We start from the raw sequence: 287,297 nt of genomic DNA, 5'->3' as shown, positions 1-287,297 counted from the left end.
GCTGTATGGACTGAGCCAGCCAGGTGCCCCCCGCTTTCTTGTTTAACTGGGTGGCTTGTTGGTTGTTCGGTTGATTGCAGAGACGGATTGTGAGAAGCTCACTGCACGTATTTGCTCTAATCATTGCAACCGCCAGAGGGGTCAAAGGGGCCTGGGTTCTACTACCAGCTGCATTCCTAGCTCGTGTCGCTCCCTGGGTGGCTTAGGTCCCCAAGGGCAGAGTCTGAGGCAAGATCCTGAGGACAAGTCCCTTATTGGAGAGGTGATCCCAAGAAGCACAAGTGAGGGAGTGGGGATAATGGGACAGTGGAGCAGGAAAGGTCAGTAAAGGGCGTGCCAATGGCTGGTCACCCAGGGGTACCTGCGGTTCACTCAACCTGCGGTGCTCCGAGGGGCAGGGTGGACACACCCCAGTGTCATCCATCTGAGGGATACGGAGCGACCCATCCTGCTTCGCTGGAAGTTTGACTCCCTGGCATCGTCCCAGCTGCCCTGCACACAGGCTGAGCAAGCTCTCATGGGAGAGAAGTAGACAATGATGACAGAGGTCAAGGGTCTTTGTCAGTAAAACGAGGAAGTTGAACTAGAGCGTGTCTGTGGCTCCCTCTATCCTCAGTAACCTCTGCGTGGCCGTTTTCTGACACAGATGTGCCCACTGGGCAAGCAGGGCACTCTGCTGTCTGGCGGGGGCCGGGGGTGGGGGTGACTTATGCCCCCATGGGCTGTGAGGTCACAGGAACAGAGCCAGCGTGTGCCATGGTCTCATGTTATGGCCTCAGACAGCTGCATGGGGTGAGCACATTTGTGAGGGTGTCCATCCAGGAGGGCAGCAAAAGAACCCAATAACACTGGAAGAGATTTGGGTTGCCATGTTCCTACAGAGTCAGGGGGACAATTAAAGTAGTCTGGGGGGACCTAGGTGGCTCGGTCCGTCAAGCATCTGACTCAGGTCACGATCTCGCGGTTTGTGAGTTCGAGCCCCGCGTCGGGCTCTGTGCTGACAGCTCAGAGCCTGGAACCTGCTTCAGATTCTGTGTCTCCCTCTCTCTCTGCCCCTCCCCTGCTCACGCTCTGTCTCTCTGTCTCCCAATAATAAATAAACGTTAAAAAAAATTTTTTTAATTAAAAAAAATAAAAATAAAAATAAATAAAGTAGTCTAGTTCTTGAAAGGTCCAGAAAGCAGGCATTGAAGGAACAGGCTGCCATTTCGATGTAGAAACTTGGGTTCTCGTGATCTTTCTTTTTTGCTTGGATTCTGTCTGTGAAGTGAAGAAAATACACTGCGCAGGCAGCAATAAATGGCCCACACTGCACACACTGTGTGATCACAAAGTACTTTAATTTCCATTATCTCATTTAAACTACCCAATAATCTTTAAGGCAGGTAGGGCTTATCTTTTCCCATTTTACTTTTTATTTTATTTTTTTAACGTTTCACGAAATCTTCAATGAAATTGGGGGAGGGGCACAAACAGAAGGGAGGGGTGATGAGGACAGGCTTGGGGGCAAGGGGCACAGGGCTGGGCAGGGCAGGGGGCTCGCCTTTTTCCTGTAGCCACCTTCCCTCAATCATCCCACTGATGGGGTGATACGTTTTCCCATTTTGAAGGTCAGGAAACTGAGTCTCAAAAGCAAAATGAATATTAATAGTAAGTCACACTTGTATAGCACTTTATCCTGAAGACACCATGCTGTCTTGTCTTCGCTGCTTGTTCTGGCAACAGAGCCTGTCCTTGGCCACAGGGGTGGACATGTGGCTGATCACAGTGGTTCCCCGCAACCCCCCCCACCCCCCCACCCCCCACTGGACCCAGTGATCGGTCCAGGAACAGGTCAGTAAGGAGGTGGTTTTTTTGTTTTGTTTTTTGGTCTGGTTCCTGCTGGAGTTGATGGGGTAAGATTCCGTGCTGTCAGATCTTGGATTGGGAAGAAGGATATTCTGGATCCTGCCATGGAGAATGAAAAAGGAAAAGGAAGCCAAGCAGAGGGGAGAGACCAAGAGATCCCTGGTATTGAGGAGGCCCCACTTCCAGTCCCTGAGACCCCATAGTGGTCTTTGTCTCTGTCCCTTCTGCGGCTTCTGTTTGTCGTTCATCCTTCAGACCGATGAACCAGCCTGCGTGCTCCCGATGAGTCCCCTGTGGATTGAGCTAGCGTTAGTCAGTCCCCCTGGTAAAGCAGCTGCTCATTCTACAACCATCCAATTCACGGGGAAGGTGTCAGTGATGAATCCCCTGCCGTCACTCAAAGCGTTTAGATGATTGACTTTCAAAGATAAAATTTCCAGGTAGATTTTTTTTAACCTTAATTTGAGCTGCTTCTAAATTTAAATTTGATGTTGAGAATTCATTCTCAGCATAAAACAGACCTATGCTCTACACCCATTTTCATAGCAGCACTATTCAAAACGGCCAAGAAATGGAAACAACCTGCTATAGATTAAATGTATGTGTCCTCCCCAAATTCATAGGTTGAAGTCCCAACCCCAGAATGGCTGTATTTGGAGTAATTAAGGTTTAATTCAGTCATAAGGGTGGGGCCCTGATTGGATAGGATTCGTGTCCTTATAAGAAGAGCTAGCAAAGTGAGTAAGAGCCTTTCTCTCTCTCTCTCTCTCTCTCTCTCTCTCTCTCTCTCTCTGTCTCCCTCTGCAAGCACACACCCAAAAAGGCCATGTGAAGATATATATAGCAAAGAGGCAGCCATGTACAAGCCAGGGAGAGAGACTTCACCTGAAATACAATCAGCCAAAACCTTGATCTTGTGAGAAAATTAATTTCTGTTGTTTAAGCCGCACAACCTGCGGTATTTCGTTACGGCAGCCTTAGCAGACTAACGCACAAACCAAGTGTCCGCCAGCAGATGAATGGATAAACAACCTGTGGTATATCCATTCAGTGGATATCATCAAGCATTAAAAGGGAAGGAAATCCTGACACAGGCTACGGCATGGCTGAACCTTGAGGACATCGTGCTCAGTGAAATAAGCTGGTCATAAAATGACAAATGCCATGTGATTCCACTTACAGGGGAGTAGAATCTAGAAGAATCTATTTCATAGAGATCAAAAGTAGAATGGGGGGCACCTGGGTGGCTCAGTCGGTTAAGCGGCCGACTTCGGCTCAGGTCACGATCTCGCGGTCCGTGAGTTCGAGCCCCGCGTCGGGCTCTGTGCCGATAGCTCAGAGCCTGGAGCCTGTTTCAGATTCTGTGTCTCCCTCTCTCTGACCCTCCCCCGTTCATGCTCTGTCTCTCTCTGTCTCAAAAATGAATAAATGTTAAAAAAAAAAAAAAAATTAAAAAAAAAAAAAAAAAAAAGTAGAATGGTGGTTGGGAGGGCCCAGGCAGGGGGATGTGGGGAGAGAGGAAAGGAGAGTTGTTGTTTTATGGGGACAGAGTTTCAGTTTTGGAAGATGGAATTGTTATGGAGACTGGTGGTTCAACAATGTGAGTGTATGCCATCCTGCTGAACTAGTTATGCTTACGAATGGTAAAGACGATAAAATTTATGTTCTGTGTATTATACCATAATTCAAAAATAATTTTTTAAAACCCAACACACTCTTACTTCAGAAAATGTGGAAAGTCTAAAACAGTTCAAGGAAACAGGCAAATGTCCAGTTTCCCACTGGGGTGGGTGGGGGCCATTGCTTAGCCCCTTTCTCCCCATTGGGGAGAAGATCCTGAGGTGTAAGTACTCCTTTTAATCACTTTTTCTTAAATATTTTATTGATTTTTGAGACAGAGACAGAGAGAGAGACAGAGAAAGGGAGAGAATGAGCAGGGAAGGGGCAGAGAGATAGAGAGACAGAGGATCGAAGGCGGGCTCTGAGCTGATGGCAGAGGGCTTGATGGTGGGCTCGGACTCATGAACCATGACATGATAACCTGAGTCACAATCAGACGCTACTGAGCCACCCAGGTGCCCCACCTTTTAATCATTTATTTTTTAAGTTTATTTATTTATTTTGAGACAGAGAGAGAGAGAGAGAATTCCAATCGAGCTCTGTACCCTCAGTGCAGAGCCTGATGCAGGGCTCAAACTCACAAACTGTGAGATCGTCACCTGAGCCAAAGTCAGTCGCTTAACTGACTGAGCCCCCCACAGGCCCCCCCCTTTTAATCACTTTTTAAAAAATGTTTATTATTTATTTTTTGAGAGAGAGACAGACAGAGCACAAGCGAGGGAGGGGTAGAGGGAGAGAGAGAGGGAGACACAGAATCAGAGGCAGGCTCCAGGCTCTGAGCTGTCAGCACAGAGCCCGACATGGGGCTCGAACCCACCAACAGCGAGATCATGACCTGAGATGAAGTCAGACGCTTAACCGGTTGAGCCATCCAGGTGCCCCTTAATCACTTTCAATGAACCTTTTTATTTGTGGCTTCACCCCCAGCCCCTGTCTTCAGAGATGCCCAGAACCTCCGATCCCTGTACCTCTTTGGGGCTGCAGTCTGAACTCCTTCTTCTTGGCTTTGGTGCCCATCCTTACTCCCCACTCCGTGGTCTTCTCCGAGAACTAAGTCCACTTAGCTAAGTGCCACTTATCTATCTGACTTCCAGCTTCCCAAGTGATGTCCTTGTCACTCATCTGCTCATTCCTCTCCCACTACGGAGTCCTGCTTTTTCATTCCTCTGCAATGTTAGCAGGGTACTGGAGGGAACAAAGCTAAACATTTACGTTTACTTTGCTGTGCATCCACAAAAGCCTTTGCACACCTCTATATTTAATGTAATTTCATCTTTTGTGATGTGCTTGTTCATGTTCTTTCCCTACTTACCAGCAAGGTTATCTTTCTTTACTAATATTTAAGAGTTCTTTACGCAGAAAGAAATAGGATCATTTTAAATATATGATGCTCTCGTGTCAAGGATAATTTTTTTAAAGGCATGTTCTGGATTATATGGTGGACCAGCTTATAAATAAATGAGGCCTGGCAAGAATTTTTAGTGCCTGCATTTGCATTTGTGAAGTTGGTGAACTGGAGTTCATATGTTATCATGGCACGCCGTACGAAGGATTTGAATGAATGAAGGATTTGCAACAGCTTGAACAAAGTGATTGAAAAATCGAATCAGCTATACAGCAGATGATCATATAAGCGTGTTGGGTATTAAGATCCTGCTTTCTGGCAATCAGTACCATATTCATGTTTAAGAGCGGTCGTGGGGCGCCTGGGTGGCTTGGTCGGTTGAGCATCCGACTTCGGCTCAGGTCATGATCTCACGGCCCGTGGGTTCGAGCCCCGCGTCGGGCTCTGTGCTGACCGCTCAGAGCCCGGAGCGTGTTTCGGATTCCGTGTCTCCCTCTCTCTCTGCCCCATCCCCACTCATGCTCTGTGTCTCTCTGTCTCAAAAATAAATAAACGTTAAAAAAAATTAAAAAAAAAAAAAAAAAGAGCGGTCGTATTGAATGCCCTGTATTTGTAAGTACCAACCAATGCAGTTTGCTCACAGTGAAGAATGCTGTTGTTCCCAATTTCAGCAATAACTGAGCAAGATAAGATTTCATGTCGGTTTAAGTAATGCAACACTGCTATAATTTTATCCTCCAATGAAGAAAACAGCTTTGCACAATTATTATTTGAAGATTGCTTATTGGTAAAATTTTAATTAAGTGTAAGTTCTACTTTTCCAGGACTTGCAAAAAAAAAAAAAAAGCTTCATTATTTTTATAGTTTTGTACACGGCATTCATAGAAACAACTTTTGTGGACTTCAGTGTTTTTAAAGCCAAATATAAAAACAGAGGAAATATGGAAACAGTCTTGAGATGGGGCGCCTGGGTGGCCCAGTTGGTTAAGCATGTGACTTCAGCTGAGGTCATGATCTTGGGGTATGTGAGTTCGAGCCCCGCGTCAGGCCCTGTGCTGACAGCTCAGAGCCTGGAGCCTGCCTCGGATTCTGTGTCTCCCTCTCTCCCTCTCTGCCCCTCCCCTGCTTTCTCTCTCTCTCTCTCTCTCTCTCAAAAATAAATAAAACATTTATTTTAATTTTTTTTTAATTTTTAAAAAGAAACAGTCCTAAGAAACCATATCTCCACCATGAAATTTAACATCAGAGACTCTGCCAAACTGACGACGTCTGTCACATTATGTTACAGTTGTTCATTTCAATTTTATTGGTTTTGTAGTTTGGAGTATCTCACTTGTAAATTTTGTGTGTTAGAATTCTCCGGAGAAACAGAGCCAACAAGATATGTTTGTGTGTGTGAGTGCGTGTGTGCAAGCGTGTGTATGCGTGCACTCGGGATGGGGGGAAGGGAGAGAGATTTTATGGGATCAGCTCACGGGATTATGGGAGCTGGCAGGTCTGAGGTCTGCAGGTTATACTGACAGGCCCGAGACCCAGAGAAGAGTTTCACCTAAATTCCAAGGGCCATCGGGAGGCAGAATTCCCTCTTCCCTAGGGAAATGTGGGTCTGCTTACTCAGTATGGATTCTGCTTTTTTTCTCTTAACATTTAGGATAAGGCTCTAGATCTTTCTTTTTTTTTTTTTTTAATTTTTTTTTCAACGTTTTTTTAAAATTTATTTTTGGGACAGAGAGAGACAGAGCATGAACAGGGGAGGGGCAGAGAGAGAGGGAGACACAGAATCGGAAACAGGCTCCAGGCTCCAAGCCATCAGCCCAGAGCCTGACGCGGGGCTCGAACTCACGGACCGCGAGATCGTGACCTGGCTGAAGTCGGACGCTTAACCGACTGCGCCACCCAGGTGCCCCTGGCTCTAGATCTTTCTTGTTACAAGATTTTGTTTTTCTTTCTCTTTTTTTTTTTTTAATTTTTTTTAATGTTTATTTATTTTTGACAGAGAGAGACAGAGTGTGAGCGGGGGAAGGGCAGAGAGAGAGAGGGAGACACAGAATCCAAAGCAGGCTCCAGGCTCTGAGCTGTCAGCACAGAGCCCGAGGTGGGGCTCAAACTCACAGACCACGAGGTCATAACCTGAGCTGAAGTCGGACGCTCAACCGACTGAGCCACCCAGGTGCCCCAAGATTTTGTTTTTCTCCTAGGTTTGGTTTTTGTGATGTTTTCCCTAGGGGACCTTCTCTTTTTCTCTCAAGGCTTCCAACTATGGGATGAACCTCCCCCCCACACACACACACATTATGGAAGATCATCTGCTTTACTCAGTTTACTGATCTAAGTATTAATCTCATCTAAAAACACTTTCACAGGAGCATCTGTGTGGCTCATTCGGTTAAGTGTCTGACTCGTGATCATGATCTTACCGCTGTGAGATCGAGCCCTGCGTTGGGCTCTGGGCTGACAGCACGCAGCCTGCTTGGGATTCCCTCCCTCTCTCTCTGCCTCTCCCCAGGTCACGCTTTCTCTCTCTCTCTCTCAAAATAAATAAAATAGAATAAAAATAAAATAAAAGTACTTTCACAGAGACATTTAGACTTCAAGTCTTGTCTTAAATACACATTTTTGACGTATTACAGTAAAAACAGGTTAACATAGCACAGGGGAGAGGCGTCTGTACGTTTTCTCTTTTTTCCTTTAAAAACATCTGAACTATCCTCAGGTGAAAGGACAGAACCGAAAGGCCTGTTTAAATACTTTTTCCCAAAAAAACCATAAAGCAGTCTTCCATGAAAGCTTCCTTCTGTTCTGGCTCGTGGGACAGTGAGGGGCTTGCTGGCATAGGGTTTCAGAAATGTGGGTCTCCTCCCACCTCTCGAAAATCAATAAACACAGAAATGTGGGTCTGCTTACTCAGTACGTATTCTGCTTTTTTCTCTTAACATTTAGGATAAGGCTCTAGATCTTTCTTGTTACAGGATTTTGTTTTTCTAATGGGTTTGCTTTTTGTGATGTTTTCGGTGAAACATAACAAAGTTACTTACAGAAGATCTCTGAAAACAGCAGCTACCAAATAACCTGAAAAACCAGCGTGGCGAACAAGCCTTGAGGAAGATTGAGGACAATGTCGTGTATATACAGTACGTGTGTATTCAGCAAAAGGTTTCACACGAAAAGACCCTTTCCTCATCTGCTCTCAATCCCTGAATAACCAGTACACCTCTTGAATGTCACCTCATGCAGAAAGGAGAACTGAACTAACGGTTTCATTAACATGGAAAAATCGTACGAATAAAAATATCCAACTTCAGGAGCACAGAGGTGGTTTATTAAGCAAACCTGAACCTACTGCCTTAAAGTCTTAGGTCTGCTATAATTTATATTTCCTGTCAAGAACGCTCATACTTCAGCTATAAATAGAACATGGCAGCGGAGAGAGTGGTGTTTTAATTAGGTCATTCGTGACTCTGCGTGACTTATTTTCTTGGAGTCTTTGCCATTTTTTACTTCAGATTTAATTTCTTTGTGATGATAATGCAACATGACAGAATCACACCAGGCTTCCAGAGAGTCCCCTCGCTGCTCTCCCTGTCTCCATTTCGCTCTGTCTTTGTCAGTCTCTCTTTGTCTCTCTGTCTCTCTCCTCCCTACTCCCACTTTCGCTCGCTCTCTCCCTCTGTCTCTCTCTTCATCTCTCTCAGTGTCTCTGTCTCTGTCTCTCTCTCACGTCACCTGTGCACTTGCTCTGTCAAAACCTCTCACAAAGGGGAGGCGATGGGAGTTTCCATCATATGTTTACATCACAGATTGAGGCTCACCTCTGGTCACTCTGCCATCTGGGACGAAATGTCCCAACTGGTGCTTGGCTATGTCTGGCTCTCCCATGGCCACGTACCTTCTCTCCTGAACTTCGTGACTGACAATAATGGAGTATGTGAGTATGACTAAAGAATTGAGACAGAAGTAAGGGTCATTATTAAAAGGAATTGAGTGCTTTTAATGGACTGATTGATAGCTTTCCCGTCTTCCTTATTAAACCGAAATCTGTAACAGCTCCTACTAGCTTCTGAAGGAAAGATGAAAATGAAAAGACCCTTTCTAATCAATATTCTTCTACTTCATATAATTTTTGAGATGCTGAGAAGAGTCCTATGTCCTCTCCCTGTCACAGGCCTGTGGTAAAACTTTAGTAGGGGATAAATGTCTTCATTACCAGTGGCAGCACCATTGGTGACCCTGGAGGCTTTGGCATCCCCATAATTCTGTCAACACTCCGAAAGACAAACCCGAAGTCCTTCCTAATACCCACACATCTCGGCTAGAACTTACAGGAAAGGGCAGCTTCCCCCGTGTGTCCTCTCCATGAGCCCTCCCTTCTAGTCCTTTCCAACCAGACCACCTTCTGCATTTGTCCCAGGGTCATTTGGCTCCTATTGTGGCTGTGTGGGCGGGCCACCACAGCTGCATTATCAAGCCCAGACCTGCTTCCTGGTCTGGGATCATGGCCTGGAAAGGACCAGATGTTGTCTTCATAACTCGTTTAGCAGGAGAACCTGACCTGGACTGAACCCTCCTGGTGGAAAAACTGACACTGTCTGATGTAAGACTATTTTAGCCCATATTTATCTACTCTAGGACAGTTGGCCCCATTACTTTCCAGGTTGGGAGGGTCCCTTGAGGGTCCCTGCCCCCATGCTTCTGAATCTTTATATCTCCAGCATGGGTACTGGACTGGCATATAAGTGTCCTATAAATATTTACTGAGTTTAATTGAAACTTTATGTCTGAGCACTTAAGAAATAAAGCAAGTGATATCATGGTAAATTGTCCTTCAGAATAAGAAATCATGGGGCACCCGGGTGGCTCAGTCCATTAAGTGACCAACTCGTGGTTTTGGCTCAGGTTATGATCTCATGATTCTTGGGATAAGGTCCAAGTCAGACTCTGTGCTGACAGTGTGGAGCCTAGTTTGGATTCTCTCTCTCCTTCTCTTTCTGCCACTCGCTCTCTCTTTGTCTCTCTCTCTCTGTCTCTCAAAATAAATAAATAAAGTTTAAAAAAAGAATAAAAAATCGTGGACTGTTAGTTCATTCTTTCATTCCATCAATCTTTCGTTTAACTAACAAGCATTTTTTGGAGACTATGTTTTAGGCTTTTGACCATGTATCAGGAGTGTAAGATGAGTTATACATGGGCAGTGCCTCTCCTTGTTAAGTTCATAGCCAAGTAGAGAAGACAGATAAGCACACCAGGATTTTAATAAGATATGATAAGCATACTGATAAAGGTGTATACATCTATCCCTGCACAGAAGTCAGGCATCTATCCCTGTGTGACAAGATGAGATTTGCATTTTAGAAAGATCACGCTAAACACTGAAGACATTACTGTTTGAAAATAGGGAATGGGCAAGCCTAATTACTGCAATATAGAGTAGTACGGGATTGTAGGGTCTCCTCCATGGGGTCCTTGCTTCAAGCTATTGGTAGTAACTAAAAGGGACTGCCTTTAGAAAAGAAAATCAGAGATAAAAATGGTCGGAGTTTTATTTTTTTTAATTTTTAAATGTTTTTTATTGTTTTGCATTTTTATAAATGTTTATTCATTTTTGAAAGACAGAGTGTGAGTGGAGGACGGGTAGAGAGAGAGGGAGACAGAATCCAAAGCAGGCTCCAGGCTCTGAGCCATCAGCACTCAGCCCGATGTGAGGCTGAAACCCATAAACCGTGAGATCACGACCTGAGCCCAAGTTGGTTGCTTAACCACCTGAGCCACCCAGGTGCCCCCTGAGTTTTAAGTACAATCAAAGATGTCATTGTAGGACTACATATAGCTCTTGCCTACTGTCACCAAAATGGTGCCACTTTCCTCTTCCTGGGGAATCTGCCCAAGATAAAAGGTAACAGTGTCACTTCCTTGCATCTTAAGAGTCCTTGGGTCCCTGAGGAGGGCCTTTCTGAAACATCAAGGGAAGGGGAAAGTCTACCCTTCGTCTCCATCAAGTGCTAAGTTCGAATCTGGGACTACAGAGCTGATGCTCATGAAAGGAAGATACGTGCACGTTCCAGGGTCAGTGCTGGGCGTGTCTGCAGCGCATGCGAAGGTCCAGCCCTCCCTTTGCTCCCGGAAAATGAAGGTGGGAATCAGGATATGTTGTGCTGACCCCAGCGGCTACCTTTCAGCTCCAGATAAGTTTCCCTTCCGTGCACTTCTATAGCATGTCTCACCATTCTGGCTCGACGATTAGGAACAAAGTAGCATCCAGACAGGCTGAAGGACTGTGGGGAAACAGGAGGTGTTGGAGTACTTCCTGAAGAAGAAATGATGTTTGCATTTTTCAAATCCACATTTCCCCTCCTGGCCATAGCCCAGAGACTCGACAAGGGCTGTAATAATGACAAATGTGCTTCCCTTAATGTACCCGCTAACTACAAGTCAGGTCATTTTCACATCAATGTCATAAATCTTGATGCTTCTGTAGCCACTTACATGACTAGCAGGAAATACAGCTTTTTCCCAGGGATAAACTTGCTCAGATACATGTGAGAAGTCCTAGGCATGCTCAGGGGACTCTGCTGCTGCCTGCTGGGGGTAGGGGAAGCTTGGACCTGCCCCAATATTCATCAGAGCCACCACTCCATTTGGGCCTCCAGTGTCTGCTGATCTCAGCTTCATGAGCACCAGGGCTGCCACTCTAGGGGCTCAGGGGTTGGAGGTCACTCTGGTCAATGTAGCAGGACATCTGCCATTGCCAGAGGTATTGCTGCATGGACCCAGATGGTCTCGGGGCAAACCCCTATCAGCTGGCCAATGCAACAACTATCCAATGGGACGAGAGGTGGCTTTCTCTCTGTGTCATACTCTGTACTGGGTTCCTTATCCTTAAGAAAAGTGGTCTTACCCCCACAGTATTATAATTCCTCAGATTCTCTCTAGAGCCATTCCCAAGGTGAGCCCACAGCCCTGGGATGGGTAACTTGGATAGGTTCTGGTATTGTGCTCAGAACCAAGCCTTTCCTGATACTCTAGCTAGTTGAGAGCCTTCTGTTTGATCTCCCAACCCAACCCACCTAGTATCTTGTTCTTTGCAACTTTATTACTACAACGCTCCATCGACTCTTGGACTTAACTTTTTATTTTTTTTTTGTCACTCTTCTCTTATGCTGAGTCACCTTGTAAGAGCTCCATTGCCTGAGAATTTGAAGAGCTCCGTTGTAAAGAGCTCTGCTCTTTGGCCTCAGTCCATACCTTGCCTAGGCTATCGAATATGTTTTAATGGTCTGACAACTCAATGAGAGACTTCTGCTTTTGGAAAGATAGAGTACACATACCCTTCACTATTCGTCCCACTAAGTACAGCTAAAACCCTGGACATTATACATAAAACAAATATAAATGACTCCAAAAGGTGGAAAAGAGGCAGATAAACCAGGGACTTTGGGACCAAAGTGTCATGAGCTAAACTGTGTTCCTCTCTAAAAGGCATATGAACAATAGCCTAACTATGGAAAGACCCCAAGTTTTTAGCAACTGATGAATGGATAAAGAAGATGTGGTCTATATACACCGTGGAATATTACTCAGCCATCAAAAAGAATGAAATCTTGCCATTTGCAATGACGTGGCTGGAGCTAGAATGTATTACGTTACGTGAAATAAGTCAATCAGAGAAAGATAAATGCCATATGATTTCACTCATATGTGGAACTTAAGAAACAAAACAGATGAACATATGGGAAGAGTGGGGGGAAAGAAGAGAGGGAAACAAACCCTTAATGCTAGAGAACAAACTGTAGGTTGATGGAGGTAGGTGGGTGGGAGATGGGCTAGATGGGTCATGGGTACTAAGAAGGGCACTTGCTGTGATGAACACTGGGTATGGTATACAAGTCATGAATCACTGGATTTTATTCCTGAAACCAATAGTGCACTGTATGTTAACGAAAATTTAAACATTAAGAACAGGAAACATAATAAAATATAAAAAATAAAATAAAATGAATATATTGAAGTCCTAACTCCCACTTCCTCCAAATGTGACTGTATTTGGAGACAGGATCGTTAAGAGGTAATTAAGGTCAAATGAGGTCATTAGGGAGGACTGTAATCCAATACGATTGGTGTCGTTAGAAGAAGAGGAAAGTTGGACACATAAAAAGATACCAGAGGCGCATGAGCACAGCGTGTGAGGACACAGGGAGAAGACAATCATCTACAAGCCTTAGAAAAAACAAATCCTGCCGACATCTTGATCTTGGACTTCTAGCTTCCGGAACTGTGAGAAAATAAATTTCTCTTGTGTATGCCACCCAGTCTGTGGTACTTCTTATGTCAACCTTAACAAACTAATACACTAAAGAATTACACACTGGTAAGTTCATATATTGCAGACTTTGGTGTTTCCAGGTTGTTGCTTCTTAAGCTCAAAGGGCACAGATAAAAAAAAAAAAAAAAAAAAAAAAAAAAAAAAAAGCCTGCTCTCTCTAGGTAAAAGACAAAGAAAGGGGCAGCTTAGCAAGACAGAATTTTTGGATAATAACAGCTCTAATCCAGTCAAACTCCTCAGAAAAAACTATGGCCATGGCCATACTCTACCCATGGCCGAAGTCCAAGGGCAGGGGGACTAGACTTCCATCCTCATTGGACTGTAATGAGGCACCCCAATCCCCACCCTGGGGAGTTGTGTGAAAGAGGGCTGAGTAGGGAGCAGAAACTTTCATCCCTGGAGGGCCTCAGTGAGCCTCCCCATCCCTTAGTGCCACTGGAGGCCACATGGGGAACTGTAACAAGATAGTCCTAACCTTTTTACCCAGAGAAGTAACTGTGGAGGCCTACTGGGAACTGGAACTCCCACCACCCCCCAACAGAAGCCCTCAGGTTTCAACAGAAGCTAACTCAGGAAACCTGGATTACTACTCCTGCCTGGAATTCTCCCCTTTCCCTTCTGGAGTGGTGTCAGAAGCTAAATTGCAAGATTTAAATAAGGTTTGGAGTCTCCTAATATATTATGAGAATGTCCAATTTTTAATAGGAAATCACTCAGCATACCAAGTCCCCAGAGTATCTCAAACTGAATGAAAAAAAGATCATTAATAAATGATAGCACCAAGAGACAGAGATAATAGAATTATCTGGCAGGAGATTTTTTTTAAAGCAGTCATAAAATGCTTCATAAAAATGCTTCAACAAGCAATTACAAACAAGCTTGAAACAAATGAAAAAAATATCAAGTCTTAGCAAAGAACACAAGATACAAAGAAAAACCAAATGGAAAATTTTAAAGTCAAAAAGGCAATAACTGAAATAAAAAGCCTCAATGGATGGGCTCACCAGGAGAATGGAGGGGCCATAGAGGAAAGAATTAGTAAATTGTAAGATAGAACAAGAGAAATAATCCAATCTAAAAAGTTGCAAAACAAAACAAAACAAAACAAACAAAGCAGAACCTAAGGGATCTGTGGGTATATAACAAAAGATCTAACTTATGTGTCATCAGAATCTCAGAGGGAAAGAAAAAAGCCAGGAACGAAAAAATTCTAGAAAACATAATGGCTGAAAAGATCCCAAGTTTTGTAAAAGACGTAAACCTGCAGATTCAAGGAGCTGAACTAACGCCAAATAGAAAAATCCAAAGTAATCCACACCAAGACACATAATAGTTTTTGTCCAGAAACTAAAGACAAAGAAAAATCTGGAAAGCAGCATGAGACAAATGACCTTTAGGAGAAAACCAACTCAAATGCAGAGGATTTCTCATCAGAAACCATGGAGGGAAGGAGGTAGTACAACATTTTTAAGTGCTACAACAAAAGAACTGTCAACCTAGAATCCTATATGCATGGAAAATATATTTCAAGCATGAAGAAGAAATCAGACATTTTTAGACGAAGGAGAACAAAGAGAACTTGTCACGAGTAGATCTACCCTAAAGGAATTTCTCTGAACAGAAAGGAAATGATAAAGGAAGGAATCTTAGGACATCAGGAAGGAAGACAACTTGGCAAACAAAAATATGGGTAAATACAATATACTTTCCTTCTTCCCTTGAGTTTTATGGTTTTTTAAACTTAATTTAAAATATATAGATATGTATCTAAAATACAAATATAATAAATTTGAAGATTAATAAATATAATAAGTTTATGAATATACAAAATATATTTTTAGATATAGATCTATATATAGATATATTTAAATATAAATATAGATCATATATTTAAATATATATTAGAGAGAATATATATACATTTTAGAGAGAAAGATTGAGAGAGCGGTGCGAGCAGGGTAAGTTTTCTATATTTTCTATATTTCCTCAACTTATTAAAGAGCACCTATAAAAATCCTACACCTAACATTATACCTAATGGTGAAAGACAGAAGGTTTTACAATAATCTCAGGAGCAAAGCGAGGTTATCTGCCGGGCAGGAAAGTGTGTAAAAGGTAGGTGGTTTGGGAAGGAAGAAATAAAATTATCCCTGTTTACAGATGACATAACTGCCTACATAAAAAAAAAAAAATGAAAACAAAAACTTGTCGAATCTCCAAAACTTTCCCACGATTAATAACTGAATTCAAGGTCACAGAATGGAAGATAAACAAACAAAAATGTAACGTATTTCTATATACTTACAACGAACATGTGGACACCAGGATTAAAAATGTAATACGATTTACAATCACTCAGAATAAAATGAAATACTTAGGTTATAAATCTAACAAAATAGGGATAACACTTGGATGCTGAAAGCCACCCAAACACTGGTAAAAGACAGAAGTGGCAAGACATATCCTGTTTGTAGATTGGAAGACACAACATGGTAAAAAACATCAATTCTCCCCAAATTAATATACAGGTTTAATGCAATTTTCTAACAAAATCTTAGCAAGCTTTGTTTTAATGTGGACAAGATTATTCTATTTTGGTTTTTTGTTGTTGCTGTTTTAAAATTTTTTTTTAATGTTTATTTATTTTTGAGAGAGACAGAGCATGAGCTGGGGAGGGGTGGACAAGATTATTCTAAACTATAAAGCTTAGAGGCTAAGGAACTAGAGGCAAAGGAACTAGAATGAGTAAGATCATTTTGAAAAAGGTGAATAAAATGGGAGGAATCAGTCAACCCATTTTTAAGCCTTGTTATTCATCTACAGTAATCACAGCCCTGTGGTGTTAGCAAAGGGATAGGCATGTAAATCAATAAGAAAGACGGAAAACCCACAAGCAGACCCATACAATATACCCAACTGATATTTTTAAATTCTCTTTTAAATGTTTATTTCTGAGACAGAGAGAGACAGACCATGAGTGGAGGAGGGGCAGAGAGAGAAGAAGACACAGAATCTGAAACGGGCTCCAGGCTCTGAGCTGTCAGCACAGAGCCGGATGCAGGGCTCAAACCCATGAACCGTGAGATCATGACCTGAGCTGAAGTTGGACGCTTAACAGACTGAGCCACCCGCCCCATATACTCACCTGATTTTTTATAGAAATGCAAAAACAATTCAATGAAGTGAAGATCACCTTTCCACCTGGACATTCATAGGCAAAAACAAAACAAAACAGAAAAACCTCAACATAAGTTTCACATCTTATACAAAAGTTAACTCAAAATGGATCACAGACTTAAATGTAAAATGTAAATCTTATAAAACTTTCAGCAAAAAAAAAAAAAAGGAGAAAACCTTCAGGATACAGGGCTAGGCAAAAAGTTCTTTAGACTTGACACCAAAGCATGCTCCACAAAATTAAAAATTAATAAAATGAACTTCATCAAAATAAAAAAACCTTGCTCTGCAAAAGACCGTGCTAAGAGGAAAAGATAACGTGCAAACCAGGAGAAATATTTGCAAACCACATATCTGAAAAAGGAATAAAGAATCTCAAAATTCAACAATAAAATCCCAACAGTTAGGAAATGAGCAAAAGACACAAAGAGACATTTCACCAAAGAGGAAATACAGATGGCAAACAAGCATATGAAAATGTGTTCAGCGTTATTAGCTACTAGGGAAGTGCAAATTAAAACCACAATGAGCTATCACAACATACCTGTCAGAATGGCTAAAATAAAAATAGTAAAACTCACAAGACCCTTTTGTCTTATGCTATCATAAGACAAAAGAGAGAGAGAGAGAGATCGTAAATTACTGATGGTAATGTAAAATGATGTAAGCACTTTGGAAAACATTTTGGCAGTTTCTTTAAAAATCAAACATACCTTTACCATACAATCCGGCAATTTTACTCCTGGGTCTTTATCCTACAAATATGAAAACTTAGGCTGATGCAAAAACCTGTATATGAATGTTTATAGCAATGTCATTCATTGTCAATGTCATCCCAAACTGGAAACAAGCCAGATATTCTTCAATAGGTATATCGTTAAACAAACTGGCATATCCATACTTATTAACGTATTATTAACATATGATTAACATCCGCACATATTATTTTTTTGTAATTTTTTTAATGTTTATTCATTTCTGAAGAACAGAGAGAGAACACAAGCAGGGGTGGGGCAGAGAGAGAGGAGGACACAGAATCCAAAGCAGGCTCCAGGCTCTGAGCTGTCAGCACAGAGCCCGATGCGGGGCTCGAACTCACGAACCACAAGATCATGACCTGAGCCCATGTCGGATGCTTAACCGACTGAGCCACCCAGGCACCCCCATCCGCACATATTGTAATATAATACTACTCAACAACAAAAAGGAATAAACAATTGATAAAGACAACGACCTAGATGAATCTCCAGAGAAGTTTGCTGAGTAACAAAAGCCAATGCAAAAAGGTATATACTGTGCAATTTATGTAACTTTTTTTTTTTTTTAAGCCTACAGCACCTGGTATTTCTGGGCAGTCCCCATCCAAATACTAACCAGGCCTGATCCTGCGAAGCTTGTGAGATCAGATGAGATCAAGATTGGAGCATTCAGTGTGGTATGGCCAGAGACTATGACATTCTTGAAATCATAGAAATGGGGAACAGATTAGTGGCTGCCTGGGGTTAAGGAGGGGGATGTAGTGGAGGGAAGTGGGTGTGTCTATCAAAGGGAAACAGGAGGGACCTCTGTGGTGATGGAAATGTTCTGTATCTTGACTGTTTCAATGTCAGTGCCTTGGTTACGTATTGTGTTACAGTTTTGCAAGATGTTATCACTGGAGACGCTGAGTAAAATGTTCACAGGATCTCTCTGCACTATCTCTTACAACTTTACGCGCATCTACAATTATTTTAAAGTGGAAAGTTTGAAAAACGTACAACTAGATTGCTTCTAGTTGTAGGTGGTAAAGTTAGTTCAGTGTTTCTGTCAGTTCCTCTGAGAAACCAACCGAAAGGAGCGAAAGGAGCAAGAAACAGACATGCCAACATCATCCTTGACAAAACTGGGCAACATTAGAAAGCCCAAATCAAAAAATAGCAGGAAGGGCTGTCTAATAATGAAGGCCAACTAGGATTGCAAAAAAAAAAAAAAAAAAAAAAAAAAAAAAAAAAATGCAGAGCATGCCCAAAATTCATCGTGGTGATCACTTTGTAATGTATATAAATGGTGATTCACCGTGTTGTATGCCTGGAACCAATATGATAGTGTATGTCTACTATACTTGAGTAAAAAAACATACGCAGACTTTTAAGAAGTGCAACAATGGGGAGCCAACAGTTTCAATCAGTTTGATTCCAAAGCAAAGCAGAGGAAATGGAGGCTGAACAAGGGATCGTATCGACAAACCACATTTTTAGAGAGCTTTCTGTCAGTGTGACAGAATGAAGGAGAAAGATAGCATCGTGAACAGACCTCAGCCTCCCCTCTCAGTTGTCGAGGAAAAAGTAAATCACTGAAGAAATCACTCACATACTCAATCCTGTAGGATAAGAAAAATTACTCTGGCTCCTCTCCCAGATGAATCTCTTTTAAGGAACTGGTCCGGGAAGGTCTTGTGTCATTCAAAGATAGGTATTCAAAAAGAAAACTTACACAATTGATATCAAGATACCAGAATGTAAAAAAAGGGAAAGAAAAGTTAAAAGCAAATAGCAAACAAAACAAAACACCTCTTTGGGATTTCCCATAATGCCTACAGCATAAAGTTTTCCATCAAGCTTCTCCCACAAAGTTTTATAAAAACTGTCAAGGGGCACCTGGGTGGCTCAGTCAGTTAGGAGACTGATTCTTGGTTTCGACTCAGGTCATGATCTCATGGTTTTGTGGGTTCGATCCCCACATTGGGCTCCATGCCGACAATGTGGAGCCTGCTTGGGATTCTGTGTCTCCTTCTCTCTGTCCCTCCCCCAATTGTGCTGTCTCTGTTTCTCTCAAAATAAATAAATAAACTTAAAAAAAAAACTGTCAAAATTTTTTCTTTTTAAAAAAAATTTTTTTTAATGTTTATTTATTTTTGAGAGAGAAAGAGAGACACAGCATGAGCAGGGAAGGGGCAGAGAGAGAGGGAGTCACAGAATCTGAAGGAGGCTCCAGGCTCTGCGCTGTCATCACAGAGCCCGACGTGGGGCTTGAACTCAAGAACCGTGAGATCATGACCTGAGCAAAAGTCAGTCCCTTAACCGAATGAGCCACCTAGGTGCCCCTCTTTTTTTTTTTTTTTTAACATTTATTCATTTTTTGAGAGACAAAGGGAGACAGATTATGAGCAGGGGAGAGGCAGAGACAGAGGGAGACTCAGAATCTGAAGCAGACTCCAGGCTCTGAGTTATCAGCACAGAACCCGAGGAGGGGCTCAAACTCACGAACCCTGAGATCATGACCTGAACTGAAGTTGGACACTTAACCGACTGAGCCACACAGGCGACCTGCCGCCCCACCCAAATTTTTTTTCTTAACCTTCTGAAGATATTGGAAAGTGACTAAAGCAGGTAGTAACTGCAGGGGAATTTACTATTGAAAGAGGACTGTAAGAGTAAGAATTGCACGTTTGTGGCTTATTTTGAATTTCTGCCCCAATTGAAAATCCTACTGCTAAAAATCACAGCCTTCATGGCTAAAGGTGGTAGAAGATGGAGTTCAATGTTGGCAGAAGAGAAGACTATTTAGGGGTGATATCTTGAAGTCAGGAAACTTCCAGAAGGAATAAACCCCAAAATATGAATGTGAACATTGCTCACATCCCTGGATAACTGCTAAACTATATGCATGGGGGAGATTCTGCTGGGCAGGTGGGGACAGTCCTAGTAAAATATGGGAGGTAGAAACAACTGAGGAATCTGCATTCGAAAAAGAACTGCACTGGATAAGATTTGTATTTGCTGTATATTTTGACTGTATATTTTCCAACTTGAATTTGGCTTAGACGGGAGAATGCTGAAGTTTTACTGGCCTAAGGAGTTAAAAGATAGAGCTAAGGATTTCAGAACACCTGGAAATATAGGAGGAAATGCTGGAAGCAGAAGAACCACAGACAGTGTAGGTGCCCATATAGGAGTATAAATTCTACCCAAATCTTTGGCTGACAACTAAGATAGGCATATGTAACAGAGGCTCTGAGGGGCTCAAAGAAATAAGAGGCAAATGAGAGAGAGGAATGTGTTTTCAAAAGCCAGAATTGCCCCAGATGCATTATGTGTATTTGCTGCTTTTTGGACTATATGTGTTTCCAACTCATGCACAGCCCAATACGGTATAAAGGTGGAAGCCATAAAGCCTGTGGTTTCACAGGACAGAGCTGGGGCTGGCAGATTAGCTGGAAGCAAGGAAACCTCAGAGAGAACAAGATCCAGAATCTGAGAATAAACTCTTTCCGAACTTGGCCGACTTCATACTACAAAGGTGAACACTCTCAGAGGCAAGACTGTGAAAGCAGCAGCTGGAAGCTGAAAAATCCTGAGCAGAGATATCAGCTGCTGCACTATATAAGGGAGACAAAGCTTATACTTAGAATTAAGGCAAGTTGACTCCTTAATAGAACAAAATCCAACAATCATTAGAAGAATGTAACAGAATGCAGAGTCTCCACAACACATCACCAATAACATTCAGTTTTCAACCAAAAACTAACAGACACACAAAGAAACAGGAAAGGATGGCTTATATTCAGGGTAAAAGACCGTTTATGGACCCTTTCTGAAACTGGACCTGGGTGTTAAATTCAGCAGACAATGGTTTTTTTTAATTAAAAAAAAATATTTTAAATGTTTATTTATTTTTGAGAGAGGGAGAGAGACAGAGCACGAATGGGGGGAGGGACAGAGAGAGAGGGAGACACAGAATCTGAAGCAGGCTCCAGGCTCTGAGCCATCAGCACAGAGCCTGACACAGCGCTCGAACCCATAAACCACGAGATCATGACCTGAGCGGAAGGAAGACAAATAAACACTATCCAACCCAAAGAGAAGAAAGAAAAGCAAGTGAAGAAAAAGCCAGAACCTCAGAGGCCTATAAAACAATATCAAACATCCAACATAATGTTTGCTTGGGATCCCAAAAAGAGGAGAGCAAGAGAGAGTTGAGAGAAAGAGAGAGAGAGAATATGAAGATAAAAATTACTAAGTCCCCACATCTGGTAAAATATGAATAATATCTGGTTAAGTATCTGATAAAACTCTACAAACCCCAAGTTGGATAAATACAAGGAAAACGACATTCTGGTACAGACTTCCGCACTACAAAAAACCAATGATAAAGAGAAAATCTTGAAATCAGCAAGAGAAAATAAGACATTATATAGAGGGTAATTGACTTTCAGTGTCAGCTTAGACATATGAAGAGCTTAGAAGTTATCTCTTCCAACTTTACAACAATGAAAAGCTAAACAAAGTAAAAATTAATGATTTCAGTTGGATACATCAGAGCACTGAGATTGTAGAGCAAACTGCCACCCCAAAATCTGGAGAGACAGGGGAATCCAGAGAGTCACAAGGAAATCTGTTTATCCTGAGCTGAAGCCAGTGAAGCCATAAACTGGTAGAGACACTTAAATAAGAATTTTGACAAATTGCTAGAGGCTGAATGTAGAGTTGCATGAGAGTGAGAAACTCTTGAAGGATACAGTCTTTTTTTTTAAGAAATGCTTTTTTTTTTTAACGTTTATTTATTTTTGAGACAGAGACAGAGCATGAACGGGGAGGGTCAGAGAGAGGGAGACACAGAATCTGAAGCAGGCTCCAGGCTCTGAGCTGTCAGCACAGAGCCCGACGTGGGGCTTGAACTCACGGACCGCGAGATCACGACCTGAGCCGAAGTTGGACACTTAACCAACTGAGTCACCCAGGCGCCCCATGAAGGATACAGTCTTGGGGGGCAGGGAGACTCTACCTTCTCATGGTTTTTATCTCCAGAAAACTCATCAGGCTTTCATGGTGGAAAGCCAAGAAATATCCCCTCATGGCTCTGGCAGAGGCAGGGAAGGAACAAACATTGTGAAATATAGCAGAATTACAAACAAACACACACAGTCTGAAAGACAAAATAAGCATCACCATCAGACCCATATGACAAAGATTATGAAGTTGTCAGAGAAATTAAAATACCTATGATTACTGAGTTGATGATGTTTGAGAAAAATTAGACATCATGCAAAAAAACAGATGGTAATATAAGCAGAGAGAGGGAAACTCTAAGAAAAAAACAAAAACAAAAGGAAAACTAGAAATTGGGAACACTGTAATAGAAATGCAGAATGCCTTTCTTGTGTTCTTCAGTAGACTGCACACATCCAAGCAAAGAATCAGTGAGTCTGAAGATGGGTCAATAGAAAATTTCCCAAACTGAAATACAAAGAGAAAAAATAATGACAAAAAAACAAACCCCAGAATATTCAAGAACTGTAAGACAATTTCAAAAGCTGTAACATACATGTAATTAGACTACCAGAAGAAAAGAGAACAGAGTAAGAAAAATATTTTAAATAATGGCCAAAGTCTTTCCAAAATTAATGGCAGACACCAAAACAGAGATCCAGGAATCTCAGAAAACACTAAGCAAGAATAAATGCCAATACCTAAAGAGCCTATCTATGCATATCATGTTCAAAACCCAAAATAAGAAAGACAACAAGAAAATTTTGAAAGAAGCTAGAGAAATAAAACAACTTGCCTATACAACAAGAGAAGGAATTATAGTGAACTTCTTGTCAGAAACCATGCCATAAAGGGACTCCTGGGTGGCTCAGGTGGCATCCCACTCTTGGGCTTAGGTCATGATTTCACGGTTCATGAGATCAAGCCCTGTGTCAGGCTCTGCACTGAGCTTGGAACCTGCTTGGGTTTCTCTCTCTCCCTCCCTCTGTTCCTCTCTCTCTCTCTCAAAATAAATAAATAAACTAAAAAAAAAGAGAGAGATGCTTAAAAAAAATACTATCAAGAAGAGAGTTGAATATAATATTTAAGGTATTAAAAGAAAAAAATCACCAACATGGAAGTCTATATCCAAAAAAACTATCCTTCAAAAGTGAAAGAGAGATATAGGTTTTCTGAGACAAACTAAAACTGAGGGAAGTCACCAGAAGACCTATTTTGTAAGAAATTATTGACAAAAGAAGTTCTTGAGGGATAAGATAAATGGTATAATTCAGAAACACAAATCTACATAAATAAAGGAAGAGGGTAGGAGAAGGAATAAATGAAGGTAAGATAAAATCTTTTATTTTTATTTTTCATAACCGATCTAAAAGATAACTGTTACTGTTAAATAACAGTAACAATGTTTTGGGTAATTATAGCACACAGATTAGTGAAATGAATGTCACATGGGCCAGAGAGAAGGATTGGAAATACTCTATTATAAAGTTCTTACATTACATGCAAAGCAGTATAAATCAGTTTTAACTGATTTAGATCAATTAAAAATGTATATTGCAAACTCTAGGGCAACAACTAAAATATTTTTTAAAAAGAAGTATTATTGATATGCTAAGAGAAGAGATATAATGGAATCAAACAAAATACTCAGTTAAAATCAGAGAAGTCAGAGAGTGCCTGACCCAGTGTCAGTGTCACTGACACGGTGTCAGTGCCTGACTCAGTGTCTCAGTTGGTTAAGCACCCAACTCTTGTTTTCAGCTCAGTTTATGATCTCGTGGTTCATGGGTTTGAACCCTGCATCAGGCTCTGTGCTGGAGCCTACTTGGGATTCTCTCTCTCCCTCCCTCTGTCTCTCTGCCCCTTCCCCTTCCATGCCCTCTCAAAATAAATAAATAAATAAACTTTAAAAAATTAAAATTAGAGAAATAAGAATAAGAGGGATGAGAAAAGAAACAAAGAACAAGTGCAATAATAGAAAACAGTCACAAATATGGTAGATATTAATCCAGCTATGTGGATGATCTAAATACACTAATTAAGAGAGATTGTCAGAGTGGGTAAAAAAAACCAAGACACAACTATATGTGTTCTATAAAAAAAATTAATATAAAGATTCAGGTAGTTTAAAGTAAAGGGATGGAGAAAGATATACCATGCTAACACTAACAAAAAGCTTGAGTAGCATATTAACTTCATGAAAAGCAGACCTCAGAACAAGGAAAATTATCGAGGATAGAGACAAGTGTTGCGTAATGATAAAGAGGTCAATTCTCCAAGCAGACATAACAGTCCTAAATGTGTATGAATCTAATAATAGAGCATCAAAATGTGTGTGTGTATGTGAAACAACCACACAAAGGACTGGATAAATAGAACACTATGGTTTCAAAATTCCTGTATTGTACTTGAAATAATTCAATGTTAAATATACTGTTATGTGATCAGTATATGGATAATATCTAGAGAAACACCTAGATAATAATGCAAAGTGACATAGTTAAATAGCCAATAGGGAGATTAAATTTTGGACTAAGAAATATCTGATTAAAACAAAAGAAGACACAAAAGGAGAAACCAAGGAACAAAAATATGCTGAGACAAATAGAAACAAGGAGCAAAATGGCAGTTCAAATCCAACTTTATCAATAATTATATTAAATATAAATGGACTAAGCACTCCAACCAAAAAGTAGAGATTGGATTAAAAAATAGAAAACAACAAAACAAGACTCAACTGTATGCTATGGGTCTTGTAAAACTTTAAAACATGAAGACATGAAAAGAATGAAGGTAAAATGATGGAAAAAGACATTCCATACAAATTCTAATAAAAAGAAATCTGAAATGGCTATATTAATAGCACACAAAAATGATTTCCAGATCAGAGGTACTATTATCAACAAAGAGAGACATTTCTATGTAGCCCATAGAAAGTAGAGAGTGTGTCAGTTAGATGATTTCTTAGCAGACGATCAAAAGAAACAATGTAAAGGTGACACATCATATACATAAAAATACAAAGGTTAAAAGAATAAGAAAAATATAATCAAATAAAATTGGCTGGTAAAGTGGAAGGAAGAAATGTGCACATATATTACTTTCATGTTTCTCACAACTGGGAGACAGAATATACTGTCTAGTGACCAAGTGGATTAAAAATATTCTATAAAGTTATAATTATAAAGGAAATCACTAGAAAAAAATTTTAATTTTCAAATTGTCAGATAAAACTTCTCCCTAAAACAAAGACAGATCATGTAGTAGAAGATACTTTAAAGATAATGATGACAGAAAACACAGCATGAAATTGAGATGCCAAGATTAGATCTAACATTACCTGTAATATCAATAAATGTAAATGGGTTAAACTCACCTATTAAAAAAGACAAGTATATTGTATCACAAGGCAAAATTTAATATTTTCTGGATCAAAAAGATATACCCAAAACAAAGTGACTCAGAATTTACTTGAAGGTGACTTTTAAAATAAGAGATTGATGAAAGAATATCAGGTAAATTAAAAGAAAGGAATTATAGGGACATCTGGGTGGCTCAGTCAGTTGAGCGCCAAACTTCTGCTCAGGTTGTGATCTCGCAGGTTGTGAGTTTGAGCCCCACATTGGGCTCACTGCTGTCAGCCTGTCAGCGCAGAGCCTGCTTTGGATCCTCTGTCCCCCTCTCTCTGCCCCTCCCTCACTTGCGGTCTCCCAAAAATAAATAAATATTTTTAAAAATAAGGGAATTATCTCAAATATCATGCAAGTTCGAATTTAGAGCAAAAAGAACAAAAGAATAAAAGAAGGCTCCTTTTTAATGATAGGTGCTCCAATCCACAGTAAAAATGTAATAATTCAAAATATCTATATGACAAATAATTTTCTCAATATTCATTAAGGAAGAACTACAGGAATTACAAAAATTAATAGAAACACATTAGAAGTAGGAACCTTTCCCTCATCCCTCCTGACTCAAACAGATCAAGTGAATTAAAAATATGTAAATAAGTCCACCCTGGAAAGAGACAATTCATTTTCTTTTTCAAATACCCACAGAGCATTCATATAAATTGACTACCAGGAAAATCTCAATAAATTCCAAAAAACTGAACTAGTACAATCTCTAGTCACAATACAAAGTAAACTAGAAATTAACTGTAAAACTAGATAACAAAAATAAGCAAAACAAAGTATCCTTCCTCTTGGAAATTTTAAAACTTTTTTCAAACAATTCTTATGTAAAAAAGAAAATTAAAACAGAAATTGAAAAAATAATCATAGTAAAAATATATTATTGTAGAACCAAAATTTATAGACTGAAATATTTATCTTAATCTTAAAAAATAAAAGCTAATGAATACAGTATCTGTTTCAATAAGCTAGAAAAAGAACAATAAAATAAAGCCAAAGAAAGAAGAAATGAATAAAGAGTAGAATTTTTTTAACTTTCTGTAATTTATTTATTTTTTATAATTTATATCCAAGTTAGTTAGCACATGGTGCAACAACGATTTCAGGAGTAGATTCCTTAATGCCCCTTACCCATTTATCCCATCCCCACTCCCACAACCCCTCCAGCAACCTTCTATTTATTCTCTATATTTAAGAGTCTCTTATGTTTTTATATTATTTTTGCTTCCCTTCCCTTATGTTTATCTGTTTTGTACCTTAACATCTTTATATGGGTGAGGTCATATGATATTTGTCTTTCTCTGACTAATTTCGTTTGGCATAATACCTTCTAGTTCCACCCATGTAATTGCAAATGGCAATAATTCATTCTTTTTGATTGCCAACTAATACTCCATTGTGTGTGTATATATATATACACATCTTCTTTATCCATTCATCCATCAGTGGACATTTGGGCTCTTTCCATACTTTGACTACTGTTGATAGTGCTGCTATAAACATTGGGTGCATGTGCCCCTTTGAAACAGCATACCTGTATCCCTTGGATAAATACCTAATAGTGCAATTGCTGGACCATAGGGTAGTTCTATCTTTAGTTTTTTGAGGAACCTCCATACTGTTTTCCATAGTGGCTGTACCAGTTTGCATTCCCACCAGCAGTGCAAAAGAGATCCTCTTTCTCTGCATCCTTGCCAATATCTGTTGTTGCCTGAGTTGCTAATGTTAGCCATTCTGACAGGTGTGAGGTGGTATCTCAATGTGGTTTTGATTTGTATTTCCCGGATGATGAGTGATGTTGAGCATTTTTTCATATGTCGGTTGCCATCTGGATGTCTTCTTTGGAGAAATGCCTATTCATGTCTTTTGCCTATTTCTTCACTGGATTATTTGTTCTTCCGGTGTTGAGTTTGATAAGTTCTTTATTGATTTTGGATACTAACCCTTTATCTGATATGTCGTTTGCAAATATCTTCTCCCATTCTGTCGGTTGCCTTTTAGTTTTGCTGGTTGAAGAGTAGAAATTTTTAAATGGTAAAACAGATAAAAAGCAGGTTCTTTTTTTAAAAAAATCAATAAAATTGGGGCTCCTGGGTGACTCAGTCGGTTAAGTGTCCAACTTCAGCTCAGGTCATGATCTGGCGGTTTGTGGGTTCGAGCCCCGTGTCAGGCTCTGTGCTTGCAGCTCAGAGCCTGGAGCCTGCTTTGGATTCTGTGTCTCCCTCTCTCTGCCCTTCCACTTCTCATGCTCTGTCTCTCTCAAAAATAAATAAACATCAAAAAATTAAAAAGAAATAAAATAAAAAATAAATAAAATAAACTATTAGCTAACCTAATCATAAGAGACAAAAGCACGAATTCACAAAATAAAAAAATGCAAAGGGGGAAATAATCACAGTTACAGAGGAAATGAAAAGAATCATGAGAGACTACTTTTCTTAAGTATATGCATATAAATCTGAATTCCTAAATGAAGGGAAATTCCAGGAAAATGTAATTTTATGAAACTGATTTGAGGAGAGACAGGAAATCTATTTTTTAATTTTATTTATTAATTTTTTAACATTTATTCATTTTTTGAGAGGCAGGGAGCGACAGAGCACAAGCAGGGAGGAGCAGAGAGAGAGAGGGAGACACAGAATCTGAAGTAGCTCCAGGCTTAATGCTGTCAGCACAGAGCCGGATGCAGGGCTCAAACCCACAAACCACGAGATCGTGACCCAAGCCAAAGTTGGACACTCAACCCACTGAGCCACCCAGGTGCCCCCAGGAAATCTGAGCAGAACGTTTACCATAGAAGAAACATAAATTTGTGCAAGGGCTATTTATTAACTCTCATGGACACTCCCCCATTAAAAAAAAAAAAACTGAACTGAATAAATATTAAAGATCTTATTGACTTTATTCAATGATCCATGTATCAGGCAGCATCCCCTGTAGCAGATAGAAAGGGGCTCCAAGATGCTGTATAAAATGAAAGACTGTTACAGGCAAAAGGGAGCAGGAACATGGGAATTCTAATTATAAAAATCACATTGGGTATGGCAAGGTGACTTTCCTCTAGGGGATGGCATAGGTCTATCAGGCAGATAACCTAATGAGTGGGGATCAGATGATTCCTGATTGACTGGTTTTAGATTCCATTTCTGGGAGAGCTGAAATCATAATTAAGCAAAGTCTTGGTTAGTGACATGGGACTTTGCACAAATGACTCCATTTTGAGCCCGTTGTCTTGTTTTTAACACTCCTAGCCACCCCCACCCCCCACCCCACCCCCACCCCCGGCCCCTGCAAAGAACCGGGCTCAAAGCTTTCATAGAATTTCCACCAAACCTTTATGGAACAGATGCTCCAGTGCAATTTCAAACTGTTCCAATGCAGAGAAAGAGAAGGATATCTTTAAGTTCTTTGTATAAAGCTAGCAAACCAAATCCTGACGACAATAGCACAAAAAGGAAAGCACAGACCAAATTTACTTATAAACACTAATGCAAAAATCCTAAATAAAATATTCACAAACAGAATCCAGCAGATACTAAAAGAGCGTTCTTTCTTTCTTTTTTTTTTTTTAACTTTACTTATTTATTTTGTGAGAGAGAAAGGTGAAGAGAAAGAGAATCCCAAGCAGACTCTGCACCTTCCGCACAGAGCCTGACACAGGCCTCAAACTCTCAAACCATGAGATCGTGACCTGAGCCAAAACCAAGAGCCGGACATTTAACTGACTGAGCCACCCAGGCGCCTCAAAAAAGCACTCTTTAAGCCAAGTGGAGTTTAGTTTGGGAATGCAGGCATAGTTGAATAAAGATATTCAGTATTAAAGCAATTCCCCCTTAAAAGAAAAAATATTATCATTATCTTCATAGATAATCCATTTGATAAACATCCACTCTTGAAGATTCTGAATAGATAAATCATTAGAAGGTAATATGTTAGCATGATAAAAAAAAAATGTATTTATCTCACCCAAACTACCATAATGCTTATGGAAAAAACCCTAAAACAGTCCCCTTAAAGTCAGGAACAAGACAAAAATGTCCATTACGCTCACCATTATTTGACAATGCTTTGAGATACTAGCCAAGGCCAGGCTACTAGCAGAAAAAATAAGAGGTATAAAAATTAAGAAAGGAAAAGGTAAAATCATCATTATTTGCAAGTGATATTGTTGTATATCTAGCATACCTCAAAATAATCAAAAAAACTAGTTCAGTTAGAGAAATCAGTAAAGTAGATAGAAAACTGCAAAATAAATCAATTCCCTTCAAATGTACAAACAATACGCAGTTTTAAGATATACTGGGGAAAAAGGACCTCATTTACAATAGCAACAAGAGATGAATGAACTAAAAATAAGCTTAAGAGGAAATGTACAAGAATTAGAGAAAACTTAAAAATACTATTGAGAAAAAAAATACTATTGAGGTTCCCCCCAAAAAGGAGACTTGAACTATGGAGAGATATATTATCTTCTATAGAAGGGAGTTAACCTTATAAAGGTATCAATTATCTCTAAGTTAACTTACATGTTTATTGTGATCCCAATAAAAATGCCAGCATGAATTAAAAAAATTTTTTATTTATTAAAAAAAAATTTTAATGTTTATTTATGAGAGAAAGAAAGAGACAGAGATCGAGCAGGGGAGGAGCAGAGAGAGAGACAGGAAGAGAGAGAGAATCCCAGGCAGGCTCCACGCTGTCAGGGCAGAGCCCAAAATGTATTCCAGTCTGTTAAACTCAGTTCAATTCACTTCTTCAATCAGTTGAAGCCAAATCAAGAGCCAAAATCAAGAGTCAGATGCTTAACCGACTGACCAACCAAGTGCCCCTGCCGGCATGAATTTTTTTTTTAACTAGGTAAACTAAGTCTAATCATAGGGTAACGTAAAAAAGGTATGGAAAGCCAGGAAAAGTCTGAGAAAGAAAAGTGAAGTTGTCCCAGCGATATTAAATGTACTTAGAAGCTCTGTATGTAGAACAGTGTGGTTTGGGGATACAAATAAACCCATCCTGATGTCCCTGCAAACGTGCTTCTCCCCCATTCTCCCATTTCAGTAAAGCACCTCTCTCCACCCAGTTCACCACTTCAGAAATACAGAAGTCTTCTGGGGGCCTGGGTGGCTCCGTCCGTTGAGCCTCTGACTTCGGCTCAGGTCATGATCTTGCAGTTGGTGAGGTCAAGCCCTGTGCTGACAGCTGGGAGCCTGGAGCCTGCTTCAGATTCTGTGTCTCCCTCTCTCTGCCCCTCCCCCAGCTCATGCCTCTCTCTCTCTCTCTCTTCTCTCAAAAGTAAATAAACATTTTTAAAAATTAAAGATAGAAAGAAAGAGGTCTTCTTTGACACTTCCTTGTTCTTTACCCCTCGGGGTACATTTCATACTATATGATGCAAATTCTACGTGCAAAATACCTCTAAAAATCGGCCATAACTCTCCAAGTTACTGAGCCAACCAATCCAGGTCAGAATCTTCTGGTACCTGGATCTCTGCAGAAATCTTCCTTCCCCACTTATGACTTACCCGCCCCCCGCCCCGCCCCGACATTCTCCACATGGCCAGGGATGTTTCAAAAGACAGATCTGCTCACGTCACTGTCCCGCTTCAAATCCCGCAGTGGCACTTAAGATAAAATCCAGGGGCTCCTGGGTGGCTCTGTGGGTTGAGTGTTGGACTCTTGATTTCAGCTGGGGTCATGATCCCAGGGTCATGGGATCCAACCCTGCATAGGGCTCCGTGCTGAGCATGGAGCCTGCTTAAGAATCTCTCTCTCTCCCCCTTCCCCCTCACTACACCCCTTCCCCTGCACCCCCCCTAAAAAAGATAGAATCTAAAATAGCTGTGGTAACTGTAGAGCCTCCAGTGGGCAGACTCATCACCCGCCCTCCCCTTGCTCCCAGAGCTCTGGCCACTCTCTTTTAGTTCCCTCAACTTGGCAGCCCTTTCCCCCTCCAGGCCTTTCTATAATAAGCAGTTTCCTTTGTCTTCCTTTGCCTGGAATATTCCTCATATGGCTAACTCTTAACTTTCTTCCTTTTTTTTTTTTTTTTTTTTTTTTAGGAAACAAACTTTTAATTTGGAGCTAATTCTAGATTCACACGCAGTTGTAACAGTGTGGAGAGCTCCCCTGGGCCCTTTACCCAGTTTCATCAATGGTAATAACCTGCGGATCTACAGCACAGTATCACAATCTGCAAATGGACATGACTGCAATTCATCAGCAGCAAGGTCTCACCAATTTACATGCCCTCAAGTGTGTGTGTGTGTGTGTGTGTGTGTGTGTGTGTGTGTGTGTCTGTGTTTAGTCCTATACAATTTTTCACGTGTACAGACTCACATAAGCACCACCACAGTTTAGACACAGAACAAGCACCCGTCAGAAGGATCCCTCAGCCAAAGATGACCTCGCTGATCACACCCCAGATAGTGACAGTCTGTCACCCCTTCCCTCCAGGCTGCGGTCACATAAGCCTCCTCATGCCCAGTGGCCATTTTGGAAAGAAGTCCTTGAAGATGAGGAAATCTGAAAAAATAGATTCTCCAGAGGGAACTGATTGAAGAACTGAATTGAACTGAGTTTAACAGACTGGAATACATTTTTAAATGCTCTCCAGAACCCAGCAGGTGGCTTTGGAAACAATTAGGTCAGTTTGGGAAAATGAGGGGCCTTTTTCATCTGTCCACACGGGGGTACAGTGTGAGTAAACCTGCAACTCTTTCCCAAAATATTTGTTGCTAGGATTATTTGTTTAAAATCTACCACTCATTTTAGACTGTAAACTCCAAGGAAACAAGGAAAGAAACTGTTTAGTTATTGTTTTTGTATTGCAATATCTGCACTACTGAGCGTGAGGCAGGCGCCCCAACATTTCGTACCATAAACACTGATGAATGCAGGGTGTCTCAGTTGGCTGAGCCGCTGACTCTGGCTCAGGTAATGATCTCCCCTTTCTGAGTTCGAGCCTTACATCAGGCTCTCTGCTGTCAGCGCAGAACCCACTTCAGATTCTCTGTCCCCTTCTCTCTCAGCCCCTCCTCTGCTCACGCTCTCTCAAAATTAAAGAAAACATTTTTAAAAATGAATGCATGCCTACAGATTTAGCTCTGTATTAATGATTCGCCCATACCGTGACGCAAATCTGTCCCTTAAAATGTATTAAATATATTCTAGATACTTGAAACACCCTGTAAGATAAAAGAGCTTTGTTTTGATTTGTTTTCAAGAAAAAGCTGGTCAAGGCCAGGACGCGTTATTGTGTTACAAGTAAAATATAAGTGGCCCCCAGAGTGGATGCCTCTTGTCACTAACGCGTTGGCAGGGGATGGAGGTGGTGATATCAATTTTTTTTTCCCTCCAGAGGGAAAAAAGGCTATCCTTCCCAGCTTCAGTGGTAATGGAAGAATAAACAATACATATTATTATGAAATTGGCATACAATGAAGACGTGCCTATTTAAAAAAAAAAAAAAAAAGCTGGCTACTCAAATAATGTATAACATTTAACAACATCCTTTCCAAGGCTGGCTGGTAAATCCTGGGCCTGATAAACACCTGTCCCGTGGGAGGGGCAGCTCAGAGTTTGAAAAGAGACGCCTGACAAAAGGGTAAATGTCCGTAAGAAATCAGAAATGAGAGCTGCTTTCCTTCTTCAGGAACTCAAAATGGAAGAAAACAAGAAACCTCTTCAAATAGCCTGCCTCCTCTTTACAAAACAAACAAACAAACAAACAAATCACAAACCACTCTGAGGCCATGAGAACAAAGAGATAGAAAGGTGCCTTAACCTTAGTTACAGTTTTATCAGTTTGTGCCATGACACGGACGTTATTTACTACAAGTGTTGAAGTTCTAATCCAAGTTGTTTCTGGTCCAAGCCTCTTGCTTCTTTTCCCACAAGTGTGCATCTGTATGCTGTATTATGCAGTTGACGACACTTCTGTTTGTGAGAATAAATCTTCATTTACAAAATTTTTTGTGGGGGGCACGTGGGTGGCTCAGTCGGTTAAGCATCCGACTGCGGCTCAGGTCAAGAGCTCATGGTTCATGGTTTCGAGCACCATGGCAGGCTCTGTGCCGACAACTCAGAGCCTGGAGACTGCTTAGGATCCTCTCTCCCTCTCTCTCTCTCTGGCCCTCCCTCCAACTCTCTCTGTCTCTCAGAATAAGTAAATAAACTTTTAAAAAATTTAAAACAATTTTTTTAATTTTATTTTTTAAAATTTACATCCAAATTAGTTACCATATAGTGCAACAGTGGTTTCAGGAGTAGATTCCTTAGTGCCCCTTACCCATTTAGCCCATCCCCCCTCCCACAACCCCTCCAGTAACCCTCAGTTTGTTCTCCATTTTTATGAATCTCTTCTGTTTTGTCCCCCTGTCTGTTTTTATATTATTTTTGTTTCCCTTCCCTTATGTTCATCGGTTTTGTCTCTTAAAGTCCTCATATGAGTGAAGTCATATGATTTTTGTCTTTCTCTGACTAATTTCACTTAGCATAATACCCTCCAGTTCTATCCATGCGGTTGCAAATGGCAAGATTCCATTCTGTTTGATTGCCGAGTAATACTCCATTGTATATATATACCACATCTTCTTTATCCATTCATCCATCGATGGACATTTGGGCTCTTTCCATACTTTGGTTATTGTTGACAGTGCTGCTATAAACATGGGGGTGCATGTGTCCCTTCGAAACAGCACACCTGTATCCTGTGGATAAATACCTAGTAGTGCAATTGCTGGGTCTAGGGTAGTTCTATTTTTAGTTTTTTGAGGATCCTCCATACTCTTTTCCAGAGTGGCTGCACCAGCTTGCACTCACACCAACAATGCAAAAGAGATCCTCTTTCTCCACATCCTCGCCAACATCTGTTGTTGCCTGAGTTGTTAATGTTAGCCATTCTGACAGGTGTGAGGTGATATCGCATTGTGATTTTGATTTATATTTCCCTGATGATGAGTCATGTTGAGCATTTTTTCATGTGTCGGTTGGCCATCTGGATGTCTTCCTTGGAGAAGTGTCTATTCATGTCTTTTGCCCATTTCTTCACTGGATTATTTGTTTTTTGGGTGTTGAGTTTGATAAGTTCTTTATTGATTTTGGATACTAACCCTTTATCTGATATGTCATTTGCATATATCTTCTCCCATTCTGTCGGTTGCCTTTTAGTTTTGCTGATTGTTTCCTTCGCTGTGCAGAAGCTTTTTATTTTGATGAGGTCCCAGTAGTTCATTTTTCCTTTTGTTTCCCTTGCCTCCAAGACGTGTTGAGTAAGAAGTTGCTGTAGCCAAGATCAAAGACGTTTTTGCCTGCTTTCTCCTTGAGGATTTTGATGGCTTCTTGTCTTACATTGAGGTCTTTTATCCATTTTGAGTTTATTTTTGTGTATGGTGTAAGAAAGTGGTCCAGGTTCATTCTTCTGCATGTCCCTGTCCAGTTTTCCCAGCACCACTTGCTGAAGAGACTGTCTTTATTCCATTGGATATTCTTTCCTGCTTTGTCAAAGATTAGTTGGCCATACGTTTGTGGGTTCATTTCTGGGTTCTCTATTCTGTTTCATTGATCTGAGTGTCTGTTCCTGTGCCAGTACCATACTGTCTTGATGATTACAGCTTTGTAGTATAGCTTGAAGTCTGGGATTGTGATGCCTCCTGCTTTGGTTTTCTTTTTCAAGATCGCTTTGGCTATTCGGGGTCTTTTCAGGTTCCAAACAAATTTTAGGATTATTTGTTCTAGCTCTGTGAAGAATGCTGGTGTTACTTTGATAGGGATTGCATTGAATATGTAGATTGCTTTGGGTAGTATCAACATTTTAACAATATTTGTTCTTCCTATCCAGAAGCACAGAATCTTTTTCCATTTTTTTTTTTTGTGTCTTCTTCAATTTCTTTCATAAGATTTCTATAGTTTTCAGTGTATAGATTTTTTTCCCTCTTTGGTTAGACTTATTCCTAGGTATTTTATGTTTTTTGTGCAACTGTAAATGGGATCGATTCCTTGATATCTCTTTCTGTTGCTTCATTTTTGGTGTATAGGAATGCAAACGATTTCTGTGCATTGATTTTATATCCTGAAACTTTGCTGAATTCATGAATCAATTCTAGCAGTTTTTGGTGGAATCTTTTGGGTTTTCCATATAGAGTATCATGTCGTCTGCGAAGAGTGAAAGTTTGACCTCCTCCTGGCAGATTTGGATGCCTTTTATTTCTTTGTGTTATTGGATTGCAGAGGCTAAGACTTCCAATACTATGTTGACTAACAGTGGCGAGAGTGGACATCCCTGTCTTGTTCCTGACCTTAGGGGGAAAGCTCTCAGTTTTTCCACATTCAGGATGATATTAGCATTGGGTCATTCATAGATGGCTTTTATGATCTTGAGGTATGATCCTTCTATCCCTACTTTCTTGAGGGTTTTTATCAAGAAAGAATGCTGTATTTTGTCAAATGCTTTCTCTGTATCTATTGAGAGGATCATACGGTTCTTGTCCTTTCTTTTATTAATGAGATGAATCACATTAATTGTTTTGCGGATATTGAACTAGCCCTGCATCCCAGGTATAAATCCCGCTTGGTCGTGGTGAATAATTTGTTTAATGTATTATTGGATCCAGTTGGCTAATATCTTGTTGAGGATTTTTGCATCCATGTTCATCAGGGAAATTGGTCTATAGTTCTCCTTTTTAGTGTGGTCTCTGTCTAGTTTTGGAATCAAGGTAATGCTGGCTTCATAGAAAGAGTTTGGAAGTTTTCCTTCCATTTCCATCCTTTGGAACAGTTTCAAGAGAATAGGTGTTAACTCTTCCTTAAATGTTTGGTAGAATTCCCTTGGAAAGCCATCTGGCCATGGACTCTTATTTTTTGGCAGGTTTTTTATTACTAATTTGATTTCCTTACTGGTTATGGGTCTGTTCAAATTTTCCATTTCTTCCTGTTTCAGTTTTGGTAGTGTACATATTTCTAGGAATTTGTCCATTTCTTCCAGATTACCCATTTTATCAGCTTATAATTGCTCATAATATTTTCTTATTATTGTTTTTATTTCTGTTGTGTTGGTTGTGATCTCTCCTATTTCATTCTTGATTTTATTTATTTGGGTCCTTTCCTTTTTCTTTTTGATCAAACTGGCTAGTGGTTTATCAATTTTGTTAACTCTTTCTGAGAACCAGCTTCTGGTTTCATTGATCTGTTCTACTGGGGTTTTTTTTGTTTTGATAGCATTAATTTCTGCTCAAATCTTTGTTATTTCCTGTCTTCTGCTGGTTTGGGGTTTTATTTGCTGTTCTGTTTCCAGCTCCTTAAGGCGTAAGGTTAGGTTGTGTATCTGAGATCTTTCTTCCTTCTTTAGGAAGGCCTGGATTGCTATATACTTTCCTCTTATGACCCCCTTTGCTGCGTCCCAGAGGTTTGGGGTTGTGGTGTTATCATTTTCATTGACTTCCATATACTTTTTAATTTCCTCTTTAACTGCTTGGTTAGCCCATTCATTCTTTAGTCGGATGTTCTTTAGTCTCCAAGTATTTGTTACCTTTCCAAATTTTTTCTGGTGGTTGATTTCGAGTTTCAGAACGTTGTGGTCTGAAAATATGCATGGTATGATCTCGATCTTTTTGTACTTGCTGAGGGCTGATTTGGTCCCAGTATATGGTCTATTCTGGAGAATGTTCCATGTGCACTGGAGAAGAATGTATATTCTGCTGCTTTAGGATGAAATGTTCTGAATATATCTGTTAAGTCCGTCTGGTCCAGTGTGTCATTCAAAGCCATTTTTTCCTTGTTGATTTTTTTATTAGATGATCTGTCCATTGCTGTGAGTGGGGTGTTGAAGTCTCCTACTATTATGGTATTACTATTGATAAGTTTCTTTATGTTTGTGATTAATTGATCTATATATTTGGGTGTTTCCACATTTGGCACATAAATGTTTACAATTGTTAGGTCTTCTTGGTGGATAGACCCCTTGATTATGATATAATGTCCTTCTGCATCTCTTGATACAGTCTTTATTTTAAAGTCTAGATTGTCTGATATAAGAATGGCTACATCGGCTTTCTTTTGTTGACCATTAGCATGATAGATGGTTCTCCATCCCCTTACTTTCTATCTGAAGGTGTCTTTAGGTCTAAAGTGGGTCTTTTGTAAACAGCATATAGATGGATCTTGTTTTCTTATCCATTCTCTTACCCTATGTCTTTTGATTGGAGCATTGAGTCCAGTGGCATTTAGAGTGAGTACTGAAAGATACGAATTTATTGTCATTATGATGTTTGTAGAGTTGGAGTTTCTGGTGGTGTTCTGTGGTCCTTTTTGTCTTTGTTGCTTTTGGTCTTTATTTATTAGTTTTGTGGTTTTTTTTTTTTTAATCTTTTCTCCCCTCAGAGAGTCCCCCTTAAAATTTCTTGCAGGGCTGGTTTAGTGGTCACAAACTCCTTTAATTTTTGTTTGGGAAACTTTTTATCTCTCCTTCTATTTTGAATGACAACCTTGCTGGATAAAGAATTCTTAGCTGCATGTTTTTCTGATTCAGCACACTGAATATATCCCGCCACTCCCTTCTGGCCTGCCAAGTTTCTGTGGATAGGTCTGCTGAAAACCTCATCTGTCTTCCCTTGTAGGTTAGGGACTTTTTTTCCCTTGCTGCTTTCATGATTCTCTCCTTGCCTGAGTATTTTGTGAATTTGACTATGATATGCTTTGTTGATGGTTGGTTTTTGTTTAATCTAATGGGGGTCCTCTGTGCTTCCTGGATTTTGATGTCTATGTCTTTCCCCAGGTTAGGAAAGTTTTCTGCTATGATTTGCTCACATAATCCTTCTACCCCTATTTCTCTCTCTTCCTCTTCTGGGACCCCTATGATTCTGATGTTGCTCCTTTTTAATGAGTCACTCATTTCTCCAATTCTTAAATCATGCTCTTTTGCCTTAATCTCCCTCTTTTTCTGCTTTGTTATTCTCTAAATTTGTCCTCCGTATTGCTGATTCTCTGTTCTGCCTCATCCATCCTTGCTGCCACTGCATCCGTCCGTGATTGCAGCTCAGTTATAGCATTTTTTATTTCATTCTGGCTATTTTTTTACTTCTTTTATCTCTGCAGAAAGGGATTCTAATCTATTTTTGACTCCAGCTAGTATTCTTATTATCATGATTCTAAATTCTGGTTCAGACACCTTGCTTGTATCTGTGTTGGTTAAATCCCTGGCTGTCATTTCTTCATGCTCTTTCTTTTGGGGTGAATTCATTAGTTTTTTTTTCATTTTGAAGGGAGAAAAGGAATTAATGAGGTAGAAAAATTGAAATTAAAAAAATTAAAATTAAAAAAATATTAAAATTAAAAAATTACACACACACACACACACACACACACACACACAGACAAATTGAATAGATGATGCTAAGCCCTAGGTGTGTTTTGGTCTGGGTGTTGAAAGTGGTGTGACAGATTAGAGAAAAAAAAAATGGGGGGAGAAAAAAAAAGGAAATCGTTTGAGAATTTGAAAAAATGAATCACTGAAGTAGACTAAAATGAGATGATGGGGGTAAAATAGAATTTGACAAAATATACAAAAAATTAAAGAATATAGTAGAATAAAATTAAAGAAAACTATTTTTAATAAAAATTAAAAATAAATATGAATTTTTCTTTTTCTGTATTTAAGAAAAAAGAAAAGAAAAGAAAAAGATAAAAAAGATTTAAAAAGAAAGAAAAGAAATCCTTTGAAAATTTGAAAAAGAGAATACACTGTAATAGACTAAAATAAAATGATGGAAGTAAAATAGAATTTGAAAAAATTTACATAAAAGCAAAAAATATAGTAATAAAAATTAAATAAAATATTTTAAACGAAATTGAAAGTAAAAATGAAGTTTTTCTCTTTCTGCATTCAAGAAAAAGAAAAGAAATGAAAAATAGAAAAAAGAAAAAGAAAGAAAAAAAGGAAATTGTTTGAAAATTTGGAAAGGTGCATACACCGAAGTAGAATAAAATAAAATGATGGAAGTAAAATAGAATTTGAAAAAATTTACACAAAAGTAAAAAATATAGTAATAAAAATTAAAGAAAAATATTTTTAATAAAAATGGAAAATAAAAATGAATTTTTTCTTTCTGTATTCAAGAAAAAGAAAAGAACTGTAAAAGAGAAAAAGAAAAAAAAAGAAAGAAAGAAAATTGAATAGATGAACCTGCTAACAGATTGAAGTAGGACTGAAATTGCTTCGTTTTCCCCTAGAAGTCAGTGTATGTAGCCCTTTGTAGTCCATAAACTAAGCCGGCGGTGAGACTTGTGTTCTTGAAGAGGGAAGTTGGCCCAGTTGGGCGGGGTTGAGTGTAATGGCTCCCTCTCCACCAGATGGCGCTGCTAGCCTACTGGGGTGGATTGTTGCTGCGCTCATAGGTGTGTATGCGCATTCGCGGGAATGGTAAAAATGGCGCCACCCATTTTTGGCGTCCACTCCCCTCTTTCTCAATCTCCGTGACCAGGCCCCAGGCAGTACCTCTCTCCCGAGTTTTGTGTCAGATGCGGCTGTTTTCCCCAGCCCCTTACTTCCGAAGGACTGCGGCTTTGACCCGTTCCGCCCCTCTGCGGGAGGGTCTCACCGAGCAATGGCCGAATGAGCAATGGCCGAGTGTCGGCTGCACCCAGGATCGCTTGCGGGACCCTGCTGCTGCCGGTGCCCCGAGACTGCAGCCAGGTGCCACCCGCCCCAGAAAAAGTTCGCGAGACGGTATAGCTGCAGCGTTCCAGGGATTATGGAAAATCACAACACACATCTGGCACCAGGCTTCAGCCTTAAGGACCTTGTTCCAGCACCAGCGAATGTGGCCGTTTTCTGGGGTCTGCTGGGACCAGGTGGCTTCAACGGTCTCCACCAAATATCCTTCCAGCAGTGGAACCGCTTTTTCCCCGTGTGGCCTGAGAACCTCCCGGACCCCACTCTGCTCCTGGGGATTCGCCCTTCCCACCAGAGCACCACCAGGTAGGGAGCTGCGGAGTTGCAGCCTTTGTGCTCCCCTTGTTTCCAGTCTTAATGGAATTTAAACCCTCTCCTTTCTCCTTTCTCCCTTTTTAGTTTAATCCCTGCGGCTGTTCTCCAATTTTCCACTTTGTCTCCAGCTCCTTTTGGGGAGGGGTGCTTTTCCTATATTCTCCCCCTTTCCCCAGTCTCCATCCTCTCTCTGCCTGAAAAAGCAGTTCCCTACCTCTCATGGCTTCTCGCTCCCTAAATTCACCTCTCTGCACTGCGTACCTGCTGAATTCCGTGGTTCAGGTTGTGCACATTGTTGTGTTAATCCTCCAATCAGTTTTCTAGATGTGTAGGATGGTTTAATGTTGGTCTGGCTGTATTTCATGGATGCGAGACACACAAGAAACTTCCATGCTGTTCCGCCATCTTGGCTCCTCTCCAAAAAAATTCTTTTAAGATTTGACAGTAGGTGATTACCTCACTAAACATAAATTATTTCAGTAGTTGTACTTTGCCCAGGAATAGACTGTAGGTGGCCCTTAAGTAAATAATTAATATTTACCCAGGGCTGGGTCAATTCGTAATCAGAAAGAGTAATCCCAGATCTTCTCAAGTCCTAGTCAAGGCTCTTTGGGTTGAAAACCATGCAGACTCTCTCAAAATTACACAAAATGAACAGAAATGAGTGAAATGACCCAGGAATATTCACGGAACCAAGTGCAAGTGAACTTCACTTGGGACTGGAACCCAGGCTTGGGAAGCCACAGAAAGTTCCTCTCTGGTGCTTTTTTGGAAGTTTTTGGTGCCTCCTCTCTGCTTTCCTCTGGGCATCTACTCGACTATTCTCTCCACAGACTCAGTTTCTTTACTTCTAGAAGAAAATGACTCATTGGGTCCTCTAAAAGTTCTCCACCAACCACTAGGAAGGCCCTTGTCCCGGTGGCACATTCCCAGGAAAGTAAACTCTGCTGGCCCAGCCTATCAGTGGACTGACTCCCCTCTGGCCATATCATCAGTTAACGTTTTGTCACGGTAATGGAAGCCTTCCCTGTATGCCAGGATGCAGGGTTTTATGTCATGGAATAGGAGGACCACACAGCCGTTGGAAAGAATGGAAGATGGACCATCAGGCAAAAAAGTGTGTCATCTTAGCCTGCACAGCCAAGCAGTGGTTTTCAAGAACTCACCCCAAAATCATTAAGAATCTCAAGATCTTTGGGGTTACCCTCCCATTTATCTCTATCCACAACAGGGAGATTCTCAAGAAGTTTGCCAAGGAGATGCTTCCACGATCAAGAACCTTCTGGAAGCTCCCACTCCATGTTAGCCTGCAGCACAGATGAATGGTTCACAGAAGTGGCTGCAAACTCTCTCAGCTGCCTGTATCCCCAAAACGGTGTTGGCAGGAACTTGCCCAGACACTGCTGTGAACCCTGTGTCTGCCTACAGATGCTTCCAGACAATAATTATTTCTTCTCTTCTGTCTGCTAAGTCTCATGAGCGCCTCTTACTAGAAAACTCTGACCAGAACCCTATGTGGAGGGGGATTCTGGGAAATGCTGTTCTAAGCTTCTCCTGTGTGATATGGAGGAGGTGGGGGAAGGGGGTGGTGGTGAGCTGAGCGTGGGGGCGTGCACATGTGAGTGTGTGTGCATGTGTACATGCCTGTATGTGCGCATATCCAGTGAGAAAACATACAGGTCTTGGGAACTGGGGCATGGTCTAGCCATCACTTAATACCAGAAAAAGCAGATTTCCCAGACTTTCCTTTCTTGCCCTTTCCTACATAATCTGACAACAGTTCGTCTCAGCTTGCTTAAGAAAGCTCACCACAACACATCCAAAGAACTCGTCTGTAGCTAACATTTGATGTTCTCATCTCTGCATTCCCTCCTCCTTTGCTTGCCCTAGGCCCTCGCTTTAATGTGCGCAGCCATATTCTCCGTGAGAATGACTTAGCCGCACAGGCATGGGAGTCAGGACTATCTAGTCAACCCACTGCTCCAGCCTGGGGGCCCAGCGTTTGGCAGAATCGGGAGGGCAGCCGGGCCCAGCCAGTCAAGTTGGGAGAGGATTACAAAATTATCCGTTATTACAAAATGTGAGGCCAGGATTCACAAGAGATGTAGAGAGCACAGAGACTTGATCATCTCTTTTATATCCCCAGATTCAGCAACCAACATCTGAGGTCAGTTCTTCTAGCATTTTCATTACACATGCCAATAAATCTCTCATTTTATTTAAGTCTATTTGAGTTAAATGTCTCTGTCAAACATCTTAACTAGTAAATAAACATAACTAAATCTGGTCTAGACTTTCCCTCTGCTCGCATGTTCTTTGTGCCCTTTCCCTGCCCCACCTCTACCTGTTGAAATCCCAATTACCCTTTCCCACCAGGCCAAATGCCACCTTCCTCCAAATGGAGCCTACCCTGTTCCCCTGGACTTCCCTTCCCCTCTACGGTGGGAGGGCCATATTTACTCCACGCTCTCTGTCCTGAGTAAGTTGTTCACACACATTCTCCCCACAGTGTGAATACTGTAACACTACAGTGTTAAGCGTTAAGTTCTAGGGAGCCAGTGTCTTATTCATCTTTGTATTTATCCCTGAACTGAGGGCTTGCATGGTAAATACTAACTAAACAGTTATTGAATTTAAAAAATGCCCGAAACCAACAACCACCGAAACAACCAGCCCCAAAATGGACTTGAGTAGACGTTTCTCCAAAGAAGATGCACGAGGGATCAGTAAACACAGGGAAAAATGCCCAACACTATTAGACATTAATTAGGGAAATGCAAACAAAACCATGAGATACCATCTCACACCCATTATCGACAAAGCAAACAAACAAAAAAGCAAAACAGAAAATCGTGAGCGTTGGTGAGGATGTGGAGGAAATTTGAACCCTTGTAAATTGCTGGTGGTAATGTAAAAATAGGGCAGCCTCTGTGGAAAAGAGTATGGCAGTTGCTTAAAATTTAAACATAGAGTTATCATACGATCCAGCAATTCCACTCCTAGATATATGCCCCAAAGAATTAAAAGCAGGAACTGAAACAAATATTTGTACACTCGTGTTCATAGGGGCATTAGTTACAACATAGCCAAAAGGTGGAAACAGCCCATGTGTCCACTGACAGATACATAGATAAATGAAACATGGCGTAGCCTTACAATGGAATATTATTCAGCTGTAAGAAGGAAAGAAATTCCGACACGGGCTACAACCATGGAAGAAATTTGAAGACATTATGCTAAGTGGTATAAGCCAGTCATAAAAAGACAAATGCTGAGCGATTCCACTTATGAAGTGTCTACAGTAGTGTTTAGCATGGAGACAATGTAGTATGGTTGCTTCAAGAGTCTGGGAGGAAGGGGGAAGAGGGTGTTGTGCTGAAGACGGACAGAGTTTCAGTCTGGGATGATGAAAAAGATCTGTGCCCAGCTAGTGGTGAAGGTTACGACTGTGGAACGGAATATGGATGTATTTAATGCCGCTGAATTCCACACTTACAAATGGTTAAAATGGTTAATTTCATGTCATGTGTAGCATACCACGATAATGATTGCCTGCAAGGTTGGGTTTTTTTTCACTTTTCTTTTAATGTTTGTTTATTTTTAGAGAGAGAAAGTGTGAGTGGGGGAGGGGCACAGAGAGAGGGAGACATAGAATCCGAAGCAATTGCCTGAAATTTTGGACCAGTTGTTACACTTAGGGAGCCTTTCGTAGTGCCGACATCTCATCCCATTCCCAACAACCAAATACAGGGCAGATATAATTTTCCCCTTCTTGAGATGAGGATGCTGAGGTTCTGAAGACTTACGTTGTGTCCAGAGTTATTACATTTTGGATTAGGTCTCCGGACTCTTGAATTCCAGGCTTTTTTCTGCTACTTCTTTCAGCATTAATTACCTTCTGCTTAGTGCAAAGGGAGTTCCTAAGCCAGAGCCTCACACACATCATTTGCCAGAAGGGCTACTGTGGGTCTGCATGGGCCTCCTAATGTCATGAGGACATTATGTTCACCTCCCTGGAGCAGTGGCTTTGCTACGTGTTCCTGGGGTTGCCAGTGTCATGGACTGAATGTCTGTGCCCCCCCCCCCCCGCCGCCAAATTCGTATGTTGAAGCTTTAACCCCCAGTGTGGTTGTATTTGGAATTGGAACCTCTAAGGAAGTTGTCAAGGTTAAATGAGGTCAGAAGGGCAGGGCCCTGATCCAATGGAATTTGTATCCTTCTAAGAAGATAACACCAGAGGCCTTGTTCCCCCACCCTCCCCACTTGAGCACAAAGAAGAGGTCATGTGATCACACAGTGAGATAGCATCTACCTCCAAACCTAGAGAGGAGGCCTCAGATGAACCAACCTTGATCTTGGACTTCCCAGACTCTAGAACAGTGAGAAATTAATTCTGTTGATTAAGTCTCTCAGTCTGTGTGGGATTTTGTTATAGCTGCCCAGGCTGACTAATACACCAAATCAAGAAAGCAATGTGATCAAATGTGTGTAGCACGTTTGTGTACAGCAATGTGTGTGTAGTATTCCTAGAAAACATACCCAAGAAAACCTCGTAGGAAAATGATTTCTAGTGGCCTCCCTCTTGGTAGCCTCCCCCTCAGAGAAAGTGGCTGTACGTGCTGGTTGAGACATCAGTCTCAGGTATTCCAACATCACCGGCCTCTCCAGGAGAAAGGCAGACAATCAAATCCCTGGACCTTGATCTAGGCAGCTCTGCCTCCCATGGTGTGTTCACCTCAGTTCCCTCTGAGGATTTTTAGAATCCCAGCCCATCTTTGGCTGAGAAGCCCGGGACTAAGCAGCTGTCAGCTTGGCTCTCATTCCGGTGGCAGATTTTCTAGTCCAATGGGTACCACTCAACACCCATGCAGTATGAGCGGAGTCTGAGCAGTTTGGCTGTCATCTGCACATTCTGGTGCTCCTTGAATGTGGGGTACTCCCTTGAGACACAGACTGGACCTCATGGGAAGACTACCGATAAAAATAACAAAGAAAACAGTTTTCTTAAATCATGTCATGGAGAGCTCCAGATGAGGGCTATGTTCACTGTTAAAAGAAAGGAATGAGGGGCGCCTGGGTGGCTCCAACAGTTGAGTGTCCAACTCTTGATTTCAGCTCAGGTCATGATCCCAAGGTCGTGGGATCAAGCCCCACATCAGGCTCTACGCTGAGCATGGAACCTGCTTAGATTCTCTCTCTCTCTCTCTCTCTCTCTCTCTTTCTGTCTCTGTCTCTTCCTCTGCCCCTCCCCTGCTCACATACACTCTATCTCTCTCTTTCTAAACTAAACTAAAAAAACCTAAACACATACATATATATGTGTGTGTATACACACACACACACACACACACACACACACACACACACACACACACAATTTAAAAAAAAAAAAAAGGAAGGAAAGAAATTTAGCACATACTGAACACATATCATGTGCCAGGGAATGAGGAAAGACTTTCCCACAGAATTCAAAACAACCCTGCAAATTACAGGTTACTATCCCAATTCTTTAATTGTGGTAAAATAACACGTAACCATCTTAATCACTTTTCAGCCTATAACTCTGTGGCATTTAGTACATTAACACTGTTGTGCAACCATCCAGCTAGAACTCTTCTCATCCTCCCAAACTGAAACTCTGCATCCATTAAACACTAACTTCCATTGCCCACTTCCCCCAGACCCTGGCGACAGCTATTCTATTTTTTGCCTCTGTGAATTTGACTTCTCAGGATACCTGAATCACACAGTATTTGTCTTTTAGTGACTGGCTTATTTCGCTTAGCATGAAGTCCTTGAGGTCCATCCATGTGGTAGCCTGTGTCAGAATTCCCTAGTCTTAAAGGCTGAATAATATTGCATTGTGTGTATATATCACGTTTTGTTTATACATTCATCCATGGATGGACTCCAGAGGGTTTAACTTTCTGTTTAATTTTTTGATGTACCACTGCACTGTTTTCCATTGTGGCTATAATATAGTATTTTATATTCCCACCAACAGTACACAAAGGTTCCAATTTCTTCACATCCTTGCCAAAACTTGTTATTTCCTTATTACCTTTTTTAAAATGGGAGTATGGTGCTATCTCATTATGGTTTTGATTTGCATTTCCCTAATGTCTAATATTGAGCATCTTTGCATGTGTTTATTGGCCGCTTGTATATTTTCTTTGGAGAAATGTCTGAGACCTTCGCCTGTTCTTGAATAAAATTGTTTTTTGTTGTTGAGTTTTAAGAATTCTTTACACATTCTGGCTCAGTCGGTTGAGGTCTGACTTCGGCTCAGGTCATGATCTCATGGTTTGTGAGTTTGAACCCCGTGTCGGGCTCTGTGCTGATGGCTTGGAGCCTGGAGCCTGCTTCAGATTCTATGTCTCCTCCTCTCTCTGTCCCTCCACCACTCACTTTCTGACTCTCTCAAAAATAAATTAGCATTTAAAAAAAGAATTCTTTATACATTCTGGATATTAATCTCTTATCAGATATATGATATCTGATCATCTCCCATTCCACTGGCTGCCTTTTCACTCCATTAATTTTGTCATTTGATGATGTTTTTAATTTTGGTATAGTTCAACTTATCTATTTTTTTAATTTTGTTTCTTGTGCTTTTAATGTCAGATCAAAAAAAATCATTGTCAAATCCAATATCATGAAGCTTTTCTTCAGTTTTTTCTAAGAGTTTTACAGTTTTAGCCATTAAGTTTAAGTCTTTGATCCATTTTGAGTTAATTCTTGTATATGGTATAAGGTAAGGGTCCAACTTCATTCTTTTTGCCTGTAGATACCCAGTTTTCCCAGTATCATTTAATGAAAAGATTGCTTTTTCTGCATTGAATGGTCTTGACACCCTTGTTGAAAATCCTTTGACCATATTTGCAGGAGTTTCTTTCTGAATGCTTCAGTCTATTGCCTCGCTCATATGTCTGACTTTCTGCCATTACCACACTGTTTTGATTACTATAGCTTTGTAGTGAGTCTTGAAATCAGGAAATGTGACTCTTCCAGCTTTGTTCTCTTTCAAGATTATTTGATCTATTTATGGTCCCTTAAGATTCCATATTGATTTTAAGGTGAATTTTTCTATTTCTTCAAAAACTGCCATTAAGCTTTCACTAGGGATGGCATTGAATCTTTGTTCAATGGCTTTGACTAGTAGACATCTTAACAATAGTATTAAGTCTTCCAATCTATGGATATGGGATGTCTTTTCACTTATTCGTGTCTTCTTTAATTTCTTTCAGCTCCATTCTGTAGTTTTCAGTGCACAAGTCTTTCGCCTCTTTGGTTAAGTTAATTCCTAAGTATTTTATTCCTTTTGTTACAATTGTATGTAGAATTGTTCTTTTAAACTCCTTTTTGGATTATTCATTGTTAGTGCATAGAAATGCAATTGATTTTTGTGTGTTGATTTTGTATCCTGCAACTTTTCTGTATTCATTTATTAGTTTAACAGTTTTGTATGTGTCCATGAGTGTGCGTAATCTTTATGGCTTTCTACATATAAGATCATGGCATCCACAAACAGAGATCATTTGACTTCTTCTTTTCCAGTTTGTATGCTTTTTATTTATTTTTCTTGCCTAATTGCTCTGGCTAGGACTCCCAGTCCTGTTAAATAGAAGTGGTATAAGTGTACATCTTTGTCTTGTTCTTTATCTTGGAGGAAAAGCTTTCAGTCCTTCACTATTGAGTATGATGTTGTCTGTGGGTTTTTCATATATGACTTTTATTATACTGAGGTAAGGTAGTTTGCTTCTATTCCTTGTGTATTGACTGCTTTTATCATAAAAGCGTGTTAGATTTTGTCAATTGCTTTTTTTGGCATCCATTGAGACAATGATATGCTTTTTTTCCTCGTTTATTCTGTGAACGTTGTGTTTGACATTGATGGATTTTTATATGTTGGATGATCCCTGCATTCCAAGACTAAATCCCATTTGGTAATGGCGTCTAATTCTTTCCGTGTATTGTTGAATTTCATTTGTTACTGCTTTGTTGAGAAATGATCCCAATTTTTACAGATGAAGAAATTAAACCCCAAAGATGTGAGATAATTTAAGCCTGTCTGATTCCAGAATCCATGCCATTTTCACTATGCGAGGCTGCCTCTTAATACTCCACAGTGGGGTAGGGAAAGGAAATTGTGGACTAGCAAATACCAGCTCTGTGACTTTATAAGAAGAAGAAAAATTCAATCATTTCTGAGCCTTAGTTTGTGCATCTATAAAATAGGGATGATGATCCCTATTTTCAAGCACTGTTTGCAATGTTTAGATAAGATAAGGACTGTAACACCCTAAAACATCCTGAGCTTTTAGTTAATGGAAGCATGTATGGCCCTCAGCCACCGAGGTGGACTCTTCCCATCTCAAAATGCAGCTTGTTCCCCAACTTGAGACAGAGGCTTCGTGTGTGGTTTTTTGGCCAAATTACTGATCTCTTCTCTTTACTATAAATATTCCAGAAGGCTTAAAACCTCCAACAAGTTGTCCTGTGACTTTATGTTCTGGCCAACAAGGAGGTTTCCTTTCCCCCAATGACTCATCTACTCCTTTTGGCAGCCTCCCCCCCACCCCCCAATACCTTTGGCCATTGACATTTCAAATATCCTTTTCTTTTGGCTCTTCTTCAGCAGCCTCAACTCATGTCTTAAATTCTTTCCCTTCCTTTTCTTCTTTTTTCGCAAGCTTGGTGAACAGAGCATTGGTAGCGAAGATACCTAGCATTTTTAGGAGCGCTTCCCCCACATTCGTCACAATAATTTCGTGCAGATCATTTCTGAGCCCAGCATGCAGACAGGGTGCCTGGGGCTCATAGTGGTGATGAGATTTTTCCAAAACATGCTAATGGGGAAAAGGAACAAGAGATGGCAAATCCAGAAATTTGACTTCTGACTTTCGGGGCTACACACTCTTCCACTCAACGAGAATTTGTTCATTTCCTTGGAAATTAGAAGCACAACGGGTGAATCCTGAGAACGCCTTCACAGTGCAGCTTGAGAGGGATCTGCGTGAGGGCCACAGGGGTACACAGAGGAAGGAGCTGTGCGCTGGCCACAGGGAGGAAGTTACAACTTGAACTACAAGGGTTGCAGTGAGAAACGCTATTAAACTGCACTTTATATGCAGGAACATATAGACAACTGAGCTCCAAGAGCCGATGTTTACGTAGTGTTTTCCACCCAAAGGGCCCAAAGCCCTCACTAAAGCTATAAATACCAGAATCCCTTCATCTTTGAAATACAGCCAGTTCCAGGCCCTGCTTAAATAGCCCGAAGCCGGTACATACAATGCATGTGTGTATGGTGAAAGAGGCCTTTATGAGTTTGCCGCTGCTGGAGGCCACAGAGAAGGGTGAGCAGAATGTTTTGGAATGTCTAGCAAATGACAGAGGTGGATTCTGGGGCCAAACTGCTTGGTGGGTACTGTGGGGCTGAGTTCTAATCTCTGGGGCTGCAGGCTGCCTGGCTGACCCGGACTCTATACTTGTCTCTACGGTACCCCTTGCCTGGTTCCTGCTCCAGAGACAACATGGGAGGGTGCCGTTCTCTGGCCCCATGGGAGGTGTGGGCATTCACAGCCCTAGCACTTGGCCCTGGCACCCTCCCAAGCCTGAGAGAGGCCCTCCTTCCTCCCAGACTGTGCCCCCACCCCATCCTTTGATTCAAGAACGTAGGCTACTCACATGCCCTGAACAAGCCCCCAGGTCCACAATTTCATCTAGCTCACTTCCCTTTCCTAATTCACGCATTCATTCCTTAACAAACATTGCTTAGGACTTGCTAAGAGCCGCACCATGTGCCAGGCTCTGTGAATAGAGCTGAATTAGACCGGCATGATCTGTCCTCCAAACCATAGCATCTGGTCAGGGAGCAAACCACAGAAAAGTAAATAAACAGAAAGCAAAATAATTGCAGATTGTGAAACATTCTTTAAAAGGAAAAAAAAAAAAAAAAAGAACCCACACGGGATAAATAGCAGTTGGGAGGAGGGTCTGTGCTCCTTATATGGATAGTTGGAGAAGGCTCTCCAGGAGCCAGGCGGTGTAGGGGAGCCTCCAGTGCTGGGGTGGGAGATAAGAAAAGGCTTCCTTGCAGTGCTCTGGGACAGCAAGAAGGAGGCCGGTAAGCAAAGGGTGGGGGGACAGGAGACGAAGTCTGACGGTGCTGGCTGTGTCCTCCTAATACGTGTGGCCCTAAAGGGAAGTTGAAATATATTGGAAGAGCGGGGGAAGCCATAGAAGGATTTTAAGCAGTGATAAGAGTGATGCAGTGTGTGAGTGTGTGAACATGTGCGTGTTTTAATCGCTGCAGCTATCGAATAAAAGAATGGATTACGCAGGTGAGAACGAAGCGAGAAAGAGGAGTTAGGAAAGTCTGGGATAGTCAGGGGAACAACAATAGTAGCCTGGACCAGAGGAGTGAGGATGGAATTAGGGGAGAGGGGGCAGCTGATGAGGGACTAACTTCACAAGTAGAGCCAATAGGACTTGGTGGTGAATTGGAACCCAGGGTGAGTGCCGGGTTTTTTGCTTGAGCACCTGGGTGGTTGATGGTATGACTTTCTAAAATAGAAAAGCCTGGGGACAGGCAAAGCAGTGACTGATGTGGGAAACAAAAGCAGAAGGAAATGGCAGAAAAAAATTAAATTTCCGTATAACCTACAGCCCTTTGACAAATACTTTTTTTTTTTATTGAATATAATTTACTGTCAAATTGGTTTTGGAAAAAAGACAGTCTGTTTAACAAATGGTGCTGGGAGAACTGGACAGCAACACACAGAGGAATGAAACTAGACCACTTTCTTACACCGTACACAAAAATAAACTCGAAACGGATGAAGGACCTGAATGTGAGACAGGAAACCATTGACAAATACTTGAGGCCGGCAGAGTGTAGCATTTCTCCAGGAACTCCCTACGGTTTTGATGCTAATGCTTTGCTAGAGGGAAGAACAACCTTAGCTTGACCACAACTGGGCCTCCAGTAACCTGGGAGTCTTCTCTAGCATATGAAAGTCCCTTTGGAAACTTCCCCTTGACTTTACCTCCCCCAACTCCATAGTAATATAACCAGTCTCTCTTCATTGTCCCAGGGCAGCCCTTCCGGTTCACGGGTCCCATTCCTGTGACACCTTTTGGCACCAAAGACATCACCAAGAATTCTTTCTTGGCCGTCAGCTCCGAACCCCCCATCACCCCAAAACCCCATCAGTAACTAGGGACAGGGCAGCTTTGAGGGGTTGGTGGGAGGAGGAGATCCAAGTCATTGGTGGCTCTCTTGGATGGTGCCTTTCCATACCCCCACCCCCACCCCATCCTTCCCTGCCCCCCAGCACACCTGGGCTGATTTGCTCCACCTGGAATGTGCTTCCCCCGCCTGTCCACCCCTGGCAGCCTCTTCTCTCCTTCACCACCCAATGCCCCTTCCAGGGTGAATGGGGGACCTGCTGGTACTTAGATATGTTGGTGTCATCTTCATTTGCTTCTTGTAGTTGTAGTTGACAGACTAAACCAATTTGAGATCTGGCAAGGCAAGATAGAGGAGGAGGGAGAGAAACCAGGGCCAGGGGCGCTGATCCTGTATAGAAAAGACCTCCTAAATTACATCCACCAGCAGAGTACCAAAAGTCCCAACAGGTATGGAAACGTTCCCGCTGTGGAACTGAGGGATATAAACCAGCAATGGAGCGAGGTCAAGGTGCAGCAAGTGTCCTGATGGTTCTGAGTGATGGTCTTACTGAAAGGAGAACACTAGTGAGCAGCCACAAGGACAGGGGACGGTGTCCCACCCCCAGGGAAGAGGAAAGAGGGCAGGCGAGGGCTGGGTAGGGAATAAGGTGCAGACATACAGATGAGCCAACCCAGCCGGGGGCAGGTATATCATCTCCTGTGTCTCCAAAGGGCGCCACACCCCCAGGCCACATGACTGTCAGAACTCTCCATCAGGTGTACCCAAGCTCTCATTTACTGAGTGCCCACCACTTTCTGGGGTTGTGGCAGACAGCAACAGTGAGGTCCTGCTCACAACCACCTTAGGAGTGCCCTACCAGCAGTCCCGAAATACAGATGTGGACATAGACACAGAGAATTTTCATAGTTTGCCTAAGTGCTCAGAACTGGTAAGTAGTGGAGTCAGGAAGGGTTTTCCAGTGCATCTCATTCCAGAATTCCATCCATTCACCCTTTCCATCATGGCACCTCACCTTGGCTAGCTTACCTCAGGATGGACAGGGCTCATTGTGTAGGCTAATGCATTAGTAGTGACACCTGTAGGGGCCTTAGGAACAGTTGGGCCAGGCAGCAGCAGCAGCAGGAAGCTGACCATTAAACCTGCTTCCCATTCTGGAGTCCCTGGAGTCCTTCATAGTCCCTGTCAGGTTCCTTCCTCTCTGGCCTATGTGTCAATGGCTCTTGGTCCTCCAACAGCTAAATTCCAGATATTTCTGTAGTTTTATAGCTTAGAAAAGATGCGCCAAACACTTCTGAAGGATTGAAGGACAGACCCCACTCCAGAACCCTTCTTTACGAGGCATGATTCTGTTCTGCCCAGCTCCTTGGTATTGTTTCTTGCTTCTGCAGGAGCCTTGTCTTAACATCCAGACCAGCGTTTCTCAACCTTTTCCCCTGAAAGCGCACTTCAAAAATGAGGACATGGGTGTAGATTGTGGGGGTAGGCAGGGGAAGCTTCTCTGGCCTCCCCTGACCCCTGATACCCTCAGCCCATTGAAGACACTCCATTGAGAAACTCTGCCACCCCTCCCCCAAGACACCTGGATGGGGGCTACTTACAGCTTTGTCTCTATCACCCCTTTGTTCATGTTCCTTCTTTTTCTTGTTAGAAACAGAATCCCTGAATGACCCAGCTTTGTTTTCTGACATTTCTGCTCTCAAGTCCATGCATTGGAAGTTGTGCCTGCCTTCCCTTCCCCTCTATCTCCACTCCTATCATTTCCTTTGAATCGGAGGCCCTTTGATGCTTTATTTATGTAAAATGTCTAGCATGTGTCTGGCACATGGTAGACACTCAAAATATGTTCTCTCAGTCCCCCTCTATCCTATCCTAACATATGTACCAGGAAAATAACTAGATCATATGGCAACGATATATACCAGATTTTCTGGGGCAGTCCCAAATTTAAATAATTTTATCCTTTTCAAAAAGGCAACATGTTAAATGTATAATTACATGAAATTTAATTTTTGAAGAAAGATTTATTTAAGTATGGTGCGGGCAGAATTCTACGATGGCCTCCAGGAATTCTTGCCCTGCATAATCCCCAGGAATGATATAATATGGATTTTACTCTCATACTCAGGATATGTTATATGACACAGTTGATCTTAAAATGGTGAAATTATCCATGTCGGCCGGACCTTTTTATATGAGCCCTTGAAAGCAGAGCTGGTCACAGAGTAGGAAGTCAGAGATTCAACATTGCTGGCTTGAACATGTGGAGGGTCGTGTGGCCAGGAGTATGGGTGGTCTCTAGGGACCAAGAGCTGACCCAGCTGACAGCCAGCAAGGAAATAGGGACCTCATGCTTATAGTTACAAGGAATGAAATTCTGTCACTAAGAAGAATAGGCTTGGAAGTGGATTCTTCTGCAGAGTGTCCAGACGAGAACTCAGCCTGGCTGATCTCATGTTTTCAGCCTTGGGATGCCCTGAACCGAGAACTCAGCCACAGATTACCAGACTTCTGACTTGCAGAACTGTGAGCCCAATGGGTGTTCTAAGCTGCTAGGATTATGGTGATTTGCTACTGCAGTGGAAAACCAACACGGATATAACTTATATAAAATAAATTCATCACTTTGAAGTGGTCAGCTCCATGAGTTTTTCTAAAAGTTTATTTATTTTGAGAGAGAGAGAGGGAGAAAGAAAGAGAGAGAGAGAGTGTGTGTGTGTGTGTGGGGGGGGGGGTGATTCGGGGACGGGCAGGGAGAAAGAGAGAGAGAGAATCCCAAGCAGGTTCCACACTGTAAATGCAGAGCCCCATGCTGGGCTCTATCTCATAAACCATGAGATCATGACCTGAGCAGAAATCCAGAGCTGGTTACCTAGCCAACCAAACCACCCAGGTGCCCCTCAGTGAGTTGTGTTTTTTTTTAAGTGTATTTATTTTGAGAGAGAGAGAGAGAGCATTCATGCATGTGCATGAGGAGGGGAGGGTCAGAGAGACGGAGAGAGAGAATCTTAAGCAGGCTCCTCGTTGTCAGCACAGAGCCCCACATGGGGGTCGATCTCATGAACTATGAGATCATGACCTGAGTCAAAATCAAGAATCAGAAGCTTGACAGACTGAGCCACCCAGATACCCCAGGTTTTGACCAATTTATTCAGTCTTAAAACCACCATCATAATCAACATACAGAACATTTCCATCCCTCCAGAATTTCCCTACTCATTTAATTCTCTCCTTCCATCCCCAGTCCCTGAACTACCTGTTTCCTATCATGTTTTTGCCTTTCTAGAAGGTCAGGTGAATGAAACACAGAATATAACCCTTTGTGTCTGATTTATTTCACTGAACACAATGCTTTTGGGATTCCTCTGCTGTTGCATGCATCTGGGGCTCCTTCTTTATTGTTGAGTAATATTCCATCAGATGTGTGCATCATAATTTATTCACCTGATGGTGCCGGTTTGGATTGTTTTCAGTTGTTGGCAATATTCTTATTTCTTTCAGTAAATATGTAAGTGTGGATTGTATGATATATTTGTATGTAACTTAGGAGAAACTGCCACACTGTTTTCCAAAGTGGAATATTTTCACCAGAAATATATGAGGGTTTCAGTTGTCCCACACGCTCATTGACACTTCGTATTGTCAGACTTAAATTTTAGCCACTCATGTGAGTATGCAGTAGTAAGTCATGAGATTTTCATCTGGATTTCCCTAATGGCTAATGTTGTTGATCATCTTTTCCTGCGCTTACTTGCCATCTGCGTCTCTCCCCTGGTGAAGAGTCTATGTGCATTGTTCGTCCATTTTTTATTGGAATGTTCTAGATACAAGTCCTCTATCATCAGCCAGATATTTTGCAAACATTTTCTTCCAGTCTGTGACTTGTCTTTTCATTTTCTTGACAGTTTCATTTGAAGAACAGGAATTTTTAGTTTTGATAAAGCCCAACTTATGAATTTTTCTAATGGTTTGTGCTTTTTCTATGCCTAACTAAAGATCACAAAGCTTTTCTTCTAATAGTTTATTATAGTAGCTCTTATATTTTCTATGATCAATTTAAAATCAATTTATTATATATGATTCAAGGTAATTATAAGGGTTTGTTTTCTGCATATGAATATCCGATTGTTCCAGAACCACTTATAAAAGAGTATCCTTTCTCCATTGAATTGCCTTTGTATCTTTGAAAAAAAATCAGTTGACCACACATATGTGAGTCTATTCTGTTCCATTTATCTATATATCTATTTTTAATCCATACGCATTCTCTCACTGTACTTTTATAGTAAGCTTTTAAGTTATGTAGTGTGAATCTCTCAGCTTTGTTCTTTTTTTCAAAATCCTTTCGGCTGTTTGAGATCTTTTGCATTTCTGCATACATTTTAGAATCAGCTTGTCAACTTTTATGAAAAAAACCTTCAGGGGTTTTTTACTGAGATTGCGTTGAAACTATAAACTAATCTGGGAAGAAATTATATCTTAATAATATTGAGTTTTCTAATCTATGAACCTAGTATATCCCTCTCTTTATTTAGATCTTCTTTAATTTCTGTCAACAGTGTGTTATAGTTTTCAGTGTACAGGTCTTGCACATATTTTGCTAAAATTTTTCCTAAATATTTAATTTTTTAATGCTCATATAGTGGTTATTTCAGCTTTTTAATATCCAATCATTCATTGTTAACATATAGAAATATAATTTTTTTTTATCTTGACCTTTGCAACATGGCTAAACCCACTTAGTTCTAGTAGCTTTTCAGTGATGCCTTGGAATTTTCTGTCAATGATCATGTCATAAGCAAATAAAAAAATTTTAACTATGGGGCACCTGCGTGGCTCAGTTGATTGAGCACCCAACTCTTGGTTTCAGCTCAGGTCATGATCCCAGGGCTGTGGGATTGAGTCCTGTTAAGCGTGGAGCCTGATTGAGATTCTCTCTCTCTCTCTCTCTCTCTCTCTCTCTCTCTCTCGCTCTCTCTCTCTCCCCCTCCCTCTCTCTCTCCCCCCCCCTCCCTCTCTCTCTCCCCCTCTGCCTTTTCCCCTCTACCCCCCACCTCCCCCCAAAAAAGTTTAACTTTTCCCTTCCTAATCTGTAGGCCTTTGATTTCATCTTCCTGGCTTATTGCATTGACTGAGACCACAAGTAAAATATTGAATAGAAGTGGCAAAAAGTATTCCTGGCCTTGTTCTTGAGGTTAAGGGGAAAGCATTCAGTTTTTCACCATTAAGTATGTTGTTAATTCTAGATTTTCCATAGATGTTCTCTGTCAGGTTAAGGAAGTTCCTACCATTCTTAATTTGCCTAGAATTTTTTATTGTGTGTAAACCTTACCTTTCTTTCTGTTTTCATGCTATTTCTTCATTTATTGAGAGGATCATAGGTTTTTTTTCTTTTTTGGTATTATTGATGGGTGATTTATATTAATTAATTTTCTAATGCTGAAACAGACTTGCATTCGGGGAAAAGCCCTTCTTGGTCATGAAGCACTTTTTATACATATTCCTTTTATATATGGAAGGATTTGAGTTGTTAAAATTTTGTTAAGGATTTTTGCTACCATGTTCATGAAGGATATTGGTCTGTAGCTTTCTCTTCTTAAAAGATCTTTGCCTGTTTTTGGCATCAGGGTAATGCTGGTCTTACAGTATGAGTCGGAAAGTGTTGCCTTCTCTCATATTTTCTGAAAAAGCTTATATAAAATTGCTATTATTTATTCATTTTTTAAAAGTATATTAAGAGAGAAAGAGAGTACAAGCAGGGGAGGGGCAGAGGGAGTGGGGAGAGAATCTTAAGAGAGCTCCACGGTCAGCTTGGAGCCTGACATAGGGCTCAAACTCAGGATTGTTAGATCACGACCTGAGCTGAAATCAAGAGTCAGACGCTTAACCAAATAAGCTACCCAGCTTCCCCTTATTTCTTAATTTTTTGGTAAAATGCCTTACTTTTTTGGTAGAATTCACCAGTGAAGCCATATGGACCTGGTTCTTTGTGAGAAGGTTTTCAACTATAAAGTCATTTTACTTATTTGATACAGGACCAATCATTATCTAGCTCTTCTTGAGTAGTTTGTGTCTTTTAAGAAGTTATCCATTTCATTTAAGTTATAAAATTTATTGGCATAAAATTGTTCATGATAACCCCTTTTTCTCTTTCATGACAAGGGATTTATAGTGATGGTGCCTCTCTCATTCCTGATACTGGTAATTTATTTCTTCTCTCTTTTGCAGATTAGTCTTTCCAAGAGCTTATCAATTTTACTGATCTTAAAGAACCAATGTTTGGTTTTTAATTTCCTCTATTATTTTCCAGTATCCTATTTCACTGATTTCTGCTCTGATCATCATTGTTTCCTATCTTCTGCTTACTTTTGTTATAATTTGCTCTACCATTTCTAGTTTCTGAAGGTGTAAGTTTAGGTTGTTGATTAAGATGTTTCTTCTTTTCTGATACAGCCATTTGGTGCTGTAAGTTTTTCTCTAGTCATTGCTTTCTCTCTAAGCTGCACCCTATACCTTTGATATGTTGTATTTTTATTTCCATTCTGTTCAAAATATGAATTTCCCTTTTGATTTTTCTCTGATTCATGGGACTAGAAGTGTGTTATTTAGTTTCCAAGTGTTTAAAAATTTTCCAAAGATTGGGGCACCTGACTGGCTCAGTGGGTAGAGTATTCAACTCTTGATCTCACATTTAAAATTGCTCTCTCCTCTACATGGCCTGGAAATTCTATGAAGATAGCAATCATATCTGTCTTCTTTGTTAAGGGTCCCTGATACATAATAGGGACACAATTGCCTTCAAATGGATGATGATGTGAATCAGAAAGTGTGGGTTAAATTTCAGCCCCACCACTTAATGGGCAAGCACACCTGAGCAGTAATGTATTCCATCCTTTACATTTTCTTCTAAAAAGTAGAGTCATTATAATCCTATTTTACAGGGACTTTGTGATGATTAAATTGGGGAATATACACATCAGGTATGATTCTCATGCCAAACACTTAGGAAAACAAGAAATGTAACTTTTTTATTGTCTTTGTAAGTGAATTCAGTTTCTATTTCAGCCACCAGTCTGCTGGATGATGGAAATATAATAACAATAACAATAATAATCTGCCAATTAAGTGTTTTCTTAGTCATGTCCAGGCAAACACTCCCCACTTCTGTCCTCCCTGGGGTTAACGTGAGTTCTGGAGGGCTTTCCACGGTGAGAGCATGTGCCGTTGAAGAGACACTAAGCATCTAGTCTCATGTAACCATCATCTTCACGCACATCGGCATCAGCTGGCATATCCAGTTTCCATCTGGCTTCTAGTTATACGGTAGATTAACTAGTAGATTCTAGTAGATTCTAAATCTAGTAGATTTAATCTACTAGAATTTAAATCTAGAATCTAGTAGATTCTAAAAGGTTGCTTTAGGCTTGCCAGATTTCTGGGGATAGATCTGAACCATTATAAGACACACAAAAAAAACATTCTGGTGCTTCTGGAACACTTGTGGGGAGTGCAGGGACCCAGCTGGGCTGCCTTGGCCTGTCTGGACACAATGTGTAGCTATTTCAGCTCTCCTGCCTTTTCACCCATCTGGGCCCTCCATGAAGCTTGAGGCTTCTCAGGCTACTCCCAGAAATTAAAACTGATTCCCTCTGCTTTCAGATCCCCTGATCTACATGAAGTGTTTGCTCTCCCCATCCCTTCCTGCTGGGTCAGTATGAGATCAGGGGTCAGCAACACCCACCTAGTGACATGCCAACAGTCAACTCTCCAGCTCTCTTTCTGATTCTGTATCATTTTCTCTGAAGGACACTTTTGTTTGTTTGGTAATTGTTTCTTCCTGAAGCAGGAGAAACTGATTCTAACTGATCTTGCGGTCTTTTAAAAACTGTTATTTATGACACAAATTATGTGTGCTGAGTTATTTCAAGCTCAGAACTTTTTCTATACTCCAAATTTGAAAATTACTTTCTTTTTTCTTAAAATATTGTCTTTGCCATGAGTTCAAAACCTTATTTGGAAGTCACAAGCCAAGACTTGACTCTTTTTCTCTCTCTGGTTCTACTGTGAACACCATCCCTTTGAGATGGGTATGGAGTTTCGATGAAAGGATCTTGATATAAAGAGAAATCCTTGAAAATAAATTATTAAAAAATATTGAGACTATTTGACTAATACATCAAAATATCGTCCAGTTACATGCACATAAAAGACGTGCAAGTATGAGTTGGTCACAATTTTTTAATTTAACATTGTTTCACTAAAAGCTTTCAAATCAATGCTGTTAAACTTTAATCAATGCATAGTGTAAACGCTTAAAAGTCTTTGCTTCCTTCGTTTTTAAAAAAAAATCACTGTTCTCTATTTTTAGCAAGTTCATTACTTGCTGTTTTCTTTGCTCTGACTGTGATATCTGTCTTAGATATTAAGCTCCTCTGGAGCAGAGATTGTTTTTCCTAAATACTATACCCATTTCCTGATAGATTGGTTCTGAAAGCTCATCTATCTTTCTCACTCACACAAGACATGTGGCTCACTTTCCCTACTATCCTCCAATGCGGTCCTATATTTGAGCCCAAATAGTCTACTTTCAGTTCATTTATTACCAATATCTATTGAGAATATAACACAACATATGTTGGGGGTGGGAGGCAGAAAAGTAAAAAAGTATTTATACCTAATATTTGTTGAAGACTGCACTCTGTCCACTTTTCTTAATGTTTTATACATGTTACTTCACTAAGCTGTCCCAGCCCAAGGTATATACTGTTATTATCTCCACTTACAGCTGAAAAGTCCAATTCTGAGAGATTAAGCATCTTGCCAAAATTTTTCCAGCTAGATCCAGAATTCCAACCCATGTAGTCTAGCTCTAAAGTGCACACTTCTAATCTGTATACTGCCTCAGAACCCAGAAGGTTTGTCATATTTCTCTTAAAACCTGAAGAATCCTTAGGTAGAAATAAGTCAAATATGACTGATGTTAAGAAACTACAGTGCTGGGGTGCCTGGGTGGCTCAGTTGGTTTAGCATCCGACTTTGACTTGGGTCATAACCTCACAGTTTGTGGGTTCAAGTCTCACATCTGGCTCTGGCTGGCAGCTTGAAGCCCGGAGCCTGCTTCAGATTCTATGCATCCCTCTCTCTCTCTGCATCTCCCGAGGTCACACTCTGTCTCTGTCTCTCTCTCTCTCTCTCTCTCTCTCTCTCTCAAAAAGAAGCAAACAGTTTTAAAAATTTAAAAAAAAAAACAAAACTACAGTCTACCTAAGTTTGTAGTGACTTCCCTGTCATAAAGTAATGCTTTTGGATAGTGAATTTGATAGTGATGTGGTTTTGAGTGGTCTTCAGCACTTTGCCATAAAGAAGATGCCCTGTCTGGTGCCCTATGTGTTTTCTCTCCTTGGTGATATATCTTTACGGGGGAGATGGGTGAAAAGCTATCAGAGTTTGAAAGCACTTCTACACGATATTCCACTTCTTCTCTGATCTCTTATTTCCACCGATTAGCCAACAGGTTTATAAGCTTTGGGGGTTGGCCCTTTGTTTTAATATAGGAGACTGTTGGACTTAGAGGCACTACCATCCCATTCTAACATCCCATTGATTTCTCATCTAAGAGAATATTGAGTGGAGAAGATAAGGACATCATGGAGCCATGACTTCTGCTGTGGTCAGTGAGAAGCATGGAGCCCAACAAAGGGAAGTCAATGGCCCATTTGAGTTGGAGATTAGGGTAGGAGCAAAGGGTGAGGTGAAGTTTAAGAGACTGAAAAAGGACAAGCTATGGGTAGAAAACAGCACCTAAGAAGGAAAAGAGCAAAAACGAAGAAAAGTTAAGTCTATTATTCAATAAAAACAGGTTGAGAGCAGAAAAATATCAACATCCAGACACAGTTGACTAAAGTATTCAACTAATCAAGGGCGTTACCTTAATCATTTGAATAAGCAGATGGTCAACCCAATCTTGTCTTTCTGAACTCCTTTCTGAACCCCTGTCTTTTCTGAAAGGAAAAGAAGGATATAAAAATATCATAAAAGCAGAGGGATATTTCATGAAACCTAAAGGTAGGAGTGTAGCTCAGTGTCAGAACATGCAAGGTTGTAGGACCCTCAGAAGGCCCTCTTTCTTCTCTGTCTCTGCATTTCTCCTTAATTCTTTACTGTTGCTTCTTTTGCTTTTTCTAAGATCACAACAGCTCATTAACTTTGGTGTTAGAAGCCCATCCCATCCAGATTCTTTCTCTGGATTCCAATTCTACATTCTAGGAAGAGAAGATTCGAATTGACTCAGTCTGATCAGATGACCACCAATGGACTAAACAATTGTGCCTAGGTTTGGGATCCAGTTATATTAGCATGGCTGGTGAGAAACTACCATGTAGGCCAGAGCCCATCCTTCAATTTCACCATCTCCCGGGCCAGTCTGTTTTGCTGTAAGGATCAGATTAGATAACATACAGGAAAGGGTGCCATGAAAATGTAAAGTACTATTACAATTTTCGTGGCTGAAATTTGTAACCATAGAGCAATATTTGAAGCCAAATTGCTTTTATGGTAACAGGTATTAGTTTCCATGCACTATAAAGATACTCTGGGTATATAAAGAGCCCTGTAAATTGGAGTCAATTTGTTTCATCTGATATTTTATTCTAGACCTTCTGCTCGCAAAGGATGCAGTGAGAGAGGAACAGGCTTTCCAAGACCGTGTTTCCTGATCTGCAGAGAAGAGTCTCACCCTTAGAGGAAGAGTGAGGCAGTCATTATTTGGTACTCAGAAAGTTAAAATAGAAGGTCGTTAGGCATCGATCAAGGATGTCTGAAGGAGAAAGTGGCTGGGTTTTAAGATTCCTCTATAGAATCTGTCTTCTGGAAAAGAAACCAATTTTGTACCCTGGAGAGGATGTTTTATGTTGCTAGTGGTAATTGTTCCTCATCAACTTTGCCACAAAAGGCTTTGGTGCACTGTGCATGGGGGGGGGGGGGGGGGGGGGGCGTGGCAGCTTTTTTCTAGTTAAATGCAAACTACTTTAGACCATATGGTTCCTGGGCTGTAGATTTTGATTAAATTTCCTGAATCCTCCTATACCGTAAAAAATAAGCCAACGAAAACGTAAAAGAAAAATATCATAAGCTTTCATTTAAAAATTTCAGAGATTCTTATGCCTGAGAATATGACATCTATTTTTAGTTGGTAAAGCCTTAAATACCATTCCAATTCATACTTGTAATTTGAAGGACAAGGCAGATTGATTGTTTTACTTGTAACTTGCTGTGTTCATTGGAGTGAATTATTTAAATTATTTGTACTTTTTTGGGAGGAGAGGCAACATTATCCTGCCTCTTGAGTGTTTCTGGGACACTTTAGCATAAAAAGTATCTGAAGCACAAATAAAAACTCATGGCAGAGTGTTTTTCTCTGCCTTGATGACAGTGCATTGTGGAGTTTAAATTACTAATGTGCTGTTCCAATGTGTCCAAATGCTTCCCTTTTAAAAGAAACAGGGCCATAGAAAACGGAGTGCTTAGTATGACAGTAGAGGGATTTATGTTCATAACCAGGAATTAAATATGGGGCCATCTTTCTGAGATTCATAAGCAGTTTAAAATAGAGATGGAGATGACCAAAGGAAAGAGAAGCAAGTAGAAATAATTAAACACTGAAGACCAAAGTAAGTAAAGGATGTTAAGAGAACATTCACACTGCCAAAAAACAACAAGAATACATTTTAAAAGTCTTCTTAGTTTTATTCAGTGATTCATGAATTGGGCAGCACCCATCTAGCAGATAGAAAGGAGCTCTTTGGAGCTATACAAAAATGAAAGCCTTTTATAGGCAGAAAAGAGCAGGAACAAGGAAGTCATACTAGACAAAAAAATGGGTTGGTTATTACCTGAAAGTGACTTTCCTCAGGGATGACAAGGGTCTTACTAGGCAGACTACCTAACAAGTGTTGATCAGGCAATTCCAGATTCACTGGTTTCAGATTCCATTTCTAGGAAAGCTGAAACTGTAATTAAATCTCAGTTTGTTGATGTGGGGCTTAGCGTAAGTGACTCTATTTTGAGCCTGTTGTCTTTAACAGCACATGTACTCTCTCTCTCTCTCTCTCTCTCTCTCTCTCTCATGCTAAAGAACAAAAAGAAAATAACCTTTTTGAACCTGAGACTTAAAAGGAGAACATTTCCATGTGGATTTGTTGATACCTTCTACAGAAAAAAATGGTTTCCCCCAGAACTATGCTTTTCAGGGAAGATTATAGGGATGGATAATATTTTTTTTATATAATTTGCTATCAAGTGAGCTAACCTACAGCATATACAGTGTGCTGTTGGTTCCAGGAGTACATTCCCATGATTCATCGCTTACATACAACCCCCAGTGCTCATCCCAGCAAGTGCCCTCCTCAATGCCCATCACCCATTTTCTCTTCTCCCCCACCCCCCAATCAATCCTCAGTTTGTTCTCTGTATTTAAGAGTCTCTTATGGTTTGCTTCCCTCTCCATTTGAAACTATTTTTTCCTCTTCCCTTCCCCCATGGTCTTCTGTTAAGTTCCTCAATTCCACGTATGAGTGAAAACATATGACATCTGTCTTTCTCTGACTGACTTATTTCACTCAGCATAATATAGGGATGGATAATCTTGAACACACAGCCAGTTGGTTGGTCCTCAAAGGTGGATACTTAGTAGGATCCAGGCAATGGTAGAAAAAACACAACATAGGGAACAAGACAGACATGATCCCATCCTTGAGGAGCTTCTTGTCTAGAGGAGACAGATACATAAACAAAATGGCAGATGATGATAGTGCTACAGAGGAATAATATAGGGTGCTTCCAGGAACATATGAGAGGCACACCTAACCTGGAGGGTAGGGGTAGCCTAGACAGGCAGAGAGAATTGCATATCTAATGCATGTTCAACAGTGCTGAGTGAGAACAGATAACTTGGCTTGTCTGCATGTTCCTAAGCTCCCCTCTACGAACCACCAGTTACTCAAAACTCAGAGGGAAGTTGACAGCTGTGGCTTAAAGGAAGATGCTTGAACTTGAAGTCAGACCAGTTCTAGGTCCATCATCACAAGTTGCAGGACCTTGAGTTTCCTCACTTCAGTTTCCTTGCTTGTAATTGGAAATAATAAAATATTTCCATAATTCTAAGTGATTATAAGATGCACATTAATTTAATAAGAAATTGTCAAGGTAAGGGTAATGAGAGAGAGAAATATCTGTCAATTGTAGGATACTTCCTGATTTTAGCAGCATCAAAATGTAAAAATATGTACATCATAGGGGCACCTGAGGGGCTCAGTCAGTTAAGCATCCAACTTTGGCTCAGGTTATGATCTCATGGTTCATGACTTCGAGCCTACATTGGGCTCTCTGCTGTCAGTACAGAGCCTGCTTCAGATCCTCTGTCTCCCTCTCTCTCTGCCTCTCCCACCCGCTCTCAAAAATAAATCAACATTGAAAAAAAATGTTTTTAAGTTGACACTAAAAAAAAGATATGTATATCATAAAGTTTAGGAAATGTGGTGACCTGTACTTCCCAAGGCTGTTTGTGAAGATTAAATGAGATTATATGTGAGAATATACTTTCACATTGTGCTATGGACTGAGTGTGTATCCCCTCAAAATTCATATATTGAAATCCTAACCCCCAATGTGATGGTATCAGAAGGCAGGACCTTTGGGAGGTAGTTTTGGTGGTGAGGGTGGAGCCCTCATGAGTGGGATTAGTACCCCTATAAGAAAAGATGTGAGGGCTGCCTGGGTGGCTTAGTTGGTTAAGCATCTGACTTCGGCTCTGGTCATGATATCACAATCTGTGAGTTTGAGCCCATGTCAGGCGCTGTGCCAATAGCTCGGAGCCTGGAGCCTGCTTCGGATTCTGTGTCTCCCTCTCTCTCTCGGCCCCTCCCCCACTCGCACTCTGTCTCTCTCAAAAATAAAAACATAAAAAAAAGAAGTGATAGCTTGCTCTCCCCACTTACATGTAAGGACGCAAAGAGAGAAGGTTGCAGTCTGCACATGAGCATGGGAGCTATCACCAGATACCAAATCTGCCCGTGTCTTGATCTTGGACCTCCCAGCCCTACTTGCCTCACCCTCTACATGGTCCGAACTTTTTTTTTAAGTTTATTAATTTATTTTGAGAGAGACAGAGATAGCACAAATAGCTAAGAGACAGAGAGAGAGAGGGAGAGAGACAGAATCCGAAGCAGGCTCCAAGCTGCCAGCTATGGAGCCCGATGTGGGGCTTGAACTCATGAACCATGAGATCATGACTTGAGCTGAAAACAAGAGTAGGTTGCCCAACCAATAGAGCCACCCAGGTGCCCCAGTGGCCCAGCCTTTGATAATATACTAGTGACTTGAAAAACTGGATAGGGCATTCAATCCTGGGATCAAATTTCTTCATGAGTCATTTTTATGAAATGGGATATATTATTAATAATAACTAATATACAGAGCCTTTTAGAACCAAAAGGAAATTTAAAGTTCAATGAATCCTATCCTTAAATTTTATAATCGAAGTAGACCGAGGATCAGAGATACTAAAGACTTTTCTACACACCTATGCACATGGCACAGTTGGGGCTGAAAGAGGCCTTTTGATAGATAATTGTTGACAATTATTAGTAATTATGGTTCTATAGAGTGAAGTATTGGAACTGGTTGTATCACATGAGCTCATCTGAAGCAGCTAGAGAATACCAATCTCCCAAGTGAGCAATGCCTTAGCAACACACAGTAGAAGGCTAAGCTGATTTAGGTCATGGAATTGAGTCGGTGGGGCCTATGGTATACACTCACAGGCGTACATTCCTGATGTATTACATGAGCTTCCTTCCCAAGAGAAACAAATTCATGCTCAACCTGAGTGACAGAGTTATTGAAATGGTGGGTCCTCTGTAGGGTAAGATTTGCATGCCCCTCCAGCAGCCATCCTCACACCGCCCCCAACCAGTTTACCTGGGTCTGAAAATAACAAAGTAGATTAGGTCTCAGGGTTATGACTGCTTGGTGGGGGAGGAGGGGCTGCTCACAAAAGAACCATAAGAGGTTATTACTTTCTTTGTAGTCACCAGGAAGCAGGGCTGGGCTGGGCTGGGCTGGACTGAGCAATGACAATGCTAAAATCACCAGAAATGCATCTTCAAGTGCATTCAGTCACAGATCTACCTATGCTCATGCCAACCATCCACGACCTGATACTGTAGCAACTTCCTTGAAGGCTTATCAAAGCGTTGCAGGCAGGATCCAGCTCATTGTGGCTTTATCTACAGAAGGCAGATGAGGACAGACTTGTCACCATCTCCTGCCTGGGGAGACTGATACCTGGTTAAATAATCGTTCTAAGCTCCCTGTCGCTGAAGGGAAGTCAAGTCAGGTCTCTTACTGCTGGGGTGCTCTATCTGGCACTAGGTTGGACTGCTCTTCAACCTTAAGACAAACCGGAAGCAGGCTGCTCAATAGTGGACAAAACAGAACTGAAAAGTCCTAGGATTTCAAAGCAGAAGGAGGCTATGCAATTTGCGTTTAGGATTACTTCATTTAGCTCGAATACATAATTTGACCCATCTGACAGAGGTGGGATCCGAGACTAGGAAAGCTTAAGCAAGCTGCTCAAGATAGGACGACTGATCAGTTAGTTAAAGGGCCAACAATCCCAAAGTTCCAGGCGGGGCCACAAGGAGTACTGCAGAGAGTGTATCGCCACCCCGCTGCCCCAGCGGTGTACCCGCGAGTAATCCCTGTCCCTAAGGCACCAAGCCGCAGGGCTGCAGCCTTTTCCTGCTGTGACCCGTCAGCCAGCTCAGCCCCCTCACCCGGTGACCCGCAGGCGCTGAGCCTCCACGCTTTGCTCTGTGGCGCCTGTCTTGTCTTTGTTTGGAGTCCGGGAAAATCTGAGACCGGGGGAGGCGTGACTTCACTATTCATATCGCTTTTAAACAAACGATTTCCCAATGTGTGTCTGTTTCAAGGCTGCTGACACTTCCGTAGGCAGAGCCTGTCGCGCGGCGAGCCCTACCTTCTGCCTATCCCCACCCACCAAGCCCTCGGCCTCCCCCCACCGCGCTTCCCTCGGCAGCTGAGAGAGAACAGCGGAGCAGTCGAAACAGCCAGGGCCGCGGGTGGGAGGCTGTTCGCGTAGCTCGTGGCTGGCGTGGAGATCTCCCCATTCATAAAACTACCATCCCTGCTCGCTGAATTCCCGCCGGCCCCGCACCGCCCCACGCGCAGCAGGGTAGGGCTGGGCCCCGGGTGCTCGGTTCCGAGGGCCACGGGGCCTAACGCGGCTCGTTTTCGCGCTTCGCCATGAAGTCCCAATTTACAAATCCCATCTCGTGTCCTCGCTCAGTCTGTATGGACGACTGACATCGACCGCGGATGAGCGCTCTCGGTTGAAAGCAAGAGAGAAAATGGCTTGGGGTTCAATGCATAAATAACACCTCACTCACCCTTTGACTTCAGGCTATCCGACATTTTGTGACTTGCATTTTTTGCTCTATCCTAGATTTAGGAAGCGCCTGTCAAACTATGCTACCTATTCATTTGTAAACAACTGGCTTTTTAGGTCCCTTTCTACCCTTTTACGGCGGTGGGTGGGAGCGCGGTAGTGGGCAAGAGAGATGATGGCAGGGGCGGGGCGGGGCAGGGCGTTGTACTAATTTAAGATGCAATCTCCATCCAAATAATAGATTGTTATTAACAATGATCCTCTCCGCGAAACCCTTAAAATTGCCCCCTGACTCCCCTAGCAGCAAAAGGCGAGCCCTTATTCGCTGAGCTGACGCCTCCTCGGCTCCCCCCGCCCCCCACTACTCCTGCTCTGGAAATTACAACTCCTCAGCGCGCCGCGCAGGGAGGAGGAAGCGGCGGCGGCGGCGGCAGGAAGGCGGGGAGGGGATTCCCGAGCCAGCCGGGCGCTCGCCCTCCGCCCGCCGGCTGCAGCGTCGCGCGGCCAAGGTCAGAGGCTCCGCCGCCGCCGCAGCAGCAGCAAACCAGATCAGCGGGTCAATCCTTGCCGCGGAGGGGAAAAACCCCAGGGCGCATTTGGTTCGCACCAGCAGCCACCAGGGAGGGAGGCGAGAGAAGGTCTCCGAGCCTGCTGGGCCCCACCGAGACAGTCGCTGGCGCAGCGACCCGGCACGGCAGGTGGCCGCCTCTCAGTCTGCGCTCCAGGAGCTGGGGCGGCACTTTGAGCTCTGGGCGCTGTCCGTCGCCTCGTGGTGCTGAACCCAGCCCCACGGCCAAGGGGCCTGCTCACCCGCCTTCTCGCCTACTGATCGCTCCGATTGGGGCAGGACAGGGGCAAAAGGGAGCCCCTGGGCAGCTGCCCACTGGAGCCGAGGGGTTGAAACAGGACAGCTAGGAAACGGCAGCCTGGCCGCTGCTCCTGATGTGCATAGGAGACGCGCGCTGCTGCCGGCGGCGGCGCTAGTGCTGATTCATCACCTAGAGCTCCTCACCGGCCATCGCGAGGGCAGCGGACTGACTCTGGACTCTGGCCGCAGGTTGAAGCCGCTGGCGCAGGAGCCCCGCGGGCAGGAGGTGAGGACCCCTTCCCTTCTCTTGCCCCCAGTCGTCCTAGGGCGGTGGCGCCAGGACACAGAGAGGGGCGTGCCCCCAGGCTGTGAAGTGGTCATGCCTGTGTAATGCCCTCGCCTGCAGTCTCTCCGGTGCTCACCACGCTTGGTCCCCTCCTCCGCCTGTCTCTGGAGCTTGGGCCGTTCCATCTCCCACCCTGAGCACCTCGGTCTGTTCGCGCCGCGATGGAGGAGGAGCTGAAGTGCCCCGTGTGCGGCTCCCTGTTTCGGGAGCCCATCATCTTGCCCTGTTCCCACAACGTCTGCCTTCCTTGCGCTCGTACCATCGCCGTGCAGACCCCGGACGGTGAGCCGCACCTGCCCCAGCCGCTCCTGCACTCCCGGGGCTCCGGGCTACCCGCCGGCGCCGCCGCGGCACCCCCTCTGGACCACGACGCGGCGGCTGGCCCGGCCTGCAGCGGCGGAGGCGGGAGCGCAGCTGGCGGCCTGGGCGGCGGTGCGGGCGGTGGCGGGGACCACGCCGACAAGCTGAGCTTGTACAGTGAGACAGACAGCGGTTATGGTTCCTACACGCCGAGCCTCAAGTCCCCCAACGGGGTTCGCGTGCTGCCCATGGTGCCCGCGCCGCCAGGCTCCTCGGCCGCCGCGGCCCGGGGTGCCGCCTGCTCTTCGCTGTCCTCGTCCTCTTCAAGCTCCATCACGTGCCCGCAGTGCCACCGCAGCGCTTCCCTGGACCACCGAGGCCTGCGCGGCTTCCAGCGCAACCGGCTGCTCGAGGCCATCGTGCAGCGGTACCAGCAGGGCCGCGGGGCCGCGCAGGGGGCGTCCGCAGCCTCTGCAGTGGCCATCTGCCAGTTGTGCGACCGCACCCCGCCGGAGCCGGCTGCCACGCTATGCGAGCAGTGCGACGTCCTCTACTGCGCTGCTTGCCAGCTCAAATGCCATCCATCCCGGGGACCCTTCGCTAAGCATCGCCTGGTGCAGCCGCCGCCGCCACCCGCGCCGGCGGAGGCAGCCTCAGCATCCCCGGGCGCGGCCCAGGGCGCCCCCAGCGGAGGTGGCGGCTGCAAGAGTCCGGGGGGCGCGGGGGCTGGAGCGGCGGGGGGCAGCGCCGCCCGCAAGTTCCCTACGTGCCCCGAACACGAAATGGAGAACTACAGCATGTACTGCGTGAGCTGCAGAACCCCGGTGTGCTATCTGTGCCTGGAGGAGGGCCGTCATGGCAAGCACGAGGTGAAGCCGCTGGGAGCCATGTGGAAACAGCACAAGGTGAGTGCAGGGTGCGCTAGCGTGGGATCACGGGTGCAAAGAGGGTGGGAGGAGAAAGGCTCCTGGTCTCTTCCCTGGAGAGTTGGCAGAGGCAGGGATTACTTTGTTCACTCCCTCATTCCCTCATCAGTCATTTGACAAACACTTAAATGAATCCAAGTACTCTGAATTGGGTGTCGGAATGGGAAAGGCAGGGAAAGAGGACTTACTCGGTGCCCTTCCCCTGAGACTGTATGATTCTACACAAAGGGCACCCATAATGCAGAAACAGGGTTTTTTTCATTCCCAAAGTTGACTAATAAATTACCCTGACGGCCCCTTCGGTTTTATGGCATCCAGGGCCCTCTTCCTCCATGGAAAAAGATTTTTTAAGTACAGATGTTCCCACCTGCTTGCAGGAAATTGCAAGGCAGGGAGGATTCTTTCCGAGCCCTCAGTGAAGGGACACACTATTTCCTACAGGGCAGAACTCCCCTCTGCTACCAGAACAGAAATTTGCCTACTGTTTCAAGGAGTCTCTAGCACTTTCTACCCCCAGAATGTATCTCAGCCAAGAGGGAAGATATAATTGCTCATGGGCTTTGAGAATTTGGCGGTGAGCCCTCTTAAGAAAGGAGCATCATTTTCCCCCAGAGACTTTCTCTTCCTGGGACTCTGTCACTCATGCTGGTGGGAGTGTGGTGGCCCTGCAGAGCAAGCCACCCTTCCCTCTGCAAGCTGCTGCAAACCTTCTTCCCCTGCGACTGGCCTGGGGGTGCCACCTCCCAAGTGAAAATGGAACAGCCTCTAAGTGCCAGTTCACGGTTGCCAATGTGTCTTCCTATCTGACACTGGGCAAGAGAATCCTCAAAATCAGGTCATGCCCTTGTTCAGGCCCCCAGGCAAGAGTGGGTCCAACTCTTCTAATGAACATTGACCTTAATTTCCTATCCAAAGGCCAAGCCAAGCAGCTGGACTCAGGGGCACCGAAGGTCAGTGATTCTGGTCTGGCAGAGTTAGAGTCCCTGTTGGATGACCCCAACTACACCTGCACATTTGGACACTTATCATTCAATATCCTCTTTCCAGTAAATTCTCACTCCACAAAGAGGCAGGAGGTCTTAAGGTCCCAACAGAATTATGTATTCTGCTTGAGGAGGAAAGACACAGGAAATTAATCAATTTTCCATGGTTACCTTGTATCATCCAACTGGAAATGGACAGAAAATGTAGCATAGGTGAGAGAAGGGACTAACCGATTCCTATTATAGATTTATTATAGTCACAATAAGTAACTATTAACTATATAATTTCATCTGCTACAATGAGTGTGCTATTATTGTAATTTAACATTTTCAAATCAGAAAATTAGAAAAGGAATGGGGAAAACTTTAGAAATCCCCCTTGGAGATGGAAATTTGCAGAAGAGACATCATGTCACAAATAAAACTTTTGCAAAGAGGTTGTGATCAGTTACCAAGACAAGAAGTATAGGTTCACATTCAGATGTCACAAGTTGTTAAATTTTCACAGTCTTGAAGGCTAGAAATAATTCTAGGTATTGCCACCCAAATCTTTAGACTTAGTGAAGAGTGGAAACCAACATGAATTGAGATTTTTTTTTAATCTTTTAAAAAAATTTTTTAAATTTATTTATTTTAAAAATCTTTTTTAAAAATTTATTTATTTTGACAGGGAGAAAGAGGCTGTGAGTGGGGGAGGGGCAGAGAGAGAGAGAGATGGAGAGAGAGAGAGAATCCCAAGCAGGCTCTGCACTATCCGTGTAGAGCCTGACATGGGCTCAAACCCACAGACCGTGAGATCATGACCTGAATTGAAATCAAGAGTCGGATGCTTAACCGATCGAGCCACCCAGGCTCCCCCAGATGAATGTGCAGTCTTAAAAGACATTAAGACTCTTGCCAGGAAAAGTGAGTTAGATAATGAGCTATGGTTTCCAGAGCCTCTTGGTTCTTGCAGAAAAAATCATTAGTCATCCTTTCCTTGATGTCCACAGCACTTTTATAACATTTCTAACCTCAACCAACAATGCACAGTTATGAGAAAATACGGAAAGCACACGTGAAATTTGCTCAACAGACTGGGAAAGTTATCTATGGAAAACACAACTATGCAGAATCTGGTGTGTCAGTGCTGTATGTAATGCCACAGCTTCAGGGAAATCACAGCTTCACAAATCCAGAAGGAATGATGGGAGATACTTTTGTGAAACCCCATTTCCAAGAATGAATAGAAGTTCTCCTGTTCTCTTTCAGCAGGTACTGGTTTTCTAAAGAAAGGAAAATTATTGAGTGCTTATGATGAGCAGCTCACTGAAGGGCATGGAATCAAAGGAAAAGATAAATGAGGAAGCACAGGTGGAACGTTTGGTCTTGCTTTGTGGTCAGGCATGTAGACCTCCACTGTGAGAGTAGCTTTTTTTTAAAGTTTATTTATTTATTTGGCGGCGGCGGGGGCGGGTGGTGCAGAGAGAGAGGGAGAGAGAGAGAGACTCTCAGCAGGCTCCACACTGTCAACACAGAGCCCATCGCAGGGCTGGATCCCACATCCGTCCTCAAGATCACGAACTGAGCTGATATCAAGAGTTGGGCGCTCAACCGACTGAGCCCCCCAGGTGCCCTGGTAGCTACCTTTGAAAGAGAAACTGGAACACTCAATTTCACAGTCCCACTGGGGCAGTTTAAGTTCTTCAGTAAAACTTAAAGTCTCTGTTGTTGTTATCATCCAAAAATCCCAGCCGCCATGACAAAGGCTTGCTGCCCTACCAGAACTAGACTTGGGACGGAAACATTTCCCTAACACTCCTGTGACTGCAGAAGCCTTCATTTAAGCCCTGCTCTAATTCCTCCCAAGCATGACCAGAGCTTGCCATCTAATTAGTGACTCTTTAGCAAAGAGAAATGTAAGTGACACTGAAATCTATTTTAAAACGAGATTGATTATCACCTTTTGAAAACAGTGTAAAAACTTCAGGTGTTGGCTCAACACATTTTTATGTATTGAAGTATACTTGACATACAATATTCTATTAGCTTCACATGTACAAGTTAGTGATTGGACATTTATATACATTGCGAAAACTGACCACCATAATAGGTCTAATCTCCACCTGTCCCCGTAGAAACTTAATACAATGTTATTGACTGTATTCCCCATGCTGTACATTGCATCCCCATGACTTGGTTTTTGTATAACTGAAAGTTTGTGTGTCTTGATCTTCTTCACCCATTCACACCACCCCCCTTTTGAACCCCTTTCCCTCTGGCCACCACCACTCTGTTCTCTGTATCTATCAGTGTGGGTGTTGTTTTGTCTATTTGTTTGTCTTTTTTTTTTTTTTTTAGATTCCACTTATAAGTGAAATCATGTGGTATTTCTCTTTCTCTGACTTATTTCACTTAGCACGATAACCTCAAGGTCCATCCACGTTGTCACAGGTGGCAAGATATTGTTCTTTTTTATGGCTCAGTAATGAGAGAGAGAGAGAGAGAGAGAGAGAGAGAGCGCCTCTTCTTTATCCATTCATCTATTGATGAATGTTTAGGTTGTTTCCATATCTTGGCTATTGTAGCACTTTTTAGATGATTCTTCCAGAAAAGTGTTCATCCTTTGAAAGACACGTTGATGTAAAGAAACAATGTGTGGGGAAAGATAGGACAAAGGAAGGGAAGCTTTCTAGGAGAGCTTTTGTCTTTCTGCGTATTGAATATGGAATTCTAATTTTCCTGAAGCCAGGATTGTTGAAAGCTGTGTCTCTTCCCTAGACAGACACGTCATGGATTATCAACAAGTCCATCTGTAACTCCTACTGGGTGCCAATGGTCAATGCTAAATTATTATCGGTAGAAGTTGATTCCTGAACTGAGGTATAAAATGCTAGATGAACCCTTCTTTAGAAGTCTTTGAAGATCCCAGGAAAATGAGAGAGTATTAAAACAAAATCTCGTTGAGACCCCAGGATTACTGTTCCTAATGAGTCAGCACTTCACAAGAGCAAATGAAGGGATGACGAGGCCTAGAAATCTCAGGGAAAACAAGACTTCAGGTTACTTTCATGTCTTGAAGTTCTGCCAGAGGGCACTTGACTTCTCAGCACCCTGTTCCTACCTGATTTTATTTTTATAAAAAAAAGGCTTTTAGCCTTTAAAGCCCGAGTGTAAAGGCTTCCTCCATTAAAAGAAATAACACATAAATAACAAAGGCAGAACATGTCATTGTAGCTGAACTATGATCATTAGTACACTTATTTGAATATCAGCAGAATTTTATAACACAAGTGACCAATGCTCATTGTTAAGACTTAGAATTACAAATCTAGAATTGTAAGAAAAGAAATAGCCCTAAATCCCAATTTGGAGAGAAAAAAAAATTTCTAATGTTTTAGGTTTTCCTTGTAGAATTCTATCATACATTTATTTTGTGTCCTTGTTTCATTAATCATACAATATAAATATCTTTTCTGTCAATTAATGTACATCGTTTTTGATACAGCACGCCATTGCTGCATAAAGATTTAGTATTTTACTTGAGCCACACCTTAGTGCTGGACTTTAGGTTGTTTTCAGTCTATGCCTATACTCTTAATTATTTAAATCTATGCCTATACTCTTAATTATTTCCTTACGTTACATTTCTAAACGTGGAGTTACTATGTGAAAACATACCTGGCTTTAAGATATTTGATTAATGTGGGGCGCCTGGGTGGCTCAGTCCGTTGAGTGTCCGACTTCAGCTCAGGTCATGATTGCACAGCTTGTGAGTTCAAGCCCCACATCAGGCTCTGTGCTGACAGCTCAGAACCTGAAGCCTGCTTCGCATTCCGTCTCCCTCTCTCTCTGCCCCTCCCCCACTCATGCTCTGTCTCTCTCAAAAATAAACACTAAAAATTTTTTTTTAAAGAAATCCTATATATAAAAAAAAGATATTTGATTAATGTTACCAAATTACCTTTCATAAAGGTTATACTTATTTTATCCCAAGAGAAAAAATTATGTAAATAATAAAAAAGTCATGTAGAGAGGGACCATGGTGGGGCAGGAAAAAGGTGGATTATTTTGTGTCTAGTAATTACTACTTGCTATTTTCATCACATTATTGATAGAATTATTTTTAAAAAGAAGATTACAAATACAGTAAAATCTTGGATTGCGAGTAACTTGTTCTGCGAGTGTTCTGCAAGATGAGCAAACATTTTTAATAAATTTTAACTTGATAAGAGAGCAACATCTTGCAATACGAGTTGTACGTGATGCTGAATGTCACATGATCACAACTGAGCCAATGGCTCTTGAAATTCACATTGATATATGAGTGCTTTGGATTACAAGCAGATTTCTGGAACAAATTATGCTTGCAAACCAAGGTTTTACCATATGTAGAATTTTAAAAATTTTTTTAAGGTTTATTCATTTTTCAGAGACAGAGAGACAGAGCGTGAGCGGGGGAGGGGCAGAGAGAGAGGGAGACACAGAATCCGAAACAGGCTCCAGGCTCTGAGCTGTCAGCACAGAGCCCGACGTGGGGCCGAACTCACAGACGGCGAGATCATGACCTGAGCTGAAGTCGGACACTCAACTGACTGAGCCACCCAGGCGCCCCATATGTAGAATTTTAGATCCCTAACTACTAGTTGGGGATCTGCCTTCTCTCAAAACTTGGTTTGATCTGCATGGCTGTTGTCCAAATAGCCCTCTTGATCTTGAAGGCCTATGAAAAGACCAGGCCTTGAGGGCCCACCTACGGCACTTTAGGGTGGGGTTGGGTGGGGAGAAAGAGTTCAGTAGAGAGAAGTGCTTAGCAAAATCCTTTGGGGAGGTCTGAGTTCTATTACTCTATAGCTGATTGCTGCACAAGAGCTGAGCTGCCTGTTCTAAGCCAACTGCTACTGAGTGAAAATGCATCAGTGTCATCAGAGCATGTGGCATGGAAACATGTGCAATCTGAGGGAAAGTCTGGATTAAAAAAAAAAAAAAAGGAGCATGCGCAAGCAGGGGAAGGGCAGAGAGAGAGGGGAGACACAGAATCTGAAGCAAGCTCCAGGTTCCCAGCTGTCAGCACAGAGCCCCTCCCGGGGCTCAAACTCACGAACCATGAGCCAAAGTCAGACACTTAACCAACTGAGGCACCCAGGCACCCCAGAAAGTCTGGATTTTCGAGAAGCTGAATCTTTCACCAACTCTAAAGTTCTGAGAAATGTACTGTAGGCTGGCTTCTGTTCCATATGCCCCAGGCCGGCTAAGAACCAATGGCTAATCTGTTTAGATTTCTGGAAACATGAGTTCCCTCTGATAACTAGAGACCACCACGTCCTCTCAAACCACCCTCCATGTTCACATCACCACTGTCTTCAAAGACACCTGGGCTATAGTCCTGCTCTTTTCTTGGATTTAATCCCAAGCAGGTTGGTGATTTCAGAACAATTACTTGAAAGAACCCTTATGTTAACAACCTTTGAAATACATGCTTTCCTCATCACTCCACACATTTGGAAAACAGAAGTGGGTTTCAGAGAAGACGGCAAAAATCCATAAGCTTGAACTGCTTTCCTTGAAGGCTGTTTATAGAGATAGGAGTATTTAAAATTTAGGAAGACCTCAAAGAATGTGAAAGGACATTGCTAGTGATAAATAGATTTCATACTGTGTGCTATGGTAGTCATTCCATGGCTGAGGTGTTGTCTTTTTAGCCTGCACTGGGAGGTATGGATGGATATTTATGGTGGGTGGATATTCATGGTGATGGGACTTTAGCTGTGGATGTCAACAACGTGGAATATTCCAGAGGGGAGCTTATCTCTTCCTCTCTGAGGCAGACTAGGGAGAGGGTTGACAAACTGTAGCCCACCATCTGTTTTTGTGAATAAACTTTTACTGGAACTGAGCCACGCTTGTTGGTTTACATATTGCCCATGGCTGCATTTGGCTACAGTTGCTGTTGGGGAGAGTTGAGTGGCTCTAACAGAGACCTGTGGCTTGCAGAGCCGAAACTATTTACCATCTGGTCCTTTGTGGAAAAAAGCGTGCTGACCTCTGGACAAGGACCTGTGACCAGTGTGGTCTGCTGAGCAGCAAGCAGCAATGGCAATACCCAGGAGCTTGTTGGAAATGCCACAGTCTTAATGACTCCAGATTTGAATGTTAACAACATCCCGTGTTGATTTGTGTGTACTTCAAAGTTTGAAAAACCCTGATGGGAATGCTTTCTGGGCTTCAGGGCACTGGGCCCATCATTCTAACTGTGCAAGTCATTTGAGAAGTGGGGTGCCCCCTCAAGCCTGAAGCTGATACTCAGTAAGCGGACTCTAGGGAGTCTAAGCAGATTGAACCAGAGAGCCTTAATTACTCTGGCACCAAACAGAATCTTTAGGTTCAGCAAATTCTGGGTGCTGGGAGACATTTCAGTGTTCGAAGAACACCTGGCCCGGAGGGGCAGGAATCTCTGAGGGGTGGAGGCGTGTGCAAAGCTGAGCCTTCCTGGGCTCAAGTGTAGGTATCACAGGAGAAGAGAACGCTGGACAAATGCTCTTTGCTGCTTCCCTGGGATTGAACAGAAATGGATTTACTGTTTGTATCTCTGGATTTCCTTTGGGTTGGTGACTTAGTTGTTCTGTAAAGAAGCAAAGAGAGTCTTTATCCACTCTTTAGCAAGGTTTGAAGGGCCTGCCCAGGGAATGGTGGAGTTTGGAAGTATCAAAACCATGGAACCTAAGGGGCAAGGGAAAATCCAGGCAGAGATGGGGGGGTGGGGGTATGAATTCACCCTTCCCTGCTTGCAATTTCCTCTTGCAAAGCAAGAGCTGTGCAGGATTTTAAGTTTTTCATTCCTAGAATAGACTGTTTCTGGCAGACGTGGTGAATTCCAGCCTCCTCATTTTGCAGATGAGGAATTTGAGGCCCAGGGGCTTGCTATTGTTGCACAGCAAGTTGTGAAATGATTTCGTAAAAAGATGATCCTTTCAATCTCTTCATTGTACCTTTTGATTAACTACAAAAATGTAACAGAATGCTGTGTATGTATCTGAACAAAAACATGTGTATGGCATCACTGAGAGAGTAATTGTGAATGGAAGAAATATTCTAAAAAGTAGGGACAGAGATTGGGCATGGCCTCTCTTCCATTCAACTGCAATGGGGCAGCATTAAATAAAATGGAAATAAAAGGATGTGGAGGAGACAAAGCATCCTGTTTAGAATAAATAGGATGAAAGAATTTGAGGGCTGGAGGGAATGTAACAGATCACATAGCACCGCCTCTTTATTTTCCAGGTGGCTATAGAGGGGTTAAGTGGTTTGGAGGAGAGAGTAGGGAATGGTCCAGAAGGGACAGGAAAAATGAGGTGGGGCTAGTGAGCTCAAGAGTGTAGAAGAGGTCTAAGTGACAGAGATAACAGAATGGAATACTGGCACCTGCCAGAAGACTGGGCCTTGGTCACATGTCATTTGAAAAATCTGGTTGGACAGGACATTGTTTTTGTTTGTTTGTTTGTTTTAAGATATATATTATTTTTTTTATTTTTTAGAGAGTGAGTGCAAGTGGGGGAGGGTCAGAGGGAGAGAAAGAGAGAGAGAGAGTGAGTGAGAGAGAGAAAGAGAGAATTTTAAGCAGGCTTCATGCTCAGTGCAGAGCCCAACTTGGGGCTTGATCCCACAACGCTGGGATCATGACCTGAGCTGAAATCAAGAGTCCGATGTTCAACCAACTGAGCCACCCAGGCACCCCAGACAATACATAGTTGTTGTTTTTTTTATGTTTGTTGTTTATTTATTTATTTATTTATTTGGAGAGAGAGAGAGAGAGAGAGAGAGAGAGAGAGAGAGAATGAGAGAGGCAGAGAATCCCAAGAAGGCTCTGTGCTGACAGCACAGAGCCCAACAGGGGGCTCCATCCCATGAACAGTAAAATCATGACCTGACCTGAAACCAAGAGTCAGATGCTTAACCTACCGAGCCACCCAGGCACCCACAGACAGTACATAGTTTTTAAAAATGAGGTCAAGGCTGTGTTAAGAAATGTAAGCAAATGTTGTCCAGTCTCTTAATTCTTATTAATTGTTGGATTCTGGGTGGTAGTAATAAAGGCTGGAAACCAATAAAATATGAATAATCAGAAATGAGAAGCCTCTTAAAATGAAAACTGTGGCTTATCATCATTCAATGAATTATGTGTTGCCATATGGTTGACTTTGCCTATCAGCTGAGTGGTATACCCACATAACTAAAAGTGATCTCTAGTACTTAACTATGGATAACTAAAAGCTGGTGGGTGCCTCTTGACCATTAAGTCCTTTTTCTGAGCTTATGTCTCTAATAAGTATTTATTCTTCAATTCAACTAATTAATTCTTCAATCAACAAGTAGATTGTGAATGTCTAAATCATACCAGGCACCATTCTAAACACCAAGGCTACAGAAGGGTGTGCTCTCTTCTCACAAAGAGCATAAATGTAGTCCCAAGAGAAGGAAGATCAACAAGTGTACAAATAAATAAATTTCTTTCTTTTTTTTTAATTTTTTTTCAACGCTTTTATTTATTTTTGAGACAGAGAGAGACAGAACATGAACAGGGGAAGGTCAGAGAGAGAGAGGGAGACACAGAATCTGAAACAGGCTCCGGGCTCTGAGCTGTCAGCACAGAGCCTGACGCGGGGCTTGAACTCACGAACCGCAAGATCATGACCTGAGCCGAAGTCGGACACTTAACCGACTGAGCCACGCAGGTGCCCCAATAAATTTCTAATATTAGATTATTTCTTAGTGGATATCAGAAACTATCTGATATCCACTAAGATGGAAGTAAAATAATGTGATAAAAAAAAAAAACTTGGTGGACTTCTTTGGGGGGAAGATGGAAAAAGCAAGACTTGAAAACCGGATGAGATGTGGCCAGCCCTGCCCAGTTCTGAAAGTAGCATATTTCATAGGGAAAACAAGAACCAAGAACCAGAGGTGGAAGGTGCCCAGTGTGTTCATAGGACAGAAATGGGCCCCTGTGTTTGGAGTATAAGAAAGATGAATAAGTGGCAGAAGCAGAAAGATAGGCAGGGTCTGGAGGACACAGGACCTGGCAGGCCACAGGAAACAGGTTGGATTTTATGGTAAATGAATGCAGTGGGAGACTGCCAGAGACCTTCAAGCTTGGAAGTGATGTTTTTTTTAAATATCATTTTTGACTGCTGTTTGCAAAATGCATAGTAGGGGGACAAGAATAGAGGCAGGAAGACAAATTGGAGGTGATTACAGTAGTTTGGGCTACTTTAATTGGGAGAGAGGCAGCAGTGATGGAGAGAAGTTTATATATTCGTGTCCCACTTGGAATTCTCTGAGCTTCTTGGAGTTGTGGTCTGATGTCTTTTATTATTTTGGGAAAATTCTCTTATATTGTCTCTTTAGATAATTCTTTTGCTCTGCTCTCTCTCTCTTGTCCTTTTTTTTAAAAATTTTTTTTTACCATTTATTCATTTTTGAGAGACAAAGAAACAGAGTACAAGCAGGGGAGGGGCAGAGAGAGAAGGAGAACACAGAATCCAAAGCAGGTTCCAAGCTCCGAGCTGTCAGCACAGAGCCTGATGTGGTGCTTGAACTCATGAGCTGTGAGATCATGACCTGAGCCAAAGTCGAATGCCCATCTGACTGAGCCACCCAGGAGCCCCTCTCTTGTCCTTTAGGAGTTCCAATAACATATATGTTAGATTGTTTGATATCATCCCACAGTTCTTGGATGCTCTGTTCTTTTTTCTTTAATCGTTTTTCTTGTCTCTTTGTGTTATGGTTTCAATAATTTCTATTGACTATTCTTCAAACTCGCTGATTCTTTCCTAGACCGTGTCCTGTCAACTGATAAGCTTATTTCCAGATTTCCTCTGCATTTTCTTAGTTTCTTGTCCCTTCTCCAGCAGTAGGAAGCTTCAAATAGTCTGGACCCATGACTGTTTTCTGCATAAGCCCCAGAAACATAGGGTTTTTCTCTTTCCCTTTCTCCAGCCATAAGAGGTCTTCACCTTATTCAGAGAAATGAGGTAGAAGGACAGGAGTTGCTGTCTGTCCTCAGTGGCTTAGGGTTTTGTTCTGGATGGGAGAAGGATGCCAGTGGAGCTTTGTACTTCCCTGTAGTGATTGTCACATGCCTCCTTCAACGCAACTTTTGGGGTGCAGAAGTTTCCCTTTTTTTAATCTAATGATCACTTTAGATTATGTAACTAATCAGGTTCCCTTTTCTCTTCAGCTGTTAAAATGTCTAGAGCCAAATATTTGATACATACGTAATAGATTTAATTATGTTACGGATTCCAAGCTTTATTTCTGGCTCCATTTATGTCCTCACCCTTCTTTTTCTCTCGTTTAAGTGATGCACTATTGAATTCTATAGCCCCTTGCAAACTGCCTTAAACCTTTTGAAATAGATTAATAAAGAAGCAAACAGTGGCCTACTTGAATCAAACCAAAAAGAATAAGAAACCTCATTAAGATAGTACCCTACTTCTGAGCAGTGCTCAGTCACTGCTAAAGAAATGCTGCTTGAAAACATTCAGTTCAGGGAACAGGGATCTTCCCAGTCACTGGGACATGTGGCTGGTCCCTTTCAGTCCTATGTAATAAAGAGACTCCAAAACGACTGCCTGCTCTAGACAATAGATCATTCACCCTATTTCACATTCTTCATGGGAACAACACCATATACCATTGGCTTGTTTGGAGGGTGTGATTACTACCTCTCAAATTGGCTTCCTTTCCAAGTATTTGCAGCTTATCACTGATGAATGTGTGTCCTCCTTACAGTCCAATCTAGCAGGGGCCACACCTGTAGCTTTTAGGGAATACGAAGATGCACAAAGGGGCAAGCCAGGGCACATTAAAGTCAAGAAGATCCTGCTGGGAGTAGTAGTGTCAGGAACTGTGAGACGTTTGAAATTTTAGCCTATGTACAAGCTCTTGAATCCAGTTACTACAATTTCATGCATGAAGGCAGAAGACATGAGACTCGAGGCAGAGATGAAGAACAATTTATCACTCCCAGCAGTAGCAGTAGTCAGAGTATCAATCAGTATATCTGTGCCAATTCCCTGAGCCTCCATTCACCCTGGGTTGTATGCAGAGGGCCAGATCCACCTGCACGCATAGTAGGTTGCATCACAAGACAGGAAGCGTGAACTTAGAGAGCCCAAATCTTTTATAAAGGGCAGTTATCATGGGGCACTTTGCTCCAGAGAGAAACAGCTGTCTAGTTTCCAAGATTGTTGTCTCTACAAACATTCTTGGAAAGACTGTCCAGAAAAAAAAGAGTAATCAGTACTTCATGGTCAGACTTGCAGAAATGTGTGAGACCCACAGAAAAGTGTATTCCAACAGGATTAAAAAAAAATTTAAATATTTCCTCGAGTGATTTCCACTTCATATGCTTCATGGGAAGTTACACAGGCCCCTCTGGTGCCCAAAGCTTCTTTTCAGTTTAGGTACACAGGTCTCAGGGCCACCTGGGTAAAGCAGGAAGGATTCATGCTGTTATCTGTCACGTTTCTTGCTCCTTTAGGGTTTGCCAGGTATCATGATGGTGGTGGTGATGGAATCTGTGTAATGGAGCCCAAATAATGTTATGAGTTAACATTGCACAGTTAAGGTAGCTTTCGTTCCTGAGTCTATTCATGTTTCCTCTAGCATATGAATGACAACAAACATCATTTCATGGCTCTGTATTATCTAATCAAAACATTCCATTGGATAAGCATTTGTTGGGCACCTACTGTAATTCACAGGCTGTGCTGGGGACTGGGGATACGCATAAAACAGGCCACAGGAGAGCTCAGCGCCAACTAGAGAAGAAGGATCATTTGATAATGTTGTTCTATGCACAACCTTATGTGCATAGAATTAATATTAAACAGTAGAACAGATGGGATGCCTGGGTGGCTCAGTGGGTTGAGCATCCAGCTCTTGATTTCAGCTCAGGTCATGCATGACCCCACGGTTGGTGAGATCTAGCCCCACATCGGGCTCTGCACTGACAGTGAGGAGCCTCCTTGGGATTCTCGGTCTCCCTCTCTCCGCCCCTCCCTCACCTGTGCTCTCTTGTGCTCTAAGTAAATAAATAAATTTTTTTTAAGTGGAACAAGTGCCATATTTTAAATGTGAATAAGCCAGTGAGGGAACAGAGAGGAAAAGGCAGTTAATTCTGCCTAGAGTTTCAAATGGGGAGGGGGAAAAGAGTAGTAAGGGGGAGACTGAAGACAAGATCTTTGAGCTAATGTTATGAATGATGAGTGTGAGTTTTATCAGTCAAGAAAGAAAGAAGGAACTTAGACGTACAGCAATGTGTGAGGTGTTAAGAAGAATGTTTTATGGTAGAGTAAGCCAGGGCTTAACATATATCCATTTGAAGCAAAGGGACATTGAGAAATATGATGGCATTCCTGATTTAAAAAAAACAAACAAACAAGGGATCCTCAGTTACCCATTTTTTTAGCACCTGAGACTTACTGAAAACATACTGGATCTGGAGTGGTAAAAGAATAATGAGGGTAATTGGATTCCAGCAGCTGCATTTAAGGGGACATCTAGCTTGAGAGGCTAAGAAAGGTTAAACATTAGCTTTATTTCAATTTCAATGGAGAACAGGAATAGCTTGGGTATAATCCTTTAGAAGATTCTTGTAATTTTTCATCATTTCCCCAGGTGTTATATTTACCCTGTTTGCCAGTAAAACCTGGTAACAAAAATCTGTGAACATTTCAACTTGCTTTGCTCGGTTAATGGGTTAGGGGAGGGAAGAGAGGAAACACAAGGAGAAGAAGAAGGAGAAAGAGAAGAAGGAGGAGAAGGAAGAGAAGAAGAAGGAGAAGAAGAAGGAGAAGAAGAAGGAGGAGAAGGAGAAAGAGAAGAAGAACAAGAAGAAGAAAGAAGAAGAAAAGAAGGAGGAAGAGAAGAAGAAGGAGAAGGAAAAGAAGAAGGAAGAGGAGGAGGAAAAGAAGAAGTGAGAGAGCTGGATGAGAAAAGAGATTCACAGGAGAAAGGAGGCGATAAAAGGGACTGGACCCAAGGGCTGATTAATAGGGTGATTTTGGATTGGTCATTAGATAGACAGGAGGGCTCATCTCTCCACTGAGGCACAAAAGATGAAGAACAACTCCAGAGCACGAGTAACTTGTGCTGAAAGAGCATGGAACCAACCTAAGAATGAACGGGCTCAGAGTAGGGAGTCATACCAGCAGAGACATTAGGGAGGGCTGTGAGAAAAGGCGGAGGTGCAGTTGAGTTTCAGAGAACTGGAAGAATTTGGAGGGGTGAAAAGGAAGGAGGTGTCCCAACAAAAAGGCAAATGGTATTTTCCGTAATTTGACCATGGAAAGAAAACTCTCAATTCTCATCAAACGTGATTCTCACAAAAACAGTTCTATTAATGGTTACCAGTGATGACAGTTGGCCTGATCCTAACGAAGCAGTTTGGGTTACTGGGCCATAAAAAGGTCCCCCTGCCTTTGCTCAGTAAATGTTTTTTTGTGCATTGGCAAAGTCAGGATTCTGGTCCCGTGGGGTCTGTGGGCCCGACATCCTATCCCAGGCTTGTTTGGTACCACCCACACATGATCTGAATTGCTGTCTGCTCTCTGGCCGGTCTTCATGGTCATGGCTGTGCCCAATTTTACTTTTCTGCCAATAGGGTCCTCTCAGAGTCTTTATTACTCCGAGAAGTAATTTATTACAGAGACGAGTCTTTATTATAACAAGTAATACTCATTGTAATACTCCAGACAGCTTTAAAAATAAAATCCCATCTCGATTAGACTTTCCTTATTTATACGTATCGATGGGGTCTTGCAGCTAACAGAGACTTACCAGGTGTCTGTCCTTATTTAACCAACTTTATACATCACATGCATAAATAACACTGTACTTTGAACATCTTGACAGCAAGAACTGTCTTATTTATCTTTGTATTCACAGTACCCAGCAGAGCGCTGGCACCCAGTAGGCTATGAGAAACATTTATTTAATAAAGGAATAGTGACAATACCAAAATGTGTTTTAAGAGCAATGCCACAAATGACTATTCCAGTGGAATCCTTATGAATCCGTGGTGAATCACGAAACAGAGTGATTCATGAAGGAGGGGCATTCCAGCCAATGGTATGGAAAATGAGGGGAGGAGGGATTTTGCATTTTTCTGGTCCCCCTATTGAAAAGAGCCATCCACACTTGCTGGCATGGCACTCCCTTCTCTCGTTATATATGGAAGTGGTATCGGAAACAGTGAGCTGATCTCATGGCATGACAGAAGCTAGCTGGAAATGTTGGTGGATTTTTCCTAGATGTTAGCATTGCTACATCGCTTTTGTCATTAAGTTTTAAAATTTTAATTCCAGTGTAATTAATATACAGTGTAATATTAGCTCCATCACTTGCCAGGGAATGACCTTGTACTAAATGAGATAATGCACTTTAAGAAACTAAGGCAGTGCACACGCCCTGGTAGGTGTTCAATAAAGGAAAGCCACTATTATCATCATTGTCGCGGTATTATTGTCAGGGTCAAGTGTGGTGTGAAACGGCAGTGGGTCCATCTTCCAGAGTCGGTCCTCTGGCGGGACCACTTCACACCATCGCATAAAATGGATATCTAGAGAGATCTATCCCAGGATCGTCGGAACCGACCTTCTGGTCCTTCGCTGGCTGAAGTCATGGGAAGGATTTGAATTGAAATCAAAAGATCTAGGATCACTTCAGAGCTGTGTCTTTGGGTTAGTGTTTAATGGCTCTCCTGCCTCAGTTTCCCTCCACTTGAAAGGCTGGTGTGGGATGAAATGAGATGAAGTAAGTAAAGGTCCCTATCATACCTTTGAGGCACTCATTCCTTGCGGTCCTTGACTTCTTTCCTGAAGGTACGAGGAACTTGTCCTGCCTTCCCTTTAACTCATTACTTGTATTTATGATGTGGAGACTGAGGACGTGCGATATGATCCATGCGGTGAATACATATGAAAGAATACGTGGTTAGATAGATAGGTAAAAGGAGTATACATCATGGCCCCTTGTTAGGGCCGCTGAAACAAATTGTCACAAAGGGTGACTTAAAACCACCACAATTTATTCTCTCCCAGTACTGGAGGTCAGAAGTCAGAGATCAAGGTGCCAGCAGGGCCACGCCCCCTCTGAAAGCTCTAGGGAAGGAACGCAGCCCAGGCCTCTTTCCTACTTCGGTGTGTTTCCTCGGCTTGTGGCCATGAACTCCCAGTTTCACGTGCCATTTTCCGTGTGTGTGTGTGTGTGTGTGTGTCTCAGGATCCAAACTCCCCTCCCTCGCTTTTTAAGTTTATTTACTTATTTTGAAGTGGGGGGGGGGGCGCTGCAGAGAGAGAGAAGGAGAGAGAGAATCCCAAACAGGCTCCACACTGTCAGCAAAGAGCCCTATATGGTGCTCGAACTCATGAACCCTTAAGATCATGACCTGAGCCAAAATCACAAGTTGGACGCTTAACCGACTGAGCCACCCAGACCTCCCCAAACTTCCCCTTTTTATAAAGACATCAGTCGCATCCGATAAGGGGTCACCCTACTCCACTGTTACTTCATTTTTTTTTTTTTTTTTTTTTACTTAACTAATTACATCTGCAATGACCCTCAGCCCAAATTAGTCACATTCTGAGATACTGGAGATTAGGACTTCAATATAGGAAGTTTTGTGGGACGCAGTTCAACCCATGGCACACAATAACATTCATAAATCAACCTGGACGGAGAAACGAAACAAAAAAAGAGCTGGCAATCGAGAGGCAGAAGTTACAAATCCAAGCAGGTCAAACCAACTGTTTCCTAAAACCCTGTGACAATATTCAGCCACACTGACTGGCTTTGCTCCTGACGTTGCAGAGACCAGGCTCACTAAGGGCCGTGGGGGTTTAGACTCCAGTTGTGGGTCAGGGGTAATGAAGGTCCTGCGGTAAGGGAGGGACCAAGGGTGTTAGGTGGCAGTGCTGAACATCTACAGGTGTCTGAAGACTCTGGGCAAAGAGTAGGAGAAGGGATGGAAGGGAAGGTGGCTTCATGGGAGCCTTTTCAGCCTTACCATTTTCCCATGAGTCCTCACGATAATCACCAGAAGTAACTATATTGAAAGTATTAACCATCCAGGATTACAGCAAAGAAATATCATCGCTTAACACTGTATGTTAGCTACTCTGGAATTACAATACAGAAATAAAAGCAGCAACAATACATATGTATTATTGCTGCATCAAGACATTGTTCTCACATTTAAATCCTGCATTAGAAGGTATTTGGGGGAAACATGGGGCTGTTAGTTTTCGTTCTAAAATTGCTTAGTGGTGGAGATTTCAAATGAGATCTTAGTCACGTTATTTTTTTGAAACAAATAGCTTTATTGTTTTTTCTGATTGAAAAAGAAGAATAACACTCATTGTTTAAAACATTCAGAAAATACAAAGATGCAAAGAAAAATGTGAAAAATCACCTGTACCTTTACAACTTACAATGTGTGTGACACACACACACACACGTATATAGTTACCTTAATAGTGGCTGGATAGATAGATACAGTATACACACACACACACACACACACACACACACACACACACGGTATATACCATGTATACACACACACTACTTATTTATATATATAATTTTTTAAAATATTTTTTAATGTTTATTTATTTTTGAGACAGAGACAGAGCACGAGTGGGGGAGGGGCAGAGAGCGAGAGATGGAGACACAGAATCTGAAACAGGCTCCGGGCTCTGAGCTGTCAGCACAGAGCCCATGCGGGGCTCGAACCCACGAACCGTGAGATCATGACCTGAGCCAAAGTCGGACGCTTAACCAACTGAGCCACCCAGGCACCCCTATATATATAATTTTTTAATGAGATTTTTTATATGTGTTTTTTGGTGTAATGTTCTTCTTTCTACTGAACATTCTATCACAGAGATTGTTCTATGTCAAAATAGAAATATATTTGGCATCTTAATGGATGCTGAGTATTCAGTTACTTGGATAAAGCACCATTTATCTAATCATTATTCCTGAAAATTTAGATTGTGTATAAATTTGTACCACAAATTTTACAAATGTAGTGGTCATTCATATATATCTTTGCATGTTATTTTTTAGCCTGTTATTTCCTTTAAAATAAAGTCCTATACAAATACTAAAACACATTAGGGATGTATTTCTTATTTCTCCCTGAATATATAAAGCCACGATCTTGTCTTTAAGAAGCAATTGTCAGCACTTGTATTTAAGAAGCAATTCCTCCCACTGTCTCTGTCTTCCTTTCCTGTCCCCCTCACTCGAATACTTGCCTTGCCCTAAGCTGTTCTGACTCCTGTCAGATCCATTGCATTGAAGTCAACAGCATGGAAAGTAGAGGATGGAGGAAGAAGGCAATCGTAGAAGGAGGGGTGGATGACCCAAGGGGAGGAAGAAAAAAAAAAGGCACAGGGTGTGATATGTTTTTCAATTTTAATTGTCACAAGTCAGAAGTAGGTGCTGTAATCCACAACATATAGATTCTATAGAAGAGCAAAGACTTGCCCAAGAGCCCATGGCTAGTAAAGGGACTGACCCCAGGCATCATGTTGCTATATTAAAAAGAAATTTTTTAATGTTATTTATTTTTGAGGGGGGTGGCGGTGCAGAGAGAGAGGGAGACACAGAATCTGAAGCAGGCTCCAGGCTCTGAGCTGTCAGCACAGAGCCTGATGCGGGGCTGGAACTCATGAACCACAAGATCATGACCTGAGTTGAAGTCAGACACTAACAGACTGAGCCACCCAGGTGCCCCATCTATATATATATATTTTTTTTTTTAAGAACATCCCTTTTGTTTAAGTTTATTTATTTTGAGAGAGAGAGAAAGAGAGAGGGAGAAAGAGAGAGAATTAGCAGGGGAGGGGCAGAGTGGATCCAAAGCAGTCTCCATGGGGCCAGTGGAGAGCCTGATGTGCGACTCGAACTCCCAAACTGGGAGATCATGAGCAGAGCCAAAGTCAGGATGCTTAACCAACCAAGTCATCCAGGTGTCCCATGTTACTACATTTTATTATTTCTTCAAAGCACCTTCTGCCCTCCTTGTGGGATGGTTGTACTTCCTGCCCCATCCGTACAAGGAATGAGAGCAAGGAGTAAATGTTTGCTGTTGGAAGTGTCTGAGTTGTGTGTGGGAGTGTTTGTTACGATGGCTTAACTAGCTTCACACTGTCTGATACAACCACACTCTTTCCACTTCACTATCTTGCCTCTCCCTTCTGACCCTTGCTCTGTTTCTTGGTCAAAATGTTTCTATCTTTTTGCGGTGCCTGGTTGCTCAGTCAGTTGAGCATCCGACTCTGGATTTTGGCTCAGGTCATGATCCCAGGGTCATGGGATTGAGCCCCGCATCGGGCTCCTAACTGAGCGTGGATTCTCTCTCTGTCTCACCCTCTGCCCCTCCCCCACTGTCACACACACACTCGCTCTCTCTCTCTTTCTAAAATAAAGAAAAAAATTCTATCTTTTCATTTGATTTCATAATAATAAGGAACCACTTTTTAAATCTAGCACTGTCCTCTACCAGAACCATGTTTAGATTTGTTTTCAGACCTGATTTTTTTTTAATTTGGGCTTCTTCTCATGAACCCCTGAACTATGAAGGGATAGATATTCCCTGTCACACATACGACTCCTGGAAGAGGGCATCCTGTCCAGAGGTGACTTTTTTATCACTTTGGTTTTCCTTGAACTTCTTTTCTCTGTCCTGAACCTTTTTCTGGATGGTTTCATTTTGCTTAAAATCCATGTATTCTACTATGGTAGAAACATAAATCTAATACTTCCTGAGCAAGTTTAAAAGTGACAGTTTGAGGGGCTCAGTCAGTTAAGCGTCCACCTCTTGGTTTCAGCTCAGGTCATGATATCACGGTTTGTGAGTTTAATCCCAACATCGGGCTCTGTGCTTGTCAGCACAGAGCCTGCTGGGGATTCTCTCTCTCTCCTTTCTCTCTCTCTCTCTGTCCCTCCCCCACTCATGCTCTCTCTCTCAAAATAAATAAATAAATAAACTTAAGAAAAAAAGAATTCAAAGCTAAAATAGAGCTCTAATCCTTGCTTCCAATCCGTGGTTCACGTTACGAAATTCCGTGTCTTGTTGTCTAATAAAAAACGTGATTCATTTTTTCAGCAGATACTTTGTACCCTGGTAGTTCATACAGAGGTAGAGCAAACAGAATTTCCATCCTCTAGGACCACTCAGCTTAGCCGAAGAGAAAATGAACGCATGACAACAGTATAATATAATAAGGTGTAGGGTGACACGGGGGCCCAGAAAAGGGGCATCTCCATAGACTCCGGGAGAGTGAAGGAGGGAGGGGACAGGACAACCTGGAGGAAGGACACTTGAGCCGATTTTCGAATGACAACTGTGTGCGTCGGCAAAGCGGAGGACACATCAGGCAGGTGAACAGCAAGGCAAGGGTGCAAAGGTATAGCGCAGCCCAACAGGTTGTGCTAAGGTGGTTTGTGTCTGGAAGGCGGCCGCAGCCGCTGCCCTTGCCTGTTAACCGCGACAGGAACTGACAAGCCCGAGTCCCAGGGGGGACAGGCAATTTCCAATTATTCTGAGTCTGGTTCCTGCACATGGGCACCCTTGAGGGTCACTTGGCTCTAATGGACCCCCTTCTCGGAATAAGAAGCAACCGCGTGCCCATGGGTATATTTGATGATTAGAAGCTACTTCCTGGTGATATCAGCCAGGAGGCCTGCCTCTTCTTATTTTTGACCTCAGCATGAAGTCCCAGCCAGGAAGTTTGGTTGGGGGCTCTGATATATCAATATTGGCAGCTTCAAGATCCCAGCGGACAGGCCAGACTGCCCCCCAACCCTTGCATGCCTGGGGGCAAGAGCTCATGGAGAACTCCTGAGCTGTAAGCATTTGGAGAGTTGGGAGTCTGAAGCTGAGTCGTGGGTAGGAAGGAAAAGAGGTCTCCCCGCCTCCCCATCTCCATAAGGATCAGATTCATCGAATCATGAATCATAACACAGCTATCTGTGTTTGTTTGGCCTCCTTGCCACTAAATTAGAGTTCTGTGTTGCAAACAAAAGAATTCAATTCTGGGCAACTCGAATCGAAGAGGATTTATTGGAAATATCATCCTTTTTTGCTGAGCGCTCGCAGAGTCGGGGGGAGCTTTGAGGGCCGGGATTGAAGGCATAGCAGTGGTGAGCACATGCACAGCATTGCATGGGAGACGCGCTCTGTTCTCAGCTCCTCGCACGTCTGAACACACTTCATCACGCTAGAAGGTACCTACCGCCATTATCCCCTTTCTGTGGTTGAGAAAAATGGGGGCAGGGAGAGATGAAATGATTCACCTGAGGACACAGGAGTATGTGACCCGGGATTCGAACCCAGCATTCCAGTTCCAAAGGCTTTTCCAAATGCTGAGAAGCAAGCCCGACAGGAATGGTCTAATTGCAGGAATCTGGTCAGGGAGCAATGGAAAAAAAGCTTATTTTCCCAGGTCTGTTTGTCCCTTTGCTGAGTTTTGAATTCTAAGGAGCTGGTATACTAAGGGCCTAGATCAGGGCATGCGTTTGCCCCTTGTAGGGGTGAAGGCGATGATATCAGGGCTGATTCCAGTCCCACCAGACTGTCCCCCATGGGGGAAAAGGCAGTTTCTCAAAGCAGCATAAAGTACTATTATGAAGAACTGGATGGCCAACAGCAGGGAAACTATGGTCCTGGGCGCCTCGGTGCCTCAGTTGGTTAAGCATCTGACTTGATCTCCACTCAGGTCATGATCTCACAGTTCGTGGGCTCGAGCCTCGCATCCAGCTCTGCCCTGACAGTGTGAAGCCTGCTTGGGGTTCTCTCTCTCTCCCTCTCTCTCTCTGCCCCCTCCCACTCAAAATAAATAAATAAAGTTTAAAAAGAAAAGAAAAGAAAAGTATGGCCCTGCAATTGCCTGGAGAAGCCCTCTCTGGGGTTTCATTATGCTCAGAACCACCAGTGGAATGTCCCTGAACCCAGGGCTTTCCGTGAACGCTCTCACTAATACCCTGCCACAGCCCTATGGGGGCATGTATCATTACCCCATTTCACAGTTAAGGACACAAAGGCTCAGAGAGGGGAAGAAACTTGGTCACATAAAATTAGGGTCTGCATTCAGACCCGGAGTCCAAAGTCCATTTCTAGGAGTCACTGGGTGAACGCGGGGCAGGGCATCTGAACTCGTGGCTGGCAGGTGGTAGAGGGTCAGCTTATTGTGCTCTCAGGCCCTGAGTTAGTGTGAAGCTGAACTGGGATCTTGGAAGCACTTCAGTCACCGTCTCCCATCTACCAAAGCCTGAGTGGTTGACTTAGGGAAAATATCCATCTGCAGGAAATTCTGAGTCAAGCCAGCCAACATGTAGCTACACGGCATCCATTCCTGGCCACACTCCACCGTTGTCTGGATTGGCATCGCCTTTATCTGAAACCTCTCTGTAAGAAAGGAGCCTCCCCTCCCCCCAGACCTCCCTCCATTCCACCCATCTGCTTTGGAGGGATCTAAGGAAAGCAAAGGAAGGGAGTCAGAAAAGTGTCTGGCTCTATGTTTCTCATCTTAAATGGGGAAGAATCTAAAATTGCCCAAAGGAGTGGAGCTCAGGCACCCCCACCAGGGTAGGACCGCTGGAAGGGGCCATGAAGCTGGGATGAGCCAGGCGGGGCAGGCCAGGAGGTGAGGCTACCTCAGGAATGGGGCATCAGAGTCCCTAGAAATAGGACAAAGTACAGTCCACAGCTGCTCCCCTGGACCTCACCCAAGGGAACTAAGATTTATCCCTGCTTTTCTGTTGCCCCCAGAGTCCCTGGCACAAGATTCAGTCAATTCACTATTCACTAGCGAGCAATTCACAGACACTACTGAGTGCCTGTTCTGTGCAGGCACAGAACTTCTCACTCTGAAAGTCCCAAGCCAGTGAGTGACACCGGCAGGTAGGCAAGGAACTAGATCTCAAGACACACAGTGATAAGGACTATCACTGGGGAAAGCAAAAGGCCAAGGTAGAACAGTGGAGAAGGGGTCCCACAAGCTCATGGACTCTTGGAAGGCTTCATGGAAGAGGAGAACTGTGAGTGAGACTTGGGCAAGCAGAGTCCATTATTAGTGGGAGTGACAGCTGGGATAAGGGCTCACAGCTGTGGGGGAGACGCCAGGGTTGTGGATCTTCTGGAACGTAGGTGCCTGGGTTTCAAGTTAGCCCAGGGAGGGAGAAGGTTCTAATCCTTCCAGCCATATAATGTGGCTTCCTCATCTATGGGAGGCCAACAAATGGTTGTTGACTGAGTAAACCAATGAATGGATGAAAGTCTTGACGGCCTGGTGGAGAAGTTCTGACTTTGTTCTGCATGAGCTGCAGAAGAGAAAACCTTGAACCCCAAGGGTCAGAGGGAGAGATGTTGTGGCAGAGACAGGATTTTTTATAGAAGGAGAAATCCATTTCAAGGTAGGACAGAACAGATCAGGATCAACCCCTGGCTTTATGGTTTAAGCAGGACTTCTGTGAATGTCCTGCTTAGACCCTTTTGCATTTTGCCAAGGCTGCCATAACAGAGTAGCACAAACTGGGGCACCTGGGTGGCTCAGTCAGTTGAGTATCCGACTTTGGCTCAGGACATGATCTCATGGTGTGTGAGTTTGAGCCCCACATGGGGCTCTCCCCTGTCAGCACAGAGCCTGCTTCAGATCCTCTGTCTCCCTCTCTCCCTCTGCCCCTCCCCTGCTTGAGCTCTCTCTCACTCTCTCTCACTCTCTCTCACTCTCTCTCTCAAAAAGTAAATAAACAGGGCACCTGGGTGGCTTAGTCGGTTAAGCGTCTGACTTCAGCTCATGTCATGATCTCACAGTTTGTGGGTTCGAGCCCCGCGTCGGGCTCTGTGCTGACAGCTCAGAACCTGGAGCCTGCTTCGGCTTCTGTGTCTCCCTCTCTCTCTGCCCCTCCCCTGCTCACACTCTGTCTTTCTCCATCTCTCAAAAATAAATAAATGTAAAAAAAAATTTTTTTAAGTAAATAACAACAACAACAAAAAAAAAAAACACCAAAGTACCACAAACTGAGTGACTTGGAATGCCATAAATTTATTCTCTCGCAATTCTGGAGGCCAGAAGTCTGAAATGAAGGCAACACAAGGCCACTTGGTTCAAAGGCTCTAGGGGAAGATTGGTTCCAGGCCTCTCTCCCAACTTCTGGTAGTTCCTTGGCCTGTGGCTGCATAACCCAAGTCTTCACATGGTGTCTTCCCTCCATGAGTGTCTATCTCTGTGCCTGTATATAAGGACCCCAGTCGTATTGGGTTAGGGCCCACCCTAACGACGGCATTTGATCTTGAACCCCTCTGTAAAGACCCTATCTCCAGATAAGCTCACATTCTGAGGTACTAGGGTTAGGACTCCAACATATCTCTTTGGGAAGACACAATTAAACCCATAACACATCCCCTTGAAGCTGATCAAGGGTGAGGGCTTGAACTGAGAAGTATCTTGACTGCGGGAAAATGGCAGTCAGCCTCTCCCTGCTGCCTTCCAGATGGAAGCTGGGATAATGGAAAGGTATTGCTCTGGCCATCTGGATTGCTTCTATCCCCTGCCAGAGGCCTGCCCGTCTTACTAACATAGTCCCATGGCATCTACGTCTGCCTGATCAGCAAGGTCATGTGTCTTACCAGGCACATGAATCTCGAACAGAAGATAAATCTACGAACGGAAAGCTCAGAGGCCTCCCAGGGGAATGTCGAAGCTGGAAGGTCACCACTGTGTTAGTCGTTGGGGTCCCAGTTGCTGGGTCCTCCGGCTCTTACACAGCAGAAGAGAACATTTCAGAAGATGCAAGGAAAAGACGTCAGTGGGCTTGGACTCCCCAAGTGGGGAGTAGGATTCTACCCTGGGAGACTGAGGAGGCCACCTGCTTGGGCGGGGGTGGGTATGTCTTAACACTGCTCATGCGTCTCCAGCCACAAATTTTAAAAACCAACACATTACTACTAGCAGAGGATGAAAAGGTGGGAGAAATACCCTGGGGCCCATGCAACCCCATTTCACCACCTCCTCCTCTGTGTGAGCGTGCCAGATGCTCTGTGAATATCCAGCTCCTTTTTCAATGTATCCCTTCTCTAGTGTCTCCCGAGGGGGTGTCACGCTGCAGAGGAGGTGTAGGAAAGGCAGGTCCAGAGGAAGCCAAGTGCCCCAGAAGCACAGGAAGGAGGGACAGCAAACTGTCTCTGAGCCGGGCTGTGTGCAGAGGGCTCCTGGTGGTACTTCCCTGTGGAGACTTGCTGGATGTGGGCACTTGATTAGGCTGAGGGACAGGACATCTAGTTTTAGTGACAGCAGAGAGAGCCATTGGGAATGCCCTTTACAGATGAAAAGCAAGTCCTCTTTTCTGTTTGCTCTTCTAGAGTTTAGCTGCCCATGTGCCCCTCCCCCACCTCTCTAGTCTGCCTCTCACACCCTCCTAGTGCGATGATAGTGTGATATTGTGATTTAAAAATAAAATATATATGTGGTCTTCATCCCAGTTCCTGGCACAGAGCTCCTAAAACCCTAGAAATTTCCTAAGTGATGAGAGCAATAAAGGTTTCTTTTACATTAATGAGGTGGCTTTTGGGAAGCCCCTAGGTAACCTACAGTTGGCCATGGGACCAGAGGGTTAAGCTGTTCAGCCCCTCCCCACTCTGGTACCCTCTCCTCCACCCCCAACCCAACTTCCAGGGAGGGGAGATGGGCTAGAGGTTGAATCAATTGCCAGTGTCCAATGACTTAATCCATCATGCCTCTGTAATGAAGCCTCCATCAAAATCCAAAAGGATAGGGTTCAGAGAGCTTCCTGGCTGGTGAATTCATGGACATTTGGGGAGAGTGATGGCTCAGAGAGGACATGGTCACTCTGCACTCTTTCCCCAGGCCTTACCCTATGCATCTCTTCAATCTGACTGATCGTGAGTTATATCCCATTTTAATAAACTAATAATCTAGTCAGTAAAGTGTTTCTCTGAGTTCTGTGAGCTGCTCTAGCAAATTAATCAAACCTCGAGGAGGAGGTCATGGGAACCTCCCATCTATAGCCAGTCTGTCAGAAGCCCCACGTCAGGCTCTGTGTTCACAACTCCGGGACTGGAGCCTGGTTCAGATTCTGTGTCTCCCTCTCTTTCTGCCCCACCCCCACTCGCTCGCTCTCTCGCTCTCTCTCTCTCTCAAAAATAAACATTAAAAAAAAAAAAAGTGTTCATGGAAAAGATAAATTCAGCTGCCAGGTGTAGCAGGCTAAATAATGGCCCCAAGAACATCCCCTTCCCAATCCTCAGACCTGTGAATATGTTACCTGATATGGCAAAAAGTACTTTGTAAGGAGTTTGAGATAAGAAGACGGTCCTAGATTACTCAACTGGGTCCAATGTCATCGTAAGCGTCCCTGTAAGAGGAGGCAGGAGGCCAGAGTTGGTAGTTGAAGACGTGAGGACAACAGCAAGAGGCTGGATGATGAAGGAAGAGCCAGATGGGGGTAGTGCTTCTAGACAGTGGTAGAGACAGAGAAACAGATTCTCCTTTAGCCTCCAGAAGGAATGAGCCATGGTTTTACCTTGATTTTAGCCCCATAAGTCTCACTTTGGACTTCTGGCCTCCAGAACCGTAAGAGAATAAAACCAGTGTTGGCGTGGGTCACTAAGTTTATTGTAACGTGTCATAGCAGCAACAGGCAACTAATACAGCCTAAGAACTCACAACCAGGGGAACTGAATGAGTCTGAGAAGTCAAGACAAGGCAGATCCTCTCAGAACATTCTCTTATTTTGTATCAATGCTGTGTGGGGGCAGTAAGGGAGGGTGGGGTCTTCGTAGATAACAATTCTTCAGTGTTGACAGGGCCATGGCAGTAGCCTCCATCTAGAGGTTCTGGGGTTGGCAGGCTCATAGAGCAGAGCATTGGATTAGCATCTAGAGCCCCATTCAAACACCATGTCTCTTCCTTACTGGCTTAGTGGCCAGAAACACAGGGAGCCAGTGGGGACAGAGCTGTGATCCTCTAAACTGTTTTGCTTCAGGGGACTCCCCACAAACCTGGCCCACATCCACTGGAAAGAAGCTGTCTGGGTAACCCCTGGTTGCTTAGTTCTTCCGGCAAAGATATTTTGTGCTACTGGGGGCGTCCCCTTAGCCTGTGACCCACAGTAAACCCAGAAGAAGTCTGCCATTCAGCATTGCTCCCCTCAGAGCAAATACTGGTCTGATCTGTCTCAAAGCAGACTTCTACCTAAGGGCCCTGTCCATGTTCCCCCTTAGCATCAGTCCTTCACACCCTGTGGATCAAAGTCTCTATGACTTGGCCCCTTGGGGGTGGGGGCTGAGTCCTGGGAGCCGACTGGGAAGGAAGGGTCTTATGGGTTAGAGGATTCTGGGAGGCCTGGCTGCCACTGCCTCATTGTGGGGAGGGTATTCTCATTCCCATCTCAGCACCCTGCGTGGGTCTATCCACTCCTCCCTCCTGGGAACTCCATGTACCCACCTGTCCCTGTGAGCTGTCTCCAAGGACTGGAGTGCTAGGCTTTCCAGTCTCCAGCTCTGTCACTGCATCTGCTTCAATAGTAACGGCAATCAAATCCCACCACTGGCTTTCCGAGCCTCACTTTAGGCTGACAACTAGGACAGTTTTATTCATTTAGTTACTGGGCTCTTAAAGCGTGTGGCTAGCAGGTTGGAGAAGACTGGAAAACAAAGCTGTTGTCTGCCAGCTAGAAAGGAGGGTGCTGCTATGAGACAGGGCTTTTCCAGCTGTTGGCAGTTTGCTCAGGTCTTCAAGCAGGAGCCAGGAGTGGAAGGACATCAGAAGTCCCACCTAGTACTGCTACATTTGGGTGGATCTGTGGTGGCAATTAACTAGAAAGAGTTAACACCCAGAAGTCATGAAAATCATCTCAGTCACTAGGGTAGGGTCAGATTGCCAATGCCCAGTACCATATGGGGCTCTGTGCCCTGGAAATGGTGGGTTCAGAGTGGCCACATGGCCATTTTAATTATGCCCAGCAGGTGGGAGAATTGAGTCTTGAATAGCTCAAGGGAGCTAGTCAGACAAAATCCAGAACAAAATCAATTCACTGACACAGATATTTATGCAGCACATTCTAGGTGTAAGGCATCGTGCTGCCCACACAACATGCACAGGGCAAGCTTGCCAGGCACCAGGGGCTGGGACTGGCCAACAGGACAGGAAAGTTAATGCACTTCTCCTGGGCCACCTGTCTCAAAGACAGTGAGATATGTCCTAGAAGCCAGCCCTGTTTGAGGAATTCAAAGGGAGCACTCCATTTGCTGAAGGTCACAAAACTTCAGGAGGAGGTAGCATTTGGGAAGGGTCTTTATGGATGGATGGACAGATGGATGGATGGAAGGAGGGATGGATGGATGGAAAGATGGATGGGATGTTAACAGGCAACAGCAGGCAAAGCAGAAGTGAGAGAGCTTGTGAGGCAGAGGGAACTGCAGGAGCCCAAGCAAGGAGGAGGGGAGCCCAGGGGTTGCTGAGTCCAGTCTGACCGAAGGGTGGAAACCACGTGGGGAGCCCTGGGAGGTAACGCCAGAGAGGGTGACAATGTCCAGAGCCTTGGACATTGAGCTAAGGACTGGACCGTGATTCAGTGGGGAGTGGAGGCCATTGGTGAGAGGGGAAATGACATGGTCAGAGCTGTTTGAGAGACAACAGTCGCAAGGTAATTTGGATATGCAGGATTCAGTTTCCTGGCATGACCTTTAAGTGGTGATCTTCATCATGTAACCACACATTTCCCCCATCAGGGCATATGGGCAGCGTTGAACTCAAAGCCCTACCTCACTCCCCAGTTGATGGGGGCTAACAGTTCTACTGGGAGCCTTGCCTTTTCTCATTTGGCAGTGGGGCCTCTAGTGCTAAAAGGAAGGATTCAGCAGCTCATGGGAGAAATGTTCTCCAAACATTAGTAGCTGGTGTTAAATGAACACAAATAGACACTGTAATAACATGGGTCTCATTCCTCCACCCCCTTCAAGCCTATGGACAATATTTTCCTTGAGAGGGGCGCCTAGGGGTTCTAGACCTTTTACATTCAAACAGGAATGGCTTTTAGCAAGCTGTATGACCTTGGGCAACTTCATGAAAGAAACATTTCATGAGTGTTTACTGTGTGTAAGGCATACCACCCGTATAATTTGTGCCATCTACCATCAAGGTAATACACTAATGCATTTGTGCACTCCTTGACAGTCACCTTTTACTAGGGGCTCAGTTTTTTCGTGTATGAAATGAGAGGTTGGACTGAGCCATGTCTAGACCCCTGGTGTCTAGCCAAGGATGTTCGAGAACAAGGACCGAGTTTAAACGGAGGCAGCTTAGGACCTTCTGCACAGAGCCCATGACAAATGGATGAGAATGATCTCTGAGGCCATTTGCAATGAAAATATAATAGATTCCAGTCGGGTAACTTAGATAACTTCACGCCCTGGTCTCTTTCAGCCCCTCTAACAAAATACCACAGACCGAGGTAATCAACAACAGATTCATTTTTTACTGTCCTGGAGACTGCAAGTCCAAGATCAAGGTGCTGACTGAGTCACTTCCTGTTAAGACCTCTCTTCCTGCCTTACCAATGGCCAGCCACCCCATCACTGTATCCTCACATGGTCTTTGCATAATGGTAAGACGTCTTTGGAGGGAGGGGTTATTACTATCATCCCCGTCTTGTAGAGGACACTACAGAACAAAGAGATGGCGTATGGAAGGAAGAAATAAAAATGATACACAGCCGGTGACAGAGCCAGGATTTGAACCACACTAGCCCAGAGTTCTCGTGCCCCATGCGTTATAATGCTCTGCACCGCCATCCAGAATATGGAAGACGAAGGCAGAGGACTGCCCTGTGTACCTAGAAGCTGCTCTTGGTGAAGACAGTTTGCTGGGCCAGGCAGGCAGCTGGTTTGACCCAGCTGGGAAATACTTATATTTTCAAGCTGCCTGTCTCCATTCAGAGACTTTACAGGAATGTAATTCCAACCTTAAAAGAATAGGGAGACATAATGGGTGCTTGGGTGGCTCAGTTGGTCAAGCGTCTGACTTCGGCTCAGGTCATGATCTCATGGTTGGTGAGTTCCAGCCCCGCATTGGGCTCTCTGCTCTTGGTGCCAAGCCTGCTTTGGACCCTCTCTCTCCCTCTCTCTGCCCCTCCCCCGCTTGCTGTCTCTCATCCTCTCTCTCTGTCTCAAAAATAAATAAACATTAAAAAAAAAGAATAGGGAGACATAAAATGCAACTTTTTTGATTCGGGTTAAAATCCATTCAGTCATGAATCACTGTATTGTACACCTGAAACTAATATAACACTGTATGTTAACCACCCTGGAATCAAAGATTTTTTAAAAATCCATTCAGTCATGAAAAAAATTTTACCTTCTGCCTGGAGATTTCCTTTCTTTCCAAGAGTTTGGTATAGTCACCATCCAAAGAGACAACACGATCCATCCTTATTTCTCAGACCAGAAAGAGACAATTCTCGGGGCACCTAAATGGCTCAGTCAGTTAAGCATCCGACTCTCTGTTTTGGCTCAGATCATGATCTCATGGTTATGTGAGTTCGAGCCCCCAAGTCGGGCTGACAGTGACAGTGACAGTGTGGAGCCTGCTTGGGATTCTCTCTCTCCCTCTCTCTCTGCCCCTCCCCTGCTCACACTGTCTCTGTCTCTCTCAAAATAAATAAGTAAAACTTTAAAAAATGTTCTTTATAAAATAAATAAATAAAAGAAAAGGACAATTGTCCATGTCCTCTGCTAGCACTCCAAATAGTCCCTGTAGAAAAGAAAAAGCACATGTCTTAAGGAAAACTGAAGCGGGGCGCCTGGATGGCTCAGTCGGTTGGGCGTCCGGCTTCGGCTCGGGTCATGATCTCACAGTTGATGGGTTCGAGCCCCGCGTCAGGCTCTGTGCTGACTGCTGAGAGCCTAGAGCCTGCTTTGGATTCTGTGTCTCCCTCTCTCTCTGCCCCTCCCCTGCTCATGTTCTGCCTCTCTCTGTCTCAAAAATAGAATCAAACATTTAAAAAATTAAAAAAAAAAAGAAAAACTGAAGCAAAACACAATATGCTGTAAACCCCTAATACATAGCCAACATATAAACCATTTGTCCCTTGAGAAGTGATTTCCACATTTGCCCCCAGAACCTTTGCTCCTTTTCCACTAGAATGCCCAGGTCCAGCTTCTACAATGCTGTCCCCCCGGCAAGTAGAGGTGACTTGTGGCCATTTCATGCACAGAGCAATGGGGGTCAAGAAAAGTACAAGTTTGTGCTTGTGGGACTTCCATTAATGCCCCCCGGCATTCACACTGCCATCAGGGGCTCTTCCGTGGGGAAACAGCAGACCAGGGTATAGGAGCCCCCACGTGGATGAGCACACTGCTGGGCCCTGGGATGGTCTGTGTTTGGACAGCCTCTCTGGGGGTGCATTGAGAAGAAGGAGCTGGAAAGATCAGGCAGCAAGGCTGGTGGGTCTGGAAGCAGTGTCTACCAAGCTGTGAGATTATTCCCCTTGGAGCTGGGTATTTGCCTAAGGTCACTTGTGTCCTTCAAAATCACTCTGTTCTTGGGCTCCTTGCCACGCTCCTTGGTCTCCTTGCCAAGCAGGAAGCAGGTGGACAGGCCCTGCGGTGGGCTGGGCTGCTAGGAGGCCGGTGCTGGCCGGATGGAGTGGGGACAGAGCCATGTTGGCGCCAAGTACCAGGAGGAGGGTGAAGGACCCTCACTAATGCCGCCTCTCAGAACTTCTTGCTGGCAAAGGGTGCCCGCAGCAGTGATAGGTCTCCTGGAATCTGTCCCATGTTAGCATGTACCTCCAGTGAAGCAATCAATCTGTTTTGTTTTGTTTTTTTATCCAGCCAGTGAGGCTTTTCTGAGCCCCTGCTTTGTGCCGGCATCACTGGCTAGAAATGCAAAGACAAAAGACAAAGTCCCCAGCATCAAGGACTATATAGGTTCATGGGAGATGCCTCCCCGCCACTTGGGGAAGGAACTGTTGCAGCCACTGTGGGCCCCATGCTTTGGGAGAGTGTAATAGGGAGGAAGGTGTCACACTTTTCTGGACGCTGATAAAATTGCATTTAAAATCCCTATTGTATGGGAATGCAAGCTGGTGCAGCCACTCTGGAAAATAGTGTGGAGGTTCCTCAAAAAACTAAAAATAGAACTACCCTACGACCCAGCAATTGCACTACTAGGCATTTATCCACAGGATACAGGTGTGCTGTTTCGAAGGGACACATGCACCCCCATGTTTCTAGCAGCACTATCAACAATAGCCAAAGTATGGGAAGAGCCCAAATGTCCATCGACAGATGAATAGATAAAGAAGATGTGGTATATATATACAATGGAGTATTACTCGGCAATCAAAAAGAATGAAATCTTGCCATTTGCAACTACATGGATGGAACTGGAGGGTATAATGCTAAGGGAAATTAGGCAGTCAGAGAAAGACAAAAATCATACGACTTCACTCATGTGAGGACTTTAAGACACAGAACAGATGAACACAAGGGAAGGGACACAAAAATAATATAAAAACAGGGAGGGGGACAAAACAGAAGAGACTCATAAATATGGATAACGAACAGAGGGTTACTGGAGGGGTTGTGGGAGGGGGGATGGGCTAAATGGGTAAGGGGCATTAAGGAATCTACTCCTGAAATCATTGCTGCCCTCTATGCTAACTAATTTGGATGTAAATTTTAAAAAATTAAATTAAAAAAAATAAATATATCTTGAAAAAATAAATAAGTAAAATCCCGATTGTTGAAGATCCTCTTGGGGCCCATGAATGATCCTGACATCTCAGTCTCTTTGTGGGTGCAGCTTTCTGGGGATGGGCTGAGTTATCCTGGGACCTGTAACCTTCCAAGCCTGTCCACACCAGCAGCCACTGGCCACATGTGAAGCATTAACTAAATACAATTTGAAATGCACCTCCTCAGTTACATTGGCTACTTTTCAGTGCTCAGCAGCCACACGTGGCTGGTGGCTGCCAAATCAGAGCAGACACGGAAACCCTTCTGTCATTCCCGTAAGTTCCATTGGCTAGTCTTCGTGCATAGATATATATAATAGAAAGTGGTACCCCCTGTGTGACCTGTGGGGGGCGGAGCCTAAACCACCTGGGGCGGGGGTAGGGATGGGGAGGCCAGTGGAGAAAGGAGCAGGACAGAGCCCAGACCTCACCCTGACCTCATCTTGAGTGTGGATGCTTCCTGGGTCTGAGGCTCCCTCCTTCTCTCTCCTCATTTTTCCTTGAGTGGTCTTTTCCACTCCATGGCTTCGTTTACCATGTTCCCCAGAGATGTTCAACCAGGCTGTGTTGGTACAGTTCAGTGGATCTCAAACTACATCAGATCCCCTGAGAGGGCTTCATAAAAGCCAGGCTCCTGGGCCTTCACTCCCAGTTTCTGATCAGTAGGGCCGAGGGTGGGGCCAGAGAAGTCGCGTTTCAAAGTCCCAGATGACAGGTGACCCCGATGCTGCCGGTCTAGGAACCACACTTTGAGAATCATTGGTACGGCCTAAAGAATCACCTTCACTGGGGCACATGGGTGGCTGGGTCAAGTGTCCAACTCTGGGCACAGGTCATGATCTCATGGGTCATGGGATCGAGCCCTGCATTGGGCTCTGTGCTGACAGTGTGGAGCCTGCTGGGGATTCCCTCTCTCCCTCTCTCTCTGCCCCTCCCCTGCTTGCATGCATGCGCGCTCTCTCTCTCTCAAAAGAAATAAACTTAAAAAAAAAAAAAAAGAATCTCATTCACGGATTCACCCATTCCACAAATATTCATGTAGTGCTACCATATGCCCAGTGCTAGAGGTGAACAAACCAGGCAAGGTCCCTGCTCTAGGGAGCTTACGTGCGGGCGAGGGAAGACCGTCAGTAAACAAACCTGTGTCAGGTGGTGATGAATGTTATAAAGAAGAACAGAGCAGGGCGAGGGGAGAGGGCTATTTCATAGGGTCATCAGGAAAGGCCTCGCTGACCAGGTGACATTGGAACAAAGACCTGAAGCTAGAGGGGAAGGGCAGGCCGGATATGACCCTGGCCTTTCTGGCCCCGTCTTCGGTTTTTTAATTAGCAAAATGTGACTCATGGTCAATATGGCCACAATCAAGGTCATCAGTCTCCAGCAGCTAGGTTCAAAGACCAATTCGATTGCACGTGTATGCATTTTGTTAAAAAGGCCATAGATTCCATCCGGGCTGGCGGTTCCACCTCTGGGTGCCAGCAACTGGTGTCCCCTCCGAGCCCCCTCTGTCCACACTGCCCTCTGCAAGGGGAGGACTCTGGAGGGCTAAGGGGCCCGCCACAGGAGGCTGCGTCCCACTTCCAGAGGATGCCTTAGGGCTCCCAGTCCATACGGCTCCGGCACGCGGGATCCGTTCTAGCCCCTCACAGACCCACAAGCCTTTCGGGTGCGGCGCAAACTCTGGGCCGTTCACGCCGGATTTGTCTTTTCACTGCTCGGTATCTTTTTAGGCCCAACTGTCACAGGCCTTAAATGGAGTTTCCGATAAGGCAAAAGAAGCAAAGGAGTTTCTGGTTCAGCTGAAGAACATCCTGCAGCAGGTCCAGGTGAGCAGAGCTGCAGCACGGGGAGGGCGGGCGTGTAGCAAGGGAGGGTCCTGTGGCGAGCGTCTTGTGGGGGACGAACACAGGAGGCTTAACTGTCCTGCTGCACAGCCTCGGACGTTGCAGACATCACCCGCTCAAGCCGCCGACAGTCGTGTGGCACCTGATACTGGAAAGGGATCCCCCATGCACCCAGTTACGGAGAATCGTAGAACGAGAGCTGGAAAGGGGCCAGCACTCCATGCGGCCACGGAGGCCTATGTAATATCTGTGCACGGAGCTTCTGTACCCAGGGAATCGATACATCGTTTACCACATAAATGTGTTGACTGTGCCACGTACTGAGCCCAACACAGATCAAGAAGTCTCTGGCTTCAGGAGCTGTCCGCAGGGGAGAGGACACACACGCGTGTGCTCTATACGAACGTGCATGCGTGGAGGGCCCATTCGTACAGACCGGACCAAAGGCACCGACTTCTTAATCTTGGAGCAGCCCCCCCACGAATGACTCCATTGTAATGTCATCACCTCTCCAGAGGCCTTGTCCCCAAACACGGTCACATTCTGAGTTCCTGGGTGTGAGAGCTTCACCAGAGGCCGTAGCACGAGGTCCGGATCCCTGCTGATCTCTGAGACCTAGAAGGATTCTTTTGTGAGACTGACCGAGATCCTGCAGTCTTCCGTTGTTTTCCTGCTTTCCGATTATAAAAAGCAAAAGCATGTATTATAGAAATTTTGGAAAGTAGAGAGTGAGAGAGCCACGGAAAGGTTCACCGATATCTCCCCCCCTTGGGTGACCACCTCACCATTCTGACGCGTTCTTCTGCAATGTAGACACACGTGTGCACGCACACACAGGACAGAATTATGCTGTGTGCAACTTGTAGCCCCCCTTTTGTTTTCTTCCCAGTCCCTCATGAGCATTTTCCAAGACGTTAAAAACTCTCAACGGACGAGGTTTGAACGACTACCGGATATTTCACCATACTGGTGTGCCAGGATTCATGGTACCCTCTCCTGATTCGTATTTACGTTGTTTCCAATGTAGTAATGTTACAGATGACTCTGGGGAAAGCTTCTCTGAAATACGTCTTCGCGGCTAGCACTGGCCGGGTTTCAGCATGTCTTCTGTCTAAAGCTCTCTGCTCCCCCCAGGAAAACGGACTGGACTACGAAGCCTGCCTGGTTGCTCAGTGTGATGCGCTGGTCGATGCTTTAACTCGGCAGAAAGCCAAGCTGCTCACCAAGGTCACCAAAGAGAGAGAGCATAAGCTGAAGGTACGTCCCCGGGTGACGACACCCTCGTTTCCCATCGTGGCCTCCACACCGCGAGTGGACTGGAGCACACAGTAGGTACTGGGTCAATATTAGGTGGGTGAGAGAATGAATGAATGAATGAGTGAGTGAATGAATGAATGAGGCAAGGAAAGGATAAACCAGCTGCCCCGGACGTGCTCACACTCACGTGACTTTCCCCAAAGCCAGCCATCACCCACACTGTCCCTGCAAAGCCACAGTCAGGTGCACTGAATCCTGCTGTTCTCAGGTCAGGGGTACCCTTCTCCTATCTTCTCTGAAGTCCTGTTTTCCATCTAAGGGACTCCACCTGTTCTCAGCTTGCAAAGCAGTAGTGACCAGTGACCGTAGTGAGGCCGCCCTCTGTTCGGGTCGCCAGCTCTGTCACCTTCTTCAGGCCCTCTCTAACATCTCACACATTCAATAATCAGCAATAATAATGCAATATTGTTATGGCATTATTAAATATTTATTGCGTTGTTAAATATCCACCACGGGAAGGGAGGGTGTCCCCTCACGGGACGTTGGGCTCCTGCTCCGGGCAGGTGCCATGAACGCTCTGCGTTGACAGAGGACTGCTTCATTGCCTTGACGGCTCAACCGATTTCATAGACATTTCCCAACTGAAGCAGGAAATATTACTTTCAAGGAAAGGAGGAATGCGTGTTGGGGATAGCCCATGGTTTCCAAGTGAAGAGGCCGAGCCCATGGAGTTATCCACGACCACCAACGATGAAAAGTAAGACAGGAGGTGGTCACTGATCACGTGGACAGTTTCAGACCATGCACTTTCTCTAGTGCCCAGGGTTCAGGCAGAGTTTGTTCTGTTGGGCGGTGGGTCCGTTTATTCCCCAAGGAAGAGGGCACGTGGAGCTCAGGAGCAGAACAGCCAGAGGAGAGGGTACAAGGTGGCGCAGAGCAGCGCTGCAGCGTCTAGGGCTTTCTCTGTGCTAATTCTCCAACTTCCACTGCAGCCTGGCTGCCCCTCCTCTGATGAGTTGGTTACTAGGGGTTCTTTGCATCACAGATGGTTTGGGACCAGATCAATCACTGCACACTGAAGCTGCGTCAGTCAACCGGGCTGATGGAGTACTGCCTAGAGGTGATCAAGGAGAACGACCCCTCTGGCTTCCTACAGGTGAGCCTGCGCACTGGGAGGACCCAGGCAGGCTTGGCTTCCTGCCTCCAAGTCCACCACCGCTTCCCAAGCTATCCGGAGTTTTAGGACGGTCCCTACCAGTGGCTTGGAATTGAGTAGATTCTCCCTTGCTCAGAGATTCCAGAAGACCCAGGTTCTCGTCTCTCGTCTGCCTCTCACTAGCTGTGACCCTGATTCTGTGCCCTCGTTAAAAAAGGAGGTCAAATGTCTTAATCCCTAGGGCCAACGTGTCGTGCATCTATGCTTTGACTTCCAGAGACCCCAGCTCAACATTTTCTCCACAAATGGGAAAGGACAGTCTTTGCCAAACAAGCTGGAGGCTTGGAGGAAGTGAGTTAGCAGAATCCACACGGCCCATTACTTCAATGTGCAGAGTGCCACAGGCCTGGACAGATGGCTGCTGCCTGCAGAGCCCATGCAGGCTTGCCAGGGCATCCCTCCAACAGCCAGGCTGACTCAGGGCCACGAGCATCTCTAGAGGACAGGGCAGTGACAGGGGCTCAGCCCTCCATCTATGGGGAAATGATGGCCCCCTTCACTAGTCCCCACGAAGGGTTCACAGGATGGCTCGACAGGGACACGTGTAAGTGTCTGAATGAGCAGGACTTTCCAGCGGAAGACAGCGGAGCTGGGAGTGCAATGGAGGGACAGTTTGGAGCAACTTGGGGGGAGGGCGAGGACACACTGTGGGGAGCAAGCTTCAAAATTCCGGGGATACAGGAAGCGCTCTCTTCAGACCCTGGGAGGAACTGCTAGTATGTTTCACTTTGCAAAGTACTGGATCTCACAAAAGCAGTATAAGGAAGAATGCTTTTGCGCATTTGCTTCACAAAACGGTTTGGCCTGGTATCTTCATATTTTTTAATGTGTATTTATTTTGAGAGAGAGAGAAAGAGAGAGAGGCCAGGGGAGGGGTAGGGAGACAGGAAGAGAGAGAGAATCCCAAGCAGGCTCTGCACTGTCACACCAGCCTCGATCCTACCAACCATGAGATCATGACCTAAGCTGAAATCAAGGGTCAGACGCTCAACCGACTGAGCCACCCGAGTGCCCCACCTGATACCTTTAGATAGCAGGTTCTTCTTTACATTTAAATTATTGCCCTTTTAAAATACGATTTAGGGGCACCTGGGTGGCTCAGTCGGTTAAGCGTCTGACTTCAGCCTGGGTCACGATCTCGCGGTCCGTGAGTTCGAGCCCCGCGTCGGGCTCTGGGCTGATGGCTCCGATTCTGTCTCCCTCTCTCTCTGCCCCTCCCCCGTTCATGCTCTGTCTCTGTCTCAAGAATAAATAAACGTTAAAAAAAATTTTTTTTAAATACGATTTAAACAATACAGTTCACTTTTATTTGCACAGTGGCATGCCGGCAGGGATCATATACTCCCTGCCCTGGCTGGCCTGAGAGCATACGGCTGACACAGCCCCTTCCTGTCCCCAAGCCACAGACACCAAGCCCCTCCTCCTAACCCATCACTTGCTGCATGATTTTCCCTGTGCACATCGAAACCCTAAACTCTGTGCTCCCCTTTAAGATCTCGGATGCTCTGATCAAGCGCGTCCAGGTGTCTCAGGAGCAGTGGGTCAAAGGCGCCCTGGAGCCAAAAGTGTCTGCGGAGTTTGACCTGACCTTGGACAGCGAGCCGCTGCTGCAAGCCATCCACCAGCTGGACTTCATCCAGATGAAATGTAGGGGTGAGCCGTGGTTGGCCCAGTTCTGTCCGTGCCTCTTTTGGAAGGGGCATCCACTCTGAGGGGGGCAGCTTAGTGTCACCAGAAGACGGGTGACACACAGAGTGAGGCAGAGCGGGAGGGGAAGGCTGCCCGAGTCACAGGCCGGGGCCCGAGTCCCAGTTCAGCCTGGGTCACCCTGGGTAGCTGGAGGACCTAGGACGGGTGGCATCCCAGTCTGAGTCCAAGTTCTCTCCTTTGTAAAAGAGGGTTCTTTGTTTATTCAGACACTTAGTGAGTGTCCACCCTGTGCCAGGCACTGTTCTAGGTGCAGGACACCGCTTTGAACAAGCCAACACACTCGCTCACAAGACTCAGCTGATATTCCAGGAAAGGAAACAGACAGTACACAGATACATCGTCTCATGGCCAAAAGAGGCTTTTGGGGAAAGCGGGATGTTTTGAGGGGAGAGAGATGCAGTATCGGGAAAGAACATTCCAGGTGGCAGAGGAGTGGCAAATGCAAAGGCCCTGAGGCAGGAATCCATTTTCTGGGTTCCAAGAAGAAGAGCAAGAAGGTCAGAGGTGAGAGCAGAATGAACAAGGTGGAGGAGGCTGGGAGGTGAGCTCAGAGAGCCACGAGGGACACAGGCTAAGGGTCAGATAAAGTTGCGTGGCTTGCACCAGGTTACAAAGTAGCAAGCGATGGCCCGAACCAGTCCTGATCCAAAGGCCGCCTCTCCAGAAGCATCGAGGCCACATTCAGGAGAGGCAAGGAAGCTGTTTGGTTTTTTAAAACCAAAATATCGAAGGATGGAGTGCTACACCTGCAGAATCTGTCGAGTGCAGGAAATCCTTACCCGCCAAACGTGTGGCCATTTTTACGCCAAAGATGAAACAGGAGTCTTGCACATCTGCGTGCTCCCTCCCACACTCGGTTTGCACCTCGGGCCAGGGTTGGAAATGCTGCCTGCCCTGGGTGTGAATGAGACGTGGTGCTGAGGAGCAGGAGGAGCCTGGCAGAGTGTGCAGGGGTGCGGCAGAAGACAGGGGGGCTCGGGAAAGCTGAGGTGCCAAAGGTGGAGGCCTGGAGCCGCTCTGGACGCTGCTCCGGGAGGGATTCACAGAGGGCGTGGGAGAGCCTAGGGATAGAGGGGGACCCCTACCTGTTTGTAAACCGAGGCCCCGGGGGAGTCAGCTACGCTCAGCCAGCCCTGAGACCAAGTCTGTAAGTAAGACAGGGCTGCACCCAGCTAAACCATGGGGGGAAATCTGGGAGACGCCCCTAATAACGGGGGCCAAATGGAAATCTGGAAGTTTTACAAATCTGATGTTGCAGTTTTCCCTTTAAAAACTGTCAGTGTGGACTGTATTTATTTCTAAAATCTCCAGAGCCGGAACAAGGCTAGAATATAAAAACTTTCTCCGGATTTGCTGTGACAGAACTTACCATGATAACATTTGATTCAAATCCCTGATTCCGAGGGCTGACCACTGGATACTCCGATTGCCTCTCCTTCCCGGCTCTGGTTCCCTGGGCCTCTAACATGCTTCCAGCCAAAGGTTTAAATGCGTCCTTGAATTCACCCCACCAGCACCTTCCCAGCCTAGTGTCAGCTGCACGCTGGCCCCGCAGTGGCTCCGAGGCACTTGGAACCCGGCTCTGTTGGCAACCCTCACGGGCTCCTTGTGGGTCTGAGACTCAAAACTAGGGATTCTCAGTGGGTAGGTGGGGCTCCTCCTTGGGGCTCCAGATGCAGAGTCGTGGAGGCACGGGCCATGCCTCTCCCACCTCCCACCCCAGATTCCAAGACAGGCTGGAAGTGCACGGTCACCTGAGATCGCGCTGCCCCCATCCTCCCTCCGCCAGCCTTGAGACTGAGATCCCGGGGCTGAGGTGTGCCTGCGAGAGGCTGGGAGGGACCGCAGGGTGGCGCCACCGTTCCTCCTGGGGGCCGGGGCCCCTGCGATGGGGGAGGAGAGTCCACACAGGTGTCTGGCATGCTGTCGGGGTCCGTGAGCTGAACCCGCCGTTTCTGTTCCTGTCACAGTGCCGCCCGGCCCCCTGCTGCAGCTGGAGAAGTGTTGCACCCACAACAATAGTGTCACACTGGCCTGGAGGATGCCGCCCTTCACCCACAGCCCCGTGGACGGCTACATCCTGGAGCTGGATGACGGCGACGGGGGCCAGTTCCGGGTGAGGCCCTGATGCTGGACTGGGGGGTCCTAACGCGGAGGCCTCTGGACTGCCCTCAGCTCCATTGCTGCCCCTAGAGGGCGTTGGCCCAAACACAGAGGGCTGGTGGGTCTGGAACCTTGGGAAATGGGGCTTCTCTGCCGGGGGCTAGGTCTGGGCAGCTGGGGCAGGCAGAGGTGACAGCCACAGAGAAAGTTTAGGATGGCCTTTCTGCGGAGACTGACACAGGTCTGAGGCAGAGGAAGAGCTCGGAAAAGGTATCCCCTGCCCTGATCTACTTCCTGCTTCACCCCACCAGTGCAGTCCCGGCTATTCCTCAGCACCTTCCCAGATATCCCCGCTCACGCAGGCTCCCCCCGCCCCGCCCCCCGCCCCCGCCACTCCCTCAATGCTCTATCCCTCCTTGCCCCGCCTGGGTCACTGACTGTTCTACCTGGCGAGGTGCTCTGTGGGTGAGGACAACCACTTGGTAAATGGCCGTTGGGTTGAGATGAACTTCTACCCTCGTGTTTCCAGGGATGAAATGTCATGGGGACAAGAGAGGCTCTTAGTGAGCCAGAAAATGGTGTTCTACTCCCCCATCCGGTAGAGACCCCCCAAAGCCAGGCCCCCTAAAGAACTCTTCCCTGAGTTTTCACACAGCAAAGTTCAGGTCACTGTCAAGTTGCTTTGTTGACCAGGGTCTTCTTAGAGCTCCTCCTTTTCCATTCCCAAGGAGACTGCATAAAGATGTTCCAGAACAAAGCAATGCAACCACGACAGTTCCGACATCCCTTCTCCTGGGGGGCTGCCCCATTGAACAAATCTTGCTGAAGATCAATATTCCTTTCATTTCTCTCAAAGGGATTTATGCATAGGCCATTTCATTTTCTGTTTGAGACCTACCCTACAAGAACGTAAGCGTTGGGGAAATAATAGCAGCCTTCCCTTGGGAATTATTGGGTCCCGTGTGAATATATGGGCAATTTAGGGGACAGAGGAGTTGAGGAATGGCAGATCATTCACTGGGTTCAGAACCTCAGTCGTTGTGGCTGTGCGGAGAAGCTAAGGTTGGAAAGAACTGGACTGGAAACCAGGAAAAGAGCCCCTGTTTCTGAAACGGGAAGGGAAGACTGTTTCCGGATGTTAAAAGAAGCAGCCACAGGGCTCACATACTGATGGCCCCTTCCCTCCGAGACATAGCCACCAGCAAAAGCTGGATACAAGGGCTAGAATTTATGAGGAACCACCTGTTAGAGTGGGAAGAGTGTCGGCTTTCAGTGCAGGCAGGCCTGGATTTGAACCCTGGCTTCCAAATGGGTTCATCTGGATCTTGGGCAGGTTTCCAACCTTCTCCGAGTCTCCTTCTGTATGAAATACAACAACAACAACAAACCAATAACATCCAAGGGTTGTGTGAGGATTAAAATGCCCTACACAATGCCTCGCACCCAGCTGTTATTATTAATGACTTGCCATAACAAATGAAGAGTGAACCCCCTAGACAACGAGAGAGGAAAGATGTTTGAGACAAAGTAGAAATGGTGACACAGGATGGGGTGCAGGGCTGTGCATTTGAGGGAGTTAATAGGACAAAGGTAAGTTTGAAGTGAGTGGGGAACAAAGTCAATCCCTACTAACGGATCTTTGGGGTCCCCTGCAGAAATGTCTCACCTCTCAGGAGGCCATGAGAAAAGCCGTTCAGGGGGCAGGGGGGCCAACGAGGGGAAGATGGCAACCTCAGGGGTGGCGGAAGTTGGGGAGGGGGGCGGAACGCCCCTCTCGATCCAGAAGCGATCCCGGCCCAAACCCACCTGAACCCACCTGTGCTTGGTCACGCCCTTCCTCTGTCCACTTTTTCCCATCATGGGTGATGACCCTTCTTTTTTTTTTTTTTTTTAATTTATTTAAAAAAATAAATTAAAATTGAGAGAGAGAGAGAGAGAAAGCACAGGTCAGGGAGGGGCAGAGAGAGAGGGAGTGAGAATCCAAGCAGGCGCCTCACTGTCAGCGCAGGCTCCAATGTGGGGCTCGAACCCACGAACTGTGAAATCATGACCTGAGCCGAAGTCGGACGCTTAACCGACGGAGCCACGCGGGCGCCCCTGTGATGACCCTTCTTTTAAAAGTATTGCTTATTTTGTTTATTTAGCTGCTTTAGCTCATGTTCGCTAGCTTAAATTCCCGCCGACAACCAAGAAGGAGGTGGGGGTTTCTGCACCTCCACCCCTCCTGGAGGAGTGGGTGTCCCTGGGATCCAGGGTCCTATCTGATCGGCTGGCCTCAGCAGAGGTAGGACATTCTCGGGCAGCTGCCTAGCTGGCTACACACCGGCCATCCCTCCCCGCCTCCCTAAGACCCCGTCACACCTCACATTCTCACGGGCAGAGGGGCTGGCCGGCCAGGAGTAGAGTTTGTGCCCAACTTGGACACGGTCTCTGACCCTGCCTCCAGTCCTCCAAATGTCCCTTGTTCAAGAACTCTGCTAGCACTTTGAATGCCAACATGTTGCTAAGAGAAACTTTCCCAATAACGGAGGCACCTCCTGAGCAGTCTTGGCCGTCTTTTAGGAAGTGTATGTGGGCAAGGAGACCCTGTGCACCATCGATGGTCTTCACTTCAACAGTACCTACAATGCCAGGGTCAAGGCTTTCAACTCCTCCGGCGTCGGGCCTTATAGTAAAACTGTAGTCCTGCAGACATCTGACGGTGAGCACTGGGGTGCTGGGGGAGGACCAGATTCAGGCACGGGCGGATGAGCTTCTAAAGGAGGATGGCAGGGGGTGAGGGGTGGGGGGAGACTATCAGCTGTGCAGGGCAGGGGAGTGAAGGGATGGAGGAAATTCGGCAGCAGCGAAATGTATGCGTCTCCTCCCAGCCCTGTCCCTGCCCTTCTCACCACGGCCCCTTGCCCACTTCTCCCTACTCATGAGCCACAAAAAAAAAAAAAAAAAAAAAAAAAGGCCATTTCTTCACCCCATTTGCTGGCGTGGGAAAGGAGACAAGGATGTGAGAGGCTCAGGGAGACCCAGGGACTGAGACTGCATAGGACAGACCTGGAGAAAAGACCACTTAGTCCCTGGGTTTGACCTTCCCCCCAGTGGGAAACTATCCCTCGGACACCTGGCACGAGAGCCCAGATCTGATGGCTCACATACCCAGCTGCGTCCTTTCAGGTTTCAGGCAAGAGGAGCACATCAGCATCAGTGGGATGTTGGTCATCTGTGTCCTTAGCAGGAAGAGATGATGTAAATAAAAAACATGTCCCAACAAGAGCCTGCCCTGCTAACCCGGGCATCCCAGGATGGTGTCAATCCTGTTTATTGTCATCATGCATCCCAGCACATCCTGCAGTTGCCCTGAGGAAGATGTGACACGCCTGGCTTGTCTCCGCAGGACGCAGGGGAGAGAGGGCAGGGGCAGATGCTGTTGTCAAGGGCACGGCTGGGGACGCTTTTCTGAAGATCACCAGCTTTCTGCCCTTAGGTGCCCTCCGCCCTGCAGAACAGTAGTTCTTGCCCTGAGCACTGTGGTCACGATTCTAGAGTCAGGACCTCACTTCCCGCAGCCTGAGGATATCGGAGAACAGAAGGAGGACTGCGAAACAGGAGGATGGAGCGTGGGGACTTTGGTTATATCACTTCACCGCTCCGGGTCTCGGATCCCACACCCACAAAGTGGGGCAGGGATTACCTCCTTCCTCTTTAACTTACAACGGCGTAGGAAGCGTAACGGAAGGATGTCAGAAACCAAGACTCCATAGAATGCATTTAGATTTGGGGCTCCGGGGCTCGAATGTCTGTGTTCCTTGGCAAGGCTGGGTTCGTGGGACCGAGAGCTTAGATGAACAGAGATCGGGGAGTGCGTGTGTGTGTGTGTTCACGTGTGTGCGCGTGTGTCCCTGTGTGTGCCTGGGAATCACACAGGGAAGAGCGTGTGTGATGCTGGATGCCAACTTGCTGGTAGATGTGGGTGAGTGAGTCTGTCTCCGAGCCCAGGTCGGAGACTGCTAGCGAGTCCCATCCCTGCCTCTGCTTCCTTCCTTTCCAGTGGCCTGGTTCACCTTTGACCCCAACTCTGGGCACCGGGACATCATCTTATCCAATGACAACCAGACGGCCACCTGCAGCAGCTATGACGACCGGGTGGTGCTGGGCACAGCCGCCTTCTCCAAGGGCGTGCACTACTGGGAGCTGCACGTGGACCGGTACGACAACCACCCAGACCCCGCCTTCGGGGTGGCCAGGGCCAGCGTGGTCAAGGACATGATGCTGGGCAAGGACGACAAGGCCTGGGCCATGTACGTGGACAACAACCGCAGCTGGTTCATGCACTGCAACTCCCACACCAACAGGTGCGTTGCCAGTGGCGGGGGGGGGGGGGCAGTTGGGGAATGAGGCTCCTGTGGGGGACAGCATCCCTTCTGCTAGGCATCAGGAATGTGGGGGAGGCCTTTCAGCCACTTGGGTGTCCCATTTCCAGGGAGAAGTGAGCGTGTGCCCAAGGGACAGCATGCAACAGAGACTAGAGTGGCCCCAGGGCATGTGGCTTTACGTCACCCGGCCAGCCGCACGACCAGGCCCTGCCAGGTTCCTCGGCTGCCACTCCCTTCCCACTTCTGCTCCGTTTCCCTTTAGACACTGTCAGCCAGGGGCACAGCCGGTGTCCTCGCGGCTGTGACCATGTCTCTACAGAGGGAGCAGGTGCCATTGCCCTGGCAGTGACCCCCCCCTCCCCACCCCGCCCTGCCTTGTATGGGCTTTGACCCAAGACAGTGCCCCCAAAAGGGCAGGCCTGGGAGTGGCAGGCACTATTGGGGTGCTCACTGCCGGGGACTCTGTCAAGGGCCCTGCCAGGGCTGCCTTACTCTGAGGCCGGCCCTGGGAGTGGTGTTACCAGGGCAGACACAGGAAGATGGGCCCTTTGGGGTCACCCTGGGAAGATGTCTCTGACACCTGGGCTCCTTCAGGGACTTGTGGGCACCTTGATCTCTCTCCTCAGAGAAGGCAGTGCCCCCCCCCTCCCCATCATAGCTCAGTGCTTACTTTCTCCTCACCCAGGGATTCCGTGTTCACACCCGGCCTGTGTGTCCAGGGTGGGGGTGGGGGATGGAAAATCTCTTAAGGCCAGCACTGGCCAAGGAGCCCAGAAATAAAGAATGGTAGTCACCTGGAGCTGCCCTCTCCCCGCGCGATCTCCTTCCTGGCCTGCTCAGGGCCATCTCCCCAGGAGGAGCCAACCTCACGGGGCCCAGCTCTAGGCCATGTCAGTGAGCCTGGAGGCTCTCAGTGTACTGGCTCCAGGAGTCCTGATCTGGGGCAGGGACTTGCCTGAGGGTCCCCAGGGAAGCAGACTGCACCTCTCCCACCTGCCATTTCTCTGGCAGTGACCTCTAGCTCTGGAGGCCTGCGGGAGGGTAGCACCTCGTCCCTCTGTCCCCTCTGCCTGGGCCCTGCAGGCTGACTGGGTGTTGCAGGCTGCCAGGGGCTGCGGGCTGACCCCGCACTGGATCTACCCCCGGCCGCTGTTCCCAAACCACAGAAGAGTGGAGTCCAGACCTACCAGCTCCATCTCTACCTGCTTAAACCAAATGGTGCCCAGATACACGGCTGATGCGGGTAATAACGGAGCGTTATTGAGCTTACTTGGTGCCTGAGGCTGTAGGAAGCACCTGACTTCCATGATCTCCCTTAGACCTCCGAAAAGTACTATTGTGATTGGCATTTTACCGATTAGACCGAGGGCTTAGGTGAAACAAGCGTCCCAAGTCACAGGGCTACTTAGCGGCGCTGTCAGGAATCGGCTCAGAGTCCTCCGGTTCTTGGGGGGGGGGGGGGGGGCAAGGGAGCCCGGGTAGGGGGCTGCGGTGGGGAGCCCATGAACCTGGGGCAGCCAGCGCTTGGGTGGGAATCACGTGTTTGCGCCTCACTCCGGTCTCTACCGCCATCCGGCGGTCAGTGTCTGAATAGCACCAGGAGCCCGGTCGTAGCTCCCTTTTCCCACCTGCAGGATCCTGTCCTGGGGTCCTGACACCGCTCCCCACCCCCACCCCACGCCTCCCGCCCTGGGGAAATTTGACCTCCTGGGAAGTGCCTTTCCCGTCAGCGCACCGAGTTTTCCTCACGACTTTCCTGTGCTCTCTGCCAGGCCATCAGCCCCCAGCTAATCAGCACCTGCCCCATCAGGAAAGGCTAAAAATGGTTTTCTCATCAGAGCGGAGCAGCTGTGGTGGAGGATGAGACCTCAGCCCTCAGCCCTCAGCTAAGGGAAGGGAGTCTGATGGACCCTCTTCTTCCACGGACAGGAGGCGGATCAGCCAGGGAGCCTGGGGAGAGCATCTGAAGAGATGCTTCTCGCGGGCCAATATGAATTCCCACCACTGCCGAATGTGGGATCACAGACATTTATCAAGAGCTCCACAATTTAGTCTCAAGGCTCCACCGCTGGCACTCATGGGATGGCAACTCGGGACAGGGGACTTGATTCCAGATTCAGCATCTGTCCCCTGCCACACATGGCTGTTCAAGAGTCCCTGGGATGTTTCGGAGAGCAGCTGACGTCGAGTGGGCCTCGAGATCTCCCAAAGGGCTGGCTCTCTGCCTCTTTGTGGATCTCAACGTTCTCGCTGGTTAAAACTATAAAGGGTGCCAAGCTAGTTCTTTCCCTTGGAGGGCAAAGGAGCCTTCCCTACCCAGGCTCCAAGCTCCCGGTGTTCAGGTGGGACCCGCTCATCCACACCCTAACTCCCTGGGTGCCCAGGTCTCAGGGACTGCCAGGAAACCAGGGACTGAACAGGCCGATCCCTCCGGGGTAAGGAAACTTACACGAAGGGTAAGGTCTTCCTGTGTGGCCCTTAACTGGAGAGTGCGTTTCAAGGCAAGTCTCACAGCCCAGAAGAACAGCTCCCTGCACCTCCATGAGGGCTGTGTTTTAGGTGAGGATATTCCTAGCATCTTCTGAACCACCACCTACATCCCAGGCTAGATGTGGTGGTGATGGGGCTTCCTGGGGCTTCTCTTCCCAGGACGGAAGGCGGTGTGTGCAAGGGGGCCACTGTCGGCGTGCTCCTGGACCTGAATAAGCACACTCTGACCTTCTTCATCAACGGGCAGCAGCAGGGCCCCACAGCCTTCAGCCATGTGGATGGGGTGTTCATGCCAGCCCTCAGCCTCAACCGCAACGTGCAGGTACCACTTACCCTTCCGGGCGGGAGCCCCTCTGGCTGTTCCTCTCGGGGTGCTGGGGCCTCCGAAGTGCACTTGGACGATGTGGGCTATAAAGAAGCTGACTGCTGCCCGCCCGGGCAGAGAGCCACCTACCAGTTCCCCTTGGGCATTCCCCGGGGACGGTCCTCTGTGGCATGATCAGTTCGTACTTGTTCGCTTGAGATAAGTGGAGGCGCTAAGCTGCCAGCTTGTGGAGCCACAGTGGGAGGGAGGGGGGAAAAGGGAATGGAGGGGGAAGCAGGTGGGGGTTCCATTTTCTGGGACGGGTGCGATGGAGGCATTCGTTAAGCCATCAGGAGGAAGTCAGTGCCCCCTGCCCAGCTTGAGCCGATGATGGCCAGGTATGCGCTGGGGCCTTTCAGGTATGGCTTTCCCCAGAGAGGAGAAGTACAGGGGGGCTGGGAGAGACCAGTCCCAGGGGCTTTGAGTCTCCTTCTGCCCCCTCTCACCCCTCCCTGCCCCCTCTGGCTCCCACCTGAAGCAGGCAGGAATGTTGTGCTTTTAGATCTCAGGGCTGGAGCCAGTACTGGGGGGCTGGCGAGGGCTTGGGAGGCCCCAAGTAGACAGAGACAAAATGGGAGCTCAGTGAGGGGGTGAGGGTGGGAGAGAAATGTGGGGGCACTACCCTTAGCTTCTAGCAGAGCCCTCCTCCCTCTGGGAGTCCTGGCTGTGAATACTCACAGGCCTACATCAATCACTGATTGATTGATTTGTACCTGCATTCACTCACGAAAGGGCTTTGAGGCAGCCTGAAATATAACAGATGTAAGAAAGGAACAAAGGCCATGGGAAGAATGCAGAAACAAATATACAACCATGAGAACCGTTCACCTGCTGTAATGGAGCATCAGCCTTGCCGGGGCTCCTGCGACAAGGTGGGAAACCCAGGCCCAGACCGGCTCCTCAGGATGAACTCGGGGACATTACGTTAGTGAGACTGGGCGACAATAAACAGCATACCCCGCAGGACAGAGAGGCCCTCAGGCTGCTGCCTGTGGCGACCCCAAGGAACAGGGGGCCTCGCACGTGGCCGCTGGGCTGTCTGAGCACTCAGGATTCTCGTAGTGGCCTCCCCCATCCTCACTGACTGGGTCGTCTTTTCCAGGTCACCCTGCACACAGGATTGGAAGTACCAACAAACCTGGGGCGGCCAAAGCTGTCGGGCAACTAGCCTCCCGGCCCCAGCTGTTCACCGGCATCTGGGAAAAGCCCCACCATCCCTCGCTGAGGTAGAAGGACCCGCGAGGGCAGAACGATCACCTTGAGGGGTTGCAGCCCAGCAGCCGCTCAGTATCTTAGAGACGTGTTTTCTTTGGGGGGGTGAGAATAGGTCTGCAGGCCACGCTTGTTGAGGCAGCTGGTTAATAAGTGGCCACTGGTCGGTGGTGAAGCTGCGTGTGTGTTTCTCTCATTCCTCCTGGACATTACAAATGCTCACAGAGAAGGAACTTTCTCAAGGGAGGGAGAAGGCATCCGGGGTTTATGATTATGTTTCCTGCCATCTGTTTTCAAAGCTTGTCTTTTTTGCTGGTGGGGGGGCAAGAGGAGGTCCGACTTTGAGACTGGCATCCTGAGAGCAGAGGCGGGAAGGCACTTCCGGAATCCCACTCCCCAAGTGTTGATTGACCCTTTGCTGGGACACCTCTCTGTCCCGAGGCTGCAGGTTCACATCTCCTCCAGGAAAGGTTCTCCTTTTTGCTTTTTCGGTCCTGGAGTCTCCACAACATTATGCCCTTGCAGACCTAATCCAAGGTCAATAGAAAGGGGCATTAATCTTGACCTTCACCATTCCCACTGACCTTCACCATTCCCACTGAAGTATTGAGAACCTTTAAAATGGTTTCTTTTGGTCCTTCATTAATCATCTCTCTCTCTCTCTCTCACACACACACACACGCACACACACATCTGTGAAAATGCATTCACTCAGTTCTTCGTCCTTAAACACAAAAGAAAACAATGGAATTGGAGTGACCACATGAAGCGTGTCTGCTGGCCGGCAGCTGTCTTCTGGAAGTGCAAGCTTGTCTGAGTTGCTCTCTTTCAGGCTTTGGTCCTCCCAGGGGGACCCTGGGGAAGCCTCTTAGAGTCTGCCTACCTTTTCTTCCAGACCTACCCTACTGTCATCATCAAAGTAGGAGATGGCCCCCCATGGCAGTGGTGCCTCTGCCTTGGGATGGGCAGGTCCTCTAATGAAGGCAGGAAATAGCAATATCAGCATGTCCCTTACACCCCAGCCTCCCGGGGTGAGCCTGGCTGTGCCAGAGGCCCAGGCCGAGCCCCCTAGCAGGGCGCCCTCATGGGCCCAGGAGGTCCCCATAGAGTCATTTGCATCTCTCAGAAACAGAGCTCGCTTTCGGGGGTCTGAGCCCGGAGCCCGCCGCGGTCCTGTCCCCAGAGCACCTTCCTGTCCCCTCCTTCTCTTCCTCTTTGTCACCTGCCACCTCCATTTCCATCTGGTGGCGAAACTTTCTCCTTTTTAAAAAGAATATATTTTATCAAGCATTTTATTTTTGAGGTTGAGGAGTACCTTGTCCATTTGCTGGATTGGATTTTTATAAAACTTAGCCCATAAACCGGCAGCAACTGTGTTTACTCGATTCTACCTGCTTGTGTAGACACTGCCCTTGTTTTCTGAGCGGCCAAGGCCAACGCTGTGTAGATCCTGCCCCCCTAGCAGCAGATCCTACAATCCTACCTCAGAGCCCGCGCACCCTCGGACCTCGAGGCTGCCTCGTCCCCGCCGTGTGGGCAGACGTGGCCGGCTAGGCCACCTGCCCGGCGTCTTCAGGAGCTGCTTGGTGCTGTTTCGGCCTCCGAGCTCGGGTCCTGGCAACCACCTGCGTGTGGAGCTGAGGTCTTGCCTCTTGGTTCTCCGCCAGCGGCGTGGTTTCTCAGGCACCCGGAGGTCTTCCTCGTCCTGTCCCGGACCCCCGCCAGAGCCCCGAGGGGGATGCAGGCTCCTGCCTGTCCTCCTGCCTGCACCTGCCTCTCCGTTTCACTCCTTAGCCATAGCTCCGGGTGGACTCAGCTTGGAAGCTGGGGAAGCTTCCTGAAGATTGGAGGACACAGAGGAGCCACAGCCTTGCTGGGGCTGATGAAGCATGGCCGGCAGGTCCAGATGCATCGGCTTTGGGAAAAGACTGGCCAGCGTGCCGGGAGTGACACCAGGAGTGAGTGTGGCTGGGGAAGGTGGCAGTGGCTTCCTGTGGTGGGGGCTGGATGAAAGGCTGGGGAGCTTCCAGAATCCCCGAAGCTGGGCTCCCCAGGCGGCCCTGGCTCTGCCTCTCCGGAAAGGAGCTGCTGGAGTTCAGCTGGACTTGGTGACACCCTCGGGACAGCCAGCACCGGGGTCAGAGGGAAATGTGGAACAGGGAGAAGCAGCAGTCCCACAATGGCGGGGGCGGGGAGGGTCTCTTTAGGAAGAAAAAGGTAATTTTTCAGAGGGAAGCCGCCAGAACTTGCCGCCTCCCTGCAGGGGTCAGCAGCTCCAGGAGGCCCCGTGAGTGTCCCCAGCAGGCACCTTTCCGGCTTTGCTCCTCCTCCAGGAACCCAGCAGCACCGTGTCAGGCTGTCCTGAAGCCACCTCTCCTGTCCTCAGCACAAAACACCTTTCAGGGACAAGAACGAACCTAGGAGAGAAGGCAGGTCTGTGCCACACTTGTTTTCGAGGGATCGGCCAAACAAAGAAGGAATCATCAACGGCTGTGGCCTGACTTACGTCACCCTCCCAGGAAGCCCCTGGGATTCGGAGCAGAGGCTACAGGTCGTGAATGTCTCATTGGCCATCGAATTCCCTGTCCCCTTACAATGTGGTGGCATTCTTGTACTTAGAATTGTATCAGAACGATGCTTTTGTTGGGCTGGCTGAGGAATCACTTGGTGTTTGTCTATCAAGCAGTTTCAGTGAGAAGAGAATTCAAAGTAACTTAAATGTCAGGTCCCAATGCATTGTAAATAATGCCTCCTTGACGTCGTTCCGCGGTTCGTGCTCTGCTCGTGAGCAAGTTTGCTCAAAGCATATGCCTTTCCTTTTAGAATGAATCCCTTTTAAGCGTCCACTGGCGGCTCACCGCAAAGCACCCTAGCTCCTAATTCAAAGCAAAAGCTAAAACATTGCACACAGCCCTCTCTGCCCCGTCGGGGAAAATAATGATTCTAATCAAAGTGGACATCAGTAATCCTGACCCACAAAGTAACTGGCATAAAAACTATGTATACAGTTTTATATATAGCTCTGGGCTGAATCTTCAGTCCTCTGTGAACCCTGTGGTTGTGACAGCGCCCTCGGGCGCCTCGTGGCCCACCGAGAGTGAGGAGGGTCATGCTTTCCAGCGTGAGCCTGGGCAGAACCGGAGTTCACCAGGGACGCTGGGAACAGGTTCGTGCTTCCTGCTCTAGGTGCCCGGGAAAGCCCAGCCTTGCGGTGCCCGTGCCCTCTGCCTACAGATTCTCAGGAAGGGATCACAACGCAGGTTCTACGTGTCCTTCTTCCGGGGACATTTGCATTTTAGCCTTAATTCTGGTTGCAAGTGAAAGGCTCGGTCCCCTGTGAAGGCATGTTTCAGCACAGACGAGCAGACAGTTGTCCTGTGGCCACCCACACGCGGTGAGATGGGGAGGATAGGGAGGGTAGGTAACACTCCGAGGTGGGGGTGGGGGGCACTCAGCACGGGAGTGCTGGAAAACACTCTCACATCAGGCCATGGCTGATGCCAGGGTTCCTCAACCTCAGCACCCCCCGGGGTTCTCTTATTGTTGTGGGCTGGCCATGGCCTCCCCACACTAGATGCCGGTAGCACCCCCCCAAGTGAGTGGTGACGACCCAAAGCGTCTACAGGCATTGCCAGATGTCCCCTAGGGGACACCCTGGGTTGAGAACCACTAACGGTTTGTCATGTGTCCATGCGTCGATATGCAAGGTGATGCTGGGGTATCCACTTCAGCGTTACCCGGAAAGCCTGTATCACAATGTATGGACCTTCCTACCCAAGACCAGGATTGTCCTTCCATAGGCCTGCAGTGCTCTGCCAGCCGGGGCAGGTAGGGGGAAATGGAGGTGAGCCACCAACAGAGGCCAAGCTGTCAGGTCTCACTTTGTATTTACTGAAGATGCCCCCACCCGCCCCCCCCCCCACTCCTAGAAGACACCCCCCATTCCTAGAAGGCAACACTTGTTACCAAATGTTTCCTTGGCCGCTTTGGCCTGGAGGCAACAGGAACTTAATGGATTTGTGGCCTATTATCTGGTTTTAAAAATCTAATCAGATCTCATTAGAAGATATTTAGGGTCTCTGCTGATTCTGGGAAATCTCTACTTTTGTTTTGCAAGTAAGCCAGTAAGCTGTTTTCAAGGATCACTTTCCTTGGCAAGTTCCTCCTTAAAGAGAAAGGGATCCTGGCGGCTTTCGCTTTAAATGGACTGTACGATGGGTAAGAGTAGGTGTGGGGTAGGATGTGTGGCTCAGGCACCGCATTCAGTCCTCGGACACTCGTGTCTTTGAACCTGGCTTTGATATTGGTTCACACGTCTTAAATCTTTCTGTGCCTCGGTATCCCCACCGAGGGAATGCTTTTGAAAGAAAAGAATATAGTCTCTCATCTATTGAGTCTAGGCGAATGGTCCCCTTCAAAGAATCAAGCCTGTGTGGTGACCTTCCAGAATGTTCTCCGACCACAAGACAGTGTCTTCCATCCCAGCCTCTTGTGACCAGGAGCATGTATGTATTAGCACTGCTGCCTGGCCTTGAGGAGGGAAAATTGACATTTGAAATAGGCTTCACATGACCATGCAAAGCAACACCCCAGACGTTCCCATTCCCAGCGAGGCCTGTTTTAACGGTACTTTGGTGCAACGTGCTGTAAGCGGGCCACACGTCAGCATTGTCATTGTTAGTCCCAAAGGCATCTGTGTGCAGAAGCCCCCATAAAACGTAGAAAGAGGTTGACCTGCCTCTCTGTCTCCTCGGTCACCTTAAGTTCTAACATCTGAGGTGTCCCCCAACCCATGCTGTGTCTCCATTGTTTCCGAAGATCTCGGCAGGGGAGTGGCTTTGAGAACCAATGTCTAAGAGTAAGGCCGGAGGCACCTGACCCCGCGGCTGGGAGTCTGCACGGCCCTGGGACTCCACTCGCACTACCTGTTGGGGAGGGGGGTGGGGGGTGGTTCCCGGCTTTCCTTGTGAACGACGTTGGCTTCAGGCAGGAGTTGGGAGTCCAGACCCCACAGGGGAGTCTTGTCTGGAGGGCGCGGTCTGCCCAACCTAGTCCTGGGGAAGACCCCCGCAAGGTGGGCGCCAGTCACCAGGCCAGGCCCTCAGGCAGCCTCTGAGGAGACTCCAAACACAGACTTCAGATCCGGAAAAGCGGCCTCCAGTGGCTGTGGAAGCAGGAACACGGCGAGGGCCTGCAGACCTTTCCAGCTCGTCCCGCGCCCGGTGGCTGGGCCTTCCCAGCCTGACTTCCTCAGCACCAAGAGGAAGCGCGGGGTGAGCCAAGCAGAAGACGTTAAATGCATGATGTAGACGTGCTGCTTTCCCACTAACTTTGTCGTATTCAGCATGAGTGATTTGTTTCACGTTGGCAAAGGAATTTAAAAAGTAACAAGCTCTGTGTCCTTGTTTTGGCTGTCCACAGTTCTCGCATTTCCCTGCCTTCCTTTACCCCCGCGCCCCCCCCCCCACCATCGCATCCACTTTCTGTCACAGTTGTCCATATACGGTGGCAGCTCTCGGTCCCGTTGGTGTTCGTGTTCCACTGGAAACACGGGGGGAGGGGGGGAGGGGGGGGAAAGCAACTTTTTTCTAATTTTTGTATCGGTATCCACGAGCGTTTGTATTTTTTGAATTGCAAACACTGTGTTTTCTGGTCTTTGGGGGGTTGGTTAACTTTGTGTATTGCCTTCTGGAAAACCTGAGTTTTATCACAGTCTTGAGCAGATTTGAAATAAATTCTTTGGACACTGCCAACAACCGAAAGGCAGGGCCCGGTCTGGATTACTGCCCAGAAGCACGGCGCGCCTCTTGCCACGCAGGCCCTGGGTGGCGGCGGGCGGCTGGGACAGGGGAGGCGGAAGGGAGGCCACCCTGTCTCTCCCCCGCAGGGCCTGCGCCTGTGAGACGCCATAGGGCTGTGCTGCGTGTGCCCACGAGATCTTGAAGCGGTTCCATGGCTCTGAGTAAGGTGCATCTCAGACAAGGCGGGCTTTATGAATTCATTCTCACAAGAGGGGACAGGGCTAGACATTGGTAACAGTTAGCACATGGTTAAGGTACATTCGTGAATAAAACATTGGTCAGGGGTTACAAGAAACTGAGATTTGGGGGAGACCTCCTAATAACCTAGGAGCATCAGGGAGACCGACCGGCCCCTTCAACCACACCGTCTGAGCCCAGGTGCGTCCGACCTGAAACCTCTTAGCCTTCCTCAAACTGTGGTCCTCACAAACACCCATCTCAACACGACTCCCCCAGCAGCCCCTTTGGCCCGGCCTCACTGCCGGGTTAGCTGCTGGATCCCTGAATGGCTTCCCTGGGGAGGGGCGGTTGCAGACTCCAAGATGAGGCAGCAGGGCATTTATGAGCAAGGGCTCTGCGGATCAACCCCCTTGGGAGCGAAGGAAGCAGGGCCGGCCAAGGGAGACATCGGGCTGGGACGCAGACCCAGCAAAGGCCTCTGCCGCTCTGGGTTGGGAGAGGGGCACTGGGTTCAATACTCCCGTCTCGATCCAGCACGGACGTGGGCCACCCCGGGAAGGAGGTGAGGTGATCCCTGAAGAGGGCCAACGGCTGAAGGTTGTGCCTTCAGTGCTCAGAACAGTAAGTTCTTCTACCCGAAAGAGGATCTGAGGGAGACATCCGGGCATCGACCCCCCCGCGCCACAGGTCTATACCGCTCCTTCAGAATTCCAGTGAGGGAAGCTTAGCCGAGGAAGGCCAGGGACGCTGGAGCTGGTCTTGGAGCTGCAAGGGACACTCGTGGTCAGCCTCCTCTCCTATTCATTCTAGACTCCCCTCACTCTCACCTAGTGCCTCTGCTAATCGTGGTTGGGACCCTCATCCCTGGGGGTCTGAGCCACAGGTCACCAGGCCCTTCGCACCCAGGGTTGCTGCATTTGTCTACTTACCATCAAAATCACGCCAAAGGACTATGAAGAGATGCCTGAGTCCCACCTGGGTGCAGAATTTTCCCTGCCCCACCGGGTGACGGCGGCCTCGTCTCCTCTCGATGGTCAAGGGTAGGTCACCCCTGCGAGGTGGTGGCTCTTCTTGCCTGGACAACTTTGGTTCAGCGGGACATGTGCTGTGTTGTTTCTTCCTTTGGGAAGCAGGGTCTCCAGGTGTCCGGGGCCGAGAGTTGTAGGGACAGGAACCTCCAGGTCCCTAAGTGGGTCACTGGGAATAACGGTAGGCAGGGCGTCGTGTGGAACAATGGCTGAGCCACCAGACATGTCGGGGACTGAAAGACACTCCTGCAAAGGGGAAATGGCGGTGTGACGACAGTAAGGAAACACGTACCCACCGCACGGAAGCCGTCTGTTCCCTCTGTGGCTATTGGCAGAATCTTAGTCATAACCGTCTTTCTTTGGATGACTGGTTTTCATGATGGCTTCTCTCTGCTGCTATCTTGCTAGAGGAAACTTCCATCGATGGGGAAATAAAAAGTGTGATCTTAAGCCTGCTCTCTAGCCCTTAAAGTACAGGTTTTTCTTAGTCCCTAAATATCTGAGGATTCCTGGAGCGCCCAGTGGTAACAAGACCACTCTTTAAGTATTTATTAAGTAAATTAAAAGGTGAAAGCAAAGCGAGGTGAGTAATTTAAACTCAGAACTTGCATGCTTCTCCCGAGTGGACTAGTCTGCAGTTCTGGTCCAGAGTCTGGCTAAGCGTTCAGCTGTCTGAGCTGCGAGGCCGGTGGAGGCGGGGGTGGGGTGGGGCGGCCTCGGACCCTGGGCTGCCTGTAGAGAAGGGGAAGCAAACTGTCCCGGTCGCTGCTCTGATAGGTCACCTCTAGGTCTTCAGATATTTCCTGGTGCTTTGTCAGGCTTGGGATCCTCTACACCTTTAAAAAAAAATCACTCTCTGGGGGCCTGGGTGGCCCAGCTGGTTGGGCGTCTGACTTTGGCTCAGGTTCACGGTTCACGAATTCGAGCCCCACATCAGGCTTTGTGCTGACAGCTCTCCCAAAAACAAACATTAAAAAAATTTTTTTTTTAAAAACCTCACTCTTAAAAACTGCCAAAGTAGGTATTCTGCCAAGTACTGCCTTTCAAAATAAACTTGGAAAACAGAATGCTGATTCTACTCTTGCTTCAACTCAGGGCTTTTGTGGAGCTCCTCACTTGGCAATGGCTTTGGAGTCCACCTTGGAGCCACATAAAAACGTCAGCCATTTTTACCCCTTTGTTTTGACCAAAACGTTACCGTGTGATAAGATTTTTTGTCATAAAGAGAAACAATGCCAAAAGGGATTACTGTCATTGAAGACTTTTTGTTTTTAATGGGTCACAAGCTTTGAGAAGTTCCAGACGCTTTCAGTAAGTGCAATATAATTTAAAAAATATGTTTAGCCATCCACGGTGATTATTCTGGAGAGGACATTAGCTTACATGTAGGTGTGGTTAAAATCCTCTGCTGTGTTACCTGTCACAGTCACATATACCACAAAAGCTGTGTTCTATTTACATAACTTCTTACAGAGATTTCACGCACGGGGTAGGCTAGAAATCAAAACTGCTTTTCCCACAAAAACAACTGACAAATTATCACACGTGGTTCTTTCATGACAAAGTAACAGGACACCATTTTTAGAAAATTAAAAAAGGCAACTTAAAGCTAATTACCAGCATTTACAAATCAGGAAATCATGAAGTTTATACAAAATCATTACATGCAGAGGTACAAAACACCAGTGAGAGCCAATCTAGCATAAATCTCGCTGGCCAGGATTAAACGTCCTTTTCAACAGGCTGGCTATAATTATACTCACAGTGCGATTGGCCCTTCCCACCGTACGCTTATCACCATAAAATACACACACCTCACCGGTACAAATTTTATTATTTCTACTTGACGTTTTCCCCTAAAATAGAAAAGCAGTCTCTAAAATATGAAATAAATTAAGAATAATCTAGAAGTCTCATAGGGGTCCAGTTCCAGTACAGAGTTCCTCTATGTCACGAAGTACTTCACTTAGCCACTCGGGAGGAATTTATTTTCTTGATGTCAACCTGGCTCAGAATCAGTGTCCCATTTTTGAATTTTCCAACCTGTCCAATCCGTCCACTTGACAAAATACTGGGAGCTGATTTCTTCTTTTTGGCTCTCCTGCAGTTAAAAATTAGAGAAGGGTACTAAAGTTAAGCTTACGAGGAAGGGCTATCGCACCGCCAGCCAGGTGGCCGGGGCCCCGCCCCTACAAACTCCGGGTGTCCCCCTGTGCGTCCCCCCCACTGCCCCGCCCCAACAACTGAGGGCCTTCACGTGGCCCCAGGAACATGCCGCCTCCTTCCTGCCTCAGGGTCTTTGCACTGGTTTCTTCTATGTGGAATGTTCTCTACAGATCTTTCCAGGCTGCCCCCTCCTCTTCACTCAGTTCTCAACTCAGATGTCACCCCCCTAGAATGACATCCCGGCCCATCCCCGGTGATTTTCTCCTCCGATGCTTTAGTGCCACCTCTTCATAGAACCTGCCGGGGCCTGACATCCCCTCGCTAACCTGTTCGTATGTTTTGTTGTGTTTCCCTCACTACAGTGTAAGCTCCTCAAAGACAGAGAAACTGCCAGTGTGACGATGCCTATATTCCCGACACCCAAGACACCCATATGCCTGGCACGCAGGGGACCCTGAACGGACAGACATGTATGGTCAGAACCAATGACCGCTTGACGGCATGTGCAAGCTCACTAGGAGTCCAAGGAAAAGGCCAAGACAAAAGAAGTCGATTTTGAACCAGTAATTCAAGGAGGGAGAAAAGGCATTTTTGAACAAAAGCTAAGAAACGAAAGTAGAGCAACAAAATCAATGTCCCGTTACACAGACCGTGGCACCCTACCTACGTGGTAGGCCAAGGAACTGGCAGTACAGACCCAGGCCGTGCTGTCTTATCAGCAGGCTCTTGGGCGGGGGGGGGGGGGGGGGGGGGGACACACAAGTCTTTTGTTGGAAACGTCAATCTCAGCTTCTCCACCAGTCACTTGAGGTGTCTGGTCTTTGGAAATGGGAGACCGGAGAAAATTCCCAGTTTGGTTCTGAGGTAGCTATTCGATCTTGGGCAATGTCCTACACCCGGTCTTCCCCTCACGGGACTTACTGAGAATCCACGAGGAACTGTGAAGCACTCTAACGGGCTAGAAACACCACGTAAACTCCAGGTGCTATTTTCACAACTGATCCAGTATGCTTATCCAGATCATTCCACCCCAGTAGCTGATGATGTGTCACTCACCTGTCTTCCTGCCCTTTCCTCTTCTTTTTCTTGAAAATATCTGTGTCCTGGGCCTGATTTCAGAATTTAAGGTAATATATGTGTCAATAACGGATAATGGAGATTCAAAAAAAAGACGAGGTTTGTGGTCAAAAGCCAGTAAGCTATCATTTAATATTTTTTTTCAAGTAGGTGTATGAACACAAACTTAGTTTCTTCCTAAAACTCTTTCAGAGTGTGAAAGGTCATTCCAGAAAAGACTGACAGTAGAAACATCGAATCTTCCGTTTTAGATGAAAGGGAGCGAGTGTAACCTCTGTTCCTCTGAGGTTTTTCATGGGTCCTCGTGTTCTACACAATGTAAAATGCAATACAGGAGAAAGAGCAAGGCAGCTTATGTTATCCGAGTGGGAGTTTGCTATTTCAGAGCAAACCTCTCATGTAAATATGCCAGGTTACCTGGCTGGTATTACGGAGTAAGGCGGACCTGAACAAGTGGAGAAAATGATCCTCTAACTCCAGATGTTACTGTTGTCTACACTGCTTTCCAAGCAGCCGGTCCAGCATTCCACTGTGGCCAAATGCAGCCACCTTTCTGTTCTAGCTTAGGAACGAAAAGGCTATTACTCCTACCATTCTCTTTTCTTCTTCTTTTGCTGCCTTTTTTTCTTTGATTTGCTCCTGCAAGACCTTGTAATTCACATAACTATTTTTGGGAGGCTGAAATGAAAGGAAAAAAAAAAAAAAAAAAGATATCATTTTTTTATTTTGCAAAGACCTCCCAGTGACCCATGCCCTGACTTGCCCCGGGCTCTTCCCCCCGCTTTTGTACCCTGTCTGATGCTGGAAGACGGAAGCAGCCCCCCACCTGAGCACCCAGCATTATGGCACGTTCCCGTTCCAGGACTCTTTCCTTTCCTTTTCCGTAACCCGTGATCCCGAACCGGTGCACTTCCAAGCGAGCCTGTGGGCACAAAGCAGAATCAGACCCAGGTGCGTTCCAAAGCCTCCAGCCAGGAGACACATCCCGGGGAGTAACACACGTCAGACACAACGTGCTGTCGCAAGAACTCTGCGGAGGGTGGTTTGCACAGCCTGGTGGAGGTCTCCGTTCTCCCACGTTTAATTTTGGACAGGTGAAGCAAAGACTTCTCTCCACACCAATTGGCAACAGAATTCGGATTAAACGCAGAGATGCTCTCTGAGTTTCCACTTGAAGGTACCCCTCCAAACACACTCACGAGGAGAAACCATTCCTCATGGAGGTTTCAAATGCAGATCTGGGTTTGCTCATTTGTTTAAAGACACCGCAGAGGAAGAGGAAAAAGTCACCAGTGCCCACGCTTAGCAGCTCAATCCCTTCCTCCTCTCTTCTTTTTCATGCATTTTTAAAAACCGAGTTTTGACTACAAAATACACACGCCTGGCTTTTCATACTTACCACTGCATTATTGGCATTGTGGTCACAAGCCCTTGGGTTTTAACTGACAGCCTGATAATCACCAAGAGAAGGTAGTATGATTTGCTTAGCCATTTACTCAACCACTGGACATGTAAGCATATTCTTTTGTGTGTGTGTGTGTGTGTGTGTGTGTGTGTGTTATAAAGCTGAACAGATTAACAATTTCAAAACACATACCTTCTCTAAGTTAAATTCTTGTCTATCCACATCGTTCCCAAGGATATTAGTTTTGGTCTGAAAAGAAAGAGAATTCTTATTAAGATCATCTGTTACTGTATCATTAGAATATTTGTCACCAACAGAGTAGTCATGTTTTTTTGTTTTTCAGCTTATTTATTTTGAGAGAGAGTGCACATATGCGTGTGCATGAGCGGGGGAGAGGCAGAGAGAGAGGGAGAGAGAGAATCCCAAGCAGGCTCCGATGCAGGGCCTGAACCCTCGAACCAATAGATCATGATGTGAGCAGAGATCAACAGCCAGACACTGAACCTACTGAGCCACCCAGGCACCCCCAGGGTAGCCATGTTTTAAAAAGCCCAGAAACTGGCCCAGATGTCTACATACCGAACAATAACACAAGCATGTTGCACAAAAGCCTAATTACCAGTTAATGGAAGAAAAAAAACCTTTTGAGGTCTCAAAGCTTAAGAAAGGATGAGAAATTTCTTTTAAATTTTTTTTAACATTTATTCTTGAGAGTGAGCGAGACAGAGCACGAGAGAGGGAGAAGCAGAGAGAGAGGGAGACACAGAATCCAAAGCAGGCTCAAGGCTCTGAGCTGTCAACACAGCCCGACGTAGGGCTCGAACTCACAAACCATGAGGCCATGACCTGAGCCGAGGTCAGATGCTTAACCAACTGAGCCAACCAGGTACCCCAGGATGAGAAATTTTTTTTAAATACAAAAATAAAAAAAAAAATGATGAGAGACTAATGTCTGTCTCTCATAAACCACATGTACAAGATTCTGTTTGGTGCGGGGTTTAAAAAAGGGTGGGTGTTTGAGGGATTCTGGAGGGTAATATTATATTTGAATAATTCTTTCTCTTCTTTCTTCTTCCCATCCAGCCATTAGAATGATGGCTAACAAAACTCTCTTGACTTGAGTATTTCTTTCAGGAACATCAGATTTCTGGAATGGCTTATACTTCCCAACAGAAAATGATGATACTGCAAAAGCCTGCAAAGCATGTGACTCTTTACATCGATGTATCTACTAGCTACGGTTACTGACCCACAGAATTGACCAGAAGCTTGAGATATGAAGGAAATACACTGTCACATCTGGTTAACAAGAGCGGTCGCTACTCAACTCCAGCCACCAGATCTGGACCAACGGGAAGCACGCTCTAAAAAAGAAAAGGCACCCTTCTCCCTCACAGGACAGTGGTGAAGAGGGATGGATGGCCGGCTGCTCTGCTCCCAGGATGGGACCTCCCGCTGCTCCTGCTCAGCAGGTGGGGGTGGGGGGAGGGTCGGTGCTGGGTTGGCTCAGTGCCCTACCCCACACCATGCTGGGAAGTGCCAGAAACACTGCAATCTACAGGTCTCCTGGACTCTCCTGCAAAGGGGAGCTGTATTTCAGCTCAGCCTGTCCCCCCCACTCCTGCTGTGTTTGGGCTGTGTGGGTCAGTCAGTGACTGTTTCCACAGGGGACAGCCTCTGTCTCCACGAGGCCATGTACTGACCTCACAGCGGGGTTCTTACAATGAAAGTGGATGAAGCGTGCAATAGTAGACATTAGCGAGGTCCAGTAAACAGGAAGACGTGGCCAATGCTGCGAAGTCACAAGCCTCCTGGGGGGCACAACACTGCTCGCCCGCTGTCACGCCGCACACGGACTCTTGCGGGCCCACGTGCTGATGGTGACAGACAGAACAGGGCACCACCAAGGATGCTCTAAGCATGCGGCCTCGTTCTGTGCTCTCAGTCCCAATAAATGCACCTTCCGCGTTAGTGTATCAAGATTCCTGACTTTTACTACGCTTACGATTTTCTTCGATCGTGTACTGCACAGACTCAAATGCCTTAATTAAGGCCATGGGCACGTGGAGGACGCCAGGCACCTCCATTCATTTATCCCAGAAAGTCTTACTTCCTGTTCCATGACTGGAAAAAGTCTACGTCTACCTTGAAGGTAAAAACTCTTCTCCACTGGTACGCGCGTCTAATCTACTCAATATGATGAACACTAATACCACTTTTGGAAAACAAATGGCTTAAGTCTTAACGACTTCAGGATCATCCAGATCCTCAAATACAAATTATATGTTAAAAAGAAACACCGTAGGGGTGCCCTGGTGGCTCGGTCAGTTGAGTGTCCGACTCCTGTCTCAGGTCATGATCCCAGGGTTGTGGGATCAAGCCCCACGTCGGGCTCTGCGCTGATCATGGAGCCGGCTTGGGATTCTGCCTTCCTCTGTCCCTCCCCGCACCCCACCTCCATCGCGCTGCCCCTCTAACCCACACGTGCTCGAAGATAAAATTTAGAAAGAAAAAAGGAAACCTGTATGCTGGTCACAGATCTCCAAAATCCCATGAAACATTTACCTCCATTTCTAAGTATTGAAGTAGTTCTTTTCTCTTTCTTCTTCTGTCCCAACCATCCAATCAAGTAATGGCTGAACTCTTTCAAGTTGAAAATTTCTTTCAGGAATATCAGATTTCCAGCAATACTGGAGAGGTCACAGACGCCCCTGACTGACTGTTACTAGAAGATCAGCAAGAGGAAGGAAGCACTGTAATAAAATTCCTAGCCACCTGTGCTACAGTCACCGCAGGGCTGAAACCCCTGGGTCTGGGGGAGAAATTGGTCCCCAAAGGACAGGGGCATGGCTTCTGATGTCCCTGCTTCCCCCAACGCCAGCCCACAGATTACCCAGTCCTTGCATGCAGGCGTCTGTTCATCTTGGCCGTGGGGACACCTGGGCCGACGGGCTGTGGAGACCTGAGTGGCAGGCCTGGCCTCACACAGATCATCTTGCTGTTCCCAAGCCCTGTATCAACATGTCACTAGAAACTCCTCAGCTTTGTAGCCGTCGATGTATTTGAGAAAAGGTCTGGATTCTAGATCCTTGTTTATTTGTCTTTTCATTTTTATTAAAAAAATTTTTTTTTAATATTTATTTTTGAGAGAGAAAGAGCACAAGCTGGGGACGGGCACAGAGAGAGAGACCGAGAATCCAAAGCGGGCTCCGCGTCGACGGCACAGAGCCTGATACGGGGCTTGAACCCACGAACCGTGAGATCATGACCCGAGCAGAAGTCGGACACTTAATTGACTGAGTCATCCAGGCGCCCCTCTAGATCCTTGTTTACAATAAAAATAAACATTTGGAAAATAATTCTTAGCTAATTATTTTGTGATGCTGAATCCGTAGGCATGACCCCCCCCCCCCCACCATTACCTAACTTTTATTCACAGCTTTAAAGCCACTTCAGTACATTATTCATAACGTATCGCCTGGTAGAGAAACAATCGGTGGTCTTCCCTGTTTTCTTGCCCCTTGGACCCACTGCAGTAGGAGGCACAGCACCTGCAGACAATACCGGGTCCTCTCCTGCTTCTAGGCTTTGCTGCCTACCTGAAGCTAGACGGGGCCACGTGACCTTCTGTGGCCAAAGAAGTGTGAGCAGAAAGGAAGTGTGCCCCTTGCACATGGAGCCTCTACCAGTCGTCTGTTGACTCCCCTTCTTCCCCAAAGCAACTAAGAACCTTCCAGATGGTGGAGCCCCTATTATCCCCGGCCCCTAGCTGAGGACGGTGTAGGGCAGAGCAGTCTGTCCTTAGGAGATATAAAAATAATTAATTTTTGCCTTCGAACCACTAAGATGGACAGACTATGTTATTAAACCACAGCCTAATCTAACTTGACCGGCAAAGCCTTACTGTCCCACACACGGGAAAGAGAAATGTCTGCAGATTTTGAGAACCTGCGTGTTAGGCTATGAAGAAAGAAAGCTGTGGAAAGAAGCAACCGTTTGGGAGAAACGCACGGGGACGATGGATAAAGGCCCGCAGCCCCCTAGGCTCAGTGAACTCATCCATGGGTTGACTTGCTGACCACGAGTACTTTCTCCTGCACTGGTTAGATTCTTTTATTCTATCAGCTACACTGTCCAACCTTTGTCCAATTAGAGAGTAGCTGGGGAAATAAACAGCCTCGTTTTAAAAAGCAAGCAGTTCTGGGGCACCTGGAGGGCTTAGTCAGTTAAGCGTCCAACTCTCCGTCTCGGCTCAGGTCTTGATCTCATGGTCCTGAGTTCAAGCCCTGCACTGGGCTCCGTGCTGGGCACGGAGCCTCCTTAAAAATATAAATAAAAAATATAAATACAAAGTATGTATCTACATAACTGTATTTATAAAAATATAACAACATATATGTAATTTAAACGCAAGCAGTTCCAAGAGCATCAGGAAAGGTACTCTGATCTTCTTGAGGAGAAGTTTCTTCAACTACATTACTCTTACACCTATCTGACACTGGACCTCGCAAAGAACCGGGGTGTGGAACAAAGTAAGAACCTGGGGAAATAACTTGGGGACAGGTCTCTCTATCTAGTGAAGATGCAGGGAAGCGGTGCACTTGTGTTACTCAAAGGACAAAGAGCCTAACCTGACCTGTATTCTCTCTTTCTGGCGTAGTGGTGAGGCACACAGCTCTCACACAGCCAGAAACCCCGGGGTCCGGACCTGAGCTCTGGTATTTACTTCACATCCATAATCCTTTGTGTGGAATCCTTACAAAATTAAGGAGTTTTCACATTTTAGAAAGGTAATACCGTGACTATACTGAATATCATACGTCATTTCCAGTGGGGGCCGAGACAGCAACCCATAATCCATTAAGCACGTTCACATTTCTGCAGCAGTATCTATGAATATTCATGCCAAATGCAACAAACAGAAGTAATTCCTAAGCCTCATCTGAGTTCAGTTCAGGTTTTGCTGCCAAATAAATCTATCTGCATCAAACTTCGAAACAAAACATTAACTGTGACTTCCAAAGCTCCGGGGTTCTGGGATTGCAGGTATGGGGCGGCTGACTGTTTAAACGCAGGCATGCACCCTCACCTCTCTTGGCATCAATTTCCTCTGTAACATGAAGACAGGGCGCATGAATTGTGAGGATTCCACGAGATAACAAATTAGGGAACAGAAATCATCACTCGTGGAACGCAGTACGCACCAGCACATCTTGGTTATTAGGAGTGATTGGCTACCTGCTCAGGAACAGTCCACATGCACCTGGGTCCAGGCCCCAGGAGCCAAGAGCCCCTTCTGATCTAGAGTCCACCGTCCTATTATTTCTATGGTCTTTCTTACCCCTTCTTTTCTACGGAGGCCACAAAGGAGGCGAAGGTTCAGGGCAGGGGCCGACGTTAAGGGTGGAAAAAACACTGGTGAGACATCCCTGTGAGCCAAACAACACTTGCATCATTTCCAGCCACACCCGATGCTTTCATTTCTCAAGACCCTTCCTGGTAGGCAGCCTTGCACCCGTTCACGGTGCTCATTCCTCATATTCCGTCAGGCCACCCATCCTGACCCAGCACCACTGCGGTAAACTCCTGATTCAGCTCCTGCAGGCCTCTGCTACCGCTTCCCTGTAATCTAGTTACCACACAGAGGCCTGAGTGATGTTTAAAAGGTTAAGTCAGATCACCTCATGCCCTTAAAACTCTCTGCTGGCTTTCCACATACTTTAAACTGAACTCCAAAGGTCTTACCATTGCTTACGAGACCCGGCAGGGCCTGGCCTTGGCCTGTTCCTCCACCGCAGCTCATACCGTTCTCCTCTCCGTCCTCCTCCACTAGGCTTCCAGCTTCCAGAACACATTAGGCCTTCTCACGCACCCGGACGCTGGCAATGCTGTGTACTCCCCACCCGCGTTAGTCTCCCGGCTCCTTTCTCTGACAAACCTCAGCAGAGCTTTGTCACCTTCTCCTGAGACTTCCACCGACTCTACCGAAAGGAGGTTCTGCCTGCTACTCCCAAGACCCTATTTCTTTTCCTTCAGAAGGTTTATAACTTTTTAATTATATTATTAATTTACCTGGAGTTTGGTTGACCCCACCAGTAGAGAGTATACTCCATGAGGGCAGAGGACTCTCTCTCATTCACCATTGGATCTTCTGGGTCTGACAAACAGCTGGCACCCAAATTATTTGTGGAATAAGTAAGTACACAGGTGATCTTTTACCTACTATTTCCTGATAGACTACTTCTATAGTCACTCCATTGTAAAAAGGATATGATTAGGAAGTTCATCTGTAGGTTAGACACCTGGGATGGGTAAAATGTTACATAAATGGTGGCCAAGTTCCCAGATGAACCCATTAAAAGGGGTGATGTCAGCGGGGAGGGTTTCCCCCCACAGCCAACAAGCAACCCTCCCACACCAGCTATAATCCAACTCTATCTGGAGACAGCACCACACTGCACAGACTAAGGGCTCAGTCCTACAAGACTGTCCCTCGCTTCATATGCTGCAAGCCCAGGTTGTTACCTGTACTTAGGACTGGCTACCCACAGGTTACAAGTCCCCACGACTCCTTCCTTGGGTTGGATGAATTTGCTAGAGCAGCTCACAGAACTCAGGAAACCTGTCTAACTGACTAGATTGCTGATTTATTACAGAAGGATACAAGTCAGGAACAGCCAGATGGGGGAGATGCACAGGGTACAGCAGGTGGGACAGGACAAGGCACTCCCATGTCCTCTCTGAGCGTGTCACTCGCTAAGCACCTACAAGTGTTCACCAACCCACAAGCTTTCCAAACCCTTTTGCGTTTATAGAGGCTTCACTACCTAAGTATGATGGACTAAATCGCTGGCCATTGGCAATAACTTCAACCTCCAGCCCTTTACCTCTCCTCAGAGGTCAGAGAGACAGGATTGAAAGTTCCAAACCTCTTGTCACGGGGTGGGTTCACCTGGCAGTCTGTCCCATCTTTACAGCCTTTCCAACTCACTCATTACAAAAGATACCTTTACTGCTCTTATCAACTAGGAAAGTCCAAGGGTTATAAGGGTTTTGTGCCTGAAACAGGGGACAAAGAAAACATAAATAGATATATATAGATACAGATACAGATATAGATATATACATACACACACACACACACCAAGTATATGTATATATATTTTTTCTTATTATAAATCACCATACCACACCATGAAAAACTGTTTCAATACACAATGCAGTTTAATCACAGTATTAATGGCACAAGCCTAAGTTCTAGGGAAAGACGGTCACTTACTGGGTTCAGGCAGGGCCAGCAGGGTTATCTAACTGGTTAGTACCTCTCAAATATTCTCCAAAGACGACCAGCTGACTCCAGGCAGGCTATCATTATTATACTTCTTTGCTGATTCCATGTCTGTTTGAACTGTCCTACAATGACCTGTAAGCTTTCAGAGAGCAGGGGCCACAACTATCTTTTACTATGTTGTACAAACTCTTAGCATCGCATCACATATCCCAATTACTCCCAGCTGACTGACTATTCCTTACCTGGCATTCCCTAGATCCAGGATATGCCATTAATAAGCAGTGTTGTATTCGTTTGTATTTATTTACATGTTGCAATGCCAACAGGCTGAAGTCTTTTTACAGGCATATGTGTTTTTCTTGTGTTCATATCCCGTCTCCTTAGCCAGACACATTCACATTTTCAAAAGAATCAATTTTAGGGGCTCTTGGGTGGCTCGGTTGGTTAAGCGTCCGACTTCAGCTCAGGTCATGATCTCGCGGTTCTTGAGTTTGAGCCCCGCATCGCTCAGAGCCAGGAGCTTGTTCAGATTTTGTGTCTCCCTCTCTCTCTCTGCCCCTCCCCCACTTGCACGCTCACACGTTCTCTCTCTCTCTCAAAATTAAACATAAAAAAAATTCTAAGGATCAATTTTAAAAAGGAGGAAAGGGCAGAACGGCCAAGGGCAACTGAGAAGTTTCATTAGGGTCAGGAAGTCCAAAATGTCCAATGAGCTGAGGTTCCTGAGAAAAGCCAACTACAATGAAAAAGGGATCAATCAGAATTGGAAGAAAAAGAATCTAACAGCCTGCTGCAGATGATCTATTATTAAGAGACAGAGAAATGCATTCATTCAATGCTAACCTTTTTGTCCTTTCTACTAGAAAACTTTCCATTCTAGAGAGAACACAAGCAGGTGTAGGAGGAAACAAAAGACCGAGGACCTGAGGAAATGAGGGGGGAGGGTACTCAGATGCTTTGCTAAACTCCCCAAATGCAGAATTATATATAATGCAAAGCACTGTTTCCCAACCTTTCTCACTGCACGGCACACACAGAAAATACTAACATTTGTATGGCACACTAGGGGACACTATGATAATATTGATCTCTTGTGAGTTTCCCTGGCTGATCAGCTTGGGAGTTCCTGCTGGCTGAAGGACCAAGGGAATCCGTTTCCTAGTCCACCTCTAACAGTGCCCAGTGCCCCAGCATTTGGAGTATGAGTTGGGAACTGACCGGGAATCCTAAAATAAAGGTAGATTATTACAAGAAACACTATTAATCTTTGAGGAAGAGATCCTGATGAGGATCACTTCACTTGACACGAAGTGCTACCTGAATTCTAGGAAAGATTATACAGATGGTTTTTAAATCGTAAAAAAGATGTGGTAAGCACTGGACACCGACCAGCACATGCACACACATATTCACTGAGAACCATGCAAGCCTGACTGTCTTTGCAGTGGGTTGAGTTGTGGTCTCCAAAGAGACATGTTCTAAACCCCCAGAATCAATGAATGGATCTTATTGGGGGAAAAGGGTCTTTGTAGTGTAATTAAGGATCTCATGACAAGACCCATTCTAGATTTCGGGTGGGCCCTAAACCCAATGGCAGCTGTCCTTTGAAGAGACAGGCAGAGGGAGATTTAAGACTCAGACATATAGAGAAGAAGGCCATGTGTAGACACAGGCAGAGGTTAGGGTGACGCAGCCACAGGCCAACGAACACTTAGAGCCACCAGAAGCTGAAAGAAGCAAGGAAGGATTCTCTTTCAGAGCGGAAGGTGCCTAGCCAGCCAACACCTTGATTCTGGCCTTCTGGTCTCCAGAACTGTGAGAGAATGAATTTCTGCACAGCAGCCCTAGAAACTAATACAATCCCCTTTTCCATTTACGACAGACAGAAGTTTATAGGACATGAAGAATGCCAACAGAAATAGAGTCCCTGGAGTTTTGCAATGAATTTGACCAAACCATAATGATATCCTTGTGGGCAAAGCTGGATAAGCAACCATACCTCTCTCCTGGACTGAATTTTGAGTGAGACTTCCAAACTCAGTCTGAGATTACCGCTCAGTGAAATCAAACTGCTTTCCGTGAGAAGGGGAGTTTCTTGAGAGGGAGCAGTTTCGTCTATTTTGTTCAATGCTGGAACCCAGTGCCTACAACAGCAGCCAGAAATAGTGGCTGAATGACTCCGTTTTCTCAAAGCACCGTTAAGCAGAAGCCCCAGGCGCATGAAAGAGTCAACTCGGCAGGCTTGCGTTGGAATATTGTCTGATAAGAGTGTTTTTACATCCCCGAGCCCCTGAGTCAAGGCACATCAAGGCTGCCCGGATAGTTTACACTAGCCGTGGGATTTATGGTGAACACGTCCTTTTTCCTAGGGGTCTAAGAGCTTCAATAACTAAGGTCAGTCTGGATGTCTACACAACCGACCCCCATTAAAAACCCTGGACACCCAGGCTGGAGTGAACTTCCCTGGTCGGCAACACTTCCGACCTGTTGTCACGAATCACTGCGGGTGGAAATTCAACGCATCCCACGCAACTCCACTGGGTAGGGACCTCTGGACACCTGCACCTGGTTTCCTTCAGACTTGGCCACATGCACCTTTTCCCTTCGCTAGTTTTCCTCTGTATCCTTTTGCTGTAATAATTTGTGACCGTGACGATGACTATAGCCAAGTCCTGAGTCCTGTGAATGCTTTTAGCCAATCCTCAAGCCTGAGGGTTGTTCTGGGGACTTCTGACATGGTCTGTAAAAGTACTCATCTAGGTGCGCCTGGCTGGCTCAGTCAGAAAAGCCTGCGACTCTTGATCTCGAGGTCAGGAGTTCGAGCTCCATGGAGGGGAGGGGAGGGTAGAGATTACTTAAATAAATAAAAAATTTTAACAAAGAAACAAAAAGATACTTCTCTACAACTGCAATATCAGGGTTTCCAACACATACATTGAAACTAACCAACTCAGGGGCGCCTGGGTGGCTCAGTCAGTTAAGCGGCCGACTTCGGCTCGGGTCATGATCTCACGGTCCGTGAGTTCGAGCCCCGCGTCGGGCTCTGTGCGGACAGCTCAGAGCCTGGAGCCTGTTTCAGATTCTGTGTCTCCCTCTCTCTGACCCTCCCCCGTTCATGCTTTGTCTCTCTCTGTCTCAAAAATAAATAAACGTTAAAAAAAAAAAATTTTTTTTTTTAAATAAATAAAAATAAAAAAAAAAAAGAAACTAACCAACTCATTACCTGTGTGTTCTCATCTTGATCCGGCTTCCCTTTCCTTTTTTTATTTCTGCTGTGAAATTCTATCACTTGTACTCGCTCCCTGCTGTTCCTCAGTGTTGAGGGAGATGCCGTAGCACTAGGGGCGTCTGGTCCTGAAGGAGAGCTGGTGGGGGTCACAGCAGGAACACCCTGCAGCTCTTCCCTGAGTTCCTTGAAGAAGCTGAAGGCTCTCTTCCTTTGGCCTCTCACGGGAGAACCAGGTACAGGAGCTGGGTCTGCTGCCAAGGTCACTGGAGTCCCTACATCTCTCCTCTTGTTTTCTCCCTTCTTTCTGATCCTTTTCTCTTCTGCCTCATCTTCTGTCTCCCCTGTTTGTTCAAACACAGAGTGGAAAGATAAATATTTTTGGTTCTATCGAATGAGATGAAGGCACTTGTACATACGCCACAGCTATCAACACCCAGAAATACAAAGAAAAAAAAACAAAACGATTTCTTTTCCTTCAGATAGGGATGTATTTGCACAATTCATAGAATTCCAAAATGCGTGGGGCGCCTGGGTGGTTCAGTTGGTTAGGCGTCTGCCTTTGGTGCAGGTCATGATCTCGCAGTTCGTGGTGAGTGTGGGCCCCACATCCAGAGCCTGCTTCAGATCCCCTGCCTCTCTCTCTCTCTGTCTGTCTCAAAAATAAATAAACATTAAAAAAGAAAAGAAAAGAATCCAAAATGCAACATCTTTTCCTAGGTAACTGACTGTATCCATGCCTTTGACCCTTGCAGCATAATAAGTTCTCACCTTGTTCCGTAATAAAAGTGACATCAAGGCAATAATCCCAGCAACTGGTAATCCCAATTGGCTCACGTTTTATGCTGAAAATGTCTGCCACTGCAGCTGGTGTTTTGTTTTATTTGGCTTTTTAACACTTTCTAGGGGTATAGGTAAGTATCACAGTTTTCCTATCGTCCAGAGTACAAGTCCATACAAATACAGGGACTATACATACGAGAGAGTCTGAGGATTGGAACCCAGGCTCTGCAAATTACTAGCTACGTGAGCTTTGGGAAGCATTTTAACCTCTAGTGCTGGTTTCTCCATTTGTAATAATGGGACTAAGGACAGGATCAAGTTCACTGGGTTGTGAAAATTAAATGAGTAAATACATGAAAAATATGGAGTGCGTGGGAAATTCTCTATACTTTTAGCTATTGTGTTTACTGTTTAAATAAACTGATCATTTTGAGCAATGGCTCCAAACTAAAATAGCTTTTGAAACATCACCTTACAAATTTAAGAAATGCTTGCTCCTTAAGGGAGTTAACGCCTAACAATCATCTCTGTTGCATGAACAAGGGATGTCGCCTTCCCTGGAGAAAGTTCTTCAGTGTGTGGAACTGTCTTCCTACTAAAGTGCCTGGTCTCTGAAGTCCGTAGGGGAGGAACACACTGAAGGATGGGGCACCAACGTCACAAGGTGGTACCAGGGTACCAGGATCACCGAGTTTGGGGGAGAATGTGGGGTGGGCAGTGGGCTTCCCAGAGGGCCAAGAAATGTGAAAGAGTGGGCTATTCCGAGAACCCTTTAAGCCTGACAGCCTTGGTGCTCATGACGAGTATCTAAGTGGTGCCCACACTCAGGGGCGACGTGGGAGGCTGTATTCGTAAAGAGTAACAACAGACGCTGAAGGTGGGGGCGGGGGGGGGGGAGAAAGGGGGAACTCGGACGCAGGTGTGTGCTGAACCCATCCTGGGAACCAGGTCGGCAAAGGGAGGGGTGCTCCACGTGCAAGAACCTTTGGCCTTGAACACCGAAGGCGACCCAGTTCGGAAGGCACAGCAGACACCTCGGCTGCAAGTCCACTCTCCACGTGGGCTCCGAGGCCCCTCACTCACCGAAGTCGTAGAGGTTCCGGAGCAGGGCGTCCAGAAGTGTCTGAGAACCCGGAGGCGCTGGGGCCTCCGATCCCCGATCCTGGGCCATCGCGGGGTCGGCCATCGCGGGGTCTGCCACCGCGGTGCGGCCCAGAGCCCGCCCGGACGCCCACACTTCCGAGTTCTGACGCGCTGAGCGCGCGCGCGTGCGTCGCGGGTCCCGGCGCGGCTTCCGTCCTGGTTAAGATGGCGGCGCCCGGGGTCCTGAAGAGCGTTCGCAGAGGGTGCCGCCGCCCTAGGCGAGGTCGGGCTGCTCTGCGCGGAAGAACCGCCCCCAGCAGCATCACTACGACCGCTTAGCAAAGAATTTCAGGCCCCGCCCGGACGGCAGCCGCATCATGGATTCTTCCAGCTCATCTAACTCTAGCTTCTCCGTCGGCTCCGCCAGTCCCGGCGCTGTCGTGCTCCTCTACTCGGTAGGCGCCCCGGGGAACGAGGCCCGGGGCGGGGCCGCAAGAGAGGACCCCACCCTGCCGGTCCCGGCCTCCTGCGGGCCAGGACCCCTGGCCCAAAAGAGTGGGTGCCGGGGCCGCCGAGGAGGGGTGAGGTGGTTGACTTGGTTTCCAAGGCAACGGTGTATCGCTGTGTGTGTGAATGTGTGTAAGCTTTTAGAAGTTTCTATGGGCGACGGTTCCTCTGGTTCCTCTCCACTCGTTCTTTCTCTTTGCCTCCACCAGGCGGGGGGCCTTCGGAGAGCCCCTGACGCAGGAATGAGGCGTGAGAAAGGGATCTCTCTGCCTCCAGCGAGGGGCTGCCTGTAGGTGGAACCGGAGAAACCTGCGATTCTGACCTGGCCTAATATGTCAGCGTGTGGCTCCCCACCCCGCCCTTTTGCTGCCGTGATGTTCCTGGGAGAAAAGTATTTGGCTCGTATGGGGACACAGAGTTTGTGATAAGACTTAAAAGTTTTTCAAATAGAAAGATTGGGAACTTCTGGAAAATTTTACTGCGTTTTTTGTCTTCCATCCGTACCTTTTGCGGAAGGAAGCTAATGCCGCCCGGCCTCTCCCAACTTGCCTTCTAACCCCCAACCCTCTCTCCCTCTCCCGATTTTAACTGATCTTTTTTGCCAACAGAATGTCGGTCGCTCACCATTTATATGAAGAAATTATGAGGTGAACGTTTTGTAGTTCTCAGGATTGCACAATTCTGGGGCAGCTAATTTTTTTGTTTTTAACCACGAAATTAATTTTTACGTACTTTACAAGGCAATGAAAGAATGCATTTAAAAAAGCATGTTACTATGTCATGGAGGTTAGTGCCAATTTCTGCCTTAATTATAATGTTAATGTGTGTAGGAAGGTCGTAACAGGGAAAAGACAAGACAATGAGATAAACCAGAAACTCAGTTTCAAAAGAGAAGGTAGATACAGGGCTACCTTCAAATTGGGACACCAGCATTCTTTGGAACATGGGGAAACTTCTCCCTCCATGTGGAGAGCTCTGGGCTTATAATTGCTGTCACCTGCCCACTTCTGTGAGAGTTATTACTTTAACCTCTCTAGTTGTTGACCTCACCCCACAGCTCTGTGGGGGAACTATTTTGACCTCATTTTCTGACTCTGCTGTTCCAGACCAGGCATACAGGGAACCGGGTTGCTGTGTAGATCCTGACTCACCATAGGTAGCTTTTTCAGCCCTAAACTGGCTTGTGAATTGACTGCAATTTTGCACATGCATATAAAGGAAAGAGTTGGGTTTTTTTTTTTACTTCCCCATTTACTGCTGGTTCTTTAATGATAACACTTTGGTCGGCTTTTTCACATGAAAAATTAAGGCGATTGTACGTGAGCTTTTTCTGCCTCTGAAGCTGGACAGAAGCCCTCACTATTCTTGTAACTGCATAGGCTTTACTCTTAGGATAACCTGAACTTTTTCTTACTGTTTCAGGCTGTCCTAATTTCCTCAGCCACACTGTTCTTGTGCAATACTCTAATGTGAGAGTAGTACTTAGAGATATGTAAGATACTCCTGATTGCAACAAACATTACAGCACTGGTTACTTACAGCGTCCTAGTCATTATTTTCAACACCCTGGATATGGAAGTTAAAGACCCAGCCTTTGCCTCCATGGACTTGAAGTTATGAAAATAAACAATTGCAGTTACAATTAAGTGAGGTAAGGGCAAAGGTCAAGTCATCCACAGCACGTTGTGGCAGGAATGAGAAGGAGCACCTGACCTGTTTGGGGACTCAGAGGAGACTTTTAAGAGAAGGCGACATGTGAGCTGAGTTTTTGAGGTGTGAATGGGAGATGAAGGAGAGGAAGACACCCATGGTAGGCACCCATGTAAGAAAGCCACTCCCTTGCATGTTTGGGAGAACCTAGTAGTTAGGTAAGGGTAGAATAAAGGAGACGTGGGAAACAAAACTGAGGAAGTGGGCAGAAGATAGTTCCTAGAGGGATTTTATATATCATATTTACGCACCCTTAAGAATAAAAGCTTTCTAAGGGAACCTTTAAGGATGATCGGATTTATATTTTTGGAAGTCTAAGGAGACTGGGTTTCTGGAGTGGTTATTTGTGTGGATAACCTTCACTTAAGTAGAGACGTAGAAGGAGAATCTGATAGGAGAAGGAATCTGACGCCCTAAGCCTGGGGAGCAACCGAACACGATCGCCGTCATCCAGAGAAGTCATAAAAGCCTGAGGCAATGGCAGTGAGCCTAGGGAGAAGGGTAAATTGGTTAGTTTGAGTTGGTTAGGATAGTTGAATGCGGTGGCTGAAGAAAAGGAGGTTTCTGTGATTTGGCAACTGGGCGGACGCTGCCGATAGGAAATCTGGGGAGAGGAACAGGTTGTGTCAGTTTCAGGTGTGTTCAATTCCAGATGCGAGTGGTAGAATGAATGATTTTTAAGTCGTGGATTACTACGTTATGGACCCCATACCTCACAGGTGTTTGGGAGACTCCAGACAGAGTTAGAAACATGGTACCAGAGGAAAAGAGGCAGGTCTAGCCTAAAGATACGGATTTGTCAGACATCAGCAAGCAAATTGTAGCTGAAGCCGTAGGTCTGCTCGAAACCTTTTCATGAGAGCACGGGATGAAAAGAAGACTGGGGATAGATACTTCCTGGTGTACCCAGAACCCAAACTATGGCTTCCTGCTAAAGTCTGAAGGAAAAATCTGGACTCCTTACAATGTCCTACAAGACTACACCATTGCTACCTCTCTGATTCTACTATTGTTGCTCACTGGGCTTTAGCTACACTGGCCTTGGTTTCTCTGACAGTAAGCAGGCTCTCCCCTCAAGCGTGCTTACAGTTCCCTCTGTGTGGCATGCTGTTTTCCCAGAAATTGGCATCGCTTCCCCTGTCCCATTTGAGGTCCCAGTTCAACTATCACCTCCCAGAGAGGCCTCAACCCAAGCATTCAATCTAAAGTAGCTCTCCAGTCCTTCCTTGTTAGTTACTATATTTTATTTTCTTTATATTCCCTTTTCCAATGCCGTGTTAACATTAGTCTTGTACTGACTCTCAAAGCTGTGTGTTAATTTCTCATGACGTTTGTAGAGCCCGTTGTTGACATACAACCGTTATGAAAAATTAAAGATTGACTTTCGTAAATTTACAGTTAAATAAATTCTGTTAAAAACGAAAGTAATAAATACCCCAAGCTCAGCACTTCCTAATTATTTTACTAAATTTTACTGTTACCCACACTTTTGAGGTTATTTATGTCCATCAGACTGTAAGGTAGAGATGCTATGTAATAGTGGCTACTGCACATCCCTCCCCAGCTCTCCGCCCACGGAAGTCGTGTTGGTAGCTCGAAATCTGCCAGGGCTCTCCCATGGTTAAACATTCACCAGCGTGCCACTGGGAGTATGCCTAAGTGAACTTATTTGTTGCCTGTCTTTCCGTAAGGCAGCGTAAGCTCTTTTCCTACATGTTCTTTGTCTGCCTTGTTCATATTTTATTCTCAGCCTGTAGAACAGTGCCTGGTATGTTGTGGGCTCTCCCTAACTATCTGTTGAATGAATGGATCCTCCAGAGCAGTTGAAAGGGAGGTACAAGGAGAAGCTTGCTTAGCTACAAATAAGAAGGGGCTGCTGTAAAAATTAAGATAGAAAAACAATGGGGGGAAATAACTGGAATCTTACTTGGGCTCCTCTTTGTATTGTGCCCCTAGATGAGGAGCTGTGCAAATACATTTATCTTATGGTAGTAAATACTTCTCCATCATGTATAGGGAAGGCCAACAAATGAGTAGTTAACACTCAACCCTAGCTGCATGTAGGAATCACTTGGAGTACTTTTAAAAATAATTCTGATGCCCAGGTACCATTCACAGACTAAATTAATCAAGATCTCTAGGGGGTCCTGGGCATCAGTATATTTTTTAAGTGCCCAAGTTATTTTCACGTGCAGCCTGGGTTAAATCACTGGATTAGCCATTGGGTCAGGACCAGATTGGGAGCACTTTGAGCTTTAGCCTGTGAATATTGGGGAGCCAGCAGCAGCAGGGCTCAGGAAGTGTCTTCATTCAGTAATTTATTTTTTCATTCTACAATGAATTCCTACTAGGAACTGGAAATACAAAAACATATAAGACACACTACCTACGCAGACAAGAAGTTTACAGTCTTGCAGGGGAGATACCAATCTGGGTTTAATGAAGTATTTTAGATGCTGTCAGGAAAGGCTCAGTTAAGAGTCAAAGGAGAAGATGGTCAGTTCAGTCTAGGTTGAGGGGGGAGAGTCAGGAAATGGTACACAGAGGTAAACAGAGGCTGAGGTTGATGGCTAAGTGTTTTCAGGTGAACAGCGCAGAAGGGTCTCCCTCCCTCCTCCATCTCTCTCCCTGTCTATATATGTATACTTATTTATAATTATTTTGTATATTCATATGTAATATAAAAATGTTTATAAACATAAATGCCTTACGTGTGTGTGTGTGTGTGTGTACACACAGAGAGAGAGAAGATCTTTGTCTCCCTAGCTGATTCCAATCCTTTTCTCTTCCCACTCCCAGGACCACTAAGTGGGAAGTCTCTAAATCCCCTTTCATCCCTAAAATTATATAATCTATAATGACAGTTTGTTACATTGTACCCAGTCTGAGTCTATACATAAACTGTATATTCTTTTACTGATGAGAAATGGGAGATTTGAGAAGGTTCTTGAACCTTACAAGCAAGAGTATATGTTACAAGGACAGAGTTTTACGGTAGATTCTCAGCATTAGAAGATTTTTCCCTCATCTATTCTTTATATATGTGGGCATAACAATGTTCGTGTTTGCATATTTCACATGTTTTACATGCTACCCTTTTGATGTTGAAACTCCTCTTAAGTGCCCTTTTGTTTGTATTCTCATTATGCCTAGTCGTGTTCTCAGTTTAATATTCTATATTTTTTTCTGTTACTTCAACATGTAGTTCTTCAGTTGTGCTCTATTCCAAACACAGCTGGATGTTGGGAAATACAAAGAGGACATGTGTTTTGTCTTCAGGATACTTGCATTTTGGGGTGACGACATGCAAACGATTGCAGTATTATGGGTACATTCCATCATAGGTGGAGGTACTGGGTAAAGACGTTCTGATGGGGAAGGCAGACTAAGTCCCTCTGAGCAACTCAAGGAGAGTTTTCTCACAAGAGTGATGCCTAAGCAAGGATGACAGAGGAACAAAAAGGCCTTCCAGACACAGAGATGAGCATGTGCAAAGACCCAGAAGCATGTCAACAATGAACTGTGTTGGGGAAATGCAAATCATTTGCTATTGAGTAGACCTTAGCATGGTGGCCAATGAGTCTGGAGAGGGAGGGACAGACCAGCTCATAGGGGTGCTTGTATGACATCAGAAATGGTTTAGGTCTTACTCTAAAGGAGGTGGCGAGTCACTTAAGTCTTTTAAGCAGGGGACAACTGGGTCAGAATTGTGTTTTGAAAAGAGCACATGGCAGCATGGAGGGTAGAGTCAAAGGGTCAAGGAGACCAGTGAGGAGGCTGCTGTGATAAAGCGCACAGGCTGGACCTGTGGTTGAGGAGTAGATGTGCTATGTTCTTAAAGGCCACCTTAACAGGATCAGATGGATAGCACACAAGGGTGAGGGAGGAGGGTCTAGAATAATGCAAAGGGATGTAGATGGCATGGTGGTTGTTGAGATTTCTGGTGTAAAACTCCAGAAAATAAGCAGGTTGTAGGATTGTGCAGGGGAGAAATGAGTTCAGTTTTAGAAAGGCCAAATGTCGGGGCGCCTGGGTGGCTCAATCAGTTAAGCATCCGACTGGGGCTCAGGTCATGGTCTTACAGTTCAGGGGTTCGAACCCCGTGTCAGACTCTGTGCTGACGGCTCAGAGCCTGGAGCCTGCTTTGGATTCTAAGTCTCCCTCTCTCTCTGCCCCTCCCCTGCTCATGATCTGTCTCTCTCTGTCTCTTAAAAATAAATAAACCTTAGGAGGGCCAAATGTGAAGTGTTTGCAACTAGATGTGTATATCAGGAGCTCCCGTGGGAGAAGAGAACCAAGCAGGAGGTTCGACCACATGTACAATTAGTATCTAAAGCCAGATGAGCAGTACAGTGGGTTGAGACAGGACAGTTGGATTTGTTAACATTAAGGGAAATGGGAGGAAAGAAGAAACATTTTCATTTTGGTTGAAATTTTCCCCCAAGGTTGAGAAATCACTGGATTAGAGAAATGAGGTGGATCTTCTGCTGTGACAAGAGTCATGAATTAAAAACCAAAGTAAAGGGGCGCCTGGGTGGCTCAGTTGGTTGAGTGACCGACTTTGGCTCAGGTCATGATCTCAAGGTTTGTGAGCTCAAGCCCCGCGTCGGGCTCTGTGCTGACAGCTCGGAGCCTGGAGCCTGCCTCAGATCCTGTGTGTCCCTCTCTCTCTGCCCCTCCCCCACTCATGCTCTGTCTCTCTCTCCCTCTCGAAAATGAATAAATGTTAAAAAAAAAAATAGGAAAATTTCAGGATGGTTGGAAGTGGGGAAAGGAGGGAGCCCTTAAGAATGGTGTCAGGCCATAGGGAGGTCTGGGAAGATGAAGACTAGAAGGAGGTCAGGGTTTAATGATTAAATTAGAAAGAAATAATAATGTGTGTTGTATTTTTTAATAGCAACGAATGGAAAATAATTAAAAGTTCCATTAGTAAAAATAATATGGTGGAAGAAACTGAAAGGACAAGGAAGTTTATACAGGAAGTGAAAAACTCAAGTGACAAATCAAAATGTATGTGTGTCAGGTGGGAATGTGTGTATATGCCCAGAAAAAAAGCATTCACTAGAATGGTCCCTGGGTCATTGGACAACAGGTGATTTAAATTTTCTTCTTTGAGCTTTACTGTAACTTCCAGATTTATTTATTTATTTATTTTTGGCTTTAAAACATTTTATTAAGGGCACCTGCGTGGCTCATTCAGTTGAGTGTCTCTTGATTTTGGCTCAGGTCATAATCCCAGAGTCATGGGATCAAGCACTGCATCAGGCTCTTTGCTGAGCATGGAGCCTGCTTGGGATACATGCTCGCTCACTCTCTTGCTCGTGCTCGCTCTCTCTCTCTCTCCATCTCCCCCTCCTCCTCCCCCTCCCCCTCTCCCCCTTCTGCCCCTCCCCCGCTTGTACACGTGTGCTCACATACACATGCTCTCTCAAAACTAATTTAAAAATTTTTTAATTCCCTGGTCAAAACAATTCTTAAAAAATAATAATAATAATACATTTTACTAGAATCTGAATTGCTATTTAAGTGCCCCAGAATCTCTAAGCATTTTTTTCTCCCCAGTAAGTTGACCGCTGCTCACACAGGTTAATGCAGGAAAGATAAATAGAAGTTCCTAGGATCTGCCCAACCCCGGATAGAGGACACCCTTTGTGTCAGCAACACGCATGGTAGCCAGGGAGAAGGCAGGTGGCTCTTTGCGTCTCATCACAGCCTGTAGATGGAAGTGGCAGGAGCCATGACCTGGGCATCCCTGCCGCCCCAACAGCACTTCTCCAAGAGGGTAAAGTTCAAACTTCCGCCCTTCAGTCACCAGAGGAAAAAAGTATTTGAAGAAGTTGGAGGACATATGGGGTGCCTTAAGTGGATTGGCACCCATATAGTTTGATTTGACATAATTTTGAATTTCTATTGTATGCTTTGATTTAATTGTGAATCCTAAGGAGAAGAGGCAGGCAAGACATATTTATCAATGTGATTGATAAAATTGACCAGATAAAATTGATTATAAAATTGGTCAGATTATTCTAGAGCTTAATCTCTCATCTTTACTATCTTTGTTGACTTTTCCAAAAGGGTACTGGCTTTACAAAGATAGCAAACAGACATAATAAAATATTGTGATAATTCAATATCAATTTATTGACCCCTAACTGTCATTATATTTCCTTTTTTTTTAGTATAGGAGAACCTTTTATCAGTGCACTCTGCTCTTGTTCATGTGTCCTTGAATAAAAATGTTGGCAAAGATGAAACCTTACCAGCGTAGTCCCTAATCTGCCCTAATTTATTTTACAGTATGTGCGTTACTTTCTTTCATTTTCCTTACCCACAGAAGGAGCTCAAAAAATGGGATGAATTTGAAGATATTTTAGAGGAGAGGAGGCATGTCAGTGACTTGAAGTTTGCAATGAAATGCTACACACCTCTTGTCTATAAGGGGATTACTCCTTGCAAGCCAAGTGATATTAAATACAGTGTTCTCAATTCTGAAGAGGTTCATTATGTCATTAAACAGGTAAGTGATTCCCTCTTCAACCACAGCCAACAAGGAACAACATAGGTTTGAACTGTACGGGTCTACTTAGAGTGGATTTTTTTTTTTTTAATAAATACAGTACAGTACTGTAAATGTATTTTCCTTATGATTTTTTTCTTATGATTTTCTTAAAAATATATTCTCTAGCTTATTGTGAGAATATAGTATATGATACATATAACATGGAAAATACATGTAAATCAACTGTTCATGTTATCGGTAAAGCTTCCAGTCAATAGTAGGCTATTAGTTAAGATTTTGGGGAGTCAAAAGTTATGCATGGATTTTCAACCGCATGGGGGGTTGGCACCCAGCCCCCACGTTGTCCAAGGGTCAACTGTAGTCTGATAGGGAATGACAACAGTTGTATAATCCATTGAATTGACAATGAAATCTGATATAAGACATGCTGACGGGAGCCCAGTATACAGGGGCACTAATTACTTATAAGGCAAATAATTTGTGTAGGGAGTTGGGAAAGCGATTTTTTTTTTTTTTGTCCATAGACTGATGAATGGATAAAGAAGATGTGGTGTGTGTGTGTGTACACACACACACACACACACACACACACACACACACACACAATGGAATACTACTCGGTGATGAAAAAAAATGAAATCTTGCCATTTGCAACAACGTGGATGGAACTAGAGGGTATTGTGCTAAGTGAAGTAAGTCACTTAGAGAAAGACAAATATCTCATGATTTCACATATCTGTGGAATTTGAGAAACTCAACAGATGAGCATAGGGGAAGGGAAGGAAAAGTAAGATAAAAACAGGGAGGCAAACCATATGAGACTCATAAATACAGAGAACAAACTGAGTGTTGCTGGAGGGGAGGTGGGTGGGGGGATGGGTTAAATGGGTGATGGGCATTAAGGAGGGTACTTTTCAGGATGAGCACTGGGTGTCCTATGTAAGAGATGAATCACTGGGTTCTACTCCTGAAGGCAAGACTACACTGTATGTTAACTCACTTGAATTTAAATTAAAAAAAAAAAAAAAATCGATTTTTTTTTTTTTTAATGATGCCTACCTAAAAGACGATTAGGGGTTGTCCAGGTGAAGTGGGTGAAGAAATGTTCCTAGCAGAGCAGATAACATTTTCCCCGTGGTTTTCAAATTTCACTGCACATTAAAATTGCTGGAGAAGCTTTCAGGAATCCCTGTGCATAGATCTCACCCCCATATGAATTAAATCAGAACGTCAGAGGGAGGGAACCAGACATTCTAGTAGTAGTTTTTAGAGAAGCCCAGTCAACTCCAAAGTATAGCAAAGTTTGGGAACCACCGGCTTATTTTAAAGACTAGAGAGCATGTGTACCCACAGTACTAGAAGCAGGTCCGACCAGACCGAAGAGGGCACAGAAGGAGTAGTGGTAAGAATTGGGACTGGAGAGGGAAGCAGCGGCCACATGGTGAAGGGTTTTATAAACCATCCAGAGGAATTCGATTTTACCCTACATACAGTGCAAAGTCATTGAAAGATTTCAGGTTGGACTGTGGCCTGATCGGTTTATGTTTTAGAAGCACCATTCTGCTCCAGACGGAGAGGGGAAGTCTGGTTACGATGCTTTTGCAATACTCCCTTTGTGGGATCACACTTGCCTAGACCGGTAAGTGGTCGTAGAAACGAGTTGGACAGATTTAAGAAATTTAAGAGGTGGAGTAGACCTTATTGAATGAAGGGAAGGGCAAGAAAGACTTAGAAATGAGAGCACCATTCATTGCGATAGGGAGCCCAGGAGAAGGAATGGACTGGGGAGAAACACTAAGTTCTGTCTTGGACGTGTGATTTGAAGGCAGCAGGATAGAGGCATTCAGTGGGCAGGACTACAGCTTCCTGGCGGCCGGCCCTCCCTGTTCTGTTGCCCAAGTGCTCTTGTGCCTTGAGGTGAACCTGGAGAGATCTTTGCTTCTTTGACTTTTAAGCGGAAGTTAGTCAGATGTATGGCCTCAGAAAAGCTCTTTATCTCTGCTGTTTTCTTCTGATTTGGACGTGTGACCTGTGCTCCTAATCCTTTTGTTTTCATCTCTCTGTCATGATCTGTCTTGAAGAAACAATTAGTCTTCTCTGATTGGTCCTATTCCATCAGCGGCATGAAGTTTCCTCGTCAATTAGAAGCCAAAGACAGTGGTTCTCAATACTGGCTCTTTGATAGAACTTTTACAGAAAGTTAACTGCTATTATCCACCAGTATATACACTCCATGAAGGCAAAAATTTTATCTCCCTTAATGACTTTTTTTTTTTTTTTTTGCTGTATTCCTAGTGCCTAGCACATAGTACACATTCAATAAATATTTCTGTGCTGACAGCTCAGAGCCTGGAGCTTGCTTTAGATTCTGTGTCTACATCTCTCTGCCCCTCCCCTGCTCATGGTTGGTCTCTTTGTCAATAAACAAACATTAAAAAAGTTAATAAAAGCTCCCCAAATAATTCTAGTGCATAGCCAGATCAAGCGTGACTGACCCAAGCCAGTGTTTCTCAAACTTGGCTGTGCTACTGAGAAAAAAAATCCCATAATGTAAGTAGGTTGGAATTGTTATAACTCAAGATTATGTAACCCAACTGGGCCCTCTGTAATTCTTGTTACCCAGGAATTCTTTGTTTCCCCCGTGAAGTCTCTTCCATTCTCCAAAATGACGGCGTCAGTGTCCGTCCCATTCTTTCTGAGCCTCCCATCTCCCCCGCCCTTACCCTCAACATGAGATTTTTCTTCTTGCTTCACAAAAAAATGTAAACCATTATATGACCACTCTCAACTTCCTGTGATCAAGCTACTAATTGACCTGCATCTGATACCCATAACTCTCCTCTTCCTTCCTGTTCAGAGGGGACAGGGAACCCTTTCTCCTGTTGGGAGTTCAGTCTCTCCCCTACTCCTTTGCTCTGAACTTCACTTGCTCCCTCCTCCTCCGGGACTTTGTTTGCTCGATCGTCCTCCCAAATGTCTTTAACTTCTTACTGTTCTTTACTGCTTTACATCCTCACTGAACATGCTTAATTGTCTTCCAGCTTAAATCAGCCTTTGAGCACATTTGTTCCCCCTTATGACTCAGCACTTCCTTTCCCTGTTGTGTTCTACTCTTAGAAGCAGCTGGCTGTTTTCTGTACTTTCTCACCCTTTGTGTATACGCGGCTCCAGCTCACTGGAATCTGGTTTCCAACCCGCTGTAATTCATCTCTCCAGGATTGCAAATAATGACTTCCTTCCTTATGGCTAAAATCAACCTTGTTGAAATCCTTCGTAGCCTTTGGCACACTCTCCCTCTTTTTTTTTTTTTTTTTTTAGAAGTTTTTAGGTTCTCTCTACACCCAGCATGGGACCCAAACTCACAGCCCCGAGATCAAGAATCCCGTGATCCGGGGCGCCTGGGAGGCTCAGTCAGTTAGGCGTTCAACTCTTGATTTCGGCTCAGGTCATGATCTCATGGTTCGTGAGATGGAGCCCCACATCAGGCTCTGCGCTGACGGTGCAGAACCTGCTTGGGATTCTTTCCCCCCTCTCTCGCTGCTCCACTCACCCTGGCTCACTCACTCTCTCAAAAATAAATAAACTAAAAACAAAACAAAACAAAACACATGCACCACTAACTGAGTCAGCCAGGCATCCCCCCTCCCACCAAATCTTCTTGATTTCCTCGGTTGATGTGCTTCTTTTCCTTCGCTTGTGTCTTTAAATGCTGCTGTTCCTCAACTTCTTCTTCTAACTCACTCTCTGAGCAGTTTTATTTATTGCCAGAATCATAAGTGTCTTCCTTATACTTACGTTGTTATGTTAGTAATATGTTATAAACAACAGTATGTAATAAATAATAATTACTATCTGTTGCTTCAGTCCAGATCTCTTTTGAGACACGTATTTTGATGTCTATTGGAATACCTACTTGGAAAATTCAAAAACCTCTCAAATTCAGGATCTCTGAATCAAACTCTCTTACCCTCCCACCCCTACCGCTGTACCACGCACACCCGCCTCCCCCTGTTTTCTGTACTCCAAGAACAACCCTGCCATGTGCCTGCTGCTCAAACCGCAAATCTGGATGCCGTCTTCAGCTTCCTGCTTTGCCTTCATCCTAGTCAGTCACTAGGAGCGGCTGCTGTGCTCCCCTTGATAGCTCTTGTCTGTTTCTTTCCATCTCTGCTGCCGCTTCTCCAACTCAGGCTGTCTTTGGCTCACAGGAATGCAAGAGCTGCCATCAAAGGGCTTTTAGCCGAGGAAAGATGAGATTACTGCTGCATCTAAGGGACCACTCAGGTTTGTGGTGCGGAGAGCAGACTGAAGAGGGACAGCACCCGGACAAGGACTTACAGAGCTATTGCTCATCTTTTAATCTCATCTGAGGTTTCCAGGAAGAGGGTGCTGGAAGGACAGACATACCTGTTGAGCAAATGAGAAGCCCAGGTGCACAGAATAAGGGATCAGGTCATTCTCTGCTTCCGTGCTTTCGTCCAGTTTTGGAGAAGGCATTCCTTCTGAATCGACCAGTCTGCTCCCCTGAATGCCTCATGTGTGTAATTCTTTCAGAACCCCGGGGGTCATGTCCTTCCTACTCTTCAGCCTTCTCTACCGGCCCGGCTGGCATAAGCGCTTCCTGGCTGGGTGAGGGCCCTCTCGGCCACGTATTCTTTCTGATGCGCTGTCTCTCTTTCCCTTCTCGGCTCAGCTCCTCAAAGGTATAGTCTGTCCTTCCCCATTCACGCCCCACTTTTAGCAGGCCATGCACCTCATCCAGTAAAGGTCATTGTGGATCTCCAAGGGACCCGATCCCAGGGGCCGTTTTAGTCTTCGCTGTATCTAAACTGTGTCAGTTTTTGTTGGGCAGTCTCCTGCAGGACCTCTCTTGATGTTTATGGTGCAACCCGGTGTAGTTCTCTGAATATCTCCCTTGTTAATCTCTTTACAGGTTCTTCCATCCACCAGGCAAGTGTTTCTCAAGGTCAAACCCTCAGCCTCCTTTATCCCTGCAGCCTCCCTGATCCATTTTGTCCATTGTCTTCATTTCCATTTTCACCTGTAGTCTGGTGATGTCCAGACAGGATCTCTAGCCTTGGCTAGATTATCAGGGTTCACACTTTTATCTCTGACTGTCCTGTTCCCTGAAGGTCATCTAATTTGTATGTCTCACAAACCCCTCAGAATCAGTATCCCCGCCTTCTCAACCCCTGCACCACACTGCCTTCTACCCTTGGTCTGTCTCCCCCATCTCAGGACCGCCCCACCATCCATTCTGTTGCCCAAAAGAACTGAGCGTCTCTCTGCCCTTCGCCTTCTCTTCAGCACCTTTTATTACCTTTGTTTGGGCCTTTTCTGTCTCTGGCCTCAACTATTTTGATAGTTCTTCAAATGTACTCCCTTTCCTAGGCTTGTTTCCTGAAATCCATCCTTACCACTAATCCACTGATTCCTCCGTTTCCCTGAAAAAGATAAAATATGGAGCTAGGTAGAGGATAATTATCCATTTGTGAAGGTACCAAATGCCACTGAACTGTTTATTTTGAAATGGCTCATTTTATGCTATATTAATTTCACCTCATTGTTTTTTAAAAAAACATGTAATTTAGGAAGCTGGGACTCCAGCATTCTACCCTCTGATCTTCTGGACCTCATCCTAAAGCAGAACATTCTCCTCTGCAAAGGATAATTATTATTTATCACATAGACTCCACACTTGTTTCCAACATGCTTGTTTAGGGGGAAGTAAAAAGAGTCAGATTAGGATTCCTTAAGGACAGAAACGGACTTGTTCATCTCCAGGCCTAGCACACGCCCATATTTGTTCTCTTTACAAGAAGATGTGGTGTGCCATATGAATAAAGAGAGTTCCATTGTGAGGTCATTGATTTCACTAGTTACCCTTTGATACTTGGGAGAGTTTTGTCCCAGTGACCTCTATATCTGAATAGTTTAAACGGTTATTGTGATATAATCTGGTATTTTTACCTTGTATGTTACCCTGTAATAGCATTGAGCAAGCAGATGGAGTGCTGCAACATTCTAGGGAAAGAAGTTGCTAAATATGTATTCTAGGACACTAATACATGGGCAACAACTTATTTTAGAGAATTTGGTTGTAAGCTTATTAACAAATCAAATGAAAGGTGAGAGGTTTTCTTTAGTCTAAAATACTATCCTTGAAAGACGATTCTCTTTGAATTTCTAGTCTGTGAGTTTATCTAAATAGGATCATTTATCTACTGTGGTTATATTGGAAAATAAATTATGTCAATTTAAATGAAGAAGAGAGCGTAGCATTTTTGAGCTATATAGTATTGGTCCATTTGGAACTAGTCATACTGGCTTGAGGGAATACAGTTCTGGCTTCTTTCCTTCAGAAACGTCTCCCTGCTTTTCCTTTTCCTTCTAGCTTTCCAAGGAATCCCTTCAATCCGTCGATGTCCTCCGAGAGGAAGTTTGTGAGATCTTGGATGAAATGAGCCACAAACTGCGTCTGGGAGCCATCCGTTTTTTTGCCTTTGCGCTGAGCAAAATATTTAAACAAATTTTCTCAAAAGTGTGTGTAAATGAAGAAGGTATTCAGAAAGTGAGTATTGCTGGTTAAAAAACAACCTCTTCTTCTACCCCTCATGATACAATCAACGCAGAGACATCTCACTCTGCACCAAATGAGCGGGCCCTTGGCATCAGGCATCCAGGCTGGCCGGAAGAGGCTCTGCCTCTCTGGAGGGTGATATTTGTCACTTTCAGATCTTCAGACTTGAGATTAAGTTACTTAGTCAGGTAATACTTACAGGCTAACCTAATGTCAGATGTCCACAAAGTTACAGAAGTAATGCCGAGAATTTCTGTACGCGGTTCACCTGGATTCCCCTCCAACATTTCCTTCATCCTTTTCCTCAGTTCTCCGGTGTGTTTTTCCCATAAGGGGTTAGGATACTCCCATCTGGCGCAATTATCAAAATAAGCAAACTGACATTTAACGCTAGAATACAGACCTCCCTCATTCGTAGTCCACCAATCGTCCCGGTTATGTCTTGTACAGCAAAAGAAAATCCTCTATCACGCGTCACATTCAGCTTCCTTATCTCTGTAGACCCTTTTAAGTTAGAACAATAACTCGGCCTTTGTTTGTGTTTCATATTAGTTTTGGAAACAAAACCCAAAAAACAAAACCAGACCAGTTGTTTTATAGCTTGCCTTGATTTGGATTCGAGTGATGTTTTCTCAGTGGGAAAACATTGTGTCCTTCTCAGTGCAGCAGGTCAGGAACACAGTGATGTGCACTTTGAGCATTTGGTTAAGGTGGTATTTCCCTTTGTAGTGAGTAAGTGTCTTGTGGAGAGATGCTTCAAGAGGGGTCCGCCTTACTTCCTCCCTTAGTTTTTACATTGACTGATGATTTTTGCCTGAACCAGTTATTACTCTAATGATTGCCAAATGGTGATTTTTCTAATTCCATCACTGTTAACAGCCTGCTTTCCTCTGAAAGGAAGAGCTTTTCCTATTTTTATTCATTTATGTTTTTTAATACCGTTTTTCCTCTTACCAAGAAGCTGTAACCTTCATTGACCTGCCTGTACATGTCTTTTAAGGTTTTGTTTTATTCAGTCATTTACTTTCAAGTATTTCTTCTTTTTTTCCTCCTCTGACTATTTTCTAGATTGCTGACTTACTCTCTGGATCTCTGTCAAAGAATGCTTGATAAAGCCATCCAGAGAGGGGCACCTGGGTGGCTCAGTCGGTTGAGTACCCACTTTGGTTCAGGTCATGATCTCACAGTTTGTGGGTTCGAGCCCTGCGTCAGGCAGTCTCTGTGCTGACAGCTCGGAGCCTGGAGCCTGCTTCGGATTCTGTGTCTCCCTCAGTTTTTGCCCCTCCCCTGCTCGTGGTCTGTCTCTCTCTGTCTCTCAAAAATAAATAAACCTTAAAAAAAAAAAAAAGCCATCCAGAGAATCTTGACTGGTGTTGACTGGCCATGTCTTCTTTTTTTTTTTTTTTTTTTTTTTAACGTTTATTTATTTTTGAGACAGAGAGAAACAGCATGAACGGGGGAGGGTCAGAGAGAGAGAGACACAGAATCTGAAACAGGCTCCAGGCTCTGAGCTGTCAGCACAGAGCCCGACGCGGGGCTCGAACTCACGGACCGTGAGATCGTGACCTGAGCCGAAGTTGGCCGCTTAACCAACTGAGCCACTCAGGCGCCCCTAGCTGACTTTTTAATTCAGACTGATTTCAGTTGTATCCCCAGCCCGGCCATCGATCAGATGCATCACCACGTCGCAAATGAGGAACCTAATGCTTAGGCCTTCTTTACAAATATGTGGAATTAAACAATGCGTGTAAAATGCTTCATATGTGAAATGCTTAATGTGGTGCCCCGCTGATATGTTAGTGTTTATCACTATTATTTTATTTTCTATGCAATTTACATTTTTAATGTTCTTGCATCATGTGTGCTTATTTCTGTAAAACTCTGAAATGTAGTAGGGGATTCTGTATGTAGCAGGGGAGGCAGAAAGACCTTGTTATCCTTAGTGTTCCCTCTGTACATATACACATTCTTCCTGTTCTGATGTGGCATGTGATTTTAATAATATGAAAACTGAAATGATTCAAAAGGGAACATTTGTTTTAAAGCTACAGCGAGCTATCCAGGAGCACCCGGTTGTTCTGCTGCCCAGTCATCGAAGTTACATTGACTTTCTGATGTTGTCTTTTCTCTTATACAACTATGATTTACCTGTACCAGTCATAGCGGCAGGAATGGGTATGTATTGTTTCCCCCGGTTTTTATTTTAATTACAAAAATAAAAAATTCTCACCAAAGCGATTTTAATAGTTACTGAGGTGTTTGAAGATGATGGTGAAAATACCCTGTCCCTTCTTCCATTTCAATTTTACGTATTTTTATATGAGTGTTTTTACTTCTGTAGGACTGATTCCCAAAAGCAGGATTGCTAAAGCAAATAATTGTTTATCACCTCCCTTTTGAGGTAGCCAGGAAAGTTGGGATTCAAGAATACACCTTGGTTAATAAATGCAGTAAACAGTAAGGTAAAAACAGCCAGGGACTTAAGTACTTTAAAAGCATTTTCATCTGTACAGACATGTGAGGGAGTTATTTGAAAAGTAAGGAAAATGGAAAGAAGGAGGGTTTTTAAACTGATGATAGAACTCTTCCTCTCATCCGGGATTTGGTGGATTTATTCTGTGCCACTCAGAGAAGGCCGGGTAAAAAAAGAAAGGTGGATAACAAAAAGAAAAAGAAAGTCGCTCTGGACAGCTGTCCAGCATGGACCACATGTGCTGGTCTGTCGTCCAGGTTGGCAGCAGTCCTAACTGAAGACCTCGGCATGATGACATCATTGAGCTGGCCACTTGCCCACTGAGGCCACGGTCTCTGGTGGGTCTGGCCGTAAATGCCAAGGCGCCCGGTGGCCCTCGAGGTAGCCTCCCAGCTGGCCTGCCCACACGGCCCCTCCTCTCCCATCAGACTGTTAGAGGTCCTTAACGGATGTTCATGTCGGGAAGTGTAATTATTTTTTTTTAATTGTTTTTTTAATGTTTATTTTTTGAGAGAGAGAGAGCTCTTGAGAGCTCAAGAGGGGAAGGGCCAGAGAGAGAGGGAGACACAGAATCTGAAGCAGGCTCCAGGCTCTGAGCTGTCAGCACAGAGCCCGATGCGGGGCTTGAACTCATGAACCGCGAGATCATGACCTGAGCCAAAGTCAGTTGCTTAACCGACTGAGCCACCCAGGCGCCCTGGGAAGTGTAATTATTAATATCATAGTGGTGTTTTCCACACACAAAATCTTTCTTCATAGAATGTGAGTTGAGGTATTTATGGAAAGTTCCAAGACCTGCAAAAAAAGATGATCCCCTTCTGTATTTATTTCCTAGACTTCCTCGGAATGAAAATGGTCAGTGAGCTGCTGCGGATGTCGGGTGCCTTTTTCATGCGACGCACCTTTGGTGGCAATAAACTTTACTGGGCCGTGTTCTCTGAATACGTGAAAACCATGCTACGGGTAAATGCAGATAATTCCCGAGTACTTTCGAGCTTGCTGGAGGAGCTTAAATTCCTCCTTCCCGAACGCTCAGCCACTCGTTCCGCTGCAGGAACGCACATGACCTCCGCAGCCTGTGTGACCTGCGGCCCTCTCGCCTGTGCTTTGCCCCTGCGCCCTGCACGTGCACAGTGTTGGTTCCAAAGGCTGGACGTGGGGGGTCGGGAGCCTGGGGGAAGGAATCAAAAGAAGGGCACCTGTTGGGATGAGCATTGGGTGGTTGTATGGAGGCAATCTGACGATAAATTACATTTAATAATTATGTTTAATAATTATATTTTAAAATTATATTTAATAAATATATATTACATGTATATATAATATATAAATAAATGGTTTGGGTATGGGGAAAAAGCATTTCTCACTCTGAGACTAGGCAATGGGTTTTGTGTTTTGTTTTTGTTTCTGTTTTCTCTTTAAAGAGTGGTTATGCTCCTGTTGAATTTTTCCTCGAAGGGACAAGAAGTCGCTCTGCCAAGACACTGACTCCAAAATTTGGTAGGTCCTTTAGAGATTGAAGGAAGACTACAAATCCAGAAGATGTGGTGTGGTCACAGCTACTGGATAGAGCTTGGCACTTTTTTTTTGGGGGGGGGGCAAGATATTCTTTCTTTTTTAAGCCTAACTGTTTAAGTTGTAACTGTTTCTATTTATGGGCTTAGTATCTATTGTGCACTTCAGGGTTTTCCTGTTTGTGTCCCCTTGTTTACTCCACTTTTCAATACACCTGGAAAACCCTTTCTCCCTGTTTACAGGTCTTCTGAATATTGTGATGGAACCATTTTTTAAAAGAGAAGTTTTTGATACGTACCTTGTTCCAGTTAGCATCAGTTACGACAAGATATTGGAAGAAACTCTTTATGCGTATGAGCTTCTGGGGGTGCCTAAGCCAAAGGAGTCCACAACTGTGCGTAAATTTAGGACAACCAAACTTTTATTTGAATTTGATTTTACTTGAATTCAAAGAAAATGCTCATTTATACACCAACTCCTTTCTGAACTTACTCCTGTTTATCCCCATTTCCCCTGTCGTGACGCCACTAGGGATTGTTGAAAGCCAGGAAGATTCTCTCTGAAAATTTTGGAAATATCCACGTGTACTTCGGAGACCCTGTGTCACTTCGATCTCTGGCAGCTGGAAGGATGAGTCGGAGTCCGTATAACTTGATTCCAAGGTGCAAGTCCTGTGTTTTCATAACCGACATAGAGATTAGGATGAAAATCTGGAAGGGTAGTTGTGATTCTTGAGTTGACCCCTTCTAGGACTGCAACTTAGTTATCCGAGATGACGTATCAGAGGAGCAGAAAGCTTCAATTAAAGAATTACGTTTGCAGGATACGTGTGTCAAATAGGCAAGGTCAGTGCTCATTCTCAGGGGAGCCAGTGCCCTACCGCCTACGCTACACCACAGTGTGCAGTGCGCTGCCCGTACTGCGTGTGTGGGAATCGTTGAGCACTATTGGTAGGTCGGCCAAAGTGTGGTTAATCCTAGAAAGGATTATGTCGTCAGAATGAATGGCGGTGAGTCCCAGTCCTCAAGAAGGTTATAGTTTTGCGGCGCCCATGTGGCTCAGTTGGTAGAGCACGCTACTCTGGATTTTGGCTCAGATCGTGGTCCCTGGGCCGTGGGATCAGGCCCCACCGTCGGGCTCTGCACTGAGCGTGGAGCCTACTTGGCATTCTCTCTCTGTCCTTCCCCCTTCCCCTCTGCCCCTCTCCCCCACTCTCGCATGCTCGCCCTCCCTCCCTCCCTCCCTCCCTCCCTCCCTCTCTCTCTCTCTCTCTCTCAAGTAATTTTTTAAAAACAGGTTATTGTTTTATGCTTCTTTCAGGATGCAGGTGCAGATACACCTTTGGATTTTCTTAATTTAGAGAAATACACATGGGGAAGTAAGGGAGACAGAAACCACCTGCTCAGACAGGCTTCACATGACCACATCATCATTCGTAATTCATCCGTAGCGCCAATGGTTCCACGGCAGCTGGAGTGCCTCACTAGCGGCCTCGCTGGCGATCAAGCAGATGGTAGCCTTATGCTGCCACAGGCTTCACGCCGTAGATCTCGGATACGTAGGATGCAGTGCCCTCACTGGCTCTAGCTTTCCCATTAAGCCACCTTACGGTGTGGACACTCTAAGGTCCTGTGCCTGTCCCTGCTTCAGCCTGTCCTGTATAGGTTCCTGATATTTGATGCCAAGTTTGGCGATCCGTGCCTGGAGAATCTGTCAGGCAAGGATCGTGAGCTGCTCAGCAGAGCAGCATAGCAGTCAGGCAAGCTGGGTAGCCCATCCAGGGCAGGCATGAGCAGTTTCCACGTAAGCTGGTGTGTTCTGTGAGAGAGGTGTTCAAAGGGCAGCGAGCGAATTCTGAGAGGGCAGAGTAGTTCAGTCCACTGGGGGAGGCATCAGGTTTCAGAGGAAGTGATACATCCTAGTTATAAAACAACAGAATTTGTTTTGCCTGGAACCAGGAAGAATAGGACTGTGTCCCCCTGAGTGTATTTTATCACCCCTCAAGAGCATACCATAGACACAGAGGGACAGATTACACCACAGTGAAAGTATATTCTTGCACTGTGACCTGAGAGAATTCGGTTGGCAGAAAGAATGAGAAGCCTTCTAAAGGGTCTGCCTTCTCCCGTTCCCCTCCCCCACCATTCACATCAGTGTGGGTAGCAAAACTGTAATTTGTTGTTCCCTGTTCTTCCTTATAGGTATATCCCTCAGAAACAGTCAGAGGACATGCATGCCTTTGTCACTGAAGTTGCCTATAAAATGCAGCTTCTGCAAATTCAAAACCTGGTTCTGAGCCCGTGGGCCCTCATGGCTGCTGTTCTGCTTCAGAACCAGCCTTCCATGGACTTTGACGCTCTGGTGGAGAAGACTTTATGGCTGAAAAGCTTAACGCAGACCTTCGGGGGGTTTCTCACCTGGCCCGGTACGTATGTGAGATGTATGTGAGGAGCGTGCTTGCTTTTTGTTTCTTAATTTGGAAAAGCTGTCACCTAGACATGAAACACCTACACAGGACACCGAGCAAAGCTTTGCTCAGAGAGAAAGAAAACTTTTTTTTTAAGTTTATTTATTTATTTTGAGAGCGAGAGAGAGCAAGTAGGGGAGGGGCAGAGAGGGGGAGAGAGAGAGAATCTCAAGCCAGCTCCACAGGCTCAGCACAGAGCCCTATGAGGGACTTGAACTCACAAACTGTGAGATCATGACCTGAGCTGAATCAAGAGTCAATGCTTAACTGACTGAGCCACCCACGCGCCCCAGACAGAAAGAAAACGTCATTTGTTTTTATCACTGGGGGACACTGAATACAGTATGTTGATTATTTGAGAACAATTGCTTATGTGTCCCTTCTTCCTATGAGACTCTGGGTATGTCAATTAAAATGCTGCCTCCTTGGCACCTAGCAGGGTGGAGAGCGGATGAATCTTATTTCCTCTGCATATTCCTCCCTCCGTACCCACTTCTTGTTATTTTTATTTTTTCAAAGTTTTTTTTTTTGGTTGTTTTTTTTTTTTTTTTTTTTTTTTTTACTAAAATACAGTTAGCGTCACGTGTTTTGTTTCAGGTGTGCAGCCTTGATTGGACAGTTCTACGCATTACTCACTGCTCACCATCGTCGGTGTAATACACCCACCTCGTTTTAAACCACATTAGATTTGCAGCCCATTCGCTTCACCCCATCAAAAGGACCAAAGGGCCAGTCTCGTGGACCTTTATACGATTCTCGGAAAATGACAACTTTATAAAGCCCTCATTGGCGTTATAAATACTTCGCCGGGAGTTTGGGACGTGTGTGCCAAGTGTTAGCTTTAGCTGTTTCCAATCTCTTTGAGTCAAAATTGCAGAGACCACAGTTGGAAATGTAATCCGTTCATAGCTCCCCACTGGTCACTCATTAAACCTCTTGAGTGCCTGGTGGGTGCTGGGAACTACCCAGAGGCCGGAGAGAACAAGGCGCAACCTCTGTGTGGGACGTCCTCCTGGCGTGTGGAAGGCAGGGGCGGGGCATCTAGTGAAGCGGGGCCAGCGAAACACACACAAAGAACTTTGAATGGACCGCAGAGCGTTGCTGAGACTCCTGTGTAGGGAAGGGCCACGCTCGGGGAAGGTTTCATAGAAATGACTTTTGAACCTATCTTGATGGAAAAGCAGGAGCCATTCTGAAAGACGAGCGGGCAAGGGATTGCTAACGTAGGGATTGGGAAATGTGAAATGGTGCAACACCACCGCATCATGGTAATGCTGGCCTGCAGGTGGGTGGGTGAGCTTACAGTGTTGGTTCTGGGAGAGGGATGATGGAAGGTAAAGATGTGGACACAGGCTGGATTAGCTGGGCCTGCTGCCTGGGGGATCTGGACTGGAAGCTGTAGTTTATGGGACTCAATCGCAGATTTTTTTTTTTAAGTTTATTTATTTTTTTATGTTTATTTATTTTGGAGAGAGAGAGCGTGGGAAAGGGGCAGAGAGAGAGGGAGACAGAGGATCGGAAGCAAGCTCTGTGCTGACAGCAGAGAGCCGAATGCGGGGCTCAAGCTCACGAACCGTGAGATATCACCTGAGCCAAGATCGGACACTTAACTGACTAAGCTACCTGGTCGCCCCTTAATTTATTTTTGAGAGAGAGAAAGAGAGAGAGAGAGAGAGAGAGAGAATCCCAAGCAGACTCCATGCTGTCAGCACAGAGCCCGACGTAGGGCTTGAACCCACGAACAGTGAGATCACGACCTGAGCTGAAATCAAGAGCTGGACACTTCACCAACTGAGCCACCCAGGCACCCCACAGTCGAGGATTTTAAGCAGGGGAACATGACTGCAAACAACTGTAGAAAACAACCAGCGTCCGTTTTCAAGCTGGGCCACATGAATGGGAAGGGAAGGAGCCTGAACGAGACAATGGCAGAGCTGAGGTGGGGCTATGAGGTGTTTAGGCAGAACTGCCAGCAGAAGTGGTCACCAGCAGGGAAACAAAGATGAGTCAGACACATGTTCCCGTGGGCGGCAAAGGACACGCTGAGTGTGCTTCAGGTAGAAAATCATGAGAAAAGCGTAGGTAAAGTGCTGACTCCTACTTGGCCCAGGAGCATGTGAAAACCTAGGCACCTGTCTTTCCAAGCGTTTTTGTTTTCTCAAGATGGAAGAAGTAGGCCAGTCTGTAACTAAGAGTATCTATTCAGCAACTAAAATAACTTGTTATTATAGAGTGAGAGTCTGTTGGTATCTAGGTAACAGTAACAGAGTGATTAAATATGATTTCCGATTCAGAATGTGGTATATCCGTTCAGTTCCTTTTTTCTTCCTTACTCCACTTACCACGTATTCCTAAGCATTCTCCTATCAAGAGGTCTTCATGATACATGTATCATTATGCCATGTCGTATCATGTATATAACATTACCATATGTCATTACCTTGAGCAAGCGGAGACAAGACATGTGCATCTAGAGCGACATGATCGAGTCCAGAAGGAAACCCCACGCCCCTTAGTTGTCTCTTCCGCAAAGCATCAGCAGACTTTGCCCAGCTTGACCAGTGTGCCTGGCTACATACCCAGCAACCAGCTCTTTGGCTCAGGGAAACAGTAAAATGATTTCCCTTGCCATGAATGTTGGTTAAATATCACCATCTCTTCCTTATGCTTCTGTAATACTAACTTCTTGGCCTTCTCTAGGCCAGCATAGTGTCAGGTGGTAAGTTACCAGCATCTGTTAGGGGCTCAGTTCTTTAGTTTTCTCCGATGTGAAAAAACCAGAAAACCTCCTCAGCGTCTGCCTGTGCCCAGGGAAGCCTGGTGCCAGGGGAGTGCCTCTGGGATTACCCTTTGTTCACCAGCAAAGTTGCAAAGCAATATTCTTGCCATCTTGGAATTAATTGGTCTAAGCAAGGGGTGTGTGTGTGTGTGTGTGTGAAGTATGTTTTCATCATGAGCCTTCTTAGTATTTTGTGAATTCACATGCATGTGATTTTCTTATCCTGTAACTTGCTATTACAAAACTCTGGATACCCTTGGTTCCTGAGGAAGTGTTGGTTTTTAGACTGGGAATTGGTATGCATTTCAGAGTGGCTGACAATTTAGGGGTAGATAAGAAAGTGCATTAACTGTCCTCAGAGTTTATACTGCTTTTAGAAAATACCCTTCACAGGGGCACCTGGCTGGCTCAGTGGGAACAGCATGTGACACTTGATCTCAGGATTGTGAGTTTGAGCCCCACGTTGGGCATAGAGATTACTTAAAAAAGAAAGAGAGAAAGAAATAGGTATCTTTCACGTAGGGTATCACTACTTCAGTTGGTAGAGCCCAAAACCAGAACCTGGCGCTTGAAAGTAAATCTGTCAGGTCCCTAACGTTGATGCATACACTGGCCTAAGACTCCCATCAGGGAACCCATCCCATTTCTTTGCTGCCTGAACGCATTGTCTTTGTGTGTAGATAATGAAGCTGCTGAAGAAGTTATCCAGTCCAACCTTCTTCTGCATTCCAACATCGCCAGCCTTGTCAAAGACCAGGTGGTTCTGAATGTGGACTCCGGAGACTCAGAAGTGGTCCATGGGCTTCTCTTCCAGCATATCACTCTCCTCATGTGCTCAGCTTACAGGAACCAGTTGCTCAACATTTTTGTCCGCCCTTCCTTAGTAGCCATGGCACTGCACATGACCCCCGGGTTGCGGAAAGGTAACTTTTGGGAATGTGGTCTTGAACTTTAGAAGAGACCTGGCCGTTCAGCTCCGTATACAGGGAGCAGCATTTGAAGCCTTATCACGCTCAGCCACACGTGTGCGTCCCAGACACCATCAAAGAAGGGGCCCTGTGTACTCAGAAGAATCTAGGCTTGTTCCCTAAATACATGGCCATCCACTTAACATTTGGGAGTTGAAAGGGACCTAAGAAATCATCTAACCTAAACCTCTCCATTTATAAGTAAGGGAAGTGAGGCCTGGAAAGGTACCTAATCACCTAAGGAAGGTTCTGGGACTAGAGCACGGCTGTCCTTGTCCCGGTCAGCATGGGCACAACAATCCAGCAGCGCAGGAGTGCTTACTAGACACCCAGTAGCGTCCCAGTGGCGATGAGGAGTGTAAACAATGAATAAAACCGTTTTTGTCCACCGGAACCTGTAGTCGAGGTCAGGGGTTTTCTACCCAGGCTATGCTGGAATTACTAAGGGCGAGCCCCATTCTGATTCAGTGGGTCTGGACTGTGGCCCACACATTGCTGTGCTTGTTTTTGTTTTTCAAAGCTCCAAAGAAAGAATTATCAGTGCCAACCATAGACCTGCATTGGAATGAACCTCACAGGTCCTGTGTCCATGCTCTCATTTTGTGGATGGGGAAATGGCCCTGGAGAGAAGTCAGACAGTTTAGTTCAAGACCCAGGAAACTCAAATCTTGATCTGAGGTTTCTTACATTGAAATTCATTCACAACTAAGGATCACATGCATGGTCTTCTAGAGTGTTGGGGACACCCTGAAATTGGAGGCAACATTTCCTGTCCATGCGTCTGTATATTCTTCTAATGAGAAGTTCATAGCATATGTCAGAAAAATGAAGAAGGCTCTGTGGTTGATGGGCGAGGTAGACCTACGTGTCTGGAGAATCCGCATTTTCTACTGTGTGCTAGTGTCTTCTAGTGCTAAAGATACAGTAAAGACAGCAGGAAATATGAATAGAGAAGGGACTGAAGTAAGTCATTGCTTTCCGTCTCTACTAAGGAACCATGGGCAGGAGAAAGTGAAGGACCCTTGCGTCCAAGAAATGTGGCATCTTGTTCGTCACCAAACTGACTGGTTTGAGGCCTAGTTGTGATTAAGATTCAATATTGAAACTGCTAAACTATAGTTTGTTCTGTACGTAAAATTTGGATTGGTTATAGCTTCCTTTGGGGGCCCTAATTCTTGTCCCTGGCTTTGAATAACATGCCTTTGAAGCAGTGCATTTTGGAAAGTCAAGGACCTCTTGGTACTCCCTTCAAAAGCAATGTTGTAATTTGATGTAATTAATTTATTTCCAGAGGATGTCTACGGTTGCTTTCGCTTCCTGGTCAGTGTTTTTTCAGATGAGTTCATCTTCCTTCCAGGAAACACAGTCAAGGTAAATCCTTACAGCCGAAGAGCCCAAGTGTGTTCGCAGTGTGAGTTCTGGAAATGGTAGGCTTGCATCCACGAGTGTGACCTCCCTTTCTCCAAGGCTTCATTTGGCAGAATTAAAGAGACACTTGGACACTCACAGCTCAGCAAGCTCTGTTTTGGTTCTTGGTCAAGTTTAATCAGTAATGTAGGGCTTATTCGGTGAAAAGAGAGTCTTTCTTTCAACCTTCAGTGCAGCCACTGTAAATAAATCAACACCGTTTTGTTAAAAATGTACCAACCAGCAGGGGCACCTGGGTGGTTTGGTTCATTAAGCGTCCAACTCTTGGTTTAGGCTCAGGTGATGATCTTGCAGTTTCGTGAGTTTGAACCCCATGTTGGGCTCCGTGCTGGCAAGCATGGAGCCTGCTTGGAATTCTAGGTCTCCTTTCTCTCTGCCCCTCCCCCACTCGCTCTGTCTGGCTCTCTGGCTCGCTCTCTCTCTCAAAATAAATAAATAAACTTAAAATTTACCGAGTGCCACACATTTTCCCGTTAACAACTTGTTGGAATGTGTCGGGCCTCTTGCTTTGAGATTGGCGAGCAGTAGTGTTACCCAGTGGTATAGACAGCTCATGAGGAATCGGGCTCCCGGATTCCCGGTAGTTTGCTGGCCCGCTGGTTTGCCGCGGCGGGCGGTGTACCAGGATGGCAAGTAGTTAGGTTTCTGTATGCTGTGCCAGGGAGCACAGGTTTTCCTCAGTTGAAAATGAGGGCAGCAGATTTTGAGCATAAGCATAACCCCACATATTTTGAGGACCTGCTGGATGTCCTTCCTGTTGGAATGTAAGGAGTGTAGCCATGCAGAGTGAGAAAATCCATCCCCCGGGTCGTGATTTCTAAGGGTTATAAATCTTCTGTGTGTTTGCTGTTTGAGGTTCCGCATTTTGTGTGTTAGCACACACGCTTCTCTGGCTGCTAACGACCGGAACCTTCCGGAAGGGTTGTGGAATTAACTGGTGTTCTCTCAGTGTCCCCGTTGACCTAAATTAGTGGACGCACTCTGTCTTCTCCTCTTCCTTACCAGGACTTTGAAGAAGGCTGTTACCTGCTCTGTAAAAGTGAGACAATACAAGTGACAACAAGGGACATCCTAGTCACCCCGAAAGGAAATCCTGTCTTAGAATTTTTAATAGGCCTCTTTAAACCTTTTGTGGAATCTTATCAGGTATGTAACTCTTGGGAAGTTCTGCTTCATCCTCCCGTATCCGGTACAACTAAGATCCCCCCAGCCTGTACTTCCTTCTGGTCCCAAGGGCAAGGGTCTCCCCCAGGTGAATGGTGGAACAGTAGGGAGATTGATCAATAGGGTGAAAGATTCACCTCTCAGGTGATTCACCCTCTCAGACCCCAGAGGGTAGCAGCTTTATGACGCCACATAATTACACTTACACCCAAGCACTGTCATGCTGTATCTTAACAGCTGTTTTCGTAGCACGTAGCAAGGTGTTTGATACATCGTAGGCGCGCAGTAAATGCAAGATTTGAATGATGCAGAAAGTCATTTCTATCAGAATTTCTATACAGAAATTATTTCTATCACTAAAGGCTGATGCTGGAAGGGAAAGGAAAGGTTGGGGTGCAAGTATCAGAAAGAGTGTGTCAGAGCTCTAGGAGTGCTTCGAGAGGGGGGAGGGTCTATATGCCCAGCAAGAACTGTGCCAGGATTCAAAGGGAGAAGGGGAGTTTGCAGTGGAAGCTCTCAAGGGACTGTACATATTTGCAAGAAGAGGGCTCTGTTTCTGAGCTCTGTGCACCGGTTAGAGGCGCCCGGGACTGACCTCCTGGCAGAGTGGCGCTGTGGCCTATGAGATAGTTCTTGTACAAAGTCTGGCACTTAGTAGATAAATGATAAATGCTCCTTCTATCTCAAAGCACCTTTCTGTGCTAGAAGCCATCAAGCATTTGGGGCCTATTAGGTGTTTTTAGAGAAAAAACAGTTGCAAAACTTTCGGTCCTCTCTTCCTAAGCAGTGTAAGATCTGTTAAGCTGATGGTGATTCACTTAATTTGCAACCCATCAAAGTGAGAAATTGTATTTTAATAAATGTCACTACTATTTCAAACTCTTTTTTCTAACTATAAGCAGTGATACGAGCTCAAGAGGGACCCAAGAATTCTGTGGCTTTTCTGTGCCCAAACCTTGGAGGGCATTTATTCTGCTCTTACATAAAGTATCTTTCTGTGACGAGGGGCACTATCACGTTACTGGCTGTCCTATTGTATTTGGCTGCCTTTTTCTCTTTCTGTTAAAACCAGATAATTTGCAAATACCTCTTGCACGAAGAAGAAGAAGACTTCACTGAGAAACAGTACTTGGATGCAGTTAGAAAATTCACCAGTGAGCTTCTTGATCAAGGTCAGTCACACCCCTGTGGGTGGTGATTTCCTGTGGTTGAAAACAAGAAGTGGTCCACTCACTTCTTTCTCTGTCCCAGGTGCCTCGCAGTGTTACGACGTATTGTCTTCCGATGTACAGAAAAATGCCTTAGCAGCTTTTGTGAGGCTAGGTGTGGTAGAGAAGAAGAAAGTGTAAGTACTGCGTGGGACCGCATGGGTGCTGAAGGGGCGGCGACGGCTAATGACAATTGAGCCCCGAATCCAGACAAAGTCGTAGAAACAGATGATCTGTAAACATTATACCGTACCTCCCTCACCCATCTGCTGATGGGTCACGTCAGTATGAGTTACTGTGCAAATTTTATGTGGATATGAAGAAAAATGATACTGAAGCAAAAAAAGTGTTTTAGGCCAGCAGTTTGGCTTTGACCGAATATTGAAATTTATAGATTAATTATAAGAAAGATTTTGGGGGAGCACAGTAGAGTGTGTGTGCATGCATACACTTGTATATGCCCACGTGCAATACCTAAATACATACGTGTATGTGCAGATCATTAGATGTTTCCTCTTCTGAGTGAATGAAGGTAAGAGCGGTCAAGCTTAGGGACGGCTGGCTGGCTCAGTCGGTGGAACATTCAACTTTTGATCTCAGGGTCGTGAGTTCGAGCCCCACACTGGGTGTACAGATTACTACTAAAAAATAAAATAAACTTGAAAACAAAAGAAAAGTAGTCTTACTGTATAAATAATGAACATTGACTCCCCCCCACCCAAGTTTATGCGATAAGAGTTTTTTGCATTTTCTTCCCCTAGAAATAGTCACAGTGTATTTAATGTGAATGAACCTGCCGCGACAAAATTAGAAGAAATGCTTGGTAAGTACAGTTTAGTGACATATGTGGTTTCACATTGTATTTATCACCATACAGTAAAACAAGAAAGTATACTGTGGCACCAGAGACTTCATCAAAATGAACAACAGTAGAGTTTTAATATAAAGAGAACTATTTATATTATCTAGGTTTTTCCAAAGGGAAGTGAGGACAAAGTGCAGAGAACACACAGCAAGCATAAAATGGGCAGTCTCCTCACAACATAACAACTATCAGCTTCTAGGGACGCCTGGCTGGCTCAGTAGGTGGAGCGTGCAATTCTTGATCTCAGAGTTTGAGTTTGAGCCCCACACTAGGTGTAGAGATTACTTGAAAACAAAACCTTAAAAAGAGATTATATGGGGCAGCTGAGTGGCTCGGTTAATTGTCCAACTCTTGATCTCAGCTCAGATCTTAATCTCGGGGCTCATGAGTTCAAGCCCCACATGGAGCCTACTTAAAATTTTGTTCATTAAATTAAAAAATTATCGGCCTCAGGGACACCTGGGTGACTCGGTTGAGCGTCCAACTTCAGCTCAGGTCATTATCTCCTGGTTCGTGAGTTCAAGCCCCACATTGGGCTCGCTGCTGTGAACATAGAGCCCACTCTGGATCTTCTGTCTCCCTCTCTATGTCCCTCCCCTGCTCATGCTCTCTCTCTCTAAAATAAATACACATTAAAAAAAAAATTATCAGCTTCTAGCATAATTAATCAGGGTCTGAGATCTGGACCCTTCACATCCAGTCTTATCGGACATGGAGAAAATACCTCTCATCTGAGTCCTTGGATTCATTTTCTCCCTGTCTACTCTTGGATCCCTTCTTTCCCCGGCAAAGGGTTGGGGTCAGTGTTCACAGCATATAGACTTTCTGAACTCAGAATTGGGGCCGATAGCACCTCCTTGGGAGAATAATCCAGCCTTACTCTTCTCCAGATGCCATTGGCTTATCAACAAATAATCCAGTCCAGAAAGGCAGGGTCATTTGTTTATGGTATGCAAAGAGAGTTGAGAGTATGGATATAAGCAAAGAGATCTAAAGGTCAGAGGAGATAGCAAACATTTTCTCATAGGAATGATGGGATAGTTTTAGAAGGGGAGAGTGTTAGCATCTGAAAAAAAATACTTGTCTGCCGATTATATTGAATAAGCACTACATCGTTGAGTGGATATTCTTACAAGTAGCAGTTTTGTACCCCTACATGAAATTCAGTACATTTGTCAAACCTACATGAAAGAGCTTTAGGCAGATGTCTGCCAGGATGAAGGGAAAACCAGGACGGGGCGTGTGGCTGACAGAGAAGGGTTGAAGAGAAAGGGTAGACGGACAAAGGAATGGTTGACATAAATAGCGAAGGTGGAAATGCTAGTTTCTTGCTGAAGAAAATATGAATGATGAAATCCCAGTCTTCTGTCATATTCTGTCTGCAGCCTCAGAACATGCAACCTTTGAGTTTGGTAAGAGGTGCGTATAACCAAAACAAACCCTAAATAAAACCCTCATTCAGTGAGGATGACGGAATGGGTTTCTTAATCATGGATGGCAAATGTAACGTGGGTGTGGATGTACTAGAACATAGGAGGCTGGAAGTTCAGAAAGCAGACTGGGTTCTAATCCTGGCTCTGGGCCTGGCCAGTGGGGCGGGGGTGGGAGTAGAGCGGGGGAGGGGCTGCTGCTTCCCCTGCGGACAGTCCGGTGTCTCCATCGGGGCTTTGTCAGCCTGTGAAACCACACAGGTGTCAGGCTTAAACAGCTGTATGGGGATGGGCAAACTCAAGGTCATTTCATGAGCTGGTTTTTTTTCCTTAGGTTGTAAGGTACCCCTAGGAAAGCCGGCAACTGCAAAACTTTAATAATTGCCAAACGGTTATGCGAAATGTGGTCACATAATTGCTGTCATCTGAGGACTCTTATTCCAGCAAGCAGTGGTGTGAAGGAAGAGAGTCATCTGCTCGTGCTTCACGAGACGTGAGAGCCATGGGCTCAGCAGAGAGGAAGAGGTAGCCGCTGTAAGCAATCAGTGTAACTCTCTCCACCGTGACGGTTAAAAAGGCATCTGTGTCCGACTCTGTGTGTGTTTTAAAATAAAACAGTCTTTTGGAAACATGTTTGGAAAAACAAAGCCCAGCTCCTATTTCACTAACTTGTTACATGTATTAAACATTTACACCGACTTGTTGAATTACAGTGTGACATCAGCACGAAAGGCGGTGGCTGTCGGAAGTGGCACACCTGTATTTCCTGTGGCTTCCTTCACCTCACGTGGCGTCAAACAAGTACCAGTTTGATGGAGGTGTGTGATAAATCAGCCAGCTTACATGAAAGCTTGCCGCCCGGGGGCCTTAAGCAATAAAGCTGCATTGGAGAAAGTACGTGCAACAAAGAGACGTTATGTGATTGATCATAAATAGGCTTAAGAATCCAAGAGAAGAAGAGTTCGAAATAAGATGGGTGACACCAAAAACTGACAGCCAGCCACCACTGGGAGTGGCATCTAAGCTAAGAATTAAGATGAGTGCCAGCCCTCCAAGTGTGGGAATGGGGGGACAGAGCGGGGACAGAGGAGCAGAGTGTGCTGAGAGAAGGGTGATCACAGTGTTCTGGGGTTAGTTCTGGAGAACCCGAAAGGCTGACATGGCTGAAACCACAGTCGAGGGCAGCGGAATTAAAAAGAAAGGCAGGTGTATTAGTCTGCTTAGGCTGCCATAACGAAATACCAGATTGGGTGGTTTAAACAGCAGAAATTCGTTTTCTGACAGTTCTGGAGGCTGAAAGTCCCAAGATCAAGGTGCCAACAAGGTAGGTTTCATTCCAAGGCCTCTCTTCTGGGCTTGTCGGAGGCCACCATGTTGCTATGAGCGCACACGGTGGTCCTGCCCTCGTTATTCTGTGTAGCCCCAATGACTTCCCAAAGGCTCCCTCTCCCCAGTCACGTTTGGGAGAGTTTGGGCTTCAGCATCAGAATTCAGGGCTCATGATTCAGTCCACAGCAGCAGGGTTAACACATGGGGACTGAGGGACTCTCGTAAGACATTTGAACTGGAACGTAAGTGCCATGGAAAATGTTGGAAGGTTTCGGCATGTGGTGCCAGGGCTTGCTGTATCCAGATTCCTGGAATGTGCATTTGTTTTGCAGAGGCCAGGCAGTTTCTGCTGCACGTGCAGATTGTGGAGAGCTGCTGTGCTGGTCCACACATTGGTGGCAGAGGGGCCCTCTATGTGGCTCTGCTTGTATGGAAAGCCAGAGATTTATGTGTGTTGACAACAAGAAGTCAATTAAACAGTGTTCCTGGCAAAGGATTTCATGGCATGCCAGCTAGACGGGGACACAAAGCTGACCATCCGGGGAGAGAGAGTGAGTTCAAAGCAGCTGGCAACCTGGGACCCTGGCCAATTCCTCCCGAGTAGATGTGCCTTCGAAAGAGTCCCCATACAGCCGATTTTGGTGGTTTGGTTTTCTCCATGACAGTCGTGCTATGCATATAAATGTTGAAGACTGAGTAAGATGACTTATTTACATTGAACACGTTTCAGGTCTGGGGGCAAAGCCTGGGGTTCTGGGCACAGGTGGCTACGGACTTGTCTCCTGGCCAGCTCTGACATCCGAGCCAGCAAGTAAGCAGATAAAGAGAGGGGCAGGAAGAGGGGCGGGGGTGGCCAAAACCAAATGAGGCTTTGCAGCAGAGGCTCTGCTCCCCTAAAACCCCCTCGGGTCACCCAGGCAAACCTAAAGTTTTGGGGAATAGCGTGCTCCCTATGCTAACGTACTTTCAAAGCATGCTATCCTACCCCACGCATGCTCCTTTACACACACGTGGTTTCAGACCGCACTGCTGTGCCTACGCCCTTCCACTCCATCCCATCTATAAATTCTGAAGCTGCCACTGCTTTGAAGTGGGTAGAAAGGCCCCTAGCATGTGGCTTTCCAAGTCTGCTATCCCAACACAATGTTGCAGCTGAGAATGCAGGGTCTGGAACACAACCGGGTTTGAAATCCAACGCTGCCATCTGCTAGCCCTGTGTTCCTGTAGGATTTACTTATACTCAAAGCCTCAGCTTCCTTATCCATCAACTAGGGATGATGATCCCTCTTGGGCTGTGAGAAACGGGAATGCTGGGGGGCTCAGTCAGTAGAGCATAGGACTCTTGATCTCGGGGTCATGAGTTCAAGCCCCATGTTGGGCGCAGAGCTTACTTCAAAAAGCAAAAAGAAATTTCTAAAATTTCTAAGGAACTTACCGAACTCAACCCCCAAAAAACAATCCAGTGAAGAAATGGACAAAAGACATGAATAGACACTTTTCCAAAGAAGACATCCAGATGGCTAACAGACACATGAAAAAAATGCTCAACATGACTCATCATCCGGAAAATACAAATCAAAACCACAATGAGATACCACCTCACACCCATCAGAATGCTAACATTAACAACTCAGGCAACAACAGATGTTGGCGAGGATGCAGAGAAAGAGGATCTCTTTTGCACTGCTGGTGGGAATGCAAACTGGTGCAGCCACTCTGAAAAACAGTATGGAAACAGTATTAAAAAATAGAACTACCCTGTGACCCAGCAATTGCAGTGCTAGGAATTTACCCAAAGGATACAGGAGTGCTGTTTCAAAGGGGCACATGCACCCCAACGTTTATAGCAGCGCTATCGACAATAGCTAAAGTATGGAAAGAGCCCAAATGTCCATTAACTGGTGAATAGATAAAGAAGATGTGGTATATATATACAATGGAGTATTACTCGGCAACCAAAAAGAATGAAATCTTGCCATTTGCAACTACATGGATGGAACTGGAGAGTATTATGCTAAGTGAAATAAGTCAGAGAAAGACAAATATCATATGGCTTCACTCCTATGTGGAATTTAGATACAAAATGGATGAACATAAGGGAAGGGAGGCAAAAATAATATAAAAACAGGGAGGGAGACAAAACATAAGAGACTCGTAGATATAGAGAAGAAACAGGGTTGCTGGAGGGGTTGTGGGTGGGGAAATGGGCTAAATGGGTAAGGGGCACTAAGGAAGACACTTGTTGGGATGAGCACTGGGTGTTATAAGTAGGGGATGAATCACTGGAACTTCCTCCTGAAATCATTATTGCACTATATGCCAACTAACTTGGATGTAAATTTAAAAATTTTTTAAAAAAGAAATAGAAATGCCGGTAGCACATTTGAAACAGTTTTTGGCAATAAGTGTAATCTTATTACACTTCTACTTATCTTTATCTATCTACTTATTATCTTCTACTGACAGGGACAAACCCTAGTTGGCTTCTCAAAGAAGATGAGATTGGATGCTTTCAGGTGGTTTCTGTGGCTGCAGATGCTTGTGCCTCAGCCCAGCTGCTCAGCCCAACAGCATCATGCTGTGCGCTGCCCCAGTACCTCATCCACAGACACCTGTCATGTTCCAAGTTCAGCTGGGCGGTGCTGGAAATCACAACTTTTCCCTACATCTCTTCTTCCATTAATAGAATGGGAACATTCAATGTAGGGTAGAAAGTAGATTTTGATGTCTTGTTTGTTCATTCCTTTCCTTTCTTTCTTTCTTTCTTTTTTTCTAAATTACCAACTCTGACAGAAGCACAAATCTCCCATCGACAAATTCAAACATCTAGGCAGCTGAGTGGCTCAGTCGGTTGAGCATCGATTTGATTTCAGCTCAGGTCGTGATCTCACGGTCCATAGGATCTAGCTCTGCTTCAGGCTCTGCACCGACAGCATGGAACCTGCTTGGGATTCTCTCTCTCTCCACCTTTCCCCACCATGCACGCACATGTGCACTCTCTCATAATAATAAATAGACTTTAAAAAAATAGATTCAAGCATCATTTTTTTCTAGAGCCGTCTCTGGACCTGCTGCACAGCTGTCAACCTGGGATTTCCCTTCACTGTTCTCTTGACAATTCCCTTCACTTTTCTTTGTTGGATTCCCCTCTTTGGGGTCCCATTTATTCCTTTTTGTTTATCAATTCTAGTGAAGCCTATCTTCCAGCTGTAGGAGGGATTAATGTTATAGACATCACCTTGTCTTTTTTCCACCCACAGTTGTCTGACAATTTAGCTGGGTATAGAAATTCTAGTTTAGAAATAATTTTCCACGAAAATTTTGAAAAGCATATTTCTCCATTGTCTTCTAGTTTCTAAAGTTATTTTTCTCTGAAGTCGAAAGAACATTCTGATTCCTGAATACAAACTATTTGCCTTCTCAGGAAGTTTTTAGGATCTGTTTTTTATACTTTCTGAAATTTCGGGTGATGTGCTTTGTTGTGTTTTATGTTTTGTTTTGTTTTGTTTTTGTGGCTTAGACAAATTTATGATCTTACAGTTGACAAGGTCAGAAGTCTGAAAGGAATCTTGCTAGGATAAAATCAAGGTGTCCCCTTGATCCAGAGGCTCTAGTAGGAGAATCAGTATCCTTGCCTCTCCCAGCTCCTAGAGGCTCCCTTCATTCCTTGGCTTGGGGCTTCTTCAAATCCAGCAATGTCAGGTGGAGGCCTCATTCTACATCCTCTTGTTTTTTCTCTTCCATATTCCTCTTCCACTTTTTTTTTAAATTGAGATATAACTGACATTACAGTATATTAGTTTCAGGTGTACAAGGTAATGATTTGATATCTGTATATATTACAAAATGATCACAATTAAGTTCAGCTAATATCTGTCACCATACATAGTTCTAAAAGCTTTTTTTCTTGTGATGAGAACTTTCAAGATCAAATCTATCTACTTTCAAATATGCAATACAGCATTAACTAAAGTCACTATGCTGTGCATTACATCTTCCCGACTTACTCATTTCATAATGAAATGAGTATAGGTATAGGAAATCTATACCTATAGACTGCTTTCACCTATTTCATGCATCTCCAAACCCCTTTCAGAGAACCACCAATCTCTTCTCTGTATCCATGAACTAACTGATTTTTGTTGTCAATGTTTTTAGGAGGGGTGGTTTCTTCGATTCTACCTATAAGTGAAATCATACAGTATTTATATTTTTCTGTCTGCCTTATTTTATTTAGCATAATGCCCTCAACTTCTATCCATGTGGTTGCAAATGGCAAAGTTTTCTTCTTTTTCATGGCTGAATAATATTTCATGTGCGTGAACCAAACCTTTTTATCCATTCATTCATGAATAGACACTTCGGTTGCTTCCATGTCTTGGCTGTTGTAAATAATGCTGCAGTGAAATGGGGGTGCAGGTATCTTTTCATTTCTTTTGGATAAATTCCCATAAGTGGAATTACCGGATAATATGGTAATTCTATTTTTAATATTTTGAAGAACCTCCATACTGTTTTCCACAGCGGCTGCACCAATTTACATCCCTACCAACGGTGCACGAAGATTCCCTTTTCTCCACATCCTCACCAACATTTATTTCTTGTCTTTTTGAAGACACCTAACCTTCTTAGCCATTCTAACAGATGTGAGGTGATATCTCAGTGTGATTTTAATTTGCGTCTCCCTGAGGATGAGTGAGACTGAGCACCTTTTCGTGTACTTGTTGGCCATCTGGACGTCCTCTTTGGAAAAATATCTGTTCAGAGTCTCTGCCCATTTTTTAATTGGATTTTTTTTTTGGCTACGGAGTTGTATGAGTTCTTTACATCTTTTGGATACTAACTCCTTATCAGATGTGTGATTTGCAAATCTTTTCTCCTGTTCAGTAGGTTGCCTTTTCATTTTGTTGATTTGTTGTCAATGTTTTTAAATTCTTTATCCTGGTCCCTCAGTGGACCTTTTTAATAGATGCGTGTTCTTCAGTGCTAGGGAATGTCCTTGTATTATTTCTTTTATAACTATCTTCCTTCTGTTTCCTCTACTCTTTACAGCTAAAAGTCATATTATTTTATTTTAGGACCCCCTGGCTTCTAATTTGCTAACCCCCTGTCTTTGTTTGAGGGACACACTACCATCTTAATGAGATTTCCCCAGATGCCTAGCGACCTCTGCCTATCTATCCACATTTAGGAGTGAGACGGGACTGAGCTCATCGGCAGCCCTCGTTTCTCCAGAGAGGAATCCTTTGGTCTCCTAGCATCCGGGAGCCTGGGGGTCTCCTCCAGCGTATACGCTTTCACAACACCCGGCCCCAGTGTGCTCGGTGAATCTAAGACTAGGGTCTCGTTGGTTTAACCTCTTCAGAAAGTAAGTCTCTAACCCGGAGGATGAGGAACCGCTGCTGGGAGGGGCGAGGTGGGCGGGCTTTCTAGGACTCTAACTGCTTCTCTCACAGGTTCCCAGGCTCGTCCTCACGCTCCTGCCTCTCCTGAGCCTCGCTAGGGTTCCGGGGCTGGGTTCCCTGGCGCACACTGGTTGGCTTCGTCTCCTGCAGGTTAAGGTTTGGATCTCCTAAGTCAGGTAACTTTCAGCGCACGCCTGCGACGTTTTTGCCAGATTTCTCTCAATCGCCTACTTTGAAAAAAAAAAAAAAGAAAAAAGCTTAGGGGTGCCTGGGTGGCTCAGTCAGTTAAGCCTCCGACTGCAGCTCAGGTCATGATCTCACAGTTTGTGAGTTCGAGCCCCGCATCAGGCTGTGTGCTGACCGCTCGGAGCCTGGAGCCTGTTTCGGATTCTGTGTCTCCCTCGCTCTCTGCCCCTTCCCCATTCACACGCTGTCTCTCTCTCCTTCAAAAATAAATCAACATTTTTTTTAAGTGTAAAAATCGCTTATTAAAACGGAAGGTAATGTTATGCTCAAAAAACTGAAGGTGACTTTCACCCAGCACACTCCTTGTCTTGTGCAACAGCGTCTGAACTGAGGAGCTTAATTTGGGGGAAGCAGGTGGGGAGCCGGGGGACCTTGGGCTCATGTCAGGCCTTGACGGGCTGGCTGTGTCCCCTGCAGAGGGAAGACTTGCGACTTACTTGTTCTATTTGAGTAACACTTACCGGGCACTTACTGTGTGCCAGGCACTTCTAGAAGTGCCTTCCAGACATTAGCTCTTTTTTTTTTTTTTTTTTTTTTTTGAGAGAGAGAGAGAGAGTGTGTGCAAGCAGGGGAAGGGTCAGAAGGAGAGAGAGAGAGACAGAGAGAGAATCCCAAGCAGGCTCCACCCTCTCATTGCAGAGCCCCGCACAGGACTCGATCCCACAACCCTGGGAAAACGACCTGAACCCAAACCAAGAGTCGGATTCTCCACCGACCGAGCCACCAGGTGCCCCAAAACATTAACTCTTCGTGTGCTTGGGACGAGTGTGCAGAGGGTCGTGTGAGGATTACCCCCTTTTCATCAACAAGGGAAGTGGGCCCTGTGGAAGGTCAGCGACACGAGGGAGTAAATCATCTCCCGGTTCCATTCACATGAATTTTGTGAAAGAATCATGGACTAACAAGACTATAAAGTCCAATTCTTGTTTCCGTGAAAAACAAGACAAAACAAAAATCTCGGGTCAGGGGGCTAATGGCCAGAGCAGCCGGAACCCAGGCAAAGGCCCAGAGCTGGGGCAGCGACACCGCCAGGCCATGGGGGATGGCGTGACTCCAGAAGCCCTAGGACCCTGCTGGGGACGGAACAGCCCTGGACTGGGAGCCTCAGGTTCTCAGGTGAGGCAGCTAGGGCTTCTGGCTGCCCATGGCTTTCCCGTCAGTGCCCAACCCACCTCCCACCCCGCTAGGCCCCGTCTCTGTCCCCCCTCCCTCCCTTCCTCTCTCCCCTCTGTCCCTCTCTCTCTGTCTCCCTCCCTCTCTCTGTCCCTCCCTCCCTCCCTCTCTCTATCCCTCTCTGTCCCCCCCACCTCCCTCTTTTTCCCTCTCTCTGTCCCTCTCTCCCCCCTCCCTCTCTATCCCTCTCTGTCCCCCCCCACCTCCCTCTCTTTCCCTCTCTCTGTCCCTCTCTCCCCCCCATCCCTCTCTGTCCCTCTCACCCCTCATTCGTGCCCTAGATCAGCGCTGTCCAGTAGAATATTCTGTAATGATAGAGGTGTTTTATAACTGCATAGTCCGATAGGGTATACACTAGCCATCTGTGACTCCTTAGCTCTAGTAATGTGGTTAGTATATCCAAGGAACTGAGTTTATTGTTATTATTATTAATAGTGTATATATATATATATATATACATATATATATATATTTATATTTTTTAATGTTTATTTTTGAGAGAGACACACAGTGAGAGTGGGGGAGAGGCAGAGAGAGAGGGAGACACAGAATCCGAAGGAGGCTCCAGGCTCTGAGCTGTCAGCACAGAGCCCGACAGGGGGCTCGAACTCACGAACCGTGAGATCATGACCTGAGCTGAAGTCGGAGGCTTAACTGACTGAGCCACCCAGACGCCCCTAGATAATTTGTATGTATTTTTAAAGTTTATTTATTCTGAGAGAGACAGGGAGAGAATGAGAGGCTGAGGGGCAGAGAGAGAGGGAGAGAGATAGGATCCCAAGCAGGCTCCTTGTCGTCAGCGTAGAACCCAACGTGGGGCTCAAACTCACAAAACTGTGAGATCATGACCTGAGCCTAAATCAAGAGTCAGACGCTCAACCAACTGAGCCACCCAGGCGTCCTTTGATAATTTATATTTAAACAGCCACATGTGGCTAAGTGACTACATATTGGACAGTCCAACCTTAGATGTTTCATCTCTTAGAGAAAGACTAGAATCACCCACCCCAGATTCTCCTGACATCCTCCCCAGCGTACCTGACTGAGACCTTCAAGCTCCAAGCAACGGGGTCTAAGTGTTACTACTCTCAAGTATGTTTGAAAACATACTTGGTTTTCTTTTCCAGAAAAAGAACCTGAGGTAAGGGCAAGAACAAGCACAGTGCTCCACACAGGAAAGGTAACGCCATCGCCACGTGGGAAAACACAAACGTTTTACATCTTTACTGGGGAGTTGTTACATCCGCACAACCGTTTTTCCAAATTTTCGAGCCAAGATTTATGCATTCCAGTGCGTTCAAAGCCTATCTCCAGCAAAACTGTAAGTAATAATAATAATTAACAACAACCAGTGGAGATGGGGTGGGGTGGGGGGAGCTGTTGGGTACAGGTGAAACAACACTGGCCGAATGTTGACAATTTTTGAAGCTTGGTAACGAGGACACAGGGATTCTTTACACTGCTCTGTTACTGTCTATGTGTTGAAAAATTCAAAATAAAAAGTCTTTAAAAATAAGTGTCCTTAGCGGGGGCTCAGTCGGTTGAGCATCCGACTTCGGCTCAGGTCATGATCTCACAGTTTGTGGGTTCAAGCCCCGCGTCGGGATCTGTGCTGACAGCTCGGAGCCTGGAGCCTGCTTCAGATTCCGTGTCTCCTTCTCCCTCTGCCCCTCCCCCGCTTGTGCTCTGTCTCTGTCTCTCTCTCTCTCTCTAAATATAAATAAACATTTAAAAAAATAATAAGTATCCTTAGACCTCACACATAATGTATAGAACAAAAGTGCTGGAAAGATGTAGCACAGAACAGAGAGTGGATCTAATTTTTTTTTTTTTAATTTTTTTTTTTTTAACATTTATTTATTTTTGAGACAGAGAGAGACAGAGCATGAACAGGGGAGGGGCAGAGAGAGAGGGAGACACAGAATCTGAAACAGGCTCCAGGCTCCGAGCTGTCAGCACAGAGCCCGACGCGGGGCTTGAACTCACGGACCGCGAGATCATGACCTGAGCCGAAGTCGGCCGCCCAACCGACTGAGCCACCCAGGCGCCCCTGGATCTAATTTTTAACATCACGTACTTAATTTTCTTTTTCTTATTTAATGGTTTGAAAAAGGTGATACATTCAAGTACTAAAACAAAATGAAACAAAACCAATCTACAGTGCATCTCTATCCCTGTCTCCATCTACTCAGTTCTAGCTGCCCAGACCCCTTCAGAATTTCTCTGCAAATATACAACTGTATTTTCTCCTTTTTTACTCCTAAAGCAGCACACTGTAGGATTATTCTGTATGTTGTCTTATACTTAACAACATATTTTTATTTAATTAAGTAATTGATTTATTATTATTTATTTTAGAGAGAGAGAGAGAGAGAGAGAGCGAGCATAAGTGGGGGAGAGGGGCAGAGGCAGAGAGAGAGAGACAGAATCCCAAGTAGATTCCATACTCAGTGCAAAGCCTGACGTGGGGCTCGATTCCACGACCCTGGGATCGTGACCTGAGCCAAAACCAAGAGTAGGATGCTCAACTGACTGAGCCACCCAGGCACCCCTGTTTTAAGAAATCTTTTTTAAGTAATCTCTATACCCAACATGGGGCTTGAACTCATGACCCCAAGGTGAAGAGTCATACGCTCTGCCCACTGAGCCAGCCAGCCACCCCTCTTAACAACTTACTTAAGACATGTTTCCACCTCGGTACCTGGAGAGGGCATTCCTTTTTAAGCTGCATGGTATTACACTGTGCATGCGCACTGAAGTTTGATATGGTTCTGGGTAGTCTCCATTCCTTTGCTGATACAAACACTGCTTCAGCGAAACCGGTTCAAATATTCTGTGTTTCTTCCTTCTTCTTTTCCTTCTGGTATTCTCATTATGATATGTTACACTTTGTTTTTAATGTTTATTTGTTTTGAGAGAGAGAGAAAGCATGAGTAGGGGAGGGGAGAGAGACAATCCCAGGCCGGCTCCGTGCTGTCAGCTCGATCCCAGGACCCATGAGCCAAAATCAAGAGTCAGATGCTTAATCGACTGAGCCACCCAGGGGCCCCTGTTACACTTCTTACAGTTGTTCCTCAGTCCTTGGATATTCTGTTCTGTGTTTGTTTGGTTGGTTTTCAGTCTTTGTTTTCCTTGCTTTTCGGTTTTCAAGCATTCTGTTGATACATCCTGAAGCTTTCCCCAACCAGGTCCAGTCTACTAAGAGGCCCATCAAAGGCACTCTTCATTTCCACTACGATGTGGGCTTTTGTGAGTTGCTTTTATATCTAGCATTTTTTTTTTTTTTTTTTTTTTTTTTTGGTTCTTTCTTAAGATTTCCATCTCTGCATTACTGCTGCCCATCTGTTCTTGCGGGCTGTTTTCTTTATCCGTTAGGGGCCTTAGCATTTTAATCATGGTTGTTTTCAATTCCCAGTCTGTTTTCAATTCAACGGACCCTGTCATGTCTGGTTCTGATGCTTGCTCTGTCTCTTCAAATTCTGTTTTTGCCTTTTGGGACGCCTTGTCATTTTTTTCTTGGTGGCTGCACATGGGGTTCCCGGGGAAGAAAGGAACTGCTGTAAATAGGCCTTTAGCGATATGGTGAGTGCGGGGGAGCAGGGCTGTACTATCCAATGAGGAGGTCTGTCTTTAGTGAATTTCAGGAGTGTTTCTCAGCTGTTTTCGCCCCCCTCGGGTGGGACAGGCTGGCTAGAGTGGGCTGGGGTTGGGTATTCCCTTCCCCAGTCAGCTAGGCTCTGATGATACCCCAGTAGGTTAGGCTCTGGTTAACTAGTCTCCCCTGAGGGCGGGCCTTGTTAAGAAAAAGAGTGCTCAATCCTCTTTCAGGAAGTACCTTGCCCTGCCCCCTGCTGGAAGCCTCTGGGGATTTTCCTCTGATACTAGGAGAACCTAGAAGGAGGTATATTTCACAATATGGTGAGTGATGAAATTTGAAGTGGGGTTCGCGAGCTAAGAAAGAATTCTTGAGACTACTTTAGTGCAAAAAGGTGATTTTATTAAAGCACGGGGACAGGACCATAGGCAGAAAGAGTTGCACTGGGGTTGTGAGGAATGACTGATTATATACTTTTAAGTTTGTGGAGGGAGGGGAGGGACGTATAGATAACGGAGGTCTCCAAGGAGTTTTTGGATGCTGAAAGCAGGGTCTCCCAGGACCCTGAAGATTTAGCTATTGTCAAGGTAAGGTTGCTTTTAGTTTTTAAGGAAGTGTCAACATTAAGCGTTAAGGCAGTCATGAACGTCTTGGGGAGTATTACACTGACATCTATCAATGGGCTGCAGGCTGTAAGGGCATTTGATTTAAATGACATTTTTCTTGCCTTTGTTTCCCTCATCAGTGGGGGTCCCCCTGGAGTTAACTCTCAGAGTTTTGGGCACTGAGCCTCCAGTGAGCGTTCAGATTTCTCTGCCCCAGCACTGGTTTCTACCCTAAACTTCTTTCTGCTCTAGTAAGATAAGACATCCTATATCTGCCAACTGGTCTCTTCAGTCTGGGGGCGGACCCCACCTGTGCCCCACCCCCACCCCTACTTGTGGATCCAAGAAGACTGGCTGCTTTTTCAGTCTCTTCAGCTTTTACTTATCAGGACAGAGGGAGACTTCTGGGCTTACATGCAAAACCGGAAACTGGAAGTGTTCTTACAAACTTATTTCCAGGGGCCTGGGTGGCTCAGTCGGTTTAGCCTCTGACTCGTGGTTTTGGCTCAGGTCATGATCTCACAGTTCGTGGCATTGAGCCCTGACTTGGGCTCTGTGCCAACTGTGTGGAGCCTGCTTGAGATTCTCTCTCTCTCCCTCTCTCTCTGCCCCTCCCCTGCTGGCTCCCTCTCAAAATAAATAAACTTAAAAATATCTGATTCGTAAATCACATAAGTTTACGGAGTAAATTTAATTTAGGAAGTATGCTAATATTTTTGTAGAATAAATCTCCAGAAATGGATCATAGGGTCAAATGGTTTGTATAGTTCTGTATTTTTTAAAATGTTTTATTTATTTTTGAGGCGGGGGGTGGGTCAGAGAGAGGGGGACAGAGGATCTGAAGCAGGCTCTGTGCTGACAGCAGAGAGCCTGACGTGGGGCTCGAACTCATGAACCATGAGATTATGACCTGAGCTGAAGTTGGATGCTCATCCGACTGAGCCACCCAGGTGCCCCATAGCTCTGTAATTATTTCCAATCTGTAAATATCGCCAAAGTGCCAGTGACCCAGTTTACTGAAATTCCCCCTAGCAATGGCTGAGGCTACACACACAAATATTTTAGAGACACTTCAACATTGGCGTGGATCCTGTAACTTTGAGGGACATGTTTAGCTAGAGAGGGTAAGTCAACATATTAGGTAAAAGTAATCAAATGTGACATTTAAGACATAAGCTCTTGTCCTGCAACTTTCCTACTTAAATGACACCTACTCACCTGTTTAGAAGGTTCATCTAAACAGCTAAGTGATATGTATCTTCATGCCCAGTGAAATTTCTTCAAGTTTGAGACTGTTTAATTTTGCCAATTGCAAAGAATTCAATAATGTACACATCAGTGTTAATGGGGCGCCTGGCTGGCTCAGTTGGTGCAGCATGTGACTCGATCTTGGGGTCATGAGTTTGAGTCCCACATTGGGCATAGAGATTACTTAATAAACAAAGAAATAAAATATCTTTAAAAAAACCCAAATTGGTGCTAATGCAAATAATCTGGTTCTATCTATCTCATTAACTCAAATCTGCCACTTTAAGGAAATTATAAATTATGATATCCTCTGTCAAAACACCATTAACTTTAACAGAATACTTACAACTGTAAATGGATAAACCTTTGAAATAAAGAGTGATCTATACTAGTGAGATGTCAACCATCAGACAAAATCCAATAATCTAGCCTACTGGCTCAGAAGCCAGCCCTAGAAGAAAGTCTGTCTGAGTTCAAATCCCATCTAGGCTACTTATGGGAACTCTTTACAGGCTGAATTACTTGCAAATTACTTAACTTCACAAAACCTTAATGCCTTCAGAGACTGATGTGAAGATTAGATAAAATAACCTGTTAAAGGTGCTGTAATCATGGATAAATGGTTCTCCAAAGGAAGGTTTGCATGTTGTTTATCATACTTGAACTTTTTCCATGTCAAATATTTTGATTCTCTTTTTTAAAATGTTTATTTATTTTGATATATGTAGAGAGACAGAGAGAGAGCACGTGTGAGCGGGGGAGAATCCCAGGCAGGCTCTGTGCTGTCAGTGCAGAGCCCGACGTGGGACTTGATCTCACGAACTGTGAGATCATGACTTGAGCTGAAGTCAAGGATCAGACGCTTAACTACTAACTGAACCACCCAGATGCCCTAAATATTCTGATTCTTATTGATGGAGCCACATGACAAGAAAATTTCATCTTCAGAAAATGTACAAAGAAACACCAATTTGAAAGAATTCTGTGTATTAGTAGTGGTAGGGTTAAAGGTGGAGTGTAGAGAATGTTGCTTTGGCGTTGAACAGACCTGGCCTTGAGCACTGCCTCTCATGCTCAGTGGGGAGATGCTTTGGCCAAACAGCAACCTCTCTGTCTCTTTCCTTAGCTGGACAAGGACTAGAACAATTGCTATCTTCCAGACTTACTGTGAGGGTCAAATGAGATAATGCCTGGAAAGGGCCCGGTGCAAATTAGGACCTTCATAACCGAGAACTGTCATTAGTTATTCGAATCATCCAGTCAATAATATTCATTAATCAGCATTTATCAAGTGTCTATGTTATGCCCAACACTGCTCTAGGGAAGCCGATGAGAAAAAATGAAATGCAAATATTCTGTATGTGTGGTGTGAGATTAAAACATACATGTGTTTCTCAACATAATGGGAATATATTTAACATACATGTATCTTGCATGTCCCGTACAACTCTGTTAAAGAGTAAAATGGAATGGAGAGGAGGGTCAATGGAACGCCTCCTTATCTCTTTTTGTAAGAGCTCTAACTGTCCTATAAGCTTAGAGTGACGAATTCTGATTTGAGGGGCTACAAGCCAGCTGTGTCACACTGTCTGATTTTTCATTCTCACTGTTTGGGGACTGAAAGAAATGAGAATGTGTCTTATCATTTCATTATCATTATTATCAGGCCCCGCGCACCTCATGAATGACATAAGCATGACAAAGCACACACACACCATCATAGACCGATATTGCTAATGGATACCGATACAAAAATGTGAATGAAGTCTTCATTAGAATCAGGCAGTATATTAAAACAATTATATATTGCAACCAAATAGAATTAATTCACAGGGTGTAAGTGTGGTTCAGTGTTAGGAAATCGATTTTAAAAACTTATCCAATTAATATGACGTAGAAGAAAAATCACGATGAGCTCAGCAGACGCTAAGATTCATTTGGTATTTCAGAATGCATCCCGGACCTAAAAAAAAATAAAAACAACTGTTAGTTAACAAGAGTAGGGAATCACTTCCTTAACATAATGACCAAAAGCCAATGTCAGGCTTCAATGGACAAATAGGAAAAACGCTCCTACCAGATACACATCCAGTATAATTCCTAATTCTTAGGTAGGAATATCAAGCAAAAAAGAGTGATGTAACCTAGTTCTGGATGTTCAACTTAATACAGATACTAAGAAAACTACATAAGATGTGTAAAAATTGAAATGAGGCAAAATGATCTTTATTTGCAGGTGATGTGATTATATACTTGAAAACTCCAAAGAAACAACTGGGAAACTATTAAAACTCATAACTTAATTAAGGCACTGGTTGCAATATCTGTAATTAAAAAACAGTACGTTTCCTACCTACAAACAGTCAGAAAACATAATGGAGGTAAATGTTCCATTCCCAAAGCATTAACAGAGGAAGTACCAAGAAATAATCTCACCAAGAAACGTGCAAGATCTACCTGAAGAGAATTTGCAAATGCTACTGAAACATGGAATAACTGCTTGTATACCTGAATAGGAATTATACAGTTCAAAATTACAAAGATATCGATTCTCTACAAATCAGCCTACAGACTCAATATGATTCCAATCAGAATGCCAACTCTTTCGGGGGGGTGGTAGAGGACATCATAAAATTATTCAAAATGCAACTTGACTAATAAGTATGTCAAACAGGGGAAGAATGAGGCCAGTGCCACGTTACTAAATTATACTACAAACCTACAGGTAACTAAAACAGCTTGATAATGGCACAGAAATAGAAATATCAGTGAGACAGAATACAGAGCCTAAAAATGTACTCAGATACACACCTAGCACAAATGTAATATATTTTTTTTCCTTTTTAATGTTTATTTATTTTTGAGAGGGAGACAGAGCGATCAGGGGAGAACAGAGAGAGAGGAGGACAGAGGATCCAAAGCAGGCTCATTGCTGTCTGCACGGAGCCCAATGTGGGCTCGAACCCACGAGCCACAAGATCATGACCTGAGCCGAAATCAGGTGCCCAACAGACTGAGCCACCCAGGCACCCCCAAATGTAATGTATTATTAAAATGGCACTTCTAGTCAGTGAGGAAAAAGGACAATTCAAAACTGTGAAAACAACGTGCTTATTGTGGGAAAATGGGATTCTTACATCATTCTTTAAAATGAACTATAAGTGGGAAAAAATCAAATATTAAAGTGAGCAAAAACATGACATTTTTAGAATCTGGGTAGGGTAAGAATCTGACTGGTAAGGTCTTTCTAAGCCTGATGGAAAACAGAGAAGAAAAAAAACCCAGGTATACCTGGGTTCAATTAAAATTTACTATACTACAAAGGTGCCTCGGCGGCTCAGTTGGTTGAACATCTGGCTTTGGCTCGGGTTGGAGGGTTCGAGCCCCACATCCGGCTTTGCGCTGACAGCACAGAGCCTGCTTCGGTTTCTCTCGCTCTGCGCCTCTCCACCTGTGCTCCTTCTCAAAAATAAAAAAAACATTAAAAAAATTTTTTAATTTACTATACTACATAAGTAGATAAATAAATGACAGTAGGAAACACTGATAGCATTTCGTACTCATGAATTTCCCAAGTATTCAATAGAATCCGGCAAAATGGTAACACAAAGATAATCTAAGAATGGCAAAGAACATAAACGGGTAGCTTAAAAAAATACGAAATTGCTCACCTCACTCATAAAAATTACAAACGAAACTAGGTACTAGTTTTTCACAGATAGGATTAGTAAAAATAAATAAATTGTATTACTAATAAGAATAATCTGATTATTTAAAACTGGATGAATGGATGTGGACAGGTACTGTACATAGTTGGGACGAGGTAAAATGGTTCAACTTGCCTAATGAGCAATTTAGCAATGTTTGCCTAAATTTAAGGTAGAGTTTGGTAGAGCAATTTCTAGAAATGCATCCTATAGACATATTCACGCACGTAAGCAAAGATATACCTACAGGGAACTTTTTTCAGGAGTTTTTGTAATCATAAAAACCTGAAGCCAACAAAGTATTGTAATTGGAAAATGCAAAATCATGATAAATCCATTCAATGTGACTGAATACTGTTTAAATCACAGGAAAAAAAAAAAAAACAACCCAAAACCCAGTAGGTGTAGCTACAGGTATTCACGTAAAAGTCTTAAAAATACTGAATTGGTGAGTAAAAGCAAGATACGGAACAGTAATGTATACTACAGTCTAATTTCTTTTTTCTTTCTTTCTTTTTTTTTTTAAAGTATTTATTTCTAGGAGCCCTATGTGGGACTTGAACTCAATGAACTGTGAGATCATGATCTGAGCCAAAGTCGGACGCTCAACGGACTGAGCCATCCAGGTGTCCCCAGTCCAATTTCTGAGGGAAAAAAATGTACGAGAAACTCTTCTGAGTGGCCACCTCTGGTGAGTGGGTCACCGGGCTTGGTTGCAATGACCCTTTTTACCTCCCGCCTTTCTGCGTGGGCTCAAGCTTTCTTAATAAGCACGAATTAATGACCCCACCTTTCTTGCCTCCAATATTTGAAACATCTTCCGTGTGTCCCTGCAGCCCATCCTAGCCTGTGCCTCAGGTACTCCCGTTTCTGTGTCCCTGCTCACCTTTGCTCTTCCTTTTCCTTTGTGCATTTAAATCTTGTCCATCCTTCAAGGGCCAGCTCCAAGGCCAACAAATCCATGAGGACTCTCCAAACTTCTCAAAACAATGCTGCCCTCTTCCTTCTCAGTATTCCCACGAAATTACTGAGCACGAAAATGACAACACACAGGGCTTTGGGGTTTTTTGCAACGCTGTCTGCACTCAATTATTTAATTGACGCAATTTGCATCACACTGTTGTGTATTTCATTTCCTTTCCAACCTATTTTTTTCCAATTTTTTATTCTCTATTTTTTCCAAGTCTCAAGCATTTCAGAGAAAGCATGCTCAAATTTATTTTGTCCTCCCCACCCCGCATTATGGTCCATGTGAGGCACGGCACTCAACAAATACTTTTACTTCTTAAATCAATCATATGTGAAAGCTCCCTCAGGATCTGTATGTATTAAAAAAACAGACCCTTGTCATTTATGTTCCTAGGTCCTGGGTCACATGGCCGACATTATATTTCCTTCATTTAGGATGTGCAGATGGCATCAAACCCACTTTTTAGAGCCAATTCACACTTTGTGTGTCTGAAATTTCCCACTCAAGAGAGTCCCCCAAAAACAGATCTGATTTGATCACAATTCGGATAGTAAGCAGAACACTTATTTCAATTAGCTAACAGCTTCCTACCTATCATCCCCATATACAAAAATAAACCAAAAAAAACAAAACCTGGGCTCATGAAACAGTATTTCAGTAACAAGAATGTAAGAATACTGAATCCTAATTAAAGAAGAGAGATATAACATTGTAATACCAATTTTATCCAGCGTAAGAAAAATTTTAAGCTTTATTTTGATAAAACATTTCAGATTCCCTCGTATCACAGCATATCAATAAGCAAGATGTACATGTACTGATTTTATCCTACATGTCGAGCCCCAAATTCCCAATCCCAGGTAAGCAAGTTGCAAAATACAAGTGCCGATAATTTAACTATAGGTAGTATTTTAAAGAAAAGTGAGTGTTCAGCACTTTAAATTCAATGAGGCTTTAATCAAAGAGAGACTTAATACCACAGGGTGTCTTTTTTGCAACAGTAATGAATTCAATCAAGTCTGTGATTCCAAGCTCGAGCGACAGTGTTCTGTTTGAGGCAAACAAGCAAAGGCAATCAACTCTTCGGTGGTATATTACAGCACGTACTATATATTTCTGGACAATTTCTTTCCATTGTTAGCACTTGGGAATCTAAGGAAACAAGAATTAGAGAAGAGCTCTGACTCCACTTTGGGAAATGCAATGTAATGGCTCTGTCTTGGCACAAAGGTACACTGTAACACTGGTGGTGGTCTTTGATCAACTTCCCACGGTAATTGAATCACCAACAACTATAACTCTGATCAAGGAACACACAGATTTTACCAGAAGAAAATTCTGTACTTCCAGTTTTAAAAAGCAAACGGTTCTATGAAGACGCAACCATTTGAATTATCTGAGTATATACATTTAAGTTTTTACAACTTCATGCCTTAAGTTTTGACTTCCAAAGTATCATTTCCTGGACCCAACATCAAATATTTACACGCTATGTGTTTCACACAATATAATTTTAGAAACCGTAAGTTGCACAAAGTAATCGTAAAAGTTTTTATCAAATTCATGTTTCCAGTGATCTTAAAAAAGACAATTTATAGTTTTTTTTTTTGTTATCTAGAAAATCCTAACTGTATGTGAAAAATTAATCAAAGAAAATCTGTACCTCTGATAATTTTCCACCCTTAAAAGGCATCGCTAAAAATAAATAAAAGGGCTCCTCTGCCAATGAGTAATGACGTCAAGGAGCTTCGCAACCCTAAGCCACTCTTGGAAGCAATTTTAAGTTTTACCTAATTTCCAGTCTTAATATCACTATTTTAATTCAGGAAAAAGATACGACCTTTTGAAGTCCGTGGCATCAGAAATGGCACTTTTGGACAAGAATCACAACTGAAAGCTAGTGGAAAAATGAACCTGAGCACAATTTCTCTCCACGGATGAGAGATATGCTCAAGGTACAGTAGAAACAGTAGTTCAGAAACCTTGGGAAGCTCAAATATCTTGAGCTATTTTTGTTTCACTAAACAATCTGAAGCATTATATTCACTTTTAAGAATAAAGGAAAATATAAAACATGAAACATGCAGTAGGAGTCACCAAAAGTTCGTTTCCTCCCTTTGCTTTGGGCACACGGTCTCACTTTTTTGTTCTCTACTTTGTTACAAAAAAAACCAAAAGCAGATCTCTGCTCAAAGCAGTCATACTTGAGAACACTATAGGGTGTGCATATGATTTTTTCTCTTTTCCCATCCACCCAGACCTGAAATCTACATAAATATTTCCATGTATACTTTTCTCCCATTTGCATGAAGTCTGAGCCACTATATAATTTACACGGAAAAAACCGGGGGAGGCAGCTAAAAATCACTGGCGGTTGCCAGGTTCCTCAGTCTGTCCTGCTTCTTTAATCATTTTTATTTTTTTAATATGATAAAGACAAAAGCTCCAGCTGGAAATTCACACAGTTCAGGAACATGTTGAAAATGTTTTTTACCATAGTCCTTAAGATTCAAGTAAATGCTCCCAAATCAAGTATCATAAAGCTGCTAATTAGCAGCTCAAAATAATCAGCCATTCAAATGACGTTGGAAATGTTTGCTGAACTGTTTTTATGAAAGCTCCCCCTTGTATTCTAGAAGGTTCCAAGTACTGGAGTCCACAAACTAGCCACTTTTAAGAAGGAATTCTTTTGACCAAAATGTACCCTAAAACCAATCTTCTCAATCCCTTTCTTTTCCCAAAGTTGTTCAATCACATTTTAAGGTGGGGAAGTATATGAACCAGGGTGTTTTGTATGGAACTGTACTCTTTAAGAAACCTAACATTTTAGTCAACGGGGAAACTTCACAACATACTTAAACCCTATGTATTTTAGATAGGATTTCTCTGTGCTGCGTAAAATATACTGTAAGGAAGTGTGTTTTGACTCAAAGGATACACTGAAATGCTGCAGTATGACAACATATTCTTAGCATAACTTAAAAGGAAAGCATGTATTTTAACAATTCCAATGTTTTGTCATTGGGGCTTAATTGGAACTTTCTTTTCTTTTTCCTTTTGATTCTGCATTTCTGTTTGAGAGGGCATCTTTTATTTTTAAGCTGTGTTTGAGACTATAAAGAATATGCTAATGCAACTTAATATATAAATATAAATAATATATGAGCAACATATACGTATACATATACCCACGACGTGAGCATCAGACCACTGATGTTGTACTTTCGGGGTTCACACGAATAAGTCTAGATGCGTTCCTCAGGTCCTGGAGTTGCTTGGCAGGTTTCCCCACACCTTCCTCAAACCTTTTCTCCACCACGGGGAGGACGGTCTCATATAGAAAGGATGCATTCTGTCTGATAAAGGCCTTTTTCTCTGGATCCTGCTCACACCGAAGGCTATAATCCACATGCTGCACAGCGACCAAAATGATCTCCACCAGGCTCTCCAAAAGTACCATGTGCAGCTCGGGGAAATACAGCTTCAGTGCCTCTTCCAAGAAGCCCATGGTCTGTTTGGTAAAAGCAACCACCGTGTAGCTCAGGTTCACCCAGCAGTCGTCCCCGGTGTACTGCTCAAAGTTCCTCACCCCACAACTCTTCATCTCCTCTTTGAGCTTGCCCAGGGCCTCTGGAGTCATCAAGTTCATCCTCCTCCACATCTCCTCAGAGTTGCGATGTTTAGTGGCTTCGATGATAATTTCTTTGTAACTGTGCAAGGCCCCTTGGATGTCTTTCACCAGAAGGGCATGGATGATGAAGGTGAGGTCCAGTCCGATGTCACCCAGTTGCTGACAGTGCTCCTTGGCCACTTTGACACACTCAGCCGCTGTAGAGAGGCTCTCCTTACTGTCAAACACCTGCTTGCTAAAAGCATCCACGAACATGCCCATGGCTGATCTCGCCCAGACCACAAAGGCAGAGTAGCAGCCACTGTCAGTGCCTGCAAAATCCGTCTCGAATTCCCTTGCAGTCTCAAGAAGGCTCGTAAAGAAGACGTGGCATAGCTTATGGATGTAGAGTAAAGTGGCACCCTCGATGCGAAGCTGGCGGATTGCGGTATGCACAGCTGCTGCCCTGTTTCTCAAAAACAGCTCACAAGCCTTTGTGCACTGGCCAAGCCGGATTAGTTGAGAAACTGCCCTTCGAGTAGCCTTGGGACCACCTCTCAGGGAACGATCTGGGGAGAGTTCAAAAACTAGCACCTCCGTGAGCTGTCGGACGCGCTCATCCACTTTGGCCCTTAGTTCTTTAACAGGCGGTGGGCTGGGCTTATCTTCCAGGTAATGGTTCAATTTGTCCAGCAGGTCAACGGCCCCTTCAAAGTCCCTCTGGGCGATACAGACATCCAGGTCTTCAGGCAACTCCTGGATCCACTCCATTGAGAGGTCCACCTTCTCTTCTTCTACCTCAGGAACAGCTGGTTCGTCGTCGTCTTCGTCCTCAAATGGGTTACTGGCCTTGGAAGGCACCTGCGGTGGCCCTCGTGGGGCCGCTGCCTCCTCCTGTTCCCTGCGTCTTTTTTCACTGAGGGCCCTCTTGGTTTCCTCCAGCACTTCCAGCCACTCTCGTTTGATTTTAGCATTTTCCGCCTGAAAAATACGGCTCTCGGGAAACATTAGCAGCTTGAACATGTCTTTCATGGGCGGGTTGTCCTTGACATTGACCACGGCCAAACCATCCAGGGGATAGAGGGCGTTGTAGCGATACATCCCACGCCTCTGAGGCAGCCAGGTGGCCACCAGCAAACAGTCGTTCATGAGAAAGCCGTGCACCCGCTGCAGTTGGGCCATGTGGTCCGCCTCGTATTCCACCAAATCCCCGTTGTACACCAGGTACTGCCCCGGCGTCTCCAGCAGGTGCCTGCAACCTTCCACCTTCTCAAGCAGAGTGGTAAGAGTGCGCTGCTTCCCTTCCTCGCCCGGACCCGCACCGTCGCGGGAGGCGCCCCCGGGTGTAGGAAAAAAGCCAGCCTGGCCCCGCAGGTGGTCTCGGCCCCCCGCGCCACCTCCTCCTTCCTCTCCTCCAGAGGCCGCGGCGGCCCCGGCGGCGGCGGCGGCAGCCGGGAGCAGGGTAAGCGGAATGCTCTCCAGGCTGCTCTTCTGCTCCGTCAGCAGATGGCTGAGCTGATACATCTCGCTCTCCAGGTAGGAGATCTCGCGGGCAGTCTCTATGAACTGCCGGTAGTTCTGGTAGACGTTGCGCTTCAGGTTTTGCGCCGTCTCCTCCGCCAGCGCCTGGATGCGCTGCCGGTGCTCCTGCAGGTCCCGGTCCCCGTCCGACTGCTGCGAGAGCTGCTTCACGTACAGCCGGGCCTCAAAACCCCCCGATTCCAGCTGCCGCCGCAGACGGCTCGCCCCACTGTCCGACATCGCCATCGCCATTTCCCCCCGAGTCTCACGCAGTCGCTGTCACTACCGCCTCCGCGGGTGCCGCCGCGGTCGAGACCCACCCAAGTCCCGCGGAGCTCCAGGGCTGAGGAAGCAGGACGGAAGGGAGACGAGTACGCCTGCGCCCGGGGCTGAGTTTCAGACTGCGCCTGCGCAGGGGCCGAGCGCAGACAGCGCGCCTGCGCGGGAACGCCAGCGGCTAGGGCTCACGCGCCGGAGGCTCTGTTGCGGAAGAGAGTGGAGGGCGAGGCAGCGAGACGTGGGTACTGCGCATGTTCTGAGCGTGACGTTGGTATTTGAAGTTAGTGGCGAAGCGTAAAGGCGGTAACCGGTTTCTTGAAACCTTCCTCTAGACCAAGGCCTGGGAACCCACGTTTTGAGCCCACTAAGAGGTGTCATGCTGAGTTCTCTACTTTAAGCCGCAGAATCTTGGCTTCGGCGTTTGGGGCAAATTCAGTTCTCGTTCTCGAGCCGGTTATTCTTGAATTCTCGCGAGATCGGCGGGCGGCCCCGAGAGCAGCCCGAGAGCCGGTATCTCCTAGGAGCCGGGTCAGGCCGCCGCCGCCGCTTCAGAGAGGTGGAGTCGCGGCCTCCCCCGGGGGCCCGCTTAACGCCGGCGAACGCCGCCTGGGATCCCGGCGGAGATGGATGAGGATCTGGTGTTGGCACTACGGCTTCAGGAGGAGTGGAACTTGCAGGCGTCGGAGCGCGACCGGGCCCAGGCGCCCCTGTCGCTGGTGGACGCGTCCTGGGAGTTGGTGGACCCAACCCCGGATTTGCAGGCCCTGTTTGTGCAGTTCAACGATCGGTTCTTCTGGGGCCAGCTGGAGGCTGTCGAGGTGAAGTGGAGCATGCGAATGACCCTGTGAGTCTCGAACCCCGCTGGGGAAAAGAGACCGGCTGGCAGCTCTTCTGCAGCCGCCGGCCGTGAACTTCTCCTCTTTCTCCGTCCCCAGTGGTCCCAGGGTCTGTGAAATGCGGGGGGTGGAGGGGAGTGTCGGTGTCGGTCTTGTTTTGGGCCAGCATCTCCTGGTGTATCTCTCCCTTCCCTTCTCTCTCTCTCTCTCTCTCTCTCTCTCGTGCTCCAACAACTTGAGGAAAGCTGTGTGGCCCATCTCGCCAAGAGTTTGATTTATAAAGGACACAGTGAGGGGCGCCTGGGTGGCTGAGTCAGCTAAGTGTCTGACTCTTGGTTTTGGCTCAGGTCATGATCCCACGGTTGGTGAGTTGCATCCCCCTCCCCCATTGGGCTGACAGTGCGGAGCCTGCTTGGGATTCTCTTTCCCTCTCTCTGTGCTCGCGCGCACGCGCGCTCTCTCCCGAAATAAATAAACTTAAAAAGCAAATAAAGGACACAGAGAAAAGGATATTCCTTTGTTTTTTTTGTTGTTTTTGAGAGAGAGTGAGCACGAGTGGGGGGAGTGGGCAGGGGGAGAGGGAGAGAGAATCCCAAGCAGGGAATCTCCACACTGAGTGTGGAGCCCCAGGTGGGGCTTGAACTCAAGGACCCGAGATCATGACCGGAACTGAAAGCGGGAGCCACCCAGGGGTCCCGAAAGGATATTTCTCTGAATCTCCCGTCGCTTGAAAATCAGTTAGCACATTCCAGATTTGTCTTATGGTAGTGCTTTGGGACCCAGGAGGGAGAATCGAGTCTGCCCCAAAGAAAGAATGCTGAGGACACAGGGAAGCCTCCCAAGGGTGGGTGTTGTCCTTTTCCGTGCTCGTTAAGACACCACCACTTAGTAGTGAGCTCAGGTGTTAGAAGGGGGACAGGGTTGACCGTTTCCATATTGCTGGACCCAAGGGATCTTAGGGGATGCCTCTAAAAGGATCCCTTTCCCACCAAGGAGAGAAGTCCCAATTTGAAATCATCTATTCCTGCACATGAACTGAGCTAACAAGTTTAAGATGGGATTGTGTTCTATGTGCTTGTCTTTGAAGTGCTACACGACAGCCTTAAGTAAGCCAGGTTAAGATAATGATACAAAACTGTGTGTAAAGAACAAATCTCCTTCATAGAGGCTTCTGTTACCGCTTTGGAGACGTGTTCATGGCGATCTGGCCGTAATCACCGCAAACCGATTACAGTTTGTAGGGAGGAGACTGGGCGCAGCAGAAGAGGATGATCTTCTTTGGGCTCTTGCAGCCTGGCAAGGCCAAGGGACAGTCACTGCCTGTCACTACTGACACTAGTGAATGTCACTACCATTCACACCTCTTTCTCCCTAGGGTGAGGTGCAAATATCTCCTGACAAAGAGGGTGTCCTGGTGTGAACTAGTGTGAAGTGATTTACTCTTTCATTTCTATTTCTCTTTTGTGTATATTTGGTAAATAATGCTTTTGTGGTGGTTGTTTTCCAGGTGTGCTGGGATATGCAGCTATGAAGGGAGGGGCGGAATGTGTTCCATCCGGCTCAGTGAACCTCTTTTAAAGTTGAGACCGAGAAAGGATCTTGTAGAGGTATCCTTTGCATAAACTTGGTTCTTACCTCAGTTATTTAAAAATGCTTATTATTGATTTAGACTGATGTGAATTCACCTATACATGTAAAAAAAAAATTTATTTCCTCACAACTTTAATTGCAGGGCCAATAATAATGGTTACCTTATATTTTTATGGTTCTTCACAGTTAAAGTTTTTCAGGTATAATACCGGATTTGAGCTTTACAGCCACCTTGTTTATGTGCAATGTGTGTGTTGTCCTCATTTTTATAAATGAAGAAATTTAAGGTTCAGAGAGCATAAGTAAGCTAGTTTAAGTTACATACTAAGAAGCAGAGCAAAATCAGGACTCATATCTTCCTATTGAGGCACACAAATTTTGATTGTCCTCTGTTCAGCCACAATGACGCTGTCCTCCCAGAACATCTAGCTGAGCTGGTAGAACCAGCCCACATGAGTGAGGGCACTTGACTAGCAAAATGGAGCCACAGGAGCTCCCAGATTATGGTTAGTTTGAGTTTAGAAGATGTCTGAAATTCCTCAAGATATACCCAGTATGACTTGTCTTGCCCCAATTGTATAACTTGAAACGTAGGCACCAAAGAAGATAGAGTGGTAGAGGCTGGATGGGAAGTACATTAAAATATGCTTGGAAATACAAAAGATGCTGTTTTTAAGGATAATAAAAGGTAATGGGTTGCAGAACACTGAATATATTTAACACTCGAGCTGTACACTTAAAAATAGTTAAGATGTTAAATTTTGTGTTGTGGTTTTTTTTTTACAATTAAAAAAAAAAGTAAATAGCTACTAAACATAAAATGGTACAACAGGAATACTTGATTAATAAAAAAGAAAGGAGGAATAAAGGAACAAAGCCCTCCAAAAAGAAGGGTAGGTGTAAAGACGATATCAGTAATTATATTAAATGTAAACGGACAAAGCACTGGTTTAAGACGTGGAATGACATACTAGATTAAAAGAGGTGTGCTTAAAGTCACACACACGTTAAATGTGAAAGGTTCAGAAAAAGTATATCATCCAAAACCCTAACAGAAAGCTACTGTAGCAAACTAAAGGTTTTAAGGGAAGAAGTTTTACTAGAAAAAAAGGTTCACGTTTTATAATGGTAAAATAATCTATTAAATAAAAACACATAATGATTCTAACAGTAATAATGCAGCTTTAAACTACATGAAGCATAAATTAGTAGAAGCAAAAAGAGAAATAATCGACCCATAATCATAGTTGCAGATGTTAAACACAACACTCTTGGTAACTCAGTGAATAAGCGGAAAAAAAACTGTAGACATAAAACAAAAAAGTTGAACTTAATTAACCAAATCAACCTTCTGAGGAGCCCTAATTAGAGTAGTAGTTGCATAATGAATATTTATTGTGTAAATGATTAAGTAAACACACGAACAGTGTTCTTTTTGAAGGTAATGGGCGATGGGGGCGCCTGGGTGGCTCAGTCGGTTAAGCGTCTGATTGCAGCTCAGGTCATGATCTCAGTCTGAGTTCAAGCCCCACTTTGGACTCTGTGCTGACAGCTCAAAGCCTAGAGCCTGCTTCGGATTCTGTGTCTCCCTCTTTCTGCCCTTCCCCCACTCGCTCTTCTGTCTCTCTGTCTCTCTCTCTCTCTTTCTCTCAAAAGCAAATAAACATTACAAAAAAAATTTTTTTTAAAGTAATGGGCAAGAAGAGAATGGAAAATGTGTGGTAGTGCTGTCAAGTGAGCATTTGCTATTGGCAGAAAGTTACAATATCAGATCACTGTAAGAAGGCCCACGGAGGAACAGTGTGACTCTGGCCTGTACATAACGTAGCGACCCATATTATAATGAATAGGATTCAGGAAAGGAAAGGACTGAGTCTGGTTGAGGACAGAGAAGAAAAGCTTCATACGCGTGTGTATTTTATTACTACCTAACATCACCACTCCTGCCTCTCACTCTTTATTGAGCACGTATTATATGCCAGATTTTGGACTAGTGTTCATCTAGTTAATAGCTAATCCAGTGTGTGCCTTTCCCGTAGCCCCGCAAGATTAGGATATCCCCATTTTAGCAACGAGCAGCAAGTTGTAACTTGTCCAAGGTCTTGTGCATCATAAGTGACAAACCCTTGTGGTAGGCTCTAGTTTCCCTGGCCCTAAAGCTCTTGTCCTGTCCCCTCATCACTACCGCTGTGTAATTGCTCCTGCTGCAAATGAAAACGTGGAGCTGAGCCTCATAGGACAGATCGGATTCTGACAAGTAGAGATGGTACAGGAAAACTACTCTTGGCAGAAGGAATAGGATGCTGTGAGCAAAATTGAGGCGTGAATCTCAGGGCATATTGAGGACTAGAAGTAGTTGCTTTTGGCCAGGTAGAGAACCCAGTGGTGGGAAATAGAGGTGTTTTGGGACCGTGTTGAGTAGAACCTTGAATCTAGCCTAAATGTGGAAAATAGAAAATACACAAAAATAGAAACGTTCAGTGTGGTGCCGTGTGCCGCTTTCAGGAAGTTTCCGTTGAACCCCAAATTAGGGATCTAAATTTATTCCTCCTTTGTAAGAATAGTTACTGATCATTACTTTAGAATGTTGGACAAAATTGAAATGTGGAATGCCCTTTGAATTTGAGTCCTAGTAGAGTGGCATTTACTTGAAAAGATTAAGTTCATTTTCAGAGATACAGAGTCGATCGTTGTAAAAGGGGTGTTTTCACAATGACCAAGTTACAGTGCTTGACACACCCATTTCTCTGTTCGGCATAATTTGATAAGCCTACAATTCATTAATGGCAATCTGGTTCTTCTGGCAGGAATCCTTTTTATAAAAATTATGAACAAGGTTTGTTCTTGAAGACCTGTATGACTTTCACTTTTTAAAAAACGTCTTCATATTTTTTAGGACCAATTATGAAACAGCAGCTTTAAATACTTTTAATTCTGCACCTATACGTCTGCATTCGTGGTGTGGGAATGAGCAGGAGCGTGGTGATGGTGGTGTTTTAAGTCAGAGATTTTTGGAATTTCTCTAAGTACAAACTCAGACGAAATCTGGGCCAGTCACAGGATTTCCCTTCAGATGCTATTCACCAGAGCAGTAGGTTTTAGTGTTTGTTTGTGTGTTTTAAAATTTTACATATTCAGAAATCCCCAAACTCTGGAAAGCTGTACACAGAGAAATGTCCCACCCCATCCCTGTATCCAGAACTCCCCAATTACTGTATGATACTCTTGCCATTAGTTTCTTTTTTCTTTTATTGTTGTTTTGCAAATATTTATGTCCATTCTTATTCCCTCTCCTGATCACATAACAGACTTCTTACACGATATACTGTGTACTGTCTTCTGCTTTTCGCCTTTTTCATTAAAACCATGTACTCTGTAGGTTCCTCCAAATGATTTCAGAGATCTTTTTCATTTTTTTTTAACTCTGTAGAATTTTGTAAGGATTTTCCATAGTTCATTCAACCAGCTCTCTATTGCTAGACACTTACTTGCATTGTTTTGCTACCATAAACAATGCCACAATGAAAATACCTTGCACCTATGACCTTTCCTATTAGCCTAGGTATTGCTGGGTCAAGGGATAAATGCTTTTGTCATTTTGTGAGATTTACCAAATTCTCTTCCGTGGGGGTTTATACCATCTTGCACCTCCTGCCAGAGACAGCTGGGAACATTTGCTTCCCTTAGCTTTACTAATGGGGTCAAACTTCGGGAATTTACTGCTCTAGATAAGCGAGAGGTAGCATGAATTTGTAATTATTTTTATAAATGAAGTCCAACATTTCTTTTCATGTTTATGGGTCATTTACGTTTTTCTGTGAGCCATCTATAACCTTTGCCCACTTAAAAATTGGATTTTAGGTCATTTTCCTGTTGACTTCAGTCGGTCTTATATTTGAAGAATTAGTAGCCCGTGAGAGGCACTGCACGTTGTTCTGAATTTGTCTTTTCACTCAATGCCGCTTTCTCCCCCATGCGGAATTTTAAAGTTCTTATGTAGTTGAGCTCATTGATCTTTCCTTTTGGATTCTGAGTAAGAATTAAAAGGGCTTTCCTGCGACAGGAGTCCTTGACCTGGGATCTGCAGAACTTCAGATATCATGCGCTGAGTTTTGTGAATGTATGTGTACGTAATTTTTCTAGCAAAATGGTTCAAGACTTAACAGTTTCTGAAAGGAGCCTGTGATCCAAGGGAAGTTAGGTCCCCAGGTAGAGAAGGAAAATGCATTTCTCTCTTCAAAAGCGCCCTAACAAATGCATTTATATGTTTCTGTTTCAGACCCTCTTGCATGAAATGATCCATGCCTATCTATTTGTCACTAATAACGATAAAGACCGGGAAGGGCACGGCCCAGAGTTCTGCAAACATATGCATCGCATCAATCGCCTGACCGGAGCCAACATAACGGTGTGTAAAGCCGCGCGCGTTTATGATTTTTAGTCGTTAGTTACTCTGTACTTCCTGGGGCTTCACTGAAAATAGACAACAGGGTGGAAACGAGTACCGACTTTGAGGATTTTCCACGGTGGGTGGTAAGACAGGCTGAGAGAAGCTGACTGGCTTGTTTGGGCCTCACAGTAGCACCCTTGCTGTCGCCTTGCGGCACATCTGGTGTGACATGTTGTGCGTGGTTACCGCAGGCCCGAGGTACCTCTGGGTTATGACATTTGTCTCTTTGTTAACTTCGTTTTCCGGATTACGGCCTCCTCCTCCTCCGATCGTTCCTGTGCTCTGTCGTTTCATGTGTCGTTACACTCACTGAAAGTCTTCCTTGATTCCTCTTTCTGCATAATATTGTAGGAAGCAGAGCCTGGGGTCAAAAAAGTGTGAGGAGTCCTGACTGCTTGGGTTGAGATGCTGGCTCTGTGGATGGTTAACTGTGAGGCCTCCTCCCTAACTTCTCTGCACCCCCGCGTACTCCCGGGCAGCACGAACTCATCTGCGGGTCCTTGGGGGGGATCAGAGGAGAAAATACAAAACGTCGTAGCCTGGTTTGAGCACAAGTTAAATACCAGTTGTTTTTATTACTGATGCATTTTATCAAGTGACCGTAATGTCTTTTTAGTTTTTTTTTTTAAATTATTTTGAATGTTTATTTATTTTAGAGAGAGAGAGAGAGCACAAGCAGGGGTGGGGGAGAGAGAGAGGGAGACACAGAATCCGAAGCAGGCTCCAGGCTCTGAGCTGTCAGCACAGAGCCCGACATGGGGCTCGAACCCACAAACCGTGAGATCGTGACTTGAGCTGAAGTCAGACACTTAGCCGACTGAGCCACCCAGATGCCCCTGTACTATCTTGTTTCGAAGTGAACTTTCCACCCCCTGTGCCTCTCCTCCTACATCCTCTTCCTAAAATAGGCCATTTCCTCTGTTTTCTGTCAAATGCACTTCATCTTTGCAGTGGGCTAGACCTTCTCCCTCCTTTGAATGTCCTCAGCAGCTCTTGTACCTTTTATAATATTTTATTCTGCTCTCAAACCTCTGAACACCGGGTAGCTCTTGTTTCTCTGTAGACCTCTGTATAAGGTGTGTAATGCAGTGCCCCGACGGGGCCTTAACAAATACCGAATTGGACTGAACCAAATAGAATCTTAGTTCCTACAAAGATTAAATTCTTTGGTGTGTTTGGTTATTTCCTGCCTTTAAAGGGCGGTAAAGACCAGTGTGGTGGAAAATGGAAATGTTCACCTTCTGTGTGTGTTTTTTTCTAGCTATTGGTTTTCATTTTCTCTAGAGCTCTTTTCATTATCGCATAGAGTTCCTTCAACATCAAGAAAGTAGCTTGCATTAAAAATCAGCCCCATCAAATCCAAATTAGCAGAAGAAGTATGGAGCTGCTAGTACAGTACAAAAGGCTTTTAGTTTCCTCACTGGTGTTTTCACTTTAAGCAAAGTCCCGGTATACTTCCTCTTGTTCACTTGGAAAAAGAGCATCTATTCTTTTATCTCAGCCGTCTGTGTGTTTTCATTTAGGAGGTTTTATTGAGTGGACACCCCTTGCTTTTACAGGTTACATCCTGTTATAACAAACTCCACAGGGCATCCAGTTTCACAATTTTATTTTAGTGACTACGTCGTTAAAGAAGTCACATCCCCATGCTGGAGGAGTTGTTACAGGACTTGGAAGCAAAACAGATCCCACTCCCTGATCTTTTTGGCCAAGAAATGAAGCGAAGTAGTGGCCGGGCGTTCCAGATCTCTTTGCCCCTAAACCTCTGCCCTCCAGTTCCTTCTGTGCCTCATATACCGTGCGTTACTGATACGCTTGCCAAGTGATACGAGATTTTTGCTTAGGATGGAGAGGTGCTATAAAACTAGGTGTAGAGTTATGGAAGGCTTCACATTCCCTTAGGGGAATTTATTAGAAAGTTCAGTCTCTGGTTAAGAAAAGTCTCATTGGGGCGCCTGGCTGGCTCAGTCGGTAGAGTATGCCACTCTTGATCCTGAAGTTGTGAGTTCAAGCCCCACGTTGGGTGTGGAGATTACTTAAAAATTAAAATAAAAAAGTCTCATCTACAGATGCTCCTTATCTTGTACAATAGTAACATTCCACTGAGAAGAGAGAAGAAAAAGGTACTCAGGGTTATTTAGGATTACCCGCTTTTATTTTTTATTTATTTTTTTAAAAGACACTTTCTGGGGTTTTGTTGTTGTTTTTAAAAAAATTTTTTTAATGTTTATTTATTTTTGAGAGAGACAGAGTACAAATGGGGGAGGGCAGAGAGAGAGGGAGACACAGAATCCGAAGCAGGCTCCAGGCTCTGAGCTGTCACCACAGAGCCCGACGCGGGGCTCGAACTCACGAACTCTGAGATCACGACCTGAGCCGAAGTCAGACACTTAACTGACTGAGCCACCCAGGCGCCCCAGATTATCGGTTTTTAAATGGTGCCCTGCTATCCTCCAGGCCCCCAAGGTGGTAGGGCTAACTTTCCTTTCAGACCTCTTTGATCTGTCCTCTGCTTGGGTTCTGAGTAAGGTTCCATGTAGAAGGTGAAACGAAAGGATCTCATGTAAGGATCAAAAAGCACATTCGCAGAGAATTTTATTTGAGTCAAGGAGTGAAGCTTTCCACTCACCCAGGCAGCAAGCAGGTACTCACTGTGCCGGAGCCTAAGTTAGCCACTAGGGGAACAAAGATGAAAACGATCCTGGGGAGCCTTTGCCTTAACCAGATAAAATGCTGCCCCATGAGGCTCGTTACAGAGACCGGAGCAAAGAGCTGCAGGGCTGTGGATAGCGGGTGTGGCAGAGGCCGGGACAGCGCAGGGTGCTGGGTGGCAGGGGTCGAGAATTTGCAGCAGGTGGTCCAGGACCCTATAGTTCTGTCACCTCTGAGGACAAAGTTGCCACTGAGCAGTGGCAACAGTTCTTCCTTATCATGGCACTATGCACAGTTTTGTCTTTATCCAAATATTTGATCGTTTTACGATTTGGTCTGTAAAACTTCTAGCATGTGATAGAGCTTTTGGCGAGTCAGAAAATATTTTCTTTTGTCTTCCAATCTCGTGGTTTTCTATCTTTACACAGTTCCTGGAGTATGAACTGCTGCCCTTCCATTAACGTGAAATTTCGAACAGAAGCTAAATCTAGTTGCCACCTTCCCCCGGGTATCCCTGCAGAGAGCCCTCGGAAGCTGCCAGGTTGAAACCGAGAAAAGGCTGCCCGTGTATTTTCTGGAAATCGTTAACCTGCCCCCCTAACGCCTACCGCGTTCTGTCCGCGCAGGTGTACCACACGTTCCACGACGAGGTGGATGAGTACCGGCGACACTGGTGGCGCTGTGACGGGCCGTGTCGGCACAAGAAGCCCTACTATGGCTACGTCAAACGCGCCACCAACAGGGCGCCGTCCGCTCACGACTACTGGTGGGCAGAGCACCAGCAGAAGTGTGGTGGCACCTACGTGAAGATCAAGGAGCCGGAGAACTACGCCCGGAAAGGCAAGGGGAAGACAAAACCAGGAAGGCAGCCGGTGGCCGAAAAGAAAGGTACTTCTGTCTGTCCTTCCACCTCTGCCGAGACCGCGGCTGATGGCCCAAAAAGCCAGCCCCGGCCTGGGGAGGAGCGGTGTTTAGATGAGCTTAAGGATTGTTGCTGGTGTAGATGTTTGCGAGTGTGGACCTCAAAAGATCACGTTTTTTTCTGAAATGGTGGTAGAAAAACGTACGCTGCTCTGTATGGAGGGGAGTTAAGGTAGAAATAGTTTGCACTGGCCATATCAGAGACTAAAAAGTCCCTTTGCCAGTGTGACTCACGCTGCTCTGTATGGAGGGGAGCTAAGGGAGAAATGGTTTGCACTGGCCATATTAGAGACTAAAGTCCCTTTCCCGGTCTGGGCTCACTGAGTCACTGGGAAACAGAAGGCAAAAAGATTGTCAAAATAAAAACAGGGATTCAAATAACAATGCCCGGAATCAGTCCTGACTCCACCCCTTCCTATCAGTTGGATTCTGTCCGAGTGACTTCTGTGGATGGACGTGTTTTCATTGGGAGAATGGGAAAAGGATATGACATGTATGTGCTGGTCCTTCATCTGCAAGATTTATCCGTTTCCTATGAAGTTCAGAGTCACTGCCTCTTGAAGAGGGAACCAGGTCGCTGAGTTAATGCTTCTTCCCTTGGCGAGTTGCTGATTGGATGCAGGCACGTAGTAAGCTGCCCTTCCCGAATCCGAAACGTAAAGTGAGCGGAGGCGCTGGAGAACGTCCGTGGGGAGATGACGCATCCTCATTTTGTGCGAGCCGGAGGAAAGCGAAGCATGTGGGAGCAGACTTTTCCCCCTGGGGCGGAACCGCAAGACCGCTATGCGATTTTCAAGGTCCAAGTGCCTTCGCTAGTGGCCCTCGGATGGTAGAACCCCTGATCTAAATAGGAGAGGATGTTGTTTTCTGGCCTTTGCCCCACCAGCGCCCCCTGACCGCTGCAGATCGTCCCCCTCCCGACGAATAAGTAGTTAGTGCGGGGACCGAAGTTACAGAATAAAACCGTATTTCTTCATTTTGAAAAAAAAAAAACCTGTCCATTAGCTCGACATTTGTTACCGTGTTGATCTCGAGTCAGGAAAACCTCTGCTTTCTTTTGCAGATCAGCCCAACAGAGGTGAGACCCAGCTGTTGATCCCTTTCAGTGGGAAAGGATACGTCCTGGGAGACGCGAGCAATTCGCCTTTGTCCGGGAGATTTGTCACTTCACATGCCGTCAATAAGACCCAAGATCTTTTAAGTCAAGACCGCTCAGCAACAGCTCTGAGACCTAATTCTAAAATGGAGGTGAACTCCGAACAGAATGGTCCAAGCAAAAAAACCTCTCTCGTCGCCCCTGTTCTTGCTGCCAGTCGCCAAAATGTCGTAAGCAGCTACTTTCCTAGAGTGTCAGCTGCCAACCAGAAGGCCTGCAGAAGCGTGAGTGGATCTCCACCAAAAAGCGGGGCAGGCGGCGACCTCCCTAAAAACTCCGTCTCTTCCACGTCTCACAGAAGGGTCCCCTCCTCTAAGATAGCCCCGAGAAATTCTTTAAAAGCCCCGGAATCGACACCTGTGACCGCGGCCCCGGACGGGAGCGGGCCCGAAGAGAGATTGCCAAGTAAACGAGCCAGGCTAGAAGACCAGTCTGTTTCTGACGAGCTTTTTATCAAGAAAGAGCAAGTGCAACGTGGTGGAAGTGATCCCGAGTGGAGTTCACGTCCTCCAGCCGCGGCTCAGAGCTCCAGCCCTTCAGCCAGTCAGAGCAGAGCGGTCAGTTGTCCTGTTTGTTGGAACGAAGTCCTAGAGTCGCAAATTAACGAGCACTTGGACCGGTGCCTTGAAGGCGCTAGCGTCGATGGCAAAAGTTGAAAAGGTCTTCGGAAAACAGACGGGTGTCTCACGCCACCTGTATTACCTCACTAGTCTAGTGTCAGGCCCTCAGGAAGTTCTGGTACATACTCCGATTTGTCGGTTAGAATCTAGTTCTATTTTATATATACACATGAGATTATAATGAAAAATGTTTTATGTTTAAAGGCACTACCGTTCACTCCTGCCTTGTGTATACCGTAGCGCAGAGTTTACTCTGCATGTATACACGTAGAATTTTTAGATATTCGTGTTCTTGCGGTTAATCTTTTTATTTGTACACCTTCCTCAGAATGCTCCGTGAGGAATCCTGTCCGGTGTTTGGTTACACTGAGCATTTCCTCAGTTACATTAAAACTCAGTCCTAGAACTGATGTTAATTTCCTGATGTCAGACATACTGACCAAAAAACACAATCTGGGGTACACAGCATATTAGTTGTTTCAGGGTACTCAGAGGCTTGTTTTGTTTGTTTTTGTTTTTTTTCAGTCTTCACAGGAAGTAAATTTTCTCTGTTTTAAAGAATTTTAGTTCTGTCATCACTGAAAGGTGGCAGCAGATTTTAGGTTCAAGTACATAAGGAGTACAGTAAAATAAACCTCTTTTAGAATGTTGCCAGTAACAAACAGCTACTGCAGTTTCGTAGGCCAGGGTTGAGCGGTTTTCTCAACGCGCTGCCGAGTGAGTGGATCCGGCGCTACCCACCTGGAACGTACAACGTCACAGAGCTGCCTCGGTGGTGTTCACGGTAGCGCGTTCTCTGGAAACAGTATTGTGAGCCGTAAGCCAAAGTTGTAATCGTTCTAATAAAAAGGAATACCATTTGTGCATTTTGAAAAGTAGAATTCTTTTCGGAAATACTCCTTTCCACCTCTGGCAAAGAGATGAAGGAAGATACTTTCGTCTGCCGACTTTCTGTCTCTGGCGACGCCTCTAGCACGTTGGTTGGCATATTCCCGAGAGTTTAGTTCACGGGTTCTCCCTTTTCTCGACTTTGTTGCAACACGACCTGTGTGTTCCTAAGGGGCCAGATCCCCAGTGTACAGCGGGGTGAGCTTCCCCGGGGGGGGCCCCTGGGCGCCTGCTGCCCAGATCAAGTTAGAGAACGCTGCGGTTCCCGCAGGAGGTGTCCTCAAGGGTGCCCACTCCTAAGTCCGAACCCACAACTTCCAAAGGTAACACGGTTTTCATCTCCGTCACCGCAGATGGGTGGGTGAGCTTGTTTTTGAACTTCATAAAGGTACTGTCCTCGCTGCTGCCGCCGGTGTAGATGCCTAAGTTCATTGTTTCATTGCTCTGCGGCGTTTGTATGAATATGCCAGCGTTCGTTCATCCATTCCGCTGCTGCTGGGCGTGGGAGTTCTTTCCGCTCTGGGGCTGCCTGTCAGGAATGCTGCTGCTGAGAACGTGCTTCCTCATTTCTGTTGGGCGTATACCCAGGATTGGAACTGCAGGGTAGATGTACGTCTCGCTTTACAAAATGCTGCCACGGGACCCTCGGGCCAGCAGTATGGAAGCGTTTCAGGTATCCATCTGTCTTAACTATTATCTATTACCATCTATTATCTATTAATAGCTAATACCTTAACTATTATCTATTATTCCTTTTCATTTTAGCTTGTCTGGTGAAGTGTTGACAAGTTTTGATATTTCTTAAGTATGAAGTTAAAAAATAGTACTTAATATTTACAGATAAAGGACTTCAAATATGTGTATTATGTTGCGTGTATGCCGTTATATGCTTGCGTAGAGGATCATTTTCTCTTCATTTGGCAAATTATGTGCAGGTAAGCATTTTTTTGACTCAAAACTGTACAAGGTTCTGGGGCAACGAGGTAAAATGCCCCATGTCTGTAAGTTTTACAGCCTGGTTGGGGAGTGAGACGAGAGCGGATTAATTTGAACACAGAAAGTGCTCTGCTGGGTGCTGTGGGGACGTCAGGACTTCGGGGGGATGTTTCCTGGATGAGACCACATCCAAGCTGGGTCTTCTAGGGTGAGTCAAGCTAGCCGGGTAAGGAAGGGTGGAAAGGGCCGAGCAGAGCGAAGGGGCACCAGGAAGGCGGTGGAGACAGACCACCACACTGTTCTGGCAGAAGTAAGCTGTTCCGAATGAACAGAGTAAGATGTGAGGGGTAAAACGGCAGAAGGACGGCAGACAGACCTAGCCGAATAGAGTTTCGGGGGTGGAGACCCGGTCTGTCACTTTCTCCACTTCGTGTGGCCCCTGAGAGTACACATCTTTTGATTGGGGGGGGGGGGGTTGGAAAGATTTGTAAGCCAGAGAGTCAAGGACGTTTGAGAAGCGTTCAGATGGATTCTCCGGGGGCAACATCAATGGGCAGAGGAAGGGCACTGGCCGGGATGAGAGAGGGATGGGCCGAGAAAGAGCCAGCTGGTAAAATCAAGAGGTGGTCAGGTTTAAGGGATGATGGAAGACTGTTGGCTGGCAAGAAAAGGGAAGTTAATTTTAAATTTGGAAATTAAATAGCCTTCAATTCGCATTAAAACTTTTGAGAAAAAATGTTACCTTAAGAATTCTGTTACCCCCAACTCTTGAGTCATTTATAACAATTTTCTGTTCTGTTGGTTTCGTTTTTTTATCCCTTAAAAAAAGCAAACTTCCTACCCTAATACCAGCTGGAAATTCTGGGTCCACCTTTAAATGCTATCACCCTTCGTTCTGGGGACATGGGTTGCGGGGGGGTTGGGGGGGAGGGGAGTAGACTTTATAAAAACTCTGTGTTTTCTTAGAGCCAGGGCTATTCATTATCTAGCAAACCTGACTTCAAATCTGGAAAGTCCTGTCTTGCTTTTTAGACTATAAATGTGTATCTAAGTGGAAGACACAAGAGTGAGCATCTCATGCTGTCCCATTGTCCTGAAGCACTGAGCTTGTATGTTTTCGGACTTCGTAGGATTTTTAAGTCAATTTCAATGTCAAAGTGGAATAGCTGCTGTATCTTCTTACAGACTTGCTACCTCCCTGGGATCCTGCACCCGGGGCACGTGCAGGACCTCCTCTCATTGGGTTGTTTGGAGAAAAAAGCTGAGCTCTCTGTAGTTTAATTCCTACTGAAGAGCAAGGGTTTCCTGTTATTCTTTGTCTTGGTTTTTCAGCAATTTGTTGTAGTTGTTGTTGACTAGTGAAGTGAAACTCTAATGTGACAATTATCATTACGGGTTAAATTGCCCAGGGAGTTAAAATTAACAGAAAAGGACGTCACGTAATTAGCGCTTTTCTGACATTTCCCCAGAATGTTGTTATGTATCACACTTCATCATCACCTGTCTTTTGATATGAAGAGCAAAAGACTTGCTCTTCTTAAATGACTCTGGAACCACATCATCATTAAGGCTCACAGTGTTGTATACTGTAGTACAGAAACCAGCTGCCGTTGGCTTGTTTCTGTGCTGGAATTACCCTTGCCAAATTTACCGCTCGTTTATTGAACACCAGGGGGCGCTCCTGGGAAGTTCAGTATCTGAAAAACTGAAGGTGAAGCCAAAGGAAATGGAGAAAACTTGCCAGCAACTGGCATGATAGCTGCCAGTTCTGATTCATAGAAAGGAAAGGACAGGTTATGATCTCAAGTCCTGTGAGAAGGGAACGGCAGGCCAAGAATGTGTGCTTGTTCAAACAAACAAGGGCTGATGCACAAGGCACCCTCACCTCCCCAACCTTGTTTTCAGTTCGCCTTTCACTGGACACACTAACAGAACAGTCTTCTGCCAGAAAGACACCCGGAACCCACGTATAGGGCCTAACGGTAATAATTCAGAACAGGAAACCTTCCAGACAAGGCAAGACCTATATTTTCCTACTATTTCTGAAATTACAGTGCTGTTCCTTTGAGTCTGTCTGACATCTAGCACTTTGCTCCGTATCATAGATTAGTCTGGAAGCTTCCTGGGACACATATAATGTCGCTTGACCCTACATCAGCGGTCCAAAAGAACAAAGAGGAGCCTCTCAGATTCTTGGTGTTAAGTGGTGTTAAGTTAGACATTTCTCAAGTTCGTTTTTATGTGCTTTTTCAATAATCCCTTCATGAACACGGACTCTTTCCGAAGAACCAAAGTTTGTGCATTTTCAAGCTAGAATACTCTTAAGAGATGCAAATCATTCCAGGTTAGCAGCACTGTTTACAAACTAAATATTCCTTACAAACGAAACGTATGAAAATCTGCATTTATACGAAAGAAATGGGGAGGGTATTTGTTTTATTGTTGTTCTTACAAGATTCCTCACAGGATTCTTTTTATGTATTGGTATACATTTAAAATAACAATAGAGGAGCGCCTGGCTGGCTCAGTCTGTAGAGCTCTTGATCTCAGGGATGAGTCCCATGTTGGGTGGAGACATTACTTCAAATCTTCAAAAAAAAAAAAAAATCCAGTATATAAATGTGTGTACCTACACAGGTATAAATGGTTTCCGGGAACTCATTTATGAAGATAGACCCACCCACACTTGTTCAGTTGCATCCTAATGCCAGATATCCAGTTACCTCCATTCGATCTACAAGGGGAGGCTGTGTATCAGTAGCCCGTCCGTTCTCGTCACTGTGTGAGCGCCCCACGATGCACACACTTGTGTGCTTCCTCTGTGTAACTTCTGCTGTGTACCCTTGCCTGCTCTCCTACTTTTCTTCACTGCCCTTCCCTGAATCTGTTCTTCCTTGTTCACCTTTTAATCATGAGATGATTTTGTCTTTTTCATTTTTTTACAGGTCGTTGAAGGTTTTCTTTTTTTGTTTCATTTCTGTGCTGACATTTTGAATGTTCAAGTTCCGGCGTGAAGTTTAATTTCTGCAAAGTCCTGGGTAAGGATATTTGACTCAGCCTGGCTCTTGTGGTTTTCTCTGCCTTCTGGTTGAGGAGGGGCTTTTCATCAGCTGGAATTGACTCTCATTTTGTCTTCTTCCTATGGCAGTGTTTATAAATGTTGTCTTCCTTTTTCTGCTCATTTTGAAAGGCATTCTTTCTCTTGACTTGCAGAAAATTGGCTCTATCTAGGCAGACATGAGGGGTCTGTGCGGCTTCCTGGGTATGATTCCAGAGTGTTCTGTTGGTACAGTATTCCTCAGAGGGAACACTTTGCTATTTGAGCTGGGAGGGTGGTTCTCTTCTGATTCTGTGATTTCCCCCTGCCCATACCCCCCCACCCCTCCCCCCGCTTCCTTCTTGCACTTTACCATCCAGCCCCTCCTCCAACAAACAATACTTTCCCCAAACAGCCACCTGCAATCTCATGAACTTTCAAACTTCTTGATGACCCAGTGGCCAGTGCTCTGGTGAACTGGTGTCAGATTTAGCAGTACAGAGATCCTCCCCAAGTTATAGCGGAACAAACCCATCATAAGCTGAAGATGCATTTAATACACCTAACCTACCCCACATCCTAGCTCAGCCCAGCCTTCCTTAGACGGGCTCAGGACAATTATGTTAGCCTGTGGTTGGGCAGAGTCCTCTAACACACAGCCTATTTAATTTAATTTTTAAACTTATTTATTTTTGAGGCAGAGAGAGAGCAGAGAAGGGGCAGAGAGAGAGGGACAGAGAGAATCCCAAGCAGGCTGTGTACCATCAGCGCAGAGCCCAATTTGGGGCTCGAACTCATAAACCATGAGATCACAGCCTGAGCCAAAGTCAGATGCTTAGCTGACTGAGCCACCCAAGCACCCCATAGCCTATTTTATAATAAAGTGTTGACTGTTTCATGTAATCAGCTGAAGCTGTGCTGAACAGATGGCTGTGTGGGTGCAGAATGGTATGAAGTGTGTTGTCGACCCTTGTGATTGCATGGCTGCCCGGGAGCTGAAGCCGCTGCCGTCATCCGGCATCATGAGAGAGTATGTACCTCATATTGCTGGCCTGGGAAAAGATCCAAATTCAAAATTCGAAGTACAGTTTCTACTGAGTGTGCATTGTTTTTGCACCCCTGTAAAGTCAAAAAATCATTTAAGTTGAACCATCATCAGCCGGGACTGTATTTCCATCACTCGTGGTGGGGTCCCTGCCTTTCCCCCCCCCCGTGTACTGCCACCACTCGGCCCCTCTTGCGCTCGTCCCCTTATCATACAGTTTCCACCTGACTCTGCCTTCACATGGGTCCTGATGCTGGCCTCGGATGCTTATTTCTCTGCTTTCCTGAAAGCTGAACTTCTGTCTGTGTCTCACACTTACACTGCAGGTATGCGTTATAGGGAACTTACTTGGTTCTCCTTGTCTGTATGGTCTTGGGAAGATTATGAAAGAGATTCAGATTTAGGCAGCTGCCAATATTTCTTGGAAAACCAGAAGCCCGGCTACCTCCCCTTAAATATGAACGCACGAGAATTATGACATCTGAGCAAAACTTACAACGTGAAAGAGAAAAATTAAACACAAAGTAAGGTTAAATACTGTATCTATTAAATAGAACAGGTTATTGTATCCTACACACACACACACACATTAAGAGAAGAAAAGAGAGCTCTTGGAAATTAACACCAAATCCTCACTTGGCGTAACTGGAAAAGAGATGTAAAACAAGGAAAGGACAAAGACACACGGTAACTAAGAGTAATATGCACAAACCAGTCAATGCACTGTCTGGACAACAGAAGTTCCAGAAAGAGCAAGACAACGGAGAGGAGAAATAATCTCATAGTTTCAGAAAACATCCTCAAATGTGGGGCGTGAAGGTACAGTCTGCGTGCCTGCTACACTGGCTGAGAAAGAGGATCGTGCTGAAGCATGCTGTAACACTACAGAGACCCGGGGGCAAAGAATCATTCCAGGAGCTTCCACAGAGGACACGCAGGCTACATATAAAGAGTGAGGAGTAGGAACGGCCTTGGATTTCTCTGCAACCACACTGGAACCTAAAACCAGTGAGGCAATGCCTTCAAAACGCTGAAGGAAAATGATTTCCCAACTCGAATGGTAAGCTCCATTCTAGTTACCAACGAAGCGTGAGGGCAAAATAAAGACACTGGTCTTGGGAAATATACCACCCACATACTCTTTCCCAGGAAGACATGTGAAGGACATGCTCCACCAGACCGAGGAAATCAGCCGAGAAAGGGGAAGATAAGGAAGGGATCCAGGAAACAGGAGACCCAACAGAGAGTGGTGGAGGAGGTCTCCAGAACAATGGGGAAAGGAGACCTCAGGAAGACGGCTGTCTACCAGGCAGAGAGGACAGCCGCTCCGGACTGCTGCAGGCTAGAAGCCACAGGAAAAGTATGAAAAATCAGGACATCAGGATAAAAGCAAAAACTGGAAGAAAAGTCATCACAATTTCCTCCGTGTAAACCATGCTCTGAATATCACCAGTAGTCTTGACTATCAACCTGATCTAGGTTACGACAGAATTACAAAAGGAAGATGGGGGGATATGGAGGCGTGCTGTACATGTTTGGCGGGGATGGTGAGGGAGGCCGGACAGGAACCTACATTTTTATCTTTCATGTGGGGAACCGGTCAGTACGTAAGGTCTCACACTGAAGATCCAACATGGAGCAATGGGATTATGTTACTTAGACCTCTTCTGGCCACTAATTAAACCCAAAGAGTCATGTAAGAGTTAAATTCTCAGATGAAGAACAGGAGGGGCTGTTTTCCTTAAAAACCCTTACAGAACAAGTTGACTTGGCTACATGTACATGTATAGCTTTGACTATGAAAACAGGGGCGCCTGGACAGCTCAGTCAGTACAGCATGTCACTTTTGATCTTGGGGTTGGGAGTTTGAGCCCCACGCTGGGTGCAGAGATTACTTAAAAAATAATTTTTAAAAAGTTACACAAGGAAAGGAAAGCCGATGCTCACTACCGCTTACTAGCTCCGTGACTGTGAGCCAATCACTGCGCTATCCTGTTGCAATTCTAAACGGAGATGAGGTTTGCTCGGCCTACTCTGCTGGTTCTGAGGGAAAAAAATGTAGAGGGATTTTATAGAACTCGATAATAACAGTAATTAACTTTGGCAGGACAGGTCCTAATCCCAATGAAAAGACCTGATCCAGTAACGCCCTATCTAATAAACTTTACACCTTGTTCAGAGTTAAAAGATCACCCGTTCGATAGAAGGCGCTTTGGCTGCTGGCAGCTGTTAGGGCTCCACCTGTCTTGGGAAGTGGTTTCTTCTTGTTTTCTCCTTACAAAACTTTTTCCAGCTCGTGAGGCCAGGCCCTTCACCCACATCACTGGTCCAATGGTTTATCCTTGGGCACTTGCCCTATTTCAAGTGAAATTTACTTGCTGGTGGATCAGGAAAAGAATATGCATTAAAACCAACAGCAGAATTTGGGGAACATATTCCTGACTTCAGATGTGGTAGTGGAGACTGGGCATTTACTCCTGAGTGGTTATAAACTAACAGAGAAACTCCAGTCTACAAGTCCATTATTAAATGTACGGTACAAATACTGACCATCGGAGTCTACAGCCACAGCGGGGCGCTCCATCCTTGGGCCATGTGCACCTTGGGAAATAATCTGTACTTCATTAGGTCTCACACAGCTCTGCAGGTCCGGAGCTACTGTGTTTATTTTCAGATGAAGAAGTCCCCAGCGATCACATAATTAAGTTCCTGGGCCAGAACTGAAGAGAGATTTGTCAGTCCTGTGCTCTTTTCACAACACTACCTAATTTAATTAGTCTTCGTCTCGGACTCATCTGCCCTCTCCTTTCATCCACCCAGCTTTATTTCAGTACAGTTATCCAAATGCCCCAAGAGAGAGGCTGGAAAATAACGAGAACACCACACTAAAAGTTTCTTAGATAAGAGATAAAGGAACGTGTCTATTGATCTCACATGACAAGAGCTCTTATATTTTAGTCCACGACCACACAAAGTAAACTTTGGTGCACACATAGATAGGACACCTGTGACAATTATAGATCTATGCCTGATGCCCCTTCTTGTTTGTTGCAGAGTGGGTGATACAGATATGCTCAGCAGCCCTGGTGTTAGGGTAGTTTTAAAAATTCTATTGAAAGGGCAAGAATCCAATTGCTGAGAATCCAAACGGAGAGCTCATGGATCCCATGGACAGGCCAATCACCCCCAGGACGTCTCTAGGATTGTTAGACTCCTGTGTTTACTGTTGTCTCTCTTTCCCTCATTATCATTTATAAAAAGTCATCCCAGACATTCTGGACTGAGCCAGAGATGTGTGATAGAAAAGCACATTATCTGATAGAAGGGCCCATTAAGACTGTCCGTGTAGGATAAAAGATTTAAAAACCAAAAGAAAAAAAAAAGACAGCTGGAAATAACAACCATAATTTTTCAAGAACATTTATACATCTTTTTAATTAGATTAGCTTTACAAGCAACTTGAGAGCTCTTTCGTAACGGAACACTGCTTTTCAAATTACATGACTTTCCCGTCTATCTGTATATGAATCCTGAAATTCTTTGCCTGCTGTTGATAAAGGTCTGTGTTTTACAGCCAGTTAATGTATTCAATGAAAAACAGCATTAGAAGCTTTGTCTTTAGGATTAAACATATATAGGCCACAAGTAGTTTTAAATTTTGTCTTAAACAGAGTCCTGTTTGGTGACAAGTTAACGGTCCCGCTAACATGAAACGAACAGGTTTTAAATGGATATTAAAGAAATGGCTCTCCTGGATTCCTTGATCCTTTCACAATGATCTCCAAGGAATTAGATAAAATTTTCCGAAAAGTACAAATGTCAAGACCTGCCTGGAAAGCACAACCCACATAGAGTAGAATCTGACACTTTGCACAACTGCAGAGACACACATGTGAACGACACAGGGGCTCCCACCCTGACAATCACACAACCCCCCCTCCCCCCATCAACAGAACAGTCTCCACTAGACCTAAACATGACAGCGTTTCTGAGTCAAGGCCGAGTGCAGCGTGCCGCACGCAGACCAGATGGCAAAGACAGCTTGCTCTCCCAGGTCCGGCTGGCAGAGGCACTTACTAGAGAGATGTTACATTGCATTATCTGGAACAGAGAGAGGAAGTGGAACAAAACTGAACACGGGCAAGGAAAAACAACCATAAGCTCTAATTTTCTCCTGCAAGTTCTAAGTGAGATCACGATACTGAATATTTAACCCCACCCTAAGTCCACACTGTTGGTCTCACTAGATTTTTTTTTTCATGTTTTACATGAATAGCAATCTTTTAATAAAAATTACTGAGCTTTCCATAGAAAAGGTCTCTAATTGAATACAAACTATACAGATACTAAAACTGTCATAAGTTGAAATATACAGAAACATTTCTGTACACACATTTTGGCAAAGATTAAGGACAGAGATAGAAAACTGAAGTGGGCAAGGTCTAGACCCTAATTCACGTTAAATACGGATACCACCCTCTGGGCTCTGCTAAAGACTAGCCCAGGAAAATGAAGTCTTATGTATCCATCCCAGTTCATATATCAAAAAACAGAAGTCTGGGAGGCCTTGTGTGATACTGTAATATTCCCTCTTCTTCTGAAAAGTAAAAGAAAAATCATAAAACAGAAAAAATCATCTGGTTTTCCACTTCTTTTGTTTTTTTAAGCTAAAGACACACCTTTCAGTACTGACAAGGAGGCGGGTATCACGCCTAGGGAATACCTGCCTCAGCACTGGTCTGCGCTACCTCGGCTCAGCCCTGGCGCTCTGTCCGCCCGCCCCCACCCCGACGCCATCCAACAGAAGCAAGGTTCTGATCTGCACATCACGTGGGTCGCAGGAGGAGGAAAACATAACAACAAAATTGGAAGTACGACGGACTGGCTGGGAAGGAGAGCTCTTAGGAAGGGGACGTTACCTTCTACATCTACAGAATATACCTGAAAGCGTGAGAAAGCCCTTTATCTCGGGAACTTGATGCGGAGGGCAGATCAAGTTCATTTAGTGCCAGTCACTTTAGTCTTGTAAAAATTCTAACTTAAAAAATAAAGCCTTCTGGGTATTTTTTCTTATAAAATGTGAACTGAAAGTTATTTGTAGTAGTAAATGGTGATGGTTTGTACTGTTATGTTCCACTAACAATGTCAAAAAAACGGCAGCAGCAATTTTTAAGAGTTCAAATTAGTGTACAAGACGGGACTACAAAACAATCTGATTTTTTAGTTGGTGAGTAAAGTGCTCCTTTTCTTACGTTAGGTAAAAAGAAAATGAAAGGAATCATCAGTCACTGGCAACAATCATTATGAGAGGTCTTTTAGGGCAAAATTTAATAGTACGAAGAAGTTTACAAAAATAGATCGATGCTATTTTGGGGAATAATACTGTAATTTTTTCTCAATTCAGTTTTGATATATTGTACCTGATCATACAAAAATTACTTCAAATTCAAACTTGACTATATAAAAAAGGGAGCGATGAAATGAACTCATCTAGATGACAGATCTGGCAAAATATTAAGAATGAAAAATTTCTACCGAGGGCACTTATTTCATGTCCAGATGTCAATACCATTGTCAGCTGGTGGCTTATACTCTTCCCATTAGCAATCACAGGTTTGGAGTCGATCATGCAGTACAAAGTCACGCAGTCCAGATCTTCCTTCTGATGCAACACAAAGAAGTTGTTTCTGTTTCCTTATTAAAATGCCAACTGGTTGTCTATTTGTCTTTATCCCACTTATTTGTATTCACAAGTTAACAAATCGCGTCAACAATTACTGTAGGTGAAGGGGGGTATTGCTGGATCAAAGGCTCTATAAGACGTCTTTACTGATTGAATCAGAAGGCTTATTGAGTTCAACCCTCACACCTTTTTCGCCTGCAAGGCAAAAAAAAAAAACAAAACACACAACAATTATTATTCATTCATTAAGCACCAGATAGCTTCTGTTACTGCTTCCCACTGAGCTAACAGTGTGCACCATGCCTCAGCTTTGCAAACATACATCCCCTGAAAACGATCACACACTCACTGTTAAAATCTACCGGCAGCACTGTTGTAACTGATGCATCACTCTGAACTAGTAAACCTTCAAAAGGAAAAGCCATTCTCTACAGCGATCATGATTTTATCTCCTTTTCACTTCAAAAGCAATGTGAGTTGCTACAAAATAGCAGTGTGTTGTCACTGAAAGCTCACCACTAGGGTTCTGCCACAAATAAGAACTTAAAAGCACAAACATCCAATTATAGGGTTAAAAAAAATTTTTTTTAATGTTTTATTTATCTTTGAGAGAGAGACAGAGTGTGAGCAGGGGAGGGGCAGAGAGAGAGGAGGAGACACAGAATCCGAAGCAGATTCCAGGCTCTGAGGTGTCAGCACAGAGCCTGATACGGGGCTTGAACTCAGAAGTTATGAGATCATGAGCTGAGCCAAACTCAGACGCTTAACCAACTGAGCCACCCAGGCGCCCCCAATTTTATAGTTTTATAAAAGGTTGATGTGGGATTATCGACGGCTCATGAAAATACAGCTAATCAGTAATGTGAGCACTGAGCAGCCTTTGGAGATCTAGGGTAGGGTTAAAGAAGGAAGTGGTCCATCTGTTAGAAAAGTAAGACCCACTTCTCCTGGGAGAGAGTCCGTGGTAGGGGACGGCGGGGGAGGCCAGCACGCCGAAGGATCTTCAGATCTGGTGCAAGTGTGTTTGGTCCATGGACACCACCGGCAGGTACAGACTCAGCACGCCTCACTTAATGGTTTCAGCATTTCAATTCATCTCCTTTGTATTAATGTTCTTCACAAATTCACATTCAATGTGGAAAACCTGGACTCTTTACGTATTCGTTAGAGCATGTACTTTTAAAAAGGAAAGGGTACTGGGCTCCTGGATGGCTCAGTCGGTTAAGCATCCAGCTCTTGGTTTCGGCTCAGGTCATGATCTCATTGTTTGTGGGTTGGAGCCCCGTGTCGGGCTCTGCGCTAACAGTGCGGAGCCTACTTGGGATATTCTCTCTCTCTCTCTCTCTCTCTCAAAATAAATAAATACACTTTAAAAAAAAAAAAGTAAAAAATAAAAAGGAAAGCATACTTATGAACTTCCTGCTAAAAGGAGCATGAGAGGAAGCCAGATGGCAGTTATCAGAAGTGTTTGGCAGCCTGCGATTGAAAGGGATATAATCACAGAAAAACTCAGCTTGTGTTTGAGTAATTTTCTGAAGGTTTCTTGCCTCAAACTTTCCTAATCTTTGAATAATTTTGTTGGTTAATGGTAACAATGAAGAGAGCTTCAGAGAAGTCCTCTTTTACCTAAGGGAATTAAGGAATCTGACAGAAATAAGGAGCAAGTCTTTGTGGTATTAATAAAGGCTGTGTCTGCGCTCACACTCACGGACAGCACCGCCTGACTGCGGGCGCTTTCCCTGTGGTAGACCCTGGCCCCAAATAATGTTTACCTGTTAGATATTTTACTTTAGCTCGCGCTCTCTCATCTGCATCAAAATACCAAACAGTTATTGCGTACCTACAAGAAAATTTAGAATAGGGTTAAGAATGATCACACCGGGGGGGAAGAAAAAAAGTGGTAAGCTCTTCCAACAGCCTATTAAAACGTGTAATGCCAAAGTAATGCCTAAGTTGAATGATCTCAGAGGATAACAACCCACCTCTCCAGGAAGCTCAATGCTCAAGAGTATAGCAGAGGGCAAGAGCACCTAACAGTGATGTTGCCAAGTTGATGAGTTTTTATGATGTTCTTACCACCTACTTAACCTGCTTGATTATCTGTTTTGCAAGCCCACAGTAGATCGGAAACAGACAATAAGAAGGTAAAAGAACTGGCTATTACAGAAAAAGCACACTATCAATAGCATAAGTTCCGCAGAACAGAACCCCAGGCCTGGGGTCCTGTGGAGAGGAGGAGGGCTAACAGTTTGAACCGCTTCTGAGGACGTCGCTGAATTACCGCAAAGACTGAGGGACGTTTACAAGTTTATAACCTGGAGCCATCAAGAAAGACTTCAAATTATGGTAAGAGTTTTCAGGATTTTTACCAAAACAATTACACTCTGTTTTAACATTTCAAGTTTATTTAGCTAAACTCCATTCCTCTGAAAACTTCACTTAATTGGAAGAGCTCATTCCACAAATAAAGGAAGAATCTCTTGTTTACCAAATACTACAGAGCACAGTTACAGCTTCTGGTACCAATAATGGGGAAAGTGCACACACACACACACACACACACAGGAAGTAAAAACACCCTATACATGGTAATTCCTTAGAACACAACAGTGAAACCATCATGCAGATTCTGGCCAGGGCTCCCTGGTGGGGGAGCAACACGGATCGAATGAAGAGCCCGTGAATGTGAACTGAATGAGAACTGAATCGTGTAGGCGTCTCAAGGAAGGAGTCAAAGGCAGAGGAGAGTCAGAGTCTGGGAGTCTGGACAACTGGGCAAAGTGAGGCTCACAGATCACTCAGCTGCTGAGTGACAACAAGGAGGTCAAAATGAGGCCTCCTGACTTCCAGATTCTGCTCCTTCCAGAGCTCCAGCACCCTTCTAACCATGTAGCCTCTTCTATTTTTCCCAGTGGCCTTGGCAATGGGAAAGGTGCACAGATACTGCCCCAAATTTTCAGTTACTTAGTAATCGGAGTCCTCCCATCTGGATCAACCCCTTCTCTAGCCCATAGTCCTCACCAGAACACAGCTGGAAACTCACATGCCATTCTATTCTTCTGCCCTGATCTCCCATCAACCTACTCAAGAGTCCTTCTCCTCACATTAACTCTGCACTTCTGGTCATTCTGGGCCCAGCTGAGCTCCTCTCTTCACTGTGACACCTGGCTCATCTAGTCCATCTTTTCCAATTAATGCCACTCTCTCCCTCTTCCAACGTCCTGTAGCATCTACTCTCCACAGCTGTTTGGCATTTACTACCTAACAATGCCCACTCTCTCTTTATCTAGAAACGATACAAGCAGACCATACTCAAGATTCCATAAAAAGGAAGGTCTATGAAGCCGTTTCTAGGTCAAAGGGGTTTTAAAGAAGCAGCAGGAGCAGAGACGGGCACCGGGTGCCAGCAGGAGAGATGGGAGAGTCAGGACGGGCACATCATCTGATGGGACAGGATCCCCCCTGGTTTCCATCTGTGGCTTCTTAGGATCTCATACCACAAACTACTAGGCTTGCTACTAGCTGTGTGAATCAGGGTTAAAGTCAACACAGCTCAGAAGGAAGAAAAGAGGGGCACCTGGCTGGCTTAGTCGGTACAACATGCAACTGTTGACCTCGGAGGTCGCTGGGTATAGGGATTACTTCAAACAAAAAAAATGCAAAGAAGGAAAAAGATGACAACAAAGTCTTTGGAATTGGAGCCGCACTGGGGCTGGCCCACGCCTAGCATCACCAGGTAAAGCCCGCTCTTCTCCTGTTGTATCTGAGGCTAGGCCTCCTCTGCCCCCACCTACCCACTGCATGCCGGTAATTCACTACCATGATGCTCAAGGTCCCTTCTGTAATGAAAAGTCAGTATCTGAAAAACAGTGCTATTTTTCTATAAATATTTATAATGAGGTCCGCAACATCTTCCATTTTAATACTTTTAACATTTCAACATAGGAAAATGGCAGAAAGAATATATAATAAGGCTCACAGATGCTTACTATTAAAGCTGAAGAGTTACTTGGCTAACGTGAACTCCCACACATGGCAACTTTTTCCTCCTCACTTCTACTCTGAGTGCTTCTGATTTTTCTGTTTTGTAAAATTTTTCTACATTATCCCTCTTTTTCCTCCCTCACTCTCTTTTAAAAAACTGCCCTTTTCCTTCTCTGTAGAATTCTTCTATCCCCCAAATGACTATCACAGAATTGCAGAATGGATAGTAGTTAGAGATGCATAAGACAAGGAGACAGGGCTGGAGACAGATGGCCTGTATTTCCATTTCTTAGCCTAAACATAAGTGGCTGTGCAAAGAAAGTCACAAATGCTTGGCACTGAACTGGGAATAAATCATATAAAATTATCCAAATTAAAAGTTATGACTGAAGCATTATGATAAAGACTACTCAAGAACAGGAAGATAGCAGAAAACTTTCAAGTATATCCTATCTATCCCCTCCTCTTCTACCACAGTCTTTTCCAAATTTTTCTTAAAAGCAATACTACCTTGTAGCATATGCTGGTTGTACTTCATGAGGGTTGCGACGGTCAGACCAGAAAAACAGCAGTCTATCAAATTTGGGTTCAATGTCAGCAAACTGGGCTTTGCCTTCTGGAAAAATTCGAAGTATACCTCCACTTACCTAAGGAAAAGAGCCAAATATTTGAGTATGAGAGTAAGAATACTATAAAATTAAATTGATGGGGGGCAGGGGGAGATCATTTCAGAATGAAAATTCTTAACTGGATTATTCACAAATACATTCCAATTAACAAGGTATGAAAAGGAGCTGAGATTCCAAGTACATGCAATGATAAGAGGAAAAATTCATTTTTTTAGGGACTTTTTTGTAAATATTTGGTGAAACATGAATATTCTGAATTCAAAAGGCTTAAACATGACACTTGGAAGTTTTAAAAACTAGTCATTACACCTTTCTGATTTAGGTATGCTAATGATATGCTTAATTAGCCTATTCTTTAAAAATGTGTCCGTTTCAATTACTATAAATGGTTAAGTATGTCAAATAAAGGGCTTACTGTGTTTTAACGTTCAACAGTAATTAACAGGACAGTCACAAATTTAATGGCTCTTACTTAAGGAATTCAACCTATCAGTAGAAAGTGTCCTCATTTATGATCATCACTGTGGTCATTTTATTAGAAATGGGGGCTCTCCCTTGCAAGACTGGGCCTCACACATTGACGGCTAGCTGCTTACAGCACTGGATTCCATCCAGAAAGGATAATTACTATTCACCCAAATACACATCCTTCTCTATCTGGGATCAGATGGACTCACCTATTTATTCCCATACCAACCGAGTGTCTACTGTTCTGGGACCTGTGCCGGGCCCTCAGGACAGAGGAGGGAACAGTGCACACAGATGCTGTCCTTGTGCTACTTACAATCTGGGGGGAATTAAAGTGAGGCAAAACCCACCCAACTGAGTAGCTCTTTACCCTTGCAGAACCGAACTCCTAAGCAGGTAGATTCTAAAACTGAAAGCAACTCATACTTAATCAAGACATCAAGGAGGTTGAGCCTATGCCCAGAATCTGTAGACAAGCTGTTTATCAGGCTCATCCTTAAGTTAAATTTGAGCTACTGTGTACCCTGGCCTGCCTTCCTCAGGCTCTCTTCAGATGGATTCCTGTGGCACTCATGCAAACATCTAAAGAATCTCTAGACTGTGACCAAGAACATATCCTTTCTTCCCCTTGCCCTTTGACTGGAGTCACTGGGAATATCACAGGTGATCTGCTGAAAATATTTGAAAACAGGTAATTAAAGCTTCCAATCCCCCTGTGGGAAACCTTCCCTGAACCCTGAATTAGGTGGCCCCCTATGTGGTCCCACAGCAGTCTATCCTGCACTGGGCATAAGCAATTGTTAATGTACTCATCTGTTCCCTCCACTAGATTCCAAGCTCCATGAGGGCTATTTCTATTTCTGGTCTATTTCCAGCATCCAGAATGATGTCTGGCATGCTGTACATACTCAGTGTAATCTTGCAATGGAAGCTTTTAGATCTATATACAAAAATCCTAATGACTTTTTTCTTCTTATGTACTAATTTAGAAACTACGTATTAATGACCTTGGCTAGGTCATATCAAAATTAAAAGGAGATCAGCCTAGAAAGAACCTAACAAAATACAGAAGTTAGGAGTTGTTCAAACATATTTCTAGCTGTCAAGATATTCACAGAATTGGGGAGAAATATTTTTTAAGTTTTAACCGAAGTTACATCAATCTGTTTTGTATGTTGGGCTCAAGGTGAATGACCAAATTTCTTTCTTTTAAACTTTGAAAGCTGTAATAGAAAAACCATGCACGTTGTAATGCCTCAACATCTACTTAGCAGTAAAACTTACCTTCATTTTGAACTTGGGCAAAACCAGAGGAAAATCTTTAAATCAGTATAACACAGAAAGATTACTGGAACAACACTGTGAGCATGCCTTAGGTTTTAGGGTATGATTTAGGATAGGACTAGGTTTTTACATAATTAAGACTTGGTGCTTTCCATTTCTATGTATATGTTTGTTTGTGGGAGGGAAGTGTTTAAAGGTTATTTGATTTTTAAAAATTACTGGGGCACTTGGGTGGCTCAGTCAGTTAAGCATCCGACTTCAACTCAGGTCATGATCTCATGGGTCGTGAGTTCGAGGCCCATGTCAGACTCAGTGCTGACAGCTCAGAGCCTGGAGCTTGCTTCAGATTCTGTCTCCCTCTCTCTCTGCCCTTCCCCCGCTCACACACACACACACACACACACACACACACACACACTCTCTCTCTCTCTCTCTCTCTCTCTCTCAAAAATGAAGAAACATTAAAAAAAATTACCCTGGCTATACAGGTGTGTTCCCTCTGAAAATCCACAGGGCTATTATATACAGTGTGTTCATTTTTCTATTTGAATATTTTGCTTCAATAAAAGTAAATACAGATTTTAAAAAATCAACCCAAAATTAGTTTAAACAACCTACAAAGCAGTAACAAAGCATGACATACTTCTGAGGTTTCAATCATTTAAACTCAAGTGAAACTCAGGCTAATATAAGGAAATAAATATTTAAAACAAGAGAAAATTAAATGTACTGTAAACTCTAGTAGGTTTTACAGGATTTGTCAGCACTGATAAACTTCTAGTTTTTCCATAATCAGGAGAGAAGGAATCCTGCCTCCAATATTCAATTCAATAACTCAATGCCAGACAGTATCTCTGCAACAAGAAGAAGTAGGAAATAACCCATAATATTTATATATAATCTCCCTCAAAAGCCGTTATAAAACAAGTGTTCTCAGAAGTGTTTTTTATAAAAGCCACTAAAACGTATATATTTTAATTAAATACATTTTGGTATCGGTTAAATTTGGGGGGGCACCTGGCTGGCTCCATCAGTAGAGCATGCGACTCTTGATCCCGGGGTCGTGAGTTCGAGCCCCCCGTTGGGAGTAGAGCTTACTTAAAAGAGAAAAAACAACAACAACAACAAAATGTTACATTTGGATGAATGCTCTAATATCTGAAAACAAGGGAATCCACTTTTTGAGACATATTATTAGATTTCACTTTACAAAGATCCACTCCTAATACCCAAGACTGAAACAAATCTAAGAAATTTTAAACTATTCCATGTGTGAAAGACAGTCTCACCTAAGAGGAATCTGAGTCTTAATACCTATGAGAAAAAAGAAAAAAAAAAAGAACCGTCAAGCAAGCTGCATACCTTGGCATCCCAGTCTTTATTAAGATAATATATACACGTCACACATCTTCCATCTCCATTTGGATTATCAACGTGACGTACATAACCCGTTCCGTTGCCTGGATAACAAGCAACCATAGCCTGTAATAATAATGATGATGGTTTTAAAAGTCTATACATACATGAATAAAAAGGAAAACATTTTATAAAAGAAATCTCTGATTTGGGACTACTTTTACACTTACATTCTCCTAAACAAAAACCGTATTTTGTAGGTAAGAAAAGGCGAAGATATTCTACGTTGACACAAAGACTACAAAGGTAGGTTGGTGAGTAATCCAAAGCCTGGGGAAATCTGCTTCACGGTGAAGGGAAGAACTGACATCGAAGAATCAGAGAGTATCACTTGGCTGTTACAAGCCATGTGCCCTTGCTTAAAACCCCAAAGGTCAGAAGGATTCAGGAACTACTTGCGCCTTCATTCGTACTGATAATCAAGATCAAGTGAGTCTTTGTTCTGCTCCAGGGGAGACTTCTATCATCCCTGAGCTCAACCAAAGAACACCTACATTATTACTGTCTGACGGCCAAACACCCAATCTGACACTGTCTCTGAATTTAGTTCAACTCCAAACATTAACTCATTTGTCAGTGACTTAAAAAAAAAAAAAAAAAAAAAAAAAAAAAAGGCTAAGTGTAAAATTAGCACGTGACTCACTCCTCCTCAAACCAGAAAGAAAGTCGTTTTTTCACTCAGATTATAACAAGATGTAGTTCAGAAGACCGTTGGGTTAATAAACACGAAGGTGAAGAGAGGTCTAAAATAGAAAAGCACTAAAAGAACTCATAGGTTCTACCACCGTAGTACACAGTAACCAACTGAAATTAGAAAGAGTGATTAAAAACAAAAAACCTCAGGAATTATGCAAAAAACAAAAATAAAGATGGTCACCACTTATTCCCGAAATCTTTCACTTCTCCAATCTCTTCATGGATTGAAGTCAATAGGGTCAGTATTTTTTTTTTAATAGGGTCAGTATTAATGTCAATGAATTAGTATAAAGTTATTACACACTAATTAAGTTACATCATTATTTAAAGGATAAATGGCAAATGCTAATTTTTAAAATTCATATTCAACTGATTAGTGAATAAGTAACTCAGTGTTCCATCTCTGAGAGACTAGGAAGCATTTTAAACCTGAAGGCTTAAAAAAAAAAGATCACATTTTCATAAACAGCCTGGACCTACAGCTCTTTCAGAAGCAGAATTTTTGGCAAACATTCCATACGTCTCTATTTTTTCTGATTCCAGATAGACTTACATGCTTTCTCTTGGGACTTGAGGTTGGTAGTAACAGGCAGAACAGCATGAGCTCAGTGGATTGAATAAACCCAAATAATTTCCTTGTCACTAGCAGCTAGGAAAGGCATGGGTAGCAGACCTTGAACAGTAGTATAAGAAGGTACCAAAATTCAGGGTGCCTGTGGGACTCGGTCAGTTAAGCGTCCGACTCTTGGTTTTGGTTCAGGTCACGATCTCATGGTTTGTGAGATCAAGCCCCATGTCAGGCAGGCTCCATGATGATAGCGGGAAGACTGCTTGTGATTCTCTCTCTCTGCCCCCACTACGAGTGCATGCACACTCTCTCTCTCACAAAATAAATAAGACAAAACAAAACCAAAACACCCAACCTGAAGTCTTCTCTAAAGTGATCTCATCTTAAAAAAAGTTCACTGAGGCCTCTCCAGCTATCTGGTAACCTGAGCATATCTTGAGCAAAGAACAAAGGGGAAAATCTTTCTTTGTTCATCCACCCACCACCCCACCCCATCCATCCCATAGCAAACACCCCCTGAGCATCAACTCTATGTACCTGAAAGGCCTTGGTAGGGAGGGGCTACAATGATGAACAAAACAGAGTCCCTTGTTTTCATTTATTATGGAACTTAGTGTAGTGAATAAATAACCAATAAACAAACAGATATAATGTTAGGTAGTTATCTTTTCATAAAGTTGAAGGACACAGAAAACAGGATGATTTCTAGAACAGAAATCAAGGAAGACCTCTCTGAGGAGCTCACATCTGAGCAGAGACTAAAATGAAGGGAGTGGTAGGTTGTGCAAATATCTGTGGGTGAGCACTGTGGCTGAGGGAAAATGAGAGCAAAGGCCGAAATGGCTGGGCCAAGTGGAAAACCATCGCAGGCCAGCTGGACTAGAGTGAGCAAGGACAAATTAGGAAGGGTTCAGCAAGCCATGGTAAGGACTTCGGATACTGCTCTAAAAGGGACACAGAGCCAATGGAAACATACCTGATCAATGTTTCAAGAAGGTCGGTTTCAGTTCTGGATGCATAAGACATGGCGACTGCAATAACCTCAGTATCACCTACTAGCTGACGTTTGCCAGATGCTGACCATCTGCCCACACTGTTCTAAGAGATTTGCGTGTAAGAACTCCTCTGATACAACCACACGAGGTAAAAAGTATCATTATCCTGGTCTTCATTTAACTGTGAGGGAAACGGAGTCCCAGAAAGGCTAATTAACACACTCAGGGTCATGTGACAGTAGAGCCAGGTATACTGCAGGCATACCGAACCGCTACATGAGGCTGCGGGGAAGAAAGAGTGAGAAAACAGAGGCGGCCAGCTGGCCGCTGTAGTTTCTAGCAGAGAAACAGAAAAGGAGGCTGCCCAGGCTGGCAGAGTGGGGCATACGCTGAAGGCAGAAAAGCAAGGTGATTTGCTAACAAAGCGGAAGTGGAAATCGGGAAGCGCCAAGGATGACTTCAAGGTTCTCTACCTGTATCATCTGATGAATGGAGTTAAGTCTTCCCCAAAATGGAAATACTAGGTGAAAGAGCGGTTTTTATTAAACAGGGGAAAGAAGTTTCTCAGCAATGGTCAGGATGAGCCAGACACCCCAGAGCAGAACAAAACTGCACAGCGGGATTATGGCTCGACGTGGGATCTGTCTGTACTGGTCACTTCTAAACTGCTTTCCTTGGAATTCTGGGGTTATGTAGAGGTAAGGGAAGGGGGGGTGGAGGAGGGGAAGTGAGTGGGGGAGGATGGGGGGAGGCATTGAAATGAGAAGAGACCGGGGCGCCTGGGTGGCTTGGTCGGTTAAGGGTCCGACTTCAGCTCAGGTCATGATCTCACGGTCCGTGGATTCGAGCCCCGCGTCGGGCTCTGTGCCGACAGCTCAGAGCCTGGAGCCTGTTTCAGATTCTGTGTCTCCCTCTCTCTCTGCCCCTCCCCCGTTCATGCTCTGTCTCTCTCTGTCTCAAAAATAAATAAACATTAAAAAAAAAAATTAAAAAAAAAAGAAATGAGAAGAGACCAAAGTAGGCGGTTCTGCCCCAACCTTCAACTAGGGGCAGCATTTCCCCCGCATGCTGGTTTGCAACTGAGGAAGCAAGGCCAGGAGTGAGTCCCCAGAGCACATCCCTGCAGGCAGACACTAGGAGGGCAGAGCCTAAGCATACCCAGAAAAAGCAGATTGTCACAGGAAACCTGTGAGCCAGGTGGGGGGGGGGGGGGGGGGGGGCACTCCTAGAGGTTCTGGGGGTTTCTGGGGAAAGAGAAATCCTGTAGGAAACCTGCAAAGGTCTGGATGAATTCATTCAAATACTGATATGGGGACAGTGCATTTAGTAACTGACACACATACCAAGACTCCTCTCATTTGGACTGTAGAAAACACAAAAAGGTATTTCTCTAGGGCTCGGGATTAAGAAGGGCACTTGTCTTGATGAGCACTGGGAGACAGTGTAGAACTGGTGAATTGCTACATTGTACACATGAAACTAACATAACCCTGTATGTTAACTGGAATCAAAATAAAAACTTAAAAACAGTAAAAAAAGGTATTTCTCTAATCTCATGAAATCTGGCAGCTACAACTGTCTTCAGCCAGTATTCATATTTAAACACAGTTATCCTAAAATATCTGAATTATCAAAATTTAAAGTTCCTTAAATATGGAGCACCTGGGTGGCTCGGTCAGTTGAGCGTCTGAGTCTTGATTTCGGCAAAGGCATGATCCCAGGGTTGTGGCATCAAGTCCCAAAGGTGGGCTCTGCACTGGAACCTGCTTGGGATTCTCTCTCTCTTCCTCTCTCTGCCCCTTCCCTGCTCACTCTCTCTCAATAAAAAAATGAATGAATAAAATTCCTCAAAAGTAACATAGCTTTTCCAGTTCTTCCAGTTTTGAAATAATATTCATGCTCTATTTCTTAATTGGTACTTTTGTTTTCCTAGTGCATTTTATATATATTTGTGTAAAAAGACTCTGATGTTGCTGTTCTTGTTTTGTTTGCTTTCAATATGCACCTAACATGCTCTTATTCATAATACTTTTAGTAAACTCACTTTTTTTTCTATGAATCAGTTGGTAAAGCAACTAATAGCCACTCATTCTAATCTAGATGTCATCAACAGCCTTAAAAAATATTTATGGCACTGATTGGAATTTAAACAAAAACTTTAAAAAAGGAATTAAAAAAAATGTTATTTATGGCACACCTACCATATTGCAACTACAAAAAGGCCTGCTATGGTAGCTGTCTCAAAGGACTTAACTGCAAAGAAAAAAAAAATAGGCACACACAAAACAAATAAACTGAGTCGTATAAATAATAAACAGAAAAAGAATCCTGAAAAAAGGAAGTATTTGTGTAGGATAAAGAAAAAGTGAGGGGATGAGGCTTTGAGCTACACATAAGACCGAAGCTTATCTTTGAAGGACAGATGTGATTTGAAAAGGTGACAGGAAGAAAAGCAGAGTGTAAGAGCATAACAAATACAGCAGTTAAGTGACTGTGGGGTATTTTATTGATCTGCTCCACTACTTAACTACTTAAATGGTGAAGTTCATTTGGTGGAAACAGGATGAAATCTTGAAAGTTATGCAGAGGAAGTAGGACATGAAAGGGAAGCAACAGTGAGCCACTGTGGTCCTTGGGTGGGTATGACCACTGTGAAAGCTTTTAAGAAGGCAGCTTTTTTATTCTAGGATTTATATGAAAGATTATTCTAAGATAAAGCACACTGCTTTGGTCTGAATGTCTGTGTTCACCCCAGATTCATGTTGAAATCCTAACCCCCAAAGATGATGGTAACAGGAGGGGCCTTTGGGAGGTGCTGAGAGGTAATGAGGGTGGAGCCCTCAGGAATAGGATTAGTGCCTTATAACAGTGACTCTGGGGGGATCCCTGCCCCTTCCGACCAATGTGAAGACACAGTGCAAAGTAGCTGGCCATGAACCAGGAAGAAGGCCCTCATTAGGCCCTGCTGGTCACCTTGATCTGGGACTTTTCAGCTTCCAGGACTGTGAAATACATTTCTGTGGTTTAAAAACTACCCAATCTGGTTTTGCTGTTGTTGTTGCTGTTGTTATGGCAGTCTGAATGGACCAAGTCACATCTGTAAAAGATAAAACTGTTCCAACAGATTTATGTTAGATGTACTAGTTCTAAGGATAAGGAAATGCATTAAAGTCTATCAAGAAAACTCAAAATGAGGCTTATCAGGGATTGAAATGACACTCCTTGGTTGTCCTCTGTCCTTTCCCAGGAGAAGCAGGACTAGACTTGACCCTGCACTCCTCTAAGGTTTGGGGTTGAGGATAGCAGAAGAATCTAGGCATTTGCCCGGAAAAAACAAACAAACAAACAAACAATGCAAATGCTCATTTACAATTCTGAGGTATGATCCTAATCTGCCATGTCTTTGAGATGCCAGCTTTAAACATTTCAATTTCCCACTGGGAAAAGCCTATTTAAACATAAGCAAAACAATTAAATACTATTTTTCCTTTTTGATATGAAAATATACATGATTGAGGATGTTCTTAAGATAAGAAACACCATAAATTTGTTTTTCACTCTGAGAATAAAAGGAAGGAAGAGGTTTGTGATACCTCTTTGGAATCTGAAGACATTTATTTCTGGCATTGGAAGACTTGTATTCAGTATGAAGTTGAACCAGGAAACTTAAAAAAAATTTTTCCTTTTTGAACAGAATTATTTTAAAACATGGATTCAAAGCTAAGAGAACTAGGGGCGCCTGACTGGCTCAGTCGGTAGAGCATGCAACTCTTGATATCGGGGTTGTAAGTTCGAGTCCTGAGTTGGGCGTAGAGAGCACTTAAAAACAAAATCTTCAAAAAAAAAAAGAAAAAAAACGAAGCTAAGAGAACTAAAATTTTACGGGCTGTCAAAGTACTATTTTCCCTGGATGAAGGGAAACTGTTCATGCTCTGAAAATCTATCCTATTACAATGTACCGCCTAAGGGTACACAGCCCTCTGCCCTTTGTCCATGCTGACAGCTAACACTAGCGGTCCCTGCCTGCAAGCCAGGTGTGGACGATCTCCTTTAGACTTCACAGCAAATTTATGAGGAAGGTACAATTAATCTCTCCATTTTAGAGGTTAGAAAATTGAACTACAAGGAGAATAAAAATCTTGCCAAAGGCTCTCAGCGGTGGAGGTGGGACATAAATTGAGGCAATCTGGAGGGAAAAATCACTCTGCCCATTGTGTTCTTCAATTCTTGGCCCCAGTGAGGCTTGTGTTCAGTCTGAGAGGTTCAGATGGGATCCGTAACACAGGCTCCTACATGATTCCCCCGCCTGCTATATGCCAGACTCTCGCATAATGCTCAACTCTCAGACGTACAGATGTTTTCCAGCTCTATAGGACACCTTACCTTTTAAGTCTCTTCCCCATCCGTTCTGAAAGCACACCCCCGGCCCCATCATCGCTACCTCTGTGGTTATATACATCTAATTCAAATATGGGGAAAAATAATTGGTCATCAAAAGAACTGAAGTAAGAGCACGTACTGTAAGAATAACCTAATTTTAAAACTGCAGACTTCAATTACACCGGTTTAGGTAAATCTCATTTCCAAAAAAATACCACTAAAAACTTTACAGAAAGTCATGAATTTTGTTCACCGCTTTAACTACTTCGGAGGGAGGGGGTAATGAAAGAGGGCAATCTACACGCATTAACGTTTTTAATCTCTTATTTGCTAAGCTTAATGTTATAAATAAATATCTCACCATAAGTAAACCCAGACTTTACGTCTTGGGAGGCAAATGTTGCAAATCCATGTCATGGCAAAAATGAAACTAGCACTGAATAACAGGATTGGGCAGTAAGAACAAGGCCAGTTTTTCTCTTGGTACAAAAGCCTCCAGTCCACATGGGGCAATAAAGACCTTTCAGAAGATCAACATTCACTGAAACTCAACTCATTCTAAAGAGGAAGAGAGGAATGGAAAAGGAGGTCCTGGGAAAGTGTTACGGCAGATCATGGCAGAGTTTATGGGAGAAGTCGTATACGAACTAAGCTTAAAAGGGAAACCTGTAAGGTGGAAAGTGGGCACCTCCAACAGAATGAATTTCACAAGGGCAGTTTTAATCACGGGAAAATAACAGAACACGTTTGGTGACAGGGAACGTTCAGATTTGCTAGCGCACCGAGTTCTTGAGAAGAGGTAAGAGGGGCCAGACTGCAGACAAACCTGAGCACCCTCTTACTCCACAGGCAGAGGAGAGCCAGCATCCTGGGCAAGGGGGCAACATAATCAGAACACGGCAAGTTGAATGTAAGATGGACTCACTCAAGGGAGCAGGAATAAGCGGGACGCTGAGAAGACCGGTCAGAACACACTGAAACCCGCAGAACTGCGACACATCAAGAAAGGGAAAACAGTGTGATGTGGAGGAGGGTCTCTGGGGAGGGCGGAAAAGAGGGAGCCAGGGCTGGGCGCAACGGGGAGGAATCCTGGCCAGGAAAAAGGGAAAGGACTTGGTAAGGTTTTCACAGGCGGTGGGCGGGGGAGACACGGCCGAACCAAAGATGGCTTACGAGGGTCTGTGTCTGGTTGAGATTAACAGACCATGAACAGAAGCAGGGAGCACGGGCTTGGGAGAGGCCGGTTCCTTTTTTGGACATACTGAGTTTGCCATGCCGATGGGCCATCCGGGCGGAGATGTTCAAAAGGCAGTTGGAAATGCAAGTCTGGAACTCCAAAAAGAGTCATGGCTGGAGATGCAGACTTAGGCGGCCTCTTCACAGGGGCTGAAGCCGTGTGGCTACCAGACATTGCCAAGGAAGAGAGTGTAGGGAGAGAAGAAAACAAAGCACAGATTCGTATGGCATAAACTCATCTGGAATAAAAGCTCATTAAACTTTGCTTTCCTGATCACAGCAAAAACAGTTAAATAACCAGGCAAAGGCTGATAACTGTAAATGATTTATGGCTGATTTTTTTTCACTAATTATTCATTGACTAATTGTACATGATAAACACATACTACAAAATGGGATTAATAGGGGCATTTAGGTTGTTTCTTAAAATGTTTTAAGAGGTTTTTACTATTATTGGGTTGCCTGAGTGGCTCAATCGGTGAAGCGTCCGACTTCGGCTCAGATCATGATCTCGTGATTCACGAGTTCAAGCCCCACATCAGGCTCTGTGCTGACAGCTCAGAGCCTGGAGCCTGCTTCGGATTCTGTTTCCCCTCTCTCTCTGCCCCTCCTCCGCTGATGCTCCATGTCTCTCTCTCTCTCTCTCAAAAATAAATAAACATTAAAAAATTTTTTTAAAAAGTTTCTTGCTGTTATAAACAATATTGGGATCAACAACAGTTCTGGAGCTTGTCATTGTAAACATCCTCAATACTTTCCTAAAATTAAACTCCTAAGAGTGAAATTATAAGCCTTTAAAAATTTGTTATTGCCAGAATGTTCTCCAGGATGGTTATATTAGCTTCCACCCCCACCAGCTCTGCTGGGAGTATACACATCCTCCTACTCATTTGCCAATCCTGGCTACTAAGTTTTATTCTTTTAAAAACTGCTCAATTTGATAGGTAAACATGTATATTAATATTTTAATTACATCTCAATTTGTGAAAGCAAACATTTTCCATATTTTTATTGGCCATTAAATTCTTCTTTTGTTAACTGCTCACTCACATCATTTACTAGCTTTCCTACCAGGCGGTTATCCTTTCTCTACTGAACTTTAGGAGTTCATTAGCTACTACTAGCCTTCTGCCACATAACAGGACAATTTCAACATTTTTACTGTGCTCCTACAGAATATTTTAATACAAAGTAGTTATTATTTGTGCACGAAGGCAGAGTATGGCCGTATTAATTATTAACATAAACTGAAGTTTTAAGAAGTCCAAGAGACTTTCTGACTATATTCATAGGAATGTGAAAAATGCAGGGAACAAAAGCAAAGATAATAAATAGCATTGTTCCAAATTACTCCCCACGTGGCTCAGGAATGACGGACCGTTTAACATCACACACACTACTTTCCTTCCTGGGCCCTAATTCTATCCTAAGAGAAAAAACTTCAATATGCATTTAAAAATCGACTTGCTGAAGGGCAATGCTCCCAGTAGGCAGCATTACTGGATCACTCCAGCAATCTGGAGCTGTACGATGATGCTGCCTTACTAACTCTCCATTTCCCTTTTAGGAATTGTGAAGTTATACTTTATAAATTAGGAATCTATCTGGTGAAGCAGTTTCTATTTGAGCTGCCTAACCCTGCCATCAGAACAGAGACCTATAATTTGCTAACCTTGGCTACAATCTCACCAACTCTGCACAACTCTTCCCCCAGGCTCCTAAGCAGGGCTCTGTATTTATGCCACTCAACCACAACGCCCCTGTCCCCCAACCAACCGCAAACTTGAGGAGGAGGACAGAGCAACCTCTCTCGGCAAGAAGGCTGGGGATCCCAGGCAAGCCTCAGCTTGATCCCCACCCAGGGAGGGAGTTATGTGATTTCATTCGAGCCCATGCAAGGAGGGGTCAGTGGTAACATACATACTCAGACAGCTATGGTAAACGTGTTATGTTATTAATAGAACTCCCTGGCAGAGTATGCAATTTAGCATTAAAAGAAAAATAAAAACAGAACAAAACACTCAGCTGTTTAACATTACAAACACCTGCCTCAGCACTTCCCTAGGCCTCCTGAGCAGGCACTGCAGTCCACATGGGGACACCAATGAAAAACTTCAATTCCAGAGTCTACAAGAGAGTTGTAATTTTAAAACATTATTTAAATGATTTCAGCACAGAGTGTAATGCATGTTTATTTTAGTGGACTGGAGGGCATGGACTGAAGGTTCCTGATATCTGTCCTGGAGCAAGGGGTTAACCACTACTGGATATACACAATCATTCGTTAATGCTGAAAGCTTCTAATAAAAAACCTCTAGGGGCGCCTGGGTGACTTGGTTGGTTAATCACCTGACTCTTGATTTTGGCTCAGGTTGTGATCTTGCATTTCCTGAGATGGAGCCCCGTATGGGGCTCTGCACTGACTAGCTTGGAGTCTGCTTTGGATTTTCTCTCTGCCCTTCCCCCGCTGACACATGGGCTCCCTCTCTCTCAAAATAAATAAACTTAAAAAAAAAAAAAATCTTACTCCAGTGAGATTAAGTCCAGTTTCCTCATCTCAAATCCATAAGGTAGGCAATTATTAGCGCAGATATCAGAAATGACTACAGTACTAGAAAAGAGAGGTATAAATATACTTATATATTTATATATATTTACACTAAACAACATTTAACAAAAAAAGAACCGAATACCCAAACAACTGAATCGATTCAAGATGAATCACAACAGGGAAACATCATGCAAAAGCATCCAGGCCAGTGTGATAAACACAACAGTCTTATACAAGGTACCCACACAGCAAAGATCATGAATGCTCTTGTGGGAATGGGGACTCAGAAAAGACTTTGTGGAGAAAGTGACAAATGAGCAGAATTTGAAGGATAAAAGTACATGGTTTCTAGAGTCAGGGGAAATTCCCAGCAGAGGACAGGAAACAGAGTATCTACAAAAAGAACTACCAGGGCATCCCAAGAGAAATGCACCTGGGTAAACCCTTTGGGAGATGAACTGTGTGGTGCAGAGCAGATGATGGGGCAGAAAAGATGAGCAGGGGTCAGGAAAGTTCTTCCTGACTTGCTCAGGAGCTTTGTTTTGTAAGCCAGTGTAGCCAGATATGTTCAGTAAGAATCACTGGATGTACTTCTTAACATACGCTGCCCAACCCTCCACCTGAAATCATGAGTTAGCAGGCACAGACTGAGACCTGGGAACCTGGAATTTTAAACACGCACTCCATAGGATTCTGATTAGCAAGTGGCCAAGTTTTGAATAACAGCAGCAAAACAACCAAATCAAGGTCTTGACCTCAGGGTTGTGAGTTCGGGCCCCGTGTTAGGCCCTGCACTAGGCGTGAAGCCTGCTTAAAAAAAAATAAAATAGAGGCGCTTAGGTGCTTCGGTCAGTTAAGCGTCTAAACTCTTGATTTTGGTTCAGGTCATGATCTTGCAGTTTGTGGGTTTGAGCCTCGTGCTGGGCTCTGTGCTGACAGCACACAGTCTGCTTGGGATTCTCTCTCTGCTCTTCCCCCGCTCGTGTGCACTCTCTAAATAAATACATAAATAAATAATAAAACTAAAGATCAAATAAAAAATGTGAAACAGGATTTGGTGGTGGTGAGAGAGAAACAAGAACTCATTAAAAAAAAACAAACAACAACCAAGGCATGTGGCTGGCTCAGTCAGAGGGGCATGTGACTCTTGATCTCAGGGTTGTATGTTTGAGCCCCATGTTGGGAGAAGAATTTAATTAAAAACAACAAAAAAAACCAAAAAACAAAAAAACCCACAACTTAAAATATATCCACTATTTGTTTATTCAGCAAATATTTTCGAAGCACCTATTCCATGCCAGGCATTGCTCTAGATCCTGGGGATACAATAATGAACAGAACAAAGAAATGACCACCTTTGGGTAATACATGTCAGAAGATCAACACTGGGGAAGCACCGTGGGGACTGGGGAACACAATGCTGGGGTCGCATTATCAATAGGGTTGTCAGGTCAACCTCTCTGAGAAGCTGACATCTGACAAAATTTTAAGAGATGAGGAAGTGAGCATCCCATGCACACTGTGTCCAGCATGTCTGAGGAAAAGGAGGGTCAGTGTGGCTGGAGAGGAGAGCAAAGCAGGGGATATGGAAGATGACATCAGAGAAACAGGGTTGGGAGCACAAATCACGTCGAGCTTTATAGAGACCACTGTAAAGACTAAGCCACTGGAGGGTTCTGAGTAGCCTGGCCGCCATGTAGAGCAGGGACTGGCAAACTACAGCTAACTGCCTGTTCTTGTAAGTAAAGTTTTATTGGAACACTCATTCGTTTACATTTTGAATGGCTGTTTTCATGTTACAACAGCAGATCTGGGAGGCTATGCCAGAGACTGTGTGGTCCAGAAAGCCTAATATGTTCACCATCTGGCCGGCTCTTTACAGAAAATGCTTACTGACCCCTGATGTACAGAATGGATTGAAGGCTGGCAGAGTGAAAGGCCGAAGACTGGTTAAGAAGGCCACTGAGCTAAATCAGGTGAGGTATAATGACTATCTGGGCCACGGTGGTTAAGAAATGATTGGATGAGTCAAAAGGATTTCCAGAAAGACTGACATGTGGTATGAGAGGATGACTCTGGGTATGGGGGGATGTGGGAGATCAGGGGTTTCATTCCGAACATGTTCAGTTGGGGCATGCATAACGCACAGTTTTAGGAAGACAGTCCCTGGTCTTAAAGAACTTATATTCCAGTGGAACAGAAAGGAAAACTAATCATTTCAACACAACCAACGAAACGACCAGGCCAGACACTATTAGTCCACTGAAGGGGAAGCTGGGGTCAGAGAAAGCTTCTTGAAAAATGGGTCTTGGAAGAAGAATACGAATTAGCCAGGCAAAAGAGATGTATGCATATACACAAAGTTACCAAATTACTACTACAGACTGGTTTTCATTCAGTACCATATGCCTTTATTTTGGGCCCATGCACAGCTTATTTTTAAGAATCTTCAAATACGGGGGGGATGCCTGGCTGGCTCAGTCTGAGGAGCATGCAACTCTTGATCTCAAGGTTGTGAGTTCGAGCCCTACATGAGGTGTAGAGATTAGATTTAAAACTATTTTAAGGAAAAAAAAGGTGGGGGGGACATCCAAGTAGGGGCACCTGGCTGGCTCAGTCAGTAGAGCATGCGACTCTTGATCTCAGGGTTGTGAGCTCAAGCCCCACGCTGGGCTTGGAGCCTACTTTAAAAAAAAAAAAAAAAAGAATGTTCAAGTATACCTAGTGAATGGTTTAGAAATAAAACACAAGATTTCTACAACAAGTATTAAGAAGTTAAGTTCTGTAAGCCTTTATACCTAGAGACTTTCAGGCATATTGCCAGTAACTAGCAACCTCAGGATTTCTCTCCAACCCTTGTTCCCACTGCCCACCAGACAAGCATCTATGCCACTCTGCTGCTTCTCCCGTTCTTCAGAGCCACCTGCTTCTCTGATTCACAGTTTTCTGCTGGCCCAGGCTGTCTTTATGTCACAATGTTTACTGAATCCTATTAATAACTGATCTACCCTGCTCATCCGATCAACATGACACATCAATCGACTGTAGGCAAATTCTTATTCAATATTATGTGTAAACGTGCTGTTGGTAAAAGAGGAAGTTTTATTTTGGTTCCAGATGGGGCCCAGTGGCTCTAACCAAACTGACCTATGGGCCATAAGATAAAATCTGAGGACCATTGCTATAAGGATAGGAATTTTAAAAGGATGTTCCATGTTGCAAGAAGTCTTTTTTTTTTTTTTTTAATTTTTTTTTATTCAACGTTTTTTATTTATTTTTGGGACAGAGAGAGACAGAGCATGAACGGGGGAGGGTCAGAGAGAGAGGGAGACACAGAATCAGAAACAGGCTCCAGGCTCCGAGCCATCAGCCCAGAGCCCGACGCGGGGCTCGAACTCACGGACCGCGAGATCGTGACCTGGCTGAAGTCGGACGCTTAACCGACTGCGCCACCCAGGCGCCCGTTTTTTTTTTTTTTTTTTAATTTTTTTTTCAACGTTTTTTATTTTCCATGTTGCAAGAAGTCTTAAGCCGAAGTATTAAAGGCTCCACTTGTGTGTGTAATTTGAGAGAATTTTCAGTAAATTAATTATGGAGAACCAACCAGATACATCTAAAAGAGTCTTGAAAAAAATCCTCACATATCTGGCTAGTATGCTGTGCTGCACAAACTAATAGCTCACTTCTCTATGAATCCACATCTCGGCCTTTGTCAGCCTGGAGGGGAGTCTGCTGCCATTAGCCTTTAACTAATCTACATTTTTATCAATGATTTTGAATCAAAGACACTGTGATTTATCAGTGTGACTTCTGTGAACAGGAAAAGTGTAGGTGAGCATACTCGACAGGAAAACCGCCAGCAACATTGCAGAATTACCACGTGCCAGTCACTGCACCAGGAACTTTACACTTTTTTACTGGATCCTCAGAGTCCCTGTGAGGCAGGTATCATGCTCCTCATATGGAGTGAACTACACAATGGGGATAAGACCGGTTGGCAGAATAGACACCTTAAACAAAACAAAACAAACCTAGTAGGGCTGGTTGACCATAAATTTCAAGTGTTGCTAAAAAGCTCTGCCTACCTTAAGCCACATTAAATAGTTAACTAGATTCTGTACGACCTCAGGCCCTACTCATTTCTGGGGATACATTACAGGAAGGATACTGATAAACTAGAGCATTTTTTTTTTAAGTTTATTTATTTTGAGGTGGGGGGTGGGGGGGGCGTGGGATGGACAGAGAGAGGGAGAGAGAATCCCAAGCAGGCTCCACGCTGTCAGCACAGAGCCCGATACGGGGCTCAAACATGTGACTGACAAGTGAGATTATGACCTGAGCCGAAATGGAGAGTCAGATGCTTAACCGACTGAGCCACCCAGGTGCCCCTGGTGTAAGTATTTTTTAAAAAAACAGCCAAAATGCTGAGGGCAACGTCCAGTAAGGAAAAGGGGCAGGAAGTGAAGAGGTTCAACCTAGAGAAGATGTTCCCAGTGGGATGCAATCTCTGGAATACAGGGCCCGAGTCAGATAAAAATAGCACCACATTTTACATGGTGCTTTCCACTTTGCAAAATGTCTTTTACCTTCCCAAAAGGCCACATGAAATAAAGGAAGCACACTGAGATTAACAAGACGGGGCTATGAAGCCAGACTGCCCGTTACTCACACTCCCAATTTTGCCCCTTCCCAGGTGGGTCACTCTGCACAAGTTATTTAACATTTCTGGGCCTGATTTCCCTTGTCTGTAAAATGAAAATAACAGTGGCGTATCTGCACGGCTGATACATTAGTACATAGAAAATTGCTTACAAACACTGCCCAGTGTGCAAGCAGCATTAACATTAGCTACGACCATTAGCTATGGGGCACTGGAGAAGTCCCAAGCCCCCGGAGCTGTGTCCTCACTTGAAAAATTAGGATTACCACTATTTACTCACAGGGCTAGGAATGAAACAAGACAACAGGTGTTCGGTAAATCTTAACTCCTTCCTTCTTTCATAAACACCTTTGTCATAATCTCTGAGAGAGCCTACTATGCGCCAGGCACTATGCTAAGCATAACCTTTATTATCTCATGTAATCCTTGCCACAACTTTATAAAAGGCCTGCTTCTAGTACCCTCGCTTACAGACAAGGAAACAGGCTTGGAATGGCTAGTTCACATGAGGCCGCAGAGCTAAGTCATCACGAAGATTGGGAACCCAGGTTTGTTGTCGCCCAGTTTTGAGCCTCCATTATATATGGCATTTCATACACGTTCCTTCATTTGTGTATCTCGGCAACTAATAACATGCCTAGTAAAATGCCTTAAATGGATAAGATGTTCAGTGTTTCCTTCATCAAATAAATGAATGCTAGCCGTCTTCAACTCAGTACAGCTGTAAGGAAAGCAAAGCTGTAGAAAAGCTTCTGTCTCTGCTCCCTGTGCCACTAAGTGGGGAGAGATCGTGGGTCACATAATCTGGGCCAGGTTTATTTCTAAGGCATGGAACCTGGACTGCACAATCTCCCAATCTCATCTGAAGACTATACGGTTCCATGTGGCAACACTTCTGACATAGCAGAGGTTTAAAACAAAAACTCTGGAATTTCAAAACTGGAAGAGACCATACAGGACTGGCCCAAACTCTTTAAACATGGGAGTCCCAAAGGACAAAAGTCTGGGTTTCCCAATCGATTTCCAAACCCACATTGCTTCTTTTATAATGACACAGAGCAGACATTTCAAACAGGATTAAAAGAAATATTACTGGGATCACAAAGTCCAAAAAACATGGGTGCCAAAAGTAAACAGTACTTAATAGCTTCTATTTTCTAAAAACTCACTTTATTAGTCACTACAAAACACCAGGTTTTACTGCTTAAAATAAGCGTTTCAAATAAGGTAATATTATCTTTTAATTTTGTGAATATCCAATTCTCATAAATGAACAAGGTAACCTCAGAATAAAATTTTTTTTTAATTTTTTTTTTTTAACGTTTATTTATTTTTGAGACAGAGAGAGACAGAGCATGAACGGGGGAGGGTCAGAGAGAGAGGGAGACACAGAATCTGAAACAGGCTCCAGGCTCTGAGCCGTCAGCACAGAGCCCGACGCGGGGCTTGAACTCACAGACTGCGAGATCATGACCTGAGCCGAAGTCGGACGCTCAACCGACTGAGCCACCCAAGCGTCCCAGAATAAATTTTTTATAATAACAGCCTTGCAGTAGCACTAGCTTTTTTATTTTTTAAAGCATTTATAGAAATCCTGGATAAGATTCTGAAACTATTGTTATAAAGGCTAAACAAACACAACAACAAAAAGTTGTCACAGTCTCTGGAGACATGTTAAATGCAAAACTTCAACTCGAATTTTAGGGGCGCCTGGGTGGCTCAGTCGGTTGAGCGTCCGACTTCGGCTCAGGTCATGATCTCACGGTCCGTGAGTTCGAGCCCCGTGTCGGGCTCTGGGCTGATGGCTCAGAGCATGGAGCCTGTTTCAGATTCTGTGTCTCCCTCTCTCTCTGACCCTCCCCCATTCATGCTCTGTCTCTCTCGGTCTCAAAAATAAATAAACATTAAAAAAAAAAAATTAAAAAAAAAAAAACAAAACACTTCAACTCGAATTTTATATATTCAAGGATGGTATACAGTCTTTAAAAAAAGAGTACTGAGGCTAAACATATAAAAAAAAAAAACCTTTGAGGTGAAACTATAAAATATCACAAAATATTTCAAAGAGAAATAAATAAGATTCTTTAAAAAAAAGCAATTTCTACTCTAACACTTATGGTAAATGTTAGTTAAGTCACACTATAAGTTATTTCTTAAGCATATTATATAGAACAAATGTCCTAGACCCATCTGATTCAGTATGCTTTCACCCACCATAAATCCTTAACTGTAATACACAAAAAGTGGCAATGGGAAACCTACAAAAAAATGTTACGGTGGCAGACAGAGGGTAAAGCAACATGCAGTAAAATGGTCTAGTAAGGTTCAGAGCCAGCAGCCTGGATTCAAATCTCAGCTCCACAACTACTACCTCCATGGGGGGATTAACAACCACATACACCCCAAAGGGGTACTATGAGGACTGAAAACAGAATGCACATAAAGGACTGGCACTGCACCTGGTACTCAGTAAACATCTGATAAATGTGAGCTATTAGCAGCACTGCCGATATGCTCCTCAAACACGGACACGGGAGGATTTCATCCCTGCCCATGTGCTGACACCTGCTTTTGTTTTCCCAGTTCCCATTCCCCACCCCACCCCCACCCCCACCCCCGGCTTCCTTGGGCAACCCCGATCTGCTGTCCTCAATCCTATGTTTGGGTGAGGTTCACTCTCTACCCTCCAGGGTGAGCATGAGGCTTAAGCCTGGTCAGAGATTGGTTCAGAAATGGGCACATGGCCCAAGCCATTTGGAGCCAGTGGGACTAAACCCCAGGATTCTATTTGGAAACTTCTGGTAAAGAGAAGCTCTCTTCCTATGTATATCTCTAGGTTGTAAAGCTAAAACTTTTGGGGCCAACTTGATGTCACGTGAAGAAAGCTTACAGGAGAGTAACAGAAGAGCTGAGAGAGCAAGTTTTGATGTGTATAATTTGCGCCCTTGGTTCCAACTATGCCAGACTGTTGATCACTGGATCTATAGTTATGGGGACCAATAAATTTCTTTTTTGGTTTGCTCAAGCCCATTTAAGGGATATTTCATTTTGTTTTTGATATCTGCATCTGAGATCTGACACATGTGGTCCCAATCACTTTCCAGAAGCTGGTGACCCAGGGTGTAGTCGAACTTTCCGGCGAAGGGCACAGATTTGAAATCAGCGACATCTGGTTTCGAATCCTGGTTGTAGCACTCAAGAGCCGCGTGAACCATGGGTAATTTGTTTAAGGCTACGTCTTCATCTATGAAGCAGTTTGATACTTGCCTCAAAGGGCTGATAAGAAGGGCCCCTGGCTGGCTCAGTCAGAAGAGCATGCGACTCCTGATCTCAAGATCGTGCATTGGAGCTACATGTTGGGTGCAGGGATTACTTAAAAATAAGTAAAGTGGCAAAAGAAAAAAAGGGCTGATGAGGGGACAAATATGACAATGCCTATAAACTGCTCAGCCTTCCACCTACAGGCAGTAAATACTCAATTAGTAGAAGCTATTATTATATCATTGATCCTCAAATCCATCTTCATATCTGACCTGAGTCCCAGGTCTTTATTTCTAATGGGTTAGCCCCCTGGCCTCAAATTTAACATTGTCAAATCTCATCTTATCCTATCTCCACACCGCCCATCACTCCCTCTGCCCCTCCCAAACAACCCTCACTGGGGATCAATGCTTCACCGATTAATGTGTTCTAAGTGGTCTCTGATTCCAGAATCCTAAGAGTTATTCCAGACTCATCCTTCTCCTCGGTTACCCAATCAATCACGGAGTCCCGCCAAGTCTCTGTAGCCCTGACAGGAAAGAATGCTCTTCTTCCCGGTGGATGAGGACAGGGCAGGACCCCTCTGACTCCAGGAGGTGCAACCTTCTCATTGACTTTTCAAGGAAGCCTCTAATCCTCTTACCCCTCCTGTTCCCCATCTTTTCCTTGTGGCCTCATGCCTTTCTATATCCAGGATAGATTTCTTGCTATCCCTCTTTATTTTTTCCTTAACCTCACCTTGCAAATGGGAAAATGTAAATGACTCCAATCTTTGCAGCTCTTACGCCCACCGCAGGCTGTCTCTGCCATTATTTCAGCCCCAACTTTTTAATTCACTAGATGGAGATGTTTCCTCTTTACCTGAGGTAATTAAGGCAACCAGGTAGAAACTTCCTCAGCTTCTTACTTCCACATTTCTTAAGGCATCTGAATCGAAATCTAAAAGCCCACCACCTCATTTGCCTTAATCAGAATGGCTGGCATGTACAAGATACACGTATGGTGATGGGATAAGTAAAAGAGGTGTTCCTTCTCCTAATAGGGCTCGTCCTGCCTCCCAAGCTGCTTCTGAAATTTTCACATGCATACACATCACCTGGGGATCTTATTAAAATCCATATTCTGATCCAAGAGGTCTGAAGCTGGGGCCTGAGATTCTGCATTTCTCCCAACAAAACAGTGCTGCTGGTTTGGAGCAACATTTAGAAAAGCACGGCAGGGTGCCTGGGTGGCTCAGTCGGGCGTCGGTTAGTTAAGCATCCGACTTCAGCTCAGGACATGATCTCATGGCTCATGAATTCGAGCCCCGCATTGGGCTCTATGCTGACAGCTCAGAGCCTGGAGCCTGCTTCGGATTCTGGGTCTCCCTCTCTCTCTACCCCTCCCCCAGTCACGTCTGTCTGTCTCTCTCAAAAAATAAATAAACGTTAAAAAGCGAGGTCTAGGGGTGCCTGGGTGGCTCAGTCAGTTAAGCGTCTGACATTGGTTCAGGTCATGATCTTGCAGTCTGTGAGTTCGAGCCTTGCATCGGGCTCTGTGCTGACAGCTCAGAGCCTGGAGCCTGCTTCTGATGATTCTGTGTCTCCCTCTCTCTCTGCCCCTCCCCCCCCAACCCCTCTCTACAATCTCTCTCTCAAAAACAACATTAAAAAAATTTTTAAAAAAGAAAGAAAGAAAAAGCAATGTCTAGATCCATCATATTTCATCTCCTCAGAGACCTTTTACTCCAAGTACTTGTTTACTCCCTGTATCTTCACATCTGCTTCTCTATCAACTACTCCTTTCCCCAGCAGTTAACGTATCTGTCTCCTCGACTTCAAAACAAACCTTCCTTTGCTCTTCCATTAGCTACCATCCAATGTTTTTAACTGCTTGGCTCCACAGCTAAGTTTCTATGAAGAACATAGAAACATTCAATGGTTCTCAAACTATCTTGGTTCACAGAGTAATTAATGTCTTAGTAATTTTTTCACGGCACGTCTAAGCCAAAAGAAATATCTATTCTCTTCGTTAAGTAGTATGGGCCAAACCACCTGGCAAGCATTTAAGTCCTAACAATTTTGCACCTTTGGGGGGCTGCACAACTTTCCCAACCTTGGAATCAGATTGGACAGACAGCTTCATTTCCTGTTTCACATTTATTTTTAGGTGGGACTTACTTTTTTATCAGAGCAAGCACCGAACATCCACCTTCCAAAGGTATGACATCAACAAAAGGAATATAGTGATTTCACACTGTAGCATCTAAGAGACATTGCTGTATTTCTCTTGAGACTTAAAAACATTCCATGGCACGCCGCAGTCTGCCCTGGGGTGCCTTGGTGTGCAATTAGTGGTCCTTGGGATAGCAGCATTCTCCTTGCTTGGGAGGGAACCTGGAGATTTACCCCAGGCTCACTGATTCAGACTACTTTAACAAGATCTCCAAGTGACTGAGACACCACTAAAGTGTGAGAAGGCTGATCTAGAGTGCTTGGCTACATCTTCCTTTTTTGTTTTTTGGGGGGTTTTTTTGTTTGTTTTTTAAGAGAGAGAGAGAATACCTATGGGGGGGGGCAGGGAGGGAATCTGAGCAGGGGTACAAGCAGGGGAGGGGGAGAGGGAGAGAGAAAATCTTAAGGAGGCTCCATACTCAGTGGGGAACCCGAAGTGCAACTTGATTTCACCACCCCGGGGATCACGACCTGAGCCCAACTGAGCCAGTGTCAAGAGTTAGAAGCCCAACCAACTGAGACACCCAGGTGCCCCTTGCCTCCTCTCCTCTGATCACTCCTGCTCAGCTCACCGCTTTCTGACTTGTCTCAACTCCAGTGAAAGTGCCGTGGGCAAAGTCCCAGATTACACCCACCCCCTTTTTAATTTATTTATTTTGAGAGAGAGACAGAGAGAACGTGAGCAGGGGAGGTGCTGAGAGCGAGGGAGAATCCCAAGCAGGCTCCGTGTGGTTAGTGCACAGAACCTGAGGGGGGGCTCAAACCCACAAAACTGCGAGATCATGACCTGAGCCTTGTAAGTCAGAGGCTTAACTGAGCTACCCTGGAGCCCCGGCCCTCCTCCTTTTTTAATAAAAGCAATACACATCTTTCAGTTCCAATCCTAATGAAGCCTCTCTGCTGTGTTTGATACTATTGATCGTCTTGCACCTCTATTCTTTCTTGTTTCTAAAATAGTCTTCTGGTTTTCTTTTTCTTCCAACAGTACCACCCCCCCCCCCCACCCCAAAGAAGAGTTTTGTTTTCCCTAAGGCTTCTGTAATTAGCATTACTCTTGCTATGTAAAACTCTTCCCTCAGGGGACTGCACTCAATTTTGTGGTTTTAGCTACTGTCTATATGCCAACCACCACAGTCCAGAAGGCTCTCTGGAGTCTTAGGCCTCTAAAACCAATTTCTCCGAGCATAGGAGCATTTCCACAGGCACAGGAGGCTCCACAAAGCCTAAACACTTCACTTGCCTATCTTCCCTGGCCTTCAAGTGGCTCTTCTTCAATACCCTTTCCTTTACCAAATGGCACCCTTGTTCAACCAATTTCCCTAGAAAATCTGAGAAATCATCCTTGACTCATCCTTCTCCCTGTTCCTTCTCCTACACAATCAATCCAACCAAACATCCTTGCTTTGTCTCCAATCTGTCTGAATCTCTCCATCTTCATTAGCTCTATCTTAAAAGGGGTCCTTGTCTTTTGCTTGGATTCCTGTAACATCCCCCTAAACTCGTCTCCCTGCCTCCAGGATGGCCACATCCTGCTCCAAACCCTTCTCCATGCCCCACCCAAGTTAGCTTTCCAAAATTAAAACCTGGGTGTCACTGCTTTCCTCTAAATCCTTCGATGGCTCCAATGCTCAGCAGCACTTTTCAAACTTTTCCAACAAATTGCAGAAAAGTTTGAGATCCAGATCTAAGAAGCGCATTATAAACAAGACACTCCTTGCAAGACTCAGTTTCACCTTAAACAGTCATTTCAATTTTACATTCTAGTCCATGAATAGCTACTTGTTATTAAAAGAATCTTTTAGGGGTGCCTGGTTGGCTCAGTCGATTTACTGTCTGAGTCTTGATCTCAGCTCAGGTCTTGATCTCAGGGTCATGATTAAAGCCCCACGCTAGGTGGGTGTGAGGCCTACTTAAAAAAGAAGAATCTTTTAAATTACTTACCAATTAAACTACTTAAATTTTTCCACGTGATAACTAAGTAAAAGTGACACTCAAGGAAGATACACTGGTTACCTGTAGTTTCAAATATCCTTTGGCACAACGCCACTATGCCTGACAGGCTGGCAAACTACAGTCTACAAGCCAAATCTGGCCCATCGCATGTTTTGCAAGTAAAATTTTACTGGAACACAGCCAAGTTCTATCATTTATGTATTGCTTATAGCTCTTTTCAAATTACAACAGCAGAGTTGAGGGGTGCAAAAGAGATCATGTAGCCCACAAAGCCTAAAACATTTACCATCTGGCCCTTTGGGAAAGCCTACTGACCCCTGCATTCGACCACGAGGACTGTTAAGGCTAGGCCCATTTTACATGTCTTTGTGTCCCAGCACAGGTCTAGAGAAAGTACTAAAAAATATTTAACTTAAGAAATTAGAATACTGCCAGGAAGATTTCCAAGGGCTCATAAGGGATGTGCCCACAAAGTTGATACAGAATGCCCCCAAGCCCTAAGGAAGAGATGTTCCTTCATCATCCAGTGTAATCTGAAAGGATGAGATGAGGTAGGGAAAATAGAAGACTACTACACAGGTTGAAACAGGTTCTGAAGAAACAGGCCCATCAAACCTAAAGCTGCCTTCCCAAAGAACCTCCATCCATACAGCGCTGTATCACTAACCTGTGTCTGGCAGCATCTAAGAAAGAGTTAGAAACTATCATTCAGGGCAAATGCTGTAAGAGCCAGTAGTTCTGGAACTTTGGCAACCGCATCGTATTTTTCTTCTCCAAATGATGAGCAGCAAAACTATACTTAAAGCCAAAATATTTTAGTTAAGAGTAAGAAAGCAGGGCACCAGGAAGACTGTCCTACATTGCAATCAGTATTAAAAAAGAGAATCATTTGAAGAAATACTGTACGGAGTGGTAATTAGGGAGGTAGGGAAGAAAAGTAGAGTGCTTACTCTAGGACCTTAACCAACAAAAGAGCCATGAGATACCGGACTGAAGCACGGCACGTTCTAGGAACAGGAGGTAGTTCCAGTGGATGAGGAATGCGTGATGCGGAGAAGAGGAAAATAAAGCGAAGAGGAAAATAAAGTGAAACGGAGGCCCCATAATAGCAGATCTTACATACTGTGCTGAGGAATTCAGACACCATTTTTCAAGCTACTGAATGCCTGAAGTCATGTAAACAAGCACAGATAACATCTGAGCTATACTCTGGCCTGTGGGTCAACTCTAGCCTACCACCTGTTTTCTAAAATAAAGTTTTACTGGAATATAGCCACATTCATTCATTTACATATTGTCTAAGGCTGCTTTCCCAACACGACAGCAGAGTGGAGTAGTTGCAACAAAGACTGTATGGACCACAAAGCCTAAAATATCTGCTATTTATTTAGCCCTTTGGGGAAAACCTGCTGATTTCCCACTTTGAGACGATGACTCTGATAAAGGAAAATGAATGTAAAAAACAGATTAGGAAGGACAAGGAATAATGGAGGTGGGATGATGACATTCATGGCTACTGAGAAAAAACTCACAAACAAGGTAACGAGTGTCTAAACTATAGTAGTGAGAACTACAAGCCAAATACGGGTTGAGTCTCAGTGTGGGTAAGAATGGAGCCTGCACAGCGAGGAGCCAGAGACAGACTGAACAGGAGCACAAATCAATTCAAGGCTAAGTAGTACCGTGACTAGGAGGACATCAAGAACATGAATTTTATTTTATTTTTTTTAATGGGGTTTTATCTAAAAAAATTTTTTTTAAGTTTATTTATTTTGAGAGAGACAGCACAAGAGGGAGAAGGGCAGAGAGAAAAGGAGGGAGAGAGAATCCCAAGCAGGCTCCATGCTGTCAGTGCAGAGCCCGATGTGGGGCTCGAACCCACGAAGCCACAAGATCATGACCTAAGCCGAAACCAAGAATCAGACGCTTAACTAACTGAGCCAGCCAGACGCCCCAGAACGTGAATTTTAAAACAGAACACAGGGGCGCCTGGGTGGCTCAGTCGGTTGGCCGTCCGACTTCAGCTCAGGTCGTGATCTCGCGATCTCGCGGTCCATGAGTTCGAGCCCCGCGTCGGGCTCTGGGCTGATGGCTCAGAGCCTGGAGCCTGCTTCCGATTCTGTGTCTCCCTCTCTCTCTGCTCCTCCCCTGTTCATGCTCTGTCTCTCTCTCTGTCTCAAAAATAAATAAACGTTAAAAAAAAAAAATTTTTTTTTTAAATAAAATAAAACAGAACACAGGACAACGTTTCAGAGGGAAGATGAAAGTTTCTAAGGGATTAGTTGATCTCAGGTATGAAAACTGCAGGATATCAAAAGACATACAGAAAGCACACCTTTGCAGTGTATAAAGGAAATCCAACTAGAGAAACAGCATTAAGGAGCCTGAGTTCAGCGATGATACCTGAAGACACAAAACTGAGTGAGACTCAGTGGATGAGACATGCTAGAAATGACAGCAGGAGGAGCAGAGCCTATGGACTCAGCAGCTGCATGTGTCAGACCCTATACTGGGCACTGGGTTCTCTCATCCTCTCAGCCGTCTTGCAATACAGAGATCACCCCAGTTTTACAGATCAGAAACCTGAGCTTGGAAAGGATTCAGGTTAAATTCTGAGGTCACACAGCTAGTATGTGACAGGGGAAGAATTGAAACCCAGGTCTACTTGATACCAAAGCCAGTGGCCAGTCTCCCTATTACAGGTGAAGAGAAAAATGTTGACACCAAATCAGAGGGAAATACCCACATTCAGTGAGAAGAAAGGAAGCCAGCAGAAGACTGCTTCAAGAGATTACAGAAAGCCAGGGCAGCGCAGCATGTCAGCCAAAGGGGGAGAAAAGGAAAAGGAAGAGGGTGCCTAACAGTCGGGAATTCTGATAGCTTATGACGCGTCAGGTACAATGCGCTACATACATCAGCTCATTTAATGCTCTCCACGATCATGGCGTAAGTACCATTGTTTCCCATAAACAAATGTGACAAATAGGCAGATAACTTGTTAGCATCATCACACAACTAGCCAATGGCAGAGCGAGGTTGTGAATCCAGCCATTCTGATTCTGAATCCTACACTCCCCAACCAATACACCACATAATACTGGGGTCAAGCGCTACAGGGTAGCTAAGGAGAGAAAAGGTGGGAAAGAGAAAAGGTGGGAGACAGAAAAGGACAGGTCCTCTTGTAAGAGGGGAATAACAACTTTCAGAAGATGAATTTCAGTACAGTGCCTGAAGGCACATGTCACATTATGAGAGAGGTTAAGAATAAGTAAGTGACGAACAAGTAAAGGCAGATAGTATCATCCACTTGTAGAAGACATGGGCGGGGGGAGGTGAGAAAATAGCAATTTATGGGATTAATGCAATCAAGAATATGTAAACCCATTATTTTAGTTAACGAAAAGATCTTTTTTCTTTGCAAATCGTTGGGTTAAGAAGTGTTCAGGATAGTTAATAAACATCCTTTGGGTATCTCATATATCGGACATTACATTTTTAAGATCCCTTACTGATTAACAGTATGTCCTATACTATTTTCCTCAGACCCAAATGTGAATCAATTTCTGTGAAGTTCTATGAAGTTGTCTGGCCTTCACTCTGGATTCAAAATCTCTGATTCAGGAGATGTACAGCAGGCCCCTGACATTAACGTGATTCTGGTGCAAAACTTACACGCCAAAAGGACTACAACACCCTCTGCACACACTGCCTATTTGAAAACCTTATCTTGGGGCGCCTGGGTGGCTCAGTGGGTTGAGTGTCCCACTCTTGATTTTGGCTCAGGTCATTATCCCTGGGTCTTGGGATCGAGCCCCACATCAGGCTCCGTACTGAGTGTGGAGCCTGCTTGGCATTCTCTCTCTTTCTCTCCCTCTGTCCCTCTCCCCTGCTCATGTGCGTGCACGCTCTCTCAAATAAAACAAAAAAACCCCCAAAAAACAGTATCTTGATAAGTGTTTGAGGTTAACATGGATTTTACTATCTGATACCTTTATACAATCTGCATGAAAAAACCAGCTCAAAGAATTGCATAGTATATTTGTATACTCTCAAAAGAATGTTCCTTTAAGTGAATGGTTGGTATTTTCCTTGAGTATGAGCTTGTCTATGTTGAAATTAAACAACATTCCAATGGTACATTTCTGAAATTACTTCAGTAAGGAAAGAGAAAGACTCATTTGATAAACACTTGGCTTATCCTCAACTTCCTAAAATTAAGAAATTTCTGTAATGCACAGAGCAAGATCAAGTAGGGGACCTGAAAACAAATACAATACCCTCAAAACATGCATAAATAGCTCTGTAAGCACACTATCCTGATTTGTGCCCCGGCTCTCTAACTTCCTAGTTGTGTGATTTGAAACAAGTTTTTAAAAAAAAATCTTTCTGTGCCTTAGTTTCCTCTAGTGAGAAATGAGGGAAATAATAGTACCTCTACTTTCTATGGTTGTTATGAGAACTGAACAAGATAATCTGGGTGGAAAGAGTACTTACAAACATGCTTGGTACATAAGCATTCAGTAATGCTGGCCATATAAACATATAAAAACCTTCTCTAACCCAGCAATTCTACTTCTGGAAATTTTTCTTACAAAAACTGTGGGTATCTTCAAGGGTATCTAAGGCCATAGCAAAAAATCAGAACACAAACTTCCATTACAAGTAGCGAAACAGCTGATAGTACGATCTCTCCCTTGGCACGATGTTTCTGAGATTTATCCAAGTTGTTGCCCAAGAGTACAGTTCGTTTCATTCTATGGCTGAACAGGATCCCACTGCATCACGCACTACATCTTATTTACCCAGTCACCAGATGATGGCCCCTTGGGTTGCTACCTGTTTTTGACTATGGTGAATAATAATACTCAAGTCTTTGTGTGGACATGTTTTTATTTCTCTAGGTGGGTACTTAGGAGCAAATACTTAGATACGTAGGGCCATAAGAAGAGTCTATATTTAGACTCTTTAGAAAAATGGCCGACCTGTTTTCCAAAGTGGCATTCCCTTTTGCATTCTCACAAGTAACGAATCTATCAGTGTAGAAGGATTCCAGTTGTATTTGCTACATCCTTACCAAAATTTGGTACTCTCAGGGTTTTAAGTTCTAGCCATATTAGTGTATGTACAACGGTATCTCGTTGCACTTTTAATTTTCATATCCCTAACAACCAATGATATACTGAGAATCTTTTCACATATTTGGTCATTTATATATCTTCTCTTGTGAAATACCTGCTCAAATACTTTGCCTATTTTCTCCTAAGTTGTTTCACTTATTACCGCGTTATAAGAAATATTTAAACCTCTCACCCTCTCTCACTTGCCCACTCTGAGGGAAGCAGCTGCCACACTGTGAAACTGTCCATATTTCCTACTCTACAAAAGATCAAGGGAAGGAGAAAGTCCTCCAGCCAACAGCCAGTGAGAAACTAAGGCTTTCAGTCGAACAGTCTGCAATGAACTGGATCCTACCTACAACCAAGGAGAAAAAACAGAGAGACATTTACGGGAGAATGGAAAACACGACAGGATTTTTCTCTACCAGCTCTCTGTTGTTACCTAAGCGAGCAGACTCATCTATCTCCATGACTCCAATATCTAACGAATCACCTTGACTGCTGTTTGCCTTAAAAAAATTTTTTTAATGTTTACTCATTTTTTGAGAGAGCGAGTGAGCATGAGTGGGGGAGGGGCAGAGAGAGAGGAAGACACAGAATCCAAAGCAGGCTCCAGGTTCTGAGCTGTCAGCAAAGGCCGACACAGGGCTTGAACCCATGAACCGTGACATCATAACCTGAGCCAAAGTCAGAGGCTCAACTGACTGAGCCAACCAGGCAACCCCCATTTAAAGAAATTTTTCATAAAAGAACACAAAAACTAAGTAACAAAAGCTTAAGAGCAAATTATGAAGAAGAACAAGTTAGCCATAATAGCAAAACCCAGAGAGAGAAAAAGTAAATATTAAGACATTAACAGTGGTTATTTCTTTCCTGTTTTATGTCTGTATATGTAGATTACAATATATGCTTATATTTTTTAAAAAGCATATATTCCAGATTTATTAGATATTATGTTTTATAAACATTCTCTCTCAAAAGAGAGAAAATATCATCTTTTTTTTTTAAGCGGTATTTTTCTATAAGCAAAAGGCTTTCATGTTTAGAGTCTAATTTGTCAGTTTTTTTCTTTTATGGTTCATCTTTTTGTTTTGTCCTGAAAAATCTCCGCCTATCTCAAGGTCACAAAGATTTTCTGTTTTCAACAGATGTCAATTAGGTCAAGTTGGTTGACAGTGATGAAGTCTTCTCACCCTTATTGATTTTCCTCTATTTTATACATAACTGTTATAGCTATAACAATGACTAGAACTAAGCACTGAAATCTTCACCTTTAATTTTTAATTTGTCTATTGCTTTTTTCTATTCCATCAGTTTCTGCTTCATGTATTTTGAAGCACTGTATTATTTTTCATCAGAAACACATAAAGCTGGGGCACTTGGGTGGCTCAGTCATTTCAGCGTCCAACTTCGGCTCATGTCCTGATCTCACGGTTCCTGAATTTGAACCCCATGTCAGGCTCTGCCATGACAGCACAGAGCCTGCTTCAGATCCTGTCTCCCCCCTCTCTCTCAAAAAAATAAATGAACATTAAAAAAGTCTTAAAATTACCACGTATTTAAGCTATATTAAATTATTAAATTATCCAAAGTATTTGTGAAATTCAAAGCCATTACTCTTCTATAATATCTGGATAGATATATTGCTATAAGAAAAATTCAGTTATGGACACGTGCCGTTTAACTTCACTTGCCCTTCCATTCCTTATTTTCAAGTAAGTTTTATTTCCTTTGTAAACAACTAAAATAATCTTAACCAGAGTCAAAACATAGTAAAGCTGCTTCCTATAATATGCAAAGTTTCAATGGTTTCAATGGTTTCATGTTTCAACTGTCAAGAACGATCAATTTTAGAAAAAAAAAAGTGTGGAATCTACAAGCAATTTCTTAATGTTTATTTATTTGTTTATTTAGAGAGAGAGAGGGCAATTGAGAGAGAATCCCAAACAGGCTGCACGCTCGGCACACAGCCCAACACGGGGCTCCAATCTCACGACGGTGGATCACAACCTGAGGTGCTGATCAAGAGTCAACTGACTGAGCCACCCAGGCATCCCCAAGCAATTTCTTAAATCAAGGGCAACACAGGCTTCTTAAAATGCATCTTTCACTATGAGCACAAATATCATGAGTTAAATTCAACAGAGCAGACACCAAAGTAACTCTAGGAATTGATGACAGCCACAAGATGATATGATACATTAAGGGTAAAAAGAAGCCATAAAGCATGGCTGAAAAATAACTAGTTAACGCCAAACACTTTCCATCATTTTAGGGAATTAAGAATTAACTTTTAGGATTTTGTTTTAAAAGCTTTTTGTTGGGGTGCCTAGGTGGCTCAGTTGGTTGAGCGGCAGACTTCCACTCAGGTCATGATCTCTCATCCTGCATGAGTTTGAGCCCCACGTCAGGTTCTGTGCTGACAGCTGATAACCTGGAGCCTGCTTCGGATTCTGTGTCCTGGTCTCTCTGCCCCTCCCCTGCTCATGTGCGGGCACTCTCTCCCTCTCTCAAGAGCAAATGAACATAAAAAAATAATGAAATAAAAGCTTATTAAGCCATAGACACTATGGTAAATAAAAGAAATACTAATACCAACAGATTACAAAACAACCGGATCTATGTGTACATCACCAATAAAAACTATAAAATAAGTATAAACTCACTTGTGCGAGATCTGATCCAATCATTTTATAGGCACTAGCTAATTTGTATGCATGACTAGCTTCTAAAATTAACACCTAAAAGATTCAATTTTTTAGATGCACCTTAAGTAATTAAATTAATAATAAATAAAATATTCACTGCCATCTGACTTCATTCTGCTAAGAGGACATAGAGTGGCAGAGTGAAGACAGTGGGGGGAAAAGAGGGCCAAGAGAGAGAGAAATGCTTTGATCAAAGTGTCCCTGTCTGTTATTTCATTATCCATGATGTAACACAACTACCTGAAATTCAGTGCAAGATGCCCTTATCAATGGACCATTTCTTTTTTTACAGTGTCAAGGCTATGTGCCAACTGCCTAATCAACATTAAATACATTTTAATTAAAAATAAGATTCTGCAAATGGTGTTGGGAAACCTGGTCAGCTACATGCAGAAGAATGAAACTGGACCACTTTCTCAAACCATGTATAAAAATAAATTCAAAATGGATTAAGAACCAAAATGGATTAAATGTGAGACCTGAAACCATAAAAATCCTAGAAGAGAACACAGGCAGTAATTTCTCTGATATTGGCCGTAGCAACATTTTCTTACATAAGTCTCCGGAGGCGAGGGAAAAAAACAACCAAAATAAACTCTTGGCACTACATCAAAATAAAAAGGTTCTGCACAGCAAAGGAAACAATCAACAAAACTAAAAGACAACCTACTGAAGAGGAGAAGGTATCTGCAAATGACGTATATGATACAGGGTTAGTATCCCCAAAATATAATCCAACACCAAAAAACCCAAATAATCCAATTAAAAACTTGGCCAAAGATATTAACGGACATTTCTCCAAAGAAGACATACTGATGCATGAAAAGATGTTCAACATCACTAATCATCAGGGAATTAGAAATCAAAACTACAATGAGGCATCACTTCATATCTGTCAGAATGGCTAAAATCAAAAACACGAGAAACAAGTGTTGGTGAGAATGTAGAGAAAATGGAATCCTTGTGCACTGCTGCAAGGAATGCAAACTGGTGCAGCCACTTGTGGAAAACAGTATGGAGGTTCCTCAAAAAATTAAAAATAGAATTACGCTAAGATCCTGTAATTCCACTACTGGGTATTTTCCCAAAGAATACAACAATACTAATTCGGAAAGATATATGTGCCCCTATGTTTATTGCAGCATTATTTACAATAGCCAAAATAAGGAAGCAGCCCAAGTATCCATTCAGCTGATACATGAATGGACAAAGATGTGGGTGTGTGTGTGTGTGTGTGTGTGGGTGTGTGTGTGTGTGTGTGTGTGTGTGTGTATACGTATATATATAATGGAATATTACTCAGCCATAAAAAGAATGAAATCTTGCCATTTGCAACGACATGGATGGAGCTAGAGAGTATAATATAATACTAAGCAATGTAAGTCAGTCAGAGAAAGACAAATACCATATGATTTCACTCCTATTTGGAATTGAAGAAACAAAACAAATGAACAAAGAAAAAAAAGAGACAAACCAAAAAACTGTAACTATAGAAAACAAGCTCATGGCCACCAGAGGGGAGGTGGGTGGCGGGGACTGATGAACTAGGTGAAGGGGTTAAGAATATACTTACCATGATGAGCTCTGAATAATGTATACGATTGTTGAATCACTATATCATACACCTTAAGCTGATGTAACAACGTATGTTAACTAACTGGGAATAAAATAAAACAAACAAAAAAGAACCCCAAAATAAAAATACGGTTCTGGTATCCCATTAAAGACAAGTCAAGAATTCAGAATCTACAACTGAACTTTAACTTGTGATGCTAATGTTAATCAACATGAGGCAGGAGAACAAAGGTCTAGAGTCAAGGCCAAGTCCTAACAATTTGAAAAGGTGCTGCAGAAAGCTAAAAATATAATCACTTTTTTAAGAGTTTCTTACGGGGGTTCCTGGCTGGCTCAGTTGGTGAGAGCATGCGACTCTTGATCTCGGTCTTGTGGGTTCAAGCCCCTACACTGGGTGTGGAGATTACTTAATAAAATCTTAAAAAAATAATAATAATTTAAAAAAATTTAAAAAACTTCTTACAATAATCAATTATTCAACGTATCTCCTTTAACTAGGTCAATATGATTCCCACTGCATCGATAAAGTAACTGGGAGAGATGCTGAGTGATTCGCTCAGCACTGAGAGACAGAGGACAAGAACCCAGAGCAGGGTGGCCAGTCTATTCCCATTCCTGGCTCCTGTCAACAATCACCTCTTTTCCCTACTGTCCTCCCTTTCTCGAGACAATTCTAAGCAAAGAAACACCTGCAGGAACCTTTACAGTAAGTATACACTAGAGAAATACCTCACTGTTGTCATGCAACATCAAAACACAGTTCCTGGAAACTAACAATATGAACAAATTGTTCTTACATATTTTAAAGATACTTTCTACCAAAACTATCAAGAGATGCTTTAGATCTTAACAATTCTAGGAACTATTTTTAATATAAATAAAACCAACCAATAAATTCTAGTTTCATTTTTATTAGTAAGAGAGTACCCCTACTCCTGGGCCCCTGGTGCACTGTTACTGAGGTTTTTATTTTTTAAAAATTCAAATTAATCTTACTGAAATGCTAGTTACAAGTAAGAAACCAAAATAAAAGCAAAAGACACATGAACGCACGCAATGGGAGCAGGGAATAAGACAGTATAAAGGGAAGAGAAAAGAGAGAAAGAAACACAATGCAGTGTTAATCACTTCTGGTAAAGGTTCTCAATCTTATGGAACTGTACATCTAGAATACTAAAGCAAGGCTTAACCCAGCACCTGCTTAGAGAAGTACTAAGGTTATGGTTTCCACCTTGGTACATGCCAGTTAACTTTGTTTTGTTTTATTATATTCAGATTGTATGAGGCAAACATCTTTCAGAAGTCCATACATATACACCACTAGTTTTAAATTATAATGTATATCCCATTATCTGGGTCTCTACAACTTGAGTACTACCATGGGGGGGAAATCCAAGGCACAGTTCTACAGACACAGGGGAGGAACAGCAACTGAATAAATAAAGAAACCTGGGGGCACCTGAGTGGCTCAGCTGGTTAAGCATCTGACTTCAGCTCAGGTCATGACCTCATGGTTCCTGAGTTCAAGCCCCGTGTCGGACTCTGTGCTGACAGGTGGGAGCCTGAAGCCTGCTTTGGAGTCTGTGTCTCCCTCTCTCTCTGCCTCTCCCCTGCTTGCACTGTCTCTCTTTCTCTCTCAAAAATAAACATTAAAAAAAATTTTAAATAAAAGAAATAAGAAATTCACTCTACCATAAACATTTAATTTTTAAATGCTTAAAAATGTTTGTTTTACTCTTTTAGAACTCTTCTTGTAACAAGTGTTCTTAATGTTGGGTCTATGATACGTGTTATAATAAGCAAAACTTTACATGCATGTTCTTCATTAGGGTAAAAAACTGCACAGCTTCCATTAGATTCCCCAAGGGGTCCAGAAGCAATACAAAGTTATAAACCACTAACATGCATAATTACTTTGAGAAAAAAAAAAACTCCTAAGCTATTGGGGAAGGATGCTATTTTATTATTATACATGATTTTTAGTCTAAGTTTTCTTTATTCAAAAAATACACAATACTCCAGGCTGTATGCACCAAAACTACAACCATTCTTTCACACATGAATTATCTGCAGTAAATATGAAATCTCAGGTTCCCTTCCTTACCAACCCCAAAACTGTACTCAGAGAAGGAAAACACATTTTAAGTACCAAAATTCAGCAAAATTAGGAAATGCAACTCTTTTTAAGCATACGAATGTCCGAATACGTTTCAAGGCCAAATTCAAATGACCATGACACTGACGGGTTTCCATCATCGGCACTACTGGTGCCCTCTTGGAACAGTTAAGTCAACAGTTTCCCCCAAACTGATTGAATGCTTGAATGTGGCTAAAGTCACAGGTTTTCTGATCATAAAGAAGTATGTCTCACCTTGTTTAACCCATGTCCTCTGGTGTTAAATATCACTCTTAAACCATCTTTAATGTTATTTGAAATTCTGAACATAGTTCTAAAACCAAATCAAAAGTAGGATAATTTTAGAAGTTTCAAAGTTTGCTCTTGAAAATTTTTACTTTGGATATTAATCAGTGGTATCAATGTCAACTTGAACTTCGTGTCAGCTTGCTAGCCATAAGCTTCTCTCTTCCAGGTCATGCAGAAGAATACACAAGGGGTCACTTTCAACATCATGTTTATTATGTTGCTTTGTTTTGAAGTGACGCATGTTCCCTGGGGATTCTCATGCCACTGGTGGGGGAGAGGGAGGGAAGATACGCACGCAGGCCCGTCCCCCTTGAGATTCACGGGCGGGCAGGATTCTACAGCCATCTGTAACCCGATCAACTGACTATGGGCCTAGGCAATGGCATGAAACTTCATTTTATCTTCACAGCACCCAGACTTAGGAGTTAAAAATAGTTTAGGCCATATTGGCCTGGGTTATTTTTATCTGGAAAAATAGGGACTAGAAGCAGCACAGTAAGCACAAAAAGGAAAGCTGACCACGATAGGACAGAAGCCCTCATGGACTTTCTAAACCCCTTACTGTAGATTTAGAAATGAGACGGAAATAAGGGGGAGCAGGGTGAGGTGTGCTGTGGTGCAGGGCAGTTGGGTACGACTAAGTGTTCATATGTGAATAATAAAAACCATGAACAACAACAAAAGGTGCTTTGCATAAGTCAGAACGCTATATAAACAGCCCCTCTGCCCTTCTTTCTGGAGAAGATCCGTCAGGAATAAATGGTATACAAAGTTTTTGAGAAGAGAGATCGGTGGAGGCACAGTGTTCAAGGAGATATTTGGGAATGGGATTTAAGCGAGGTCTTAAAGAACACAAAAGATTTAAATTGCTGGAGCAGGGTGTGCGAATCATAAACCAGTCAAAGAATTCACAGATGTGCTGGGCGGAGTGAGAAGGGCAACAGGAAGAAAACAGGCTGGCAGAAGTAGCACGTTTGTCAAAGAGGAGAAGCAAAGACCAATGGACAGATGGTGTGGTTGTAGGCCATCGGTGAGCATTATGTGCATAAGAATCAAACTGTCTCCTTTAAATAAAACTCAGGAGATGGGGCGCCCTGGGTGGCTCAGTCGTAGCGTCCAACTTCAGCTCGGGTCATGATCTCACAGTTCATGAGTTCAAGCCCCGCGTCGGGCTCTGTGCTGACAGCTCGGAGCCTGGAGCCTGCTTCGGATTCTGTGTCTCCCTCTCTCTCTGCCCCGCCCTCGCTTGTACTCTGTCTCTCTCTCTCAAAAATAAATAAAAATATTTAAAAAAAAATTTTTTTTAATGAAACTCAGGAGATTTCTGAGTAAGCTTTTGACAAATGTTGAATTTATAAAAGATGGATACAAGTAGTACATGGAAAAGAGTGAATTAAGAAACAAATAATAATACTGTGTAACAATCCAGGTGCAAAGTAATCAAAATAGGGCAGTGGAAATTTAAATATGATACTTACTGGACGCCTCACCTGATGAGCATTGTGCAGCACGGATAAGACAGGGGTCCCATCCTCAAGTGGCTCACGTTTAGGACAGGAGTCCCACCACTGTAGAAAGCACGCTATCCTTGATAAGAAGTGTCACAGCAACACACAGGATAGAACTGTAACTCTGCTTAGCGGAACTGGGGCAAGACTCCACTCACAGAAACCCCCCTACCACCTTTCCACATAGAAAGAGCCAGGGAAATGGACAGAGGCAGAAAGCAAATGCAGGTTCAAGGAACCTGCCAGAAGGCTCCGGTGGCAGGAGTAGAAAGTATATGATGAGAAATGATGTTTTTTTAAAAAAAATTTGTATGGCATATCAAGACTCTGGAGGAAACAAATATTTTCAAGCAGGACAACAACATGATCTGTGTTTTCGGAACGTAACACCAAGAGAGAATGGACAGGAAAGGAAACACATGAAAAGAGAAAAAAAAAATAGACTTTTGTAATCATCTAGACAGAAAAGAAGGTGGGTCTCAGTAGGGCAGTGTAAATGGAAACAGGGACAAGACACAGGTAGGAAATAATTTTTAAATAGGTAAAATTCCCATAGTCATAAAAAAAGGTATGTTCTTCTGAAACATCATGCTCTTTTCAGACCTGGAGACTTTCAATGGACTTCCTCCACTGAAACTGACTGAACTGCTGGAAGCATCAGTCTAAAGAACTGCTTCTTCCGGGAGACCTTCTCTGGCATGCAGGCTATTAGGGCCCCTCGAACAAGCTCCCATAGGACCTCGTACATCTGATCAACATCCACCACACATGGCATTGCTGGCTCAAGGTTGTCTCCCCTCGGACAATAAAACTCCAGAATGGCAGAGAGAATGACCTTGACTTGCCTAGCACTGACCCTGGCATATACTGGGCACTCTGTAAATAGTTGTTGAAAACATAAATGCAGTTCAAAGACAGGACCAATTTTAAACCTGCTCCCCCACTCTCCCCACCACATAGCCCCACCAACCCTCATCCCCTCCAAGAGGAAACTTGGGAGGGCACTTCAGTCTTAACCATGCTGAGTTTGCAGTACTTCCAGAACATTCAGGTGAAGGTATCCATTAGTCCTCTGCAGATGCCAGGGTAAGGCCAGATCAAGGACTCTGACAAATCCTGCTAGCTGAAGTCATGGTTGTTCCTCTCCTCGTCCTCCTCCTTCCATTATTATTACAGTTACAACTAATATTAAATGAGCACTAACTGATCACCTGCTCAGCATTTCTCGTGCATTATCTCATCTATCTTCAAACAAACATTATTGAATTAGGCGCTATTAACTCCTATTATACCAATGAGGAAGCTGATGCTTTAATTGTTAGAAAATGTGCCTAAAATCAGAGCACAATTAAGTAGCTAAACCAGGCTTTGAACACAGGCAAACTACCCTAAGAACCTGTGAGCTTCCCAAGCACAAAGTGATAATCAGCCAGGGAGAAAAATGTGTTGACTAGAGCAAAGAGAGAAGACAAACCACAGACCATGAAGAACAGTAACATTTAAGGGGCACACGTGGCAAAGGAAGAGACAACTTAAGAAATGGCATTCACACCCTGTGTAATTCCTTCCCCTTGAGTGTGGAATCAATCTCGTGACTTGCTGCTAACAAAAGAATCCTGTACAGGTGATGGATGTCTCCGTGGTTAGGCTGCAAGAGCCTGCGACTTCAGTCTTGCTGGGGCATTCTTGGCTTGCACGCTTTGATGAAGCGAGTTCCTGTGTTGGAGAGACCCACATGGCAAGGAACTGAGGCCCTCAGTCCAAAAACCCATGAGAAAATGAATGCCCCCAACATCCAGAGAGCGAGCTTGAAAGCAGACACACCCCATTCAAGCCTTGGTAGGAGAGTGCAGACCCTTGCCGACATCTTGAGGAACAGTGAAGGCAAGGATGAAGCTAGGCTGTGCCCAGATTCCTGATTTACAGGAATTGTGAGATAATAAATCCGTACTGTTTTAAGTCACTACGTTTTGGGGTAGTTTGTTATGTAGCAATAGGCAAAAGAAAAGTATAGAAACAGAGATGTTTCAAGTTCTCCCTACCTGTGTCTTCTGACAGCAAGGAGGAGAAAATTAAGAACTGAACTTCAAGAAAAAACTATAGTTAGCGCTGCCTGGGTGGCTCAGTCGGTTAAGTGTCAGACTTCGGCTCAGGTCATGATCTCACGGTTCCTGAGTCCAAGCCCTGCGTCAGGTTCTGTGCTGACAGCTGGGAGCCTAGAGCCTGCTTCAGATTCTGTGTCTCCCTCTCTCTCTGCTCCTTCACTCGCACTCTGTCTCTCTTTCTCAAAAATAAATAAACATTAAAAAAAAAAAAGTAACTTTTAAGACACCTATTTCAGAGGAATAGTGCTAAGAAGTCAGAGGAAGGCACAACAGAAGGTAAAAACTTTCTAGAGCTAGAATGAAGGATAATTATAAGACAAAACTATAGACTCTGAACTTCTAGTTACCATTTATAGATGAGAACTGAGTACCTATACTGAGAAAAAATTCAGATGCATGGTCAATCTCTGATTACTCCAAAATCCTTATTAGACCTTTCCAATTAATTGGCTAGATCTGCTATTTCCTACCTAGGTTTTATTATTTAGTCCTAAACTGAAGTTGTTTGAATTAAATTGAGAGTACAGATTCCTGGATTCTATAAGCTCATGTTCGACTCTTCAGGTTTAAAAATTTTAAAACCATTTCATACACAATAACCTAATGTTCAACCATACTTCTGGGCCCTCCCCTCACCCTGGAGTCAAAACCAAGGCTTCTTATCCTTCAAAGTCCTGGATACAATATTCTAATGGGAACTTATCAATAAGGGTATGAGAACTATTTCTCTGGCCTCTTTTCAGACCACTGAATATGGTCCCCAAGCGATCATAAATTTATCCCCTCCTTCCTTACTACAGGAAGCTATCACATCATCCTGTGTTATCTCTATATGTCGATGGGATTACTTTTGATATTTTATATCCCTTCTAGCTCTTCTCAATTTTCTATTGTCGTTTGAGTTTCCACAGCATATTTACATGAAGGTGTTTTATTTCTGACTTTATCTGGACATTTAATCTACATCTTTGCTTGTCTCTCACATTGAACCATTCAATTTTCCCCAGTGTTTCCCTAGACTTTCCCAATCCGTGTAATTCTTTTTACATGATTTGTATCTGTAAGCCATCTTAAGTGAGCAGTTCACGCAAGAAGGCACAGCCAGGCTTGCGGACAGCACCAGAAATGCGGCAAGGTTTCCCTGCAGGCAGCCCCCGAGGTAGGGCTGACGGGAGCGCACACTGTGCAAGGAAGCCACAAAGCCTCTGGAGAAGAAAAGATGGGCTGTAAGGTCAACAACGGTAGCAGCAAGCACAGCCAACTTGAAGGAATGTGCAAAAGAAGAGCGCAGAACTTTTTTCTGTAGCTCTGGCTGCAAAATAAGTGTCAACAAGCTGCTATAAATAGAAACTGAAAAAGTGGGGCAAGAGAAGAAAGGCAGAGTTAGGGCAAAACAAAATAATAATTATTTCCTCCCAATGCTCAAGCCAAAACCCTTGGAGTCACTCTGACGCCTTCCTTTCTTTCACACCTCACATCAAATCCATCAGCGAATCTCACTGACTCTACTTTGAAAATATACCCAGAACCCAACCCGTTTTCACCATGTCTGCAGTCGCTACTCCGATTTAAGCCACCGTCTTCTAGAGCCTAGACGACTACAAGGATTCCCTCACTGGTGTTCTTGCTCCCCTCCAGTCTACTCCAACCCAGCAGCCACAGAGAGCTTTTAAAACAAACTCCCCAATGGCCTCCCCGTCACCTAGGATAAAACCCACCGTTCCTGCCTACGAGGCAAAATCCTACATGAACTGCTCTTCCTTCTTCTCCCACTGCTTCACTGATTGCATCCTTGCCACACCCCCTCCCTCGCTCTGCTTTAACCACAGTATTCCCAACACACCGAGCACTGTTGTATCTGCTCTGTAGTATCTTTACTTGCAATGTTCTTCTTGCATGTATGCACATAAGCCAGGTCCTCGTTTTGTTCAAGCGTCTCCTTAAATATCATCTTACTACTTTATGGATCCTAAGAGAGTACCCCCTGTTTACTTTTTGCCTTAATGTTGGCCTTGTTTACCTTCTGCCTTAATATTTGCCACCTAACATGTTGTATATTTACTTACACACTTGTTTATTGACAGTCTCTCCCCACCTTTCACCCACCTCAAGTAGAATTTAAGCCCCGTGAGAACAAGGGCTTTTTTGTTGTTGTTAAGGTAATCCTAACTCCTAGAACCGCAAAGTACTCACTTCATATTTGGTGAATGAACGAAGGACGGAAGAGATTATCAAAACAGGACTCAGAGGACAGGAATAAGGGGGAACCAAGAATACATACATTTCACTCTTGTAAAGAAATGGGATTTGGGACACTGAGTAAGGAAAATGAGGACTCCAAACACATGAAAAGGTTCTAGCGGTGTTAACGAGCAAATAGAGACTACAGATACTATTTAAGCTCTTTGGAAACAGAAATGTGAGGTGGTTCTGGGAAAATGTGATAACAAAGTAGAAGACATTCCCATAAAGGTGGCAGAACAGTTCAGAGTTTGGACCAGGAAATACAAGTGCAAAAAAAAAAAAATAGTTTAAGGGAAGACTCTTTTGTTTGTTTTTGTTTTGTTTTGTTTTTCAGAACGGAAGGCTTTCAGTTGGAATAAGAGTCCAAGAAAAGCTAGGAATATGGTTCAATAAATGACAGGAATGCCATCCCATAGTTACAGGGTTTCAAGTACAGAAACAAGGGCACAGTGGAAAAGGAGACAGCACACAAGCATGGTAGCAAAATGCAAGCACAGCAGTAAACTGCATCTATGAAAACCCTCTAAGCACGGATTCAAATGAAAGGGACTGAAACATTTGGTTTCCCTTTAAAGTCTAAAGCAAAAAAAATGAAACAGGAGCAAAGCAAAACATTAAATAGGAGCACCCGGGTGGCTCAGTCAGTTGCGCATCCAACTCTTGATTTCCGCTAAGGCCATGATCCCAGGGTTGTGGGATCAAGCCTACGTCAGGCTCTGTGCTGAAAACAAGGAGCCTGCTTGGGATTCTCTCTCCCTCCCTCCCTCTCTGCCCTTCACCTGCTCACATGCTCTCTCTCTCTCTCTCTCTCACACACAAAACAATAAACATTAAAAAAAAAAAAAGATTCTCTGTCTCTCTGCCCCTCTCCCTTATGTTTTCTCTCAAAAAAAAAAAAAAAAAAAAAAGACTAAGCTGATAACACTATCCAAAAGGCATACCAGCAAGGCACAGGCTTCAGAAAACATTGGAGAAGATGAACAAACATAGATTTGCAGTCTGATAGTGAAAAAAGGAAGGGGGAGGAAACAGAGAATGAAAGTGTAAATCAGAAATGCAGAGTATGGAAGACAGTTCCTACTAAGGAAACATGAGAGGGTAGGCCTCCTTCAGGAAAATGGATTGAATGTTGGAGGAGAGAAAAGAAGGTGAACAAAGAACATCTGGGGAAATTAGGGAGGAATTAACCAAAGGAGGAAAATTTTAAATAGGTCAGATAAGCCAAAGTGTACAATGAGAGGAATAAGAGGGAGAAGAAAAGGGAAGTTATAAATGTTCAAGCAATTCTCAAAAATGGTATAAAATACACCAAAATTAGTTAAGTAGGAATATGTCCATTTTTCCAAGAGATGCAGCAAAAAGTTGCAGGTGTAAGAAAGAAGTGAATCAAACGTCAGTCTGATTTGTCAGTAAGGAGCTCTATGACCTTGAACAAGTCACTTAACCTCTCTGGGACTTATTTCCTCTGTTTAAAAAAGAAACGAATGTGTTGGTGGGGGGTAGTGGTGGTGGTCATGTCAAACATGGGTGATCATTCTCGGTCTCTTCCCCTCCGGGTTATAAGTGGGGAAAACACAGGAAAAGCATAGAACTCTTCCAGAAAGAATCAGAAAAACTGAAAACTTTTATGATGAGAAGACTAATAGTTAACAAAGGTTTCACAACCTTGCTTTAAATTTTAAAAAGTGCCTTTATATGTATAATTATGTGTACTCCTCACAGCAAGCCCGCAAGGCAGAAAAGGCAGGTATGGATTTAACGCCACTGTGCAAATGGAGTCATTCACCGAAGCTCAGAAATATTAAGCAAGGGGCTCAAGGACACAGAAACAGTGGCTGATCCAGGAGCCCAGCCAGACTGAACAGCAGCACAAAGTCCAGCCTCCTTCCACGTTCAGATGCTGTCCTCTTGTGTGACTAAGGTCTCATGGGATATTTTTGCAGCTTACTAGGTAATAGATGAGTGAAGAATTATCAACGTGCAAACAAAAAGCCCCTTTTGATTTAAAGGTTTTTTTTTGTTCAATTTCTAATTTTGAGAGAGAGAGTACGCATGCGAGTGGGGGAGAGAGGGAGAGGGAGGAGAGGTTGGGGGGGAGAGAGAGAGAGAGAGAGAGAGACAGAGAATCCTAAGCAGGCTCCATGCTGTCAGTGCAGAGCCCAACACGGGGCTCGATCCCATGAACCATGAGATCACGACCTGAGCCGAAATCAAGAGTCAGGCGCTTGACTGATTGAGCCATCCAGGTGCCCCCAAACTCCTTTTGATTTAAAATAAAATTCCTTAGGGCGCAGGGGTGGCTTAGTTGGTTAAGCGTCCAACTTCAGCTCAGGTCATGATCTCACGGTTCCTGAGTTCAAGCCCCGCATTGGGCTCTGTGCTGATGGCTTAGAACCCGGAGCCTGCTTTGGTTTCTGTGTCTCCCTTTCTCTCTGCCCCTCTCTCTCTCTCTCTCTCTCAAAAATGAATAAACATTAAAAAAGATTTTTAAAAGGGGCGCCTGGGTGGCGCAGTCGGTTAAGCGTCCAACTTCAGCCAGGTCACAATCTCGCGGTCAGTGAGTTCGAGCCCCGCGTCGGGCTCTGGGCTGATGGCTCGGAGCCTGGAGCCTGTTTCCGATTCTGTGTCTCCCTCTCTCTCTGCCCCTCCCCCGTTCATGCTCTGTCTCTCTCTGTCCCAAAAATAAATAAAAAACGTTGAAAAAAAAAATTAAAAAAAAAAAAAAAGATTTTTAATGAAATTCCTTTACAGTTAAAGGAGTTACGTTATACGTGAACTACATGCAAACTAACTCATTATACATTTTCCTACAAAGTTGACCTTGATTCCGTAACAACCTATGAAGACCACTCTTTCAGTCCAAATGAATCTCTTTTAACTGTAAAGCACTACAGTGAAACTGTTATTACTGCAGCTGCCATGTTTTCAACCTTTTTGCATACAGAATAACGGACTTTGATCTTTAAGACTGATTTCGCTATTAAAACATTGAACAGGCTGCTCCCCTTTATACATGGTGGATGTCAAGAGTACAGAGGAAAGTGGCAGAAGTGGACTGAGAAGGAAGTTTGGTTTGGTTTGTAACATCTAGGACTGTCACATGTCTATAGCAGTGATGATAATCCTCATCCTATTCTTTGCTCTAAAAGCCATAATCAGCCACAGCAGACCAACTACGACACTAACAAAAAATCTTAGATATATATGGCCTTCTTCGTAGCCTCAACCTATTTTATCACTCCCTTAAGGTTCGGCATTTCCCCATGATCCCCGCAATCCCTGCTGGTCTGTGCTTCTTGTCTATCTCCACCCAAGTCAAGGCCCTTATTCTTAAGTCCACAAATCAGCAGACAATGATTTCTCCCGCCCAAACACCACTGCCAGCTAAAGAAAGGGTATGAGAAAGGAAAAAGGATCAAAGGTCAGTCTAAGGGCATAAGAGGGGAAAATCCCAATAAAAGGACCAGAGAAAGTGGAAACTTGACGCGGGTTACATCAGTGTCCTTGTGTATTACTTCATCCTTCCCTTGCAATTCCTCTTTTAAAGCAGTTGGACAAACAGTGAGCCAGATAAGCATGCCTGAAGTAGAAACTTGGGGGAAATCAGAGTCTAACGCTCAATGAGCCACAACCAATTATACCTCATCTGATTATCAGGCCCTCAGACACACAAAACCACACAGTAGATAATAAAAATAAAAAAGGACATCAGAATCTTGGTCAGAAAACTTCAGTTTAAGTCCTGGTATGCTGCATGATTTCCAACAAGTGCACGATTCCCTGAGACTCACTTTTCTAACCTACACACAGGAATAACATATCAACAATCTATTTCACAGAGTTGCTGTGAAGAGCTAAGTGAGAAAAACACTACACGTTTGACGCAAGTAACTTTTTAAATCACTCTAGTGTTGTAAAGGACAACAGAATTCTTCACTGAAGACCCTCTCTCTAATCCCACTGTGTACCCATATTCTGCCCCTCTTACAAGTTATCCCGAAATGACCAACACTGAAATAGCTAGTTTTAAAATGGCTTTGCAGACACTGAAATAAACATTTGAAATAAGCATTGTGTAGTCACCTAATAAAAAGTTTATAGAGCCCAACCATAAAGTACAGTTATTCACATACAAGACTACCACTGTCAATAAAATCTACCAAATTTTAGTTCCAGTATGCTAGGTAATCTTCATCTTATCTATATCCTACCTGCATGCACAGTAGTAGAAAAGCCTGGGGCTTGATATCTGAAGGACCTAAATTTGAATCCCAGTGAGGTTATCATTAAGTGGTAGGCCTCAGGCGAGTCAGACCTGAAACCTTCTCAAATGGAAATTAGGAATACTACTACCTACTTCATAGGATGAAGATTATTGTGATCATGTCTCTCCTGGGCTTAATCTGGTGCCTAGTCCACTGTGCTAGCTCAATGTACGGTGACTAATAATCTGATTGCCTTCCCATTCCCTCACAGCAAGATATTTGTTTTTGGTGTTTTTTTAAGCAATACTAAAATTACATGATTAAACACGCTTAACAAAAACTCTCTCAACCAAATACAATGAAGGGGATTCCCAACAATAACTCACAGATTTTCAAACTGTGCCCTGAAAATTAATGTAAGGAAAGATCAATCCAAAGAGTTTAAGAGTCTGACCGTCCTGCAGCAAGTCCTTTATCATATGACAGTATGTGCAGTCAAGTGATTTAAAACCTCAACTACTGCTCCCTTCAGCCACTGGGACACCTGAGGAAGGAGCTCCCCATGACAAGCAACTTCTCTAACAGCTGGGCTGACTAACAGCTCTAACACCTGTCCCTTCCCTGAGGACAGGTGAAAACAGGGAGAATAGGAGAGGGCTTAGCTTAACTTGGAAAGCTAAATTAACTAAGGAAAGCAGATCAAGGAAGATTTAGGACATTAACTTCTTCAGGACTTCACCTTAAGCTTATGCCTCAACTACTCTGGTCAGTCCGCACAGAGCTATATTAATATCCCTTCAAGCTAGTTCCTGTCCTGCTCTAGGGTCCGTGACTATATTCAGATCTGATCTATGACAAAGTTTTTTGTTTTTTTTAAATATAAATGAAATTCTCATTGAAGACCAAGACTGAGGTCTAATCAGACCCCTTTTTCTCTTCCAGCTTAATATTAAGAAACTGCTCAGTTTTTTTTCAAACTACATGACCTTCAGACTTGTGCCTTCATCCACTAATAAAGCGGCAATATATAAATCAGACTTGGCGTTGTATTTTCCCCCACAAGATTTTCATGTTTAGAACTTTCCTCATTGCCTTATGCTCAGCCTTTCAGGCAGCCTGAGAGTCACCCACAACGACAGCTAAAAAAGACGCCCTGACAACACACAAAAGAACCAGAGGCAAGAGTCAGCATGCGTGCACAAACACACACATGTGACGATCTCCTAAGACAAGCTCTCAAAACTCAAAAAATCAGACAGAGATTGATGGTGGAGGAGGGTGGAGCAGGGTGGCCTGGGGAGGAGCCGGATACAAAGAAAAGATTAAGACCTGGAAAGTAAAATGAAAAAGAACTGGGAGACAGTATTAAGGAGGGAAGAGTCTCCCATTTACCATCTAGAGGAGAGAAGAAGGATTAGAGTAGGTACGAACTAAAGAATCTGTTGGGGAAAAACAGGAGAAAACAAAGAGATTCCACCAAATTGAGACTTCAGAACCAGCCCTCTCTCCTGCTCCAATTCCGTGTTGTTGTTTTTTTCTTCCAGGAAGCTACAACACAGCTTTTTCAACAGGAGGATTACACTAACAAAGCAAATAAAGGAAACCTCTGCTAAAAATGTAACCTACCTACACTGAAAGGTCTAAAGACGGAAATACTTCTTTCCCCGTTTTTTGTAGTGGGTTTCAAAACAGAAGGGACAGGAAGGGGGGAAAGAGCAATAGTGAGAGGGGAGCAGCCAAGCTCCTGAATATGAGGAGTCTTTGGACTACGTGCCTATTTCAAGTTTATCTTTTCGTGGGCAAGTTGGCAGATTCTTAAACTAAACACAGCATTCCACTCTGTAAACCACAATCTGACCCCTGGCTCCAACACCACAGAGAATTGAGGGGCATATGCAGACACAAGGCATATCCAGAACCAGCTCTTGCTTTGGGTCCTACCCTAATATCCCCAAACCGGGAGGCTGAAACTCCAGTCAGGTTTGAATGGACTAACAGTGCAAGGGAAAAGGAGGGGGGAAAAAAAAAGCCAAGTGAAAGGGAGGGCCTAAGTTTAGCCACAAAACCATGCACTTAGGCCTGTCAACCGGCAGTTAAGTGGAAAATAGTGGACACAGAGAAAGCAGCTACCTAGATAAGCACCTACTGCACGGATTATATCCCTTTTTCTTATGGGGGTGCTACACAAGAAGGAAATTACTTTTATACAGAGAAGCCATGCTCCTCTGCCCTGAGCGGTCCCGTCGCCGGGCAGGGGGGCTGCCCGCCCAGTAAGAGATGTCCAGCGCCACCCTCTAGCTACTCACTTACTTTCGTCCGGCCATTGATTTTGTAGTTGCCCAGCTTCCCGTTACAGTGGCGGATCAGGTCGTCCATGCTGCTCATGAGCCGCCCGATGGTTTCGCAGCCGGGCTCCTTGCCCTCGATCCAGGTGATCTTATCGCCTCGGATGTCCTTGGACGAGTCACTCTTCTGGCTGACCAGCTGCCCGTCCGTGAACTTGCCGGTGTCGTGCAGGGCGCGCACCTCGTCGCCGATCTGCTGCCCGGTCTCCTTGCCCAGGAAGTCGTCCACCACACAGATGCCGTGCTTGTTCATGCACGGCACGATGTACTCCAGCGCCAGCTTCAGCGCCGGCAGGGGCTTCGTCTGCCCGTTGGGCCGCAGGCCGCCGCCGTGGCTCAGCCCCTCGCCCGGCGTGTTGCTCGGCGGGTACAGGTTCGCCTTCTCCTGGTACTGCGACGCGCGGGCCAGCGCCTCCTCCTTCGCGGGCTCCACCTCGGCCGCCGCCGCCGCCTGGCCCTGGCCGCCTGCAGCCGCGCGAAGCGGGGGAGCGGCCGCCGCGGGGTCGGCCGCGGGCTTGGCCTTTGCCTTGGCCGCGTCCCCGGCGGCCCGCGCGCCCGCATTCTCGACGGCGGCGGCGCTGTCCCGGCGCGGCACTGCCTTCCTGGCCTCCCTGGCCCCGGCCCCGCCGGCCCTGGGCGGCGGCGCGGAGGCGGGCGGCGCGGAGCCGGGGTGCCGGTGCTGGCCCGCTCCGGGGCCCGGGGCGCCCTCGCCGCCCTGGCACACTAGCTTGTGCTTCTTCCAGTCCTGGCGCTGGTGCTCCTTGCTGCAGTAGAAGGAGCTGCGGCAGCGGCTGCAGCGCAGCAGGTTCTCCATCTTCCCGCACAGCTCGCAGTACTGCCGGTCTCGCTCGCTCGGGCTCGGCCCGCCGGGCCCGCCGCTGTCATTAGCCATGGCGGCGGCGTTGGCGACGGCGGCCGAGCAGGACGGGTGGCGGCCGGAGGGCCTCGCCCGGGGCCGGGGAACGGGCGGAGCGGCAGAGGCCGTCACTGCGCCACGCACCCGCCACTCCTCGCCTGAGGGAGGCCGGCGCCCCGCGCTCTCGGCCCGGCCGCTGCCTCGTCCTCGGGTCCTGCCGCGCAGCGCCGGCGGCCGCCTCAGCGCCTCATCGCTGCCGCGAGCTGAGGGACCGCGGCCTGCGCGGCGGACGGCGACCTCCGCTCGGGCACGCGGGCCCGGACGCGCGAGATCGGCCGCCCCGGCCGCCGCCGCCGCCGCCGCCTCACCGTCCGGGGCTGCCCGGCCCGGCCTGTGGAAGAGCGCAGGGCGTGCGGGCGCCACTCGCTCTGCGCGCTCTGCACGTACACCACGGCCCCGCCGCGACCCGGGCGGGCGGCGCGCGAGGGCGGAGGGGGCCGAGGGGAGGGCCGAGGGGAGGGCCGAGGGGGCGGCGGCCGAGCACACACGCTCGGGCGCGGGCGGCGCCGGGGCCGCCTCCGCTCCCCCGCACGCGGCTCGGCGGGGCTGGGCCTCGGAGTCGGTCCCGGCGCCCTGCCCCCGCCCCTCTGCGGGCTCCGCCCGGGGCGGGCTCGGGACGCGGAGGCCGGCGCGGGGACGCCGAGGGGCAGGCCCGGGAGGGCGGAAGGGCGGGGCCGCCGCCGGGCCCTACGCCGCGGACGGTGCCTACACCTGCTGGGGGTTGCGGCGCCGAGCGGGGGACCAGAAGATGGCTGCTATTTGTTTAGGGCCCACCCGGTGTGCGCTAGGCGCGCTCCAGCCTACGCTGCAAGGTGGCTCTCGCCTGGTTTTTTGCCTAGGGGGAAACGGAAATTCAGAGAAGTAAAGTAACTCGCCCAAGGTCACGCAGGACTGGACGGAATCCAGGAATTAGACTCTGTCAGATTCCAAGGCTGCTTTTCTCATCACACCAACACGGCCCCCATTTCGAGGCCTGAAATGGTTAAAAGTACTAATTATTGCTGCGGTGTTCATCCAAGCCCCTATGCCCCGTTCGAGCTACATTTAAAGGTGCTGAAGTTTTGTTTAAATTTTTAAAAAACCATTTCTAAGCCCTGTGAAATCTTGGCGAGTGTCAAACCTTGTGAAGAAATTTTTGGCTACCAAGTTCGATGAGTTAATGCGCATTCCGGTATCCACATTCAGGCACTTAAATTCAAACGGATGAAACTACTGAGAATTGGACTTTGGTGGTCAATGAACATTGCTACGTTAACGTCTTAAAAGAAAAAAAAATCTCGTATTGACAGTCGCTGGTACGCAGATGAATACAGTTCTTTGTTTTATATAACGTGAAAACCTTATCAGAAATAAGCCAAAGATTTCTTTCCGCACGCCATTTAAGAATAAAAAGAGCTGCGATTTTGATTGTCAGACTTGTTATTGAACACCTGCTAATGTGGAAATTCTGTGCTAGGCTTTCATATCGTCTGAATAAATTGCAAGTAACGTCGTCAGTCCTTGAGGTGGTGGTCTTTCAGACAACATAAAAGTGGAAAGGTGTAGGTCAAAGGCAGAAGAATGTAAAGAATAATTATAAACCACTTTGTAGAATATTTTTTAAGAAATTAGCCTGAATCCAAAACATCAAAGCTCTTCACCAACTATACAGAACTTAAAAGTGTAATTAAGTTCCTCTATATAAATGAACAGTTTCCTGGGAATCCAGCCTGGTGAAAGAGGACAGTAATTTCCAATTAGTTTGGACTTTGGGAGACCGAGGTAAATGTTATACTCACAGCTTCAAATTCTAAACCAAACTAAAAACCCAACTTTCTGTAAAGAATCAAGATCTGAATCAGTCTCACTTGTGTATCCCAGAGCTTTATTAAATAGAGTAAAATATTGTTTCAGATACTACTAATTAGGCTTTTCAACAAATGTATTAGGAGCGTGCTACATGCCACAAGTCCTTGGCATACAAATGAACTAGTTACACTAGTTATACTCAGGAGGTGTATATGTAGTCCAGTGCAGGGAGTAGACTTGTAAACGAAAAAGGACAACCTAGAAATTGGACCAAGTGTCCACAAAGAGTGGGATGGATAGGATGGAAAGGGAACAAAGAAAAAGGAATTGCTGGGTCCGCCCTTTGCACTAATCCAGATTCCAAGCAAATTAGTTTAGAAATTCTTTAAAATGTAAAGAAACTATTTAATGGCTTAAGAAAGCAAACTTTTCATTTTTGATATACATAAATTATATAAAGTATAATTTCAATACAGTAAAACCAAATACTTCTTAGGCCTCCTTTTGCTATGGTAATTATAAATGATTCTTTTTTTCTTGCAATTTTTTTAATGCTTATTATTTATTTTTGAGAGAGACAGTGTGAGCAGGGGAGGGGCAGAAAGAGAGGGAGACACAGAATCTGAAGTGTGCTCCAGGCTCTGAGCTGTCAGCACAGAGCCTGACGTGGGGCTTGAACCCACGAACCATGAGATCATGGCCTGAACCGAAGTCAGATGCTCAACTGACTGAGCCACCCAGGTACCCTAATTATAAATGATTCTTAACAATTCTCAAGGGCAGGAACTTTACTGGAGAACACTCATTCCACAAACACTTGATTCTTCTAAACTTAGTTATTTGTAGGTACTAAAAGTAGTCCAACAATTTTGTTAAGAATTACTATTTGTAATTTGTTAGAATTACTATTTGCTAAGAATTACTATTTGCTCTTCTGGCAATGTTTACATAAGAATTACCTAAATAGTGCAAACAAGTGTATTTACATCTCCATATGCTCTTTTCATTATATTTTCGTTGATACCTAGTTAAAAGAATAGACGTCCATGTCAAAACCTTCATTAGCTTTCATTTTGTTCCAATTAAGTGTACTAAATCACAAACTGAACATGTACACCTTGAAAATACCTAATCAGTCAAATACGACACTTCCAAAATCTTCACAGGCAGAAGTCAAATATGAAGTATTGTTTCAAATATTTCCAAAGATCCACAAGTTCTGAATTTTCATTCATTCAGGCTCAATAGTCTGTGAACTAATTCCAAGTTAGGGAGGGTTTCACCAAACCATCTGCTGGCAACACAACAGCCAATGACAAGTTCACCAACAAGATTCTGGAACTCTACCAGCATTGTAGCAGTCGCCGCGTATTCAGATGTTATACAGAAGAGTTACATTGTCATGTGGGAATTTATCTTATAAACACGTACGGTGCTTAATACTATGTCAGTCTCTGTTCTAATCATTTTGCAAATATTCATTTAATCCTTATAAAAACACTGTCGGGTGGGTACTATTGTTATGCCCATTTACAGAGGGTGAAACAAGAGTAAGGCAATGAGTGTCCCTCCCAATTCTCAGGATTATATGATTAGTAGCATTAGGTGTGTTACTGAATACTCTGGGGAGAACAAAGGCTTGTGCCTCCCAAAGCCAGGAATTATTACAAGTTTTTTCCTGCCCCGAACCTAATCAAGATCTCGAAACCAGAGGATGAATTAAGTAAAAGTTCTGTCATCTCCATATCACACTGGATTGGGTCAAAGGTAACTGACCACCTATCTGGCTTCCCTTTGCTCTTCTGGCAATGTTTACATAAACTGTAAAGCAGTATCCACTACAAGCTGACAAGAGACTTACTGAAAGATCAAGGTGAAGCTGAGAGTAAATACACAGGACAGAGCTAAGTGAGGAAATGAATTTAGAAATGGCTGTGTTGACTCGAGGCAAGCCCAAGGAACAACTTAACCTTCAAGGGACTACCCCCATTTCTCCTTTAAAAACATGTTTAAAATTCACAAGAGAGTATCTTCGCCGCTCAGGAAATAAAAATCAAATATTGGATTGTTAACTAACGACCTCTTGTTTCCCCATCGGTGACAATCTTGTTTTAAAATGTTACAGAGAACAGAAAAATCACAAGTTATCACATAGGCATCCCACCAAGATAAACAGGAAGACGATCTTTGAGTTCTGGGAAAGCAACTTAAAAATCTGAGCTGTTTTCTAACTATAGTTTTGGGATGTGCACAAGTAGGTGTCGTTGGGAAATAGCACCTGCTCTTCTCTGTACTGGGGGTTCTGCCAGATGCACACATAAGCTGTGTGCTTCCCCACGTACGTGGGGCCAGCTTTACCGTCTACTAAGGTTTCCTCCGAAAATAAGATATTTAAAAAGGTTTTTTTATATACTCAGGAAAATTTATCTATCACCTGACTTTATCAGTTTATGACTGTAAACTTATTCACCAATCCAGTTAAAAATTGATCATCTCATCTCACGAAACATAAAACTTTAAACCATTTCTCACTATAGTGAATTTTTGTGTTACTAACGAACATGGGATACTGTGTTGTGTGTTAATATCATTACACAATGAGGGCTTTTGTTCCCCCCGCAACAAACATTACTTAATGTTGAACTGACTTTGAGTGTATTCCCAATAAGTAGCTTATACCAAGCTAGGCAGGAGACAGCTAAATAATTTTTTCTGTAGAATTTTTTTGTGTGCAAAAAATGTAAACATACACAAAAATATTGGTCATCGTATAATCAACCTCGACCCTGATTAGCTCAACAATTATCCACATTTTTACAACCTGGTTCCACCCCCATTTTGCCTTTTTAAAAATTTGTTTTTATTGCAATATAATTGATGTAGAATATTGTATTAGTTTTAGGTATACAACATAATAATTTAACACATGTACATATTGTGAAATGATTACCACAATGTGTTGGGTTAACATCAATCACCTCACATAGTTAATTTTTTTTCTTGTGATGTGAACATTTAAGCTCTACTCTCTTAGTAACTTTCACATATACAGCACAGTATTGTTAACTATAATCACCACATGGTCCATTAGATCCCCAAGACTTATTTATCTTTTAACTGGAAGTTTGTACCTTCTGACCACCTTCACCCATTTTGCCCACCCCACCAACCCCCACCTCTGGAAACCACCAATCTGTTCTCTGTGTCTATGAGCTTAGTGTTGTTGTTGTTGTTGTTTTCATTTAGATCCCATATGTAAGTGATATAATACAGTATTTATCTTTCTGTCTGACTTATTTCACTTAGCATAATACCCTCAAGGTCCATCCGTGTTGTCACAAATGGCAGGGTTTCCTTCTTTTTTGTGACTGAATAATATTCATATATATGAATATTATATACCTTCTCACAACTTCTCTATCCATTCATCCAGCGACAGACACTTATGCTTCCATATCATGGCCTTTGTAAATAATGCTGCAGCGAACATGGAATGAATGTATCTTTTTGAGTTAGTGTTTTTATTTTCTTTGGATAAATATCCGGGAGTCAAATTGCTGGATCATACGGTAATTCTATTTTTAATTATTTGAGGAAACTCCATACTGTTTTCTATAGTGGTTATACCAATTGACATTTCTACCAACAGTGTATGAGGATTCCCTTTTCTCCACATCCCTACCAACACCTGTTACTTCTTGTCTTTTCTAAATTAGCCATTCTAACAAGAGTGAGGTGGTATCTCATTGTGGTTTTGATTTGCATTTCCCTGAATTAGTGATGTTGAACACCTTTGGATGTACCTGTTGGCCATCTGTATGCCGCCTTTGGGGCAATGCCTATTCAGATCTTCTGCCAATTTTTAAATCAGATTCTTTTTTGCTCTTATGCTGTGTAAGTTCTTTATAATTTTGGATATTAATCCCTCATCAGATATGTGATTTTAAAATATTTTCTGCCATCCAGTAGGTTGCCTTTTCATTTTGTTGATGATTTCCTTTGCCCTGCAGAAGATTTTTTATTTTGACATAGTTCCACTTAGTTTTGTTTTTGTCACCTTTGCTTCTTGTGTCAAATATAAAAAGTCATCCATGAAGACCAATGTCAAGTTGCTGACTGCCTATGTTTTCTTCTAAGTATTTTATGGTTTCAGGTCTTATATTTAAGTCTTTAATCCATTTTAAGTTAATTTTTGTGTGTAGTGTAACAGTTTTTTCCTTTGCATGTGGCTGTCCAATTTTCCCAACACCATTTATTGAAGAGGCTGTCCTTTACCCACTGGATATTCTTGGCTTCTTTATTGTAAATTAATTGGCTCTGTATGTGCGGGTTTATTTCTGTGCTCTTGATTCTGTTCTATTGATTTTTTGTAATGTTTACTTATCTTTGAGAGAGAGGGAGAGACAGAGTGAAAGCAGGGGAGGAGCAGAGAGACAAGGAGACACAGAATCCGAAGCAGGCTCCAGGCTCTGAGCTGTCAGCACAGAGCCCAACGTGGGGCTCCATCTCATGAACTATGAGATCATGATCTGAGCCAAAATCGGATGCTTTAACCAACAGAGCCACCTAGTCACCCCTATCGATCCTTTTTTTTTTTTTTAAGGCTAATACCATACTATTTTGATTACTATAGCTTTGTGATATACTACTTTGAAATCAGGGAGCAGAAATTTCTACTTCATGATTCAGTCTTGGCAAGTGGTATGTTACTAGAAATTTATTCATTTCTTCTAGATTATCCAATTTGTTGGCATATAATTCATAGTAGTCTCTAAATTTGTCCTTTTTTTCTTTTGGCTGAAGTATCATGAAGCAAATCCCAACTTCAATATGCAGGTCTAATAAGGAGGGTTTTTTTTTTTCTTTATTTAAATTCTAGTTAGTTAACAGTGTGATTTTGGTTTCAGGAGTAGGATTCAGTGATTCGTCACTTACATACAACACTCAGTGGTCATCACAAGTGCCCTCCTTAATACCCGTCACCCATCTAGCCCATGTCTGATAAGGACTTTAAATAAGACCATATTCGCAATGCCATTATCACACTTACAAAATTAAGAAAAACTCGATACTATCCGTCACCCAGCAAGTATTAAAATTTTTCTGATTGTCTCAAAGATTCTCTTTACAGTTGCTTTATTCTATTCAAGATCTAAACAAGGTTAATGGATTGCACTTTGTGAAGTCCCTTTTACTCAGTGTTACTAGCACCTTACCCTTTTTTTCATACCATTGATTTACTGGAGAAGTGATATATTCCATATTCTGGATTTAGCCGATTCTTTCCTTATTATATTCCTTCCTTAAGACAGTCCTCTTATTTTTGTAGATAGGTAATTAGAGCGAAAATTTTTGTTAAATTCCGTTCCATATTTTAGATGAGAATATTCCATAGTACTTGCTATATGCTTCCTAACGCATCACATCTTGAGGCATATAATGTCATAGTATCGTTTTTTTATGGTGAGATATTGATCATAGGTTCAAGTGGTATCAGCTTGATTCCTGTATTCAAAAGCTTTTCATCAACCCTTCGCTTAATTGTTTTTGCATCAATTGATGATTGTGATTCAATATTTTATTAGAGGTTGTACAATAATGAGTTTGTTATTCTGTCATTCCTTGTGAATTTACCAGGTACCATAAAGAACTTTGTATCATCAGCTGTTGTTACCTTGAAATACAATTTGTAGATGAGGGATAGGATCAATGCTTGGTTCTTTTTATTTATCTATTTTTAAAATAATGAATTGGTGCCCTTGCATCTTTGGTTGTGACAATAAGGCCTTTTCAAAAATTGTGATGAATGGATTTTCATATATTTGAATTATTTTAGTTACTCTTTTTAATGCTTAAATATTTTGGCCAATAGAAATTATTCAAGTTGGTTCCTGTGTATTTTAGATGTGATCACATTAATCCTTGAACATTTTCTTGCCTTCTGGCATAAGATGGCCAGACTCATCCTGTACATTTCCTGCTCCTGACCTCGAATCAGTCATTTCTCCAAAAAGTACTGGTTCCTTTTGGTAGGAAATGGTAGTTAGAAACCACCAGCAGTAGTACTCATTGCCACTGAGTTATTATTGTTCTAGATCTTTCCAATGAATAGAGCTAAGAATTATCTAATTATTTCAAGAGAAAAAAATGTTGAATTCATAACAATATTCCAGTTCAAATGTAACATAGGGTTTTATCTTAATGTATTTGATTTTACATTTGTGTTTCATTTTCCCATATGAAACCTTTTTTTCCTAATGACATTTACGAAACCACTTATCTATTTTAAACTACTTAACAGTTTATTGCATTCCTTTTGTCTGTTGTAATAAGTGTGTTTTAAAGTCATCTGATCTGGGGTGCCTGAGTGGCTCAGTTGGTTGGATGTCCAACTCTTGGTTTCGGCTCAGGTCATGACCTCATGGTTCCTGAGTTCCAGCCCCACATCGGGCTCTGCACAGACAGTTTGAAGCCTGCTTGGGATTCTCTGTCTTCCCCTACCCCGTGCTCGCTCACTCTCTCTCTCTCTCTCTCTCTCAAAATATATAAATAAACTTAAAAAATGTTTTTAAGCCACCTGGTCTAATTATTTTCTCTATATGGCTGTGCCATCAACTTGAGATGTAGTTAACTTAGTTTCAATTCTGTTTTCAATTTTTAGGGCCTTGTTTTGTTTCCTTTTTAGAAGAATTGCCTTTTAATTATATAGTGTATGGCATATAGCTAAACATTGTTCTAAATTCTTTTCCTGCATCATCTAATTTATCCCTCAGGGTAAACCTGTGCTGTGGGTATTACCAACTCTGCTTTACATTTAGGGAGAGTGAGGTACTAAAAAGTTCCATAGTTCCCAAGATCACAAGGGGCAAGATAAGGATTTCAACTGAAAGATCTGGGGGTGCTTGGGTGGTTGAGTGGGTTAAGCAACCAAGTCTTGATTTTGGCTCAGGTCATGATCTCACCGTTCGTGTGTTTGAGCCCCATGTCCGGTGCTGCACTAACAACGGAGAGCCTGCTTAGGATTCTCTCTCTCCCACTCTCTCTGCCCCTCCCTCTTTCTCTCTTTCAAAATA

General features: G+C 44.4%; 6 protein-coding genes across 18 annotated transcripts; 3 read left to right on the top strand and 3 right to left on the bottom strand.

Moving 5' to 3' along the window:
* The first annotated feature begins 69,415 nt into the window (after window positions 1-69,415).
* TRIM67 (tripartite motif containing 67) lies at window positions 69,416-119,878 on the top strand. Of its 6 annotated transcripts, none has more exons than XM_042960393.1 (12): window positions 69,416-69,536; window positions 69,657-70,168; window positions 70,232-70,459; window positions 105,006-105,101; window positions 106,254-106,376; window positions 107,422-107,532; window positions 109,086-109,245; window positions 111,273-111,418; window positions 113,968-114,106; window positions 115,448-115,751; window positions 118,422-118,584; window positions 119,729-119,878. In XM_042960393.1, exons 1-12 carry the CDS (start codon window positions 69,416-69,418, stop codon window positions 119,792-119,794), a joined length of 2,169 nt encoding a protein of 722 aa, XP_042816327.1. In that variant the 3' UTR covers window positions 119,795-119,878. The 6 variants fall into 6 exon arrangements, with proteins under 6 accessions (XP_042816327.1, XP_042816328.1, XP_042816330.1 ...); XM_042960394.1 differs by having other exon boundaries at window positions 69,416-69,555; window positions 69,664-70,170; window positions 70,264-70,459; window positions 109,086-109,239; XM_042960396.1 differs by lacking the exons at window positions 111,273-111,418; window positions 113,968-114,106 and having other exon boundaries at window positions 69,416-69,555; window positions 69,664-70,170; window positions 70,264-70,459; window positions 109,086-109,239; window positions 115,448-115,697.
* An 8,214-nt stretch (window positions 119,879-128,092) lies between these two features.
* On the bottom strand, window positions 128,093-143,992 carry CD2H1orf131 (chromosome D2 C1orf131 homolog). Of its 2 annotated transcripts, none has more exons than XM_015539226.2 (7): window positions 143,879-143,992; window positions 142,010-142,356; window positions 131,688-131,744; window positions 130,917-131,012; window positions 130,682-130,768; window positions 130,070-130,122; window positions 128,093-128,948 (listed from the first exon to the last, which is right to left on the bottom strand). In XM_015539226.2, the coding sequence occupies exons 1-7, from the start codon at window positions 143,979-143,981 to the stop codon at window positions 128,810-128,812; spliced, it is 882 nt and encodes a 293-aa protein (XP_015394712.2). In that variant the 5' UTR covers window positions 143,982-143,992; the 3' UTR covers window positions 128,093-128,809. The 2 variants fall into 2 exon arrangements, 1 of the variants encoding a protein (XP_015394712.2); XR_006208971.1 differs by having other exon boundaries at window positions 128,910-128,948; window positions 130,070-130,399.
* Window positions 143,993-144,249: 257 nt separating this feature from the next.
* On the top strand, window positions 144,250-176,123 carry GNPAT (glyceronephosphate O-acyltransferase). 3 transcript variants are annotated; one of them, XM_042959981.1, is made up of 16 exons: window positions 144,250-144,333; window positions 152,430-152,612; window positions 159,010-159,186; window positions 161,241-161,370; window positions 162,504-162,631; window positions 163,093-163,168; window positions 163,426-163,577; window positions 163,715-163,845; window positions 165,385-165,608; window positions 169,110-169,352; window positions 170,689-170,768; window positions 171,831-171,971; window positions 173,062-173,161; window positions 173,241-173,334; window positions 173,959-174,020; window positions 175,827-176,123. In XM_042959981.1, exons 1-16 carry the CDS (start codon window positions 144,256-144,258, stop codon window positions 175,868-175,870), a joined length of 2,043 nt encoding a protein of 680 aa, XP_042815915.1. In that variant the 5' UTR covers window positions 144,250-144,255; the 3' UTR covers window positions 175,871-176,123. The 3 variants fall into 3 exon arrangements, with proteins under 3 accessions (XP_042815915.1, XP_007086080.2, XP_042815916.1); XM_007086018.3 differs by lacking the exon at window positions 144,250-144,333 and adding an exon at window positions 144,595-145,171; XM_042959982.1 differs by lacking the exon at window positions 144,250-144,333 and adding an exon at window positions 145,826-146,036.
* Window positions 176,124-190,878: 14,755 nt separating this feature from the next.
* On the bottom strand, window positions 190,879-199,286 carry EXOC8 (exocyst complex component 8). Of its 3 annotated transcripts, none has more exons than XR_006209360.1 (2): window positions 193,687-199,286; window positions 190,879-191,056 (listed from the first exon to the last, which is right to left on the bottom strand). XR_006209360.1 is itself a non-coding variant. In XM_042961044.1 (2 exons), exon 1 carries the CDS (start codon window positions 199,151-199,153, stop codon window positions 196,973-196,975), a length of 2,181 nt encoding a protein of 726 aa, XP_042816978.1. In that variant the 5' UTR covers window positions 199,154-199,286; the 3' UTR covers window positions 190,879-191,056; window positions 196,959-196,972. The 3 variants fall into 3 exon arrangements, 2 of the variants coding, with proteins under 2 accessions (XP_042816978.1, XP_042816977.1); XM_042961044.1 differs by having other exon boundaries at window positions 196,959-199,286; XM_042961043.1 differs by having other exon boundaries at window positions 196,963-199,286.
* Window positions 199,287-199,430: 144 nt separating this feature from the next.
* On the top strand, window positions 199,431-212,271 carry SPRTN (SprT-like N-terminal domain). Its single transcript, XM_007086019.3, has 5 exons — window positions 199,431-200,024; window positions 201,524-201,623; window positions 205,886-206,014; window positions 209,335-209,596; window positions 210,693-212,271. Exons 1-5 carry the CDS (start codon window positions 199,804-199,806, stop codon window positions 211,439-211,441), a joined length of 1,461 nt encoding a protein of 486 aa, XP_007086081.1. The 5' UTR covers window positions 199,431-199,803; the 3' UTR covers window positions 211,442-212,271.
* An 8,444-nt stretch (window positions 212,272-220,715) lies between these two features.
* EGLN1 (egl-9 family hypoxia inducible factor 1) lies at window positions 220,716-278,703 on the bottom strand. 3 transcript variants are annotated; one of them, XM_007086052.3, is made up of 5 exons: window positions 277,486-278,698; window positions 230,722-230,841; window positions 227,489-227,625; window positions 224,767-224,834; window positions 220,716-223,189 (listed from the first exon to the last, which is right to left on the bottom strand). In XM_007086052.3, exons 1-5 carry the CDS (start codon window positions 278,410-278,412, stop codon window positions 223,125-223,127), a joined length of 1,317 nt encoding a protein of 438 aa, XP_007086114.3. In that variant the 5' UTR covers window positions 278,413-278,698; the 3' UTR covers window positions 220,716-223,124. The 3 variants fall into 3 exon arrangements, with proteins under 3 accessions (XP_007086114.3, XP_042816979.1, XP_042816980.1); XM_042961045.1 differs by lacking the exon at window positions 224,767-224,834 and having other exon boundaries at window positions 277,486-278,703; XM_042961046.1 differs by lacking the exon at window positions 230,722-230,841 and having other exon boundaries at window positions 277,486-278,701.
* Window positions 278,704-287,297: the final 8,594 nt, after the last annotated feature.

The sequence above is a fragment of the Panthera tigris genome, chromosome D2 (assembly GCF_018350195.1).
Source record: "Panthera tigris isolate Pti1 chromosome D2, P.tigris_Pti1_mat1.1, whole genome shotgun sequence".
NCBI classification, from domain to species: domain Eukaryota; kingdom Metazoa; phylum Chordata; class Mammalia; order Carnivora; family Felidae; genus Panthera; species Panthera tigris.
This window is presented reverse-complemented; position numbering and strand designations above follow the sequence as displayed.

What these genes read in the sequence shown, in the direction of transcription:
- GNPAT (XM_042959981.1), top strand. Translation starts at nt 144,256, where the DNA reads ATGGATTCTTCCAGCTCATCTAACTCTAGCTTCTCCGTCGGCTCCGCC. An exon ending in CTTTTGTGGAATCTTATCAG is followed by an intron (nt 171,972 to 173,061) that starts GTATGTAACTCT and finishes TGTTAAAACCAG; the next exon opens with ATAATTTGCAAATACCTCTT. An exon ending in CAGTGAGCTTCTTGATCAAG is followed by an intron (nt 173,162 to 173,240) that starts GTCAGTCACACC and finishes TCTCTGTCCCAG; the next exon opens with GTGCCTCGCAGTGTTACGAC.
- TRIM67 (XM_042960392.1), top strand. Translation starts at nt 69,416, where the DNA reads ATGGAGGAGGAGCTGAAGTGCCCCGTGTGCGGCTCCCTGTTTCGGGAG. An exon ending in CATCCAGATGAAATGTAGGG is followed by an intron (nt 109,246 to 111,272) that starts GTGAGCCGTGGT and finishes TTCCTGTCACAG; the next exon opens with TGCCGCCCGGCCCCCTGCTG. An exon ending in GCCTCAACCGCAACGTGCAG is followed by an intron (nt 118,585 to 119,728) that starts GTACCACTTACC and finishes CGTCTTTTCCAG; the next exon opens with GTCACCCTGCACACAGGATT.
- EXOC8 (XM_042961044.1), bottom strand. Translation starts at nt 199,153, where the DNA reads ATGGCGATGGCGATGTCGGACAGTGGGGCGAGCCGTCTGCGGCGGCAG.
- EGLN1 (XM_007086052.3), bottom strand. Translation starts at nt 278,412, where the DNA reads ATGGCTAATGACAGCGGCGGGCCCGGCGGGCCGAGCCCGAGCGAGCGA. An exon ending in ATAAAGACTGGGATGCCAAG is followed by an intron (nt 227,626 to 230,721) that starts GTATGCAGCTTG and finishes TCTTTTCCTTAG; the next exon opens with GTAAGTGGAGGTATACTTCG. An exon ending in TAAAGTAAAATATCTAACAG is followed by an intron (nt 223,190 to 224,766) that starts GTAAACATTATT and finishes TTTGCCTTGCAG; the next exon opens with GCGAAAAAGGTGTGAGGGTT.
- SPRTN (XM_007086019.3), top strand. Translation starts at nt 199,804, where the DNA reads ATGGATGAGGATCTGGTGTTGGCACTACGGCTTCAGGAGGAGTGGAAC. An exon ending in TGGAGCATGCGAATGACCCT is followed by an intron (nt 200,025 to 201,523) that starts GTGAGTCTCGAA and finishes GTTGTTTTCCAG; the next exon opens with GTGTGCTGGGATATGCAGCT. An exon ending in CGAGAAAGGATCTTGTAGAG is followed by an intron (nt 201,624 to 205,885) that starts GTATCCTTTGCA and finishes TTTCTGTTTCAG; the next exon opens with ACCCTCTTGCATGAAATGAT.
- CD2H1orf131 (XM_015539226.2), bottom strand. Translation starts at nt 143,981, where the DNA reads ATGGCCGACCCCGCGATGGCCCAGGATCGGGGATCGGAGGCCCCAGCG. An exon ending in ATCAAGATGAGAACACACAG is followed by an intron (nt 131,745 to 142,009) that starts GTAATGAGTTGG and finishes CTTTCTTTTCAG; the next exon opens with ACCAAAACTAATATCCTTGG. An exon ending in AGGAAAGGGCAGGAAGACAG is followed by an intron (nt 128,949 to 130,069) that starts GTGAGTGACACA and finishes TTTTAACTGCAG; the next exon opens with GAGAGCCAAAAAGAAGAAAT.